The 288,358-nt window shown below is 43.1% G+C and overlaps 1 protein-coding gene, 4 long non-coding RNA genes and 1 other non-coding gene across 19 annotated transcripts; 3 read left to right on the top strand and 3 right to left on the bottom strand.

Annotated features, from left to right (window-relative positions):
- Positions 1–37,917: 37,917 nt before the first annotated feature.
- LOC143687074 (uncharacterized) lies at positions 37,918–50,914 on the top strand. Its single transcript, XR_013177403.1, has 3 exons — positions 37,918–38,244; positions 47,528–47,664; positions 49,922–50,914. It is a non-coding gene; the product is annotated as an uncharacterized LOC143687074 (long non-coding RNA).
- Positions 47,855–112,207, bottom strand: LOC143687073 (uncharacterized). Of its 3 annotated transcripts, none has more exons than XR_013177401.1 (4): positions 111,875–112,207; positions 73,761–73,839; positions 66,837–66,972; positions 47,855–48,126 (listed from the first exon to the last, which is right to left on the bottom strand). It is a non-coding gene; the product is annotated as an uncharacterized LOC143687073 (long non-coding RNA). The 3 variants fall into 3 exon arrangements; XR_013177402.1 differs by lacking the exon at positions 111,875–112,207 and adding an exon at positions 76,378–76,678; XR_013177400.1 differs by lacking the exon at positions 73,761–73,839.
- A 4,047-nt stretch (positions 112,208–116,254) lies between these two features.
- On the bottom strand, positions 116,255–173,119 carry LOC143687072 (uncharacterized). Of its 12 annotated transcripts, none has more exons than XR_013177388.1 (5): positions 172,937–173,119; positions 122,107–122,194; positions 121,152–121,292; positions 118,389–120,472; positions 116,255–116,749 (listed from the first exon to the last, which is right to left on the bottom strand). It is a non-coding gene; the product is annotated as an uncharacterized LOC143687072 (long non-coding RNA). The 12 variants fall into 12 exon arrangements; XR_013177399.1 differs by lacking the exon at positions 116,255–116,749 and adding an exon at positions 121,510–121,599 and having other exon boundaries at positions 118,137–120,472; positions 122,107–122,155; XR_013177398.1 differs by lacking the exon at positions 116,255–116,749 and adding an exon at positions 121,510–121,603 and having other exon boundaries at positions 118,137–120,472; positions 122,107–122,155.
- Positions 173,120–178,312: 5,193 nt separating this feature from the next.
- Positions 178,313–183,741, top strand: SOX9 (SRY-box transcription factor 9). Its single transcript, XM_077163696.1, has 3 exons — positions 178,313–179,118; positions 180,039–180,292; positions 180,801–183,741. The coding sequence occupies exons 1-3, from the start codon at positions 178,688–178,690 to the stop codon at positions 181,643–181,645; spliced, it is 1,530 nt and encodes a 509-aa protein (XP_077019811.1). The 5' UTR covers positions 178,313–178,687; the 3' UTR covers positions 181,646–183,741.
- Positions 183,742–203,562: 19,821 nt separating this feature from the next.
- LOC143685805 (uncharacterized) lies at positions 203,563–207,588 on the bottom strand. Its single transcript, XR_013176746.1, has 3 exons — positions 207,378–207,588; positions 206,550–206,648; positions 203,563–203,828 (listed from the first exon to the last, which is right to left on the bottom strand). It is a non-coding gene; the product is annotated as an uncharacterized LOC143685805 (long non-coding RNA).
- Positions 207,589–214,927: 7,339 nt separating this feature from the next.
- On the top strand, positions 214,928–214,998 carry TRNAD-GUC (transfer RNA aspartic acid (anticodon GUC)). Its single transcript has one exon. It is a non-coding gene; the product is annotated as a tRNA-Asp (tRNA).
- Positions 214,999–288,358: the final 73,360 nt, after the last annotated feature.

The following is a 288,358-nucleotide window of genomic DNA, read 5'->3' on the forward strand; positions in this document are numbered from 1 at the left end:
GCTTTTTTTATGCAGGCACCAAGAAACGAACCCAGGTCTCCAGCATGGCAGGCGAGGACTCTTCCTGCTGAGCCGTGGCCCACCCAAGAAGAACTTTAATAAGAATAAGAAATCATGACAGCGTGTATGTAGCAGGTTTTGCTCTAAATGTTTTATGATTATTAATGCATTAATCCTCACAAGGCCCTAAGTGGAAGGTACTTTCTTTACCCTTATTATATACGCGCCCCCCCCACACACACATATATGAGAAGATTAAGGCATTTTCCCCAAAGATGGAGCTAGATGGTGCATCCAGGCAGACTGGCTCCAAAGGTCCTCTCTTGACCATCATTGTCAGTTGTCTTTTAGTAAGATGTGCTTGTGGATGGGTGTATGATTGTTTGATCACAGGGAAAATACTGTGGTATGGGGTGGATGCCAGATTCAACTTTGGGGGGATGATTTGCACAGGCTTCCCAGAGGAAGTGATCCTAAGCTGATCCTTGCCCAGGGATGATGGGCAAACAGAAAACAGAAGTAGTGGAGGGCAGCAATTCCCCCAAAGGGGACAGCAGTTTCCAGGTCCAGAGGAGTAAGAGAGTATGATGTGGGCAAAGGCTGAAAGGATGGGAGGAAGAAATGAAGCTGGGCCAGCAACGGTGACCCAGAAAGTAGCACCAGGTGCAACAAAGTCAGTTTTTGCTTTAGTCATTGCTGCTTAGATCAGTCCTTCATTTGTGAATTAGTTTATCCAACAAGTACTATTTACTACAGTGTATCAAGCACTCCATAGTAGCAAAATAAGTGCTTGGACTATGGAAGGAAATATTTTAAATGTATCGTTTTTTCATAGATTAATGTATAATTAATGTATGCAATTAATGCTAGACCAATCAAAATAACAGAGGTATACTTTGAAACTTGAAAAAGTGATATTAAAGTTTATCTGGGTAAAAGAAATGTGCAAGAATAATGAATACATTTCTAGAAAAATACAAGCCTTTTGGGGAGAGAACAACCAGATAATAAAAAGTATCACTAAGCTATAACAATTTTTAAAAGGTTCAAGAGTGTACGGTTGGCAACTTCACAAAAGGCAGCCTACAGTTAATGTTAAAAAATCACCAACCCTTGGTGAAAACAGGATACCATATTAATTTGTATTTCTGTAATTATTACTAAGATGAACCTTTTTCATACATTTGTCAGCTATTGGTATTTTTCTTTCAGCAAATTGCCTGTTGATGTTCTTTGTCTGTCTTTCTGTTATGTAAAGTTTAATTTGTGGATTTGTTTGAGATCTTTACATATGCCCATGAATTCATGCATTCATTCTGACTTACTGACATGCCCTCTACCTACAGCTGTTTGTAACCAGGACGCACACACACTGCACGTCCACATGCACACCTGCTTGTCTACATCACCATTCTTTCTCTCTCCACAATGCAAACAAAGAAGTTGGGACAACAGAATCAGTCAAAATGTTCTCATGGCACACTTCTTGGGACTTTTCATCAGCCCAGCCATGAACTTCAGGAGTGACATCTAAGCAACACAGCTTTTTTTAATGAGAAAGCTCATACAACCTGAAAGAGATATCAGAATGAGAAAACACCTGGAAAAGGTGTGTCAGTTTTAAGAAAAGTTTCTAAATAAAGAATATTTGCAAATAGAGTTCACCCTCTTTCTGTTGCCCCTCTTGGACTATTTAAAAATGGAGCAAGGTACTTTATTTCTCTCAGAAGATTATACCCATGTAGATTCAATGTGGTCATAGAAGGTAGCTTTACTCACCAGGTGCCTAACATCTGAGCAAATAAACAAAGCAGTCTCCTGGCAATGTGCTCATTCATGACACTAAATCCAGGCTCTATAACTCTCCCTCTCTCAGAGTTGATTGACTTCTGTCCTCAAAGCTTCTTCTAGGATTGGGTGCCCACTGGAATCTTCAATTATGACATATAGTATATTTATCTAATGAAATATGAGCTGTGGATGCAAGGAGCAATGCCTTGCCATGGACACCCCATCCATCTCATGAAAATAATCAGTCTCAGGAAATAAAAAGCCCAGGGAAAAGTTAAAATTGGGTACATGCTGAGGATTAATAAGAGGTTAAGGGCAAAAGTACAGCTCTTTTATTGACTTGGTATGAGTTCTTAGGGAAGGGATTTGGTCATTTGCCATTTGGTTTAAAAATGCATTTGTCATGTGAAGGCTGAGATTGCCTTCTGCACCTGCCCAGCTAGGTTCCATAGAGTTGACTTTCAGTTGAAAAACAGCAAATTTGTCACTGGTGGCTGATCATTTCTATTTTTGGGCAAACTGATATTCCAGGTTGGTTCTTCTCCTTAGAGGATCTTTATGCCGTTCAATGGTCACACTCAAGTATCCTTAACCTTGACTAAAAGTAGTATTAATAAGAACTATAATAATGATGGTAGGAGAATGTACCATTCATTGAATGTCTATTAAGTACCAGAAACTTCCAGAGAGGTGGTCCGAATTTAGATATACATATATGTATAATATGTAAGTTACTATAATTATGTATATTAGTTCTTATAAGCACCCTTGAGGAAGTTATTATTACTCTTAGTTTATGGACTCATGAGTAAACTAAGACTCGGAGACGATATCACTAGTATATTATGGAAACCAAGACGTGAGCCTAAGCTTCTAAGACCCCAATGCTGTACCACACCATTAGAAAGTCAGGCAAGATGGACTGCTTGTCCCAGTGCAGCCCATCTGAAAAACTAAGGAATATCCCCCCAGCTCTGTGGGAAATTGACCGTAATGTTAATCTTAGATTGATAGGTTATTAGACAACAAGGTAGCGAGAAGTGTTTCCAAGGGTAGCCTCTCTCACTGGGAGAATTAAAGTCCTAAGATGACTCTCCATGCACCGAGGAGCTCTGAAGGGGCACACATGGTCATGGCTCCCTCTCCTGGCAAGGCTGTTCACGGGCATTTACCTTCTTCCCCTCTCCATAGCAAGAACTGCCTGAGCTACCATGCATGCCTGATGCTTCTCAATTTAGCTCTAGACATATTTACTCCTGAAGAGTCAGGTTCAGGTTTAAAAACAAAAAAAAGCATGAATGAAAAGAGAAAAAAAAATAATAGAGTGGGAAGAACTAGAGGGGAAAGTTGAAGGTTGCAGTGGGCTCCGTAAATGTCATCCTGGATAAGAATGTAAGCTCTGAAGTCAGCTAGACTAAAGTGTGAATCCAGATTCCGTGAATTGGACTTGTATATAAGATAGGCATAGAAACAGAACTGATCAGGTAGTTTTTTTCTGGATTTAATGAGACACATCAGGTGGAAGAGGTTTCACCGAAAAGGGCTCAGTGCAGCACAGTTGTGACTTTCAGCAGCAACGGCAGCATCACTGGAATGTTCTTTAGTCCCCCACAGGCGTCCGTGAAGCTCAGTGCAGACCTCCCTCTTCACCGTCATTTTCCAGGCTGACGCCTCCTGCTTGGTTTCAGAGTTGGCATGACAGGCTTAGGGTGAGTCGGTGAAGATAGGCTTTCCTGCTCACTTTCAAAATATTTTACCAACCTTGCTAAGTTTCACATCTGGCCCATAACAAATGGACTTATTTTCATTGTCTATAGTAGAGGCAGAAAGAATGGAATCCTGAAGACCCAGGGAAAAAAATCAACATTTTTTTTAGAGATAAAAACCATAAGCAACTCCTCATCTGGTGCATAAACCATGTCACACACATGCAGCAGGGCCATCTCCTTAAAGGGTCCCTTTTTTTTTTTTCTCAGTATAAAATGTTAGGTTGCTGTCTTCGACATACCCTTCGCTCTGTCATGCCTTTTTCCTTGAAACCAACTGGCTAATTTGTTGAAGAAAAGCTGGAGAAAAGAAGGTAGGCTGGCAAAAGGTGGTTTAAGAAGCCGAGCTGCAAGTAAAGATGTTTAACTTGGAGTAACAGAAGGGACTTACCCGGAAGTCAGAGGGGCAGGAGGAGCTGGGAGAGAGCAAACAAAAGGGACAAGAGTCTCTGAAAGGCGGCCTCAGATTCCGGGTGTTCAGCCATCCTGTTCAAGGCATTCCACCTTGATGCAGAATTTAATGACACTTTTAAAATCGTCACCAAGCTGCTGATTATATTTGCACAAGCCCAAGAATCCTCTGCAATCTGTGTCTTTCGAAATGGCATTTGCAGATAGACGGCATAAACTGCCGCAAATAAAAATTTCAGGTGGGTAAAGACATTACGGAAACACGATCCAGATAAAATAAACCCAGAGGTTTTCCTTCTCTGACCTTGAATCACAAATTATATTTCTTATCCCACCCAGAGCGACTTTTCCCTGTATAGTCCCAAAGATGAAGCTAGAGTGTCAACTTCAATATTAGGATTTAATTCTACATTTCCTTCGGTGGATAGCTAATTCCAAGGTTCAGCATGCTTACATTTTCTGCGGTTGAGTAGATTTTAGTGGTCTTTATGACATTACCTCAAATGCAAAAGGACTCTCAATGCAAAACCAGAAAGGTTTCAAAAGAAAAGAAAAATACCGCCAACTGCTTATAATTTAGCATTCAATAATGAAAAATCACTTAAAGGCATATTTTCATATCTAAATCATGCCAGGTTTCAGGCATGGGAGATGTCCTGTTCTTGTTTTTCAGACAATGCATCATCAGTCAAGTATTTATTGAGCACTGGAATCATGCATAGCAAAATGTACAAAGGCACTTGGAGAGCACAATAAAGAGGAGACAACTCCTTGCCCTCAGGGGACTTACTGTTTAATTGGGAGTCCTTTGTTTTTTCTGTCATCATCATCATCATTATGATTGTTATTAGTATTATTATAACTATCATCATCATCATTATTATTTTAGGCTTCTCTGTATATACAGTTGTTTGGCATGCAATCCAATAGGAGAATGTCATATTTCAACTCATCTCTGTCTTATAGAATGATAGTAATCACTCATCATCGGGACTTCCTTTTTGCATAAAATCTTTTTTATACAAATTTGTCTGAGTATGTCTATTCCACAAAGAGAGGGACACAAAGGAGACCTGAGGAGAAGAGAAATCGGTGCGCAGGAGCTCACAAGAAGGAGAATGCTGAGCAGTAGTGGGTTAGGTCTGAAAGGAGGTCATAGCCAGGGAGTGGTGGGGAGAAGACAGAAAGGAGCCTTCGCTCCAAATGAAGGAGGTAATACATGCAAAGGCACGGAGTCAGGAACGAGCCAGGTGTGTGCAGCGGCTGGGAAGCCAATTGGGCTTGCAGCTCTCTTTGCTTTGGCGGAGCAAAAGTTGTGCAGAGACGCATTCAAAATGAACTTTAAAGTGTAGGAAACAGAAAGTGTTTTGTCCCCTTCGGAGAGTGTCCCATTTTCCACTCAGGCCCAATTTGCGTGCCACGGTCCAGACTCGGTGATCCGTCTTTCAATGGGTGCTTATGTTCTCGCCAGGAAGGGCAGCCCTCGCTAAATGTTAGGGTTTGGAAGGATCCTTCACAAGGATGGAAAACCGAGTTAATTCAATTAAGGCCCAAGGTCCTGGGCTTTGAACCAGCCACAGTCTCAATTTTATGAGAGGATGAAAAGTTAATTATTTGCCGAGTTTGAGTGATGTCTACTTTGAAAATCCCTTTCCAAAAGAGTAATTTCCACTTTAGCCTCCTTGTGGAAAATCAAGGCAGCTTGAACCAGGGTCACACAGAGAATCTTGGAAGCTGAGTGTTCAGCCGAGGGCAGCCCCCCAGGACCCTCCACGTCTCCCCACCACCTTCGAAAGGCTCGGTGGGGCAGCCAGGCTTACCCCCTCATGCTACTTTGATATATTGAAAAGAAAAAGAAAAAAACAAACTGAATTCAAGAAATCAAGTTCTAGGGTGCTTTTCTCACCCTAATGAGGTCTTAAAAACTCATGTGACTGGCAACTTCAGTGCTGCTTTAAATGCAATTGACATATTTAACTTTAAAAGATATTTATATGTGTATATATAACAACTGTGAAACAATTCCAATGATATAAAAAATATAAAGAAGGTGAAAATCTAGAAGCCCATGGTTTTGATGTATGCACTCTTAAAACCTTTCTAAGCCTTTACACACTGACAGAAACACACACACACACACACACACACACACACACCATACAGCAGTAAGCTCACATTAGACATACTTATGCTACCAGCTTTGTTTTACCTCTCACAATAATATGCCATCGATTTAGTTCCTTGTAAGTTGGAATAGAATAAGGGTAAAGCACCTGGGTTCTGTAATAAAGCTGTTGAGTGAATTGAGAAACCTACCCAGCTTCTCTAAGCCAATTAAAAATATCGATATATGGGGTTGTGCTGAGGTTTACATGAAATCCTGTGTGTGAAGCTCTTTGTCCCTAAACATAGCAAGCACTTGATAAGTACCAGTTATTGTCTTACATCAGTTAATGTAGATCTGTATTTTCCTTTCAATGACAGTAAAATATTCCATTGTATTTATGGATACACCACGATGGATTGCAGCCTGTCCTTCTGATGGGTGTTTAGGTTGTTTCTAATTTCCCACTCTCATAAATGGGTCTGTGATGCATATTTAATATATGCAACTTTCTCAACATTGGAGTTGCTGTAGGAAACTGGAAAGCATATTGTGTGAAAATTAGAAGCATCATCATCCTCTTCCCTCCCTCCTCATAAACAGATTATATTAACCTTACTAATAAATTTTCTTAAGGATTCCCAAGAATCATTCCAGGAATGTTACTTCTAAACTTAAATCAAATTAGAGGAAAATTTTAAAATCAGCACACGCCTGGCAATACAGTTTGGAGTATATATAAATAATGTAGCTCAGAGATTATCATCAACCCCAAATAAATGGTATAAACTTTCTGGGCCTCAGTTTTATCTTTTGCAGAAAAGAAGAGGTTGAGTGAAATGAGCTAGAAGTTCCTTTCTATAGAGTTTATACTCTGTGTATGTATCGCTTGAGAGGAAATCGTTTCGTGCATGCTATGAGAAACTATGTGCTAAAAGAACACTGGGCTGGACATAAAGAATATTATGATACTTCATGCCTTTGCATTCCATGCTAGTGAAATGAGAAGAAATGAAATGGAAAATGCGACTTTTCCCCTTTATTCCTAGGGCTAAACTCTGAGCAATAAATACTACATCGCATTGCAGAACACATCAATGCTGGAAGCCAGGAAAATTGGAAAGTGCTTAGAAATGTCTAGCAAACAAGTATGATTGAATCTTACTCTGTATAGGAAAAATTGTCCAGAACTGGGGTGAGAGTAGGGGGATATATATGCACTTAAGATATGGTTTCTTGCCTGAGCATTGCCAGCACAGTGGGAGAGCAAACACATGCTCTGAAGCTATAAAGTTTGACTCTTGATGAATTTACGCCTTTCCATATTTCAAAAAGGATTTATGGAAGTTTAGAAAATTGTGTGTAATACAGAAAAATAATATAATAAAATAAGTTAGGGAAAAATGCACATAAAATTCCAAATAAGCACACAAGATTAAAGCACGAATGATATTAGTGCTCCAGATTCATTAGGTAAAATACTCTACATTGCATCTCCTTTTCCAAGCATTCCAATTTGCAAAGAGTGAGGGGAAGACACAGAGAGAGAAACATGGCAACGCCACAGGGCCTTAATAATAACCACGGATGCTTATATAGGTTTACTATGCACTGTTACAGAGCTGGGAGTCAACTCCAAGCAGTCTGTTTCCTATGCCACTAGATTTAGTATACCCCTTTTCACATTACCTTTGGGTAGTGAAAGAAAGGGAGAGGTTTGCTTTTCTGTTTGTTTTCTTTTCCTTATACTTTTCTGAATGCTCCAGTTTCCCTGAAACATAATAGGAACACATATATTTATAAAAAGAATATTAATCCCTCCATTACAAAAAGAAATAAGGCAAAATATACTTAGGGCCCATCAAGTAAACTCACCTCAGGATATAGGAAACGGGGATCACCTGTCGCCAAGGAGTTGTCTAAGAAGGCTTCCTGGAAGCAGTAAACCTAAGTGGAGGGTAAGATTGGAGAAGAGAGGGTGGGAGGAAGTATCTCAGGAGAGGAATTGTAGCATAGGCTAGTGTACTTTTTAAGACCCATTTACAAAATTGAGCTACTGAGCCACGGTCTCAGTAATTCAGCTCAATTTCTAAGCACCCCAGTGATATGGCTCTTACATTATTGATAGATTCAAGGAAGAAAAATAAAGTTAACAGAGCCACATGTTTTCTCCACATATATTTTCCCTTATCCAGAAAGACTCTGAACTCCTTACAGGAAAATGGCAGGCACGTGGCCTCTGTACTGACTTATTTTGCCCCTGTGTTTTTTCTTCTCACTTTTCCATTCCTAAAGTCACAAACCTACAGCATCAGATGACAATGACACGGCAAAGAAGGACAAGAAGCCAGGAGTGAAAGAGAGAAAGAAGCAAAGGCAAGCAGATTTTGGAGGCCACCCCTTGGCCTGCCAGGAAGCTCCGCTGCAGAGATGCTAAAGCCCACTCTCATTAGCAGCCCGGTGACAGATATGAGAAAGGTCACCCAGCTGAAGCCACTGGGGCTTCCTTGTCTCTGAGAGTCCCAGGCAAACAAGATGTTGCTTGCAGATATTTCCAGAAGATTCATTCACTTCAAAATCAGATCAGTGAAGGGTTGAGAATATCCTCTGGGAAATCTGGTCAGCCTTTAAGGAGAGGGTTCTAAATGCAGCCATTGATGCAGTGATTAAGGAGAATAATTATCTCTTCCCTTTATTCTGCCACAGAGAATCGCTTGAGGCCAAGAAGCGATTAGTGCTGGCCAACACACCCCACTCAGCCCCCACCCCCTCCTCCCTTCCCCCCACGGTTCTCAAATGAAAACGGACAAAATATGTTTCGGCTGAACTAATTCATAAAGCCATAAAACTAGCAGCCTTGCTTGAAATTGCCATTTGGGATTTAAAAACTCAAGAATAAGAGATTAGACAGTGTCTTGGCTTTATATACCGCTGCTACAATTAAATAAACAGCCCCCTGTGTGAATTTGTCTCCCCAGTGCAGTCTGCAAGAGTGCAAGAATCCAGGCGAGATTTTGAAAAATGTTTAGACTGATTTGGACAGACTAGCAATTGCTAATGGTTTTTATAGCTAATACTCTCAACTCTCTCTCCTAAAAGCAAACACACACACAAGTGTGCACAGGCACCGCCACCCCCAAAACTCAGGACTATGGTTTGAAGCCTTGATCTTGCAAGAAGAAAATTCTGTTACTCTTACACCAAATTCCTTCTAAACATGTCAGCATGGCTCAGGAGACATAGGGACTAAAATAGGAAAGCTGTACCCTTCCCAGAGCTGCGGGCAGGGATCCTGGAGCAAAGCCCCCAAGTGGTTGTTCAGGAATCCTTGAAATCACAGTAACGAAATGTGGCGAGAGGGCCACAAGTTATGCGACCGTAGTCAGAGAATCTTATTCCCTAAAAATGCACCAAAAAAGTAAAAAGACACAAACTGGAGAGCCAGTGAAATTCAGAATAAAAAGTGTAGATAGGGTGGGCCACGGTGGCTCAGCAGGTAGAGTTCTCGCCTGCCATGCCCGAGACCTGGGTTCGATTTCCGGTGCTGCCCATGCGAACAAAAAGAAAAAAAAAATAGCAGTGTGTGAGAGGGGTGTATAGGAATAGCAACTCACATTAATTTGTTTGAATTAAAAACAGGATAAGAGAAAAATCTTTCCAAATCCTTAAGGAAGAAAATGCACCGATGCTCGACTGTGCCAGTGTGATTTGACTGTCCCAGCAATGGGACTTAGTGGCCCTGAATTCAATTAGCTTAACTCCTGAAAAGAGAATGGAAAATCCTGTATACCACAGACAGAGCATGTGAAAGTGCTGGGGATTATCAAGAGAAAAGCAATGGAAGAAGAACAGGTTAAACAAAAACTACGACAGCTCAGGTAATGAAGGAAAGTGGGGTGCACTTGAGGAAAGCCCCCAACACAGCAGCAGGTGGAGAAGATGTTGATTTTATTTAGCATTAATTACAGGAAAAGGTCTATAAAATGTGGTCAAAAATTATTAAATCCCCAATGTTATGCCAACATTATGCCATCCCCTGCTCCAAGGCAGGTGTATTATTCCTAGACCCCTGGATTAAAGTAAATCATTGCTTTTCCATGTATTCTGAATATTGCATTTCATTATTTTTTACTGCCCTATTTCTCGAGGTTTTGCGGCTTAATAGGCTCTGCCGTGCCCAAAGTCTTCATGGGTTCTAAACTGGGAGAGTGAATGTCAGGGAAAGAATGGTCCTTCAACATTCCCGCTCCATCCTGAAATCCCTAAATGAACATTCTCAGCCTACATCTCTGGAAGCTTCTCTGGAGTGAAGCACTTTTCTCAGTGGTGGCCACAGATAAATCTCTCACCCTGCTGGCGTGGAAACACTCTCTTTCTTAGAAGACACTTACCTCAAGGTACCCAGCCACGGCTATCTGGAGATGCCCAGACTTGCTTATTTAAAACCTAAAATTTGGTTCCAGAGGCCACAAAAGGATGGTAGTTATTTCAGACCAAAGATGGGATGAGTTCATCCCACAAACACAAAATGAATCAAAGCTTACTTATCGAATATCCAACTTAAAATTAAATCATACAAGTAGCATCTTTCAATAAGTTCTCCCTATCCCCCACTAAGATATCCATAAAGACCCCCCAAAAGATAGATCAACACTGGTAAACAACCGACTGCTGGCATGAGGTAGGTATTTTCCTAAACCCTAAGATCTCATAGATGGGTTGAGAAAAATAAAATAATCAAATGCATCGCGTGAGACGTTCCATGGACTCTACCCAACTGTCTGCCACCACATCTCAGTAAACAACACTCAGGCTAGCAAACAAACTGAGCAGCTATGCTTTTCTCCACATGTCCTGAATTGGGAGGTGGCCCAAACAGCCCTTCCCCTCTCTCACACTCCTACCCCCAACTTTCAGTGTCTTCTGTCTTTAATTCCCAGAAAACAAAAGAAGCCAGAGAGTAGCCTGCTGCAGTTTCTCTGCTTCCTGGAGAAAGTACAGAAAGCTAGCCCCTGGTTAGAGTGCAGTTGGCATCTGTAGTCTAGCATGTGTCTTAGTTCCCCAAGTTGCTATGACAAACCCCACACAGTGGGTTGGCTTAAACAACGGGAATTCATTGGCGCACGGCTTTGGAGGCTGGGAGGATTGTTTCCTTGTGGGGTAGGTAGCAATCTGGCTGGCTAACAATCCTTGGGTTTTTTGGCTTTCCTGTCACATGGTGAGGTCCTCTGCTTTCTCTTCAGGGTACCTGCCGACTTCCGGCTTCTGGCCCCTCACGTGGCTTCCTCTTACTAGGTCCGAATTTCTTCTGCTTCTCCAGTAATCCAGCTAAGACCTTCCCTCGCTCAGTGGGCCACACCCTACCTAAAATAACATCTTCAAGAGACCCTGTTTCCAAAGGGTTCATACCCACAGGGGTGAGGTTAAGATCATGGACATTTTATTTTCCCCTGGTGAACATAATTCAACTTACGATCACATGGCACACATTTGAAGTGCCAGATAGTTTGTGCAGATGTGGGAGAGGAGTCCAACTGACTTGTAATCACTGCATTGGTGTTTCTCACCTTTTTTTTTTTCTTATTTCCTCCAGCCAAAGAAACTTTTTTATACTTTTTTTCCCCTTAATCCCTCCATCCCCATGAAATTTTACTGCTAAAGATATACAACATGACCATTTAAGTTTGGTACATATATTTGTTCTTTATACATTAAAAAAATGAAAGAATTTATTTGCCCTTCCCCACAAAGAACCAGCTAGAGAATGCCCATTAGTCCCAAGGAATTAGGTGGGGTCCCAGGCAAGTATGTATGTTTTTTGCCTTCTAGGGCAGGGTTTCCCAACCCCAGCACTATTTACATATGAGACCACATCATTCTTTGTTGTTGGAAGCTTTCCTGGCCGCTATAGGATGTTTAATAGCCTCCCTGTCCTCTACCCACCAGATACCAGTAGCAACCGTCTCCCTCACCCCCAGCTATGCCAACCAAAAATGTCTCCAGGTATTTCCAAATGACCCCTAGGAGCAAAATCGCCCAAGGGTGAGAACTCCTCATCTAAAGGTTAGGAGATACAGCAGAGAACAAAGTCTCTCACTAGTTTTTGCTGCCAAATAGTTGCTTAAACTTAATAGCTCTCAGTCTCTCATTCTTTACCTTTCAAAGAAAAAGATAAAATTCAATAATATCCAATGTCGTTTCTAATCTCATTATCCTATGGCAAGTGATTGCTTCCTGTTTTTAATTTAACAAAATGGGGTTATTTAGAATGGCTCCCTCCCATGTAGCATGAACTGTGATTTTTAAAAATGAATATCAAACTCGTTTATTAATATTCTTCCAAAATTGGTTTGTGAGCGATCTTATAGAGAGAAAAATTATACAAATATCATCTTCATATAGTTTAGAGTCCAGAGCAGACAATCTGAGGGGTCTTGTAGAGGGAAAACAAAGCCATATACAAAGTTGGATGCATGACTATAAAGTCATCAAAGAGTATGGGTAATGAGACCACATTGAACCTTGTAAAATATTTGGTTTACATTTTTTTTCTTTGCATGGGCAGGTACCAGGAATAGAACCCAGGTATCGGAATTGAAACCAGGTCTCTGGCATGGCAGGCGAGAATTCTACCTGCTGAGTCACTATGGCCTGCCCTTGGTTTACATTTTTTTAGAAGATGTCTTTCTGTCTGTCTCTTGCTTTAATATAAACTAATCATTTGCAACTTAAAAACTCAGGGCTGAATTAAGTGATGGTAATAGTAATAAAAGTGAGAACTTATATTAGCGTGGGACCTATGATCATGAAAAGTACTTGATTCTCAGAAAATTTTATGATGTCAATAGGGAAGAAGGTGTTGGCCCAAGTTAGGAGGTGATATAGGGGAGAGAGGCTTAGAAAAGTCAAATGATGTAAATGGAATCTTCTCGCTGGTTTTTGTGGCAGGTCACAAAGGAATCCTTTGGGTGATACTGAAAATTTTCCTAGACCTTCTTACTTACTGTCAAATCCTGTTTTCTCAAGGTCACTGAAATATTCTTTTTCTGGAGCCACAAATAAATTCAGAATGTCTCTGAATGGATGGAGGTCAGTATTTACACCACTCATGCCCTTTCCACCTAGGAGATCATATAATATATTGAATGGCAAGAGGTGAGAGCTGTGGGGATTCCTTTATCTATGACCTTAAATGGAGAATTCTACCTATGTGTGAGAACTGACTCAATAAGTGGACCCAAACCTGGGTCTAAGACCTATACCTAGGCCCTATATGTGTCTTAAAGTTCCAACGTATCACTCTGGTCTAATGTTTTCTGTTACAAAACCAACATCTAAGAGTCTTGGTGAGGATTTATTTTGGAAACTTGTGCTCCTCTGATCACTTGCAGCTTTAGAGCCATCTAAGAACTACCAACTTTTTCAGTCTATCTGGAGAGGGGAGGTTGGTTTTTCTGTCCTTTTTTTTTTTGCCTCACTTATTAGAATGAGCCAAGTTCAATGGCCAAATCATTTTGAAGGGAGAGGATTTTTAATTCTTAGCTCTTACAACTTCATTTCTCATTTCTGGTCTGGCTCAGCATCCAGGAAACTTATTATCTGCTGACTTGTTTCTAAGCTAAGCTCTTAGGGATCGTACCTCATTGAAGGAATTGAGGGATGTCCTCAGTGTCATTTTCACATAGCCCCCGGACTTTGCTTTCTTAGACAAGGGGACCCAAGCTAGCAGCATCCCAATGTTGGCAAAATCACATGTTCCCTGTAGTTTAGCCATGTACCCACTGTGGTCAAATCTGTAAAATATTGCCAGAGAGCCTTGATGGTTGTAATCATGTATTGAATCTTCTCTGGCCAAGCGTTAAAATAACTGGCTGAAGAACCAAGAACTGCTCCTAAAGAGTCATCCACAGGAAAAGCCAAATAGCTCATAAAAGCTTAACCCAGTCTGTAAAACAGTGAAAGAGACACTTAGCATAGGGTGTTGTTTCCTTGGTTCTCTGTATTTTATGAGGTCTCAATAAGTTTCCTGGGGCTGCTGTAAAAAAAGACTTCTTTCTAGTGGTTTGCTGAGCTGGATCCCTCCCCCACCACACACATCCTCACGCCTGCCACCGTCTTTTGTTTGGCTTATGAAAGCTTTTCCAGGTTCTGTTCTAGTTTGGGCAAACTGATTTTTTTTTAAGGCAAAATGCTTATTTTTCTCTCAAGGCAATGTTCGCTGCTGGCTAGGCTTGTCACAGTTCAAATTGCAGGCTCATCAAGACTCTATGCTTCCACTTTTATTGAAAAATGAAATACGCCAGTAACTCTTCATCGTCCTCTATGGTGGACACTGAAGTGTTCCACCCAGAGCTTCTTATAGGAATGGAGGACTCAATTTTCCAGTTGTTGAGAGCCTTGAATGGATCTCAGCAGGCAGCGTCCTTTAAGAATTGTCTCCACTGAAGAAAATCACAATGCAGGCTCCTAGAGTTCTGGAGCAGCACTGTGCTGGTTTGAAAGTGTCGTGTACCCTAGGAAAGCCATGTCCTTTAATTCTGATTCAATATTGTAGGGTAGAAACCTTTGATTAGATTGTTTCCATGGAGATTGACTCACTGAATTGTGGGGGTGGCCTTTTTGATTAGATGGCGATGTAACTCCCCCCCCATTCAAAGTGGGTTTTGATTAGTTTACTGGTGGTCCTTTAAAAGGGAAGACATTTTGGAGAAAACATAGTTGCTTCAGGGCAGACAGAGACACAGATATTTGGAGATGCTTGGAATGCTGACAGAGACACAGACATTTGGAAATGCTGAGCCCAGAAGACATTGGTATGTGCCTTCCCACAAGCTGTTAAGCAAGCCAGAACCCAGAGTTGTGTCCAGAAGGAGCTAAGTGAAGACCCACAAATGCTTAGAGAAGAAACCTCTGGCATCAGAAGCTGGAAGCAATGGAACCAGGAACAAGGACATGCAGACACCAGCATGTACCTTCCCATGTGACATACATTGGCCTTTCTTGAATCAAGGTATCTTTATCTGGATGCCTTAGTTTGGACACCTTTATGTCCTTAGAACTGTAAACTTGTAACTTAATAAATAACCTTTATAAAAGCCAACCCATTTTTGGTATATTGCATTTTAAAGCAATATTAACAAACTAAAACAAACCCCATACCATCTACAGCTGATAATTACATACCTGAAGAAAGCTGTCACCACCCCCTGTGCCCCCCAGGCAATACCTTCTTTCAGGGAAGCTCGCATGCAATAACTTGATCAACACGAGTTATTAAGACCCACCCCCCTCATCCTAGCTAGGGAAACTCTCAAAAGGTGACACCTGCTCCAGTTTACCTGTGCTGTGGGCTCTGCATTGCAGCCCAGCTATTTACTCTGCCCAGTCCTCCTTCCACCCCGTTTCTTTTACAAGATGTTGATCTGAGGGGCTTTCCATTATAACCACCCTGCACACTAATCTCTGTCTCAAAGTCTGCTTCTTTTTTTAACATGGGCAGGCACCAGGAATCGAACCCAGGTCCTCTGGCATTCAAAGTCTGCTTCTTAGCAAACTCAGCCTGTGACTGTTGGACTGAGACAGCAGATGCCAGGATGAGAAAGTAAAGTTTGAACACTTACTCCACAGGTGGCAATAAGGATGCCATTCACTGGTGATAGGTGGAGCACTGATAACCCTTGGCATAAGAGAACAGTGTGATAGTTAAAGCTTTCAGCAACGGAGAACTGGGGTGCTGTTATAGTTTGCTAGTTGCCATATACCAGAAACAGAATGGCTTCGTAAAAGGGAAATTTAATAAGTTGCTAGTTTATAGTTCTAAGGCTGAGAAAATGTCCCAATTAAAGGCACCAATAAGAGGTTTCCTTCTCTCAGAATAGGCCGTTGAAGTTCAGTGTTTCTCTCTTAACTGGGAAGGCACATAGGGAACATGGCGACTTCTACTAGCGTACTCTCCAGGCCTCTTGCTTCATGAAGCTCCCCCAGGGGTGTCCTCTTTCTTCACCCTCCAAAGGTCACTGGTAGACTCTGTAGTTCTCCAAAGGCTGAGGATGGGTCCTGTGGTTCTCTACTCATTCTGTCATGGTTCTGTGGACTCTGTGGTTCTCTCATTCTGTTGCGTTCTGTTCTCTTACCTCCTTCTCAAAAAGGTGCTCTCTCCAAAATGTCTCCTCATCTGGGATGATGGGACCTGAAAACCTTGAATCCCCACATTCCCCTTAACCTTCTGAACCTGCAGACGATGTCCCCTCCTCCCTGTGGGCTAACGCTTGTTCCTTGCTTGAAAAAAGCTCAGAAGCCTCCTCCCTACAAGAAAACACGCCTCAACCTCAGGATCTGCCCCCGGGTCCCATCCTGGCCATGGGACAAATAACTATGATGAAGTCACACCACCACCCAGGCAGGAAGGTACTGGGCCAGTCTAGGGAAGAAAGGAGCTGCATCCCAAAAAACTTCAGAACCTTGTCAACATGTTTCAGCAGAAGCTGGGAGAGTGCTCTCAGTACTGGATCAGGGGGATGACAGAGAAAGGGGGCAAAACATTACTGATATAAATATACATATATATTTGGTGCACTCAGAAAACATGATTTAACTCTCTGGCAAGGCCCTTGAGACATGGCATGAATACACTGCAAGAATGGCTCCCAGATGCATGCGAAAAGTGATGCCCTGCCCTTAGTGTGGTAGAAATGCCAGAACTCCCATGGCAGACTGTGGTATTTCGACATTGTTTGCACCCCAGAAAAAGCCATGTTCTTTAAATCCATTCCTACAGGTGTAGACCTATTGTAGGTGGGACTTTTTGATTGGGTTATTTTGATGAGATGTGACCCACCTCATTAAAAGTGAATCTTAATACTCTTACTGGAGTCCTTTTTAGAGGGAAAAAAAAAGATAAAAAAGTCAAGAGAATCTCAAAGGAAAAGCCCCAGAGAAGATGAGAGGAAGACACTGAAATCAAAAGCTGCAAGCAATGAAACTCAGATGAGAAGGACAGCAAATATCACCATGTGCCGCGCTATCTGACAAAGAAGCCCAAGCTCACTGATAAACTATCTTAAGGGAAGGTATCTTTCAGTTGATACCTTACCTGGGACATTTCCATGGTCTTGGAACTGTAAATCCATAAGCTAATAAATCCCCATTATTAAAATCCATTTCATTTCTGGTAATTACATTTCATCAGCTTTACTAAACCAAAACACAGACATTGGAAAGAGGCACAAAAAGAGTCAGAGATGTGGACATGTTAGAGTGGCTGAAAAACATACCAGACAACTATACTCAATGGGACAGTTCAGAAAGCCACCATTATCCAAAGTAATAAGGAATGTGCTGGTGACAGGGGTACCAGTCTCTCTAAGAAGATCAATGGTGACTCTGCTCTGTAGGATAGAATTGATGGGGGAAGATGCTTTTACAAAACTGGGCTCAGTAATAGCAATAGGATGTTAGGAACTAAAACAATAGAGGCCAGGTGACAGCCCTTAACTTCCAGAAGCCAGGTAGTCATATGTATCATGATGAGTGGGAAGGTAAGAATGACCCTGGAACTGCAAAGTCTGATGGAGATGGTTAAAAGGACATGGCAATCACAATGAGATATCACTTCATATCCACTAAGACGGCTAATAAAAAAAAAGGAAAATGTGTGTTGGTGAGGCTACCAAGAAAGAGGAACCCTAGTGCATTGTTGATGAGAAAACAATGCAATGTGTAGCCACTGTGTGAAACAGTTTGGCAGTTCCTCAAAAAGTTAAACATAGACCCAACACTCCCACTTCTAGGTATATACTCAAAAGAACTGAAAACAGACTCAAACAAATATTTTTACACCAGTGTGCATAACAGCATTATTCACAATAGCCAAAAGGTGAAAGCAACCCAAATGTTCCTCAACAGTTGAATGGATAAACAAAATGTGGTATATACAAACAATGGAATGCAATTCAGCCATCAAAAGGAGTAAAATTCTCATAAATGCTATAACGTGTATGACCTCTGGAAACTAGAGACTCCCAAGAGGAAGGACCCTGCAAAACCCTCTGTTCTAATTTCTTGAATGCTGCCAGAACCCAATATATCAATAATGGAATGGTGTTTATAAAGGTAATTTAACAAGTTGCAAGTTTACAATTCTAAGCCCATGGAAATGTCCAAAGTAAGGCATCCAGGGAAAGATATTTTAATTCAAGAAAGGCCCAGGCATCTGGAACAACTATCAGCTGGGAAGGCATGTTGGTCCCTTGCTTGTCCCTTGCTCCTGGGTTGTGTTGCTTTCAGCCTTTGTTCTTGTGGGCATTTCTCACTTTGCTTCTCCAGGGCCGGCTTTCATGTCTTGGCTTCCCTTGGTTGTCTCCATGTTCTGGCTTTCTTAACACCTCATGGTGATGTCTACTGGGCTGCAAGCATTTGCAAACATCTATGTCTCTGTTCACCAAATGTCAGCATCTGTGTCAGCTGTATCTGAAGTTTCTGTCATCTCTCTCTCTCTCTCTGCCAGCTCTGAGATTTCTGTCATTTCTACTGGCTCTGTCATTTTTCTGACTCTCTCCAAAATGTTTTCTCTTTTAAAGGATTCCAGCAAACTAATCAAGACCCACCTGGAATGGCTGGAATCACATCTCCATCTAATCAAAAGATCACACCCACAGTTGGGTGTGTCAGATCTCTATGGAGATAATCTAATCAAAAGTTTCCAACCTACAGTAGTGAATCAGGAGTAAAAGAAACTGCTGCCCCCCACAAGATTGAATCAGGATTAAAACATGGCTTTTCTGGCATACTGGCATACCCTTCAAGCATACATCGTGATGATTCCCCCAGTTCTTTCTCCCAAAAGGCCTTTAGTCATTTACTAAAGTAACAAACTAAATGTGTGTAGTTTTACAGGGGAAAAGAAATAACCAAGCATTTTGGGGGTGGTTGGATATAGGGTCCGAGTTAACATGAATACCCAGACACCCAAAGCACAATCATGGCCTCCCTGTTAGAAGGGCAACAATTTCTATGTTTGATGCACAGAAGGTCCACTGTGTCTTCAACACCAATGGGTGGTCAGGTACTCCAGTGTATTCTCCAGCCAAGACGGTGGGTACCACAAAAGACTGTCATCTGTGATAAGAGCTCAAAGGAGGTAAGGGCTCTGTGACACATCCAGGCTCCAGTGTAATCATCCCTGCTGCTTTGGTCATACAAACCAACTGACACTGACAATCTAAGTGTCAGTGGTGGAAAACATTACCATGTGGCGTTTATGGCAAACACCAACAGGCACATCACAATATAGGCTCCTAGTGCACTGGAACAACACCATGCCATCTGCAGCTCATAATTATACATCTTTTGAAAGCATCTCATGACATAATAGCAGGCCTAGGTAGAGATGGGGCATCTGGCCATTCAGCACCAAATTACCATGTATTTAGAACTGAACTGTCCAGCCATGAGTTGAGTTCCATCAGACCTAACAAGTCATAGTGTGCCTAGCAGAAATCCTTCATGAGACAGAAGCAGTATATCCAGGATTGAGCATGAACAGGACTAAAGGGCAAAAGCAAGCTGTATGAGAAGATAACCAGACTCCCATGACATCCACCACTATTGTACTAGCACCTCTCCCTCAGAGAGACTTCAGGAAGGATCCTTTATGACCAACTGATGGAGAAGGAAATAAACCCAACTTTGTTTCATAGGCAGGTTGTCTTAATAGTTGGGAGAAGCCAAAAATGGATAGCAGCCTCACAACAGCCACACTCAGGAATGGCTTTGCAAGACAGTAGTAAAAGGAAGTTTTTTGAGTGAACAGAGCTTGGAATGGTGGTCATCCACTTTGTGTGGAGAAAGAAGCCATAAAAAAGTTAATATATATAGAGACTTATGTGCAGTAGAGAATGTCTTAATCAGCTGGCATAGGTTCTAGAGAATAAAACAATGGGAGATTGGGGAGAAAATGGTCTAAAATAGAAGCATGGGGATGGACATATAGGAGTAAGAATGAAGGGTCAAGATCTTAGTTTCTCATCATAACATCTGCCAGAGAGAATCCACCATGAAAAAGGCACTGAACAACCAGTAAAAAGATGACTCAGCCAGTTGGTTTTAGAGAACCTCTGTCATCAGCCATCCCAGTGGTGGCACAATGGACACATGAACAGTGAAACCATGGTGGAAGGAGAGCAGGCTATACATGGGCCCAATGTGAGTTCCCACTTACCAAGGCAGATCTAGCTACCTCTGCTTCTGACCATCCAATATGCCAGCAACAGAGACCAATTTTGGGCCACCAATAAGGTACTATCTCTCAGAGACTGATCAGCCACTAAGTGGCAAGTTGACTATATTTGACCCTTTCTACCTTGGAAGAAGCAGGTATTTATTCTGACAAGATATTTTGGTTAAGGGTTTGACTTTCCTGCTTTCAGGACCTAAGCCAGCACTCTATCCAAGGGGTAACAAATGTTTAATCCAAGGGACCCACTTTACAACAAAGGAGGTATAAGAATGGGCAAATAGGGGCGGGCCGCGGTGGCTCAGCGGGCAAGAGTGCTTGCCTGCCATGCCGGAGGACCCCGGTTCGATTCCCGGCCCCAGCCCATGTAAAAAACAAATAAACAAACAAAATATAATAAAATAAGAAAATGTTTAAAGATGTTTCCCTTTCTTCCTCCCTTCCTTCCTTCCATCCTTCCTTCCTTAAAAAAAAAAAAAAAAAAAAAAAAAAGAATGGGCAAATAACTTCACCCTACATTGTACAACTTTGAAGGAATATGTAAGCTCCAGAGATTCCCACAGGGTTAGCTGAGGCCACCATTGGGACTGCATTGCAGAATAACTCCTCCTTCTGTCCAATCCTCTTTTCTTCCTTCTCTTTTCCACAATTGTGGATCACAAGAGCCCTCCATATTAAATAGTCCTTATACAAATCTCCTTCTCAGAGCCCATTTCTTGGGGAACCCAACTGGTGACAACATCTTTCAAGGAAGCTGCTTTTATTTTCTCCATTTATTAGACAAAGAAATTAATACATGGTAAGGTTGAGTTAGGCATGAAAAATCTAGTTGGTAAAAATCTGAATTATAGCAAGCCTTGCATTCTCTGCCAAGCAAAGAGTAAGTGCTCAGAAATAGAGAGTTAACGTGATTATGGTACTAGTGATAATTATAACTTTGGGAGTTTAGAAGATCTGGCCCTGCCTCTGCTGTCAACCTATCTATGTCTTTAAGACACTAACTTTGGTATGTGGCAATATGATGCCTTGGATTTAGAATACTGGAACTTGATCAGAACATTGGCTCTTCCTTTTTAGTGGTTATGAAACTTTGAGCATGTTATGTCTCATCTCTTTGTAACATGTATATTTCTTTTCTTAATGATTACTTTGAATTAGATAATATCTAAAATATCTTCCATCTGGAATACTGTATAATCATGCTGTTCAGTGTAGCTACTAGTCACATTTAAATTAACTAACATCAAATTAAGTTAAAAATTCAGTTCCTCAGTTGCACTCGTTACATTTCAAGCACTCAATAGTCATACGTGGTTAGTGCCTACCATATTGGACAATACAGATATAGAACATTTCTAACATCACAGAAAGTTCTATTGGGCAGTGTTTTTCTAAAATACTATTATAATATATTCCAATTTTTTTATGTTCAATATATATATATAAATTTGAATGAATATATAAAAATATGAACTAACAGACTACAAAATCAGTCATGCAGTAAGGTCTCAGTATTAGAACATTTATAATACTATCTCAATTTCATTATCATGACAACTCTAGGAAGTTGGTTTCATGATTATAGCATTTATAGGCAAGGAATCTTCTCGGTTCTTAAAGTGATTAAGACTTTTCTTCCAAGGACAGATAGGAAGTAGCAGAGTAGGCATCCAGATGCTTCCTAAGTCCCTACGCTTGCCCACTATGCCCTATCGTTGTCCAGTAAGCTTTATGGCTGTTGATGGCAATGACAATGCAATGATCTTCTCGATTCCAACATGACAGACTCCCAGGGGCTGGGGGCCCTGCATCTAGAAGCCATTCTACAGATCCGTGGAGGTAGAGGCTCACTTAGTTTCCCTCTTGCTTCTTGGGGCAGCTTGTTGGAAATAAAGGAAACAGATGGTGAATTGCCTGGAAATTCTTCCTTCTTCAGGCTTTCAAGTCAATTCATCTTTTGCTTTAAGCTGACATTTTGATTCCTTTATGCATCCCTTCTCCTAATCTTCAGGCATACCATCCTCCTTTGCTCTCATGTAATACTTTTTTCCTCTACTGCAGTCAAATAATACCACAGATGTCTGGATGCTGTGCTATTCCATTAGGTTCAATAGCTGTGCTTTCATCCTGCATGCCTCTTTTAAAGTATGTATGAGTGCATCAGTACACACATATGTATGAATGAATACTCTTTCACTTTTAGGATCAGTGGTTTACAAGTCTTTCTTGACATTGGTAAGTTGAGAACCGATTTTTATGTGTTTGAAGGAAAAGGGGAAATCCCAAGTAAGAGTCATGAACTCTGACAGAATTTCAACTACCTTTAAACATCTTTTTTAATGAAATGGTATTGCACATTTTGAGATACAATGACATTGCTTAAAGACAACCCAGCTTGCTATCAGAAAACCTGGATTTTGGTACTAACTCTGATGTTCATAGCTGTAGGACTTTGAGTGAACTCTTCAACAATCGAGTCTCATTTTCCTCATCTGAAAATGGTAACCACAATACTACTAGCCTTACCTCTGTAGTGGATGCTGTGGTCTGCTGCCCAGATCCCCTTTTCAGGACCAAGGCAATTGTTTTCCCCAGCTGTAGGACATGCTGGTTGCTGATAGCTCACAGCTGAGCTCCCATTCTAGAACTCACCCCAGACTAAAGGTGTCACCTTGCCCAAGGTTACACTCCCTTCTCAAGAGTAACCCACAGCTGGGGGATATGAAGATGCAGTTTCCTTACCTCTATTTTGGACATCTCTAAAGGGCCATCCCAGCTTCAAGCTCCTTGGCTGGAGCTGAGTTGTAACTATATTGTAGTGCAATTTCTCCCTCTGCCCAATCCTGCTTTTCACCCTCCTTTACAAGTATGTCCTCTGGGCTCTCTCCAGTAAATCCCCTGTAAGTAATTATCCATCTCAGAGTCACCTGGAAGTCACCAGGATCCATGGTACAAGAATTTCAGTTTCCTCACTCCTACCCACACCCAAACTTCAAGATGAAATACTATTAAAAATATATAACTTTTTGTTTTTCCAATGAAGAATGCTCTCTGGAATAGTCAAAGGTTTAACTCCCTATTGCCAATGGAATAACTGTAATCTGGATGAAATAAGGGGAATGTTAATTGTCAATTTTGGAGTTAACATAGCATGACCTATTTTAGACTTTTAAAGCAATCTGGTTAAAAAAGATTTCCTAATTTTACCCAAAATATCTCATACTATCAGATTTACCTCATCTCCCCCACTTCATAATGTCTTCCCCAACACTTACAGTCAAATTAAATTATTCCTTCCTTGCTGCTCTTGTGTTACTTTGTAAAAGTGTAACAGTTGTTTGTGTATTTGCTTTTCTTCTCAACTGGTCTGTGATGCTCCTGTAGGACAGGGACTATATATTATTCATATTTTTATCCCCTGCCAAAATCAAGTATATTACCTTGCACTTAGTAGCTGTCCACACATGTTGGCTGACTGTTAACTAAGTAATAGTACTTTTTGTAGTTTGTATCTATTTTTATGACCAATTTTATTCCATTTTCTCTGAATTCTGCTTTAAACTAAAATCTGAAAGGCTTAGGTGATATAAAAGAGGATTTTATTATTCTAAGGTTTGTTATACATTAAAAAAAGACTGCTGAGGGGGTGCAAGCGTAGTTCAGTGGTAGAATTCTCGCTTGGCATGTGGGAGACCCGGATTTGATTCCCAGCCCATGCACCTCCCAAAAACAAACAAACAAACAAAAATTCAACAAATGGTACTGTGATAACAGAACACTCACATGTAAAAAGTATGAAATGTGACCCCAGCCACAGTGCACAAAGAAAAAAAATGACTACTAAGGAAGGTTTTTATATTTCTCATGTTAGCGCTCTAGACTGTGCAGTATTATTTAGACATATTGTCTATCTAAAGTGAAAGAATTGAATAGTCCTTCCAGGTCCTGTCTAAAGTTGGCACATAGCAGACATCAGTATTGTCCATTTTTACCATCATCCTCTATTTGGGGTATATGAAAAATGATACTTCCCGGGTACCCCCTTGTCGTTAGGCAGGGCTATGTTATTACTTCTGGTGAATAAGCTGTGAGGAGAAGATACATGTGTGAATGTCGGGGTGTGTATTGGGGTGAAAGCATTTAAAAGCTAGTTAGATATTCTCTTGCTCTGCCACGATATTAGGAAAAACAAAGTACGGATTGATATGGAGGTGTCACAGCATTGATGCATCTGGAATGCTGAGCCCTGTCCTCAACAGTAGGCCAGACCTAAAGTGAAATTTAAATCAGCAAGACATTTGCTGTGTCATGCCACTGAAATGTCAGTGGTGCTTTCTCCCCAGCATAGTGTAGTCACTCCTTACTAATGTAAAAGAACATATGGAAAGAGAAAGTTTGTGTTTTCTAAGATGGCCAAAAAGTCTGATTATGACTCCCACTGAATAGTCTGGCTAAAAATACATAGAACATGCTGGCACATGTAGGCATTCAATAAATATTAGGTTTTAATGCATCATTTATAATGTTTCAGACCAACAACAGAATGGAAAATGTAGTAAGAGAGGAGAAATCCTGCAAAAAAATCTTCCTAAAACAATTTTTAAATGTTTATGCAACTTGGGCGGACCCTCTGTTACAACACATGTTCTGTGTTCTCTACTTTTCCACCAGCAGGTTTGGAGTACAGGGTTCCGCGACTGCTAGTTTTCAGGACCACTCTCTCAGCAATTTTATGGTTGTACAAAACCAGGAAGAAATATCTAGGCAAGGTCAGTGTTACCTCTTTTTAATTATAACCCTTGATTGATTTCTTATCTCTTTGAGTGTATCTAAAGTCACGAGAATGAGATTATGAGATACCCATCTAAAAGGATATAGAGATTTCCCTGGCCTAGAGTAAAATCTGACTTCTGGTGTGTCAGTCTTTGGAAGATTTAATAACATGAAGTCCTTCATGCCTGAAGAAACTGCCATTGAACCCTGAAAATTTATCCAGAGGTTCTAAGAGGAAGGCAATTTGGTGTATTATGAGTTTAGACTGTAAAGCCAGATGAGTCAGGTTCAAAGACTAGCTTATCTGTCTACTAGATGTATGACATCAGGCTACTTAGTTAACCCCTCTGTGCCTGTTTTGTCATTTTTGAAATAGGAATGCTTATACTTACCTAATAGGTCTGCTGTGAGAATTCAGTGGCTCCATATAAGTCAAGTGTTTAGAACAGTGCCTGGCAGACAGAATGCCCTGCATATGCATTGTCTAACTAGTATAAACAGGAGAGAACAGCTGTTCAAACACCTTCCAAACTTGAAGGCTAGGATGGCAAGAGCTGGCTTGGAAGTAAGACCTGATTTGGAATCCTGGCTCAGCATCTTAGCGGTCGTGTGACCTCCACCTAAACAAATGATCCAAACCTTAATCCCTCTTCTCTCAAGTACACGCTACCTTGGGGAGGGACAGTGGAAAAGAAAATGTGTCAATAACTTAGCACAGCAAGTGCTCAATTTGTAATAATTCCTTCTATTGAAGGGCCATCCTGGTAAACAAGAGCACAGATATAAAAGTGGTGCATTAATTAGCTTTCTGTTACCTGTGACCAAGCCCTTCCTGAAACTGCCTTTAGTCAAAATGAGATCTTATTGGGTCCTATTATTGTAAAGTCCAGTCACGGAAGCAGCTTCAGATACACCAGAAATAAGTATCCAAATGATTGCAAGTTGGATTTCTCTACCTTCCCATTTGTGGTCTTTGCTTTCTTTTCGGCTGGTTTCCTTTGCTGTGGTTGTGTCAGAAATTCCAGGTACACTAGCTTAGAAACATAGTGAGAGCAAAAGCTCTTCCTAAGAGTCTGAACAAAAATCCCAGGATTCAACTCTCATTGGCTTCGTATGATTGTGCACCCACCCTTGAAACAATCACGCTGGCCTAAATACGTGTATTTGCAAATTACCCTGGGCTAGGCAGGGTGGTGTTTCTCAGCTCCTTTACAAAATGCCCTATGAAAGGGGTAGTTTTCCAAAAGAAACTGCAGGCGCCATCATCTGAAGAAGGGAGCATGTGAGCTGAACAGGAAAACAGAGCCTACTAAAAAGCCATGTGTAAAGTAAAGAGGAAAGTAAAAGGAGGTACCTGGTCAAAGACTCTGAAAAGCCTGGGCATTAGAGGGGTTGCAACCTGATTTCCCCATCCTGATGCTGACGGTGGAGCTTTAACTTGGAATTGTGTGTCCAGTGGCAGGGAATGGATTTTACGCTGCTATGTTCAAGGCCTCTTGCCTGGTTCCTGTATACGAGCAGCCAACAGTTCTTAGAGGTGGAGTGTGTGGCCACAGAAAACATCCTTGTCCACTCAGTTTTATGGAAATTAAGCCCATGGCCCAAATGTCAGTAATAAGAAACAGGAATCTTGGGACAGTTGGTTGCTGTAGAATCCAAATAAAAACAAAAATGTATCAGGATACATTTGTCTACAAGTGAAGGGAAATCCAGACTCAAAGAGGCCTAAATGAAATGGAAATGTATTAATTTCTTTAGGTAGAAAGAAATACAGAGGGCAGGATCCAGACAAGTTAGGATGTGTGGCTCAATGGCATCATCAAGGACTCAGACTTTCAAAACAACCTTTGCTCCCTTACTCTCAATATCAGCTATACTCTATGACTGGGGACAGGGAGATGGCTGGGTATGACAACTGAGGCTTCATGCTGCCTTACTTTGTCCAGAAGGAAAGCTAAAATGCCTCTTCTCCAAAGCATGCACATAAAGTATTTCCTCTTGGACTGCTTGAGTTAACTCAGGTCATGCCATATTTGACATATACTAAAAAAAAAAAAAAAATCATTACTTATCTGAAGTTCAAATTTAACTGGATATTCCTCTATTTTATCTGGCAACTCTAGTTCTGATTGACTGAGATAAAAAAAAAAAAAAAAGCCCCCTGGAAAGAGGTATGAGGACATAAATTCAAAATCAGGCTGCTATTCTGTTTTAGTTTTAGAAAATAAAAAGGAGAACTGAATGCTAAAAATGTAAACATCAGTGTCTGCTATGCTGGATGTCAGTTAGAATTTGAAACAGAGATTCCAGAATGAATTGTTTCATCTAACAGATAATCTCAAGGCTTAAAATACCTGGATTAGTAAGTATTATAATCCAATCTAATTGTGCAAATATTTATCTAATACTTATTCATCAACAAGGTACTGTTAAAGGGTGAATCTCTGCCTCCAATGTGCTTCCAACAAACAGGAGGAATTGTTTAACTTAAAAAGTGCAAGGAAGATATGGTCTCAGAAATAGGGGTCAAAGGAGAATGAATAAGAAGTGACTTGAGAAGTGGGAGTTAAATCTAGAAAAAGATCTTAGAGATAATTTTTATAGAGAAATGTCAATTCAAATCAGAAACATCCACAAGTTATCCAGGAGAAAACGTGGAAAAGAAAGCCTTTCATCCATGGCGCAGCATGATCAGAGCTGTGTTTTGAGAAAAATCAGTCTAACAACAACATATAGGATGAACTGGAGTGAAGAGAGACTGGGGTTGGGAGACCATGAGTAGATGGTCTAGGGCAGTGACTTCCAACCCTAACAGCTCTGATGTCTCTTTTGGTAACTAGGTTTTGTAAAGGCTCTTTCACCTTGAAATGAAATTCATAGTGAATACAACCCACCTATATATGTAATTCCAGAAAAATCAGTCTATTGCCCTAACTGTAATATAAAACAAAAATAAGGTGATTATTTTATTATAAAATAATAATATTGGAAATATTTTATTATAAATATATACATATATATATATATATACATACATATATATAGTCCTTCACTTACTTTCATATGCCCATGAGATAAGGGTGATTTTTTTTCATTTTTAAATGGTTATATATGGGTTCCTACATAAGAGCCTCAAAACCCTCTTGGTATGCAAAGCCTCAAATATTTATTCTCTGTCTCTTTACAGAAAAAGCTATCCAGCCTCTGTTCTCAGGAATGGATACATAATTTGTGGGACCCAGTGCAAAATGAAAATGTGGGGCTACTTGTTAAAACATTATTAAGAACTTCAAGATGGTGACAACAGAGCAGCCAACCAAAATCAATACACATGCCCGCGGAGATGGCCTTGCTAGTTCTAGTACATAAATACTCAGGTCCAATTCCACTCCAACTAATGAACTAGTCAAATGTGGGTGAATGCACCAGGTGCAAATGCAGACTATCAAAAGCAGACCATGTACCCTGTACGTAGTAGGTGGCATTTTATTGACAACTCAAGTACCTTGGTGGTGTTTCCATCCTTGATACGATTTTTTTTAAATGGCAAATAACTCTTGGGGAATTTTCAAATAAGGCAAAATCTCATCAAATTATATGAAAGTTCCATGTCTAGAATTCATGGAATAGCAGAACATAAAGGAATCTGTATTTATGTGTGAAATGGAGTTGGCTTCTAGGCTCAGATCCTTGTAGGTTTTACATGGATATCCTAGGAGATTTTTGAAGGTCTGTATGGGAAAATTCTTTACTCTGAGACAATGGCCAGCACATTGCAGAATGGCCTATATCACTAGTCCACATGTATTAAATGCCAGTGGTCTCCCCACCCCATCCCCATATTGTGACACCCAAAATTGTGCACAGCTCTCTTCAAGCATGCTTTAATGCCCCAACATGGTAATGCCCCAGTTGAGATCGACTTGTCTAGGGGATCTAATATTAACTAGGTCTTGGGTGGTAAGGGTGAGATTCAGTAGAAATAGAGTTTTGGGCTATTGACTATTGGCTGAAATGGGGAAAGCATGACAGAGAGGATTTAATGATGAGAAATGAGATATCTTCAACTTTTGCAGCCTTTCCTTAAATTTACCAAATGAAAATCGCACCGTGTTTCTCATTCTCTCTCTTCTACATCTGTTTGAGATAACCAAAACAAAAGCTAATAATGTCAGTACCTTAGATTAATGGAGATTTAACTTTTTTTTTAAGCATTCTTTATTTTACATTTCACAGAAAGCAGATTTGGTATGGATAGGTATTATTAAATACTTACATGTATTTTTATTAAATATGTGTATTTATTTTAGATAAATATTTTTAGATATATATTTTAGACATACATATATATATGTGTGGCAGTTTGGGAATATGGAAAAGAATATTTTGAGACCTAGAAAGAACAGGCAAGTTGCATAGTTTCCAAGGACATTTAGGTGGTGTAACTGGGACTAGACTATGGCTTTTATGAGTCTTGGTTCTGATTCGTTCAACTTTCTTTCCCTCATGGAGTAAACTCATTGGCCCAGCCCCTCCTTTGGATAATCAGGCATTTCAACGCACAAATAAAAGAGCAAGGAGAACAAGCATTCACGTGGCACCCATGACTAACTGAAGGAGAAAGAGTAGTTCACTTGGCAAGAACTGAATGCCAGCGACTCCCCATGAAGAGAGTTTTCATATCTCTACTCAGGTACAGTCCATGGAAAGCCCTGAGAAATGAGTCATTGGAGTGTTTTTAAAAACTGTTATTGTTGAAGCAGACCCAGAATCTTACTACCTTTACAGAGCATATAGGTTTGAAAGTTGGCAAGGGCCAAAATTAATGGTGCATCATAAAGTATGTGTATATGTCAATTTTACTGTATAATTTCTTAAGCCATGCCCCAGGAAGGAGGGGTGCATAGAGCGTAATCACCTCGGCCCACCCATTAAAAATCCATGTTAGTGTCCTGAGAGGGGTCACGGTCTGGATCGATGTGCTGACATCTGGCTGCTTCTGGCAGGATGGTTTGTATGATCTAAACAGATGGTTTTTAATTAGTGGCGGGTCGCCCCAGCAGAGGGCAGCTTGGGCAGGAAAGGTTATTTGGACTAAGCACCTTATGCCTGGCTCCTAGAGCCCTTGGCATACTTTCAGAAGTGCCCCTGTAGTTGCTGCCAATAGGTCTGATGTCACTGGATGGCAGCCTCTTGAACTACCATGGCCATTGGAGGGAGACCTCCTTGTAAGTCTCAGCAAAGACAGAGTGACGCAAATGGGCTGGGGAAATTAGGGAGATGGATGAGGATGGAGAGAACCCACAGAATAAACTCACCTTCAAGGGAGTTCCCTAATGTAACTGTTGGGTTTTGGAGTAGAAATTGCTGCTTATTCTTTTAAACTCAACATATCTGAACCTTCAGCAGTGGGAAGAGGTATGAACTAGAGAATGAAGTTTTAGACTTGGTTTCTACTATATATGAGTTAAATGGCAGAGGAAAATGCCCACAGGCTATTATAAAGAGCCAAGCTGCTGGAGGTTGACAAGTTCTATTGCCCAGATATGAGACAATCAGGCTTTTCTTTCAGGTATAAAAAAGAAAATATCTTTTTATGTATGGAAAGGATTACAACAGCCACAGCCATGTCTTCAACTCACAAGGTCCTAGAAGTCCTGGGGACCTTTAAGCCCTAAGCAGAATGAGGTCAGCTTCTCTACCAAAGTAAGAAAAATTAAAATAAAATAAAATGAACTAAAACATAAAATATCCCGTGATGCCTGACTGCAGGGTGGGACCTCTGAAAAAAGGGACATATTCTGTATATTGGTTCAGAGCTAGGTTGGCTGTGGGTGAGAACCAGAGACGAGCTTTGCTATCCACCATAAAAGTGTGAAATGATTTGCAGACATGTGAGCATTTAGTAATTTTCTTTTGGGTTTTTCCAATGATGGCTTTGGAGTTTACTTTTCAAGATTTGATGGTAGCAAGACTCGTACTCAGCTAACTCAACCATCTGAATGGATTCAGTTTGGATTCTGAAGTGTCTTCAGAACTTTAAGCAGATGCCTTTATTCCCTGGCCTGGTCCCTTAATACTTGGCTTGACAAATAAACTACATTTAGGTCAAAGTTCACTCTTGTGCAGTTTGCAAGAGTTCAGAATTGGTGCAATTTGCTCCATTATATAGAAATCTTACCAGGCCAGGAGAGATTCTTACATGGGATTGAGGCATATCACACAGTGCCTGGTTGGGAGGGCTCTCATCCCTTCAGTGTGAGGTATATTGTGCAAGCCCTAATTACAAGTAGCAGACTTTCTGTTTCACCCAAGGTGACTTTTGAGGAAGTCTAAGGGAATAGGTTCAGATCTTCTCAGTGGCAGACAGCTTCGTAGAACGCTTCTTGGGAAACATAGACAACAAGAAGAATTGAATTAATAGAGAAAAAAGAAAAAGTTTTTTTAAGTTTCCCTACATACATGGAGAATATCTCTGATCATATATATCAAGGACAGGGAAGACTGCAATGACTTCAGATCTGAATTTCATGGATTTACGCTACCCCAGAAATGCTTAATTACCTGAGTGTCTTCATCATTCTTCATTGTTGGGATGAATTGGAAAGACCCCTGGAGATCCTAGTTTGAGTTATGACCCAGTAATTTATTAGATATATTCAAGTCAAACTTTTGATCCACTGAGTTTTCGTCAGTAAAGTTGGAATCATGGATGTGTTTTATTGGTTATTTAATTGATATTTGTATTTAATTGATATTTGGTGTGTGCCTACTCTATTTTGGGCACTGTGTTAGATGTTAGAAGTACTATAATCAATAACAATGACAAAAAATAAGATCCCTACTTTCATGAAGATTACATTCTAGTTGGGGACAAGATAAAAATACATTAATAAGTAAATACTAACATGCAAATAGTGCTAGATGCTAAAAAGGCAAATACGACAGAGTGAGATTGAGGTGGTGGGTACTATTTTAGCTTGTTTGGTCAAGCAAGATCTGTCTCCAATAAATTAAGTTTGAACACTTATCTGAATAGAGTGATGGAAGAAGTCATGAGGGTATCTGGAAATAGAATATTCCAGGCAGAGGAAACAGCAAGTGCAAAAGTCCCAAGGCAGCACTGTGCTCAATGTGTGTAAAGAAATTCCAGAAGGTCAGTGTGGTTGGAACAGTGGGTGCTGGAGCTCAAGGGGACAGAGATGGGTCAACATAGGTGCAGAGACCAGAGCACATACAGCCTTACATCCATTTTTCCTTTGTGATATTCCAACGAGAAACGTTATTTCCACGTTTGTCACCTGCAAAGCTCTGAAGCTACGACAACAGCTAACATTTATTGAGTGCTCACTATGTGCCAGGTTTTTACTAAGTGCTTGCCTTCAGTTACATCATTTACTTTTCACTACAACCTTAAGAAGTAGGTGCTATTATTATTCCCTTTTACAAGTCAGGAAACTTAGACTTAAAGGTTAAATAACTTGCCAAAGTTGCCCTGCTAGTAAGTGCTGGAGATTCCAAAATAAATACGTGTAAACCACAAAAGAGCTAAGTGACTCACCCTCTTATTTGAAACCCCTCCTCTGTGATGAAATCCCAGTTGGGCTTTGCTTGGTTATACTCTGCTTAAGTAAGGAAGCAGGGTAGGGGGGAAAACAAGAGAAAAAAAAACCCTTTGGAAGAGCCAATCTCTCTCTCCAGACGTTCAGTAGGCTTCTAACCCTTCATTCTCAAAAAGTCTTTGCTCTTTGCTGGCCCCTGGATATATGTTTCCGTTGACGTTGCGAATCATTCCCAGTGCTGGGAAGCCCTCTGGAGTCTTCTCCGGTGTGGTTAGAGGTGGAGATTCTGGGTGGTGGTGCCAGGGGCCACACCTCTTTGTCAGGAACATGTGATTTAAAAAGAAAGAAAAAGAAAAAAAAAAAGGGAGCAAGGACATAGCAATCCCCATTTAGTTTTTCTTAAACACACGCATGCACACACCCAGAGCCAGTAGATGTCCATAGCTGGGGTCCCCTCGGATCCTGGTGAAAACATTTTCCACCTGGCACAATTAGGCATTAAACACTCCTCATGCCCAACCTGAGACTTGGACCGTCGGTGGAGATATTTTTAATGCCATGACACAGAGGAGTTTGAGACACTTGGTTTTCTCAGTGGGTGGGTAGAGTGTTATTTCATGTTGTTCTTGTCACTCAGCCCAGCATTACAAGTGTGCAGTTTCTTACTACACTGAGACTGCTCTGCAGCCCAGCACAGCACAGTGTGTTCCCAGCAAGGGGAAGGCACCCGGGACGGCACAGGAAAGGGGAGAGAGGAAAGCTGCTGGGGACAGAGGGCATGCTCTCACCTTCTCCCTCCTGCAGTAACCTTGTGGGTGACAGGACAGAAAGTATCACAATCGTTGGGTTCCTATACTTTGTATCCATCATTGCTGTCCCTGGACAATGTTGGATATTCAGATATTTAGTGACCCCTAACTTAGTCCTTGAATGACTGGTATTTTTCTACCCTTCTCTTGTTCTCCTCCTTTTTCTTTTTCCTAAAGGGAGGTTTTTCTCAACATCACCCATAAAATTCATGGTGAAATTAGTTCTATATATCCATGTCTCTCTGTTTACATGTAAAGCCTCCAGGCCAGGGCTCTCCAGTTTCCTTGGACCAGGTAGGATAAAGATGCACCAAGGGGGTGGGAGACGGGGCGGGGGGGGGGGGGGTGTCTGCCCTGGATGGCGGTGAGAAAGGGGAAGATGGAGAATTTAAAAGCAAGAAAAAAAAAAAAAAGAAACTGATTAACAGTCCATCTGCTTTTTCTTATTACCCTGCGCTGGCAATTCTAAACAATTTCAGGGATAAAAGACTCCTTCTCACATGAGGAGACAGCCCCCCCACCCCTACCCACTCCCACCCCTACTACCTCTTTGTGAACCAGAGTAAGATGGGGACAGAGGCTTGGGCTTAGGGAGAATGTGGTTCTATAGGTGGACTTGACCTTATCTCCAGCTAGGCTGGCCCAATCTTCTTTTGTTTCCACTGATAGAAATCTCATTCCACCTACTCACCCCAGCAGGAATGTACCTATCTGTCCCTCTGAGGAATGGCAGCAGAGAAATGCCTGCAGGAGCAGTGACAGTTGAAGAGAAAAATTAAAAAATGGCTTTCAAGAAGGCATCCTTGATGCAGTACTTGCTCTCCCTCTGCTCCCACATTTAATCTACAAGCAGAAAGATTATACAGAATTCTGGGTGGTATGATGGTGGCTTGGTGGCAGAATTCTCGCCTGCCATGCTGGAGACCCAGGTTCAATTCCTGGTGCCCATGCAAAAAAAAAAAAAGATTATACAAAGTTACATCGTCACATCTCATAGCCTATGCAACTGGCCTGGGCCAAGTGATTGCCATTTCTGATCTAAAACAGAGGTTGGGAAACCACAGCCCCAAAGCCAAATCTACCCCACTACTTGTTAATAAGTGTTATTGAACACAGCCACATGTTCATTTACATACCACCCACAGATGCTTTAGCATTGAGACAGAAGGGAATCATTGTGATAGAGGCTGTATGACCCCCAAAGCCTGAAATGGTTATTATCTGGCCCTATACAGAAAAAGTTTACTGACCCCCTACTCTAGAATATTGCAGTAGCTACCTAACTGAACCCATTGCTTTTTCTGGCCCCTTGCAATCCATTCTCACCTGGCAGCCAGCATTATCTATGAAAAGTAAATCATATCATGATAACCCACAATACCCACAACAACTAGAGTGAAATGCAAACTTTCAGGCTTGCCCAGACGAACAAGGTATTTGTTGTGGATTGAATTCTGTCTCCCAAAACAGATCTGTTGAAATCCTGGTGCCCAGTACCTTAGAATGTGATCTTATTTAGAAATAGGGTCATTAGAGTTGGAATTAAGCAGGTTAAAATGAGGTGGTGGACCATTAATCCAGTAAGACTGGTGTCCTGATAAGAAGAGGAAAAGAGACAGACACATGGAAGAAGACCATATGACCACTGAGGCACAGATCGAAGCCTGGTGACAGCCAGGGAATTACCAGAAACTAGGAACAGGCAAGGAAGGATTCTTGCCTAGAGCCTCCAGAACTGCATGACCTTGCCAATACTTTGATTTTAGACTTCTAGCTTCCAGAACTGTGAAACAATAGATTTCTGTTGTTTTAAGACTTCTAGTTTTTGGTACTTAGGAAACTAAGCAGTGCTTTATAGTCTAACCTACATCTATCTTCATAAGCCTTCTTTCTGGCACTGGCCTGACCATCCCTTAGACTGGACGTGATCCTGACCTACCTCTCCTGCCACTGCCCATCCCCTGTGCCCCTTCTGCCTGGAATGCTGTCCCCCCAATTCTTGTTAGAGCAGGGTCTTTCCTACCTTCCAGGTCTTTGCTTAAATGTCATTTTCTCCAAGGTTCAACACCCCCCATTTTTAACAACTAACACCTGGGGAGCACTCCTGACACTTTCTGTCCCATACTTTGCTTTATTTTCATTTATAGCATTTCTGATATTAACAGATACTATAGATAGATTTGTGAATGGATTTCTCTGTGCAGTAGAGGGAGAAAAAAAATGGTGCAAGGAGGAGTCCTATATTGGGGAACTGAACTAGAGAATGCAGGTTCGGCTTACTGAGTTGGCATAACTTGGGGAGGGACATATTTTCAGAGGGGGAAGAGGGAAAGGTGAGGATTTCAATTTTGGACATGTTACGTTTTACATAGCTACTAGATGGCAGGGTGGAGACGTCTGATCAGCAGTTGGATATACAAGTTTGGAATTTAAGGGAGAGATTGAATCTGAAGATAAAAATTCATGAGTCAACAACATATAGATAGTATTTAAAGCTGTGATCCCTGATGAGATTCCCTAGGAAGTGTAGCTATAGAAGAGCTAAGTAAGCCTAGAACAAGCCAGTATTTAGAGGGTAAGACAAAGAGGAGAGATTGAGCAAAGGAGGTTAGAGTGAGAATCCATAAAAGTAACAGTTAAGAGTGCCAGTGTCCAACGCCACATGAAGAAAGACTACCCTGTGAAATGCTGATTTACTCACCAGAGAGGATTAAGAACTGGCCACTGCAGCTGGCCAAGAGCTAAGACAAGAGCATAGTAATGGGACGAAAGTCTGGTGGGAGAGGGTTCTGTCGAAGAAGTGAAGGGAGAAGTATAGAGGGCATTTTCAAGGAGTTTTGTTCTATGGGGAAAAGAGAGGTGAAATAGTAGCTAGAAGAAGCTACGAGGAAAGAGGAAAATCGTTAGGAGGGAGATATTCCAGTGTCTTTTCAGGTTGAGGGGAATAAGACACTAGAAAGAAAAGATGATGGTGTAAGAAGAAAAGGAGATATTTGCTGGAGCAAAGTCCTCACATAGGTAACTCATGATCAAATGTGGTGCATCAGCAGTGGACAACACTCAGCTGTGAGCAGGGGGTGTTTTGCTCATTGTAACAGAAGGGAAAGCAGAATAGACTGGTAAATGAATGAGGGGGAAGTGACTCATTGCTAGGTGGATGAGGAAGTACTTTTCTGTCTGCTTCTGTTTTCTCAGTGGCTAAAAGGTGAAGTCATCAGCTGAGAGTGAGGGGGAGGGTGCAAAGAGAAAGGAGATGTGTAAGTGTGGTCCCAGGAGTGGGAGTGTGAACTGACCAGGAGGATGTGGTTGGATTATACGCAGTGCTGAGGGTTCATCTGAGGTTTGTGATAAAAAAAAAATACATGGCCACTGGGGAGCCCTGCTTTGTGTTTTTCTCCAGCAAGTGGAGTATCAGGGTTGAACCAGGATACGAGATCTCCAGAACATTTCAGCTAGAGGGAGAAAGTGGCATGGAAGCTTTGTATTTACGGAAGGCAGTGATTATAGGGATGGGAACGGGGAATAAAAGGCATGAAAGACTTGAGGACATTGTCAAATGGAAAGGTCAATGGATTATGGGTCCAGTAGGCTCTAAGACTTGCTGAGGTTAGGGTAGTAGAAACAATAGGTTAGAATATAGCAGATGACTATTAGGGTCATTAAAAATGATATTTGGGAAAACAGCAGGGATTGACAATCCCAAGGTGTGACCATAGAAAGGAGTAGCTGAGGAACGATAGAGGACATGGTCATTAGATGAGAATAGGCCAAAAAACTGGGAGGTTTGACTATAAAAGGACTGTCTATGTGATTATTGAAACCACCAAATGCTATGATCTATGTAATGTTGATGGTGAAAGTGAGCCAGGCACAAATCCTCAAAAGATGAAGGGAAGTTTAGATGGAGTAGTTAGTGGCAAATAATCTAATGCTATGGGTATCAAAGGAGCTAGGGTTGGGGAGGGTGGAGCATAGAGAAATGGTCTGGAGGGTGTAATGTGGAGTAAGGTAACCCACTTCCATGCCCCTGTGGTCCCTGGGGAGAGGAGAAGATCCATATCTAAGGAAAACTGCAAGGGAAGCCATGATTCAAAGGATGGCTAGTTGCAGCTACAGTGGGCAATGGAAAAGGACATTCTTGGAAAAGGGTGAGGATATAAGGGATCTTGTTGATGAGCAATCTTGAGTTACAGGACATAGTAGATATTGGGGGGCTGTGGGCAAGGGGGCATTAGTTACAACAAAGGATATATAGAGCTAAAGGTACGCATGCAGTGAATGATTCTGTAGTGTGGATCTGATGGTAAACTGGAGTATAATGTATGATAGGACAAATCCTGATCTTGGCGGGGGGACCAGGCAGACAATGAGCCTCCTTCCTGGGATGCCCCTCTAAGAGAGTTTGCAGGGCAAGAAGGGTGATGTCACACAGGGAGTGGTGGTCTCACAAAGGCTGCACTGCTTTTGATGGGCCCCCCAGCCCGCAGGCCTTCTGCACAGACAGCTGTGGGTAGGATGGTGGCAAGCAGAGGGAGTGGATCTTACACCATCCTCCCCTTTATGTCTACACACCATTCTTCAACTACACTGATCTTTCTCTGCCTAGATTGGTCCGGCCTCAGGGCCTATGCACTCACCACCCTTTTGCCTGGAAAACTTTTCTCTCAGAGCTTCTCATTGCTGGCTCCCTCTCATCATGGAGAGCCCATTTCAAAGGGCATATGCTTACAGAGGCCATTCCTGATGGTCACATCTAAGGTACTTCTCTGTCTGCTTCATCATTTTATGAACAAAGGTACTGATTTTATGTCTGTTTACTTGTTTAACATTGGTTCCTCTAACCACTTTGTAAACCCCATGAAACCCGAATATTGTACCCCTTGTTCACCACTGACTTTGTGGGCTATTTATTGAAGTATTTAAATAATAGTTATAGATGCTAAATAGTGATAACAACAGCAACAAAAAAAGCAATAACAGTAATAATAATTATTCGGATGAAGAAATGCAAGTGCATACAAAGTGTAAGTCCCTTAACTTTCCCCAGCTCCATTCACAAATGAAAGACTTTTGACCTAGTTCTTATCTTTAATGTCTTTTCCGATCTCATAATACCAGTTATATAACTACCTGATAAAATCTGAGAGACGGACAGGAATTTTAATGCACAACGAACAGTCTAATATCTCAAAGCCAAGAGAAGAAAAGCCCACATATTATATCCTTAAAAAAAAGTCTCCTTATCAGGTCGAGATAACTGATTTATTCCCAGAGCATGCACCCCCCCCCAAAAAAAAAGATAACTGATTTAATTTGTGCAAAGAATGGTTTTATTTACATCCTTCCTTCCCTTTCACATTAATCCTGTAAGCTGCAGCTAGACAACATGCTTAAAAGGTAAGGCCACCCCCTAGCAACAAGGGACCTGACTCCCAGGGATGAGCCTGGCCTTCGCCTGATGGGATTGAGAAGCCCTCCTTGACCAAAAGGGGAGAGAAAACAAAGTTTTAGAGGCTAAGAGATTTCAAATCGAGACTAGAGGTTATGCTGTAGGTTATTCTTATGTATTATACAGATATTCCTTTTTTCTATAAAAAAAAAAAAGAATGCCCAAACTGGACAAAGAGAATGCCAGTCACAAGGTTATCACAATAAGTCACGCTGTAAAACCATATGGTTATACAATCATCTTCAAGAATCAAGGCTACTGTATTATAGTTCAACAGTTTCGGGTATTTCCTTCTAGCCTTTCTAATCACTAGAAAACTAGTTAGGCAGTTGAAAAGAGTCAAGTTTATCCATTTGCTTCTCCCTGCAGCCATCATTCATTTAGCGCCTACTATCCACCAGGGCTCGGGCTAAGGAGATAAGATCTTCATTTTCTTTCTCAAGCTCCAGCATATCTAAAGATCCTGTCTAAATTCAGCTCAGCATAAGGACATTTGGTGTTCCACCATCTTATTCATTTAGTCTTTGGCCAAAGGAGCCCCACACCTGGAGAGGGAGTTCAAACCACACACCTGGAGAGGGAGTTCAGAATAGCAAAGGTCGCAGCTTTTCAGCAGAAATCTCCCCACACATTGACTATGGTTGGTCATGGGCTCCCTCACACATTTTCCAGCTTTCTTTTGCTTCGTGGCAGAGGTATCTTTTCTTTCACCCAAGTGGTTTCAACACAACTTACCCTCTTCCCTCCCCTTTCCCCTAATTCCAAAGCACATGTCCAGAACCTCCTCCTAGGCAAGTTAATGTGCCTCTGGGGGCTGTAGGATCTTTATGAAGCTGAGAGATGGAAACCAGCAGCCTCAGGTCGCTGCTGCAGCAGGGAAAGAGGCAGGAAGAGCATAGGAGGCAAAGTCTGCCTTTTTTGATGATTAGTCTAAGGCTTCTTACATGAACTTTTGGTTTTATAGTTCTATAAAAGGCAGCTGACAAAAGAGATCCCGTTTTGGGAGGGGCCAGCTGGCTGGCCGGGCTGAGCTGGGCGGGGCAGTCCCAAAGCTGGAAAGCTGGAAAGCTGGTGCTGATTTTCATCCATGATGTCAGAGAGGCGCTGGGATTCCCACTGAGCCAGAGGGTGGGAGAGCAGACAGCCCCAGCCTGCGGCCCGCCTGTGCCAGCAGCTCAAACACTGCCTTTCTGGAGTCTCTGCAAGAGCCTTTCCTCCTCGGAGACTTTATGCAGCATTTGGAAGGGAAGCTCCCTTCCTTGGCTTCTTGGTGTCTGCTGGAGCAGGAGAGCCCTCACGCCCCCTCCTCTCGGTCCCTTGGCCCAGCTCTCTGTTTCCTTTCGTTTCAGTGGTGGATGCAGGAGACCGAATTGGGCTGGCTGCACTGAGGCCCACGTTTTTCTTTAACAGACCTACAGTCCTTAGCTCTCAGGCTTTAGCCCCCCACTCCTGCATTTGGGGTGCCAGCCCCTGCTCCCAGACCTTGGGCTGCAAGTCTGCCAAAAAGGAAGGAGCGTTTGGGGATGGGTGGTTGTTTTCAATTAAATCGAATCTAAAGCAAGACTTTTTTTCTTTCTTTCTTTCTTTCTTTTTTTTTTTTTTTTTTGGCTTTTCCACATCAAACTACTCCACGGTGCTGGCCCAAGCTCTGCAGTTTGTTGTGGACAGGCAAGTCTGCTCTCCAAGCCCTCAGGGCTGGGGGTGAGGCAACCGCTACACACTCAGTCCTGAGTCAGAAGAGGTTCCTTCCTTCCCAGCCAAGAGCAGCCCCTGCCCAGTTCCAGGGAGAGGCCAGAGCAGTGAGGATTAAGAAGAGTCCAGCAGGGCAGTTGCAGAAGGGTGCTGAGTGCTTGTTTTAGCATTCTCACAAGGTTTCAGAAGCAGGAGGGTTCTAGCCAGCCCACAGGTCCCAAGGGGGTCTCCTCTGTCTGTTCAGTTACTTCCTTTGGAGACTGGTGAGAGGTACCCCAGGAGCCCAGGCAGCAAGGCCAGAAGCACCGTGAACCTCTGGAGTAGCCCTGTTGAGTGATGTGAAGTCTTAAAACAATCAATCACTACCAAAAATTATCATGCATTCCATTTAAATTTGCTCCCGTGTTTCCTTGGCTTTTCTTTCTGCTGCCCTGTGACCCAAACCATAATTCCTGCACTCATGCATACATTTGGTTGGCAAGTTTCTTTTCTGGGTCTACTTCTATGTGCTGGATACTACTGCAGGGCAGAAAGAGATCCAGGGAGATAACATGGTGTCTCATTGATTAACACATTCTCTGGGGACAAAAGTTATTTGGGCAAAGGGTACTGGGTGTGTGGTGGTTCCTGTTCCAAAGTAGATAGGGAAGCAGGGGTGGCCTCTGGCCTCATGGCTTTTTGCTCTGGTGCACATGGTTCCCTCAAATCTGCCCCAGTTCTCCGATAGGAAGGGACCAGATCAGAGATAAGCGTCAAGAAATTTCCTAAGGAGAGTTGAAATGAGGCTCCCTCTAATCAAGAGTACTGGGGAGATGAAACCACCACTTAAGACACATTCTTGTCCCTTCCTTCTCTCCAATGCACTCTAATAGCATGACCTGGGGTATCCGACCCCAGCTGTGCAGTGCATAGACAGGTAACAGCCCTGCAGCACAAAATACAGCTTCAATGAGTCAGTTCTAGTAAAAGAAACCACAAAGCCCAGGCTCCCTGAGAGGTCAGGGCTTCAGATCTCAAATGTGGAAGTTTGGTTGAACCTGCACAAGCTTGTCATGCCAAGGCACCTTCCCTGGACTGCCTGAGGGCAGAGGGTCATTCCCAATGCAACACTGGCTTCACCTATCAAGTAGAGTCTGTAGGCGAGCATGGCTCCACTATGAAGCTTGCCGGGAAAGACCCAGCAAAGGATGCAGAAAACTCCAGGCTCTTTGCCTGGAAGGTCATGGAAGATGCTTTGAGTCAAGACTCTGGAAAGGTGCTGGTGTTTGGCTTACTGATAAACTATAACCCAGATGATGCCTGCTCGCTTAATGTTTCCCCTCAAGAAAATGTTCAACTTCATAACATAATTACAGTGATCGGCAAGATAAATAGATGGTAAGCAGTTGTAGGTCTCCTAACTACATGTAGGTCCCTTTAACTTCCCTTCACCCTATCTTCCTCTTTCGAAAAGGGGAGATAATAATAGCAACCTCATGGTGTGGTTTGCAAGATTATATGAGCCCGTGATTGGAAAATGGCTAGCACATCTTAGACTGTCAATAAATATTCAACACCTTCCTTCACCTCTTCTCTTCAACATCCAGCTAAGCTATATTATCTGTGTGGGTCTTGACGTCTTAACTGGGATCCAGCCCTCTAACTTCAAGAATGACCGTACTTAGTTTCCAAAATGGTGGAAACTGCCATGTTTTTTAAAAATCTACACTGGGAGATAGAAATTCTACAGTCTCCCTTGGCCCAAATTTCCTGCTGTTCTTTCTCAAGCTCATTTGCTTATATTCTGTCCTCAGCAGCAGTGACACAAACTGGTTCTTACCTTCTGCCTATAAATAATGCAGTTCTTTGCAGTCTCTTGAGACAGTTCCTTCCATGTCACATAGACAGAATTTGGGAGACTGTTTACTGAAGCTATTTGCTTCCTAACATGTTAGTTGCCCTTGTTCTGGCATTCAAATCCTCACCTCCAATGTCACGCTATAAAAAGGCCAGTTTATTGAATCCCCATAATGCATTCCTTCTCTGCACACTTACATGTCAAAAAGATGTCATGCTCTTTTAGTCAGGAAAATATGTCCCAAAGGCTTTTAACTCTAGACTCCTGGTTCTCGAATGTGACCCAAGGCTGGATGCATGGAGAGTCATTCCCAATCTTGTAAGCGGCTTTGTGTCTTAGGGTAAGCCAATATCTAGGAGAAGGAAATCCAGTTCCCTGGGCCAGGACCCCCTCGGGCATTCCCTCATGTTGTGTTCCCTTGTCCAGTAAACTTTCTTGCCAAGGATAGTGATGACTGTTGTTGGTTCCTACCATCCCAGCATGGGAAAGGGATCTCCACAGACTTAGGGACTGACCTCTTCTAGAAGGTAGGAGAAAATGAGTGGATGGGGAGAGCTTTCTGAAGGCCTTGGAACTAGTGGGGGTTTCTGTAGTGCCACCATCATGATCTCGTTTCTCAGGGGTCTTCTCTGGGCCTTGGTTTTGCCTCTGTGAAATGACAAGGATAGAGTCCAGGGATCTCCATGATCCCTCAAGCTCTCAGGACTCAAGCTCTCAGGACTCTCTCTTTCCCAATTTTCCCATTTTCAGTCTTACGGCAATGCCTTCATATCCCAAGCCAGGAACGGCACTGATGCAGAACCTAAAGGAACATTGTTGCCAAATAATTAAAAGCATTTTATTTTCCAGTGTCAGCCCTTACTCTGAAAGTGTCCCATGAGGCAAGCTGAATAGAAATAATGATTATTAGGCAGTCAGTTGTGAACTTTTATTTTGTTGCACTTTTGTTTTGTTTGCTTGCTTGGACACTGGGCAAAAGACAGACAGAGCTTCCCCCTTAAGGAGTTTACATTCAAATGGGAAGAAATCAACATGGAAGCAAACATTTAATAAAATAATCTAATAAGTGTTCTGAGGAAGAATAAATTGACTTTACCGAGTGCTGTAACAAGACGCTTTTAGAGAGGTAACTTGCTGGGGTGGGTGACAAAGGAAGGCCCCTCCTTGGTCAGATGGAGGTGCCATATGAAAATTAGAAAAAAAGGGAGAGAGCATCGCAAACAGACAAAACAGAAGTGCACAGACCTTGAGCATTCAAAAGGCCAGAAGCTGGCCAGAGGCCCTGTAGACGATGCTTGAGAGATCGGTGTTGATTTTAAGGATTTCAGGATCCGACCTCAGTGTTATCAACTGGGTTATTAAGTCGAGAAGAGTGCAAGCAATCCTAAGCATAGGAAAAGTCAAGGCATTTGATAATCACTTTCTGGTGGTCGTTGAGGAGGAGAGTGTGGGTGGTTGTTTAGTAAGGAGGAGCCCCATTCCCAGTTTATTTGGTAATTCTGCCTGGGAGGGGTGGCACCTGAGGAGGTGTCATTAAGATGCCAGCACTGAGGGTGCCCTTGGCTCAGGGTGTGCCTGGGAGAAGGAGTTGAATAAAAGCACACAGGATGAGAGGGGTGCATTTATCTGGCAGCTCTTGGGGGATGGTGGGACTCTGGTGGAGACAAAGCATAGTTGATGGGGGGGACACCTAGTTTCTGAAATAGAAGATAGGAAGTTCCTGAGATGGAAAATGAACTGCCCCCTCTTTTTCTTCCCCCTTCCTCATGTGGGGTGGGGACCCTAGTCTGAAATTAAATAAGAGACTGGCATTCCCCTGACGGTGACCTGGCCTTGCCCCTCCCACCAACTCTTTCCTAGTTAAAAGAGTCAACACACGGTTGCGTGTTTTTCTTGCCTCACTACATATTTTGGTCGTTATCCTCTACCTGCTCAGATTGGGTCTTAGAAAACGTCTAAATTTTTTTTGTTGATTATGAAAAAACAGTATTTAAATAACTCGAAAACAGCAAATAAGACAAAATGAGGTCTATCTTATTGTTGCCAGTCAGAGACTATTTTAAATATTTTGATATTTAATTCCATCCCTTTTATGTGCGTATCTAAGCCTTTCTGGATTTCCTATTCATAATTGGAATAATATTGCATGGTCAGTTTTGGGCTCTGATTTTTTTTTTCCCGCTAAACATTAAAACATGAACTTGTTCTATATCATTAGTATGCTTTAAACTCATCCATTTAATTGCTGATAATACTCCTTAAAAGGGCATACCAGAATTTATTTAAATTATTTTCCCGTTATTTCACTTTTTTTTTAATAGTTTGTATTTAATGCATGTTACCACTATATAATTGGCCCTCTTCATACAAATTTACATTTACATTCACCTTGGATCTTCCCAACATTTTAAATTCCCATTTAACAAACGAGAAAACCAAGGTCTAGTCAGGTTTGGTGATTCACGCAAAGTCATCCAGTTGGTACCACATGGAGCCAGGGCTAGCCTTACTTCAGGGAATGTTACATGACTGCACCTCCAGAAGATTTCTCAAGATAGGTTATTAGAAGTGGGATTTCTGGATCAAAAGGTATGACTTTATTTTTTGAGGTTCATAATGCATATTCCCAAACTGCTTTACAGTGACAACCTCCTACCAACAGTCCGGGAAACTGTCCATGTCGCCATGGCATCCTCACCCCACACAGGCTCCGGTATTGTGGGCTACAATATTCTCCTTTTTTGGATATTTCTCCTCAGTGAACTGTCCATATCCTCAAATTGCCAATGGGGAGGTTTTCATGTAAATTTGGAAAGGCTGTTTATATACTTAAGTATTGTGCTTTGCTTTTGTGCATTTGTGTCAAGTGTTTTGTTTGGTTCTGCTTTATTTCTGAGTTTGCTGTTTGCCGTTGAATTATCTTAAGATGGCTTTTTTGTGTAACGCTGCATCAGCACATTTTTCTATAAAAGAACAATAGTAACTAAAAGCCTTTGTGAATCACACTGTCTCTGTCTCAGCTACTTATCTCTGCCCCTTGTGGCTCGTCCCTGTGGTAGACAGTGCATAGACAAATGGCCACGGCGAGCTCTGACCAATGGGTCATAGTTTGCAGACCCAGATGTAAAATTTTTCTCATTTCTTTTGCTCCTTTCTGAGATTTCCTCAACTGCTTTTTACACTCATGTAACCCAGATATTTGATGGGCAACATCCTGCAGTCCAAATCTCTGGTGAAATCTGGCACAAGCTCCAGCTGTGTTCTTGTTATATATCAATCCCTTGCTTCCACTGGTACCTGTCTCCCTTCTCCAACCTCCCACCCTCCATCCATGATGTCTTCAAATTCCTTTGCTCTATTGTGTCTTCTTCCTCTCTTCCTTGTGTAGTATCCAACACACTTTTCTCCTTGGGTCCAGCAGAACTAGCTTTGCTGTGGCCCTTTCTACTTCACAAATCTTCTTCCACAAATGAGTTCCCTCCGTAAGTGGAATTGTGGTGAATAAGATTTTCTGCATCTCATTATATATCAATGAACTAAACCAAACTCAAGGTCAGAGATACATTTGCCTATATTTTATTTCGGTTCTTTTTGTGCCTTCAACTATTTAGTCTTTTGGTCTTTATATTGTGGTAGTGCTCTGAGAAAAGAAGCCAACTTTATTTCAAATAGTTACCCACTGCTCCCCAAAATAGACTTTAGTATATATAGAACAGTGAGTGTATGATTAAATTTGACATATGAAATTAGAGGGAAAGGAGTCATTAAATAATGCTGGGACATCTTCTCTGTGCATTTCTCTGGCTCTGTCTTTCTACCATTACCACGCTGTTCTGATTACAATCTAATAGAACAGCTCTTACATTTTTTTTCCTCAGTTACTTTCACCATATCTGCATCCAGATGAATATTAGATTCACTTTTCTAAGGACCCCTTCTTCACTCATACTACTAAAGTTATTTAAATCATCATATAATATAAGAAAAATGTGCATCTTTATACCATTTGATTTTTTGACCCAGGAATTTCTATCCAAATCTTGTTTTGTAGCATTTTAGCAATTTTTTAAATAGTATTTTTCATAGTTGGTCTCTAAAACTCCTTATACTCTCATTTGAATTGAGAATTTTGAAATTGTATTTACTGGTGATTGCTTCTCTAGGAGCACAATTTGCTAGCATTTTCACGTGTGATATTTGCAACCATAATCATCTATGGAAGGATCTTTTATAAAAAAGTCCATAGTGCATTTCTTAGGTCTTTGTCCTTTCCTGCTCCTATATATCAGTCATTTTCCTTTTTGTCTCTCCCCACACTCGTTAACTTTTTTCTCTGCATTCTGGATGTTTTCTTAAGTTTGTTCCACATCACTGCGTGCATTTTCTTCAGGTCAATTCTGTTCTTTACCATCTCCAAAGTAAACTTAATTTCTAATATTATAATTTCTGTTTCTTTGCATTTATTCCTTTTCTCTTCAATCTAATTTGCATTCTCTGCTCAATGACTTTGCTCTATTCAATAGGATGCAAAAGCGACTTGAACTCCATGAAAGAAAAAGAGAAAATCATGAGGAGAGAACAGGTTAAAATTTAAAAGCTGAGGTATGAAATTTTTTTTTTCTGTTTTGTTTTGTCCTAAAATTTCCACCAGGTCTTAAAGGAAATTGTTTTCAGAAGTATAATTTTCTTTTAGTTTTCAAGATAAAGTTTTCTTTTCTTTGCGTAACTTTTCCCTGTACATGTCTTGTTGATTTTTTTAGTCTCTCTTATTCATTTCTGGGTTGATTGAAATTGCATCTTACCTAGAGAGTGGGTTGAAAAAGTAAATGAATCCATAAACCAATGAATTATAAAAGGGTAGGTGAATGGAGATATTTCCCAAATTCCTTCTCCAGAAACATAGTAGATCTTTCTGCCAAGATGATTATATCTGAGACCTCCAGACCGAAGACTATCATAACCTGTCCGCTATGTATGGTGGCACTGGCTAAGTCTTTCTCTGAGATGTCAAAGTTATATTCCATAGGAATGCCCAGAGCCATATGAGCCTGCCAAAAATGTGGGTGGAAGATATACTCTGCCCTATAAATCTCGTTCCAGGCACCAGAGATGCAAGCATTGACTCAGCCTGTGACTCAGTGATTCCCAGCTGTGTGGGTGATAATCTCATGAATCCCAAAGGTTAAACATGGGCCACAGGGACTTGAATGACACAGGAGTTAGTTAGAGGCCAGAAGGTAAGAGCGCCCACCCCCCAACCCCCCAGAGAAGGCCCTAACTGTGCCACTTTGGGATCCAGTAGCATGGATGGGGAAGAATGAAGAATGAAGCACCGTATGGCCTCTTCGGGCTCCTTATCAAACATTAAATCAATCTTCTCAAAGGCTGGATAGTGGTAGAGCTCATTGTCTCTGCTGGTCCAGTGACTTCTATTACTCAGCCATTTTATTCACCACTTCTTTAAGGCATGGGGAGGAATACACATCTCAGTAGCTTCCTATTGGGCAAAGCCATGTGACTAGTTGTAACCAATGGGCTATGAGCAAAAGTGATAATGTCATTTGCAGAATATACAGCTGATGAAAGACTCTCCAGCATTCGTTTTCCTGTCCTGGCATTCAGGGAGCATGCTTCCAGATAGTACAGCTTTACAATAATGAAGCCTCTGTCAGTCCAGTTCTTTGAGAAATTATGTGGGCCTGTAGTAGAAAGGAGAAAAAGAACCATTGTTGCTTGAAGCCATTGAATTTGAGGGTTGTTGGTGGGCCTTGAGGATTGCTGATTGATACAGCCTAAGGTAGTTTATTGTGACAAATACAATCTCCGATTAAACTAGTGATCACAAACAACTCTCTGAACCTCTCTGAAACTCAATTGTCCTCATCTGCAAATGGAGAAAATAGCAGTCTTTTACTGACAAGAGGAATAGAAATATATTAACAAGGTACAAAATGCTTAACAAGGTACCTGACACATTATAAATATCTTTCAAATATTAACTCTCAGCCTGACTTGATTTTCCATGAGATAGAAAGTAAAATGAGAGTTATTCTGTGAAATTATCTCAATTTATGTCTGAAAACAAAGTTTTAAAAAAAGAGAGAGAGAATCTGGAACAAAACTCATTTGCAGAGGAATTAATGGGCCCCTCATCCAAACAGCCAACATTTCATTGCTCAGGTTGCACGTGCCAATGTGACCAAGGTCCCAGAACTACTTGAGTTATCTTCAGATGGACTAAAATTCCAATTCCCCAGAACAAGCTTCCACCCCCTCATTCCTCCCCTGCTTCAGCAAGTCCCAAGACGGCAGTAGCAGATCTCTGAGAAAGCAGAAGTGATTTCTAGAGGCTCTTCCTTCTTTTCTCACAGCAGGGAGGGAAGCAGACTCAGGGCGTGGTGTCCCTACCTGCCTTCTCCACACACACATTCTCCTTGGGGTGTCTCAGCAACCAGAAGTGTGGTTAGGCGAGTATCACTCCACCCATGAGGTATCTTCTTGGCCAAGCCTCACATGACCCAAACTCTCACATACGGAATGTTACAGTAGCAAGAATTATGGGGACGTATTCAGTGCCTTCCATTTTCTTTCTTCCCCAGTAGACTGTTGGCTGTGTCTGCCGAGAATAATCTGCCCTCAAGAAAACCACCTTTCTCTGAGCAATTCCTTGAAGGTCTCCTAGTCAGTTAACCCTCCGGTCCAAGCAGGCTTCTTGGGTGAGGTTTGACAGTATTGCAGCCCAGATATCATGGCAAAAAGCCAGAAAACAGCCTAGCACAAAGCTAAAGAAGGCTTCACACTGAGGTTGCAAAGCGCTTCCCAAGCATGACATCCAGGGCAACCAGCTTCTCAGTGGGTACTGTCCAGGCCTGTCCCAAAAGTAATCACACAGTTGAAGCACCAGTGACCCAGGCCACTCATGCATTACTATGGTGCCTATGAGGTATAGTCAAGCTCAGAATTCAAGTCCCTTCTCTGCTTAGCACTGGTGGGGATATGACTGCCATCACAGGCCTCCGTGACATAATTAGGATAACTTGTACATGAATGAAGAGGCTGGCTCTACCCAAACACACTCGGACCCCAGGAAAACATGTGAACCTCCCATTTCCACCCAAGATGATTTGCCAACATCTTTCCCTGCATCAGTCTTTTCTTACTGAGCACGACCTTAAAATCTTTTTCTGATGAGTGAACATTTAAGGAAGCTATGTATCAAGTTTCAGAGAAGATGTCTACCTGGGAAGCTGAGAGCAATGCCATTCACGCACATATAAGGACAATGGGTCTGTGCTCGTAGGTCTTCCAAGGTGGCCAAGATAAAAAATGAAATGATTGGGCAGTCCTTTTGATCTTACTTCAAAAAGAAAAAATGTTTTTTGGCTCACCACAAAAATGGGATAAATGGTACTCTTGTCCTGATTCTATAAATTTCCTCTCTCCACACTTTGTAGATATTTATCTATGCATTTCTGTCTCCTTTGTTGAGGATAGAGAAAAGTTGGTGACTTTTGCCAGCAATTTGAACCAAGTTGGAAAATCTCAGATGAAACCAGGAAGCCCCCTGTTTCCATACAAGACCAGTTCACTGAAAAAGCAAATTGAAGGGCCTACAAAGAAACACAAGAGGGTGTTCTATTGGATACCTGTGTATTTATCGATGCCCTCTCAGTTTCTTAATTGTTTTCCTTCTTCCAGTGGAAAAAGGTAGGTTAATATGATATTCATTTTGAGAAAACCTAAAAGGACATAGCTGTACCTGATTTCTAATTTATGAAGCCAGAGCTCCAACCTCACAAGAAAGTCCAGAAGCATCCTAGGAAAGTAGATTAAATTTTTTTCTCTCAATTCTCATTTTCTAGCGTTACTCATAATGTCTTCAAGAACTGTAAGATATAAAATAATATTCGATAAGCTACTTCCCTTCAGTTCTAGACTCTGTAACTCTGGATTTAAATGACCTAAAGACCATTTGAATCTGTAGTCTTTAAACTAGTAATTGGTTATTTGACATTTCTCATTCTCACTCCCCACCCCCATAGTATGGATCAAAGACAGAAAGAACTTGATCTTTCTGTATTAATATTGTTTATGTAAGGTTAAGTTCCTGAAATGGATTTCTCTAACTTACAGGATTCATTTAGAAACCTCAGCTCACCAGCCTCCATTGACCCAATATGGCTTTTCCACAGGCTGCCTCTATTTATGGTTAGCAGGTTCGATGATAATTCTTTCGTGGCTTTCCTGCCAGTTGGCTTTACGAATGGAGCCCCTACTATGTTCTGTGCCTTATAATTCATGGCTAAGAGAAATCGTTTGAATGCAGATCAACTTTTAACCACATTGACCTCTGTCAGACAAGGTTCAAATTTTCAGAGAAAAAAGAAGTCTTGAACTCATAGTGGTTATTCCTGCCCCTATCCAAATCTCCATATCACAAATAAAAACCGATGACCATCCAGTGTATGCAAAGCAAGAAAAAGAATAGCCTATTTTTTCCACAATATTTAAATATTTCCTCTATTTCTGCCTGTCTCCCATCTCCAAAACCCACTATTATGAAAGGAAACATAAAACAAAAGTAAGCCAAGTTTCCTGACCCTCCAATCCCACTTTAGATTCTTCAAGCTGCAGGGTATTGCCCCATCAGAGTCTCTCTCACCACCATCACCACCACCAGTGCCCAGAAGATGATAAATCATTTCTTTGCACACTGAAACTACAACTGTCAACTGCTGAAATCATCTGCCAAGGGGTGCGCCATAGCCAAAGGCAGTTAGAGTTCCTACAGGAATCATGTTTTCAGACTTGGGGACCCAGAGATGCCACTGGAATTTGCCTATATGCCAGAATCAATAACAGAGCTCCAGTGGCAAACTCAGGTCTTCTCCCAGACTGTTGCCTCTGCCTTCTATAAAATGTACTTCTTCCAGAAAGACGTTGTGGTTGTCAATGAAGAAACCCTAGAAATGCTCTATCTGCAACCAGCCAGAATGTGCCACCCCCAATAGCAATGAGCTTAGCTTATTTCTCTCACTTTTGGTTTTTTTTTTTTTGATTGGAGAACCCATCCCTATAATCCATAATATTGTTTTTTACGTATTTACTTTTAATATAGTTTTTATATATTATATTTATAAAAATATTATTACAGGATTCATTTAGAAATAAATAAATAATTATTTATTATTATGACTCTTCCTTTATTAAGGGAGTCTCTTTAAGGGATAAATAGTTGACATCTACTCTCTCTATGGGCTTTTCTTTGAATTTCATTCTGCAAGAAAGCCCCTGATAACCCAAAATATTTCACTTTCACAGAATTCTAGGCAAGTTTCCATACAAGGAAGCTTGATTTAATTAGGTGTGCTACTTCAGTTTAATGGATGATAAACCTATTTCTGAGATGGAATGAGTTGCAGAAAGAAATTAATCAGAGGATTGATGGAGAAACTAGATTGCCTTCCAGCTTCTTTAAGTTAGTGGAGTCACAGTGTGGCTTCATTGTTTACTTTAGCGTAAATTCCCACTGTATCAGTGGAAAACATAGAAAGAAGTTGGAAGTCACATAGTGCTACACCCAGGTGATTTGTTCTCAAGAGAGACAAGACAGAAGCAGGAGTGGGATGGACATTATTGGAGATAAGATTTTACAAAAGTTAAGCAACTAGACCAAAGTCTTAAAAGATAAGAGAGGCACTTGGAACCAAATCTAAACGCTTGTATGTTCCCCATTTTAGAGAAGAAAGAGTAACTTAAAAGGGTATTTTTTCCATAAATTTGTTGAATATTTCATAGTGTCTTGTTTTATATGATCCTTCCCTCGTCTTTTCCCTTAGCTTTTGTCTAGAAAACAAAACAAAGCAAGGTCAAAAAATGTATAAAGATGTTGCAAAGATATTGGTTCTTATCCATTAGTTCTTAGCCTGCTGAAACCACTGTCCAACGAGAGAAGCAGCCCTAGGCAATTGCCTTATGCTCGTCTGTGGGAAACCCACTCCAGGTAACCTGGTCCCTAGAACCGTGATGAATCTCAAATGGATTTCCCATTTCCAAAAGACATGGTTTGGCCTGATAGCATGGCTGGGATCTCTCTCTTCCTCAGTGCCAAGCATATTCTTCCAAAACTCAACTTCATTTTACTTAAAACTCAGAAAATCTTAGCTTCTTGCAACTATAAGACATTTATAAATTTATAGACAAATGATAAGGTGTTTAGATTATGATTTTGGAAGGTCATTGAAGATAAAAGAAGAGAAAAGGTTAGCATGCCAATGAAGAGCAAGATTAAGAAAGTAGTGACTGGGAATTCTCTTTCCATACTGTCTCCTTTAGAGATGTTTCAAAATGGAGAGAGAGGAAAGAGAAGGGAAGAGAGAGGAAGGAGGAAGGAGGAAAGAAGTGAGAGAAGAGAAGAGAGAGAGTGAGAGCAGTTTGTTAACCTCTGCAAGTGATTTCACTTACAGCCGAGATTGAAAAAGCTTGCCCTTGCCTTCTAAAATAGAAGTACACAATTTGGCTTTAAACGTATGTAAATCGCAAAAATTGTATGTAAATTTGTGCTTTCACCAGATCCTTAAAAGTTCTGTGATAGAGAAAAACTTAGAAATATAGCTTAACTAGATAAATAGAAACAGACTATCCTACTTGAAGCTCTGAGGATGTCCATAGGGCAATAACTTAGACAGTGGTTCTCTAGGCTATTGCAACTGGGATGGAGATGCTACTGCATCTAGTGGGTGTAGGTCAGGGGTGATGCTAAGCAGCGTACCATGAACAGAACAGTTCCCCAACAAATAACTAACCATCTCAAAGCTTTGGCTATGCTGAGGTTCAGAAGCCTAGGCCTAGGAGAAACCTCAGCATAGCCAAAGCTTTGAGGAAAAGTATTGTACTTGCACATATAAACTAGCTTCTTTGCTTATCCAAGTGAAAGTAAGTTTTACTGGGCAAGATGGGAGAGTAAAATGGTACTTCTTTTAGTAAAATAGAAATTAGAATATAGGAATTGCTCACTTTTTGTGCATGGTTATCGCACGCAGCCTGGCCAGCCTGAAAATGTTGTTTTCCTGAAGACTTTATTTGTAACCAGCTTCTCTTCCTTATTTCTTGGTAGAGGTAACAAACTCTAAAGCCTGTGGAAGGTATGTATTCCTCTAAATGCATAGCATGATACTGCCATCTTGCATTGCCTTTTAAAAAAATACGTAAGCTTTTTTATCAGAGAAGTTGATTTACAGAAAATACCACGTTCCCATCCCCAACCCCAATTATTAAGAACTCGCATTAGTGTGGTACCTTTGTTATCACTGATAAAAGCATATTATTATAGTTAGCACCTAGCAATGGCTCTCTTTGCACTACACAGATGAAAGAATTAGTTTCAGACTCCCTGCTTCTACACACCCCTGCTAAGTAAATGTATCCACACCCTCAGCTTCAATTATCAACCGTACACTGCTGTTGTCAACTCCCAAATCTCCTTGTTCAGTCCTTATATCTCTGCAGAGCTCCAGGAGTACAGCTGGTTGTCTGGTAAACATCTCAACTTAAATGCCTGACAAGCATCCCAATCTCTAAAGCCAAAGTAAAGTAGACTCGCAACTACGGAAATGAAAGTCCCATGACATACATATTAAGAGAGAATCTGCTGTTTGAATAACATCCAAACCCTAACCCTCTCTTATTGTATCCTATAAGGGCCATCTTCATTCCCTGCTACCCTCCCACACACTCACTCTGCTCCAAGCATGAGCCCTTCTGTTAGTTGAACAAGCCCAACTCTTTCCAACCGTAGGGGTTTTAACTTGCAGTTCACTCTTTCTAGAAGGGTTTCTCCGATCTTTGCATATCTAAGTTCTGATTACTGCAAAAGTCTCAGCTCAAAAATAAGATCAGAAAAGCTGTGTTTCCCGCCTAAAGTATTTTCACTCTCTATCACTTACTGTACCCAACTTTGTGGTCTTCAATATCCTAAGTTCATATTCATTTTTTTTTAATTTTTCAATTCCCCCATAAGAGCAGGACATTTGGCTGCCTTAGTCACTCATGCCCCTGGAGCAGTATTTAGTACCTAGTAGGCACTCACTAGACATTTGTTGAATAAGTGAATGATTGAATGGAATCCATGAATCATCCTCCCCCACAGACATGCTCTTCTCATCTTTTCTCTACGTGGAAAATGTTTCTGCCATTCACCAGGTTAATCAAATCAAAATGCTAGATGCTTCTCTAGATACTTCCCTACCTCTTAAACCCATTATATCATTACAAAATATGTGTGTGTGTGTGTGTGTGTATCTTCTGAAATATTAATCAAATCTCTCTTTTCATTGTCTCTGGGTCATTGCCCTATTTGAGGGGCTCCTTTTTGTTCACTGCAATGACTAGCCTTTCTGATGTTAATCCCCCCACCCAACTGAGCCTTTCTAATTTACCTCCTGGGTCTTTCTAAACCCTAAATATGATCATAGCAACACCCTTCTCAACAATCCCTCAAGACTTCTCATTGTGTAAGGATAAAATATGAATTCCCTATTGTATCCTATATGGTCTTTCAAGAGCTGGTTCCTATTGTCCAAACAGCCTCTTCTTCCACCACCTTCTGCTGATGAACTTCAAGCATACAGTTCAGCTTTCCCTTCACCACCTGGTGGCCCTACTCATACGCTCTACTCTGCCTGAGATGTCCACCACATATGTACATCCACTACATGTGTCAAAGCCTAGCTCCAGCATTTTCAACCTCATCCAAGCTCACTACCATTATAGGATTTTTCATATTATTGTAATACTCTTCTTCCATGATTGTTTTCTCCTCTTATTCTATCAGCTCCTTCAAGAGCTGTCTTCTTCACCTTCATATTCTTATCCCTTAGCATAGGACCTAGCCCTTAGAAGGCACTTTGGATTTTTGTTCTTCTTAAATTAACAGGTAGAGAGATGTCCTTAATTAGATGACACATACTTTGCATCAAATTTTAATCAATGATAATCCTTTGGAATTTAATGTTGACATATTGGCTTCCAACTAGAGGCCACCTTTCAAATGCTGAAAAGATTACAACTTGCATAAGGTCATCTGTTTTAGGTTGGGTATGTGTAGGGGGCTCCAGTAATCATTGCAGAGTGTGATAAGGGAGGCCAAATTCTGCTGGCTCTGAGCCCTCCCCACTTTAATCATTTCAAATACCATTTGAATGTGCTTAGTCTTAGTTTCTTACACATTCGCTTTTTTTTTGTTTGTTTAACATGAGCAGGCACCAGCAATCGAACCCAGGTCTCCTGCATGGTAAGCAAGAACTCTGCCAGCGAGCCACAGTTGCCTGCCCTGACACTCACTTTTAACTTTAAAACAGTGAAAGGAGATTCTTGCTTCAAGCACTGATGGAATAACTTGTATGGGAATTTCTCTCTGGAAACAACTGTAAAATTGAACATATATAAGGCACCTGTGTTTGAAGACTGGAAAGAGGTAGCCCTGAATCGATACTCCTGAGATAAGGGAAAAGTATGATGTAAGACCCACATTTGTTGGGCTCTCTGCCAGGGAAAATTTCCCAAGGTGGATCCCAAAAAGCATGACAATGTGCTGAGTTGAGGAGGCACAGGTCAGAGTTCAGGAATGCTAATTTAACCGGGACTTTCAGAGCCGGGTTCCAGAGAGGGTGGAAGCGCATTGCTAAAAATGGAGTTGGCAATAGATAAGAAGCCTTAGCTGAGGGCTGGGCTGCATATGTGCATGGTGAGACCACAAGAGGCCCTGCTTGTGAGAAGGGCTGCTTCAGGGGTAAGAGTCGAATGGAGACTATAAATGTGACACATTACTGGGAGGCATTGGAGTTTCTGTCCCATCCAGAGTAGAGAGATACTGGTAACACTCAAGGCATGCAACTGGACACCAGGGCACCCATTCCTTCAGAATATGGGGCATCCCCTAGAGCAGTAATCAGCTAACTATGGTGCATCAACTGGCCATCTGTTTTGGTAAATAAATTTTTACTGGAACACAGTCATGCCTACTTGTTTACATATTCTCTATGGTTGCTATAATGCTACAATGGCAGAGCTGAGAGTTGCAACAGAAACCATATAGCCCAAAAGCCTAATATATTTACTATCTGGCTATTTAAGAAAAGCTTTCCATTCCCTATCCTAAAGACTATTCTAGATTGCCCTAACAAAGTCTAAAACAAGCTCCAGCTAGACCAAGGAAAACATGTGTTATATTATCTGCCTGCCAGAACATAACTTAACGTCCTTTAAAGGAAAGGACAATTTAATCCATACTCCTTACCATGCCTTATCCACAATATTCATCAAATGCAAAATAATTACTAAACATGAAAAGAAGCAGAAAACTGGTCCATGGTCAGCAGGTAAAAAAATAAATAAATAAAGCAGACAATAGGAATAGACCCAAAGTTGACCCAGATATCGGATTTAATAGGCAATGACATTAACACAGATAGCAAAAATTTGTTCAAAAATTTAAAGGAAAATATGGTATTGATGAGAGGAAAAATGTAAAGTGTCACAAAGAAATGAAAAATATTAAAAGGGAACCAAATGGAAATTCTAGAAATACAAAAGAATATGTCTGAAATTTAAAAACAAATCACTGGAGAGATTTAGAAGATTGGATTTAGCAGAAGAAACATTGAACTTGAATAAAGATAATAATCCAAACAGAGCAGAGAGTGAAAAAAAATATTAAGAAAAATAAACAGGACCTCAGTGGCCTATGGGAAAATATAAAGCAGTCTAACATATGTATAATTGGTACCCCAGAAAAAGAAAATCATGTGTTGGGCAGAAATTTTTAAAATATATAATGGCAAAAGATATTCCCTATTTGGTAAAAATTATCACTTTATACATCCAAGAAACTAAGTAAACCCAAAGCAAAATCATACAAAGAAGCGACACCCAGATACATCACAGTCAAATTGCTATAAATCAATGATAAAGAAAAAAATCCTGACAGCAGCTAGAGTAAAACAGCATATTACATAGAGAAGAAAATGGTGCAAATGTTAGCTAATGTCTCATCAAGGCTTAGAGACCAGAAACAATGGAATTACATCTTCAAATAAATGAGTGAAATAAAAAGAATCATCCCCTACTTCTCTACCCTATAAAAATATTCTCCAATAAGGGTTAAATAAAGACATCATCACAAGGATAATACAAGAAACACTAAAGGAATTTCTTCAGGCTAAAGGGAAATGATAAAAGATGGAAATTCATATCTATAGGAAAGAAAGAAGTGCACTAAAAATAAAATAGTAAGGGTGTGGGTTTTATGTTAACAATACATGGGTATTATGTTCATCCCTTAATATATTTAAAAGACAAACAACTAGTTAGAACAAAAATAAATATACAAATTATGGTTTACACTATGTAGAAGTAAAATATGTGACAAAGGTTGAGAAGTAGAGTAAATGAAATTACTCTGCATAAATTTCGTATACTTGTGATGTGTAGTAAGTAAAGTTTTCCAACATTAATTCTAAGTAGACTATGACAAAAGGAAGGGGCATGTATTGTAATCCTTGAACAACCATTCACATATAATAAAAAAGAGGTATAGCTAAAAAGCCAATAGAGGAACTAAAGTGGTTGAGTAAAAATATTCAATCAATTTCCTGGAAAAAAGGCAGGAAACAATTACATACGAAGAAACGATACGTGGGACAGATAAGAGGTAAATAGTAAGATGGTTGACATATACAACCTGATCAATAATGATGTTAAATACACTAAACACTCTGAGTAAAAGACAAGATTTGTTAGATTGGATGAAAAAGCAAGACCCAACCATATACTATTTACAACATCTCATTTAAAAGAAAAACAATTTGAGTAAACACTGCCTACCAATATATTCAAAAAATTTATACTCTGTGGACCTAATTTTTAGCAGTTGATTGATTGGCTTATTTAAGGTGTCTAACTCGAGAAGTAAAGTGCATTATTTTCAATATAAATTATTGAAATAATTTTCAAAATGAATGAGTGTATTAGTTGGGATCTTTTCCTGTCTTCAAACCTTCAACAAATCTTGTTATCTGTTAGGCAGCCTCCACACAGCCTATTATTATTTTGGGTTTATGTGTTTATCTCCCTTCCTAGATTAAGAACTCACTGAACGCTTAAACACCAAATAAACATTGGCAGGGTATTTAGTACCCAGTAAATATGTCAAGTATTGATGACACAACTAGGAACAAGATTCACCAGAAGCTTACAGACTGGTGGTGGACATAGAAAAGGACACAGGCAATTATTTTTAAATGATGATAGATATCTGATAGTTAAATAGATGAAAGAATGAATTCATGGGTAACTAGCACTGATTTAGTAGTTTTAATTTCTAAATCAAGTTCAACCACAACAGGAATAAACCTCAGGCAGCTCCATTCAGTGACAGCAGAGAAGAAAGCAAACTATCAGGCAGGAACTAAAAGCCCTTAATAGGATTTGCCTTGAAAACTTGGCATTTCATGAAGCAACAAAGTAAAGACATTCTACATCTCTTCCAGTAGAGCGCAAACAGTATCTTTCAAATGCATCATACAAACGATAATGTCTTTGTCGTCCTTTAGCCTTAATTTAATTGTGAAGAAATGTGGTATCGTGTTTTGTTCCATGAAGAGGAAAATAACCCATACATTATGCCTTCCAATAAAAACAACTCCAAATGACATCTAAACATCTCCATTTCCCTCAATTCTAGCTGTTGGGGGGATCTGGCATTAAATCAAACTTGAGTCCTAATGCAGGTCTTACATAGACTTGCTACTGTTGCTTATATGGAGATAGGTACCAGCAAAAAAACTTGAAAGGTCACCGATTCACCCTGTTATGGCTTTGGCAAGGACCACGTTGCAAGCAATTCAATGTCACTTCCTGTAACACTACCCAAGGAACTGAAGTCATAGTATAGGGGAGAGATGGGAGCAATCAAAGAATATAGAATTTGGAATCCACTCATTTGAGTACTTCAGAAAGGGTACTTGGCTGACTTTCAAGGAGTCGATTAGCTTTCTCCATCTTTCAGCAGAACTGTTTTTACCTCATCTCAGTGAGAAGTACCACAGGCCCCCTTTATGATACATTGTTCTATAGGGCAGACACGCTCCTTTATGGACCCCATGCCCATGCCCCCCCACCCCTCCATGCTGGCACCCCTGCCTATGTTCAGCCACTCACGCTTCCCATGGGTGACTCAAAGAAAATGGCTCCTCATCCCAAGTCAATCATGGTATCCTTTTCTTCTTGAGAGCAATTGGTTTAAAAAATAATATGTGACCCAATTCTTACAAACAAGATGTAAGGAAAGTCCATAAAACTGTAACTGAAAAGAGACAGGATGGAAGACCTTTATACCACATGATGATGTGTCTGTGACCCCTGATACCACAATAACCATCTTGTGAACACGAGGAGAGCTGGATAAAGTCAACAGTACTATGCTAAGTGTGACAAGGCAGTCAGAAGGAGCCCAGATCCTTGCAGACCAACTCTGAGCAGAAGAATTGGTCAACCTGCATTTCCCTATCACAGGATGTTATTATGATATGATTTTAAAAAATCTTTCTTTTGCTTAAGACAGCTGTGTCATGATTTTTTTCCCCTGAACCCAAGAGGAGACTGAAACAAGTTTTGCTTTTTGCCTACTTTGAAGGCAAGCACTCTGATTCAGGATTGCAGAGGACCAAAGATGAAGGGGAGGGGACTGTTTGGAGGAAAAGTGGACCAGGGTTCCCATGCCAGCTGAGATCCAGGGTACAGACAACATTACCCCCAAAGTGCTTGTTCATTTAGGGACAGTCTACCAAGTTTGCATCTCCTCACTTGCATCCTGACTCACAGGTTATTGGACAAGAGCAGGGCACAGGAGTGTAATGCTAAAGCCATTTCATTTCATTGTAAATCAGTCAGCCAGGAACTGGAACAAACCTCTGGGGAAGGGAACAGGATTCCACTTTCATCTCTTTCCGCTTCAAGAAGCCAAACTCCAGTTAAAGAATATGCCTGATATTCAAGAACTAAATGTTTTTCTGGCTTTAATGCATAGTAATTGTAATTCTTAATCAAGATCTTCAATTCTCAGCTGTTGATTCCAAAGTCATCAATAAATTTAGCTGTGAGCCAGGCCAGAGAAGGATGAAACCAATAGGTAATTCTGTAGTCATTTTTTTAATATAAAATCAAGTAAATTCATTCCAACAAGCATTTATGAGGAAGCATGGTTCTAGGTCTTATTATCTATTTTTGATCAATGTAGCTTTAGGAAATAATCCTTTAGAATTGTTATTTCTAGAAGGGAAGAGAAAATAGGTGTGTGTCCAACAATTATAACTAGAAAGAAACCAAGAGTGTAATACTGTAGGTCAGACTATAAAAGTTAGTTTGGATACAACAATGACTTAAGTAATGGGTCATAAAATACAGTTGATCAGAGAAAACTGTTTGGAGGATTTAGTTGTTAAGCCAGGTTGCAGATGAATTAATGAATATACATGGAAGATACTGACCTGGGTGGGAAAAAAAATCATTTCAGAAATGTGTTTTCAACACAAGCAAAATTATAGCAGAAAAGAACATGTTTACAAACAAGCATGAATAAAGAGGGCTTAAGGGTCTAGAACAAAAGGGCCACATTTCAGCATGCTTAATATTTATATGGAGCTTTATATGGAACTAATATTGACTAAGTACTTAGTGTATGCTAAGTTTAAATGTACATTATCTCACTCATTCTCAATACAAACAGATAGGAAAAATACTGCCACAGGAAATGGAAATTCAAAACGATTGAGTACCCTCCCCAACTGCGGACAGCTGATAAATAGAATCCCCCTTATTTCTGTCTGCTACTAAGTTCATCCTTTTACCAGGGTATCTCGGCTTGGCAAAAGATATAGTTACCAAAGGCCTCAAATGCCAGAATAAAAATAAGGTTTCTATTTGAATGAAAAATGCAAAAGAAATTTCCAGTAATAGTACTTAGTGGAGCATACTCACCCAGTTCCCCTCTCCGTTTCTAAGTAAAGTATGCATGCAAAAGCACTGCACTTCAGACATGTGCCATTTCATCAATTTTCAAGGCAATACAAAGAATCTTCCTGATCTCTTTTCCTCCTTATTTACTTACTGTCTTTTTCCAATAGCTTCCTACTATCTCAGAATTCCCAGTTAATCTTTTGTAGGCCCAGAGAAAAGGCAAGCTAGCTGAGCACCATCCCAGATTAGCCACCACATTTTTAATGGTTTAAGAGAAGGATTTGACAGGGTGTTCATTAAGGCAGCATGACTTGTGGAAAATCAACCAGGTTCTTGGTTCTGCCTTCAGCCCATCTGGAAATTAGGGTTGTTTAGCCAGATACAGTTATGATAACCCAACTCTTTGAGCCAGCCTACAAAAATAAATTGGAATAACCTCTAAGGAAAACTGACTCTAAAGACTGAAACAAGTTTCTCTTTTTGTCTGCTTTTTTTTTTTTTTTTAAGAGAGAGGGAGGAAGGGAAGGAAAGAAGGATGGAAGGAAGGAAGGGAGGAAGAAAGGGAAACATTTTTAAACATTTTCTTGTTTTATTATATTTTGTTTGTTTGTTTGTTTTTTACATGGGCTGGGGCCGGGAATCGAACCGGGGTCCTCCGGCACGGCAGGCAAGCACTCTTGCCCGCTGAGCCACCGCGGCCTGCCTTTTTGTCTGCTTTTAAGGCAATCAGTCTGATTCAGGATAAGGTAGGGGGAGAATATTTGGAGTGAATGTGTGGTTTAGAAGAAAGTTGCTTAAAACCCACCCATTAAAAGTATCTGTTTTTCATGAAATGATGACACTGTGGTAGAGAGGTGGAGGTATAGAGGAATGGAGATGGATATTTGCGTGCCAAACACTAAACTTTAAATAGTAAAGACTTTCATGTGATTCTCATTTGAACCGTCTAGATTTGGTATTATTATCCTCATTCTACAGATGAGAAAAGTAAGTCTCATAGAGGTTAAATAAGCTGCTGAAGGTCAAAATTAAAACTTAAATTGATCTTATATCAGACCCAACATATCATCAAAGGAAGCACTTTGAGAATGTTTACCTAGATAAAGAGTATAGAATATACCTTTTCATCCTATCATATTTTCCAAAGAATAATATATGGGTCTATCAAAGTCGCCTTTAAAATATGATACTTTGTCACAATAACAGTGTTGTCATCAAACCCATGTTCACTTTCTTTAAAATCTACTACTACTTACTGAACATGGTCCTGAAAATGTGATTCAGACCAGAGAATCCTAACGCTCTTTTTCTCTAGGTAGGTCAAACAACATACATATAAAGGTGTAAACTAAAAGAGGACTAACCATGGGCTTCAGATTTTGAGGGTTAGGAATCAAGAATATTGCAATGGGGACAAAAAATGGCACTTACATACAGTTACCATTAAATGAGTAAATGACACAAATTAGGCTTTTTTTCTGAGTTAACAGGTCATATGCCCATTCTTAAAGCTGATCTGATTTATCGCGGACCGATTTAAGAAAACCGGTTCCAGAATGTTGCTGGTTTCAAATCCAACTCCGGGAGCAATTAGGAAGAGAGCAAATGGAAGTGTTTGGTTTTCAGGAAACAAATTCCGGTCTGTCCCATCTGCAAACACAGGGGCAGCGAAACTGAAGCTCATAGAGATTGGATTGGGAGGAGGGGGTGAGAGGTGGGCAAAGCACCAATAAAAGGCAGTCTGGGTTTGAGACCCCCTGCAGTTGGTCAGATTCGATTGCTAAGTCTCAGGAAACCCTGAACTATTTCTCCTGGAAATTAAACTGAGATTTGAAACTAATGAGGGACTGAAGTATAGAAGAATGTCGGATAACATGTGCAGCTAATTATTTCATCCAGAGTGGCCAAAGGGACCTTGGAATATTTCCATACAGCCTATAAACTAGGGAAAGTAATCCTAAAACTTGGACGGAAAAAAAAAATAGGGTCCCATCATAAAATTGCACATATTGAATCTGTGGATAATTTCTCCTCACTGTCCTTGGAGGTTATGTTAAGGCCAGGTAAGGACTTGCAGTCCCAATTAAGGTCAATCTATTGTGAAAAGCTGGCTAGGAACAGAAAAGTATCGCTCTGACCTGGCCAGGAGCAGACTGCTGTGAAGATTTTCATCTAAGAATTCAATGTTCTGTGGGTGTGATTTTTTTTTTTCTACAGGAAAATTCTTTTGGAAGGAGGAAGAAGAGGATAACACCAGGAAATCTACTATCTGTCCTGTCAAGTAACCGGGTTTGGGCACCCTCTGTGCACAACGTCCTGTCTTGGAACCCTGGCTGGGGAGGGCTTCGGGAGTGGGAGATGAGATTAAAAAAAAAAAAAGATTAGGGATTCAGATTTCACTCTAAAGGATTTGGAGTCAGGTGGTATCTACGGTATAGGAAATGTCCCTCTGAAAAGTGTAAAGCAAAATAATTATCTTGGTTGGTTGGTCCCAAATTACACCAGTTTTCAGCATCACGAATGGAATTTTAAAATGAGTCCAGTAAACTAGACTTTTTTTAAAAACCTAGGAATCTATAGCTTTTACATTCTCCTAGTAATATTGATGATCAGTTTTGTGAAATATATACCTAATTTATAAAGCCTCAAACATCTGGAAATAGCAAAGCTTTCAAAAACAAATTCCTTCCACGGAATCATGACACAGAGATAAACCTAAGTCTAGAAGAGCAGACAAAGGAAGGGTTTACACAGGTGACAATGCCATAAACACTTAGCAATTATAATTTTAGCAAACAAAACTTTTATGGGAAGCTAAAGTTTTTTTTTAAGTGAAAAATTAATTCATTGCATGCAAAATGGGCTGCAGCAGCAGCCAATACACATGGGATTGGCATAAAAAAATCAATAAATGCTAATTACTGATATCATTATTATCATCACCCAGTCATATCATTACGTAAGGCCGGTCCAGAGTTGGAGTCAAAATTTTTATCTGCAAAGAGTGGAACAGTGAATTTTTTAAGCTTTGTGACCCAAAAAGTCTGTCACAAGTACTAAGTTCTGCTACCGTAGCTCAAATGCAGCCATACACAATATGTAAGCAAATAAGCATGGCTGTATTTCAGGAACTCTTTATTCATGGAGACTGAAATTTGAATTTCACATAATTTTCACATCATAAAATGTTATTCCCCTTTGGATTTTTTTCCAACCATATAAAAATGTAGAAACCATCATAGCTTGCAGGCTGCACTAAAACAGGCAGTGGGGCAGATTCGGCCCCCGGACCATGGCTTGCCAGCCACTGGTCTACAACCTAACTTACCATTTATGCAACAGTCTGCAAAGAAATGGGTGGATTTGGGTGTTGGATCATCTAATGATCATTTAATGGCCTATTCCATGATTGCTAACATTGGACATTCCCTATGTTAGAAGAAGTCCAGTGCTCACTTTTGTCATTGGCTAAATTGTAATGGCTAATCCCAGGGTCTTTTTAACATGGAAACAGAATCTCATATCTGTGAGTGGCCAGTCCCCTGCGGTGTGCTGGATACGTGACTTCGGGGATGCACCTGCCATGGAGAAGGAAAGCTTTGCCATCTTTAGAAGGGTTCCCACTCTCTGCTGCAAAGAACATCTGATTTTCAGAGTGATGTAAATCCCAGCTTTGCCTGCCAGTAAATTCATGTACATCGTGTTAACATCAGGTTTATATTAAACATTTACATTAAGGATTGGACTGGAAGATTAAATTGTTTGCATACGTTGCAGCTGCAAAGCAAATGGCCCCACTGCTGGTCCTGCCAATGGCGCTGAACGCTGGCAGAATAATCATTAGGCAGTTACCCAGCAGAACGTGGATAAGACTGTAAATGTGTGGCTCTCCACAAAGCTGGGTAGCCTCGATCCGCCCTGCCTGTGAGGTTAATAAAACTATCAGCTCTGTGGCTACATCCCACTGAGAGAGGTTTTAATTTATGAAACCAAAGAAAATGATTTGCTCCAATAAGTAGAAACTTCCTCCAACTCCATATTCAGCAATGGTGTCCTTTCTCCCAGCACTAGAATGGTCCTATCTACAAAATCACTGATTTGCTGTTTGTTTCAAATCAGCCATGGCAATGCTGGATGCTGGGGGCTTCCAAGCAACATTGGGTTGTGTAGGTTAAATATCATGCAAGAGATTGAGTTGGGGAGAGACTGGAGGTGGCTGTGAGTTGGGTCTCTAAGAAACACTGTTGTCTTTTCACTGGGAAATTCAGACTCAAAGGAGAGGAAGAGGAACTTGGGTTTGCAACCTCCCCGGGGCCAGTTCTCCTTCCACGGATATGAAGAGTTGCCCAAGACACTCTAACAAGAAAATGGTCTGTAGAACAAATGTTTTTTTTTCTTTTGGGGAGTGGGGGGGACAACCAGCACAGATGCCAAGTGAAGTGGTTGGAGAAGAGTGATGTTGTTAAAGCGTATGATTCATTAAGTCTCGTCTGAGTGTCAGATGTTCAGCATTCGATGTGATTGCCTCCAATTTAAATCATTTTTAAAGAAGTGCCGGAAAAGGTGCTGAAAGGACCTCGCTCTGTTCCCTCACTTGAAAAACAGTCTGCTTGTGCACTGCGGTAAAACTTTGCATTTTGGCTAGACACCCTGTGTGGAGCTATGCTGAAGCTTGGGCTTTTATTTCTTTCTCTCTCTCTCTTTTTTTTGAGTTCTTACAGTCACCCAAAGACAGGAAGAGAAAAGACTATTTCCACCAGCCAAAGAATCACTCCTGGTGGCATCTGTGAAATAAAGAGGAGAGCTCTGCAGGGTAAGTCCCACTCTGCAGAGACGAACCCCGTCAGCCCACTGACCTCCAAGTCCCCAGAAAGTGGCTGCCCCTCTGAAAGAACCGAGGCCATGGGCTTTTCTGCCAGGGGTCCTTGTCTCCTAGAATTCTTTGCCAGACCCCCTGGGGAGTCTGCAGCTGCTGCTGATGGTTTATCATCATCCGCTAGAGTGAGGCTAAAGCTGCTGTCTCAGCCTGGATTGCTGAGGTATCTGGTGGCCTCATGGGTTCTCGTCACATTGGTTCTTTGGTACCCCATGTCTGTGATGCAGGACACAGCTCTTTTCCCTTCTCACGCAGCAGGGTCGCGGCAGGTGAGAGAGTGGTAGCCAAATCCTAGTGATGCTCCAAGATCTTCCCCAGGTAAGTGTGAGTTAGCAAACACAATGGAATGTTGTTTGGGGGATTTTTATCTGAGTTCAGAGCCTCTATATTCTCAAGCATAGTATAAACTGGGTGATATGAATCTTGGAAGTGTTTTTCCTGAGAGAAACTTTCCCAGTTCTCCAGGCTGTCATATCACCCAGGTCTTTAGTAGCAGCCTAGAAGATGTTTAAGACTTACCTGAGAAGTTAAGGCAGCTATGTTCCCCACATTTCAAAGGCAGCAGAGCAGGTGATTGGCTGGGACTAGAGGTGGGCTGGGGAGAGGAGCACACACAGGAAACAGCTCAAAACCACCAAGGCCATCCCCAGGACACCTTGGCCAAGAAAAAAATAATGGGGCATATTACGTTTAGCAATGTACAGTTTCCCGAATATTTTCACAAATATAAATCACAAAGTCCTCCCAACAAACAAACAATTAATTACCACCATTGACAAAGGGCCTGTGACATGCCAGTTACCTCCTTATGCTGCACATTTTCTTCTTTCACTGAGGGGAAGAGTTTAGAGAAGATAAGACTATAGAGCTAGGAAAAGTGTATGATAAGGCAGGACATTTTATTTGTCTGTTTGCTTGCTTGCTTGGTTTGTCTGTTTGTGGTGATGATGCTGTTTTTAACCTCCAAATCCTGTATTTTGCCTTTTTCCATAATATAAGAGCCAATGAGGAGAGGAAAGAAAGATGGAATCCTAAGACTTCTAGTTGACAAGATGGATTTCTGCCCCTCAAATAAGCTGCGGTAACATCCCATTCATTCTGTTTATCTTAGGCTTTAGGAAGCATCCTTTCTGTAAGGAATCAGAGTCCAAATCAAGGCCTGCAATTGAAGCATTCATGGTGTTAAAATTAAGATTTTTCTCTTAGTGCCATTAAGCCATGTTTTTATTTGTTTGTTTTCTGCTTTTTTCCACACCACAATATATGTGTTGAACAGAACTAAATACAATGACAAACACAAGAAACCTAGTGTGTTAGTCTCAGCAGCTGATGGCCACTCGATGATTAATTCTTTAAGTCAGCAGTCAGGTACCATTATCTGAAAATGTAAACCTGTTGTTGTACCTACACCCTCTCCCTCCTGCCCTGGGCCCAGATGTCCACCCAAACTTATCTTCCCAGCAGAGTGATGGTAGACAAATATCCCCAAATCATAGACTCACTAAACTTGAAAGAGCCTCAGAACAGATCTCTGCAAGTCTGCTCTTAATCTTTTCCAGACAAATGTGATATGATTTCAAAAGATCTTCAGGGACTATGAATCCCCTCCCTGCTTTGGGAAAATGTTCTGAAGCATTACTCACTATCATTACTCTTAAGTTCATCGTGCCACAGTTTCACCTTCTTTAAAAAAATGATGTCCAATTTTGGAAAAACCTCTGTAAGTATTTACTTACAAGTAAATTATTTACTTACAAGTAAACCTCTTGTAAGTATGAACTTACAAACAGATATATTGGGCTGTAGTACTTAGCCTACAAAATAATACTATATATTCTGGGAAGGATATAGCATAAGAAGTCTTTTTCTAATGACTGATCCTAATAAATTTAAAATATGACTCAGCATAAATAGGTTTGTGAAAGAGAAAAATTCACAGAGATGCAATTATTGAGTAAGGTTAAAGACATTTGCACATATGAATATATTTATTTATTTATTTTAATTTATTATTATTATTTTTTTGCATTGGGCAGGCACTGGGAATCAAACCCTGGTCTCCGGCATGGCAGACAAGAATTCTGCCACTGAGCCACTGTTGTGCCACCCATGAATATATTTAGATGATGCTTTCTTCATGTTTGGTTCATCTATCTGTCTCTATCACGTGCTTGTGTAAGCAAATAAAATTTCCTAGATATATTCACATTGATGAAATGCTGCTGGTCTGTACACATCTGTATCTGTCCATGAATGAGTCCATTTCAAGTACATATACATGTCTGTGCATGGATAGAAAGATAAGCTTGGCAATTGTGTGATTTGTTTCTGCTTAGGCAGTAAGTTACTAATCTCATGATTGGAACCAGATTTGTAGGAATTAAGAATTGAAATTGGAACAGCCACTGCTGTGTGCAGGATGTAAAGTGAGTCAAATGAATGGGGTATTAACCTTCAACCACTGAATATTAATCAGCTTTTCATAAGAAAGAAAACACAGAGCTTGCCACACTAAATATTTTCAGCACTTATTGACAGGATATGATTTCTTTTCTCCCTCACCCCTTTTACTTCTAGCTGTGGACCTGAACACAGTACAGTAGTAGGTTTGATGAAGACTCACCAATGATTTGAAGAACCCCAAGAGCTTTAGGTGGGGACTTTGTGAATGTGTCGGACCTGGTCAGAAGAGCTGGCTGTATCAGAAGCCAGGCTGCCTTCCAGTCATTCCTGCACACACAGGCCACGCCAAGCCCAAAGGGAACTCACAGGAAGGCTGTGCCCAGTGATGACCACAAAGTGAACATGTTAAAGGAATGTACTTCCCATTGCCCCAGAAAGGACTTGCAATTAAGGAATGATTCTGTTTGGATCAAGCATACTTCCAGACTAGGGGGAAGAGAAAGTCTTGTAATAATGGAGTCTGAATGAACACACAAATGGAAGTAGTAGTAGTCTTTTTTTCTTGTGCAAATATCACAATTGTTTTTGTTCAAGAAGATGATGTCATATGCTTTTGTCTACCTAATGATAGCATAACATCTGTATTAATTTCTACATTTCTATATATCTCTGTCTCTCTCATATATAGAAAAAAATTATAGGAAATATGGATAGATAGAGAAAATACGGGATAACGAATATATCCTATATATATGTATGCATGAGCAGATATAGTATATGCTATGTCACCAAAGAAGGTGGTAGATTCTTATTCGCTGTAGATGTTTTGAAACAGCATATATTATATTCAAGCTTTATATGCCTATATATATAAAGTCATTTATATATTACTACAAAGAGTGTATTTCCTGTGGCTAGGTTTAAGTGACAATTTGGCTCAATTTTAATAATCAGGAATGGGGGGAAGAAAGAAAAGATAGAATGATTTCTTCAACACCTGGCTCATGCAAGTCTCTTCAAAAAATTTTTCAAATATTTTGCAAATCTTGAAATATTTAGAAAATCTTTTTTTAATTTAAAAAGCTGCACTTCAACCAAGGGCAATGCATTTTTCTATAATATTGTATTATGTAGTCCTATAATCAACAGGTATCTCTCAACCCCAAACATATGAGAGCAGTGTGAAGTAGACGATTTCTTCCTCTTGGTGATTGCTAGTATGCTTTTCTTCTGAGAGATGAAGCTTTGCTCCTTCTGTATCTTCTTAACTAGATCCCCACTATCCTCATGGGCTCTCTGCCAAAAGTGTCTCACTCCTGATCCAACACACTGAAATAATCTCCATGTATTGCCCTCTTTAGCATTAAAAAAAATTCCTACTTCCTTTAGCTGGCAATTAACACTGAAAATCCACCCATTAGATTAATTCCACAAATGTGCTAATGACTGATAATATTTCAATACGTTAACCTGTAGGACCTTTAGGTAAGCAGAATTCTAAAGATGTTCCCCCTAAGAGTCCAATTCCCTGGTTGGCCAATCAAGCACGAATCCAGGTACTGCTGGGAAGGGACTTTACAGAGAGAATTAGGGTTACTAATTAAGGTTAGTAATCAGCTCAATATAATCACATAAGTCCTTAAAAGAAGAACAGGAAGGGCAAACAGTCAAGCAGAAGCAGTCAACACAAGAAATAAGGCAGAAGGGAAAAGCAGAAAGAGTCAAAACTTGAGAAGGACTTGACTTGTTGGCTTTGAAGATGGAGGAAGGAGGTCATGAGCCAAGGAATGTGGGGTCTCAGAGCTACAACCACTAGGGATTAAATTTGATTTAAAAAATCGTAATGAATTTGAAAACACAGTCTTCCCCAGATCCCCCAGTAAAGAACACTGTCCTGCTATTACTTGATTTTAGCACTGAGACCCCTGTTGGATTTTTGACCTACAGAAACCATGAGATAAAAAATTTATGTTGCTTTAAGACACTAAATCTGTGGTTATGACAGCAACACTAGAAAACTAACATGGGCAACCACTGAAGTCTCCTGAAAGAAAATTTTATTAATCCAATGAATTCTTCTTACTGAGCCACAGAATAGATTGAGAAGGGGATTGGGGTATGGGGAGAAAAAGATAACAGCCGACAAGGTATCCAGTACCCTTAAATCTCATCTCTAGTCTGCCTGTATTTACAATTGCCTCTAAGAAACTAGGACTCCTCATCTCAAAGTCGTGGCTAGAGGTTAGCTATATCTTTAATAATAAAATGTTGGCAAAAAGAATTGTACAAGGATGATGCGAAGGGAATGGAAATCAATGACTCTCCTTCCCATTGGCTTGCCTACATATTGGGTTGTAAATCTTAGCCAGTTAGTTTCCCATTGAACACGACTCACCCTCAGAGAAGTTAAATAGCTTTGTTGAGGTCACATAGCTAGTTAGTCATAAATTGGAAACTTGAGTCAATCTCCTAATGTTTTATCCTAAGTTTTCCATGTAACTACCATGGATGCATACTTGTTATAAAAACTGATGAGATTCAAAGGGAACACGTTAAATAAATAAGCCACAAGAAAGTGTGTTGTGTTCATGTATGTAAAAGAAACACAAGCATTTACCTAGATCATTTTTAGCTCAAGACACGTAAACGATGCTGATTTTCTAACTCACTGAAAACTCAGCCAAAAAATACTATTAATCACCAATGATATCCGGATACTTGAGACAAGGAGGATTTAGATTTAGATTACCTAAACCGGTGTTTCAAAAATTATCTACTATACTTTTCCCAAGATCTCATGGTCACTTCTTAACAATAAATGATCTTAGTACCAACAAGCCTGAATCCCATTTAGCAGATAAAATCAACTTGTTATCCTGGAAGGCAAATTAAAAAGCCTTAGGAAGAAAATGGAATGCCTTAGCATACATATGGAGACTGGAATTCAGAATTTAAAACTCAAGAAAAGCAAATATCCAGTTATTGGAGGGAGCCTTATTTGGAGGATGTTGTAGTCCCATCCTACCCACACCCCCACATTTGAATACCACTGACATTGCCAGCATCTTCTACCTCCCCTTGGTTTTTCGAGTTTCTCCCTTTCTGTCATTCTCAGCCAAACGCCAAACACCTCAAACCCCAGAATCCTGAAACAAATAACTACTGCTGTTTGCTGGGTTTCAGGACCACGTTACAGCGCCATCCCCATTTCAAGTCACCATATCAAAACAGTCAGAGCTGGAGAAAGATTCAGGCTGGTTTCTACTAGAGCAGCTGGTGCACATCCTAGCTTCAAGCTACCTAGGCCATGGAGGGAAACTCTAAAAGAGGTGGGATGGTTGAGATGATCAAGAATGGAATGCCACTTCCTACATTTTTGGAATGAGATCTATAAAGTAGCATAATGATCTGGAAAGCATCTCCAACTCTATAGTGAATGTATAATGCCCATTTTAGACATTCTGGTGAATTTTTCTTTGGCCTAGAAACTACAAATCAATCTAGCAGAGCCCTTAACTCTAACGAAAATTGAGATAAATCCATCAAAGAAAACCCAGACTTCCACACATGCACAAATGTTAACCAATTCCCTAAATTATGACAAAAAATAATATAAATTGAAGTAATTATTGTGATCCAGCCATTTCTAAGGAGTAAATGGCCTAGATTCACTAAAATCACAATTTTGAAGAAAATTCAATGTTATTATTAGTCTTTGCTTAAAAAAATACTTGCAAAAAGAGAGAGGACCCCTGTATGAAGAGAAGCATTTATAAGCCAGCTGGCATGTTCTCATGCTTTCTTGGAGACTGGCTTCATCACTTCTTGAGGACAGTTGTTCTGAGCTCTTGGGTTCTAAGAGATACAGCTATAAACTGATAATAAATTTTCTCCTTTAGTCATATTCTCCCTGATTGATTTCTGGTGATTGTTTCCAAAAATCCTAAATGATGCACAAAGCGATTCTTGGCAGATTAATCTTCCATTGAGAACTTACACCCTGCACATGTGCAAACAACTTACATTAAAACATAATTGAGATCACTCATGTAGTAACATGTTAAGAATCAAGAAGACCCAAGATCTGGCCTTGACTCTGACAGTATGCCTTGCTTGTCCTACAGGGAAGTCATTTAATGCCTTTGTACCTTAGTTTGTTCATTAATGAAATGAAGGAATTGTACTCAAAGATGTTTTTCCATGACCCCTTCTTTAAATGGAGACGATCTTCCCCATTCTTGGGGAATTCTATGAGTACCTGACAGGTGTGAAGTGGGTAGCCCGGGAAGTTAGCAAAGAGAACCTTGGCTCCATAACACTTCAAGAGAAATCACAACCTCTTTTAGGACCCCTAGAGGGAAGAGAGAAAATGCATTTGGGCAAAGAGATGGAGTGGCATCAGATACATCTCCAACTTACTTCCACTCTCCAATTCCTCTAACTTCATCTACTCTCTGTCAGTTATAAAGAGCTGCAAATGATGAATTAGAGAAGAAAGAAGAAGAGGAAGAAGAGAGAAAAACCAGAAGGGGAAGGAGAAGAGAAAGAAGGAGGGGAGAAAGGAGAAAGGGTAAAAGAAGAGGAAGAAAAATAAGAAAAGGAGACAGAAGGAGTAGGCAGAGGAAAAGGAAGAGGAGATCTTGATATTTAATCAGTTCCTTTCAGCTAGAGGAAGTAACACAAGGTTCCTGGGATGCCATCCATCTGTTAGTCTCAGATCCTCTACTACATTAGTATTCCATATTCTTTGGGAGTCGGGTAAGGAAAACAAACCCTCAAAGCAATGACACGGACAGAGCTGGAGGGATATTTCCACCTCATATCCTTACTGCCCACCATACTCCATACAATAACTATATCTTCAGAGACCCCTGCCACAATTCTTTCCATCTCAAAGGCAAATAGTAAAATGAGTTGACATGATTGGGTACAAACATGTAGCCTTTTGGCCTCTACACACATTCTTTCTGTGTCACTTTTAAAGCCACTTTACTCAGTGGTTCAGCAAAAGCATAGAAATTTGTCAGCTCTGAAAGATACCTCTGGGAAGGTAAAGGTCTTCATCCAATTCCAGAAAGATTATAGAATGCGGATGTTCTGTTCTTGGGAGCATGAGGGCCTAGATAAAAGAGAAAAGGTGAAGAATAGGACTCCTCTCTTATCACTGTCCAAGCCAGTTCCAGGAGGAGAGACCTAGGATGGTTAAATACTGTTTTTGCAGCTGTCACACAAACGCTATTTTAAAATCCCCCCATACTGTATCCCAGGATTTGATGCAAATCGTGCACATAATGGAGGGTCAAAATAACAACTTAGATGCAATCATCCAGATGTGTTGGAGTGAAATTTCTCCCATCTCCCTCCCCCAAAATTATCTGAATAATTTACACATACATGATCACCTTACTCCAGTGGGAAAATAATATATCTTTTTTTATTTCTTCCAAATACCTGCACTTTCCACCAGTGTTACGAGGAGAAAGCACCATATCCCAGGAAGCAAATAAGATAACTGTCAGCCAACCTGCCCCTATTTTAAATGCAGACAGAATTAATTTGTTTTCATTAACTCTTTCTCAAGTTACCTGACTTTGATTCCCAGCACAAAATGTATCTTTAAAAAAAGAAAAAAAGCAGTGCTAGATTTTCAGGAAATAGCAAGTTCTTTTTTCCTAAGATAAAAATCATTTGGCAAGCCAAGGTGAAATACTTCTAGTTTCCAGTAGAAAGAGAGAGGGGGAGAAAAAAAATTGGAAGATGTTAATGAACCACAGAAGAAATAGAAGGACGTTGGTGCTGTTATTATTTTTTTTAATCAGTTCCTACTTTTGAAAACAGCTCAATTTGCAGCCAATTTTTGTAGAATGGTCAGGTATTCCTTTGAGAGGCATGTCAGAGCTAAACCAGGCCTTAGGATGATGGCAGCAAAGAAGTGAACAATTCAGGCCATTTTAATTAAAGGACCCAGAATCATCAGAAATGACCTTTCCAACACAGCCTTTCATCTCCAGAGAGGACGAATTTGGTAAGAGTCATAAATAAGGGGCAAAGGGAGGGGGTCTTGGAGCCTGGGTGCCGGCACTGCCAGGGCCCTTCCTTATGGGGTCACTTTGACAGCGGTGGACAGTAGGCTGCTCCTACAGAAAGCAGTTTGTTTTACAATTAAATCTTTGAAAGAAGGGGATGGGGGGGATGTCCCACAGGATAGCAGAAAGAATAGAACCCAAAGATGAACTCTATGATTCATTTACCTCTTAATTAGAAACTTCTTGAACTCCTTGACACCTCAGGTGGCCATCATGGGCCCACTTTCTAGGATTCAGACACTAGTTGGACAGTGATGGTCAAAAGGAAAGCCAGGGAATGAGGTGAGAAAAAGGGACCCTGAAAACCAGCGTGAACCTCCCACAGAGGGTCAGCCCCTTGGAATAGTGGTTATGCCAAGAACAGCAAGACCCCTTAGCTCTGCTCTGAAACAGAGACAATTAAGTGTCAAACTCCCTGAGAAAACAGCCAGGAAACCATCAATGGGAGAGGTCATCAGCCTAACTTCTGCTGCACTGGGAAAATATGTCCTTGGTCAGGGAGGGTTGAGGTTGTCGGAAGAAGAGGGAAGGTAGGGATTACAGGGTCTGGAGAAGGACAGCAGGTGGTGGAGGGTTAAGGAAGGGAGGGCTATGCAATTTCCCTCTTCCTTTCTGGGAGGGATTAAGACATTTGGGGGCCCCAACACTCTATTGCCCATATACAGTTTTAAATATCTATATATATAAAACTGTAATATACTGGTGTCCTCCTTCTGTGTGCCAGAAGGTAATGTCGCTCCTGGCCTCCTGGTAGTTAGGTCTCCCATGAGATTTGCTTTGGGTCAATAGACTGTACGCTTGAGAGATGCGAAATGTTTTCAGGTGGAAGCCTTTGGCAGCTTCCCAATTTGCCTTTCCCCTACCCCTGTGACCATCGTCTTTTATGGTCCACCTGGTAGAAAGTCTACCAATCTCTTTCCCTAAGCAAGGGCAACATGGTCAGACCCTCACACCTCAGCCAGCTGACACACCATGAACAATTCACCTTTGTACTTTTCAGCCACAGAGATCCGGGCATTGTATTTACGGAGCATACAAAAATATAAAATAATAATCAAGACGTCAAAAACATTTCTGAGTTCCCATAATGACTACTTTGACATTTCCACAAAATAATCAAATTCTTTCCAGAATTTCTCTCCTTCATTTTATTCTTATTTTACGATGGGGTGGATTCAGTGTGGGCCCCATCTGCCCTGTTAGGAAATCCTACCCTTGGCCTCAGAAACCTTGCCCTGTGTGCTAACACACAATAGACCACAACTGGTTTCAAATATCATACTAAGATTCCACCATTGTCAGCCATACATCCTTGGAAAATTTACTCCAAACTCTAAATCTCAGCTTTCTTTGCTGTAAAATTAACATTGTAATTCTTATATTTTCAAGTTACCATGTTATGGGGGTGTTCAAGTTTGCTACTGCCAGAATGCAATATATCAGAAATGGAATGGCATTTTTTAAAAGGGGAATTTAATAAGCTGCAAGTTTACAGTTCTAAGACCATGAAAATGTGCCAATTAAAGCAAGTCTATAAAAATGTCCAATTTAAGACATCCAGGGAAAGGTACCTTGGTTCAAGAAGGCTGATGAAGTTCAGGGTTTCTCTCTCAGCTGGAAAGGCACAAGGCAAACATGGTGACATCTGCAAGCTGTCTCTCCAGGCTTCTTGTTTCATGACATTCCCCCAGGGGTGTTTTCCTTCTTCATCTCCAAAGGTCTCTGGTTATGTGGGTTCTTGTGGTTCTTGTCATTCTGAAGCTTTCTCCAAAATACTTCCTTTTAAAGGATTCCAGTAAACGAATCAAGACCCACCTAGAATGGGTGGCGTCACATCTCCCTCTACTCAAAGGTGAATACCCACAATTGAAGGAGTCACATCTCTGTGGAGACAACCCAATCAAGTTTTCAACCTATAGTACTGAGTAGGGATTAGAAGAAATGGTTGCACCCACAAGATTGATTAGGATTAAACATGGCTTTTCTAGGGTACATGATCCTTTCAAATCATCACAGAGGGGAGAAAAGTATTCAAAGTACGGTGTCTCTCCTAGCTCCTTCCATCCTGGACATGCGATTCAAACTCAACTAAGAAAGGTTTCCCCTTCCATAAGATGGGGATGGTAGCATCTGCCTTCTGCCCTTGGGTCAGAATTAAATAAATCAGTCAACACAGAGCCCCTAGAAGGTACTAGACACTAAATATTTATCAGTTGATGTGATTGTTGTCACATTCTTTTATTAATAAATTGCATGGCATCTGATATATATAGTCAATAAATGCTAGGTTCTTCTCTTTTTCTTGGAGAGGGAGTTCTTTGGGTTTAGGTTTGGGGTTTTTCACAATAGCATTATCAGTAATTAACAAATAGGGTGGTCAGCAACCTACTGAGAAGAGAAAAGGACTCAATAAAGAATCTCTGCTTTGGACCCCATTATGAGGAGATGTGTCTGGATCCTTAAGATGCCAGGCTTTTTCTATTCTGCAAACACATGGCTTCTATTAATTTACTGATACTGACACATCAGAGGCTTCCAAAGAACCCTGGGCCTCTGATGTATGAAAGGTTTGCATGCCCAACAAGGAAAAGGCAGGCTCCTCAGGCAAGAAAATGCAGCCAGGGGTGGGGCAGTGGAGGTGTTGAGTTTAGGTAGGAGACCCAATCTGGCTCTGATTTTAATAACCGTCCTGTCCATGCCTGAACGTAAACTAGCCACACCTGGTGAAATTTCAAATGCTGCTGGGGCTCCAGTACTGATGTCAGTGTGCATGCAGAGCCTCCATTAATCAGAGTGAGTGTCGTGTGGGTGCGTGCTAAGCGGGGACTGGAGAATATTCAGTAATTTGCACAGTGTGCACACACCACCTCTGCTGAGCTCTCTAATCCAAAGCCAACCCTAGCTCGAATGTTCCGCTCCTTTTATTTTGTGTTCTAAGGACATCGCTGTTTGGTTGGCTTCTTAGAAGCAGGCTTGAATTCTAATGAGGTTTCAGTGAGAGGCTGGATGATGGTAACTCAATCCTGCCCTAACTTTGTCATCTGTTTTCCGTCTTCAGAGCTGCTTCTTCCACTTTTAACAGTGGATCTTGTTCTGCATCTCACAGCAACAAGTGCTATTGGAAAGGGAGAGGGGAGGCAGGGGCATGGCTGAGTTGAGATGCTTGGGACAATTCTTTGCTCTAAATTTCATCCCAGAGGGGATGATTCTAAGAAAATCAGGCTTTGTGTCCTTGATTACAGAAAGGCCTATTTAATCAGGCCAGTTCTGTTATCTCTCAAAATGTTTGCAGTTTCAAAGTTTACAGCCAGGGTGAGCAAATAAAAGTGTACCAGAAGATTAATGACAGGGCACATACTTAGAGGTTGACTAGGTGTTTTCACATATACTGAATAATTTGATTCTTTCAGCATCCTGACGAGCTAGATGAGCAGCATCCTGATGAGCTATTGGCCCCATTTTACAGGTGAGGAAAGGAAGACTAGAGAATGGAAGGTTAGTGAAATAACAAACCAGGGCTGGGATTAAAGGAATGCCTGAGGGAGGTCCACCCACCTTGATTTTCATCCCACCTCCAGTCGGCTAACTCCAAGACCTTGGCAAGTGATGTGGGTTGAACCGTGGACCCCCAAAAAGATGTGTTTAAGTCCTAAACTTCAGTACCTATGAATGTGACCTTATTTGGAAATAGGGTCTTTGCAGATTTAATTAGTTAAAATGAAGTCATCTGGATTAGGGTGAATCCTAAATCCAGTATGATTTGGTGTCCTTCTAAGAAGAGAGAAATTTGGGCAGAGAGACACAGACACACAGAGAGAATGCCATGTGACAATGAAGGCAGAGGTTGGGAGTGATGTTCCCACAAGCCAAGGAATGCTGGCGATTGCTGAGAATCACAGAAGCTGGAAGAAGCAAAGAAGAATCTTCCCCTAGAGCCTTCTGAGAGAGCATAGCACTACTGATACTTTGATTTGGGACTTCTAGCATCCTGGACTGTAAGATAATAAATTTAAGTTATTTTAAGTCACCCAGTTTGTGGTACTTTGTTATGGCAGCCCTAGGAGACAAATAGAGCAAGTTTCTTGGCCTCTCTGCATCTGTTTCCTCATCTGTAAAATGGGGGAAACGATAGCTGGTACATCATGAATAGCTTTAAGGAGTTAATATGTGTGAAAGTGCATAGAGATCATGTGTGGATAGAAAGTGGTTAATGTACTTTGTTTTTTGTGATTATGAAGAAAAGTATAAAGTTAGAAATTTGGGACCAAAAGAGTTTGGGGACTGAAATTATCCATAGGAAAGAAGAATTGGGCTGAGATAAATTCCATATCATTACGATACAGAGAAAAACAAAACAAAATGCCCCTGTTTTTGTGTAGATGTGCAATTCCTGTCTCGTCTACACCCCACGGTAACCTGGAATGTCCCCGAAGGACAGATGGCATGTGCTCCAAATCCCTCCCGGTCAACAGGAAGATTCTAACTGAATATGACAACTAGCCATAGAAAGTTTTATTTCCCTCTTATTTTACAAAAGCACATCCAAAAAATGTATGAAAAAAAGAGAAAATTTTATCTCCTCTAATCCATTTAATAACGACGAAATTAAATTGAGCCCCTCATTTTATTTTACTCATGCCAGGCCTGATACAACATATGGTGCACACATTTTCTAATGTGTTTCTAATGTGTAGAGAGGGTGACCAGCTGTCCTGGTTTGCTCAGGATGAGGAGTTACCTGGAATCTGGGACTTTTGGTGCTAAAACTGGGAGATTCCCAACCAAAACCTGGAAAGTTGGTCATGCGACACAAAGCAGTTACTGTCATCCCATTTTGCAGAGAAATGAAACTTGAGGAGACCCAAGGCCTCAGAGGTGGTCAGACTAGTTGAGTATTTAATTCTGTGCTTTTAAACCATTATAAGACATTAATTAGAAAGAACTTCTTCCTATGGGGGAAGTTGTAGCCTGAGTGAAATAGCTATTACTTTCTTTATCAGAAAGAGTTAATGTTCTCCTGGATTGTTTTCCCTATTGCTGACTCTGTGGCATGTTTTCTTTTCTATTGTTATATTTCCAAATTTGGGACATGAACTGAAATGCTAATTAACAGATCATTTTATTTTTTCTACAGCGTCATTCTACCTTTGGGGAAAAAGAACAAGGACATTAGCTTTAGCATTAACAAGACTTGATTCTTTAAGAGACGGATTCTATTATCTTGTTTTCTTTCCTCCGCCTCTAAAAATAAATACACCTTGGCGTTAACTAGCAGCAACATCTACAAGTGACATTACTAGAATAGTTGAAATCTATGAATTAAAACTTTAAAAGCCACCACTGACTCTCAGAGGGCACTTTCTTAGCTCCTAAGTACTTTCCAAATAAATGTCAAGGGTACACATCACCTATTTTACTGCCTGTAGGAATCATCTCAAGTTGTAAGGAGGCTCAGGAAGAAAGGTTCCTCCTGGAGAAGTACTTTCCAACCCCTCAATCATTGTCCATGAATGGATTTACTTAAGCAAGAGCTTAAATACATTTTAGAAGGAACCAGTGATCGTAATGGCAAGACGAACACTGGACCAATTTAAGGGCTGCGTGGGGACACTCTAAAACCCCCAGGCCAAAGAGAACTTCTTGATTTGAGAGCAGAACAGGTCCAAGTGGGAGCTTAGGCCGTTTCTGTTTCTCCTGAAGACCTGCCCTACAAATTAAAACAAAGAAAAAAATCCCTAGGTGGGAGATGATTAAAGTTTTGAATCTGATCGTTTGAAAATCACAAATGTTGGAGGGAAGTCCTGCTGTTCTGAGAATTTGGCTTTTCTTGTAAAATCCTAGAGGTAGCTGAGCTTCAAAAGAATCCTTGATTTGAATGAAAAGTGAGAGTTTTTCTAGATCATCATATTCTTCTGATATCAGATGTTCTTTAGTCTATCATTTTCCACTCTGGCTTATGTGGACGTCTAGGCCTGGTTCCGTCAACTCATTTAATCACTGATTTCACCAAAAAACATGTTTTCTGTTTATCTTTTCCACATTGAAGACAATCTCTGCTTTCTAGCTTTCCTAATCCCAACTTTCTGGATTTCATATTAGAATGGCTGTGTGGCATGAGGAATCTTTGCTGGCCTTGACAGGTTGTAAACTGCATACACATAGCAAGAAAATTCAGTGACTTCTCCCAAAGATACACACTTACCAAATTCTAATATGAAAATAGAAAATCACTTTAATTTATTGTAACCGAAGGGGGGATTTATGCAAATCAGTGCTGAGTTACAAGTTTTTTTAAGAGAAAATTAGTGAGGAAAACTTGCCCACAAATATTTAAATTTCATAGACAAGATAGTTGCTGAATTGGAGAAAGGTTAACATGCAATATAAGCTCATTTGAAACCAACCCAACACAGAAACTTGAATTGGGTTCAGTTATTGTTGCATCCCTCTATTTCTCGTAGCTGAGAGGATTGGATTTGCTTTAGGGAAAGTCTGATAAACAACCATGTGACCACAGAGGCTGGACGTCCACCCACCCAAACATCAGATGAGAAGGCTTAGTTGAAGGATATTCTTCTTTTATTACTCATTAGTCCTCATTTATTCTGTTTTTGGTTTTTTTTTTTTTTTTTGGAGTGTGGTGGGCATGAATTCCTGAAGCTCTAGTCCACTTACCTGTATCCAAAATTGCACCAAAGGGATTTCCAACATCAAAAAAAAATTATGGTCACCAATACTTGTCTCCCAAAAACATTTACAAAACTTTCTCAGTTCCTTAGTATGTATTTAGGATCTACCCTATTTCTAGTCCCCGTCACACACCCACGTACACACACACATGTACGCACACACACGTACACACACACAAATAGCAATGACTTTTGCAAATCAGGAATACAGTGATGAAGAAATGTACACATCATGAAACAGACTCACTTAAGTTTACTTTTCTTGGGGAGTAAAGTTTTAAAAAAAGAACCTCAAAGCAATACTTTTTTGTATTGATTTGTTTTTATTTTCAACTTCTCATCAGTTATACAACATTGGTATTTTACAAAAGATTTTATTTGTAAATAAGAATAATGTGTAATAAATATGTGTAACAGACCTTCTTACATGGTTTTGTAATCACTTTCTTATATAGTTCTCCTACTAAGTCATATTCTCAGAGCTATTATCTTGTAATCTCTTTTCAGTCTTCTAAAACCTGTAGTCTGCATTCACTGAGTGAGCGAATGAATGAATTAAAAATTGAAATATATACATACTACTAAATTGAGCAAACATGTCTCTGTAATAACTAGGGACTAAAAAAAATTGACGTCAACAAAAACATGAACAGCTTCTGTTCCATGTTCTCAGTCCAGCAGACCCTGTTCTGATGCTGGGTTTTCTAAAACAAACATCATCACAAGTCAACATTCTCAAGTAAGCTTAGCACTGCAAGCAGCTGTATTTATTGAGTTCATCAATAGCTACAAAAGTGACCTCTCTAAGCCACAGTTTTCACATCTGTGAAATGGGGTAGTTGTTCTGTTAAATGGGCAGAAAGTATTTATTCAATAAATGTCAGCTATTATTATATTAACATCTAGTTATATCTTCTTGCTATAGAAACTTTGATTTGAGAGAGGGAAGGGGGAAAAAACCCACCTTGCTGCTTATCTTTGTGGACGAGAAGTTCCTTTGCCAAGCAATAATGCAAATAGCACAGAAGCAACACTGGGGATCACAATTCCCACATTTCATGATAATAAGAGGCAAACACCCCACATCTAAGCTGGGGGCGGGGGGAGTGTGTGTCATAAAGTGAAGCATTCAAAAAGAAATTTTTAAAAAGTAATGGCAGTTTTAAAGTTATATCAGCTTTTTCTCAAAAGAATAAAAATTACAGGCATACAAAGAATTTAATGGTGAAATAAACTATAGGATAATTGGAGGGAATAGAATATTAACACTATTTAAGCATGACTCAAAAAAAGGAATAAACACATAATGTATAAGTAGTAGATGAGTATCTTAAAATACCCAGAAGGCTAAAGATTCTGTTTTCCAGAAGGACGTTTTTCATATTCCTGCAAGAATTTCTAAATCCAATTTCCTCAAAGATCTCCACATCAAAATCAGACAACACAGATATGTCAGCCATCCTTTTCCAAATATAGCCTGACATTACTGTAAAGTGTATTCAACCAGATTATAAAACACGTGTCTCAAGAGGCTCAACTGGAAAGGTCCTTTCAAACAGTGCACTGGCATCGGATCCAGAAGCCAAGCATAGGAACCCAAAAACACATTTCCCCTGCACTCAGGGACAAGGGGTTTTGCCTGACTGAGCCTCCAACTTTTCCTGTTTCCTGACTGTGTCTAACATCACAAACTTCTACAGTGTGTTAAAGATATTGGTCTATGTACCCCAAATCATGTAAAAAAGTAGCGAATGTTTCTCAGAGTAAAATATCCATTTTTAGAAGACCATGAATCAGCTTAAAATGAGCTAGGAGGAGAGCACATATTTGCTCAAACCAATAGCTGGAAACTAAGATCAAGAACAAAAGCTTCCACTTAATAAATATTTGGTAAATCTGCAGTGTTGTCTACTGTTTTTCCCTTGGGTCCTTTTCTGAATATGAAATGCTTTCTGCATTTGCTAGAGACTAGAGGATAAGAGAAAGCGTTCAAAGACAGAATACAATTTTTATCATTTGATTCCCTTTATTCTCAAGCTCTTCCTCTTTTTAAAAAACTGGGAAATTAAAAACACACAACGAACAAACAAACCCAAACAGGAGATGTTAGTTTCTGCTGCATTTAGCAAAGTGTAGATCCATTGGCAAAACAAGATAAAACATGCAAATACTCCCTGAATTTACAAGTATTGGGTATATGCAGAGGAAGCAGATTCTAGCTTTTAGGAAGCCAAGCGAAACAGGGTTAAAAAAAAAACACCCGAGAAGTAGAATCACACTCAAACAATTAAAACCCAAATTCAATTAATGAAGACTCTGATTCCAGGCTGCCACCCTCACTGTCCCCCACCCCCTTTTATTGGAATCTCTGAAAACATTTTGCTTGGGGGAGAAAGTGAATTTTAGTAGAGTGGGAAAAATGCCAAACATCCATGGCAACTTAGAATTTTTCCACTTTCTTTACATGTTCAATTGAGACCTTTATAAAATTATAAATGAAAGGACACATTATGAGCACTTTCTCTGAAAGAAGGAAAAAATGGTCTTGCCTGGAAGTAACATTTTCAAGTCTACATCCCTCCTCTCTGCAGAACACTTGGGAGCTTTCTCTGCCAACAGCAGGACCTCTAAGAAAGCTTGCCTTTGCCTTCAAATGGTAGAACGGACTGCACCCTCGATTGTGGGCAAGGAGTTGAGAGCCAGGAGGGGACTGGAAGGCGTGCTGGGCTCTTGGTTTCTCAGGGACTGATTTCAGTGTGTCTTGGCGCCTTCTCCCCCTCCCCCCCCACCCCCTTCTTTCCCCTTCCCCCTCACAGGGATTCACTCCTGTTTACATTGGGGAGACTGCAACTTCTGCTCCTTAACGTTTAGAAAGTTTAAAAGCTTATAAAAAGGCTCTTAAGTTTTCTTGGACACCAAATGCCTCTTACAAAACAATATTTTGATGAGTTAAGTGTAAATGAATCAGAAACCTATGTATTAAATTTCCTTTGACATACACATCAGTTCAAAAAATTAATGGAAAAAGTGCCCGGGGCTCAAAGCATCCGGGATTTTCGCAAACCCAAAATGCTTGAGGATGAAGAGCTGAAATCTATTTGAATCAGCCCGGTTTGCTCAGCTACAACCCTCCCACTGCCACCCACGGTAGAAGCCCCGTTGTGATGGCAGAGGCGATATTGCCGGACTGGGGCTTGCTGGGGTATGTCACATTTCTAGCCATCAGGTGTGGGGCTCAGAGAAAGCCAGAGGGAGGATGAGGCTGCGGAGATGCTCAGCCACTGCTCAGGGAAGGGTGACCCTGGTTTTCTTATTTTTTTAAGACGAAGGAAACTAAATAAACAATCGCAGATCATAAATCACTGACAACGATATTTAGATTTGAAACAGCCCCTAGAAAACAGAATGTGCCATAAATTGTCCCTCAAAGGTTAACTTAGTTCTGGCTCCTGTAATTGTGAATCCCATGACTTCTGATGATAAATGACACGGGGGTCAAAACTTGAGAACCGATACAGTTTTTTTTTTTTTTTTATGCGGATCCTGGATCCAAGAAAATGCCCATGGGGGCAGAAGCAACCCAAAACCCTGAACCCAGACTCGGTCCCTAAAATAATCCTTCTTCTGAGTCTTCATATTTGTTTTTCCTTTTTATTTGTTGGTTTGGTTTGTGAAAGGACAGCCATGCCAGGTGAGCGAAAGACCAGGAAGACTGAGCTGGGGGAACAAGAGCTCAGTGCCGTTCCCCGCAGGACACGGAGGCAGTCTCATCCTTTGGGACGTGAGTGACAGATACGACAAGTATCAGTGATCGCTGACTTTCTGGTGAAACACGCGCTCCGCTGAGCATTTTGCAAGCACCATTGCTCTGGGCGGTAGTAAGGAGGTCTGTGGCAAGAACAGTCCATCCCAGGTCCTTACCCAGCGCCCAGTAAGAGGCATCATGGATTAGAGCCTGTTAGGGGGTGAACTGTGTCCCCCCAAAAGACATGCTCAAGTCTTAACTCCCGGTCCTGCGACTGTGACCTTATCTGGAAATAGGGTCTCTGAAGATGGGATTAGTTAAGAGGAGGCCAAACTGGAATTAGAGTAGGCCAGAATCCAATCTGACCGGCGTCCTCATAAGAAGGGGAGAGGAGACACAGAGAGACACACAGAGAAAGAGAACCATGTGATGGTGGAGGCAGAAATTGGAACGATGCTGCCACCAGCCATGGACAGCCACAGACTGTCAGAAAACCACTAGAAGAGGGGAGGGAAGGTCTCCCCTACAGGTTTCAGAGGAGCGTGGCCCCGCCCACACCCCGATTTCAGAAGTCTAGCCTCCAGAAATGTCAGGCTATAAAATTCTGTTGTTTGAAGCCACCTAGTTTGTGACAATTTGTTCCTACAGCCCAGAAAACTGAGCTAGAGCTCAAGTTGCCTGATCCTCAAGTCCACACAGTTTCCCCTAAGGCACGGGACAGCATTCTATGACCCGAAATGAGCTATTGCCACGTAAGTGGTTTTTACTATTCATTTCAAAATTCAGTCTTGTTTCCCTTTAGATGACTCTGCTGTCCCCAGTGTCTGAGAGGAGGCTTAGGTCACCTATGGCTCAGGAAGGGTGAAGATGCAGGAGACAGAGATGGAGAGTCCTTCTATTGGATTTGTGCCTTGCTCATCCTTTCTCAAAGAGGTATGCTCCCAAAAGCTTGGCATGGGCTGGGAGTCTTTGGAGAACCATGTAGTTTAAAGACAGCATCTGGCCTTATTCCACTCAAAGCATGGCTCAGTATGGGTTTGTCAAGTGAGTATAAATGAATGAATGTGTGAACAAATGACAGTTCCTTTACAGGAAAAGTTACATAGATGAGTGAAAGTTTAAAAATTGTCAGGCAATTGGCTGGTAACATGCAAATTACCTCCACCTCAAGTAGCCCCCTCCAGCCGCTTCCAGACAGACAAGATTGTCAGGGTTTGCAGGAAAGAGAAGCTACACGGCACTGAGACACCACACAGAAGGCCAACTAAAGAGCTCTTTGTCTTTTCTGTGTACCTTTCTGTGGCCACCAGTTCTAGAAAGTTCCTCAGCACTTTCACAGAAGATACAAGGAAGAGGGAAAACAACAGTAACAGTTTCATGGGAACTGGCAGACCCGGAAAAACGCAGAAAAACACGGAGGCACCCGGACGCCATGTGACAAGTCTCAGTACCTCTCAGTGAAATCCGGGGACTGGCAGACGACAGGACAGACATCAGAAATTTCAAAAATGACCAACCCCACAAATTCTCTTAGACTTCATTATCGGTCACACCTCAAGAGGGTGCAGAAAGAGCTGGGTGTCCCTAACACAGACAGACCCCTTTTTATCCTAGGTAATTGAGAGCAAATGAGTTCCCCTCGCTGGGCTTCTCTCATACGCCTGAAAACCCGGGATGAAAAGGTTTGCTTGCCCTCTAAAGTATAGCTGAGCCCTGTTTGATGATTTCTGGAGGTAAAGCGAAAGCTCGCAGCCACTAGCGGTCCCTTGGCTATGTGCAAATTTGGAGATCCAAAGGTTATTAAAAAAAAAAAAAAAAGAAAAGAATTCATGCTTGCTCCTAACATTTTCTCCTCTGCCTTTACACCCTGTACTCAGAGTGAAAACTTGAAAACTCATCTGAATGCAGTTAAAATGCCAAGGAGGGGCGGCGGGGCGGGGCATCCTACCCAGGTGAACAGCAGGTAAAACCGACCGAAACGACACGCCAAGGCCACGCCGACCCCGGCGTGGGGGGTTCCGCTGCGCCCAGGTCCCCACTCCTTGCGGCGGGCGGGGCCGGGCTGCGTTGTCATTTGCTGGTTAGCTCAGAAGACAAAGAAGGGCCGCAGAGGGGAGGCCCGGGAGCTCAGGCTGGTGTGTGACTGGCATCTTTCGGGACCGGGCCTCCCCCGCGGCCCGCACTCCCGGCCCTGACGCGATACGGCCCCGCACTCGCCCGCCTTTCCCTTTGAAATGCAACCCGCGTGCACAGCCGGCTGCGAGCGCTGAAGGAAACAGCCCGCGCCGGCCCCGGACCCCCCGCCCCGCCGCCCGCCCGCCGGGCCCCCACCCCCACCCCGCCCCGCCGCAACGCGGCTGCGGGGCGGGGGCGGGTGTCACCGCGGCGAATGGCAGGGGTTCTTTCTTCTCGGGTTCGCTACATCCTTCCTTCCGCGGCTACTTGCAGCCGACCGCTAGGGGAAGGAGGGAAGCGGGCAGGAGGGAGAGCGGGAGGCTGCCGGAAACCTCCTTCCTCCCTGCCCGGCACGGCTGGCCGGATAATGAGCCTGGGGACTTCCACCTGCGCGCGGCGACCGCCCCGAGCGCGCCCGCCCTTCGCCCCCACGCGCCCTTCCTCCCCTTCCTGCCCTCCGCCCCTACCCCTCCGGCCCCCCCGTGGCTTCGCAGCCGGGTCCTCGTGGCGGGAAGAGTGAGATCTGGCTCCGGGAGCGGGGACCTTGCGACCGGCCTCTCCGCGCCCCTCGGGTCCCCCAAAGCACGAGCTCAAGCGTTTGCTTTTCCTGGTAGCGTTTGAGAATCCGAAAGCGGGAGGATGGTTTCCGAGAGAGCAGTGCGGGGCTTCTTTCTGCTCATCAATGGCATGTCAGGTGTGCTTAGGGGAAAAAAGCGCTTTTCTTTGTACTTTTAAATGGATTTGGAATCGATTTGGTTTGGGTATGCAGTGTCCCTGCTTCCCTAGGGTCAATCTGTCATGCCTGTCCCAACCTTTTGCTCTTTTTAAACATCGGTGGGAGGCGAACCCACCCACTCATTCATGCACGCACCCACTCCCCCACCCACTCTTAACTATCATTACATAGACATTGATTTTGCCGGCACCACGTTAACCAACTCACTTCCCCCCTCGCTGACCTCTCCAAACAGAAAGCAAAAGACTATCATTCTCACTTCTCACCTAACACGCACACCTGCCTCTGCAGCCTGTCCCAGGGGGCGATCCCAGGCCCGGGCAACGGAACCTAAGAAGCCCCCACACACCCCCTTCAGGTTTGCTTCTTTTGCGGAAAGACTCCTAAGGCTGAAAGGCAGGTGCATATCTGTTGCAGGATTAGAGAACTTGCGGTGCTTATGATTTTTTGTGGCATCTTGCCAATTAACTTCACCGTGTTCCGGGGTCACAGATCACCAGTCTACTCGGCAGAGTCCCTTAGTGGGGACTGAGGGCTGGGAACACGAAAATGTCAATGGCACAGCATAACCAAGGGCACGTCCTACAAAGAGCCGAACACGATGAGAAGCAGGTATAATGGCAGCTAGTCAATAAGCGCTGGTCTCTCCGCCAGGAGCTGATCTGAGCCAGGCCTCCCAATAACATCAGGGCTGGGAGGATATCACAATTACAACGAAAAAGGAAAGAGGAAACCACCCTCCCTTCCCAAGCGTTTGTTTTTAACTGGGCCCACACCATAACATCAGAATCTAAGGCACCTGGAATAAGCAAGAAAGTAATAAGGGGCAATGATGGTTGAGGGGCTAAAGGATTTTTAATGTAGCGGCAGGGCCGAGTCCATTACAGGCTTCCTTTCCCGCCCTGATGACCAGCCACATCCATCACACCCACCTCTGCATCTTGGTGCTACCCAAGACCTACACTCACGCACTGGCCAGGTCCACTCCGTCCAGTGCCTCACCTGGACCTTCCCCTTGACTCCTCCTACCTGGCTGGCCTCGGCAGCCCCCAATTCCTCTGCGGGTCCCTGACCCTTGGAGTCTCTAAGTGATCCCTCTTCTTCTCCTCTTTGAGTCTCTGAAAGTCCCATGCTTCCGAACTCCACCCTTAAAGCCTTTAAAGCTCTCTTCCGCATGAAAACAGAAACCCAACCCGGCCAAAACAAATGTGCATTCCCAGCACCAGGTTTCTGAATGATTTTTTTCTCTACAATGAGCATTTATTTCCTTCTGTGTGCAAAACGTGTTGGTTTTTTTCAGTTCAGTTTCAGAATTGGATATACAAGCAAACCGACCTTCGTTTCTTTGGATTTTTTAATCTCTTTTCACACCCTGCACCTATGGACTGACTACTACAATTTGGATTTGGATTTCCCCCTTGAGTTTTAAAAGTCAAAGTGGACGTTAGAGACCTGTTGTGTTTCTAGGGGTTGAATCCTACTACCATGTTGCCAAGAATTAATTTCTATGGGTGAACAAGAAGTCTATATTTCAGAGTTTCCTTTTTGTCTAGGGATAACTGCCTTGATAAAATTTAGACCTCGTCCTGGCTGGGACCTCGTAATCCCCCCAGCCACATTACAATGAATATTTTAAAACTTGGCCAAATGTTTGCCTCTACTGGAATTTCACCTTCTTAAATTTTAGAGTAAGTAGGCTATCAGCAGGGCTGTGGACAACTTTTGGTCATACAGAGAAAATCATTGTAATAGGATTTTTTGTGTTAGTATAGTGATTTAATAAAGACATTTGGCACATAAATAGGTGTTTTTAACAATGAGAGGATTAAGATCAGCCTATAGGGTATATTAATAAAAGTGTCTTTTCTAACTTTTGTAAATCTCTTCCATCTGTTTGGAGATAAATTCATTATCTTAACTGAAAATGCTCCTGAAATAGATGCGGTGAAAAATGTCCAGTCCCTGTTTTGAGACTTTCCAAATAAGCTTTAAATCGCCTAGAAACAAAAGGCAGGAGGGAAAAGAAAAGGCAATGTCTCCAGATAATGACGCTCAGCCTTTGTGTTTTATCTATACCACATACGGTTACGAAGTCCGGATCCCATTTCATTTGAACTGAACATAATGTAGTGTCTGGAACGCTCCCAAATGAATAAATTCTTTGCTGATAATTTTTAAGTGAGGAAAGATCAACAGGATAGGGGTGTGAGGGAGGTTTGCAGGCACAGTGTGTGTGTGTGTGTGTGTGTGTGTGTGTGTGTGCGCGCACACTAGGGGGTGGGAGAATGACAGAATATAAATTAGAAAGTACAAACCCAGATCAAATGGGCCCATTGGTAAGAAGCAAAATGCAAGAAATCTGTGTGGGTGTGTGTTTTTGCATTTAGCAAAAGGAAAACTGGGAAAGTTCTGGACACAATTCTTTTTCTTTTCCTTCCTTCCTTCCTTCCTTCTTTCCTTCCTTCCTTCCTTCCTTCCTTCCTTCCTTCCTTCCTTCCTTCCTCCCTTCCTCCCTTCCTCCCTTCCTCCCTTCCTCCCTCCCTTCCTTCCTTCCTTCCTTTGTCCCTCTCCTCCACTTTCTCTCTCTCTCTCTCTCTCTCTCTCTGATGAGGCCTGCTGAATTCTGTCTCTGTCTTTCTTGAAAATTTCCAATAGATTTATTCCCTATAAAAGCCCCTTGCTGACTACTTGCTCTTATTCGTTCCTGATCAGCTTTCCTGTCCGATCTTGGGTCCTGTCACACCTACCAGATGGTGACGTGTCCCGTTTCCCTTCCTCCTTTTCTCGGATACCCCACTAGCTCCTGATCTTCTTTCTCTATTCCTAAAGCCTGGTTTTCCTCCCTGGATGGTGACCAAAATGAGGCCAATTCCTGGATGGATAAGAAAAATATACCCATGGGCAAGAGAATACACCCACGAGTAAGAGAATGCAGCAGGGACCATTTCTCTCTTTACTTTTCCTCCATTTTGTGATGTCTGGCCAAGCACCGTCTGCAACTTTGGCTGTGGTGGAGAGGGTAAAGAGCTGTAGGATTCGTTGCATGCAATACCAGGATCAGGGTTGCCAAAGAAGGAGCTGAATAATTTGTTAATCTAAATTTCTTCTCCAGGTGAAAAATCCTGTAAAGAACACAATTCTCTTTTGAGCTTAATGTTCTCATGTAGCTTCTTTGTTTAAAAATAAAAAATAAAAAAAAGAACATTGACTCTCCTCCTTCTTTGACCACTGAAAGAAAGGCAGAAAAAAGAGAAAAATAAAATCAACAGACAGGACACATGTCTCTCCTCCTTCCTCTCCCTCTCCACATCCACAGGCAAAATCTAATAAAGATGATTAAATTACATGTCTTTCCTCTCATTGACATCCACTGCATACTATTCAAATATTAGAACTCAGGAAATAAGGCAGGACAAGGTCCCTCATGAAACCTTAGAAGGCAGCACAGGGGTCTGAGCTGGAGGTCTGCCTGGCTGGGCAGCTCTAATTAAAAAATCACCCTGCTGAGCAGAACTTAATCTAAATAAAATATAAAAAGGAATTCAGTGAAAACCATCACCCTTCTGCTCCACCTCCCCGAACACCTCACATTCAGACCCTCTGTTCCCCTCAATCCTAGGAACACTCCCCACCAACGCCTGCAAGTTCGGTGTGCTTAAGGTACAACCAAGTGTAAAGACTCAGCTCTGAAAGCTGGGTCATGTGCTGGCCTCTTGCTGTCTGGCCATACGTTCTCAAGACCAGAGGCAGATGTGGTTGATGTTGTTTTGGTTCAGGGAGAGAGTGGGATTTGATAGGTACTGATTAAAGAGCTGGTTGCCTGGCCAACTCTTCTACCTTCAATACGTTGACCAGCCAACCCATGGCTTCCCTGTGGGTTGGGTGAGGTCTTGCCTCTTGTTTAACTACTTTTGATGGGCAAAGACCAAGTCTGTTTGACCTGGTATTGTTCAGTATTCTTTGTACTCTTGAGTGTTTAAACTTTATTAGGTCTGCCTCAGACCTCTGCTCTGTGAAGTTCCGAGGTTATCGCTCTGTTGGTTGGGAAGAGTTGTTTAGACTCATTTCACTCCACTCCGGATAGAAACACTATTTTGCGTTCCCACTGGTATCACTGTTGACACCTACAAACGTGTTAAGTGCTAACATGTGGCTTTGCCTGGGCTGCCATGTTTGCTCAGAATCATGGCCGTTGCACTGTTGAAAGAGATGAACCCTCTCCCTAGGGGCAGAAAAAGCAAATATATGTGTAAACATGGTTTTTTACATATAACCTCAGGGAAGAGCTGCACCTTCTAAGACGCCATGGTCACCAATTTAAGGACCCTTGAAATGGATTGTCCTTCCCCCCCCCACCCCTTTTCTTCTCCCATTTCAGGAAAACTGCTCCTTACCTTTAAGGAGCCCTCCACCACACTTTTGCTGATGAACTCAGAAATAGTTAAGAACACGTGCCCCTGTGCTCCTATTGTCCCTTGTCTGGAACTCTATACTATCACATATTACAATGCAGTACTTAGTCTGTGCGTCCATCTTCCCCTAGACCAGGAGTGGGCAAACTTGTCCTTAAAGGACCAGAGAGTAAATATTTTTAGGCTTTGTGGGCCCTACGATATCTGGAACAATTACTCAACTCTCCTGTTGCAGTGAAAGCAACCATAGATGATATGCAAACAAATGGTGTAGCCAAGTCCCAATAAAACTTTACTTTTAGGCACTTAAATCTGAATTTTTTATACTTTTTGAGTATCAAAGAATCTTCTCCTTCTTCTTCTTTTGATCATTTTAGCAACCAGTTTAAACATGTGAAAAACCATTCTTAACTCATAGGCCATGATAAACAAGTAGAGGGTGTGTGGATTTAGTCCATAGCCATAGTTCACTGACTCCTGGTCTAAACTGAGGAGAGACTCTGGAAGGTAAATCGAATTCACTTTTGAGGTTCATTATCCAGCTCCTCCGGGGAAGCTCTTCTTTATATTTCATTATCTCACACTGTAACTGACACAGAAAATGAGTGAACAAACAACTAAATGCCCAGTTGACAATGAATGTTTCCTTGAAACTACTAATGAATAGAACAACCATAAACGTGGCTCTTGGGAGACCACTGAGGCGCCACATTTCATCACGATTAGGGATATAATACCTTAAGTGGTCAACTACCAAGGTGCTGATCTGTGGGTCGGGAGATTCTTCCACAAACAACTGGGTAGATGCCAGAACCCTTCAAGAGCAGCCTGGTATCAGTCTAGTTGGAAAAGACCTCTTTTGAAGAATAATATTTCTTACACCACACCCAGCTTTGACAAATCACAGCCTCTTTGAATCTTTTGAATCTCTCCAACAATTTCTTTGCCTTAATGTGGTTGGCAGCTTCTGACATGACTCTGAATGACCCCCTCCCCTAGTATTTTTGCTCTTCTCTACTCCTTTCTAGAGTAGAAAGAATAGAATAGAATACAAAAAAGTGATGGGATGCCATTTTCTAGATTGTGTTAAAGAATGTGACTTCTACCTAGTTTGCACTTACTGCCTTCTCAGTTGGCATGCTTTGATGAAGCAAGCTGCCATGCTGGAGAGGCCCACATGGCAAGGAACTGAGGGTGGCCTTCAGCCAGCAGCCAGTGAGAAATTGGGGCCGTCAGTCCAACCACCTGTAAGGAACTGAATACAGCCAACAGCCATACAGCAAATGTGGAAGTGAATTCTTCCCTAGTCGAGCCTTCAGATGAGACCACAGGCCCTAGGTGAAAACCTCAGTTGACCTTTGTGAGAAATCTTGAGGCACAGGACCCAGCTAAGCTGTGCCTGAACTCTTGACCTATGGAAACTGTGAGACAATAAATGTATCTTATCATAAGCCACCAAGTTTATGGGTAATTTGTTGGACAGCAATAGACAACTCACACATCTACCTCTGTAACATTTGTGTACCTATTTACCCATTTTCCACAATAGAATGTTAAGCTTCTCCCAGGCAGAGTTTACATCATGCACATTTTGATCTCTTTCACAGTCCATAACATAATATATGGTCCACATTACATGATTAACAAGTATTCATTTTGTTGACATGTATTTTGGGTTTCATTGAATTAGGTTAATCAAACAGTCACAGCAATAATTAAATATGTATCAGTGGTAGCAAAAAGGAGAGGGCTGGTTAGAGCACAAAGTTTAGAAAATCATGAGGGGGGAAAAATGGTTTGAATTTGTTCCCTCTTGTGCCCAGCTTATATTTCAAAAACTTTCAGGAGGTTTCTGTTCATTTACAAAAGACTTCAAAGTCCGGGCCTCCTCACCTCACTAAATTGTCCCCTTTGACCCAACCACAACAACTTGCAGAGTGGACGGTCAGTTTAATTATTGAGACAGTTCTTTCCCCTTCCCTTCCCCCACATTTTACACAGGTAATGCAAACTGCTGTGAGAGAGGAGAAAATGGAAACAGAACTGTAAAAAGGTTAAGAAAAAAATCTGGTGAAGAAGGGAGGAACAAAAGAAGAAAGATGAACAGAGGAAAAGAAGTGTCAGAACATCTAGGCGAGAATTAGAAAAATGGTTCAGTAGAAAAAGCCTGATTTTCCTGTCTCTACTCATAAATACCCTGACAGAGGGATTTGCTTTGAATTTACAGAAAAAAAGGAAAGAAGGGAGAAGAAAAACAGAAGTTGCCTTCCAGAGGACCCAACCCTCTTGGAATTCAATGACCTAATTCTGCATGAAGTTGCAGTATAGAGATTGCCTGTCTTGTCTGAGCTTCAGGACTTCGGGCCTTCTCCTTCCCCAATGGCACATCTCCTATCAGAGATTAGGAATAAAAAGCAGAGGATATGAAGGAACTGTCTGGATGCTATGCTCAGAAAGCATATTTTTATGCCAGTTTAGATTCTCATTCTCTATCTTACTGCTTGTTTATCTTAGCAGTTAAGTCAACTTTCCATTACTTTTGTAGACATTATATAATATCTCCTACAACCCACCCTCAGCCCCCAGCCACCAGCCATTAGCCAATCTCATCTAAGAATGGAATGGGGCTCAGACCAGCTTGAGCTAAATAACTTTCATAGATAATGCTGCTGACATTTGAGGGAACCAATTCCAGGACATTGAGTAAGACCTAACTTTTCTGCAATGATCATAGGACCACACTGCAAGAAAGAAACGTTGAGTGCCCAAAGGCCAGAGTAACTTGAGCTGGCTGCTTTAAGTCTCAATTTTCTCATCTATAAAGGAGGGACAATGATATTATGTGGCTCATAGGGTCATTTTTAAGGTTGAAGAGGTGAATATGAACATAAAATCTTCAGTCTTCTGCAGGGCTATTTGACCTCAGCACTGTTGACATTTTGGGTGGGGTAATTCCTTGTTGGGAATGGGTGGCTCTCCTGTGCATGCAGGATTTCTAGCAGCACCCCTGGCCTCCATCCACTAGATGCTAATAGCACCCTGCTCCACCCCACCTCACCACCACACTCCCATCACAACAATACAAAATTTTAAAAATATCTCTAAACATTGCCAAATGTTCCTGGGGGCCAGTGCAGAATTGCCACTGCTCTAGTGCTTAACATATAGTAACTGTTCTATAAATATAAGATGTTATTACGATTGTAATTATGATTATTCTTAAGAGCAGCACCAGCCTGCTATGGTGATGGCCTCTGTAGCTCATTAAATCCCCGAAATAGTTGCCATATGTCTGCATCCTTTCATAAGAAAGGGCTGAAGAAAGGCAAAGGCATTCACTGATAACAATGCAATTGGAAACCTAGTCCTCCCCACAGAAGGAAAACATTCCGCCATTTTGTCCTCCTGCAGGAACTGGAGACATTCCACAGCCTCACAGACTGTGAGAAGTATAGATTCTTCCACTGGCATTTGTTTCCTAGCTATGGGAACTACTGGGATAGCTGACTCTCCTCTTGAAGGTGTTTTTGGAGCTTTCCAAGGGTATGGCCACCCTTACCTTACAAAGGAAGGAAAAAGCTAGTCAAGAAGGAGAACTTTTCAGCAGAAGTTACTCTCTTTGCTGTTTTGATGGTTGGTGCTTGTTTGGGTTTACAAGTCTGTTCTGCTCGAACTGTTCTTGTGTATTCAAACAGTATTTGCTTTAGATGTTTGGATACCACAGTGCTTTGAAGGCACAAATGTTTTTCATGGCATGCCTCATGTTAAGCGTCCAAACTGAGCGGTGAATTTTGGTGATTGACTAGAGTGCAATGTTCCTCAGAGTTTTCTATCTAGTGAATGCTAATAGCAGAGGCAAGTGAAAGAAGGCTTCAGAAGGTCTGGGAGTGACCAACTGAAAAATACAGCATTTCTTACAGCTTGTGTTTGGGATTAGGCCAAATGTACATCTTACTTTAAAATAATTTTTCATTTGTTTTAAAGTAAAAATCAGTAAAGTGAATTGTGCACATTGGGTTCTGTTTATTCTGTGGCTTTTTCCACTATACTTTTCAAAGTGGGCACAGTACACTCATTACGGTAACATGGTGGACCTGGAGTTTGAAATCTCATGGAACTAGATTCCAGTCCCGGATGACCGCTGATAAGACTATGCAAACATGGACAAATCAATCCATCTAGGAAAGCCTCAGTTTCTACATCTGAAACAAGGAAATAAGAAATGACCAACTCTATAACAGTGAGAAGAGAAGTGAAGATAACCCATGTAAACCACATAGCAGAGTGACAGACATGCAGGAAGTTCTCTACTATCAGAAGCTGATGTCATCATTATAAGCAAGAAGAGTTTTGAGTTACAACATAATCTCACAGTCTTAGAGTTCATGAATGGGAAATAATTAAAGAAGTCTGTTAATCTATCCACCCAACCCATGTACCATGGCCATCTTCCCCTGTCCTTCCTAAAGATGAAACTAGGCTCCTTTGAAGGCCTTCCAAGGAAGGAGTACTACAGCTTTCATAAACTATTTCCAGTGTCCAGTGCTACAACAACTTCCCATTATTTTTCTACATTCCTGAAATGCATCTGCCGTGAGCTCCACATCTAAATCTTGTGACATTGCCTTTTCACACTGTTGGTTTCCCAAACTTATAAGGCTATCATTAAAATTGACTTCCAAGCCCCTCTTCTGAAGATTCTGTTTTGGTTAGTGTGGAGAAAGGGGTAGAAAATTTATATTTTTGACAAGATTCCCCATGTATTTCTAATCATCACACAAGTTGTGAAAACACTGCATTGTGCATTCACTGCTGCTACCTCCAGCTCCAGATCATGTTCCTAGAAATTTGGAACAATGAGCAGCAGACTTAAGAAAAGTAAAACCTATTGAAAATTTAATCTCAGCCTAAATATCTGTCAAAATTTAAATACACATCTTCCTTGACTCATCAATTCCACTGCTAGGAATTACTCCCACAAATAAGCTTGCAGGTCTACAGAAAAATGATGTACAATATCACTTAATAGCCACAAAAAGCTAAATGTCCATCAACAGAGAATAGCCATATGATAGAATATTGTGGTGCTATAAATAGCAGCTCTCCATGTTATGACATAAAAAAGCCTCCAACGGATACAGTTTTTTTAAACTTTTTATTGTGGTGACATATCCACAACTAAAAATTTCCCACCTTACTTGCAAGTGTACAGTGCAGTGGTGTTAAATGCATTCACAATGTTGTGCTACCATCCATTACCAAAACTTTTTCATCACGCCAAACAGAAGCTCTGTACCCATTAGGTGATAACTCCCCATCTCCTGGTGATTACAATCTACTTTCTGTCTCTGAGAATTTGCTTGTTCTAGGTATTTCACATAAGTGAAATCACACAACATTTTGTGTGTGTGTCCTTTCACTCAACGTGATTTCTTTAAGCTTCCTCCATGTCGTAGCTGGTATCAGAGCCTCATTCCTCTTTGCAGCTGAATAATAATCCATCATTTTGTATATACCAAATTGTGTTTATCCATTCATCTGTCCACAGACTTTTGTGCTACTTCCACCTTTTTGATTACTTGGAATAGTGCTGCTATGGCCATTGGCATACAAATATTTGTTCAAGTTATATTTTCAGTTAAAAAATCAAGATGCTCAATAGCATGTGCGGTAGTCTATCTAGCTACCTTTCTATCTATATTGTAAATGCATATACTGTCCCTGGAAGGAGTCACAGAAAGACACACCATTGGTGCTTATGGGGAGCGGGGAGGAGTGAGGAGGGGGGTGGATGGTTAGGACCCACCAGGAGGGAGACTGTTTTTCACAAAACACCTAACGACTTTCTTAGTTTTGTAGCATACACAGGCTTTACCAATTCGAAAATCTGTTTTGATAAAAACAAAGTCCTCAGACCAGCAAGCATCCAGACCAACTATTTACTTCTTCCCTCTTATCCTTCCCCTCCCATACACCACAACTTTGTTCTTCTCTTCTTGTTAAGTGAATCCTTTTCTATCCCCCAATCCCATTATCATGCTGACTTTCCCACTCTCCTTCTGCACTCCACTCAAACCCTCCCTTCCTGGAGGCCAGTCTCTCCATGACCTTCACCTTGCTCAAGGTGAATCCAAGCCACCTCTGAAGGTTTCTCTGAATATCTACACTCTATGACAGTCACCCTTCCTGAGCATTTCCATGTACTTCATCAGTCAACACCTCATCAAGGAGAAATGCTTAAGAACATAATTCACTTTACTGTCACACTTTCTTCCTTCTCGTTTTCATTTTTTTTATATAATTTTTAAGCTATGGATAGCTATGAAAGAATGATGTCTCTTTGAACCTGACAAGTTCTACGTCCATGTTACAAATCATAAATTTCCTAGTAAAGTACAGGCTTGGAGTTGATTCTTTACAATAAAATAACAAGCGAAAGGTATTTATAAACCCTCCAAATAATCTAAATGTAAGCTCTTGGAGGACAGCACACGTATATTTTTCCATTTCATTTTACTTTTAACACTAAGATTTGAACATTTAAGACCTTCAATAAATATTTGTTGGGTGAATATAAGAATGAATGAGTGATTGGGTTTTTCTCATTCATAGCTATGAGCTTTAGGAGTTCTGCATATTTTGTCAAAAGCCCACATGCTCTGCAATCCAGGATCGGCATCAAGCCTTTACTGCCCGTTTGTTGCTTGGCAATTGCTGGCTGATTGCTCTAGGCATCATCCCAGCACCTCTCCCTGCTTCCCCTCCTCCACGTCCTTCAGAGCACCATGCATAGAATTTTGCCCCAAAGTAGGTTAAAAACTAATATTGAATGAATGTCTGTTATTGTGTAATAAAAATGTCATTTGCTATATAGCCAGAAAAGTAAGCACCGGCCAACTTGCCCCCCAATAGATGCATACGGTTAAATTAAATATTCACAGAGGAAGGGAAAATCTACCTGAGGAAGAATGATGGGTAGGTCTGCAGGCTCAGAGAGCAGAGATCCACATTGGCTCTGCAAGTACTGCTGTCTCACCTCACCTTCCAGAGTGCTGGGTTTACAGCTCCCACAATAAGAAACTGGAGTGTGATTTTTTTGTGTGATATTTGTGTTTTGTTGAAGGCTGTCAGGAGGAAGATCAGCCTATTACAAGAAGGCTGTGGTTTTCTGGGCTCGCAAGAACTTAATTTAAACATCATAATCTGTTTTAATGATGAAAGCCGCCATGGGCCAATGCCTGTGTGTTTTTTCATTTACAGATACTGTTGAGACTTTCAAAAGGAAGACAGCCAGCAGTCACCACAGATAAGAGGGCTGGGCCTGCTGGGGGATGGAACAGCCAGTGGGAACTGGAATCACAATGGGGTAATTGATAAAATTGGAGTTATTGATAAAAATTGGAGTTATGACTTTGCCTAGAATTAGTTGTATACCAGGGCTCACTTCCAATGAGGAAGTTTAAAAGAAACTCCCAGGGTTTGTATTCTGGACATCACTTTTACAGGAATAAAAGTTCACCTGGAACATTGTATCTGGACCATCTGTTAATAGACTCAGGTAATCTACCTGTGAAATCTTAATGCCCATTTTGAGTGGAGACCGCATTTGATTGTCTCCAGTTTCTGATGCGTTAAAGATACAAATGGTCCTTCAGTCAATGGACTCCATCCATGTTTGAAAAAAAGGGCAGCAGTTCACGGGTGAGGCATTTATCACTCTGTTCAACTAAAGAGCAGTGAGAACAGGTCTCCTTCATCTGGACAGAACTCAATTCCAAGTGTATGGAAAGACTAAAAAATCTTCAAGTGGACATCTCAACTCCAGGTGTGACCAATTTTTCCAGAAAGAGTGGAGCTGAATTTGGATGGGCACAAGCTCAAGAAAAAAAATTTCCTGTTTTGGAGACTCCGTGTAAAGGAAGAAATGCACAGGAGGTCCTCCAGGCTGACCTTGAATCTGACTAAAGCAGCAGTAGTCAAGCTACTTAATCTGGAAAGCAGGTCTAATGATACCTACCACATGGTGTTACTCTGAAGACTGAATGACATAATGTAGGCAAAATGACCAGACTAAGTGTCTGGTGCTTAGGAGGCATTCAACAATTGCTTGGTCTATAATAACAACCAATATCCAACCACAGAAACAACTTCACACCTACACTTGGACTCAATTTCCACTCTAGGCACTGATGAAACAGTGCTAACCAATTGGGCCAAGCCTGCGGAAGATAAGCAGGGTACTTTCCTGCTAAGCCAATCTACAGTCCATGGAGGGTGACAAAATAAATCTTCACCATGGGAGTTTAAGTGATGCAGGAATGTGCCCTGTGAAACTTCTACCTAACTGCAATTTGCCTGATGCGTAATTCCCAGTACTGAAGTTGCTTCCTTCCCTTATAATAATGGCCCACTTGGTAGCTTGTGGCCAGTGGGCTAAGAAGCAGAAGGCAGTGCCAGCCTCCAGGCTGCCAAGTGGAGATATTTTTCTCAGGTTTCTGGGTGGGTTTTTAGGCCAACACTCTTGAAAGGGAAGCAGAGCCTTCATGCCACAGGCATCTGGGACACAAGGCCTACACAGTATTTTCAAAAAGTCAGTATCGCTGACGATAAAGGAGCATTCACTGTGGGCAAAGTCATTCCACGGGAGAGGTGGAGTTGGGGCTACCAGGCAGACCTAGGACAGAGTTTGCAGCCAATTTTCTTTTTCCACCATCTCTAGAATTGAGTTGGTGCCAATACAGCTAACAGCTTTAGGAGACACACCTAGACACAGATAGCGACCAGCCCCCCACCTCAACCCCCGTCTTTTCCATGGAACTTAGCAGCAGCTACCAGGGGCGTCATCACAGAACATTAATTTTTTCCCTTGCCTGGTTTCCCACATTCTGTGACCACCTCGAAGTGTGCCAGGGAAAATATTGAAAGCCTAGGTAAACGAAGGGGAACCCAACATTCACCAGTCTGGCCTTAAAATAGCCAACCGAACACCCCCGTCCCAGAGAGTACACAAGCTGCGACTGTAACTCGTCTGCTCCGAGCACCCGCCCACCCCACCCCAACAGCTCACCCCAATTGCAGTGAAAGCCTATCTCAGAGAGAGGACAGAGAAGCAGCCAGGCAACTTTGCTGCCTCGTTCCCTCTGGGCCCCGTGACTTAGATGAATGCTAATGAGCCCAAAGTGACCTGATGCAAACCAGGGCACACCACTGGGTCGGGTGGAGACACTGGCAGAATGTGTGTCTGGGGTGGGGTGGCGGGTTGGGCAGAGCCAGCGGGGAGAGGCGAGAGGAGAAGTGCTCCTGGGGGAGAGTGCAGGCAGAGCACCCAGGCAGAAGGAAGAAAGTCCCCACAATGACAGCTAGACAGCTGGCACTTGCTGGGCTCTAGTGCTTACCGCTGTATGGCAAGGCTCTGTGTACTGGACACAGGGCATGCGGTGGGGAGAAGGAGCCAAGAGGAAGAGCTGTAGGAGGAGGAGAAAGAGGAGAAGATAGTACAGTCTGCAGCAAGGCAAAGGAAGGAGCATGGAGTATGTTGCATGAACATAAGCTTTTAAATGTTTCGAAGTGCTCCCTACGTAGAGTTTCCAGATTTAGCAAATTCAAATACAAGAAACCCAAAAGAAATTTGAATTTCAGCTCAACAACAAATACCTTTTTCAGGAAAAGTAACTCCTATGCAATATTTGAACATATTTAAACTTTAAAAAATTGTTTTTTTATCTGACATTCAAAGTCAATTAATCTGAGTTTCAGATAAACAAGGGATATACTTTTTTTTAATATATGTATGTCCCAAGCAATATTTGGGACATACTTGCACTAAAAAAATGCCATGCGCTCTTCTGGAATTCAAATTTAACTGGGTGTTCTCCATTTTATCTGGCAACCCTGTGACTGTGTCTTGTCCCTCAACTAGAACGGAAACCCTCAAGAGCAGAGACTTTCTGCCACATTCTCTGCAAAACTGAATATTCATTCCCTATGCTACTTTTCTGTGTAATATAGTTCAGATGAGCAAAGCAATGGGATTAAGAGTTCAGGTTCTGTGAGCCGATGACCTCTGGCTTCACCTATTATTAGCTGTGTGAGCTTGGACAGGTAACATAATTGCCATTTCCTCAATCCTTTCATCTGCCAAATGGGGAAAATCACAGTTTCCTGCCTTATAAGGTTCTTATAAGAAGACACTATGTGCAAAGCATTTACTGTAACCTAGGCTCATGGAAAATATTCAGTGAAGGTTAGCTATCGTAATTTTTTATTATCATTTTTATTCCCAGATTCTTATAAAGAAGGTGGTGTGAATGAAGTCATGGGTTAGAGGACTGCCCGAGCCCAACATTAAGCTTCTTGTACCAGCCATGTGATTGTGAGAGAGACTTTACCTTTTGGGAGTCTCTGCTTTGGGGTTCAAAGATTCCTTCCAGTGCTAAAATGCTGTAATGTAAGTGGCTGAATGGATGTTGCATCAGTCAGAGTTCTACAGAAAAGCTGGACCAGTAGGACAGATGTATGGACTGTGCATTAAGAGATGTATTTTTAGGAACTGGCTCATGTGATTGCGAGTTTGGCAAGTCTGAAATGGGCAGGCCGGCAGGCTGGAAACGCAGGCAGGATTTCTATGTTACAGCTTTGAGGCAGAGTTCCTTCTCCAAGAAAACTCAGTTTTTGCCCTTGAGCTTTCAACTGCCTGGAGGAGGCCCACCCACGTGGGAGAGGATGATCTCCTTTACTTAAAGTCAATGGATGGTAGACATCAACCACATCTACAGAACACTTTCACAGCAACGTCTGAACCAGTGTTTGACCAAACAACTGGACACCATAGCCTAACCAAGTTGACACATAAAATTAGCCATCGCAGAGGAGAACCAAATGGCGTGTAAGGAGGCCTGAAAGTAGAAGTGGAGTGGGGAGATTTCATCAGACAGAAAAAAAAAAAAGAAAAAGGAAAAAAAAAAAACTGTCCCAAAAAGAAATATGCCTTGCCTTTTCATTGCTTTGATCTTAGGAAGATTTAAGTTTTTAGAGATTTAGAAAAAAGATAACCTACATTAGGGAAGAGTATTTTGCACTCAAAGGCATTTAGTGTAATATCACAGTGGCCGAGTAGAAGAGCCTTCTGGTTGGCAGCCATTGCAGCGCATAAATCCATGAAGCCCAATGCCAATGCATCAGAGAGGAAGTCCCCATGACCACACCATCTTTTGTGGCCAGAGTTCCTCCACTTTGATTTGTAATGGTCCCAGAAGAATTTCAAATCATACTAGTAACCTCTGTGAAATTATCACTTAGCCACAAAGAAAATATTTTTTTCCTTTCGTGATATTCCAAGGAAAGAGCGTGGGTACCAAAAGGCAAGGGAGAGATGTATACTTCAAGACAATGGTTTCCTCCCAGGGAGCTAGTTCTAGCATACTAGGTGATGGAGGGGCCTGGAGGAAAAGAGGGCCAGTCAGAGCTCTAGCAATTGGGGCTCATTTCACATTGGGTTCAGGAGCCCTGAGAATGATGCAAGGAGGAGAAGATACAGTCCCTACTCTAAGTATATCCATGGTATACCTGGGAGGGGAAGGCATTCTTGAACATGGCAGTGACTTCAGCAGCTGAGCTTAGCCACACATATGTGCAAACAAATATAAGTTAGATGGAGGGCATGCATGCCAAGATGTCCAACAGTGAGCCAGATTGGCTTAACCAAGGTATGAGGTTTCAATGGATAGCTGAGAAAGAGGGTGAAAGTCTTGGGAAAAAAAAAAAGAGTTCTTTGCAAAAATAGGAAGGTTTCAAGAGCATGACAAAGACTGGGTGGGAATGAGATTGTATTTAAAGAACTGGGAGGAGAGTCCAGCATGGAAGTAGAGCTCTCGACTCAGTAAGAAAGCAGAGACCAGGATGCACGTAAGCAATCCGGTGTCCTATGGTAATTGCTATTGTGCTGTGATTTAAGGAGATTGGCAAGAGCATTGAATTGGTCCTCCAGTTCAAAAGAATTTTTTCCGCCAACCTACCAGGGAACCTGGAATTCCATTCACTGAATCACACTGATGATACATTACTGGGGGAAGAATAAATTGGCTCACTGTCTATGGAGGACAATACAATAGCAGCTCACAAAATACAAAGCACATTTTCTTTAAGGAGCCATTTGATTCTTTGGAATTTCTCCTGCATATATAGTTGAAAATGTATCAGATTATATATTTTAACATTGTTTATTATACCAAAACACTGGAGCGACCTAGATGCACATAATGAGGAGGACGAGTCAAATCACTTATGGTATTAATTTACCTACTCAATAAACACGAATTAATGAAGAATGTGGAAGCTCTCTAAATACTGTATAATGAAACAATCTACGAAATATGCAAAGTTTAAAGAAAAAAAAAACAAGACTCTAGAATACCCTTAAGAGTGTGCCTCCATCTCGTTAAAAATTTCAGGAGATTGCGAGGAAGTGGAATGTATCTCCCCAGTCCTTGAACATGGCCTGCTCTTAGTGACTTTTTCCAAAGAGTACAGTATGGAAAGAGAGACACAGAAACTCTGCAGTGGAAACACCTGACAAGCACTGCTTTGGCCAGGTGACGGAGGTTAGCATTGTCAGTGTTAAGTCATGTGGATTCTATGTCCCCTTGATAGGATGATGGAGGTGGCATCTCCTTCCTAAAACCTGTAGCACCAATTTAACCGTGAGAAAAACAACAGGCACATCGTAATTGAGGGACACTCTGCAAAATACCTGACCAGCACTCCTCAAAACTGTCAAGGTCATTAAAAAAAAAAAAAAAAAAAAGGAAAGTCTGAGAAACAGTCACAGAGCAGAGAAGTCTCAGGAAGCATGATTGGCCAAATCTAAGGTGGTAGCCTGGATGGGTTCCTGGGACAGAAAAGGCTCTTTATGGTGAAATTAATAAAATCTAAGTAAGCTGCGGAGTTTAGTTAATAGTGATGTACCAGAGTTGAGCCCTCAGTGGTGACAAATGATCATAATAATGTCAGACGTCAACAAAAGGGATGACTGGGCAATGGAAACATGGGAACTCTCTGCAACATCTTTGTAACCTTTCTGCAAACCTAAAACTACTCTAAAATTTTTTTATTAAATAAATAAATACACACACCAATTAAAAATTAAGTAGAGTTTATATAATTGCCCATAAATACATTAAAATGTCTCTGGAAGATTAGGCAATAAACTAGCAATACCAGTTGCCTCCAAAGAAAGACCTAAGTTGATGGAAGGGTGGATTGGAAAGAAAGTACTCATGGTATGCACTTTTATAGTTTGAATTTGAAATCGTGCAAATATACTACATCTTTAGAAATACTAAAATTTAAAATATTTTAATATTTAGCAAAAATAAAACAGCATTTCTAATCCACGTTAAGCTTATTTCTAAATGACACCTTAATTTTGCTTCCCCAATGTAGACAGTCAGACAGTCATCTTATTAACACTCAGTATGGTTTTTTTGTTTTGTTTTATTTTAACATGGGCAGGCACTAAGACTCAAACCCGGGTCCTCTGGCATGGCAAGCAAGAACTCTGCCACTGAGCCACCATTGCCCTCAGCACATTATGTTTTTAACATCAGTATGATAAAATTATGTACAGAAATGATCATAAGTGAAACAAATAAATTCGATTCTTTGGTTGCAATCTGATATATTTTACATAAATAATTATGTGAATTAATATGAAGCTGGAGGAGGACACCATAATTTCGAAATTCACTCTTTTTGAATAACACATTAAGCCAGTAGCTCTTGGAGAATTCATCAACTTGGATTACTTTTGTTATTAATAAGTTGGATACCTATGTGGGATGTGACTCCCAGGGGTGCAAATTTCCCTGGAAATGTGGGACAGACTCCCAGGATTCGCTGGGACTTGGCATCATGGAATTGAGAGAGCCTTCTTGAACAAAAGAAGGAAGAGCAAAATGAGATAAAATAAAGTTTCAGTGCCTGAGAGATTTCAGAGTTGAAAGGTTATCCTGGAGGTTATTCTTATGCATTATATAGACATCCCTTTTTAGTTTATGGTATATTTGGAGTGGCTAGAGGGAAGTGCCTACAACTGTTGAGCTGTGTTCCAGTAGTCTTGATTCTGGAAGATGATTGTATAACGATACAGCTTTTACAATGTATGTGACTGTGAAAACCTTGTGTCTGATGCTCCTTTTAGCCAGGGTATGGACAGATGAGCAAAAAATATATAGATAAAAAATAATAAATAATAGGGGAATAAGGGGTAAAATAAACTGAATAGATGGAAATACTAGTGGTCAATGCGAGGGGAGGTAAGGGGTATGGGATGTATGATTTTTTTTTCTTTTTTCATTTTACTTCTTTCTCTGGGGTGAATGCAAATATTCTAAAAAATGATCATGGTGATAAATACACAACTATGTGATGATATTGTGAGCCACTGATTGTATACCATGTATGGACTGTATGTGTGTGAAGATCTGTCAATAAAAATATTTAAAAAAAAAAAAGGCTCTCAGGCGAATGGTGTTAGGATATGTAAGTTTTGAGAAAAAAAAAGAGAACATCGGTAATGAACTGCGGATTCTGAACATCCAAGAGACAGAGTGAAGACAGATAAAATCAGAGGGATGATAGGAAAAGGAGGGATAAGGGGTTGAGTGAATGTCACAAGGACTAACTTTGTTGACCTAATATATATATATGACCACTAGCTCTCCCTCTGCCTCCCAGCAATTTCCTATCTCATCCCAGTTCTAAAGTGAGCCTGTCTCTGCCTTTTGACCTTTAACCAAGATAAAAGTACTGACTGTGCGACCTCCAAGGATGATACCAGAGCTGGCACTTTTTCCTGCCCCTCCCCATGCATCACCCTTCTGGTTCAGTCCCTACTTGGCAAAAAAAAAAAAAAGAGGGAAGAAAACAGGAAGGTGAGACTGCAGTAAATTCAATTTTGGCTCCAGGAGTTAAAACCGGCTCTTCAGACAGAGCCATGAGCCCAAAAGAAAAGGCACAGGATCAGCAGGTCACTGAAGCCAGAAGGTCACCCACCAAGAGAGGCAGGGAAATGGTTAATCGCACAAGGTGACAACTTGAGCTCGCTACCCAGGGACTCCAGTTTGGCTGATCATTAAGTCAAAACAGAACTGTCGGAAACTGGGAAGGCGCTGTCACTTTTACTGTATTTTTCCATGCGTTTTCATTTTTATTTTAAATTTGGAAATGGTAGTGGGGAGCTGGAATACGCAGGCTGGAGAACGCCTGGGGTCCGAGAGTGGAGAAATGGGTCTTTGCCTGAATCTTTGCCTAATTCCACTCAGCAGTTCCCTCGGGGTCACGGACCAGGGGTGAGGCCTGTGCAGTCTAACCTCGTGCTCACACCCCCGCCCGCCCCCACCCCGTGAAAGCATCCTCACCTCCCTCGTTGGAACTGCCCTTCAGTGCCAGCGTGAAAGTTCCTGCCAAATGACACTGACAGCCGGCTCCGTTCCCCGGTCACCCCAGCCTCCTTGTTGCTGAGCCCAGCAGCTGCTGTTGTGACAGAGAGCAGTTGGGGAGAGCTGCGGAGGTCGGCCGAAGCGGACCCTAGGAAAACCTAGGGCAAAAAATAGGAATTAAGGTCCTCTGCACTTCTCCCGATTCATACTTTGGCAAGGGCCCTGTTTTCACAATGCCTAACATTTGAACCACTGGCCTGTAGAAATTCACTAGCAGGGAGGAGCGTGTGCCCCATTTCACGGAGAGTATGAGAAACTCGCGTGGACGGCAAGAGATGTACAGTGAGGTCTGCTTGACCCTTTCGACCCCATAACCCTTGAGCTTCCTGGCCTGATCTTCTAGGCAAAAGTATTACAAAGCACTTGCTTCCTAAATTATTGGGACATCAACACAATTAATATTTAAATAACCCTTTCCAGGTCACTCGCCCTCATCAGAGACCAACCTTGTAGATTCTTTTAACGCCACGTTGTAGAGCTGACACCCTGACTCAAATATTAAAGACAAACATGTTTGTCTCCCCACCCCCCCTAAAAAAACAAACTTTCTCTGTTTCATTCTGCAGGCTTTCTACTGCAAGTTTTGGTTTTAGGTCTTCAATTCTTCCATTCTAAAGAAGCTAAGACAGAGTTACAGAGTCAATTTCTGACAAGGAGAAATGGGTTGAATTCAATGCACACACACACACATATACATACACATACACACCCAGCTCCTCTTCCCTTTCTCTTCCAGCAAGCACTGTACTTGCTTCTGAGGTCCCTCAAAAGGGCCCTGGGTTGATAACCCCGTAACAGCAGCTGTTCAAGTGACTCAGCTAGTGAAACGCTCCAGTGTGATTTGGCCAAAGCTGCTATGCCCAGGTCTCCAGTCTCTGAACGATGGCTTCCAGCTAATGCCCGCCGGGACGGGTGGCAGGCCTCTTGCACCGGTGGCAGTTCCCTGACCTATCTCATGAAATAGTGCAGAAACACAATTCTCCTATTGTTCTCAATTTGGGGATTTAGGGAAGGGGGGACAGACGCACACAAAACCTCCCTCGAACAGATTAGTGCAATGATTAGCCGACAGTGATGGCTAGGAGCCAATCTGTCCTCCAGCACTGCTAGCACCAAGCCACCACCCAGCCTCTGGGAGCCCCAGCCACAGGGCCATGTGTTCTCCTGCATTTTGCCATGGAGTTCTCAGAGGCCACTGGGCCAATGGCTAATGCTGCCCTTACCCACAAGACTGATAAGCAGAGAAAGAAGCAGTGAATAATGCCTGTGTCTGAGCCATGGGTCCCCATAAGTCTGTGGAAGGCAATGGCCAGAGCCATACATTATGGGCTCACCCAGGAGGGTTTGGGCAAACTGCTGATCAGAACACAGCCGCGGATGGTCAAATGGCAGTTGGTGTTCACTGTAGACCTCTCAAGCAATGAGGCGTTTTCTTCCCCTTTCTCCTTCTTTGAATAGCAATCCTGCCCTTCCCCGTGATGCCACTCACGCCACCGGCCATTCTAACTCCCCCCCCTCCCCCGTGGGTTATGGGTCTGTGTTGGGAAAGGAAATCAAATTCTGCTCCAGGACTTGGTACACATGGACTAGAATGCATGCATCTTACAAACCGCAGGCTCCAAGAAAATGTAATCCTACAGAAGACTTCCCAATATGGAGGAAAATGAAGGAAATGCAAAGGAGGAAAGTCGCAGGTTAGAAAGGTTGGAGAAATATTTGCATAACTCCTAAGCAATCAAGTGAGTGACTGAATTTAAACCATGAAAAAACTAAATGAGACACATTAAGAAAAGAATTTGTCAAGTGAGTCAAAAGGCAACCACTCTCATTCTGAAAGCTTCACTCCAGAGAGCACGTGCGTGTGAGGGTTGGTGTGGCAGCGGGCGTCAGCACACAGCAGCGCTGGGGCAGCCAATGCTTCCCTCTCTCTTTCATTCTTCAAACAGTCACTGCATCCCTACTATGTTCCAGCACAGGTTAAAACCAACAGTTTGGTAGGTTTTTTTTTTTAAGATCAATCCTATTTAGAGCCCTATTTTTCTTTTTCAGAGAAATCAGCACAGCTTGGAAAATGCAGACATCTGTAGAAAAAAAAGATGCCTCAAAGCTGAGCAAATACAGTGGCAATTTTCTATTTGATGGCAAGTTGGGGAAGCTTCTAGGCAGCTGTTTTTCCTTACTTAAGCACCCTATGTACATATATTAAACTTTGTACCTGTCTGTGAAATACATTTATGAGGTATTAAATATAACCCTATTCCTACGAATTAATACTATGTCTGGCAGTGTTTGGCCTCCTTTCTTAGGCTCCAGGCTGTCAAAAAGGTCTCTGTGGAAAGTTCTAGAGCCCAAGGCTAAATTACCAAATCACAATCACACAATATTCTCCAGTATGGGTATTTTTAAATATTTTATACTCACACACCTTAACAGATCAATTCATATACTATTATATTTATATACAGTTTTCATAGCACGTATCTTAATACATAGGTTTACACACATAGAAAAACACCCATGCCTGTGCACACACACACACACACACACACACACACACTATTTGTCATCTGGGAAGATTCAGAAGTCTGAAGTTTTGGCCAAACTCCAACAACACTACTTTTCTAACAACTGGAAGATAAATGAAACCACTTTTGACTCAGTTTCTCTACCAGCAAAATGGAGGTTAAAAAAAAAAATTAAAACCTTATATATTATATTATTTGGAAAGGGCTTAAAATCCTGAAGCTTAAAGTGTTGCATAAATATAAAACAGCTTAGTCTTACAGACTGTATCTACTTAGCTACTATTTGTTATCATTCACCAATGAAAATATAAGCATGGCTACATGACTGCTAGGACAATTTATTTCTTGGGGCGCCTAAAACTAAGCACCTGATATAATTACACTGTCTATCACTAAGCACCTGATATAATTACACTGTCCATAAATGACCCGTCTGAGGCTTGGTAAAATACACCCCTGAAGTGCGAATAGCACACTCAATTGTACTCATCCACGGAAGGAAGAGACACAAACCCACTCTCTGCAAACTGCAAAACTGACATAACTTCTTTCGGGTCTGTGACAAGATTATATTCCAAGTACTGGTTACTGTATTCCAGGAAGAGGAGAACAAATAGCAGGGCAAAGAATAACCAGGCTCTGGGGAAGTAGAGACTCCCCACAACCCTGGGGTGCCCCCTCTCATCTTTCGTTACCTGTCTACTCAGAGGTCTGGCCTATCGGAGCCCAGCTCATCAGCTCCTGCACATGGACGAACTTTCTAGCCAAGGGCACTGGGTACCAACACCCTAGAAGAAACCAGATCCTCAGCGGTGCCTGCTGCCCACTTGCCTGCCCTTTATATCCTTTTAAGTCAGATAGGCTCCTTCATACCCGCCAACAGTTCCCAGGTCTGATTATGGTGAATCTCGCAGGCTGACAGCAGAGGTGACACGTGGAGGCTGTGAAGGCAGAAAATAGAGGCCCAGCCCGGAGCAAGAAGTCTTGTGGCCAGAAAGCACGACTATTGGGAGAAGACCCACTCATGGCTCTCTCCGTCCACTCATTGCTGATTCTCCTCCCAAATCAAATAAGCCCACCCAGCTTCCCCATTCCTGCACATTAATCTCCCTCCTTTGCAGTGCGGGGCCTGCTTTGCGCACGACAGGCCGCCAGGGAGGCGTCTGCTGGGAGATTGCCTAAACCGAGGCAAAAGAGGAAGAGAGAAGGTTCGCAACCGAGTCAAAGAGGGGGATAAAGTCAGATTCGACTGGCAGAGAGCTCTTTCACCCAGGCAGCTAGCTACTCACCTGGATCTGACATGAGGCTTGAAAAAGAAAGTCGGTAAAATCCAAAGTCCAACTGAGCAGATCCAAAGGTCTCCACCCTGCCATCCTTTCCTCTGTCACTTGGTTGTCGGGTGTGGTTTAGCCAACCAGGGCCACAGCCCAGAGCCCCTCACCAATTCAGCAAGGTTGTAGGAAGTGGGAGAAAGTTCTAGTCTAACCCCCTCACCCCCCATAATTCCATAGTCTCAAACCAGCTTTTGAAGCCGAAAGCACCAGCAGTGGAGCGCAAAATGCTTGCTCCCGACATTGAATGAGCCCACAGAATGCCTCCATCTGATCTTTTATAGTGCTTTGTTTATTACCTGGGTGCCCTTATTTCATAAGGGAACTGAGAAAGAGAGAGAGAGAGAGAGAGAGAGAGAGAGGGCAGGAATGATGAAGACGACTATTAGTAGCGATCCAAAGACACCTTTTCTTAAGCCTCATTCATAGCAGCAAATGTGGCCAAACAACCTAGCAATTGTTCTCTCAAATGTCACCTTTCTGTATGGGCCACTGTGCCGATAAAACTCAGCTCTCTCGTCCCTACTCCCCCCGTGGGCCCCCCCCTAAAAAAAATTACAGTGTTATCCTCCAAATATCTCCAGAGAAATCGAACCGACAAGGAGAGCTTTTCTTCTTCCCTCCCCTCCCCCCGTCTTTGCTTTCTTCTTCACGCAGCCTGAACAATTCAGCTCTGTTCTGGAAGCATTCCTGTGGCCCATTCTCTCTGGGTCCCCCTTGCAGGGCTGAGGCGGAGGACGCGGGAGAACACAGGCCCACATTCAGCCCCGGGACGGCGCATGGCGGGGGGGTGGAGCGGGAAGAAAAATGAACCGAATGTACCTACGATTGTTGCGCCACCAACTTAATACCTGGCCAGAGAGACAAAGACTCTTTAGAGAAAGCCCGGGCCGCTGCGTAACCCACCCCCTAGCCTCCAGGAGTTCAAAAGATAACAGGAGCTGAAAATAAGGCACAAACGTAATTAAAATTTTCCAAGTCATTTCAGGAGATATTACCCGTGATGACAGAGCACTCGCTGCCTTTGTGATCAACAGTCTCCGCAATCGCATGAAGGGAATTCTTTCTTTTTTACCCTTTCTGTGTGTGTGTGTGTGTGTGTGTGTGTGTGTGTATACACGGGCACACTCGCACACACGCACGTGCATGTGTATCCATTTCTGGATAAGATACTTGACACTGTCAGAACCCTCCCCCTTCTCTCATAAACAGGTATAACCATTGCTTTCAAGGCCCTGCTTTGGGGGAAACCTGCAAAACAAGGGAGCCCCTCAACGTAAACGCTGTCTTATCCACAGCAAAGAGTGAGTGGGCATTTCTTTTTCAATGTTTTCATATATTTATTTTGGCTGGGGATCCAGAATTTGCACATGTCCATATAAGGTAGGGGGGTGGAAGTCTCAGGGCTAAGTTCTGACTCTACAAAAATGGGAAGTGCTGGACTCCACAAATGTCATAAAGTGTGCCACTGGCCTCTCTGCTGAATGGGCAGGCACCATGCAGCAGAGCAGAGTCAGACTTTAAAAGCCAGCCTCAAGGTGACACTTTATGACTCTGAGCTCCATAGCCAAATTCATCATCAAGACAAAAAATATTTAGGCACAAAACTGGAGCGCAAATGCAGAAAGTGCCAGGCCTAGAAGGCAATTGGGAAATAAGAATGGGGCAAACAACATGGCAAGCAAACTCATTGCCCTCCCCCCCTACATGGGACATGACTCCCAGGGGTGTAAACCTCCCTGGTAATGTGGGACAGAAACCCTGGGATAAGCTGGGACTCATTTTCTCAAAGGATTGAGAAAACCTTCTCAACTGAAAGGTGGAAGAGAGAAATGAGACAAAATAAAGTGTCAGCAGCTGAGAGTTTCAAGTAGTCAAGAGGTTATCCTGGAGGTTATTCTTACGCATTATATAGATAACCCCTTTATAGTTTAAGGTGTATTAGAGAGGCTAGAGGGAAGTGCCTGAAACTGCAGAGCTGTGTTCCAGGAGCCATGTTTCTTTAAGATGATTGTATAATGATACAGCTTTCGATAATAGAGCTTTCACAAAGTGACTGCATGATTGTGAAAACCTTGTTCTGATGCTCCTTTTATCTATGGTATGGACAGATGAGTAAAAAATATGGATTAAAAATAAGTAAATAATAAGGGGAACATGTTAAAATATATTGGGTAGAGGGAAGTATTAGAGGTCAATGAGAGGGAGGGATAAAGGGTATGGTATGTATGAGTTTTTCTTTTTTCTTTTTATTTCTTTTTTCTGGAGTGATGTAAATGTCCTGAGAAGTGATCATGGTGATGAATACACAACCATGTGATGATATTGTGAGCCATTGATTATACACCAAGTATGGAATGTTCATACGTTAAGAATGTTTGTGTTTGTATATTGATTGGCTTTATTTAAAATAAAAAAGAATGGGGCAAAAATACACCTTACACAAAATTGCTACTTTGCAATTAAAACACGCACATTTTAAAACCACTCTAAGACCCCTCTTATTCCTTTATTTTTGTCAAGATGATTCCATGACAGTATGTTGTTTAGCTGATGGCTGGGGGTAAGTGGCCATACTGAGTCAAGCACACAGCACACAGTCACGAAGAAACGACTCAGGAGACAACCCTCAGAGGTGAGTGGAAGGCGTCTGCTTTATTGAGGAAGTGCACAGGCTTATATAGGCTGGGAGCATGCAGGGACACATGTCAGGCTGGGATTGGTCACCGTTGTTGCTAGGGCGGAGGGCAGATTTAAGGTTAGCGCTTTTGTCGCTAACCACCACCAGTTCCGGGAAGAAAACTGGTCGCAGGTTAGGCCATTTTGTGTTGCCTTGCATCAGCCATGGCAGCCATATTTGGCAAGATCTTATGACTTCTCCATCAACAGTAGGTACCGTATCACTGACTGTCCGACATCCAGCACACATAAGTACTCAATAACCCTTTTTTTTTTTTTAAAGAGAGAGGGAGGAAAGGAAGGAAAGACAGAGAAGGAAGGAAGGATGGAAGGAAGGAAGGGAGGAAGAAAGGGAAACATTTTTAAACATTTTCTTGTTTTATTATATTTTGTTTGTTTGTTTGTTTTTTACATGGGCTGGGGCCGGGAATCGAACCGGGGTCCTCCGGCACGGCAGGCAAGCACTCTTGCCCGCTGAGCCACCGCGGCCCGCCCTCAATAACCCTTTTTTGAGTGTTTCAAAATTCCAGATTCATGACGAAGGAAGAAACAAACATGCGGGATGGGCTGGAGCCTGATGTTAAATTGATAGGAAAGCCATTATTAAAAGTTAAATTCTACAAACTTACGATTAAATAAATTCTATTAAAAGTGAAGGTGAGAAACTCATCACTGTCTTATTTTACAACATTGTACCTTTGCTCTCTGGGTTCTTTATGTGCGACCATCTTGCCTGTCTGATGGAAATAGGCCATAACCCAGTGCACTGGTGGGGGCTGTCCCAGCTCTCAGTTATTTAAAGCCACATCATTATCTTGAAAGTGGCCATGGTGAGGGAATTTTATATGAGGGAAACTGAAAATGCTGCAACTTGATGTTTGATTTGTGGTTCTGTGACTGTCTAGACCTAATAAAGTGATGGAAAAAATATTAACTATGGAGAGTAAACATGCAGTACATCAAGTCTTTGGTTGTGAATGCTGTAAATAGCAAAAAGAAAAACAACAACAATGACGACAAAATAAAGTTAAGGAAATATTCCCCCAGTATTCAAAAACTATCCTTTGATTCAGAGAAGAAACCATTTTCATCATTGACAAACAAGTGTGGTTCTGATATAAGATTCATTCTTTTATTTCATTCCAGAATTGCAATCGGTACTCAATCACAAAAGAAAAGTCAGTGGAAGATTTTTTGAGAATCAGTTAGCTCTTATGGGACTTACGGTAGAGGGATTGCATATTTTATAATTATTGCAAATTGTGTGCTATACGTCCTTTATATCAACATAATTTTTAAGGAACATATATACATATAAGGCTTAATAGAATTTTTTCAGAGAATAGGCTATTAAACATTTACCATCTCACTCTGTCTAATAGCATAATTACATGTGTGGAAAAGGGGTGTTTTTAATGACTTATAGGGTGATAATTAAAGAGGTATATGGGTTCAGTTCATAACTCAGCTGTGTTTTAACAAAGGCATATCAAAAAAAGGAACACTAAAAGAAGGCTATTGTTGGAAAATAATGCAGCACAAACTACTTCTATCTGCCGTTCTGTTTCATAAGTGGCAAAGCACAAAGTTAACTAAAGGACAGACAAAGGAGGCAAGAGCTCACCTTTAAAATGTCCATACAAGGATAGTATTCCAGAAACTATTTCCAAAAGGACTTCTGCACAAACCGTCATATAAACCTCCTAAGACCCTTGTAAGAAAGGAAGATAGAGTGTATTTCCACTTCTTGGCTTTTGTAGTTTGACCAAGGTCACAGGATCAAGAATGGCTAAGGTAAGTGTTCTAGCTTGCTAGCTGCCGGAATGCAACACACCAGAGACAGATTGGCTTTTAATAAAAGGGGGTTTATTTTGTTAGTTCTTCAGAGGAAAGGCAGCTAACTTTCCACTGAGGTTCTTTCTTACGTGGGAAGGCACAGGATGGTCTCTGCTGGCCTTCTCTCCAGGCCTCTGGGTTCTGACAACTTTCCCCAGGGTGATTCCTTTCTGCACCTCCAAAGGCCTGGGCTGAGCTGCGAGTGCTGAGATGAGGAATGCTGAGCTGCTTGGGCTGTGCTACGTTGCGGTCTCTCATTTAAGCACCAGCCGATTAAGTCAAACGTCCTTCATTGCAGCAGGCACGTCTCCTAGCCAACTGCAGATGTAAATCAGCAACAGATGAGGTTCAGGTACCATTAGCTCATGTCCGCAGCAACAGAACTAGGTACGCACACCTGGCCAAGTTGACAACTGAATCTAACTACCACAGTAAGACTAGAACACAGGTTTTCAGATTCTCAGGCCAGGGCTATTCAAGGGAGAGTCAGAACACCCCCTTTGGTGCAGCTCTTTTGAAAGTTTTTGTCCCTGTTAAGTTTGAGTTGGAAGAGAAGGCTCTTGGAAATCCCAAACCCTGGAGCACCCCAGCCATGGCCTCTGCTGGCTCCAGAGACTTGGGCGAGGCACCTATGATGTTAGAATTCAGGTTTTCAGTCTGGGGACCCTCCAAAGAGACCCACCTTTAGCCACTGCACCTCAGGCCAGGAGCCACCTGGACGGAGAACTAAAACTAAAGTGACAAATGTCTACAGCAGAGGCAGTTCCCACAGCTCCAGTGATCAGAACAAGGGTTTTTACACATTATTTTATAGAAAGCAGCAGAACCCTCTTTTTTATCAGACCAAATCTATATGGAAAAGCAAAGTATAATTGAGTCCCAAAAGAAAGTTTCTGTAGTTGGAAGGGGATAATGGGAAGGGGACACACTACAGTTACTATTGCTGTCTGCTCATGGTGCTCTAAAGCCCTTTGAAAAAACCCCACTGGCTTTTATGTGGATGCGGTGTGTGTGTATTTGCTGGCCAGGAAGGGAAATTCCAATGCTCCATGATGCGGGTCTGTCTCCTGAAGCCAGGCTCGATATCTTGAAACCTCCTGCCTCTTGTCACAAAAGGGTGAAATGAAACAGTGTGTGTGTGGGGGGGGGGGAGCTCAGTAGAATTGGAAGGGGGTAGAAATTAAGTTCCAAGCCTGCATCACACCCCAGAAACTCAACCCGTAGGATCTATAATCATAATTATGGCTGACACTGCTTATTAAATGACAAGCACTCTTCTCAGCATTTCGGATGAATTATCTTTTAAAAACTTTTGCAACATTCCTTTGAGATAGATACTCGTATTATCATGATTTTGTTCAGGAAGAAATGGATGCTTTAAAGAGGTTAAATCACACTCTCAGGCTTTTCCTGCTTATAAGGGGGTGAAGCTGAGATCGACCAGCAGGTCCATATTCGGGGTTTAATTCATGGAGATCACCATCCTAAAAGTCTTAACGATTTTATCTTTGAGTTAGCATTTTCAACGTGAGGTCTGATGGTGCACGCTGCAGGGCCTTGCTGACCACCCATAGATGGACCTGCCTCCTACTGCCTCCCCAGGAGGGCTTTTTGGCCACTTGCTTCCTGGATTGACATGGCCTCCCCCCTACCCCGTGACCACTGCCACCCTCCACTTGGACATAAGGATGCACAAGGAGGTACGAGGAGGCTTTTGGGGTCAGGTGCCTGCCTTGCAACCTGCGCAGGGGAGATGGAACAAGCCAGCAGCTATTCCCACTGCAGGCTCCCCACTTCAATCCAGGTACAGAGGTTGCAAGCCCCCAGGGGTCGCCCGTCCACCATGGGCTGCAGACTGCGAGAAGGGGGGAGCCTTCCTGTTCCCAGCTGGGACTCACATTTTCATTTTGCACTGGGCCCTGCAAATTACATAGCTGACCCTGATGAAGATACAAACCCAGACAGCTCAAGGCAAGAGATGGAGCTACTGATGACCTCTTCTCTCCATTAGGGTCAGGATGTGTCCATTATTCCTGCAGTTGCTCATGGGCATCTTGTGCCGGGGATGGCCTCCTTTGTGAGGACGGTGGAACCAAAAGAGGAAGTGAGTGTGACTGATCACCAGAAGGTCTGCCTTTGTCCCATAGCTCATTCCATGGAGTGAGGGACGCCCTGCACCCCTCCAGGTGAATAAGTTCACTATGCATTCTCTTTACATTCCACTGACCATTATTCTGGGAGCACCAGTTAGGGTAAAATTTCCCCCCAGAGGAATAAAGGGCTGGGTTCCAGGGGCTTGTGAAAGCACCTATCATGTCAGAACTTACTCCAGTGAAAGAAAAAGCCCAGGCAAGGAGCCAGCAGAGCTTCTTGAGGAACCTCCCTCTCCTAGAGTCCCAGCTTCCTAGAATCATGAGATATGTTCCAGGGCTTTCTTGGGAAGACCTACATGGAAATTCCAAGAGGGCCTGAGCTCTGCAGATCCTGCCCGCTGCCCTCACAGGATCTCCTCGTGCGTAGATTAGGTGCTAAATAGATAGATACGGAATGGCTGCTGTTGAATAGATCTAAACCAGATGCAAATGTCTTATTTATTAAGACTAGGTTTTTAGAGTTAGAAATAGGAGGAAATGCGCACCCTCTCCCTTTTCCCTTGGTTTCTCCCCCTTCTATCACTCACTGCAGCGATAGCTGAGAGGCGGGCCCGGGCGCCTAAACAAAGCCAAACAGGTGTGAGAGATTAGCTTCCTGGATGGAGCCCCTGTCCAACAAAACAATGTCAAATTCCCCCCTAATAAAGTCCAGAGCTGTAAGCAATTCCGCCTTGTTATTAAGCAGGAAAGAAAACACAGTCCGGCTCCTTCCCAATTAGCTCCGAGGACCCTCCGATGAGCCGAATTTAAACCAGAGACCTGCCATGATCTGGCTGCCTCTGCAGACAGGGGCTGCCTCCTTCCAGCCAATGGAAACTCACTGGCCCAGGTTCCAGCCATCTTGGCACAAGGGTACAGACAGCCCCCGAGCCTCCATCCCAATATCCTTGGGCTGTCTCTGCCTCTGATTCAAACCATCTTTGCAACTCGCTGCCAGATCCATTACTTTGATTTTCCATATGGAGGCTCGGTCTTCTTTGCCAGGTTCCTGTGAATAGGGATGAGCTTTTTGACAGTTTTGCTGTCAGTGAGATAGGGAGAAAGGTCCCTCCCCTGGACATGAATCACTTTCTTGTCATCCAAAAGGGGGAAAAGATCAACATCCTGAAGCAATAACAACAAAATAGAAACCCCAAAGGTAACTAACAGTGGGGATGTCTCATCTTTCCTTCCCTTACCTCCCCCTGTGCCCTGCCTCAAACTATAGGTCACTGACAGAATGGAAAATAGAAAGACCATCGCGCTTCAAAAGGTGGTGCCTAACTCTGTTATTTCATGATGATCTGATCCCTGCCACCTGCCCCATCCTGGAGAGTGGTTGGAGGGAATTCCTTTCAGTCTTGAAAATCTTACCTGAACACAGGGTGTTTGAACAGTATGGATTAAACTCAGTAAATACCACCATCACCAGCCACTGCCACTGGGCTTTAAGGGATTCCTTCATTTAATCCTTACAAGAACCCTACGAATTACCCTCATTTTAAAAATGAGATGATTGAGCAGGTAGAAAGTTTCTTGTCCAACTGCGCAAAGCAAGCCGCTGGTAGAATATGGATGAGATTTGAATCCAGTTCCGATTCCAAAACTGAGCTGTGTAGACATTCACGCTGGTTGATAGATGGATATTCTTGGCCCCTTTTCACACACGCCCCCTTCTGGCACATGATGGAGTTACATTTCACGGGTCCCTGGCATGGGGCAGGGCCATGTGACCAGTTCGGACCAATGCATTTTAAAAAGAAGGTGAGCTAAAAGAAGTCGATGCGCAGTCCCCAAGCGTGTACTTTTTCATCTTCTCTGCGGGGTGGCCATGATGTTCTAGAAAGTTCTGTCTTCCTGGGCCCCCGAAGGATGATGACAATGACGAAGGGATATGCCCCTGCTTCTGCTGACAGAAACACAGGGCGAGAAAAAAATAAACTTTCATCATTTTAATCCACTAAGATGGTGAGGTTATTGCCGTAAAAGTGGTGCAGGTGGGTACTTTTGGAGGGAGAAGAGGCACAGGAGCATGAAGGGGGGGTCTGGGATGCTTGCCACAGCTCCATTTCCTTACCTGAATGCTGGTTATAAGGATGTAATAATATGATAGGATAATACTATGATAAACTTTGTTTTGTGTGGGATTCTGTATCTGCATTTTATTTTGAGCACCAAACCGTTAAAAAGTATGGCGGGGTTGTTTATTACCACCCATAATCCAGCCAATTCTGACCATACAACTACAAAGGTCCCAGTTATGAAATTCTTCGTGTGTCTCAATTACTCGCCTTCTGCTTAGATGTCAACCAATTTCTATCTTTTGAGAGAGGAAAGCAAAACTGTTTTTTTTCTGTCATGTTTAATTCTCTTCATGAAAAGAACAGAGAAGAAGCATGAAATGTCTTAGCTGGGGCAGAGAGTCTTCAAAGCTTCCCCATTCAACACTTCCTTTTGGACAATGATTGCTTTCCAAAAGTCCAGGCAAGATTAGCTGTGAAATCTCAAATATTGGGAATCATCTGAACTCTTTCTCTGAGTCTAATTCCCTGTACCCCATCACCCTCTGCACAGTCCTTCATAGATACCTTACTGCCAGGATGAAGTGCTCTCATTGATTGGACACACAAAGGGAGGCAAATGGAATGGTTTCTTGGGACATCCAGTAGGAGGGTTCAGTCAAGAGAGAAGGTCCTGAAGTCCTTCAAGTTGTCTCTGTTGCCAAATGCCTGAGAGATATTCAAAGGAAGCCTCTTGCTCAGCTAGGAAAAAAGTCAGAACACAAAGGGCAAAAGGAACCTGCAATGCCTTTCCCTGCCATGACCCTAGCTGAGGCAATGAAGACTGGTCTTGCAACATCGCTGCAGAGTTCAGGGAGCTTGGGAATATAGGGAGTCACTGAATATTGTGCCAGAGCACATTCCAGACCCCCCATCCCCACCTCACCTGGGTTAGCTGTGTAAAAGCAGGTCATTTTCCTCCAGGGGCCATAAGCCATTGCGACACACTGTAATCCATTCCCCTTCTATGCACTGACTCTCTCCCCGCAAAAAAAAAAAAAAAAAACACCATTGCATAGGGGAGTGACAAGTACTACTAGATGAAAAAACCTCATTGCTTTTTATTTATTTGTGTTTTCCTTTTCTTTTGTTTACTTAGTTACCAATCTACTAACCGGCAAATGCTTTCTGCAGGTTAAACTGTGTTTTAGTAACTCTTGCCTCTTTGAAAACCAATCCCCAAACCAAAACCCAGATTCTTACCACTCACCTGTCGGGAAACTGCTGAGCATTCATTCACTCCAGACTCAGCCCTTATTGACCAACAACTGTTTCCCAACTCTGCACTTACCGATCGAACCTCAATAAACCAATGCAAGAAGTTTATGTGATTGGTTTAGCCCTTGCAATAAAACCAGGCTGTTACTCACTGGGCAACCTGGCACATTATCTGGTCCCTTCTGCAAGAGGTAGCAAACTGGCAACATAATAAATTGCCCTGCCATTTGGGGAGAGATAAATTACTAATCTTCGCTTGTCATACCATAAAAGCATGTTCATCACAGTCTGTGGCAACACGGAACTTCAAGGTCCTGTAATTATAATCCATTGATTTTTTTTATTGTTACCTGCTAAAAGCAAAAGCATAAAACATTACCACTTTAACACCAAGGTTATGTTGGGTGTGAGTTTTCTCGCTGTAAATTACGAATGGCAGCAGACAGATGTGAGAGGTCAACCAGTTATTCCCCCCTCCCCCACACTCAGAAATGTGCCAGCAAGAAACCCAGGGATGAATCATTTACAAAGGGATCAAAACAGGCCATCTTTTCCAAGCCTAGGAGCCTGAACTTTCTCTTTCATGGCATGTTCCTCTTACGTCTTAGTTATTTGTAAGAGATTATGCAATGTTAACAGTCAAGGAGGCAGAAGGGACAGGCTCTAGGGACAGAATGTTGGAATTTGAATCCTGGTTTCCCCCAATTCTTAGTTGTATGACCTTAGGCAACTGTGCCTCATTTTCCTCCTCTGTGAAATGAGAAAGCTATAAAAGTATCTACTTAATTGTGCTAAATCATGCCAAACACTTAGAAAATGTACAGAGTGAGCGTTGAATGCATGTCAGGTATTTTTTTTTATTATGTATAAAAAGTATGGGTGTCTGCCATTCATTGCCTTCTAGACTACATATCCCTTGTTAATAGGAAATTTCTTTAGGCATCTTTCTATATATTTAGAAGTTATCACAATGCCTTACACACTACAAAATGTCAAATGAACAAATAAATGTTCAACAATATTTTTCTTCATTTTCCCTTTAAAGGATCACGTTCTCTATTTTGTAACACATCGTGCTGGTGCATGGACTGAGGTTCAGGTAGGGGATGGATTAGGGTCCATTCCTGGCTCTGAGGGGTGAGGACAGGACAAAGAATTGAGAAGGGAAGAAATGTCCTGGTCACTTAAAAAGATACTGTATTCCTCCTTGGTTAGATATCTTTTGGAATATGCATTTAAGAGTAGCCCAACAAACTGCTATGTCTAAGAGAGGTGATAAGATGTTGAAGTTTCTAGAAGGCATCTGGATTTGGTAAACTGAGTGCCAGAGAAGAGAGGACTAGGGAAGCAAGATAATGATGTTCAGGGAGCTACAGAGCCTAGAACAATGGATGTTCTCCATTACTATCCAAATGCAATCAATCACTAAGTTCTGGGATCCCAGCACCAAATATTTCTTGAATTCAATGCTGAAGCAGCATCAGTTATACTGGTTCACTCGGATTTGCATTGCTAGCGCCCTTATGCTACATTCCTCACTTTAATGGAAGGCATAGAGTCTCCTCTTTTCAACTGGATAAAGTCCAAAGCCCTTGGCCTGGCGTTCCAGACCCTCCACAAACTATCTCCAGCCCAGCTTTCCAGAATCACCTCATTCTATAACACACCTGCTCTCAGTTTCATTCTGTATAGTTTCACCCTTGTATGGCTGTACTTACATTTTTCTTAATACCCAATGCCCTTCTCCCACTTTCTCAGCCTAATGAAACCTGACCCTCCCACTCAAGGCTCAGTTCCAAGGTCACTTGTCTGGGAAGCCTTCTTCTCCCTCCCCCAGCAGAACTAAGCACTCTTCTTCCAATACTCCCCAGGAACTTGTCATCATACTGTGACCATTTCCATGGCTAAACTTTGAACTCCTTACAGGCAAATCCTGTGATTTACCCCAACTTTACAACCCAGGGGCCCAGGAGCACGCCTGTCATATAGTAAGTTGTAACAAATAGGGAGGGAATTGAAGTTGAAGGGCGGTAGTTTCTCACTTAGTAGAAAGAAGATGTTTTAACTATTACAATAAGGCCAAAAATGAACTTACTAGTCCTGTAAGCTGCTGGAGCTACATAGCAGGATTCCAAGCCGAGATGTTACAGAAAGGATCTCCACATTAAGCTGAATTTGCACCAGAGGCTCTATAAGAACTTTTATTTTACTTTCACTGTGAAATGCAATGACCTTATGACATGTGCAACTTTAGCTCCAGATCTACAACCACTTTACTGGGGAAAAAGTCACCTAGAAGCTTTGGCCTGGGTGCAACCCCACAATGATGTCCCTTCAAGAAATGGGTGGTTTTCATGGGTGGGAAATGAAATAAGTACGAAGCTGATTAACTCTAGATTCAAAGAGAAAGATTGTTCAGCAGTGATTATAACCTAGAAGGTTGAAGACTTTTCTCCCAAAAGGCCCAGCACGATAACTTCCTTTCCATGTACGAAAAGTTGCCTTTATACCTTATGCTCTCGTAAACACAACAGGTAGAGAACAGGAGAGGGAAAACCATGGCTTTCCAGATGTGTCAGAGTTGTGATAAGTCATGTTTAAACTTTACCCAAAGTGAAATTAAGTGTCAACAGAAACTCCTCCCCAAACTCTCTGATCAGGTCAGGCAAACAACCAATCAAAAAAAATCAATCAAATGTGAAAGGTGGCCCAAAGGGGTGGGAATGCTTAACTCCGTGATTCCCATAGGAGCTCAGTTATTTAACAACATTTCTTGCCAGCTGCTATTTCTCCACATGGCCGTGGAAGAGGCAGAAGTCTTTGGTTGAGCTGGCTCAGCCGTGAGCAGGCTTAGAACTTGGTGGTATCGGCCAATGCAGAACACAAGATGCTGGGAATCGAGGGCTCAAAACAGATGGTCAGATGAGCCCAGGGCCAGGGCTTGGGGGTGGAAGGGTGTGGGAGGTGCCCCAAAACTCCAAAACCAAATGGGAAGTTTGGCCTTGATCTGGAATGCCATATATGCTTCAGGGGATCTGCTCTCACGCCTAGGAGAGAGCAGCAAATATTTCTAAGCAGATATGACCAATGATGAAGATGTCTTGCCATGTGGCCCTTTCACTTGGAAGCAGAAAACATTTCTCCAGGGCAAGGGATTGGCAAGGACCTTTATATTTTAACATGGGATGTCAGAGGATACTGAAGCATCACAAACCATCCAAGATCCGTATTCAAAAGGCAGCACCCAGTGTGGACGTGAAAATTGGAACAAATTCTCAACAAAGTAACCTACTGCTTTATATGTTTAAACAAATAACTACAAGCCTATGATTCTTTTCTTAAGAACAAAATTGCATTAGATACAGAAGAAGTAGGTGGAGGGGGGAGAAGAAAAAGAGGAGAGGAAGGCATTTTGAATGTCCATCGCTATTTAAAGTTTTACACAGATCATATCATACCATCCTCACACAATCTGTGAGCTCAGGACAATGATGCTCATTGTAGCATTGTTTATAACAGGGAACAATTGAAAGCAGCCTTCTTGCTGAGAGCGAGCAAACGTTGTGCTGCACCCTCATAACACTGCTGTACCGGACCATTAAAAGCTTCTAATAAAGAATTCTGTACTGATAGGAGGAAAGTTTGCCTCATAATGGTAAGGGGAGTATACAAAGTTGTATATACAATTAAATTACCAAAATATATATTTTATTTGTTGATATGCATTTATGTATATTATATAGCTGTACATTAATATACCCACATGTATTTCAAAAGGTTAAAAGTGTTATAAGTGGGTGGCAAATCATGAATGATACTTATTTTCTTCTTTATAATTTCCTGTTTTACAAAAGGCCTAGTTATTTTTATAATCAGATAAAATATTTTAATTGAAATAGCTCATTTACCATATGCTTTTAATGCTAATGTATGAACATACCTTACTCTTTCAGCTAAACTGCCATCATCAAAGGAATTATACTGGTGGTGTTTGTCAAACAATGACAAATTACTGGTAGTTGGAATACAGCATTTAAAATTTGTCAGTAAATGTTCTTCTGCCATTAGCCATGGGTAATACTTGATACGCTCTCATAGTGATCAACATCACAGAGAGTGTATCTCAGATATCCACAAATATACGTTCAATTTATCTTTAGACTGAAAAACGACACAATCTACTAATGTTCTTTCTTGATAAAGAGAGTATTTGATGACTGGCTAACAAAATGGTTAAAATTATATATGCGTAAAGTTCTCGTATTTTACAAACCTAAAAACTCATTTTACATGTGCAGTATGTTTCATTAACTGATGGCAATCCTTAACTAATCAAAAGATGAAGAGTGCCATTCACTTTTTAATGATAATATATGGTAGAGGAAATTGATAGAGCCAAGGCTTTGCAGGGTGGTTTTTCCTTCTGTGACACAGAGTTATAAAAAGTGGGAGAGAGCTGGGGGTAGGAAACAGCCCTGCAGGACCCACTACTTCATGACGGAGAATCCCAGTCCTAGGCTTTTACTTAAGAAATTACTGGGGAAGGGCACTCTTGAGCTTGATTCAACTTTCCTTTTTCTAATCAGTAAGGCACCACCTTCTTTCCCTCTGCCAATCCTGGAGCTAGAGGAGCAACCTACGGAGTTCCTCATCTGTGGCTCCAGGACTCTTAATCAGAGGGGGCTGAAGAAGTACTCAAGGGGAAAGCACAATGACAAATCAGATTTAATGCCAGAGTCTTAAATGGTTTGCAAGACAGTCCAGATGGGATGCTTTTCACTATACTTAAGATTCTTAGATTCAGACAAATGTGGTGATATTACCTAGAGTGTGCCATCCTGATAAATATTCAGGTGCGTTTCTTAAGAAGATTATAAAATATCTTCCTCAGAATATTATCAATAAGGTAAATATTCAGAATAAATGACTGTCTATATCCAGCAGTTTGAAGAGGGATGAAAGAGTTCCATAGGCAAAAGCATTTTCTTTCTTCTTAGAGTTCCATTTTGAAGAATTGAGTTAAGCATTATTTTTAACTCAAGAACCTCATTTGAAAAGGCTAGCGAAGTGGTGAGTGATAACTCCAAAATTTGCTGTCATTCAATCATGCAATGATCACTTAGATCTGTTCTTCGAAGATACAGAGATCTGAAGCCAGCAGAACATTGCTCAGAGGAGAGAGAGAATTCTAGAATAAAGGAATTCACCAAAAAGAATGAAAATGATGAAGGGCAAAGTAGGACAATGACAACAATGTTGAAAACTGCAAAACTCACAGTCTTGCTTTGGGCGGCTCCTGGGTTTGGTGCTTCAAAGCAGAGGGATGCATGAAATGGTCATTGAGCTTCCCCTCAGTTCCGTGGGATCCCTGGCCAGTCTTCATATCCTTGGGAGTCTCTCAGTGGTCTCTGTGCCATTTCTAGCACTTTAAATAAATAACGTGCTCATAAGAAAAGGGAGAACAGACATATTTTTAAACCAATTTTGATTGAGGAGGTGTTTCCTCTTACTACAAAGCCAGCCAAGCTTGTTGCCTTTAAGCAAAACCAAATCTAAACATTCCTACCAAACAGCAGGAAAGCACTAGCACTAGTGCCACCACCACCACCATTCTACCATGCTAGAGGTTAAATCTGTATGCTCGTAACTGAAATGGGTTTTCCTTCCTGGTCTATGCAGAAGCTTAACCAATAAAAAAGCATTTCCCATGACTGGGAGAGGCCCTCCCAAGAAGACCATTGGACCATATGTCTGAGGGCCATTGAGTTCCCTGAACCTTTAGTCCTAACTAAAACAGCTGAGTAGCATTTTGTAATCAAGGCATCTATATCTTTGTCTAATTGCCTGGGAATGTGGTGAGTATCTTCTCTGTAGGGGTCATCTCAACCCACTCACCAAAACATCTACACAATTCTCATGAATGTATTGCCACTATGAAAAGTGGATGGGCCTGAGATGTAAAGGATAATGTAAGGGTCTCCTTGTCATCTTTAAACCATCTTACAGATTGCTCACGTGGAGTTAGAACTTGCCTATGTCCATTCTACAGGCTTACTGAGGTATCCTCAAGTAAAATTCAAGGCTAGAAGAAAAGTAAAAGACCACCCAACCCAACCCCTCATTTTAAGGCCATGGAGCTACTGAATACAATAGCAGAACTAGAACCCAGGTCAGAGGACAATAGGCTCTTCACAGCTAAAGCTGGGCTGCTCAAGATCACAGAACTAAGAAAAAAAGTTTCAGAGCAAACAAAAGCCTGAAACCAATGGCCACCCATTCTGCTTGGGTGGTTCTAGTCCTTTAAGGTATAGCAATAACACTCTCAAAAATTGTTTTAATTTGAAAAAAAAAGAATCATATTCCATAAATAATTTTTTGAACGCGAAATGTTTAGAATGGCAAGTCCTCATTCACTGCGCGACACGCACTAGGCAAACTGGTAGAACCAGGGGAGGCAAAGATTGATTGCATTTTAATCCAATGTATTACCTCGCTTCCCCCTGTCATTTCCCCCTCCCCAACATCATCCCCTGCTGTCATTTATCATGACTGGTCTGATCCTGTGGAATTCCAGTCATTCTTCAGCAGGGCTTTGACCTCCTCCAACCAAACAAGCAAGGTACTTTCTGGGAGAAGGCTAATGCCAGAGGGCTGGGGGTGAAGAGGAGGAAACAATCGATGCTCTAGGACTTTCCCACACTTAGGGAAATCAATTTTATCAGTGTTTGGAAACTGGGTGTCAAGGCTGGTCAGATGGAAGCCAAAGGTTCTCCGAGGGAGGGCAGCCCATAGAAGGCTGCTGCTAAGGTTAACATCAAGGGGCAGCTTCCTAGAAGGGACTGACTCTGAAACAACTAGCTCACTCAGAAACACCTGAATACCATGGTCTAGGCACCTTGATGCTGAGGGTCCCTACCTCACTCTAAAATATGAAAAACAAACCACCAAGCATAGTTCCTAACATGCCTCTTCCACACCTTGGGAAGGAACTATGGATCCATTCTAGAAAAAGGCAGATGTCAGGGACATTGGACTTGGACTCTGCCTTCCTCAGTAAATGGAGACTATTCACATGGTAACCTTCTCTTAACCGTCCAAGAGCTGTTTATATCAATGGTGTGTTGTCTAAATATTCTACATTGCTTCTTCCTATGGTGGCCCTTTGGGACAGCACTGATTATTGCTTTTATCAGAGGTGAGGAGAAGATGAAACCCAAACCTGTTGGGCTACTACCCAGTAGCATGGTTGGGCAGATGAGAAGGTTAGAACTACTTCCTTAATGAAAACCCTAAGCATCTTCATGCTATCACTCCCACTTTCTCAAGCGCATTTTCTCAGGCTATGCTACAACTCTGGTCCTTAGTGCATGTTGTTTCATCTTTCCACAGCATTCTCCCCACCTTTCCCCCTACTGAGCATCACCCATCCTTACATTGGGACTCAGCTTGTGTCTCATCCTTGAAGCTGTCCCTGATGTGTCCTAGTTAAGTTAATTATCCCTCCACTCTGCCTCACTCTCTTGGATGTGATCATAATGTTTTATCATATTTCTTAGTGTCTGAGCGCCCTTGAAGATATATTCATCTTCATACTCCTAGGGCCTGGAATGGACATTTCACGATTATTTGACAAACATATGGATTTATGGATTTTGTCAAGATTCACTATAATCCTCATAATTCCAGAAACTAATGCTTCTCTAGACCAGCATGCTGAATGCTCCACATGATTCTGATGTTGATGGGTCCTTCAGGTATTCTGCAAATTTCCTCTCTGCCTAACCCCTGACTGCATCCTCAGCCCAACTGCACTGGAGTTTCTAGTACCTACATAGCTGGCCAAAGGACTTTGGCATCACCACCCACAACTCTGCATGCCACAATCTCCTTCTTCCCACACAAACCCCACTCTCTATGCCCCAAGCAACAGTTCTGTGCAAACAAGAGAGAGGACCTATGAAATCTGAAGTTCCAGTGATTCATGTGCCAGCTCTAAGTCATACCTACATGACCTAGAGACTTCATATTAAATCAGCTGCTTCCTGATACCCAATGTTCCTACGGGGTGACTGATGCATCCTTTGGTAAACCAAAAGTGCCTTCCATGCCTGTGTGGGATAGGTAAGCACTTGTCTCCCAACTCCAAAACTGCCTACATCCTGTTCTGTTATACTAGAAGGACTTTGCAATTTGATATTTTTCCTTTTCCAGCTGTTCTCTGATAAGTTCTGCCAACAGCAGGCACAAGTAAGAGATAAAAATGAAGAGAGGGGAGAATGCATTCCCTTGTACCTCTTTACATGCTGTTCCTGCCAAAGGCATCCGAGAGCACCACTTCACCCCAAAACAGTAGTTGGATGCAGCCTCCATCTTCTTTGGGTGATGTCAGTTTTCTAGGGTTGCCATAATAAAGTACCACAAACTGAGTGGCATAAAACAACAGAAATTTATTCTCTCCAGAATCACAGTATCAGCAGGGCCATGATCGGAAACTTGTTGGGAGGAATCCCTCCTTGTGTCTCTAGCTTTTGGTGTTTGTTGGCAACGCTTAAGAATCCTTGACTTGCAGCTGCATTGATACAATCTCTGCCTCTGTCTTCATAGCTTTCTCCTCTCTGTGTCTTTCTCTGTTCTCCCTTTCTTGAATGGACAGCAGTCACATTGGATCAGGGCCCACCTTATTCCAGTTTGGTCCTATATTAACTATTCATATCTTTAAAAACCCTATCCCAAGAAAAGGTCACATACACAGGACTGGGGCTTAGAACTTAAACATATATTCTTGGGAGACACAATTCAACCCATAATATGTAGTCCTAGAGCCAGTCTCATAGTGCTCCCTCAGATGCACAAGCCAGCAAGGCAACTCTTTTTCCCTCCTCAGAAGTCTGAATTCCAACTCCACGAGGCCCCTCTTCCAAGCTCCGGAGATGCCATTAACCGACATACAGAACCACCTCCTCAGAGGTTTGAGTCCCAGCTCCTAAGGGACTCTCTTCCAATCTCTTAGGTTCAGAGAGCCTTCATCTTTTACCTTGTTCACCCAGCCTTAGGGGTGGTAACTGCTCCCTTCAGTTATTATCTGTTACCTCATTGTTCCCATTTTGCTTTTCCAACCCCCATATATAACCAATTTCCTATACATTAAATTCCTTCTGTTGACTGAGCTATAGTTTTTTTTTGTTTTTTGTTTTTGTTTTTTTATATTTTTTTATTTTCTATTTTTATTTTTTTCTCTCTATTATCATTTTATTTCTTTTTCTGTTGTCTTGCTATTTCTTTTTCTAAATTATGTACTAAGAAATGATGATCATACATCTATGTGATGATATTAAGAATTACCGATTGTATATGTAGAATGGAATGATTTCTAAATGTTGTGTTAGTTAATTTTTTTTAATTAATAATAAAAAAAAGAGTTAAAAAAATTCCTTCTGTTGAAATATCTAGTGCAGTTCTGCTTTCCTATCTGCCCCCTAATATGATACTCAAAATTTCTTTGTTACCTCGGGTGGAAATCCAAGAATCAACAAAATGTATTCTTAGATCAAAATGGCAGCAGAGTCTAATAGAGGTAAATGTTCCACTGTGGGTTTGACACTAGTTATCTGAATAACCTTAGACAAATAACCAGTTTTCTTAAGTTGTCCCATATTTGTTCTAGAATTGCAGCATGGGCCACAGAGATAGTCTATCCGAAAAAGCTTTGAAGTCTGCATTAGAAAGATGCCATCATCAGTGCAAAACTACTATGAATATCAACAGACTATCAAAAGACTTACTAGTTTCAATCTCAATAGGTTCTACAAGATAGTTCCTTCTAAATACTGAACCATCAGGAAATTGTCCAGATTTCCTGCTTTGTGAAAACCTCACACCTTGATAGGAAAAGTTGAAATCTCCTATTTCCTTTACTATTAAGAGCAAAATTACCCATTTTCAAAATAATGTTCATTCTCAATGTTGCAATGCCAGATTGACCATCCTCTCTGGGGAGAGAAGTATGTTGGGGGTTGTCAACTCTGAAGCAAGTCTGGGAAGCAGAGGGGAGGGGAGAAGTAAAGGTGGGAGAAGGTATTTCTTTTATTTTCAAAGCTATGCCAAGATATTATATTCCTACTAAGAACGGTTAGATCTGGAAGAAACTTGAGGGATTAGTGAAAAGTAGGGGTGGGGGAAAGAGGCGGCACCATCAATTGCCTAAAGTTGGCCCCAAACAGGTTTCCTCACTGTTCTGCCAATTGGTTTTGCAATAAATTGGAGGAAATTTGGCGAGATATTCAACCAGGGCATGGACAGTGTATTGGGACCAAAATAAACAACTGTGAAGAACTTGGCAGTTTCTCATCGGACATTTCAGAAGTGAGTTATAAGACACCAAGTTGCAAATTATTTGTTACAAGTGTACTTCATGCAAATTAGAATGTGGCTACAGATGACAAGATAAGTTTGGCTCTTAAAATTCCGAGACAAAATAGGTAAAAATAAGAAAGCCATTTATAAAACACATTAAGAACTGAAAAGTTCAGGATTAAGTTGAATATTAATATGATATAGTCAGTATATAGTCTACACCTTGATTTTAGCCCAGAAATTCCATATATAGAAACCACCTGGGTCTTTCAGTGAATAAGGACAACTTTTCTAGAAAGAGATATTCTTGAGACCCCCTAATTCCTATATACTCTTGATTGTGAAATTATGAACCACAGAGGTTCTTAACAGTTTGTGTACCACAAATTTGGGAAACTTGGTGAAACCTATGGGCTCCTTCTCAGAATAATATGTTAAATGCATAACTTGGAGTATATAGAATCATCATAAATTAATTATATTGAAATGCAGTTATCAAAATATTTATAAAATAAAATTATAATATGTAATCTTATTTTTCTTTATTAACTACATTCAACAAAAATATCTGACCGTGGGTCCAATAACTACCATAACTTCAAAGTAGTGATGAGTATAAATAATATTTTGAGATTTCTACAGCTGCAATATGATAGGAAAATATCTATGATTTATTTGGGTGACAAAGTCTCAGGTGTGATCAATACTATTGTGACTTGTTGCAGGCATTCAAAATTGAAAGAACCGCTAATTTTCAGTCAGAAGCTATAAAACCTAAAGATATAATTTTTCCCATCTTTGTTCATGGACCCCCTGAATTTTATCCACAGATTTTGTGTGAATCCATGGACACAAAACTTGGGATCTTTGGCCAAGTCTTAGACTTAAATATCCACACGATTTTTTTAAATCATCCTTTCTCCTATTTCCCCAAAGGTTTTACTCTGCCCATCTCAAATAAATGTCTCCCCACTAACATAAATCAGGTAATACCACAACCTTGATAAAAATTCTTTTTGATTCTCTTTTTCTATAGTATGTTCTAAGACTTTAGCATCATATATATACAAATCAGACTCCAAACAGGAAGCTGATGGCACACTTGACAAAAGGTCATTTGAGAAGGGTTTATTTATGTGGGGATTATTTACAAAAGTGTGGGTACAAGGGAACCATAGACACAAGGCAGAAGCCAGGGCTTGCATTACTAGACCCAAAGGGACAAGTAGAGGGACAGTTATTTATCTTAAAAGGACAAAATCCCATAAAGTTGGCCATCTCTAGAGGTCCAGTGATCTCCTTTGTGGGATGCAGTCAACCCAAGATGATATCTCATGGAGTAGTAAATATCCTGACCTTACTCTCCTCCCTCCAAGCTCCTTCTAAGGCTTTCTATTGGATGAACCCAAGAGGGTGAGGGATCCCACTTATGTCCCTCCAAGGACAGAGCACAAAGGATACAGGATAGAGAGTGATCTGGAGGGGCAAACAGAAGAAATCCAGCACAGTATTCAAAACATTTCACACTGTAGCCCAAACTGTTCCTCCCTGCTGCTTTCAGATCAGCCCTTCACAGATACCCTCCATACTGAATATTACAAAGATTTCAGCATGTAAAGCTCTTTCAGTTGTCCATACTTTAACACACTCAATTCTAGTATGCCATTAACCACTTTCTCAGTTGGATTCCTGATTAAGTTCTTACTTCCACTTGGAAACCTTTTCCAATATTCCAAGGCAATTTTAGTCAATGTTATCGCTGTGTTTCCAGCACAGCACTCCAACATTTCTGAAACTACTTCCTAAAAACAGGAATTCTGGAAGGTATTCTCAGATGGAGCATGAACTGCAAGTTCAGTTCCACGCAACACATTTTGGGAGTTGGTATTTTACTCCATTGAACAGTTTCCAAATATTTGTAGACTCTAGTTATAAAACTCAAAAAGGAAGGGGACAGAGAGTCTATCCTGATTAAGAGAGCAGAGTAAGAAGCTTCAGCGTTCCATCCCCCCACAGAAGCTTTGAACTGTCAGCAAGAACTGGTAGAACTTCTTTCTAAAACTCCATAAAACAGTTAAAAGATTGCAGTACCAGGGTGAGTGCCAAATCAAGGAAAAGGTGACTTAAAGTGGTAGGATCTCCTGGCACCTCTCCTATCTCCTCACCAACTCAGCACAGAGCTAGCCACGCTCCTGATATGGATCCCCAGTTTGAATTCCTAAGGGAGCAGAGTAAACCTTGTGAACATACTGAGAACATGTATGCCTGGGCCAATCTTTCTAGTGGTGGCTTGAAGGACTCACTGAACCAGAACTTGCCCTGCATGTAGACAGTGGTTCTCAGAGCTCTCCTGCAGAGTACTATGGGAAATTAGGCAAGTGGTTAGATGAGGCAAAGGATTACTGGCTGTAGAACAAGTGCCCAGGACTATGAGAAATCTGCTTCCTAGGGAAGAAGGAAAATTCATACCCATATAAATAAGGGAATTCCTAGGGCCAAATATGCAGGCCCAAGACAAGACACAAGCACAGAAAAGACCAGGGAGTTCCTTACATTTTGGCCAGGTGTGATTCTCAAAACTCATTGTACAGATAAGCTCTGAAGAAGAGCATTCACACAGATCAATCAGAAAAGACTGGGAAAGGTGTTTTTGTTGTTAACTCCTGGCATTCATGGAAAGCTCTGTTATATGAGTAGCTGGATACAACTGAAGGAACAGATGCCACAAAATCTAAACTCCAGCAATAACATATTAAAATTTCAAAATGTCCAGGTTTCAACAAAAGATTACAAAACATACAAGGAAACAGAAAGCAATGGCATGGGCAAAGGAGATGAAATAATTAGAAATAAGCAATGAGAGGGATCATATCTGGTACATTCCAGACAAAGTCTTTAATAAAATGGTCCAAAATATGCTCAAAGAACTAAAGTAAAACATGAACAAAGAACTAAGGGAAATCAGGAACATGATAGATGAACACAAAGATAATATCAATAGAGAGATGGAAACTATGAAAAGGAACCAAACAGAATTGAAGACCACAGTAACAAAAATTTACAACTCCCTAGATGGGTTCAACAGCAGATTGGAGCTGGTAGAAGAAACAATCAGTGAACTTGAAGAGAAGACAATTGAAAGTATTCAGTCTAAGTAGTAGAAGAAAGAAAGAATGAAGAAAAGTAAACAAAGCCTAAGGTCTCTGTGGGATACAGTCAGAAAGAGAGAAAGAGAAAGAGAGAGAGAGAAAGGGGCAGAATGAACATTCAAACAAATAATGGCTTAAAACTTTCCAAATTTAGTGAAAGACATAATAGACACATTCAAGATGCTCAACTCCAAACAGGATAAACTCAAATAGACCTACACTATACCATGTTATAATCAAACTGTTGACTGCCAAAGACAGAAAATTCTGAAAGCCACAAGAGAGAGTTACCATGCCACATACAAGGGAGTTCAAAATGATTGAATGCCAGTTTCTCATCAGAAACCATGAAACCAAGAAGTTAGTGGAAAGAAATACTCAAAGTGCTGAAAGCAAAAAATTGTCAACCAAGAGACTTATATCCAACAAAACTGTCTTTCAAACTGAGAGAGGGCTTAAGACATTCCCAGATAAACCATAGTTGATGGGCTTCATTACCACTAGACTGGTCCTACAAATAATGCTAAAGGCAGTTCTCTAGGATTAAAGGACACTAGACAATTGACTGAAGTGCACATGAAAAAATGATCTCTCTTAATAATATGGGTAAATATGAATAACCGTGCTATTGTACTTTTTACCTGCAATTCCACTTTTACTTCCTGTGGGATCTAAAAGACAAATGCATAAAATGTAATGATACTCATTGTTTGGATTCATAATGTATAAATATGTAATTTGTGAAAAGAATTACATAAAGGTGGGAGTACAGAAGGGTATAAGAACATAGTTTATGTATGTTCTTGAAGTCAAGTTGATGTTAAAGCAAATCAGAGTATAGATTAAGGATGTTAAATTTAAGCCCCATGGTTAATACAAAGCAAATATCAGAGATATGCAAATTCATAGAAATATAAAGTAGAGAGAGTACAAGTTATCTAAGTGAGGGGCAATTGAAAGTTAATGTGAAATGAGATTAAGGTTTCTATTTGGAGTGAAGGGAAAGTTTTAGTCATACATGGTGGTGGATGCGATTAATCTTACTGATTTGTAGGCTTGGGAGGGGTTGTGATAGGAAGATTTGTGTTGTATCTTTATTTCCACATTTTAAAAAAGAGAGAAACTAAAGAAATAATTAAATGAATACACAATATTGATGGGTCTAAGTAATGGAAGAGAAAAGGCTTAAAAGAACATTTTTCGGCATAAGCAAAAATTGGAATATAGACTGCAAGCTTTATCTCAATGTTAAATTTCTTGAACTTGATAACTATGCTTAAGATGTTTACATAAGTGGATATCCTTATATGCTGGTTTGAAAGGATGTATGTACTCTAGAAAAGTTATATTTTAATTCTAATCCCATTTCATAAAGGTAGAATAATCCCTATTCAGTACTGGATGTTTGAAACTGTAATCAGATCATCTCCCTGGAGATGTGATTTAATCAAGAGTGGTTGTTAAACTGGATTAGATGACAACATGTTTCCACCCATTTGGGCAGGTCTTGATTAGTTTCTGAAGTCCTATAAAAGAGGAAAGATTTTGGAGGACAGAGATTCAGAGAGAGCAGAACAGCATAGCCACGAGAAGCAGCATCCACCAGCCAGCGACCTTTGGAGATGAAGAAGGAAAATGCTTCCCGGGGAGCTTCATGAAACAGGAAACCAGGAGAAGAAGCTAGCAGATGACACCATGTTCGCCATGTGCCCTTCCAGATGAAAGAGGAAGCCTGACCGTGTTCACCATGTGCCTTTCCAGATGAGAGAGAAACTCTGTGTTTGCCATGTGCCCTTCCACTTGAGAAAGAAACCCTAAACTTCATCAGCCTTCTTCAACCAAGGTATCTTTCCCTGGATGCCTTAGATTGAACATTTCTATAGACTTGCTTTAATTGGGACATTTTCTCAGCCTTAGAACTGTAAACGAGCAACTCATTAAATTCCTCTTTTTAAAAGCCATTCCGTTTCTGGTTTATTGCATTCTGGCAGCTAGCAAACTAGAACACCTTGTTTGTCAGAAATGTAGATGGAAGTATTACATTCAAGGAATATAATACAGGCAGCCTGCTGTCAAATGTTCAGAAAATAGATAGGGATAGAAAGATGAATGGATGGATAAGTAGAAACATACATGCATGCATACATGCATCATGCATATAGGATGATACTTCAAGGACGGCAAAATGTTAAAAATGGTTGATGTGGGTATCTGGGAAGAATCGGAAAGTGTCAAGAGTTCTCTGTTTGGGGTGTGAATTATTTTTGTAACTGTTCTTTAAGTCTGAAATTATTTCAAGAAAAAAATGTCTAAAGGAAAAGATTTGTTCAAAGAATGACCCAGATAGCGGTGTAAGTAAGAAGGAAAATAAGAAGCATTTGCATCCTTATTACATACGAAGGCAAGTTTATATGCTGCATAAATACACAGAGAACAAAGTCTTTCCTCTAAATCATAACCCTGTCCTCAGAGGATAGACCCTGAGGTCTATGTTTGTATAAATGTGTATATGTATAAATACACATACTTGAAACGAGGAAACATGAATTGCATGTAACTTGATCAGAGCAGGGAGCTTATACTGACCAGTTCGTAAGGAGTGAAAATGTCCCACTGGTCAGAAGGCACACAAAATGGAAGCTGGAGAGATGAGGACAAAAACCTCCCCATTATACCATCTATTCTATGGCTATTTTTTAGTTTTCTAAGAATTACTTTTGTAAACTCAACCATTGTTTCTTGTTCATATATTTTTATTTCATTTTTTAACAGTATTACATTTGAAAAATTATAGCCTATCAATCTAAAAAGAGAAATATAAAGCTCCCTCTTTTCACACTCCCCAACCCCACAGGGAAGCGGACAGGCATTACCATGGACAAAAGATGACCCCCCGACTCTGTAAAGTGAGAAAACACCCAGAAGGAGGCAGAATGCAAGGGGTACGAAGGTGAAGGCACTTGACCCTCATGTCTCCTCCCCATTAGAGTTGACTCTATCAAAAGCTTTTATTTTTTTACCCCTAGTCAACTGAGAAGGGATATATGTGTTATAGCTCCTCACCCTGTGCTGACTAATTCCACAGAAAAGCCTGACCCTAAGTAGCGATGATACCTAAAACACTTTGGTTGCTCATTGATACCATTTTTCATACATTCCCATGTCCTTGAGGAATTCCTTGATGCTAATTCAACTAGAAATGTTCATGATAACTTTTGGATGTTTTCTTTAGCTCCTTGGGTGGATGTTATGGATACTGTGCCTTTATGGCTGGACTGTCAGAGGAAAGTTTTAAATCAGAGGTGATTTTCAGGAAGTGTGTCCCTGGAACAACCTGGAAGCATGACATTCAGTACTGTCACACACAGTTAGACTCTCCATCAGTGGCTGGTTTTATGTTGGCAATTCCCTGGGAGTGACCTGCGTGACCCCCTTGCTAAACTACAAAAGTAAATTAATCTCTTCCAAATGTTGTTCCCTATGTATGACTATTAGCGACTGAGCAACCCAGATGGCTGGGTTAATTGCAATGAAAAACATTTTTATGGTGGCCAACCCATAGTTTTAAGTCCAGCAGCCCTATCAGTGGCTTAACCTCTTTTCTACTCAAGCTCACAAAAAGGCAACAGGTCTCAGAGGGTTGAGCAGATCTGCATTTCCTTGTTCAAAAAAGGAGAAAAATCAGCAGTAATGTGCAGTTAATGCAAACCCTCTGGGGGCACTGGGGATTCAGATCATTCCATTTCTATGGACAGGTTCCTGACTTCACTGCACCTTGAATTTTCTCTCTGTAAGAGTAGCAAGATCGACTTAAAGCTTATTAAGTGTTGTTGTTAAAGGAGAAGTCCCAACATAGCTGAGAGTTGTGCTTCCCTCCGTGATTCTCCCCATTCCCTCCCCCAACCCCACTCTGTGCCTCTTGCTTCCCTTCTCTACTCATTTATCCATTGCCAACTTTCCACTCTTACATAAAAGGAGATATAAAATCTCTGGGTCTGGGATTCCCAAGGCCTCCATTAGTTTTTTGGACATGAAATGATTAATCAACCAATGCCTGGCAAATCTAATACATTGACCGTAAGAAAGGATAAGATGTGTGTGCACAGGCGTGCGTCTGTGTGAGCATGTGTACATAATTTCCAAATTGCTTTATTCTTAGTTGATGGCTACTAGTGTTACAAAGAGTACAATCAACTTGTAGGCCTTAATATTACCCTTTGCTCAGGGAAAAAAATATGGAGAATAAGACTAATCCATGTTTACTTTTCCTCTTAACTAATATTACAAAGTATAGCACTGGAATGCTTTTGGTTGCAAGCAACAAAATACCCAGTTGCAAGTGGTTTAAACAGTAAGGATACATCAATAAGTTAGGAGGTAGGTGGCTCCAAGAGGATTATTCCAGCAGCTCCATTGTTGGTCTTTCTTCAAGTCCCTTGATTTCCCTTCAAGGTTGAAATTTGGCTGCAGCAGCTTCAAGGATTACTTCTTATATGGCAACATTCAGGGAAAAAGGGAAAAGGCCAATTTGGTGAACATTTTCCCAGGAGCCTCCAGCAAATTCCCATAATTTTTAATATGTCGAGGTTAGGATGCCCAACCTTGTGACAATCACTGGGAAAGGGAAGTTCCAGAGGATCATGATTGGCTTAGATCAATCAAATTTATGCTCTTAAGATCCTCTTAGTTCACCTTTCCTGACGCATTGCTTTCCTATGCCTCCACCAAATCAGAATTCTGTTAGGAAGGATATAGGAAGGACTGGCCATAGGGTAAGGAAATAATAATTATCTAGCACTGCCTTTTCTGAATCCCATAAGTTTTGATATGTTGTGTTTCCATTTTAATTCACTTCAAGATATTTCTAAGTTCCTTTGTGATTTCTTCTTTGACCCATTGGTTGTTTATGAGTATATTGTTTCATTTCCACATTTTTGTGAATTTTCCAATTATCCTTCTATTATCAATTTCTACCTTCATTCCATTGTGATCAGAGAAAACATATTGAACAGTTTTAGTATTTTTTAATTTATTGAGACTTGTTTTGTAACCTAACATGGAGTCTATCCTGGAGAATGATCCATGTACACCATAGAAGACTGTGTATTCTATTGTTGTTGGGTGAAGTGTGTGATATGTAACTGTTAGTTCTGGTTGGTTTATAGCATCATTAAAATCCTCTATTTCCTTATTGATCCCCTGTCTAAAAGTTCTGTCCCTTATTGAAAGTGGGGTATTGACATCACCTCCTATTAACATGAACCATCTATTTCTCCCTTCACATCTGTCAATATATATGCATCATATATTTTGAGGATCTGATATTAGGATCATATACATTTATAATTGTAATATCTTTTCATTGAATTAACCCCTTTATCTGTATATAGTGATCTTCTTTGCCCATCATAACAGTTTTTTACTTAAAGTCCATATTAACTGATATTAGTATAGCTGCTACAGTTCTCTTTGGGTCACTATTTGGAAGGTATATTTTTACCATCCTTTCACTTTCTACCTACTTATGTCTTTGAATTTAAAGTGATTATCTTGTAAGCAGCATAGGCTTGGTTCATGCTTTGTTTTTAATCCATTCTGCTGATCTCTGCCTTTTGACTGAAGAGTATAATCCATTTACATTTAAAGTAAGAACTGATAATACAGTACCTTCTTCTGCCATTTTGCTATTTGGTCTGTATATGTCTTATGCTCTTTTTGCCTCTAAACTCATCCATTAATGATTAATTTCATAGTTATTTGATTTTTTGTATTTTGCCATTTTGAGTACCTTCTCATTTCTTTCTGCGTGTATTTTTCATAATTTTATTTGTGGTTACCATGGTGCTTAGATTTAACATCCTAATATAACAATTACATTTGATTTGACACCCACCTAACTTCAATAGCACGCACAGACACACTGTTCCTATATCCTTTCATCCCCCTACCTTTTTGCTACACTTGTTACAAATTACATTCTTATACATTGTATGTCCCAAGGCACAGATCTATCATTATGTTTTGTGAATTGCATTTTTGTGTGTGTTCTATGGTGAGGGTCACATTTCATTCTTTTTCCATGTGACTATTCCATTATTACAGCAACATTCGTTGAATTTTTTGTGGGGGGTGGGGAGTGTGGAGGGGAAGTGCATGAGCTTGGAATTGAACCCAGGTCTCTCACATGGCAAGCAAGAATTCTGTCACTGAAATACACTTGCACCCCAGATATAAAATTCTTGGTTGGTGTTCTAGTTTGCTAGCTGCTGGAATGCTATATAACAGAAACAGAATGGCTTTTAAAAGGGGGAATCCGGTAAACTAATTAAGATCCAACTGGGTGGAAACACATCTCCACTAATCAAGTTTAATATCCATACTTGATTGAGTCACATCTCCATGGAGATAATCTAATTAAAGTTTCCAACATACAGTACTGAATAGGGATTAGAAGAAACAGTTGTCTTTACAAAATGGGATTAGGATTAAAACATGGCTTTTCTAGGGTACATAAAAATCCTTTTCAACCAGCACAGTTAAAATTGTTTTCTTTCAACATTTTAAATATTTCACTCCACCTCCTTCTTGACTCCATAGTTTCAGATAAGAAACTGACAACAGTCTAATTGGGACTTATTTTTTTTTTCTTGCAGCATTCAGAATTCTCTCTCTGTCCTTGGCATTTGACTTTTAAATAGTATGTTTCTGTGCATGGTTGTTTTCATGTTTATCTTGTTCATTTGACTTCTTAATGTGCATATTCATGTTTTTAATTAAATTTGAGAAATTTCTGCCATTATTTCTTTGGATATTCCTCCTGCCCTTTCTGTCTTTCCACTCCTCTGGAACTCCCATAATGCATACACTGGTGTGCCTGACGGTGTTCCATAGGTCTTTTAGGCTTCCCTTGCTCTTTTTAATTTTATTTTCTTTCTGCTCCTTAGCCCAAATCATTTCACTTTTCTTGTCTTCCAGTTCCCCAACTCTTTCTTTTGCCAGTTTCAATCTGCTGTTGAAACATTCCAGGGAATTTTTTATTTCAGTTATTGTGGTTTCCAATATTGGAAGGCAGATAAAGGATTGTTTCCAAACAGTATGTATGTTCAGTTTCTTTTAAAAATTTCTATCCCTTATTGAGATTCTCATATTTTCCATTCATCACATTCCTGATATTTTTCTATTATCTCCTTGAGCATATTGATGATAATTTTTAAAGCCTTTGTCCAGAATGTCCAAAGTATGTCCTTCATTGATGTTTTCTGATTTTTATCTTATTCCTTTGGATGGGCCATAATTTCCTGTGTCTTTGCCTTGTTATCTTCTATTGCACATTGCACATTTTAATTTTTTTTTTTTTTTTTTTTTTTTTTTGAGAGGGAGGAAGGGAAGGAAAGACAGAGAGAAGGAAGGAAGGATGGAAGGAAGAAAGGGAAACATCTTTAAACATTTTCTTGTTTTATTATATTTTGTTTGTTTGTTTGTTTTTTACATGGGCTGGGGCCGGGAATCGAACCGAGGTCCTCCGGCATGGCAGGCAAGCACTCTTGCCCGCTGAGCCACCGCGGCCCGCCCCACATTTTAATTTTTTAAAGTATTAACTCTGAGTATTCTGTTCCTAAATTTTAATCCAGCCTGTGATATAACAGAAATTTTCTTGAGTGCCAGGAGCTAACAAAAAGAAACAAATCAAGGCAAAAACAACTTTCATAGCCTTTGCAAATTGGCTGTGCGTTAGCTGGTGCTCTCCTTCAGAGCTCAGCCTTCCCAGACAAGATCAGCCCGAAGTGAAAATGAACTGCAGGATCTTCTTAGTCTTTTCCAAACCTGTGTTTTGTCCAGGGCTTGTGTTGGTTCCTGGCTTTAGGAATTCCCTCATTTACAAGAATCCCAACGCCTCCTCTACTCCCCTGAAATAGACTCCCCCCCACCCCGCTGGTGTCCTATTGTATTTCTTCAAGCAGGTAATCATTTAACCCACACCTATTTGACTTACCTGTTTCTTACCCTGGTTTTAGCTATCCTCAAGCTCTTCTGCCTGAAGGAAAAGCTCTGGGAGGGCAAGGCAGAGATGAGTTTCCTGGCACCAGGAAATGCAGCCAAATATGCATGTAGGGGTTACTCTGGATTAGAACCAGGGACCCACAGATGGCTGGCACCACACCATGCCCAGGAGGAGGTGGGGCAGGGGCCGGCCAGGGAGCATTTTAAAAGCTGCGCTTTCTTGATTTGGTACTTGCCCAGGTACTGCAACTCCTCTGACTGTTTCCCAGAGTTTTGAGGAAGGTGGCTTTTTCAGTTTTTGCTATTTGTTCAAAGATTCTGTAGGGGAACTTCACCCTGGATCAGCTTACACCTCCATCTTGGTCCTCACTCAAGTTCTCTAATATTCCTTTAAACTCTATCAGGGACATTAATATCCTAACATTCTTAGAAATCTAATTTTTCCCCCAAGATCATTCCTTTGTCATGGTCATGAGACAGGACTGGTACCTGAAGAATTAATATTGTACCATCAAGTGAATAAAGATCCTGTTATCTTTTATCACTATTGTCATCACCATTGGCACCTGGCAAACGAATTAAGAATTTCTGAGATTGAAGTGAATACAAATATACTCAATTGCTAATATAGCAAAGTGCTAATATAGCATACATTCTTACACTTCTTAAGCTGACAACAGATGTTTGGAATATGCCTTGCTGATATGCTTCTTTATTTCAATAGAGGAGCACAATTCAGGGGTACTAAACCAATGAGCAATACCTGAACTCAATAATAGGTTCCAAATTTCATAAGGACTGGACACTAATTAGCCACATTTAGCCTTACTCTGACAGTAGGATCCAAACCAGCTTGACAAAAAAAAGGTAGAAAGCAAAGATATTTAGAGAAAACAACTTCAGAATCCAAAGAAGTTTCATGCCAGTTGGAACCAAATTTGTAAAGGTGGATGGATATGTTTTTATGCTCTTCCATCCCTGTACAGAAGTCCTGCTATCAGCATCCTCCACTGCCTAGAACCCATATGCTTACATGTTAACTCAAAATGAGCCAAGACTTCTTTCCAAATATGCAATTAGCATGCCAACCTGCCTCTTCTCTTTCTCCATCAGCTTTTTATTCAGTGTCCTGTTCTAAGATGACCCTGCCGGAGGTGACAACAGCTAATCTTAAAGATTAAATGAAATGGCAGTGTGTTTATGGTCAGCAGTGGCTTTTGGACACCACTTTTGCATTTGAGCAGCTTCTAACAAACTATCTCTGAAAAGAATAATTCACTGGATAAACAGCAGACTTCTCAGAATAAGAGGTAGGCAACTTTATCTGGGACAGAGAAGTTCTTTCCCAAACCAAACGTGGGTAATGTCCTCCAACTCTACTTAGCCTTCTGGCCAGGACTGACCATAGGGACAGAGGTATGGTCTCATGCAGTCTTGAGTGTACTTCTATCCACTTTCAAAATAGCCTAGTGGCCCAGCCCTAAGAACCTGAAATGCAAAAGACTCTAAGTAAAGCCTGGACTCTGCAATTCACTTCTCTCACCACAGGCAAAACAAGAACTAATTTTAAATAAACCAAGCTTAGGGGACAGGCCCAGGAAAACTAAGCAATGGAACAGGCAAAATTTCACTCCACCCAAATTGTTTATTTCTCCCCTGAGCCTTCCAGGGGCTAAACACTGGTCTGGGGTTTGGGATATTATCCATTCTACCCGAAATTCCCTTTTCAGGTTAGGATTAGGAAATCCTTCCCCACACTCGTCCCCACCAAGCCAGAAGCTTCTGCCTTCCCCCTCTTTTTTGTTTTTATTAAGAACTCAAGTCTGGATTCCTATAATAGAGGAGCTGAAAAAAGATTCCTACTAAAAATTGTCTAGATACGTGTTTAAGCCATAGCCTTCCAATGGCTTTGCTAGTATCTGAACCTCTATAAAGTTCCTGTATCACAAGAAGCTTGGGGGTTGGTCAAAATTCTTAGCTACTTAAAACTACAGACTTTATGGATCCAGTATATGTGGATGCAATTTTACCCCAGGCCAGGCACTGTCACTGTGCAGTTTGAGGTCTTAGCCTCAAAATAAAATAATGATGAAATAAATCTCAGTTTGCTTATCACATGTCAAGAAGTTTGCTAAACACTTTCACAGCAACATTTCACTGGCCTTATTTCACTGAAATGAACACTTACATTATTCCTTTTTTAAAAACAGATTAATAGAATCTGACCCATAAAGGTTAGGTCATTTAGCTAAGGTCACACAACACTTTCTGTAGGGGGTCAAGATTTGAAGCTGACTGTTCTAACTCCTGAAGCCTGTAAAGAAGTGTTATCGCCAAGTCTAGAACTGGATGAATTGGGAATTGCTTCTTTCTTCTCACCCTTCCTTCCTCCCTCTTGTCTACTGTGTCTCTTCTCCTTTCCTTCTCCCCATCTAGCTTTCTAAAATTGTTATAGACTATCCACCTTGAGATAGAGACGGGGAGTACCATGTAGTGGGTGTGCAGAGTTGAGGTGTGGAGAGTTTTCAACTAGTAACTAATCAGGGGAAAGCAGGAAGAAGGGTTTATATTGCAAAAAAAAAAATATTGCTTTTGCCAACACTTGAAATTTGGCTATGAACAGAGTTAAGATGCTGCCTCTGGCCAAAGACGTCTTTGGACTGGATAACTTTTTGATGGAAACTTCCTTGACTCCCAGCCTGAAAGAGACAAAAGAGTTTGTCTAGATTTGCCTCTTTCTCCATGCTGAAGCTTTTAGATCTTCACAGAAGGAGAGCCCAAGCCTCACCTAAGATACTTGCCTGCTCTCTAAATTATACAGCTTTTGTATAATTACTGCAGCTTTTGTCCTCATCCAGCCTTAGACAGACCTTACAAATATGTTGCATGATCACTATTACGTTGTGCAATGTTCAAACCCAGAGACCTGAAAACACTGCACCATGAAAAGGCTAATTGAAACAGAATTTGCAGAAATCAACCAGGAATGGTCGAGTTCTGCACACTATGGGCAGCATCTGCCCCAGCTTTTTCCTTCAAGTGTATCAACACAAATGAAAACTGGCTGACACTCTGGTCTACCAGAGGCTGACAGACAAAACCACAAAGCGGACAATGTCCAATACTAATTTAATTCAGAAGAACAGGCAGAATATCACTCAGCAGACCTCAGTCCCCAGTCTGAAGTTTAGGTCCATAAAGCAAAGGACTCTACAAACCATCTACCCCCTCCACTCCCTCTTGCCAAAGTGAGTAAATTTAAATATTTCATAAAAGCCTTGCCTTGATGAGGACCTTCTTGTAACTATGTTGACATAAACGTTGATCCTGCACTTTTTAAATGTAAAGTCAAATGCACAGAAAGAAAAGTGTATTTTCAAAATAATTGCAGTACTTATATGTGTGGTTTGCATTTTGTCTCTCTCCAGCATGTCACTCCAGATCCTGCTCAAATGCCACTAGCTCAAAGAGGTCTTCCCTGGCCAGCCACTCTGAGTGGCCTCCCTCACAACCCAATGTGCAATACCCTCTACATCTGCTTTATTTTTATTCCTGGCATATTGCTGCATATTTGTTTATTTATTTATGATCTGTCTCCCCTACTAGAATGTGGGCTCCATGAGGACAGAGATGTGATTTTATTCCTACCTATATCCCCAGGATCTAAAACAGTATGTGGTATCTAGTAGGGGTTCAATAAATATTCTTTGAATGAGTAAATCAGTGGATTAGACTCAAGAGACAATCACTTAAAAGACCCGGCTGAGAATGAGTTATCTTGGGGTTTGATGTTAGAAATTTCTCTTACTGGAGAGGTACTCTGAAAATTCTTGACCTTCAGCCATGCACAGCTTTGAACCCTCTGGGTTATCTAATCACAACACTGGCATCAGGGAGCGTCTGACCTGGCCAGTCAGAGAATCATCTGTGGAAACTTTCTACTTGTTACATAGGCAGAAAAGCTCCCGAGGAAGGAGGTGGCGTAAAGTTTCAGATCAAGAGTTTCAAATCAGATTGGCAAGCTTCAAATCCTGGATCTGATGCATCCTAGAAGAAGAGCCTGGAACCATTTACTGAATAGCTCCCGGTTTCAGTTTACCTGTCTATAAAATGGGGATGATGCTTTCCACACTAGGGCTTCCTGTGAGAAAAAGTGAGCAAATCCATGTAGCGCACATTTCCTGCCACATCGGATGCGCTCGATAATTACTAATTCTTGTTAAGATTATTAATTTGAAGAATTAATCAAAATAAGCCAGCTCTGAAAGTGAGATGGCTTAAATGAGCAAGGCGCAGGATTTAAAATGGTGCGTGCAAGCAAGTATGAGCCCTGCGCTTGTTTGGCCCTAAAAGTGAGGGTCTCCAGCTCTGAAGGAAATGGACGAGAAAGAGATAAACCATGGTAAAGAAAATCTTGTATAAAACAGTTTGTTTCACAGGGTAAGGATGTTTAAAACAAAACATGACTCTCAATGAAATGTGGTACAAGAGAAGAGCAGAGCAGGTACAATAATACTTACATTTTAATAAATTCTGGGATTCCCAGAGGTCTCTGGACATCAACTTCACTGACAAGACCAGTGATCAGTGTAGCTAATCTTCAGATTTACTTGGGCTTCCTTGAGATTCTACCCAGTATATCCAAAGTGTGGCCCAAATGCAAGTATGGCCTTTTAACACAGAGAGGTCTTATAGATGTACCTGTGAAAACCAAATTTTATCATTTGGTCTTGGTGCATCACCTTTAAATGGTCTACCAAGGGCACTGTACTCCAAGACTTTGGACTTGATGGGGATTGTATGAGAGAGGGGCTGCAGGAGGAACCCCTAAAGCCTGGCTTGTTTGCAGCCCATTTAAGGAAAGTGTTCACTCCAGGGTATCATGATATGTAGCTCCTGCCATGTTGTGTGGTGAAACCAGTTCTTCTCTCTACCCAAACCTTATTGGTCTAGGAATGATTGACAAGCCAAAAACACCAATATATGGACTGAACATGATAACGGCTAATTTATTCTTAAATTTTATCCATGTAAGATGGTAGCAAATGAGCCCAGCCAAATCTACTCTTTCAGGAAATATGACCAGTATACAAAGAGAAGGCCATTTCTCCATGAGGGTTGCTTTGCCTCACTGTCCTGATAGTCCTGGGATCCAGGGAGAACTCATGATGAAAGAGATAGCATCTTTTTCCCTGCTAAACCGGTGCAATTGTTTGCAATAAATCCCCATAACTGAAGGTCACTTGTGTGGGTCTTTTTTGCAGAGCCTGACATAAATTCTCATACATCATCTCCAAATATTCTGACACATTTTAGTACAAATACAGCCACCAAATTTAAAAAAAAAGGTTTAAATACCAAGAATAAATGTGTCTGTTATCATGTCCTTCAGATATAGATTAATGATTTTTAAGGATTGATTGAAGATATCTACTGTGAAACTTATCGTGCCTCCATATTTTCAAGAAATGTTTGTAAGAAAACAGAAGCTTGGTGCTATAAAGTAAAGTAATTATTTTTTCTGTTTAAAACTGATCTGTTGGAAGAACCCCATGGGTTTGCTTATCACAATCTACTGCTATGACCCCATATTAGTCAGGGGTCTCTAGAGAAACAGAACCAGCAGGAGAGATCTGTAAATATGAGATTTCTAAGGGTGTCTCACACAACCATGGGAATGAAATTCACAGGGCAGGCTATGAAGCCACCAGCTCCAAAGCAGGGTCTGGGTGAACTGAACAGGAGAGGCTCGCTGGCTGAAGAAGCAGTGAGTCTCTCTTCTTCCTTAAAAGTCTTTAACTGACTGATTTATCTCATTGGTGGGAGATAGGCCTTACTTGATCGCAGATGTAATCAGCCACAGATGCAATCAACTGCCTGATAATTTAATACAACAGCTTTCTGGTTTACCAACAAGCCAAGAAATATCCCGACAGCCAGATCAGGCCAGTGCTTGCCTGACCAGACAACTGGGCAACATCACTTGACCAAGTCGACACCAGAACCTCACCATCGCAGACCCTAAGTTAAACATGACTTCTAATGGATCTGATTTAGAACTTGAGTTCAAACTGGGAAAATAGATCAGAAGAAATTTGAAATTACAATCAGTCTTTATTTTATTGACTGACTTTCAGATACGCCAGTGGGGCTATTGAACTATTTGAACTAAGTAATTCAAAGGCAAGGCAATAGGTTTTGGTATTGTTATTGTTTTTCCCCTCTCCTTTTAGCCAAAAGACAGTGGTAGGTTATCAGTCGATGGACGGTCACTTCAAAAAAATAGATCTCAAAACATTCATATTCAGGTCCAAACGTCCTGGATAAGCAGCTGAGAATGGAATTTGACTCCCATGGAAAGAGTTTGAGACATGATTTAGTCATTGACTGCCTCCAATGTTTGCTCTGACTTCCTGCAGAGGAACTCGAAGTGGAGCTGTGAAGTTTCCCAAGCTCCCTTCAAGTCACTAAGGCCCACCCTGCAAACAACGGACTTCACCTTCTGAAGACCTGGCATCTATGAAGCAGCCAGGAAGGAATTTTTCTGGCTCTGCTTCCAGGCACAGTCACCACCCGAGATTGTCTATCCCAATTGTTGGCCTTAGCAACAGGACACCCAAAAATTTCTGTTCGGTCATCTGAATGAATTGGACAATTCAACCAGAAAAAGCGAGAAGAGCTGCCAATGTTAGTAAGTCCAGGTCTACACGGCTCTCTTCTTGCCTCCCATCATTGCTGTCCTTGGTATGGCCTGACAAGGGGTCACAGGTGTCCCTCACGTCGGGGAAAAGCAAAGTCAAGGAGAGAGGTCAGCAGACTTGATAGATTCCAAGAACAATGAGCCGAATTTTAAAAGCCTCCATTCACCTATCACCTACTCTATATCCTTCTCCGGTTGTGGGGGAGACTAAATTCAGGGATTCAGAGATGCTTGCAGGAGATGAAGAAATAGCAGAAGCTGAAAGCATTTCTATTTTGCTATTAAGTCAAGAGTACAGGGGCTTTTATCGGCCTGCTCCTCCGTGGGGTGCAAGATGAATTATAGCTAAGGTGGAGAGACACTCAGGGCTCCCCGTCAGTGCCCTGCACCCAAGTGGCTTTGGCTAAGTGTTCTGCAGGACGCAGCACCCATCTTTTAGTATCAGCACCCATCTTTCAGTATCCCATTTCCGAAAACAGGCAGGGAGATGACTCTTGCACTGGAAGCCAAGAAAGGAAGACGCTCGCTCCCTGGGTATGGCGGTGCAGCGCTAACAGCTAGCTTTGATTCAACTACCCGATATGAAGAGGAAAATGATGTAGCACTCCAGAGGAACCGCCTGCAGTGGTGAACTTGAATATGAAGATAATTCAACTGCTTCCACAATCTGAGTGAGGGAAAAAAAATGGTTCTAGGTCTGAGCATGGGAAGCGGTCTATTCCAGCCAGCGAACTCGTTCTAAACCGCAAATGGGATTTATGTCCTCCAGCGTCACAGCCTTCATTGCCTCCCCTTTGCCCACATTGCACATAGGCCCTTTGGCGACCTGGCCCCAGCCTATTTTCTCAGCTTTATCTTCCACCCCTCCTTCCACCCCCACGAGCACTCTGCCTTCCTGCCTTTGCAGTTCCCCAATCCCTCCACATTTTCTCTTGCTGTGTTGATTCTGCACATGCTGCTCCTTCTGTCTGGAACATATTCCCCACCCCACCCCTTCTTTCCTCTGGTTAACTTCACCAAACCAAAAAGCAATTGGCAGGAAGCAAATAGTACCAGCCCCTACCTGAAAGTTTTTGCATTATAAGAACACTTTGTTTTTTTTCTGAAAACCCCAAGGACTAGAGAATATTCAAAGGAACAAATCAAGCAATCCCATATGGTAAATTATTTTTAACAGATGAATGTCAAATATAGTTCATTCATGCTTAAACAAGTCTGTTTAAAAAGATAAGCATCGATTACCCAAATTTTATGGTCCACTTCTAAAAGTTGTTGCATATATTACTTTTTAAAAATTTTTTATTGTGTAATATAACATATGTACAAAGCAAAGAAAGAAAAAAGCAGTTGTTTTCAAAGCACTCTTCAACAAGTAGTTACAGGACAGATCCCAGAGATTGTCATGGGCTACCATTCCATCCTCTCAAATTTTTCCTCCTAGCTGCTCCAGAACATTGGAGGCTAGAAGGAATAAATATTTTTTTACCATCACAATTGACTTTTTTGTGAAAAATAACATATATACAAAAAAGCAACAAATTTTAAAACACATTGCCACATTAGTTGTAGAACAGATTTCAGAGTTTGATATGGGTTACAATTTCACAATTTTAGGTTTTTACTTATAGCTGCTCTAAAGTACTGGAGACTAAAATATCAATATAATGGTTCAGCAACCATACTCGTTTGTTAAATCCAACCTTCTCTGTGTAACTCCACCATCACCTTTGATCTTCTTCCCGCTCTTTAGGGGTACCGGGGTTATGCCCATTCTAACTATTTCATGTTGGAAGGGGCTGTTGATAATATGAGGTTGTCTATAATATGGGGTTGGGAGATAAGTCTAGCTGATATTCTGAAGAGACTGGCGCCTCTAGGTTTCAGGACTTATCTTGTCCAGGGACACATCTGGAGGTTGTAGGTTTCTGGAAAGTTACCCTAGTGCATGGAACCTTTGTAGAATCTTATATATTGCCCTAGGGGTCCTTTAGGATTAGCAGGAATGGTTTTAGTTGGGGTTTGGTGAGTGAAGCTTGCATAGGAGCGACCTCCAGAGAAGCCTCTCGACTCTACTTGAACTCTCTCTGCCACTGATACGGTATTATTTACACTTCTTTTCCCCCTTTTGGTCAGGATGGAATTGTTGATCCCATGGCGCCAGAGCCAGACTCATCCCTGGGAGTCATCTCCCATGCCACCAGGGAGACATTCACCCCTGGACGTCATGCCCCATGTAGAGGAGAAGGCAATGATTTCACTTGCAGATTTGGGCTTGGAGAGAGAGAAGCCACATCTGAGCAACAAAAGAGGTCCTCCAGACGTAGCTCTTAGACATACCTACAGGTATGCTAAGTTTCTCTGCTACATACATAAACTTCACAAGAGCAAGCCTCAAGATCAAGGGCTTGACATGTTGATTTGGGTGTCCCTAATGTTTGATACAGTATCAAGGGTTTCCCCAGTGGTAATGTTTAATCGTTCCATATTTTTTCTCCCATCCCTCAAGAGACTTTGCCAGTACTTTTTGATTATCTGCTTATTATATTCTAGGATGTATCCAGGCATTATATTAAGCTATACAGGGTTAAAGGCCCTCATTCTTTTTCTGGGTTTCCTGTGTTTCGATTGTTTGAATGAGCTATCCAGACAGTTGAGTTAGATTATGTGCTATGAGAAAATTTAGTTTATGGACAAAATAAAACTTTCTTCCTTTGATTTCAAAGAGTAGGTAAGGTTCTAAAATATAGACAATGTCTTCCTTACCCCTCTGTTCTATCTTAATCCTGACCTGATTGGCTTCATTCTTACCTCTGAATACCAGGTTATACATATATAAAAGCACCTTTCAAAATCCAGAAATACTAATCACCACTCTGGACTAAATGTGACCACTGTAAGAGCTTATACTTGAGGCTCTTGTTTTCTTACAAGCATTTTCCAAAGAAGACCATACAATAGTTGCTCTTTTGTTTCTTGCTTATTTTGCCTCACCAGATGTCCTACAGGCTCATTCACAATGTTGCATCTCTCAAAACTTCATTCCTTTTTGTAGCAGCATGATATTCAAACATATGTATACACCATCGTTCGCCAATCTACTTTTCAGTCAGTGCATCCTTTAGCCCCCCGCATTCATTAGGCATCATGTATAATGTCCAAAGTCCACAGTCTATCAACACTCTCAATTTTAGATAATTTCATTGTTCCCAAGAGAAAAATAACCAATAAACACACCCTTACCAAATAGGAAATCTAAACACCACCCCCCTTAACTCTTATGCCTCCACCCATTATTTACCCCTGGGGCTGTTGCATATATTACTTTTTGAAGATCATACTTTTAAAGTCAGATATGCATAGCTTGAGCACCACTTACTAGCAGTGACCTTAGGCAAATTATCAACCCCTTGGTGCCTTAGTCTTCTCATCTGCAAAGTGGAGATTAGCCCAGCATCTGCCTAACAGGGTGTTCGCAACGATCAGATGTGATCATCAGAATAAGGCACCTCTTGCTATTCACCAGGCCCACAATAAGACTCAATCAACTCTAGTCCTTATTGTTGACGTCATCATCAGCATCGTCATCATCCTCATGTTAAAACAGTCCTGCCCCACCCTGCCAGGCTTCCAACGCTTTACAACTTGAAAAGCTGCGACCATCTGCAGCTACCAAAGCCACTTAGTGAGGTAACCTGGCCTACATCAACCCAAAGAACATCAACCCACTTTCACCTTTGGAAACAGAAAAGCACGGAGCTCTTCTCGTGTGATTTATGCCCAGGAGAGTGAAAGTCATTAGGACACGATGGGCAAGAGGGCAGGAAAGGGATGCTCAACAACATAAAGAGGGAAGCAGTTGACGTTTGCAAATCCTGCCATCTAGATAAGGTGTTCCCTTTCTGAAGGCTGTCCACATTCATATGTATGCCCAACGAGAGGCGGCAGGGCAGGTATTTTTACTCTTCTCATAATTTTAAATGTGGGAAAACTGAAGTTCCTTTAAAGGTAACCTGCCCAAGCTTACCTAGAAGGTAAAATGCTCAGCTCTGTCTTCAGATTACCGGTCCCCATCTTCACGGCTCACACACCCTGAGCAGCAGCCCCTAACCTCAATATCCTCTCCCCTTCCCAGAGGCGTCACCAGGCTCCTTTACACAGTTTAGTTTTCCCTTCTCCCGACAATGGCCGTCTGTAAGAGGCCCTGGGCGCCTGGAATTTGAAATTGTTTTTCTTCCCTCCCTTTCTGAGAACCAGATTGTTCCCAAGGCCCAGGCTGCCCAGCCACTGCAGGCCTGACTTGCTGGCACCTAGAGTTGCACTGAGGATGTGGATTTGTTTTTGCAGGATTGCTCATGAGCGATGGAGAGCTGGCGCTGGCTTCCTTGTGAAAGGTGCATGGCATTTAGGCATGTATTTGCAGGGAAGTAAACTTCAAGAATAAACAGAAAATGCACACACTTCACATCCTGCCAGCCAAGCCCCAGGCTCCCCAGTCCTGATGGGTGATCCCTTCTGACTTCCTTACTGAGCCACACCCAGGCAGGCTGCAAGCCTGGTAAGCATGGAGGGCACTAAAGGGCATGAGCTTGGATTCTCCATTTTCTAGCAGTGTGGGCTTGGGAAAGCCACCTAACCTCTACGGGTTCCATACTGGGAAGCCATGGGAAGCTAAGCCTACCTCTTAAGGTTACTGTGAGGATTGGAATTAATGCATACAGCATGCTCAGCCCAGGCCTGGGAGAGTGGGTGCCAATGCATACTAGCATTTTCATCGCTCTTTTGGTTCTCCCAACATACCAAAGTCTACCCCACTGGGGGCCTTTAATATGTTCTTTTCTTGCCTGGGGTGCTCTTTCCCCTCACCTCTCCTCTCCTCCCTCCTTCTCATGAATAGTGTCCACATCCTTCAGAGTACAGCTTAAATGCTACTTTCTCAGACAGCCCTTCGCCAGCTATCCTATCTGAAGGAGCTGATCCTCCATTCCTCCAACACCAGTTATTCACTATCTTAGGCACTTACTTGCCCAAGCAATTACAATTACTCATATGCTTTATCTCTCAGCCCTCTTTACAGCTGTACCCTGCTGTATCTGGATCTTGTTAGAGTCTCAGTCTGTATCTGTTTAATTAATGAATAAATGTTCTTGCCTTGCCCAGGTTTAATTATTTCAAAGAAGAGATCAATAACAGCCCCAGAACCCAGGTTCAGCATGCAGGCTGGCAACAAGTAGATGCTCAACAAATATTAAGACCCACCTCCTTGTCTCCTCTGGAGTTATTACAGGCAGGGGCAATGGTGCTAGACCAGTGTACTTCCCAACACTCATTCAAATGATTCCCCCAACACGTATGATCTGATAATGGTCTTGAGGTCTCAACAAGTATGATGATTACCATTTATTTAAAAACATTCCTAACAAGCAATGTTATCTCCAACTGGGTTCAACTGAATGGTAAGTGTCAGTGACAGACTTATATGTAGTCCAAAAGGCCAACTAAGGGTCATATGGCCAGAGAAGACATGCCAAAACTTTAAAATTTTATCATGCATTCTACAGTTTGGGGCCAGCATTTTGCACCAGCTGTATTGTGGTTTTCCCGTATTTGCTTTGGAATCATCTAAATTGCAAAAATGCATGAGTGCATTTGTAAAAATATCTAAACCACCTAAGAATTGAATAGTAGACTGGATGAAAAAATACTACCAATGGCAAGTTAGGAATTTGCACTTAAGTTCTATTCATATGATATAAATTTGTTGAATGCCTCAGATGACAAAGAAATAGATGACACAATTATATACTTGGTAGCTAATAAACCTGCTCAGAAAACAAAATATACCATCATGAATCTACTCATGATGCATATTTAAAAAGTATCGAACAGTAAAGAAAAACTATTTACTTAAGTGCTTTGAAGGTCAGAATGAGTTAGAATTATTCAGGAATGCTCTACTAGAAGAAAAGTTTTGGCCAAGGTCTTTAAGACAGTGACTGAACTGGGGTAGGCAGAGAGAAAAGTGTTAAGTTTTAGAACTGGAAGAGGGATTTATTACCATTATTAAATATGACCTCCTTATTTACAAATATAGAAAGTGAAGCCCAGGGTAGGGGGCAGTTTCTCCCAACTTGCGTCCCACAATAGAGGATTGGCAAAGAGGCAGTAGCCCAGGCTCCCAGCTTTTCTACTACATCACCCTTGCCATTTTATAAGGAGGTAGGGCAAAATCTAAGCCAAGGCACTAAAATGGCTGTAGCAAGAAGACTAGGATAGGTGTGGAGAGACATGACAAGCAAGGCTTGGAGGTAGGCTCAGGGTTTACTGTGGCTGTTTTTCTCATGGAACATCTTTATTTTTGGCACTGGCTGATTGACCTGTTGAGCAGCCCAAACAGAGATGCTTATACATCACACCTTTCACCTTGGGTGTCATGGGTGCCTACCAACTATTTCTTGACTTGTGTTGACTCCAAAGCTGTACCTACAAATGTGAGAAGGGGTAGGTAGGGAGTGGTCTGTGGATGCCACATTAGAGTGGGCTCTTTATGTTGGGAATGTTCAGAAAGGAAAACATCAATCATTTATTTACAGATAGTAGGTATTGCTCCTTTTTGAATTAAAACACTCTTAATGTTTTAGTTAAGAGGGAAGAATGCAGCAGAGGATGGAAATGTAGCATGGAGGTGATATTTTTCACCCTCCTCTTGCTGACTGCAACTACCCAACCATGACACCAGTGGGAGTGGTGCCCTTTCTCTAGCTAGAGAAGGAGTGTTCCCACAGAAGTGCGGATCCTAGCTATACCTCTCAATGGCTTTATAACCTTGGGCATGACTTTAAGCCCTTTGGGCCATAGCCTCTTCATCTACCAACACAGTTGAAGAGCTCAGCATGCAGGCTGGCAACAAGTAGATGCTCAACAAATATTAACTTTTCTCTTCTTCTTGATGAATATAGCCCAATGAGAGAGCACAGGCTATAGAGTAAAGCAAGGACAACCTCAGTAGGTCTGGTGGTTGGAGGATGGGAGTATGGAGAGACAGAACACTGAGGGATTGTTAGATCATAGGGCGAGGCCTGTACTCACTTCCAAAGAGGAGGAAGAACTGGAGCCATGGTTTCAAATTAACAGCACAGTTCAGAATACATTGATCCAAAGCCCAGCACGACCACTTCAAGGCAAAAGAATCTTGGGCAAGCTATATTCCCTTTTGAATCTCAGAATTCTCAAATAAAAATACGAAAGTGTAATATCGACCTGTGAGTTTCCTTATAGGTCTATGGTTCCGTGGTTTTAAACATTACCATGGCAAAAAGTGAGGATCAGGGCAAGAGAAATCTTCCCCCCACCCCGCCCCCCATATGTCTGTTCTTCCAGAGAGCAGAAGTCAAATAGACAAAGAATCACATCAAGATCTAGTAAGCCTCAGGATAGTAACAAAGAGAGGAAGGTGAAGCACACACACTATTTTCAGTCTATAGAGTCTCTACTTCCCCCTGGCTCCAAATACATTTGGGGGAAGCTGACATGAGAGAGGTGCTAAAAAGAAAACTCTAATCTCTTTCAAAGTGGCCTGAGATGGCAAGAAAACCTAATAACACCATCTGTGACTCTGACCATGGTTGATTGTAAAGTAAACCCCTCTTCTGAAGCATTTTTCTCTTGGCTACTCCTCAAGGATAAAGACAGAAGTTAAGACAATGAGGTAGGAATTCAAAATGCAAGTCTGTCATGCCAACGAGCTGTCTCAAAACATATCCTGACCTCTGTTAGTAACGTGGCTGGAGGCAAGCTCAGAGTTGATTTAGTCTCCTGAAACCTAAACACTCCAAGATGGCCCAAGGAGCTTCTGAGAATCCACTGGAAACAGCCCAAGGGGCCTGAGAGCCTCCCACTGCCTAGGTTGGGAAATCGAAGGACATGCACGGTCTTTGACTTGGGTAGGTTGATACTGCTATCCCCGTCCAATTTGTATACATCCACCCTTCTCTAATGCATGGTCAAGCGGTCAGGATTTGAAAGTAACATTCCCCAAAGATTAAAGACCATCAGCATTTATTCCCCATCCCCAGTATCCCTTCACCAGAAATGGCACCTTAAGGTGGACAACAATACAGGCGACACCAAGCCAGATAAAGGACTAAAAATGTTCTCTCTTCGCCCAGCCCATTTCATACTCCTCCATGAGCTTCCAGGCCCTCGTAATGCGTTCCAGTTACAAATTAATACGCATAGAAATGAATCTGCTCCAAAGCTGTTTATGCGACTCATGAACCCAATTGAGTTGCATTCAAGTAGAAGAAAGGTTTTTATTCCACTCAATAAATAAGCATTCCCTGAGGGATGGGGTCCCAGGAGGCTGAGAACAGAGACATCTGAGGAAAGCTCAAGATATGAACAAATCTCCATACTTAAAAAGCATCATGCTGTTACCCATTTCCCTAAATCTCCCAAAAGAAACATTCAAGCTATAATACTTTTGGAGTAAAATATTTTCCTTACTTCTGCCTTTGCTTCAGACATAGAAAGCTGGGGAGAAGGGGACTCATAAAAAAGGCTCCCTTGCTGGCATTTTATAACATATTATTTCTACATTAGTATCATCAGGCTTGTTGCCCAAAGACAGATGCCGAACAAGAAGCTGATCACATTTCCCAATCTTATTTGCAAACAAGCGTTCATTTCCTGCTTATCAAGGCACAGCGCAGGTATTTTGTCCCTTCAAATCATTGTCTTAAGCCAGTGATGCAAACCACTGAGCAAGGTTGGCCCCAGCCAGGGCCTGGACGCTGGATGTCATTGAACTCAAGGAGCAGATAATTAGTATTGAAAGGTGTGATTGCAGCCAGTCAGCCAGGTAATCAGCCCCTGATTTCTCTTCAGGATTCTAGACCAATTGGAAATCTTAGCCCAAGAGGAGGCTGGATGGAATTATCCTGGAAGCGTAGTATCCCTTTTCAAATATAAACACTGGACAATTACTCGCCAGTCACCTCTTCCTTGCTCAGCACACTCTGTCCCCCGGGATAAGGGGAGGAGACCCTGGCTCCTGGTGGGCAGACCTGCCTCCCAGCCGTGGCTCCTCCAGGCTCTTTCATCGGCTCCTATCTTCCAAGACTGTCGCAATCTTGGGATGTCTCCATAGACCAGGCATCCTCATCCCTGTGCTTGTTTTGCAAACATTTGGCTGCTTCGTGGGAACCTGTTTCAACCTGAGAATCTGAGCTCCCTTTTGGCTGGGTTGGCGAAGGCTTCTCGTGGGGGGCTCATCTCATTTCCCACTCAGAGTGCGTGGCTTAGAGGTGACAAACTCTAATGTCTTTTCTCCCATCCCTTCCAAGAGCCCCAAGAAGTCAGAAGCCAGTAGTCAATTTTGACCTAAAACTTGGTTAAATATTTAAAGGGGACTTAAGAGCTAAATGAAATATTTAGGGAAGTAGACAAAAAGATCAGAGCAGGGCTCCGTTCTCCTTTCTGATCATGGTGAGCTTTCATCCATGGACAGGGACACCCTCTGAAATGGAAGATAAATGTAGACATGCCATTGCTTCTCTATCAAAGGATATTTTCTCCATCTTCTTTACAGTGCTCTGCTTTCACTAAATTCACAATAGCTAGCTAGTGAGAAAGCAAAATAAATAAAGGTGGCCGTAAAATACTGGCCCTCCAGAGCTCTAAAGGAGACTGTACAGCCAGCTACCTGCCCCTGCACACCAGAGGGAGGGCCTAGCATATAAACAAAGTTTGCAAGCAAGACTCCGTGTATTATCAACATATCATGTTCAGGCTCCTGCCAACCGCACAGCAGACACATAAGTATACATTATGTAATGTGGAGATCAGCAAAGTCTTGAGTAAAGAGGCTTTTGTTCCTAAAACCTTGTCTACCACCTAGGCCAGGATGCCCTCTGAATCAGGACAGGCAACTCCTGGGGACCAGGTCCCAGAACAGGGGCTCAGTGCTTCGGGTCACTGCTGCTTCTTTCTGCCTTAAGAAAATTCTAGGATCACTATAAAAATGCCTTCACGCTTTCCAGGTGAGCTTCATCTCACTTTCATCGTAACATATATTTTTCCAACCTTTGATCATGAACATTTTCAAATCTACAGAAAAATGGAAAGAATTGCACAATAACACCTCCCCACCCCCGCCAAACGCACCACCTCCACCAAAGCCATATGCTTACGTTACCTCTCCTGAATGGCTCCTGAATTTTTTTAGCCTTTTCTCCAAGCAACAGTTTTCAAGACACCTGTCATGGCAAACCTGTGGCTACTCATTGCTACCTGGTTGCTCAAGATGCTATTCTTAGGGCAGTGCGATGGTGGCTCAGTGGCAGAATTTTTGCCTACCATACTGGAGACCTGGGTTTGATTCCTGGTGCCTGTCCATGGTTAAAAAAAAGAGAGATGCTATTCACAGCTTCTTTTTTCAGGCAGACCCAGGCTTGAATCTCAACTCTTCCACTTGCTGGTTATATGACCTTGGATTCATTACTCTACTGCAGTGAGCCTCAGTTTGCCGTCATTTTATTATGGGCATAAGATCTAAGCCAACCAAACTGATCTAGCCCAACTGCTTGTACTGAGCACTTACCAGATGCGAGGAAGACTTCCAGATGACATGCATGAGCCCTAACCCTCCCAGTAAATTATGGGGGAGGCACTAGTGTGACCTCCTATCACACAGAACCCAGCTGGAAACCCAGACCGGTGGACGCTGGAGGCTGGACACTTAACTGCCAGGGTCTCTGCGGCCTTGCAGTGCTGCTGTGAGACAAGCAATAGAGTGTACAGCTTTAACTCATAGGGATATCCAACAAATGATTCAACTATTATTACTGTTGTCACTTGGAAAGCTGATTTCTGTGCGGTTGACAAAGACCCTTCTGCAAAGCAGTGCTTTGATCACCCAGATTTTTAATTCAGAACACTGGATGGTGGAATAACGAAATGGTGTATGTTAAGATGTCAAAATTAGATGCTTTTATGGCATATCAGGCAAATAGAATTTGTCTAAATTCTATTAAAATATACATAAGTACATTTTAAAGTGTATCTTTAATTGGCTGGATCACCTTTTTTAAAAAGTTGTAGTGGAAATTTAGCAAATCTAAACTCTCTCCATATGCTTTACTGTAAACATGGCTTTTGATGTTGTGGAAACTTTTCCAGACTTGTTCATCTCTCATCCTTCTGCTCAAAGATATTCTCTGTGGTGACTGCCATATAAACATTAAGCCCAGAAGGTTCTAGAGCTAGTGCCCCATGGATGATTAGCTCATCTCTCTTTCGAGGGTAAGGAATGGAATTCCTTAAAAGCAAACAAACTGCCATCTTTCATTCCCCAAAGCCCCTGACTTCATTCAACTTTTCCCTCACCCCGAGCTCCTCCAAGGCCCCTCTCCTCAGACTCCTCCGTAAGGAAGCATATCAGAGAGCTCTCAGGTAGGTCTCTAGCTGTTGTAAAGGCAAAAAAAAAGTAAGTGAACTCTTTTCAAGAACCTCCACTGAAAACTGGAACCCAGAGATGCGGCATGGCTTTTCTTAAGTCACAAAGCAAGTCAGTCAAAAGAAATGACCTGATCGCAGGGTGCAGCTGTAGCAGTAATTCAGTAATAATGTCCATTAGCACAAGAACCCAAAAAATACAACTGTAGAACAAGTGTTTTGATAACTATTGAAAGCACCCTAATGGTGTTGCCTTCCTCTTAAGGATGTGATTTCAGACACACAAAAACAGGGTGCTGCTGATGCATCTGAAAAATGTTGCATCCAAGATGTTAAGGAAGAGGCATAGCCTGAGTCTTCATCACTAATAACTGAAGAAGATAAGTTGGAGCTTGGTAAGTTGGAGCGAGTATTTGGGGAGGAAATGATCAACCCAGGATTAGGACAGAGATTCAGACAAAGGATCCAGTAGGAAACAAACCACTGACTGAGCCAATACTAACACCCCCAAAGTAGAGATATAAGCAATTCCAGAGCTGTATTGACAGGAACAGAATTCTTGTTAAAATCCAAAGAGAAGAAGGAGCGAAGGAGGAAGAAGGGATGAAATAAGGTAGTTGGACCCATCAGGGACCTATACACATTCATGAGAATTAAATTGAGAACTTGCTATTGGAAAAGACTATCCTGCCAAGACGTCTGGTCACCTCAATTTGTCCTTGGGGCTGTGGAAGTTCACTGCCAGCAGCAGACATGTCATCGCAGAGAAATAATCAAGGATGGGAAGAGCAAGTGGTGTTTTTAGGTGGGCTGGCAGAACAACTTTGTGGACTGACCTGTTTTTTAACATACCCACAGAACTATGCAAAGCCAAGTGTTCTTCATGCTGGGCCAGACTTTCTTACCCCACCTTGGGGGTCTGCCAGGTTATGCTGGCTCCCACTCCAATGTCAAGCCTTCTTGTGAAATGACTGGTACTTCCTGCTTCCCGTCGCACCCCAGACCCAGACACGCCACCTCTCCTGAGTATCCACCCCTCTGGCTTGATGCAAGGGAGCCAAGGGGCTCTTGAGGACAGAGAAGCCCCTGTTCAGGTAAGATGACCCAAAGAACAAGGAAATTTCCTTCTGCTTCATAGTTTTCCCCCATCTTTGCCCTCCCTAACTCCTCGGTGTGGTCACAGCTCCCTGGCCTGGACTCAGCTGCACATTTTTTTGTGTCCCAACCTCCCAGCTGCAAAGCCTTGGGGGATAATCAGAGAGTTATAGCTCCAAGAAATTCTCATCTCCATAGACCTGTCTACCCACCTCCCACCTGGCCTCGAGAGGAGCAGCCAACATTCCTTCAGTCCCACAGAGAAAGGGTGTGACTTAGGATTACTCAATGAGGCTTCCAAAGCCAACATCTTGTGCCCCCCAAACAATAGAGATGTATTTGTCTTGGACTTCATTAATTTCACCTGGTTTCTCCTTTGATTAGCAGATAGAAACTCCTCTCCTTACCCCCGTTTTTATGAATCCACCAGGCTCGCTCTTCTGCTTTTTCGGCAACGTTCCAACTCCCAATCTGGGTAAGCTGAAGCCTTGGATCAGGTCTTGAGTGACGTCAGTGAGCTTGAGAAACGCCATCCGTCTCTCCTGGGCTTTCTCACACGTGGGAATCATCTCTTGCAAGTCTACATCCCATCTCTGATCTGTTTGTTTTGGATGCTAATCCCAGGACGCTGGGTGAGGTGTTAGTCAGACTGACCTTTCCTGCTTTCTGAGTCAGTGATCTTAGATGACTAAGCCAGGCACTCAGTGTTGAAAATTAAAATCAGTGTGTGGGGCCTGTAAAAAGGAACCAGGAAGGTGGGAAGGGGTAGCGAAGAGGGAAGGTGACACTTTGTTTTTCATCGCAACGAAACCTAGTGCTATCAAACTCATCCTCACCAAAACAAATTCTGCTTGTTTGATGTGAAGCATGTTGCGGAGAAAAATGACACAAATGAGACTGCTTCTGAAGGGGCTAGAGCAGTCTTAAGTCTCAAGGCAGTTTCCAATCTACCCCAAACAACCAAATATCCTGGTGTTCAGAGAATTTTCTGTTTGATTGTCTACTGAACTCCTGACATGTTGTCAGGCCGCATGGATATATTTAAAGAGTATCTTGCCTCTCATTAAGTTGGAGTACTCGGTGAACCCACCAATTCCACCCCCAAGTTCTCTGTCAAGCAAACAGATCTAATAGAATAACAATGCTAATAATACCAGGTGTTTTGTTTGGATTGGCGCTTTTTAAAAATACAGCTCTTACCCTAGAGGTCAAAAACCTCAGCAGGCCAGAAGTCAATGCACCTTAAACATCTACAGAAACACAGAAAAGACAACTCCTCATTTCAAATGTGAGAAAACTGACTTGTTGAGAAGCAAGTCATTTTCTAGAAAGCCATACAATATACTTACAGGAGCACAGAGGTCATATTTTTGGTCTAAAGTACTATTGACTTAGGCTTATTACCTGAAAGATATATGGAAGAGGTACGATGTTGACAAAAATTGGCTTTTACGGTTAATCAAATGTTCCGACCACCTGCTTAGGCTTTGCTGCACTGGAGCCCGGAACACTCCTGTCTCCCAAACCACCAACAAAATGTTTACTTCCGCCCAGCCAATCCCAAGATATAAGCTGGGCTTCCTTTCACTTAAACATATCAAGCACAGCAGGTGCAATTCTTTCCAACAAATATTTGTTAAGCATCAATTCCATGCAAGGCATTTGCTCATATCAGCTAATAAAAATGAACAAAACCCACCTGTGCAGCAAAACTATCCTGTCATACTTTTCATATATGTTTCCGAAATTCAGCCACCTACCCTTTTCTTTTTTCTACAAGCCGATTTTCAAAAAGAGGTGGCTTGATTATAAAAGGAAAGAAATTACCCCTATTATCTATTCTCTGAGAAAGCATGCACATACACACCTGTATAAAATAATTATTAGTCTGGTAAAAGCTACACATATGTCACCGACATAGGCATACTGGACCTGTCTAAATGTAAACCCCAACTGCGTAGCAATTTTTAAAGGTTCTACCAAAAGAAAAAGGGAACAGGAAAACTTAGCAACACCCTAAAGGAGTCAGATCCCCTTTCTATATTGTCAGGTAATTGTTATCAGAAATTGGTGGTAATAGCAAGCCGTTTTAAAAGAATGCCAATTCAATCTGATCCTGGTTAAAGAAGATCCAGAAACCGCCTTTGTTCCTAACGTGGGCAGCCTTGAGAAAATAACGATACTCTCTTTCAGAAACTGCGGGGACTAGGGAAGGTGGGACTTCAGCTCTCCCAGCTCAGCATTGGCAGGAAAGGCGACCGCTCTCAAGAGGGAGGACAGTCACCCAGCAATACCCAGGAGACAGCCTCAGCCTCATCAGAGGAGAAGCGAGGGGGCCCAGGAAGAGAGCGTCTTGCTTTCTGAAACTGAAAAAGGACCGCCAGCCCCGGGTGTGGACTCGAGCGCAGGACGCTGAATCTCTTCAGAAATGTCTCCTTCGCCCTCCCGGCTGATGGCATGTTTGCAGTCTGGGATTATTTTGTGCAACTGACTCCTTCCAAGAGTTTGAGGTTTAGGGTTTGGGTGAGTTTGGTGTTAGCCTTTTTTTTCCCCCACTACCTTTTTATTCACAGTTTCCAATACACAGGGCACTTTATAACATCCATGGAAACCTCTGTGGCCACAAACTTGAAAACGAAGGCAACTGAGTGTCAGATGGAGAAAAAGATATATAGGAGTGTCCCGGTTATGTGGCACGCATACGTTGCTTTCTCCCTTTTCTGATCAAGTCCCGAAACTGGCATTCCTTTGGAAAAGGCCACACTGACGAGGGCTTTATCTAAGAAGTCAGTTCAGAGCGACAGGAAATATTAAGAAATGAAGCTGCCCTTGCATTGGTGAATTGGGGTAGCTGTGTAGTCCTGACTGAGCCTGTGTTAGAATCCATGAAATGTCCAGGGAGCGAATGTGCACTGCTCTTCTACACGCCCTCTCTCATGGCTGGAGCACTCTGGACACTTTCCAGTGGTAGGAGTCTCATCGCTTAAATTATACATTGTTCTCAAATTCGCTAGCCTCCCTGGCTCGCACAGCCAGGATCTGAGCGCAGGGAAAGTCAATAAGACGTGCTACTAACTGACCTTTACTTCCCCTTGAAATCCTGTCTATTCTGTACATTCCCCGGAAACAGTCTTTAACAATGGCCCTCACCCTTGTCCTTTCCACTTTTCCAACCAATCATGTAGAAATAATTGCCAAAACTTAAAAGACTGAATTAAAACCCTTCTCCTATGAAGAAGCCACTGTGGAGCAACGGAAAGGGCACCAAACCTGTCAAAGAGTCTGAGCTCCAAGTCTCCTCGGCCTCCTGCATGCCCCCCTTGAGCAACTTACCCCATTTCTGTGTTTCACCTTTCTCTGTCCTTAAACTAGCATAGCAACCCTCCTCCCACATGGTATAAGGATGAAATGAAGTCAAGTGTGTCAGTAAGTTTTAAACACCAATAATTGTTATAGCAATAAGATGTATTATCATTCAGATCGGGTTTGACTAAGAGGCTTCTAATCTTAATTCCTCCCCAAAAGTACATGTTGTTCCCCTAAAGCTGCAGGGACAGATGAGAAGTTTGGGGAGATGAGGGGACTGGCTATAAGAGAAAATAGCTAGCACCAACAGAAAGTGCAGATCACCATACAATCAACAAGGCCGCCAGGTCACCCCAGCTGCCAATGCCTACACAAAGTCCAAGAGATCCATTCAGATCTGTCACAGAAGTCCTCAGCAGCCCCTTTCCTCTCTCCACCCATTTTCTTCCAGTGACAATCTTGCATGGGGACTGTTGACTACACATGTGGATTAGCATTGTCCCACAAAACCCAGAATCAGAAGCAATAAGGCCAAAAAGAAACAAGGTCAAGGGTAAATTCAAATTGCAAATGAAAAAAAAAAAAAAAAAGAATGCCCTTCCACACTCGTTAACTAGATTCCTTTTGCCTCCCAGCGCTTACAGTGACACAGGAAGGGTAAAAGCACCTTTGGGAAATTTTGCAGACTAATAAAAACAGTATTGAGTTGCAGGGAGCTATGTAATGACCTTGCTCCCCGAAAGATTCAGAGCAAGCAATGGGGCTCATCCATGTTTGTAGTCTCCCATGCCTAAGCGAGCCCCCAAACTACAGGCTGTGCATAAACCTTTGTGGTGTTGAAGAGCGAAAGAATGGATGCACAGCTAAGGAAGAACATATGCTCAACACTGAGCCGTAATCAGGCAAGCACATCTGGGTTCAGTCCTTCCCTACTTCTCCTTAGCCATCTGCACATGGAAATGCTGGTTAATCCCCTTCTGTACTTCAGTTTCCCCCATTGTAGAATGGAGACAACGACGACGTCATGCATAGCCCACAGATTTGTTGTATTGAATTTTTACATGGTAAACACCTAATACGCATTAGTTATTGCTCTCTTGTTGCATTGTTGTTTTTGTTGTTATTGTGGCTTTTACTACTTACCACCTGGAGCTATGGTATTTTGGACAAGTTAGCTAACCAATCTAAACCTCAGCTTTCTCATCTGTAAAATAAAGGAAATAATAGCAACTAGACTGAAAGGATTCCCAAGGGTAGAGGTGGGATTGAGGTATGGTAGTATGTATTTACCAGGTAATATTATTGTCAAGCACATAATAAAGGCTCTGCAAACATTTCCTCTGATTAATAAAATATCCCAAGGAGCAGAAAAGAAGAAGATCAAGATGACAACAGAGAGTTAGACACTCCTAAAGCAATGAGGACTTTTCCAGACTGTAGCAGTGATATCCCATTGCTGGTTTGTAGAGTAAAATGATTCTGGAAATCTGAATGAGGCCCAGGCAAGCTACGATAAGGCTGCCACATAACCCAGAGAAGAAAAGAATCCCAATGTGCATCCGTGTAAAATGAAGCAGAATGGTGGCTGTGAAATAAAATCAAGCCGTGCACCGCTGCCGCAAACCCAACGAAGTGCTCATGGAAAGGAAATTAAAAGAAGGGAGGACACGGTCCCCGATGCATGGTTCAAGTCACACTTTGTTCTCTGCTCCTCCTAGACAAAAGCAGCAAAGCCCTGATTATGGGAGAAGGGAGGAGATAAGATCAGAGACACACTTCGTAAAAGAGTGGTGCCTCAGTCTCTACGTGACCCAAAGAAGAACTCATTCTGGAGCAAGCACCCAGGGAGAACCAGAAAAATGTGCAGGAACGGCTCCACGGACGCTCTGGGCTGTTCGCCTGGGAGAAGGAGCCCACGCGCGTGGCAGTATGTGGAATTCTGCATGTGCGTGGGGACGTGGGGGAGGCGTGGGGTCGTGGGGGAAGCGTGAGGACAGCGTGGGGACGTGGGGGAGGCGTGGGGTCATGGGGGAAGCGTGAGGACAGCGTGGGGACGTGGGGGAGGCGTGGGGTCGTGGGGGAAGCGTGAGGACAGCGTGGGGATGGGGGGGAGGCGTGGGGTCATGGGGGAAGCGTGAGGACAGCGTGGGGACGTGGGGGAGGCGTGGGGTCGTGGGGGAAGCGTGAGGACAGCGTGGGGATGGGGGGGAGGCGTGGAACCCGCAATGCCAAATCCAGAGGTCTGCCCCTCCCATTAACTTGGGCGACCTTGAGCAAGCGACACACTGTATTCAGGGCTTGTGTTTCTTCAAGTGAAAAACAAAGGAACTAACCTCTCCCCCTCACTACCCTCTAGACATGTCCAGGGAATTTAGTTGACAAGTGACTGTCAGATGCTTCAAAACCAGAAGCATGAAATGGCAGCTAGGGCTATTCACTAGCAATGAAATGAGGTTTTGGCAATAGGAAATGCACAAAAGTAAAGGGTATAAATGTGTGTGCTTTTGAATGAGCGTGTGTGTTCATGTGTGCAATGCAGAGACAGAGACAGAGTGAAAGGCTCAGGGGTGTGCTCCTAATATTCATTTATGTGAATGGATGTTCAGTGTGAAGTGTGTGGAGGTGCGATGGGCACATCCAGACAGAGGCTGGTTATAGGGGGAGGGGAAAGAGACCACAGCATGGGGGAAATGGGCCTGGTGCCCTGGACGCAGTGGGGAGAATATGGGCTCTAAACAGCCTGCAGACAAGCCCCGAAGCTTCTCCGAATCCCCAAAGGGGCACCCCACATTTCCTATACAGCCGTGTGCCCATTGGCTGGAAGAGAACGGCTGACTTTGACCCCTCATTGCATTGCCTTACCCATCAGGAGCTGCAAAGAGCTGTGGCACTTTTGACACTTAACATCTAAATAACTCCATCCCCCACCTCCTCAAACCCATGTGATAGTTCCTGACGCTACAATTTCTCTTTTCCTCCTTCTCTTTTTTCCTTCTCCTCTTTCTTCTTCTCCTCCTTCTTCCAAATAAATGATGGTTTGGGACTAGGGGCAGGGATGGGGATGGGTGATTTGGTTTTCAAATGTCTCAGGCATATGGGAAGGACAGAAGGTGTCAGGCCCAAACTGTGCTGGAAAACCCCAAGATACCTATACACCAGGCACCCACATATACACATTTTCATTCTCTCTTTCTCTTTAACTTTTATTTTTTCCCCAGGAAGGGCTAAGGAGAGATTTCTAGAGCTTCTAGAGTCCCAGGGATGGAAGACCCCAGAGGCATCTGGGAGTGATTAGGCAACAGATTTCAGGTAGCCCAGACACACGTGCAGTCCACATGACACCCCCTAATTCCATACCCACAGCTCTCCTTTTCCAAACAAACAGCAGTGCCATTCGCAGAGAGAAAAAAATGCCTTCCTTAGTGGAGCTATGGAGGGAGGCCAAACTATGATTGTTTCCCCAGCATCAGCCCCTGACACCCATCCCCCCCACCACTCAGCATCACCACTGTGACTCGTGCAGCCACGGACAGGGCGCTGTGCTTAGAAAAGTAAGCAAGAATATCAAGGAGAGAAAAATATTTGTCATTGTATATTTGAGTAACAAGGTCTGGGGAGTTTACAGGTTCTGATACATTACTAATGATTTCAGTTTGTGGTTTGATTGTTTTCTCAAACCTGTAAATCCAGGCCAGAAATGTACAAAGATTATAATCTGAAAGCTTCTATATCCATCACTCCAGATGTTTTCCATAGGTGTGTCTCCAACACCCTTTCTTATAGAAAGAGATCAGAGGGTAGGAGGTTTAGAAAAGGGTTTGGGGGCAAAGGCAAACTTCCTCATAAGTGACGTGGGCACCCATCTAAAGGACACATTTTGAGGAGAGCCATAAAGACACCCATCTAAATGGTCAAGGTGCTCCTATGTCTCTGACATATGACATTCCACCATTAGGTATTCATTTATTTGGCTTAAGTTTCAGTCATTCATTTCTCTGGTGAACATTTATTTGGCAAACCCTATGTGGCACATTCTGGGAATATAAAGATAATAACACTATGTCCTTGGCTTCAGGAAGTTCACAGTCTAGCAGTGGGTATATATGCACGAAGGACAAATGCCAGCAAAATAGAGGCATGAACAAAATTTTAAAAGAACTCAGAGAAAGGGGTGTGAGGGCAGTTCAGTGGTAGAATTCTCGCCTGTCATGAAGAAGACCTGAGTTCGATTCACAGCCCCTGCACGTCCCAAAAAAATAAATCAATCAACCAACAAAAACAAACAAACAACAGCAAAAAAAAAATTTCAACAAACGGTGCTGCAATAAAGGGCTACTCACAGAGAAAAATAATGAAATGTGACCCTGCCATACAGCATACAAAAAAAAAAGAAGAAGAAAAACAGAGAAAGAACAAATAGCTATTGCTGGAGAGTCCTTATCACTTCACAGAGAGGTTAGCATTTGAACTGGACCTCTATCCCCTATTAAAATCTGGCTGCCCCTGAGACTGAGAATATATGAATAATTAATAGTCATTTAGTCCATAGCATGAAGTCTCACATCTTTCCCAAGACAGGAGTCGGTAAGGGCAGCTTTTATCTAGGAGAGATGTCCTACTCCCCAAAAGGAAGAGGAAGGCTGCAAGAAAGGGTTGTAAGAAAGGCTCGATAGTATATGAAAAAGGAAAATCTTGCAAATCCAGAAGGGCTGGGCTAGTTCGGCCACTGAGAAACAACCAAAAGCCTGAAAGAGGCCTAAGGAATGAGTGTGACTTTTAGGGTGAGTGAATGAGACAAATCCATAATCATTCGCCTCCAAAGAAGAACTGCTTGCTTAGGACTTTTCAGAATCGAAAAAGGACCCAATCTTTCCTCTTGAAGCCACTCTTAAGAACCAAAGGTAACCTCACGAACTTCCAGGGATGGATGACTGAGAATCAAAGCACCCCGGGGAAGAAGTGAAGTTGGGGCAGGGGGAGGGGGGCCGGGGACAGGAGAAGGAGGAGGTGACTTTTATTCTGTCCTCTGCCCGAGCTTGCAGTCCTGAGGAACATGAGTTTGGAGACAAAGGTACCCCCTGACATCACGCTCAGCCAGGCTTTCCTCAGCCCTAAATTCCTGGGGGAAGATTCAGAATCAAGGGAGCCACCCAAGTGCCAGGCAAAGAAGAAGCAATTAGCAACTTTTGCTGTAGGCAGAATCTAAAGGGGAAAAAGAGACCTTTGAGCCCAAGAAGCTACACCTCCCTGGGCCTCTTCCGGACCCACAGTGTTCAGCCCACTCAGTGTTTAGCCAATGCCTCCCTCTCCTCCCCCAGAAGACATTTTTTGCTCCTGGAAAATCATCTGGAAACTGTCATCACCACTGTGCTGGTTGGCAAAGGTCCCCCAAAGAGAGAGTGAAGTGTACCACACACTGTAAGGCATTGCTGAGCTTGGACCAGAAAGTGGAGGGCAGGGGGAGGAATGGTGGCCTCAGTGGAAGGAGCAGCTCAGCATCACCAGGGGTGGGGAGGATCCTGGGACCACGGGGGAGTAGACAGAAGGGAGTCCACTCCTGAGCTGGGAAGCCTGGGGTACCACTTCTCACCCACGCTTTGCTGCCCCCCCCCCCCCAGCGCTCTGATGGAGGGGCAAGCAGAGGAGGCAGCTCTCTGCGACCCACATGTTCTTTCAGGAAAGAGAATCAGTGAAAAGAGTTAGAGAACGAGTCTCCAAGCATAATCAGACTAGAGGGTAAAGCAGGGCATGGGTGGAGAGGAGGGAGGCTGAGCCTAAGTGGATACAAAGCATGGAGATAGTAACCGCAGAGAGAAGGCCCTCCAGCAGTACGCACTGGATTGATTTATTTGAGGCTGAGAATGGATTCCGTTGGGCATTCATTGAGAGTGAGGTGACTAATGAAAGAGTGGCCAGGACAGAGCTAGGATGGCCAGGAGAGTATCACTCCACTCAGCGAAGTGTCTCCCCAGATCTCTGTGTCATCGGGGGTCCCAGAACGAACACCCCATTCCCCCAATCCCTGCACAGGCTTCTATCCTCATCCACATCCCTCAGACTTGCAAGCACCCGTGACTTCTGGCTTGCTGCTCTGTGACAGTGCATACTTTCAATAGAATTGGGGCTCAACATAAACGTCTGTTCAGAACTCCCCCAGAAGGCTCTGGAACCCACCCCCACCCTGGAGGCATGGGGTGAGGCCTGAGTGGAGTGTCCAAGCCAAGACCACCTGCCCTGCTTCTCTTTCCTACCAGAAAGATCCAACCCCAGTCAGACATAACCCTTCCTTCCTGGTGGCAGAGGAAAACATCTCAACCTGTGAGATGGCTCCACTGCTCAAAGAAAGTGAGTAGTGAAGGGAAAAGAGGCCTGTAGCTATCACTTTTTTTTTTTTTGAAGGAAAAATTAATGCCCTTCTATTTGAATTTAGGGTGGCAGTTCCCTCCACCTAAGTTGAAGTAACTGCTTATTTGTCTCTGCTTTACCAGTGGATGCTAAAACCAGTGAGATACTAAATCTGATTGTCTGCCAACCTATTCTGACAACTTTGTGAGCTTTAGGGACACCCCAAAGGGAAGCAGATTCTGTGCAGAGTCCACGCTTTCCTCAGGCATTCTGAGGGGACTTCCCTGGCGTTTCAGCCAACCTAGGAATGGGGGGGGGGGGGGCTGTTCCAGCCCTAGAACTAAGTGTGAAAGAAAACAACCTGTCCTTTCCCATTGAATGTAAACACATTTACCCTAAAGATAGTAGCAGGGACAGTGTGAGATTTCCTGGGTCTTGATTTAATAACTGTGGGTAGGGCACAAAGCCATCCTCGCCTATACCAGTCCAAATGTCACTCCCCACTAAAAAAAAAGAAAGAAGGAAACAGAAAAAAAAAGGCATTAAAGAGTCCACGGATTCCTTTCATATCAATGAGAAAAGGGGCCTTGGGAGAAAAATGGCAGAGAGAGAGAAAAAAAGTTTCCTCTGCTTTCCAAAAACCCCTGATCTCGCAGAGTCCCCGGGACACCCCTAGCCCGTCCCTTCAAACAAACCCATTTGAAGTCCGTCAATAGTGCAACCCAGTGTCTCCTGCAGTTTCCACGTCAGAGACGCGCAGTAGGAAATTAATTTGAAGTGAGCATCGACAGGACAGGCAGCGCGGCGGGACCCGGGTGCCTCGCGGGTCCCCCCTTCCGGAAGCTCTCGTCTGTTTGTGCCCTCCGGCGCCTCCCCGCCCTACCCCCCAGCATTTTTTCTGACGTCACAGCGCCCAGAACCTTCCCAACACCAGAGCTCCCGGCTTTCTGAGGTCACCCTCCCCGAAGCTGGAGACTTTGGTGCTGACCTTAGCCCTCTCGAGGCTTTCGGGACAAAACGCGCCACCCACCCGCGCTCGGGCCCCGGGCCTCCTGCAGGCGACCCGGCTGGGCGCTTCTGCCGTCGCGCCTTGCTCACGCCGCCCCCCAGCGCAGCGCGGCACGCAGCAGCCTCGACGCCCAGTCTGGCCCGCTGGAGCTATGGGTCCCAGGAACCAGGCCGATGCGCTCTGCCCTGGCGTGTCCCGGGTCCTGCTGAAGACGACGAAATAGTCCGTATTTAATTCTGACAGTTACCTTCGGAATTGAATTTCAATATCATTTCTTCCTTTTGCGGGGTCCCGTGGAAATATTTTCCCCGATTAATAAAGACCCGAACTAATGACCCACCCGATTGGGCATCTTAGAGGGCGCAGCTGCGATGTGGTTGCCACGATGCGTACAAACACTGCCTGAGAATCTTCCCTCTCCTCGCTCTGGGCCCTCCCGGGGACCAGACACCCCGAAACCGAAAGGTGACTCGAGCGGGAGGCGACAATTCCCGTGCGAATCCGTTGTCTTCGGAAGCAGCTCCTGGGGCAGGAGCGTACCCCTGGCCTCCAAAGCCCACCGCAAAGGAGGCGCCGACGCCGTGAAAGCTTATTTTATTTGTATTGTTAATTCAGCGAGGCAAAAAACACCCTTGGCTGAAAACGCCTGTACGATTTAAAAAGGAGGGAAGTTGGGGGGGGGGGGGGGGATGGGCCTAGAAAATTTCCCGCGGGGCATTCTAGGGATACGTTAGGGGATTCGATTGGCCCAGGACTCCCCAGTCCCACGACTAAGGACAGATCTTTTAGGGAAAAGGATAAAAAGGAAAAGCACACTCCCTCTGGCATCGCAGTCCTTTTGCTCCTGGGGCCCGAGACCCACATCCCTCCACTTTCCCCTTCGCTGGCCACCCAGAAGGAGACAGGTCCTCCAGTCTCTGAATTTAGCTCCGTAAGGCGCTCCCGGGGCGCTCCACTGGGCCACAGCCACCCGGCGTCCCAAAACCTGATCCGGTCACCCGGGGGGTAGGGGACAGTTTGGCAATTGACACCCCCCTCTCGCCACACCTCCCGCGCACAGCACTCGTCTTTCTCTTAGAAAACAGAAAAGGAAAACAAAACTGAAGTGCCCGCTGTAGTCTGCAGTTTTAGGAGATGCTGGGTTAATGCAGTCCTGGGTGACACGTGCTGGACAAATCCCCCCACACACACACAAAGTAGGGCGCCGTTTGGGGAGAAACACACATGGAGAAATGCGCATTCATACGCGTTTATGGAACGTGTTGCTGGGAGGTCTGGCGGCCTGCAATTGGGAAATACACACGTGCCCACATGCATACACCAGCAAACTATCCAAAGGTCACATTTATTCAGTGCCTAAGCAGATATTTATTGCGTCTTTTTCCTTTTCGCTGCTGCTTCCAGCTCAACGCCTGTCTTGAGACTTGGCCTTGCTTACCTGCCGCTCCCCCGCAGGGGGAGCGGGTGTCGGGCAGGATGAGCGCCCCACACCCAGCGAAAAGTTCCAACCACCCACAAGCGGCGGGGAGCGCAGGGTACGGGAACCTGGAGGGTCCCACCAAGGACTGGGGTCTTTTATTTCAAGGGCACGGGACTCGGGGGGGTGCAAGAGGAAAGAGGTAACCCCCTTCTTGATCACCTCTGTAGAAAATTTTGCGCAGGGCTGAGATTGCTGGGAGAGGCTCCTGCACACCCCAGCCAAACCCTTCCTGGGACATGAGTCCCTGCTGAAAACGGGTTCGGCACGGTCCCCACTTTTGCCAGGGAAGTTTGGAGAGGGAGATTGCGGTCCTTAATTTCGCAGGCAAAGGGAACCCCATCCGCCCGCACCCCACCCCCATCCGGAGGCGAAAATCTCCCCTGCACTGCGTGTTTGCGCCGCCGCCGCCGCCGCCGGAGAGCCGCAGAGACCGCGCCAGCAACTCTGGGCTCCTGCCTCTGCTCCCGCATAGACGCGGAGGGAGGATTGGCGGTCCCGGCTGGGGAAATTGAACCCGGCGCCGGCCCGGAACGCGGAGAGAAGAAGGAGGGGCTCCCAGACCTCGGTTTTCCGAAGTGCCCCCTTGGGATCCGCTCGCACCTCGGTGTCTCCGCTTGCGGCGGCAGACCTCGCAGCGCTTGATCAAGAGCTGGGATCCTGGTGGCGTGCACACGTTGTAAAGCGCCGTGCGTTGCCTGCCACTCTTCTCCATCTACGCCCTTTCCCTTCCTTACCCCCGAGCACCCCGGAGCGTTTAGTTCTTGGCAGATGGTGCTGGCTAAAACTGGGCCACCAGCCTCAGTTTCCCGATCTGTAACATGAACATGGAGAGTGACTTCCTTTCACTCGAGTGCTGAGGTTCTCGGGTCCGGGACTCATCTTCCCGAGGCAGGTAGGAGGGGTCTGGGGTGACTGGGGAGAGTCACACTGAAGAGAGCCGAGCCCCTAAATAAGGATAGGGGAATCGGCGGGGGTAAGCATCTGCGGAAATGCAAGTCGGACCCACTTGCGAATCAGCGGTGCCCACACGCCGGGCTTGGCCTTGTCTTCTCAGGCAGGAAAGAGAATAGCCCTGAGCACCTGAGGGGGAGGGGCTCCTTCTCCAGGTCTCGGTCTCCCGGTTTTGTGCAGAGTGGAAACATCAAGCATCTCGAGCGCGCATCTATAGCTTGGTCTCCTATAGACACACACTTCCCAATTCCCCCTAACTGAGCTGTCCGGAGGTGAACCCGCACGGGAGGGAACATCGCGCAAGATCCTGCAGAGATAAATCTCAGCAGCAAAGCAGTCCTGAATGAGTGGAACACACCCCACCCCACACCCCACCATCACCACTATCAAAGTTTCCCCAGCAGTTCCTGCTTTGGTACAGTTTCTGGGCTTTTGGCGCCCCCTCTGGATGCAGCCGAAAATTGCAGTCCATTATCTAAGACAACAGATTGTTTATCGTAGTTTAACCAAAAGATACAAGAGTAGGAAATGCTTGCATCAAACGAACCGCAAACGTACAAAGCACCTTCGCTTATTATTTAAAATGTTATATATTACGTATCTCTTATTACATAATTGTAGCAAAATATATTTTCTATGGACATATTACCTTGATAAATTTCGTGAAATATTCTAAATATCTTAGGGGTATAGTTGTCTTCTCTTGTTTTATGCCAGCAAACATGGGATTTACCATTCGATACAACCTAATTGCAGTCATCTTGGTTAAAACTGCTGCCTGAAGGTCTCTGAGTCTCCTCCTGGATCAGGTATCAGGGAATCACACAATTATACTCACAACCCCAGCACACAGAAATCTGTCCATGCTATCCGGGATTTGTTCCTCCCAAGAAGGGAGGATGCTGTTTTTACGCTTTCCAGCAGATTCAAACCGCCTTGAATATAAAGCTATCCTGTTGCGGTCTCTTAAACTCGTAAACAGCCTACAGGGTACCAGAGCTATTCAGTGTGAGTCACATTCGTTTAAAAAGTAAATACACTGATTAACAGGGTTATAACTTACTCCCTTCCGAAGAGTGCCATTTTCTATTTAAAAAAAAAAAAAAAGTCGACTTCGGAAGAAAAGGAGAGAAAATGAGACTTTTAAAATTTCTTCAAGGTAAACATTCTTGGAGATCCCGCCATGGTGTGTGCAATTTGCAAATCAGAAAGTAACAAGTCTTTTTTTCAGTGATACCGACCGATTCCCAAGAATTTAATCTGAGGCGAACCTTTCCAAAAGCCAGGAAGGGGGCGTTTAAAATAGTTGTCCACAGTGTTTGTGATTCTGTCACAAATAGTTTGTGATTCTGAAGACATGTAATCCGCAGACGACTAAGAATTTTCCTCCCTCCTAGAAACAGATAACTCCGCATTTAGCCAACCTGGTTAGGAGCAGTTCTCATCCACAGATCACACCCCGAAATATCATCAGAAGCACCCCCAGTCCCTCCCCCAGAACTCCCAACTATCGGTGGGTCAGAAAGGACGGGAGAAAAGTCCAGACGACAGGCGCTTCACCCCTCCAGGTGATTTGGAAAGGAGAGCGCACTCCGCCTAAGTGGGGTGTTTCGTCTGCGGTGGTGCCCATTTGTTTGGCCTTATACACACTCGGTGACCGGCCTCGGCCTTGCGGCCCGGGACGGCCCACTTAGCAAAGTTCGAGCCGGGGCAGTTTACAAACTCTTTCCAGTGGCCACTCGGCTGACGTTTTCGATCCGGCCGAGAGGCGAAGATCAGAACGTCAAAGCCTTGGCCCTGTCACTGAGGAGCGCCGGCGGGGTGGGAGGCTGGAGGGCCGGGGCCGGAGAGGGGACTTGTCAGAGTTCAGGGTCGATGTGGCGCGGGATGGTCCGGGCGACCGCGGGACCAGGGCGTCGCGACCGCCGCTGCCGCCGCCGGTAGCCTCCGCGGGGACTGCGCTTTGGTTTTCATTGATTCACTCTGCAAGAGCGCGGCGCAATCCCGACCAGCCGCACCACCCCCGGCGAACCAGAGCATGTTAATCTATTTATATGGCTTATTACGGAGGAAGAGCGGGCGTCCAGTCACCAAAACATTTGCTTCAAAAGCCCAATTCTAAGCGCTTTCGGAAGGGGCAGGCTCCAGGCGCGTAAACTGGGCTCGGCATTAAGGACAGGCTGCTTTTCCAATACTGCAAACTCCTGCTAAGTCCCCGGCACCACCGAGAAAGCAATGGAAAGAAATGCCCGGGTTGGGGGCGGGGAGTGGGGAGGCAGGGGGGAGCTCTTAGGCTAGAAATGCACACACACGTACACACATGCAAAGATCAGTGCAGCGATGGCACCAAAATTCTGACCTACCGAGAGTACGGCAAACTCACACACTTGGACGTCTCGGGTCCCCCGCCTTCCCAGCAGCACCCGCCCCCCCCACCCCCGTCCACCCTTGGGCTGCGCTCCCCTCCCTTTTCCTCTCCTCCCCTCTCGTCACCCAGCCCAGTGCCACAACCCCCCCCCAAATCTGCTCCAATCAGCTGCCTGCCAACCCCTGAAAAGCCGTGCTGTGATTGGTTGAAAGTTTCTAAGGTGAGGGGGAGTATTTATTAAAGAGACCCTGGGCTGGGATAGTTGGAGAGCGGAGAACGGAGCTTGAAACTGACTGGAAACTTCGGTGGCGGCGCGACTTGCCAGTTTCATCCCGGGACCTTTTTCTTTGCTGGAGGAGAAGAGAAGGGGTGCAAGAGCCCCCCGCTTTTGCTTTCTCTCTCCCCCTCCTCCTCGTCTCCACGTCGCCTTCCCCTTCTTGGAGCGGGCAGCTGCGGGTGGGCCACCCTGCGCCTTCCTAAGGGCTCGCCGCCGCAGCCGGGTGACGCGCCAGCCTCCCCGGGCGCACCTCGCTCCGTGTCCGGGCAGCCGAGAGGAGAGGAGCCCCGCGCCTCGAGTCCCCGAGCCGCCGCGGCTTCTCGCCTTTCCCGGCCAGCCGCCCCCTGTCCCGGGCCCGCGCATGAATCTCCTGGACCCCTTCATGAAGATGACCGACGAGCAGGAGAAGGGCCTGTCCGGCGCCCCCAGCCCCACCATGTCCGAGGACTCGGCGGGCTCGCCCTGCCCTTCGGGCTCCGGCTCCGACACCGAGAACACGCGGCCCCAGGAGAACACGTTCCCCAAGGGCGAGCCGGACCTGAAGAAGGAGAGCGAGGAGGACAAGTTCCCCGTGTGCATCCGCGAGGCCGTCAGCCAGGTGCTCAAGGGCTACGACTGGACGCTGGTGCCCATGCCGGTGCGCGTCAACGGCTCCAGCAAGAACAAGCCGCACGTCAAGCGGCCCATGAACGCCTTCATGGTGTGGGCGCAGGCGGCGCGCAGGAAGCTCGCCGACCAGTACCCGCACCTGCACAACGCCGAGCTCAGCAAGACGCTGGGCAAGCTCTGGAGGTAGGGCCCCGGTGGCGGGCAGGGTGGGCTCGGCGGCGGCGGGGGGCGCGGGCCGGGCCCTGCTCTCCAGCCCCGCCTCCCAGCGGGAGGGAGCTGCTGTTTGGGGCGTGGGGAGGGGGAGGCGCGGAGCGGGGCGGGGGGCGGGGGGCGGGGGAGACGAGGTGTAACTTGGCTCGGACTTTGACAAAGTTCTTGGATTGCTCTTGGGGAAGGGGAGGGGGAGTTCTGATGGAAAAGCGAGGGGGGAAGGGATAGGCAGAGGATGAAAGAAGACTTGAAAGAGACCCGGTGGGAGGGGGCTGCCAGCCTCGAACCCCTTGGCCGTGAAGTTCAATCCTGGGTGGGGAGTGTTTGGGTGGGAAGTGGAGTTTGCCTCTCCCTCCCCTCAAGTGTGCTTTCTGGTGCTGCCCTGACAGGAATGGGGGTTGGGCGGGGATAGAACCCCAGGCTAGGGGAGACCCCTGAGTCCTCGCGGGGAGGGGAGAAAGAAGGAGGGAGGCGGCTCGAAATGGGGGGGAGGAGGGGATGGGGGTCGGGGGGGGTGGCTTCTTGCAATATAAGTGGTTTTGCGGAAAGTTTTTAAAGAATGTAGTGGGGGAAGATCTAAAGTTATGGCTGCAGCAGCAAAGGGCTTCAGAACCGCAGCAGCGGGAGCGATTGCTCCGGCCAGACTCAAAAAGAAGAGTTGTTGTTGTTGTCGCTTCTTTTTCTTTTATTATTGTGATTGTTTATTAAAAAGGGAGGAGCTGCGTCAGTGGCTGCAGAGCTGGGAGGTTGGAGGAAAGGCACTAGGGGTAAAGAGACGAGTGACGGTGTCCCCGCCGCCCACCCTCGCGGGCCTGACAGCTCAGCCGCGTTTCACGGACCCCCCCATTCCCTCCTCTCCCCCCTTCGCCCCCCCCCCCCCCCGCCATCCCCAGGCTGCTGAATGAGAGCGAGAAGCGGCCCTTCGTGGAGGAGGCGGAGCGTCTGCGCGTGCAGCACAAGAAGGACCACCCGGATTACAAGTACCAGCCGCGGCGGAGGAAGTCGGTGAAGAACGGGCAGGCGGAGGCCGAGGAGGCCACCGAGCAGACGCACATCTCCCCCAACGCCATCTTCAAGGCGCTGCAGGCCGACTCGCCTCACTCCTCCTCGGGCATGAGCGAGGTGCACTCTCCCGGCGAGCACTCGGGTGAGTCCCCGGTCGGCGCCCGAGCCAGGCCACCCCCAGCGCGGCCCGCACGGCCCTGGGAGGCTCTGCTGGGGGACTTTGCTCTCTCCAGAGAGGGAAGCACTACCCCCTGCGCTTGAGCGCGCTCCCCTTTCTGCTCAGGGCCCCAGGAGGCACCTAACAAACACACACACACACACACACAACTCAGTCCCTGCATCCTAAGTGATTAATCCTTTATTGCGAAGTTTAGATGTCTTTACAGCTTTGCAAGACTCCCCCCTTCTCCTCTTCGCTGCCCCACCCCTAAAGCACACAGGGTCCCTCTACAAGTGGCAGTTCGTTCTTCCGGCCCCTCAACTGATAAAAGGAGGCCGCTTGTGTGCTGGAGGGTTAATCATTGCGCGGTTTGCCTCCCGCGCAGGTGCGGGTCCTTTGCACGCCGTCGGGAGGGTCCCAGAAGGGTTTCCAAGCCTCGCCTGCGGCTTTCGTTGATTTCCCGGGTTTCTTCCTCTTTCATGGCCTGCAGGGCAGTCCCAGGGTCCACCGACCCCACCCACCACCCCCAAAACCGACGTGCAGCCAGGCAAGGCTGACCTGAAACGAGAGGGGCGCTCCCTGCCAGAGGGGGGCCGACAGCCCCCCATCGACTTCCGCGACGTGGACATCGGCGAGCTGAGCAGCGACGTCATCTCCAACATCGAGACCTTCGACGTCAACGAATTTGACCAGTACCTGCCGCCCAACGGCCACCCGGGGGTGCCGGCCACGCACGGCCAGGTCACCTACACGGGCAGCTACGGCATCAGCAGCACGGCGGCCACCCCGGCGGGCGCGGGCCACGTGTGGATGTCCAAGCAGCAAGCGCCGCCGCCGCCCCCGCAGCAGCCCCCGCAGGCCCCGGCCGCACCCCAGGCGCCCCCGCAGCCGCCGCAGGCGCCCCCGCAGCAGCAGGCAGCGCCCCCGCAGCCGCCGCAGGCGCACGCGCTGACCCCGCTGAGCGGCGAGCCGGGCCAGTCGCAGCGAACGCACATCAAGACCGAGCAGCTGAGTCCCAGCCACTACAGCGAGCAGCAGCAGCACTCGCCGCAGCAGATCGGCTACAGCCCCTTCACCCTTCCGCACTACAGCCCCTCCTACCCGCCCATCACCCGCTCGCAGTACGACTACACCGACCACCAGAACTCCGGCTCCTACTACAGCCACGCGGCGGGCCAGGGCTCCGGCCTCTACCCCACCTTCACCTACATGAACCCCGCGCAGCGGCCCATGTACACCCCCATCGCCGACACCTCCGGGGTCCCTTCCATCCCGCAGACCCACAGCCCGCAGCACTGGGAACAGCCGGTCTACACACAGCTCACCAGACCTTGAGAACAAAGGGTGAGGATGGCCGCGATGAGCATAAAAAAGAACCGAAGAAAATAAAATAACCGACCAGAATTTTCCTTGGGACGTTGTTTTTTGGTTTGTTGGTTTTGTTCGTTTTTTTTTGTTTGTTTGCTTGTTGTTTGTTTGTTTTTTCATCCCTTAAAGACACTCAAGCTAAAGGCAACTCGTACACAAATTCCGGGACAAAAACCTTTTTCGAGCCAAACGCGCGCGCCTTGTTGTATCAACTTCTTGGCGAATCGGTGGCCGCGTCGCCCCCAGGCTCGTGGAACCAGCAGAGGCGACTGCGAACGGTTTTTTTCCCCCCACCCCTTCTGCAAAGCCCGCGTTGGAGGATGATGGAGAATCGCGTGACCAGTTTGCTCAATCTCTCTGCTTGTTTGGACTTTGTAATTATTTTTTAGCAGTAATTAAAGAAGAAAGTCCTCTGTGAGGAATATTCTCTATTTTAAATATTTTTAGTATGTACTGTGTATGATTCATTACCATTTTGAGGGGATTTATACATATTTTTAGATAAAAAAATTAAATGCTCTTATTTTTCCAACAGCTAAACTACTCTTAGTTGAACAGTGTGCCCTAGCTCTTCTTGCAACCAGAGTATTTTTGTACAGAATTGCTTCCTCTTACAAGAAAAAAAAAGAAAAAAGAAAAAAAAAGGTGTGTGTGTTGGTGCATTAACATAAAAAACAAATTGTGTTAGGTGATCGGTTTTGGGAGTTCGCTCTGCTTAATTCTGAAGGCTTTCCGATTAAGGAGAAGCTGCCTTAAAAAGAAAAATAAAGGCCTTATTTTGCAAGTATGGGAGAAAACAATAGTCTAGAGAAGCATTTGGTAAGCTTTATCACATATATATTTTTTAAACAAGAAAAACACTTTGAGCCTTAAAAAAAAGTGCTGCTGGAAGACTCATGCGCTCTCTTTTAGTGCATTTCCTCTTGCTTTTGCTTGGTTGCTCCAGATTTAAGAAAAAAGCAAAAGGGCAAGCAAAGGGGACAGAAACCTGTTTGGGGAATGTTTCAGCAGCCAGTAAGTGCCCTGAGTGCTCTCTGGGTGCTTTGCCCTGGCCTGTGGGGCACGGACACTGGGGTCCCTGCTTTCCCACCGTCACCTGTGCCTCTCTGAACACCAGCAGTTACCCTTGAAGACATTCCATGTGCTAAAAGTATTTATTTCATAAGGAGAGGTTTTCATTGAAAAGAATATTGTTGCTCTCTCTCTTTTTAATTTACCTTCTCTAAAATAGGTTGTTGGAGCCTTCCTCAAAGGGTAGGGTCATCTGTTATTAAATTATGTTCTTAACTGTAACCGATTTTTTTATTTATCTCTTTAATCTTTTTTTATTATTATTAAAAACGAGTTTCTCTGGATTTCTTGGCCTAGATTTGTACAAATGCCTTTTTTTCATCCTTTTTTTTGCCTTTGTTGTTTTTGTTGAAAACAAACTGGAAACTTGTTTCTCTTTTTGTACAAATGAGAGGTTGCAAATGTAGTGTATCACTGAGTCATTTGCAGTGTTTTCTGCCACAGATCTTTGGGCTGCCTAAATTGCGCATGTGTGTGTGTGTGCGTTGTGACACAAAACAGTGCAAGCGTGTCTTATCAATATTCCTGGGCATACTGTCCTGGAAGAGGAGGGGAGGGCAGGGAGGTGGAATCGGCAGACTGACAGCAGCCCGCAGACCTTGCTGCTTGTGGCTGGAGAGTTTGAGGATTGCTTTTTAAAAAAGACAGCAAACTTTTTTTTTTTATTTAAAAAAAGATATATTAACAGTTTTAGAAGTCAGTAGAATAAAATCTTAAAGCACTCTTATAATATGGCATCTTTCAATTTCTGTATAAAAGCAGATCTTTTAAAAAAAAATATTTCTGTAACTTAAGAAACCTGGCATTTAAATCATATTTTGTCTTTAGGTAAGGTTTGGTTTGTGTTTGTGTTTTGTTTGTTTCGCTTGTTCCCCCGCGCCCCAACCCCAAACCTTTTTGTTCTCCCTGTGAAACTTACCTTTCCTTTTTTTTCTTTTCTTCTTTTTTTTGTATATTATTGTTTACAATAAATATACATTGCATTAAAAGAAAATGATCCTATGGATTTATTCACCAGATTCACGGAAGAATTTGAGCACCGAAAGAAATCCTTAAATGCTGATTGTTGTGCGGCTCTGTTTTTAGTGCTTCTTTGGCAGTCCTAAGAAGTAGGCCAAGGAATAGTGTCGTGTCCCCAAAGATCTAAGTAGGAGAATCGTGAGAACTGCCACCCCGTTAGTCAAACAGAAAATTACGCGCGTCACCCACTCTGCCAGAGTGTTTGTTGCTGCTTTAATCTCCTGCCTCAAGGCAAAAGCCCTTCCCTTTTGGGGACATTAGACCTGAAATCAGTGGCTTGTCCTTAAAGACAGAATGCCAGAGGTGGTGACTTGCCTGTCTTAATTTAATCTAGCAAACTTTCTGTTAGTATGAGCATGCACCAAAGAAATGAGGTCTTCATTTACAATGCGAAGGAAGCCAAAGTAAAACCGTGTTTCAAGAGGACCAGCGGGCAGCATGTTCTATTAACTCATTTAATGATTCAGAGCCTTCCTGGATCCTCTGCTGAAACAATGGAATGAGATTACATCCTCATTACTATTATCATTATTGTATTATTATTATTATTATTTTGTTCCCTCCAGTTTAACTCGTTCTGAGCAGATGCAAAGCCATCATAAAAGTAATAAGACCTAATCCTGTTTTCCTTGGCCTCGGTTAATTAGGGAGTTTCCAGGATCAGAGAAACATCCAGGTCATTTTTCATCAAACAAATGAAATCACTACTTCCCTCCCACCCCCACGCAGACACGCCCCCCAGCTGACTCGGGAAGCATCTCCAAGGAGGCAGGTCTCCTACCACCTCAGGCCGGGCTTTCTGACATACCAGCTTTCAACCTCACTGGTATTATTACCTCACGCTGTCTGGTTTTGCTTATTGGATTCCTGGCTTGCATCCCACACCAGGATCACGGCAACCAGGAAGATGGGAGTTATCAAACTGAGGCAACATTAGGACTCGGCCTCCTTTGCGAATTCCTTTGACAAACATTGATCGAGTGCCTCAGACGGGTGGGTCACGGTGCAGGTCCCCCACCGCCCACCCCAGCCCCTGCAGACGCCACATTCTGATCCTTTGGTGTGTGTCATCACATCCCATTCGAGCAGGCCAGGAGTCCAGCCTTTCTTCTTATAAGATCTCTATCCGCCCCACCCCCCCTTGCCAATATTCACAAATTCCTTTTAAAAAGTCTCTCTGGTGTTCACTAATTCATGTCCACCCTGAGTTACCCTAACCTGGTTTTCTATTAAAATCAACACTCACCATTCTGCTTTAACCTCCCTCCTTCCCCACTCCACCTTTTCCTCCCAAGTCTATTCTGCTAGCCTGTTTGTTCTCTCTTCTGGAAATATGTTCTGTTCCTCAGGACGCGCGCAATCTTCGGCAAGCCTCCTTAGAGCCAGAATGTTCTTTTTGGGCATAAACTTGCTAGGTGACCCAGGGCAAGTTGCTTTTCCTTCCCCTTTGGCTGAAAATGTTTCGAATCCCTCCCTCCTGTAGCAGGGTCCTTACTGGAGCAGATTTGAGCAAAGAACAATCTGGGAATTGGCAGCCTCTGAATCTCTTGGTCTCTACAGGAGTCCTGCTGAGTTGGAATCTCTGTATATGGCACCGAGGAGTAAGAGTTTTTCACAGGATGCCCAAGAGATTTTGATTCACAGTAAAATACAAGAGACACTGGAGCGCTGGGAGAGTCCCTTTGAATCCCACTCACCCCTATCCATCAGATCTAGTCAAAGCCTGATATCACTAGGGTATAAAATATTTTAGAGGCATTTTTTATCTAAATCCAGAAACACAGAGCTTATCGCCCTGGCAACAAGAGCACACTTATTGGTCTCAAAACCAAAGAAAGAGCCCTCCATACCAGAAAAGGCTGATCCTTAGATCCAGGGTTATGTATTTGTTCATTTACTTGTGCTCAAAATGAAACCTTTTTTGGACCGTTTTAACAAAAACAGATCTTTTTTTTAAAAAAACAAACTAATTTAGAATCTGGGCTGTCATTAAAATAGAGCCACGTAGTTTAGTTTGAGCTGTGGCTTCAACATTCCCACCTCATCTCCATCCAATTCCTTCCCTTTTCCCTGATTTCCAAAATAAACCTTTTGGAGGCCCCCACTGAGGCATACTTAAAATTAAATGCATTGATGAATTATGAAGACAGCCAGAGATGTGTTTATCATGAACCTGATGAAGCTATAAGCATCAATATCCCTCATTGGCGTAGGCTCCTTCTAGGGCCCTGATTTTAATCTTATAATTTTAAAATATGTTATTTTCGTAAAGAGCACCCACGGCATCAGAGGCTGCGAACAAAATACTCACTCTGAAAAAGTTGACCATGATACTTGCCCATCCCCTTCTATTTTTCCCTTAGCTGTAGGTCTCAGCAGCACTTGCCACACAGTAGGTGTTTAACAAATACCAACCTTTCATAGTAGCCATGACCCTGACAGCATTGCCACAGAACCCACTGTTGGGAATGCCTGCCATAGCACTCCATTGCTTACCACTTGACTTTGGGGCAAATTTCTTATCCCTCTTAGACTCAACATCTTCGTTTCTCAAATGATGGTAATTATCTCACAGGCTTAATAAGGATTCAGTGAGTTGGAAAAAAAAATGTTAATCATCTGTCTCCCCTCATTCCCTGACTTCTCCCCATCCTACTCTTTTTTTTTTTTCATTTCTGAGATCACCCACCCCCTGCCTTATTGAAGGTCTCACATGAATGTTTACAGCTGAGAAGTTGGTTGGGCCCTGATTTGGCTATTCGTCTCCCACTATTCACTATTCTCCTCTGGGTTTATCAAGAAGAGTTATTTTCAGACCTAAACACAACCTGGGTCAGGCTATCTCAGATTTGTACCCCTTTAAAAGAGCCAAGCTAAATTGGGGGCAATAGGTACATTACCTTGAAGCTACTGTTAGGCATATCTCATGAATTTTCAAGCTCTTATATTAAATATAATCCAAATATCATTATTTCATGCTGCCATATTCCACTCTAGGAAGGTTTCCACTCCCCATTCTTTGCAAAAAACATTTACTGAGCACTGACTGTGAGTCAAGATGTATCAGTGAACAAGAGACCCGTTCCTTGTTTTCACAGGGCTTACATTTGTGTGGAAGAAGCAGGCAAAAAGCAAATAGAATTCCCCAGTATTTTCCTGTTTAAATTTAATGGGAAAAAATGCAACTGATTGAGGCCAGTTGGGACCCTATTGCAACCAGCCAGGCAATAGATGAGGGTGGCCTAGAAGAAGACAGCATGAGGAGAGGGCAGTTGACAAGCGAGAATGGTTTTGGTGAGAAAGTGTTGACCTTCTTTCTCTTCTCCTCACCTCCATCCAATTTTTCAACAACACGATGACTCCTCTGACCTAATCCATGTAAAGGTGACCCACTGTATTTTCATCTTAAGCACTCTCTCCCATACATTACTCGTTGCTCTTTTAATGAACGGTGGAGTTACATGCCCCACAATTTTCTTTTTACCGAAGTCTTCAAGAGAAGGAGCTGGTTTCTTGTATCCAAAACAGTCTCCTGGTCTCCAGACATTTGGTTGACATGCACTAAAGGTTAATATCTAGTTTGGTTGTGTTCTCATTGCAAAAATCCTTCGGATAGCATGCTAGGCTATTTAACACTTCTCCAATCTCTTCTGAAAAACTTCCATTGGTTGAGAAGTCACCTTTCCTCACGCAGAAATCCTTAGTTGTGGGTGGTAAAATTCTATATCTTCAAAGATGGCCCACCTCCAAACTAGTGTAAAGTTTTAAGTCTTATCCTTCTTCCAAATGACAGACCTTCAGCTATGTGTAAACAGTTTTCAAGTTTCCAGTTTCAAGTTTTCTCCCAGGCTAAACATTTCTAATACATTTTCCATATGAAATGGTTTCTAAACCCATTTGTCTTTGCATGTTCTTCATCTACTAATATTCCTCTCAAATTAGCATGTCTAGAATTATTTCCAAGAGTGCAAATATGGTATGACTAATATACAAACAGAGTCATGTCTATTGTAATCAGGAGTGGTGCTTCTATTAATTTAAGATCATATTAGCTCCTGTAGTGGCCAAATCATCCAGTTATGTTTTGGTGAAAAATGTCTTACCTACTCTACATTGGTGCAATTAACTTTTTGAACATGATCCCAGTTTTATATTTATCTCTATCTTAACCGGTGTGTGAAATATCCTGGCCCTGCCTGATAGGCTCAATGGAAGGAGAAAGAGGAAGAGGGATTTGAATCATTGAGCCCTTACTTTGCCAGGCACTGTGACAGGTGTTGTATATATATGATCTCATTTAATCCATTTAATAACCCTTAGCAACAGGTGCTATTATTACAGTTTTATAAAAAATAAAAGTGAAGCTCAGAAAGATTAAGCAATTAACCTAAGTTCACATAACAAGTAATCAGCAAAGACAACTACCATAGACCCGCCCCTTTCACCCCAAGCACTCCTCAGTTTTCAAAAGAGAATTTGAATGAAAGTCCATAATGGAGAAGGGAGATTAAATAGAGAACTATATTCTCATGTTGTAAATTATATTACAGGCAATCTCTAAAACAAAATCTGAGCATATAACACACACACCCTTCAAAGGCATCCACTAACTAGCCATCCACTTGGAATGAACTCCAAGTTCCTTGTCATAAGATACAGTGCCCTAACCCAGGGACTGGCAAGCTATATCCTAAGGAATTAAAAAAAAAGGAATTTTGTTCCCCTTGCACCAAGCCAGGCTTTTGAATTTACTGTCAAAATCTGGGAAGACGGAGACCTCTTAGGACTCTTGATTAGTCCATTATGCAAGAGATGAATGTCAGAAATTAAGACTAAGGCAACAGCCTTGAGAATGGAGAAAAGGGATGGCTATGACAGGACTCAAGGGTAGAAGTGATAGGATTTGAGGACTGCTGGGATGTAGATCGAGCAGGTAAAGTCAAGGACAAACTTTAGGCGTCTCCTTCAGTGTCAGGGTGAGCGGTGGCACCATTTAACAAATCAAGGACTCTAGAAGAATGTAGTTGGAGATGCCTAGTGGGCAGGTGGATGTAAGTGTAATCCATACTTCTGAACAAGCGTGACATGTAGACTGTGAGCAAAATGCAGCTTTGCTTTTGCCTCCGCTGTCTCTTCAGACTTTATTTAGGAGCTGTGATCTTTCCCAGCCCTGAATGATCTCTCAGGGTGAGGGTCATGAATGTGATCATCATTATTAGAAAATAAAAAATCTTCTGGTTAATTTAATTCTTTAAAAAAAAAATCTTCATTTCAACAATTGAATCACCCTGTGCCATGACACAGCTAAACTAGCCCAATATGAAATCTTCTCCATGTCTCAACTCACAGTTGATTCAAGATGGGGCGATCCTGCCCTTGCCTACACATCCCCTGTTCACCCCTCTCCAGCCAGCTAGCCGAGCATTCCTCTCTCCTCAACAAAGCCAAACGGGACAGGATAAGCATGGGCAGTGAGCGGGGAAGGTGAGGGGGCATTTCCTGGAAGGCTTCACATTTCTCTGGTCCTCACAAATGGGTAAAGCTGGTGAATTTGGGCGGGCCAGGCACTTGATTAGCACTGTCTCTTTTTTTGTGTGGAGGGCACTTTGATGTTCTCTTCATTTGTCCAGCTGGTCCTGAATCAGGCAGATTCACCACTATTCACACTGGTAGTTTTCAACTCTTTCCCCGCCGTGGAGCATGATAAGAAACCTCTACCCTCTTTCCATTTTGGTCTCCTTGCCCCTGCAGGCAGCTTGCTGAACAGTATCGAAGATGACACATGCCTTTTCTCTCTCTACCATGGGACTCACATGCAGTCAATGGAAACACTCACACATTCCTTACCCAGTCAAGAGTAGCATGTCTCTCTCCCCATCTAAACCACTTAACGCTCTTGAGTCAGCACCAGTTCTCTGCCTTTCTTGGACTACAAGAACTCATTGCAAGTGATACCTTTAAAGCCACATTAACTAAACCTAGGGTAAGGAGATACCACCACCAACTCACTGACAAAAAAGAGGATGAGTGTCTATTGCATAGTAAAATCTCTTCTCCAAAAGCATCCTTCACAGATCTCTTTTCCCTTCTCTGATCCTCCCTCCCTCCCTTATTTTACTGAGGTAACATGCACATAGAGTGAAATGCATAGACCTTAAGTGTACAACTGAATGGGTTCTGATAAATGTATACATCTGAGCAATTACCACCCCAATCAAATTATAAAACATTTTAATCATCCTAGCAAGTTCTTTCAGGTCCCCTTCCAGTCAATTCCCATCCTTATAGACAACCACCATTGATCAATTTTGTGTGTTCTTAAACTTTATATGGAATTGTACAATATGTGCCCATTTATATCTGGCCTCTTTTACTCAAAATTTTTTATTGTTAATATTAATCCACATTGTTACTATAAGAGTTGGTCTTTCTTTTCTATTGCTGAGCATTCCATTATATGAGTATTCAATATATTTATCTATTTGCCTGCTCACAGATAGATGGATTGTGTCCATTTGGGGCTATTGTGAATAAAGCTGTTATAAACATAGGCGTATGTTTTAATATCTCTTGGGTAAATACCTAGAAGAGGGATTTCTGGGTCATAGGATAGGTATATGTTTAACTTTATAAGAAACTGCCAAACCATTTTTTCAAAGTGCTTGAATCATTTTTTATTCAATGGACAGGAGTTCCAATTCTTCTGTATCAACACCAACATTGGTTGCTAGATTTTTTAATTTTCATGCCCATTTCTGTGAGTGTGAAATGGCATCCCTTGTTTTTGTTCTTTTGTTTGTTTGTTTGTTTTTACAGGCATCTCTTATTTTCAACTTGCATTTCCAAAGCTCCCCCTTTCTTCAGTGCCCTATGTAATTCCTTTGCATGTTGTTTTATATTACAACTGACATCAGATCTGATGAACCCCTACACTCTTTTGGAACCCAGATGTTTATTTCCCTTCTTTGGGTGGGAAGAGTCCGAATATCCATTTTTCTTATGACTTTTCATTTTTGCAGCTGCCTTGGCACTGTATGAATCCAGCTAGTCCCAGGGAGGGATGTGCCAAGTACTAAGAGGGGGGCCAATTGTACTGGCCCTCCGTGTCCAGCTGGAAGCAAAGAAGGCTGGAAATTCAGAATTGTCTAATATGAGACTCAGGGCTCCCTTACAGGCAGCTTGGAAGGTGGAATAAATCAGGGGGTAATGCGGGAAACATTGGATAAAGCCCAAATAAACACATGAACTTCTAGGTGGAGCTTATGCAAATTACCCTCATCCCAGGACTTGGAGTTGCTGACCCACCTGTATGCAGATAAAGGACCTGAGAGAAAAATGTCTTAGGGTTGCGGCACTTCAATACTTAAAGCTCCTACAAAGGGTAAGACCTTCTTCCATTCGAACCATCCTTCATCTCTGTAAGGTCAGAAGAAAAGAGGTGCTTCTCTTCTAGGGGTCCCCAAGGCAGAAATAGAGGAAGGAGTCTGGAGCCTTATGTCCCCTCAGGCTTGAGGCCGCTGAATCTCAGAATGATTATGGATTCGTTCCCGTCTTCCAAGTCAACAGATCTGCCTCTTTCCAGAGCCAATTTTGAAAGTCCCTGAAATTTCTGAAACCTTCACTGCACATGAGCACACATCTGACCCCTGAGCTGATTTCATCACCCAGCTGGCCCCTGTCTGAACCCCTGCCTCCATGGAGAATTCTTGAAATCCATTCTACTCTCCACCTGCAGCTGTTTTATGGGATTTTGAAAAAAAAAAAAATGACATGGCATTTTTAATTCTCCCCAATGCCCTTGCCCCTTGCTCCCCTACTCCCAAGATTATTTTGCCTCCAATTTTCATCTCTTATCTGATAATTCTGTCTCAGCCATAGTGTGCAAGTCATTAGCTATCAAAATTAAGCTAGAATTCCATGCCGCACAGCACAATTCAGATGGCAGGAAGGTTGGGTAAGCCAACAGCATGTCAGAAATCAACCACGAGCAATGGCTGATCGATGGATGGGAGGCCAAATGAAATGCAGCTGTCCAGCCAGAGGACCATCCCATAGCTCTCAATCAAGCCAGTCCTCAGGGGCACTTAATAGGAAGAACTCACTCTTGTTCTTCAGCCATACTGCCCAAGGAGTCCTAATCATCAAGACATTGTATGTTTATTGCTCATCTACCTCCTAACAGCCCAAAGCTCAAAGCTAGTGGCACAGAGGTAAACAAGGCAGGCAGCCCCCTCCACCTACCATGTAAACAGCTGCATTAAATGATTAATTTTAGTAAATTATAGACAGTAATATTCCTGGATTAAATATACTCAAGGGAATTAAGTGCATGAAGTGCTTACAGTTGGGGCTTCCCTAGCTTCTAAAATCCCTCATCTAAACATGCATCGCTTTTAAATTCCAAATGAAAAAATAAAAGGTCGCTTGATGAATAAATTGGCTGCCTGAAAAAAAATCAGTATCCTGATTTGTAGAGTCATCTGCCATTTGATTAGCATTTAGTCAAGGTTATACTTTATTACTGACGTTAGTAATTTCACTGACATCATAAATTTTAGTCATCATCAACGGTAGGGAATGGGTAAGGGGTGGCAAACTTCTCACTTTCCCAGAAACTCATCATCATTCTGACTTCTTTGTAATCTTTCCCCCGAGTTGTCACATTTTCACTCTTGATTTCCCAGAGCTACCCAGCCCAAAACCCCCTCTGGAGAAAGAGCTCAACTGCTCTTGAAAAGGAGCCAATGATTCCCAACTAAAGGTCTTTTCTGCTTGTTCAGTGTATCATCCTGGCCAGTTGTCAGCAAATGGCATGTTCACTGCTGTTTACCTTATTTGCCGAAAGCCCAACAGCAACAAAACAGGTTTAAGCAACGTTGGGGGAATTTTTGTGAGTTTAAAGGAAGAGAGTTAAATACGGCAGCTATGGGGCCCCATTTGTAAGTCTTCTTTCATATTTGAAAAGACGGTTCCGCCTCCGTCTCGCAGTCTGGCTTGGAGGGTGAGGCGGGAAGGAAGCACTTAGGGTCGACCTGATGACCCACAGAGCAGGGAACAGCTATCCTGAAGTCGCTATTTTTGGTGCTGCCCATAGAGCCTAAGAGCAGAAGCTGGACAGACCACAACCCCCCTCAGGCTTGGACCCACCCCACAACCTGCTGTTGTCTTGCCACAGCTGTTTCCGTTTTTTATTCCGATTTTCTCCGCCTTTCATTTTTCAGGCCGGGGAGAAGCTCAGGGGACCCATCTGTTTCTCTTCTTGCCCTTTTCCCTGTTCCCAGAAGCCGAGCATACATATGCATGCATGCACACACACACCACACCAGGCCACCACAAAATCCTTTTAGGACAATGAAGAGCAGGAACTAGAGCTGAGCCTCACCCAGCCCGTAATACTCCAGAGAGCTGAGAGGAGTCAGCAGCAGGGCAGGGCGGGGCAGCGGTGTCCTCAGAAAGCCTTCAGGCAAGGCTGTGTGGCGGGAGCACCATCGGAGACAGGAGGGAGGACTTCTCATGAGACAACAGGTTTTCTCTCTAGGAGGAAGTTTTGTTTTTGGTTTTATTTCAGGTTCCATATTAAAAATGGAGTATGTGGTTTCCCTGTGCAAGTTATTTCAAGCCCAGAAAGCCTGAGATAAATGACCCCATCAGGCTTTATTAAAAAAAAGTCAGCAACTAATTGAAAGAACAACTTTCCCCTCGAGATGGAAAAAATAATAATAATAAAGGGATTTCTAAAAAGAACCCATATAAGTCAGCCGAAGTCCCTAAGGTCCCAAGGAAAAACCCAGGTCTTCGAGGACAATGTCATACTGAAGTCACCAAAGAAAGGCTTTTATGACTATCTTTCCTGTGTTAGGTGGCAGAAATAAGTCTTCATGTCCTATCGATTCTGGTTCTCCAGTGCATCTCTCCAGAGCCACCACCTAGAAAGCATCCCTACAGCTCCTGCTGAAGTCAGTGCCATCATCCTCTTGCTTCAGCAGTGCTCCAGCTTTCTTAGGGATTGTTTCTGCATTGTTCAAGAACCTACATCCCTGAATCCAAAAGACCCCTCTGAGCCAAGCAAAGCTTTACAGGTGCTTTCTCAATGCCTCTTCATCATCTCACTGGACAATTGTCCCACACTCCATCACTTGCGGGATTATTCATCTTTGTAGAATAGGGCTTCTCAGTCTCAGCACTATTGACATTTTGGTCCAGATTATTCTTTGTGGTAGATGGCTTTTCTGGGCATTGGAGGGTGTTCAGCAGGATGCCTGGCCTCCACCCACTAGATGACAGCAGCATCTGCCCAGCCCACCTGCAGCCATAGCAACCCAAACTGTCTCTAGACGTTGCCAAATGACCCTGGTGGGCAAAATCGCCCCCAGATGAGAAACTGTGCTCTAGGGCTCAATTCACCTGATTCTTGGTCTCGGACATACTCCTGCCACCTTTCCTTATAAAAAGCTTTGCAGATTTGGCCAGCCTCCTCCAAAGAACTTTAGTGAGTTAATCCTCACATGTATCCTCTGTCTTTCTCCACGCTACTTGGAAAACTTTCAGGTATTTATTTCTACGTTGCCTTTACATGCTCCCCAAATGTTTTATGTGTGTTTATTTCATTTACAGCAAATGGATTTTGATTTTCTAAGGTGACTGGAGCGGGGCCTTCTATTTTTCAGGTGTCATCTATAGCACTTAGCCATTAAGGCAAGGTTTCAGCAATCACAGAGTACCTGGTACAGACAGGTCTCTCAATAAATTCCTGTGAAAGGAAGGAGGAACAGAAAGAAGAAAGGACGAGAAAGAGGGAAGAGGGGAGGGATGAGGGGAAGGAGAGAGGGAAAAAAGATGTTTGATAACTTCTTCTAGAATGAGAGCATTTAATGGTGTTCCTAAATTATCTCTGTCTTTGCCTAAGTACCCTTTGGTCCCCTTTCTGACACCTGCTTCCCAAATCACTAAAATCATCATCAGAAAGCTTAAATCTATATAGCCCTGGTTTTGCACCTGGTTGCAAATAGCACCCCATTTTCTGATAAATTGCAACTCCCATTTTGAAAGCCTGAAATGCAATCCTTAAACCAAAAGCTATGAGATCTGTAGTTACAATTTTTTTTCCACCAGTAAGTACACTTTGGAGTTGCTACAGGTACTATACAAGCCTTGGGGCTCATCAACCCAAACTCTGAAGCACTATGGCCACCTCCAGGTTGCCTGGGAGAGGCGACCAGTGCTGAAGATACGGAGGGCCAGAAAATGCCTGAAAACAAAGCGCCCAAAATGACCATTAGCCGCAACTCATACAAGTTGCAGTCATGTGAAGTCGGGTGGGGCAGGGTCTAGCCAAGCTTGACATGGGGCTGAAGGGAATAACCAAGGCCATGGCATGACAGACAGAGTCAACTCATTTAATTTTCCTAACAACTTCCAAAGTCATTTCAAAGAACACATGAGATAATGTCTGGCTTCTTGTATGGGGTCAACAAATGGGCTTCCCTATGTCCTCATTTCTCCACCAAGCTATTATAGTAGCTTCAAAGTCACCCATACTCTAACTCCCAACCATCTTATATGCATCTTATATTCCGATCTCCACCTTATATTCAGATCCATCTCCCTGAAGCACAGTTCTAATTATTTACCATCACTGCTCTCACCCCATCCTTTCTAACAGTTTTTTGTGGCCCTCTCTTATGTGCATGATAAAATACAGAAACTTTTGGGATTCTTCCCACCCTAGTTTGCTTTTCTTACCTCACTGGGCCCTACTCCCTTTCATTGCCCCTATGTTTTCATCAAACTGAAGTTCTTGCCTCTCACCCATGTCTTTGAGTTTTCCTCATGGTATTCTCTCCCCTTCAAATGCCTTTGCCCTGTGCCTTCTATCCAAATTCTTTCCACCCCACAAATTTAAGCCTTTTCTGAGACTTGCCCCCTACACTGGCCCTCAAGCAATCAAAGCGTACTGAGTAGACTGTTGTATTTTATCAAATCTAAGATCCATCGATTAGGGTCAATGAAATATGCATGTATTTTGATATCTAATCCTTTCTATACATTTAACCTATATGTAGTTATTGGGTGTTCTAGTTTGTAAGCTGCCAGAATACGATATACCAGAAATGGAATGGCTTTTAAAAAAGGGAACTTATTAAGTTGCTAGTTTACAGTTCCAAGTCCATGAAAATGTCCAAATTAAAGCAAGGCTTTAAAAATGGCCAGTCTAAGGCATCCAGGGAAAGATACCTTGGTTCAAGAAGGCTGATGACATTCAGGGTTTCCCTCTCAGCTGGAAAGGCACATAGTGACATCTGCTAGCTTTCTCTTCAATGGCTTTCCTGGGAATCTGACAGTTCTGGTGGCTCTTGTGTCTCTTTCCAAAATGGTTCCCTCTTAAAGGGCTCCAGTAAGAAACCCCACCTTGAATGGGTGGAGACACATCGCCATGGAAACCATCTAATCAAAATTACCACCCACAATTTGGTGGGTCACATCTCCATGGAAACAATCAAAAAGATCCCACCCAGCAATACCAAATGAGGATTAAAGGACATGGCTTTTCTGGGGTACACAACAGATTCAAACTGGTCCACTGGGTATGTGATGTCTTTCTCTTTGTAAACTTCAATCCTTTTAAAAGCATGGTCTAAACTCAATCAACTTTTGTGCTGTTCAACAAATACAATGCTGGCATTATAATAAGTATGTAAGTGTATACACACACGCATACTTACATATTCTTACAGAATAATTACTGTAAGGGTAGATGATCATTCTTGCTTTCAATAATCCTAGTACAAATATTCAATTCACTAGGTTTGAAAGTTAAAAATGTATACTTAATTATTTTCAAAAGCCTAAATTATATATTTCCTAATATTGATTTGTATTGACAAAACACACACATTTATACCAATTAACAAGCAAAAGCATAAAAATTACAAGCCATCAAAATGTATTGTACCCAGGCACTGACTAAATGCAGGTACTCCACAAACTACCTGAAAGATGCACTTTATTTTAATTCACTCAGCAGCCCTGTGAGATGGACATTATGATCTCCAGTTTGCAGTCGAGCAACTTGACCCTCATCTACCTCACCTGCGGCCCCAGCTCAGAAGAAGTAGAATTTGAATCCTGTTTATCTTGATGCTAAAGTGTAAGCTCAAGAATTTCTAAACAATGCCCACTATGGTTCCTCCATCAAGAAGAGAAAATGAATTTCCTATCCTCTGACAGACCAAATCTCACTGCAAAACCTGATGTAGCTTTGCTGCCACTTGAGGAAGGAGTCAGGACACTTCAGGGTATAGTTTCAAGTGAGATCATGCAGAAGAATTTTTCACCTTTCTTAGAGGGAGAAGCCAGAAAGGACCTTGACCACTTGGCTACCTGGAGTTTTCAGATAGGAAAAACAGTAACAACAACAACAAAACAGTGTTAGCCTAGGACTCCGGAAATGGAAATAAATGTGCAAAGATTTTATTAGAGGAAATACCTATGTGAGGAAAAATAGGGAGGGAGCCAGAGAGGCTGCAAGAGCTGTCACACCACATGGCAAGCCTGATCCCAGGTGAAGGAGAGAAGGAAAGAAGGTTGGGTAAAAACATCCTGGACTGCTGGGCAAAGGAACAGAGAAAGCCTCAAGCCATGGTTGGCTATCAGAAGAGTCCCAGGTCTCCCAAGAACCAGTCACACCTAGCTATTGGCTGGGAGCAGCCTGAGGGAGGCACAACCTCTGGCATTGGGCTTCAGGCTGTAGACTGAACATGTATTCTCGTAGGGTAGGATTTGGGGAGGGGGGACACTTAACTGAATTAAAATAGATTGTGAGTGTTGACGGGTTGCGTGGTTGATGAAGGAAGGGGTGAGACTGGCTCACCCCATGAGCTAGGGAATTCTAAAAAACGATGCTCTCAGCTCCTGCCTTTTCTCACCCCGTAAGTCCAAGTGATCACTAGTCATCCTGGATGACGTGGTTCCCTCTGAGCTCCTTCCTTATGTGTAGGAGATGGCAAAAATTACTGTCAATTTTCTTTAATATTAATGCATTTAAACTTTTCTTTTGTAATTGTAAAAGTATCATGCATGTTGTAAGCAATTGAAACATTGCAGATATATAGAAATAAGTGGAAGTCTCCTCAGCTCACCGGTGGAAACCTCTATTAACTACGTGTATATGTCCTACCATTGCATATAGGTCCTATAAATTCAGGAATGGAGCAGGGCCACACCACTTATTGAACTTCTTCTGTGGCTTTAGCATCTATGCTGAACACTTTGCCTGTGCTTTCTCATTTGACCTCATGATGACCCATGGGTAAAGCCCATTAGTCCCACTTTCCAGGTATACAGGTAAGCAGGTAACAGAAGAATCAGTGAGATGTTCCTTATCAGGAGAGCTCTGGGAGCTAAACTAGGGCAGAGGCAAGGAGCTGACTGCAGAGAGTTACTGACCAGATTCTCATCTCTGGCTCTGAGCTTCTGGGTATAAGGGCCACATCTCATGGCACTGCTGATCCCAATCCCTTCCCCAAAGATTATATAGGAATTCACCCCTCGATAGAACGCTCTGAATGAACTCTGGAGAAGGTGCCCATACTCACCCTGGGAGAACAAATGGGGTCTCTTTCTTTCATGTGTGCCAATACTGCATTCTGATTCAGAATTCAAGGGGGAAAAAGATCTACCAACTCATCAACTCACAATAAATTGCCACTTTTACCCTTCTGCTGTTAAGATCAAATGCCAAATTAAAAAAAAAAAGGTTATTTCTGAAATAATGCAGAGTTCCCATCCCTGTACCATTTAAACAGACCACTCCATAACCTCCTAATAAATTGTATATGCTATCGAACTAGCAGATGATATCCCAGGAGGAAACAATATGACACAATCAGAGATGCTTAACTTGCACCATATTTAATTTTGATTATCTCTATTTATAAAGGTCTGGGATCCACCCACTGGATTTTATTTTCCACCTAAGGGATTATTACCTTGAACTGCTGGGACTTCGAATTCCTTATCACCCCCGGTGGTCTCAAACCATAAACTTCAAGCCACTATTAATATGGCCAGAGAGATTCCAAAGACTCCAATAGACAGTATGCAATTAACCATCCCTGTCAGCTGGGAAATCAGCTCTATAGCCATTCAGATTCACGTCCAAACCCCTGTACATTAAGGAAGGCTAAGGAAGGTTTCCCAAGTCTCAGAGGTGAAATCTTTCTGAAGCTGTGGTATGGTGGTTTGAAGTTGCATGTACCCCAGAAAGTTCTGTGGGTGTAAACCATTGTAAGTAGGATCTTTTGATTCAGTTATTCACTTATGTTGTGACCCACCTCAACCTGCATGTGTCTTTTTTTAAACTTTTAATTACATGGGCAGGCACCGGGAACCGAACCCGGGTTCTCTGGCATGGCAGGCGAGCATTCTTGCCTGATGAGCCACTGTGGTCTGCCCCCTGAATGGGTCTTAATCCTCTTACTAGAGTCTTTTGTAAGAGAATGAAATTTAGACAGAGAAAGGGAGAGAGAAAGCCATGGAAGCAAGAAGTTGAAATAAATGGAACCCTGAAGAAAAGGGAGAGACCAGCAGATGCTGCCACATATATGCCTTGCCATGTGGCAGAGAAGCCAAGGATCTCTGGCAGCTGGATTTTAGGAAGAAAGCATTGCCTTGATTATGCCTTGATGGTAGACATTCTTACAGCTTCAAACTGTAAGCTAATAAATTCCCAGTTTAAGCCAAGCTTAACAAGAATTTATGGTATCTGCTTTCAGCAGCCTAGAAACTAAAATGAATGGAGACAGGAAGAAATGCAAACAAGGAGATGGGGGGCAGAGCACTTGTCACACGTGCATATGGATTATAAATCAATCACCATAGTATCATTTGCATTTTCACTGTTATCATTTTATTGGCACAGTCTTAAGAAAAACACCCTGTACATTTTTTACCAGTCTGCTTTGCCCCAGAAATTTATGTGCAAATGTGTACTGACCAGAGGCAAGTAGCAAAGTGGTCAAAGGTATGGGCTCATCCATGGCTAGCGCACTTGCATGGATCGTGGGGTCCCACAGATCATTCCAGCAGCTAAGCAGAAGGAGATACTACTGCACGAAGCAAGCCTCTCGCCCTTGGTATTGGTCCCTGGCACAAACTCAGAAGAGGTGTAGCTCAAGCGAGCATCCTGAGGAGTGATGCAAAGGGAAAATTCATGTGTCATCCCAAGGCAAGAATGAGGCAGGACTGATTATTCTGCAGAAGACTTCATGAGCAAGTGGCTGGAACAAATACAGATAAAAGACAAAGGGGCAAATACTCCATGATCTTGGCTGGACTTAATTCCTCACTATTCTTATTCACACTGAGGGACTTATTTCTCTTCCTTACTCCTCTTCTTTCTCCTCTTTCTTCTTTTTCTCCTCCACTTATTCCTACTCCTCCTTCTCCTTTCCTTTCCTCCCCCCGCCCCCGATCTCTTGAGTCTATTTTTTTGGTTATTGTTTTTTATCTTTTTCTCTTACTAGAGAAGTTGTAGGATTATAGATAATTGTGCAGAAAACACAGAACCCCATATGCCTGCCCCTACTATTAATATCTTGCATTAATGTAGTACATGTGTCACAACAGATGAATGAATATTTTTATAATTGCACCCACGGTTTACATTAGGGTTCACTGTTTTGTACAGTACTGTGGTTTTTTTAACAACAACAAAAAATTTATTCTAGTAACATATGTACAACCTTATGGTTTCCAGTTTATCATATTCAAATATATAATTAAGTGGTGTTAGTCACATGTGCAGTCGTGGGTCTGTTTTTGCCCATATTGCTTCCTCTGGCTGAGGTACCATTCCCACTCTCTAAGTACTCTAATTCTACCTGAATTCCAAAGCTCATCTCAAGTGTGATCTCCTTCAGGAGGCTTTCTCATAGGAGAAAAGCCTTATTATAAAAATCCCATTTTATGACCATTAGGGCATTTTCTTGGACTACGCTTTGTATACATATCACTCTTTGTATATATACATTCCTTAAAGGCAGGAGTCGTGTTCAGTTTATCCTGATACATCTGGAGTGAATAGAACAGTACCCTGAGCATGGGACAGAATAGGCCTTCCCCAAATATTAATACGTTAATGAGAACGTGGAGGTACAGTCACGCAAATAGAAACACTGCCTAAAAGTATCATTTGCATATACTTTTCCAACTTTTCTAAAACTGAAGTCATTTTATCTCCCAAATCCTTGTTCCCTTTTAGAATTGGAGACACCACCACCTACCCAGGTAAAATCCCAGGAGGCATCCTCAACTCTTTCCATCTCTTCTGCCTTCATATTCAATCAATTCCCAAGACTGCGCCTGATTTTACCCTCTAAATATTTCCTTAATCTATCTTTCGTCCCCACTAGTACCACCCTAGCTCAGAACTTCTTTCTCCTAGATTATTACCTCCACCTCCTCATTGGTTTCACCAGCTCCAAGCTTGCAGCCCTCCAATTCGCAGAGCACATTGTCCCAGAGCATCCAGTCTAAAATTGTTATGGTTTTACCTATACCCTATTTTAAATTATTACGAACGTTTCTCTTATTTATGGAGTAATATCCAAACTCTTTAATCCAGCTTGGAAGGCTGTTTGCTATCTGGCCTCCATCTACTCTGACCAGCTTTATCTCTTGCCGCTCCTTGCTTTGCTCCTTGCAGTGAAACCAATAGTCTACTGTTTGCCTTTCCCTCCAGTTCTTGTAACTGCGGCTGCAGCCAAGTGGACCCTCTCTGCTGTTCCCCTGACTCTTCACCTAGACAACTCCCACATGTCCTTCAAGACTTAGCATGAGCCATGGCCTCCAGGAACTCTCCCCCTCCCCTCAGCTGAGTCACCCTCTCTTCTGTCCTCCCTGAGCATCCCTGTCACCTCTCTGCTAGCATTTACCACATCATATTGCAATAGCCTGTTTTCATATCCATCTCTCCCATGAGACTGAGTCTTCCATGAAGGTGAGGTCAGTCTCTTATTTGTATTCACAGCCCAGTTCCTTCCAGAGTGAAGAGTAGCAACTCCCTGTGGCATTTTTTGTTTTAATCACAGCTGTGAATGCCATCGAGCTAATATGAAGCTGCCATTTTGGTGGTAAGGTGTATTTCTTTACCACTAACCCCCCTGTTCCTTTAAAAGATTCAGAAGGAAAACATGATGCTCCAAGATGCATCAGGGCTCTTGCCTGGCTGGTACTTGTCACTGTGTCTGTTTGTCCTGCCTTGTGGGAAGGGCTGATAGAAAAACATCGACTCCTGGGCACACAGGCCTGAGGGCTCCCATTGTGAGATGACTTTAGCAAAGCATCCTTATTTTAACCATATTCAAAACTTAGGTGTGTTGAGAATTAGGAAAGTAGTAATAATAATAATAAGCCACAAGGAGATTTCCTCTAATTGAGGAGTTTTTTAACCTTCTAAAAACTGGAAGTCAACAAAAGGTTGCTATGAGTTCTTACCCATTGCCTGGAAACAACAATTTCAGCAGTGTGCTCTAACAATTTAAAGATTTCCAGAGAAAATAGCAATTATTAAGTCTTAAAATGCCAGCAGGATGGGCCTTCAGCTCGCACCTTTCATGGGGAATCAATTTCAATGCAGGTTATGACTTTCCACCTGCGGTTATTAATCAGTATTGTGACCAAATCAAACAAGAAAGCGTTTCCCAAAACGGAGGCTGACATGCTTTTGAATTTTGGCCTGAGTCTCTTTTGTCTCACTCTCTGGGTCTCTCTTGACCCAAATGGTTGCTTTGGTGACCACTCTGTCTTCTGCCCTCATCCCAGCTGTCGGAAATAAGGCAGAAGTATCGGATGAAAGGCGTGTGGGAGGAGAAAAGCAGATTCTGGAGAAACTGAGGAAGAGCAAGACACCGTGGCTCTGAGTCTGGAGGAAATCAGGCCAGAGTTGTCTTTCTGTGCTCAAATCAGGATCAGAGTTATTATTTATAATATCATTCAGCTAGATTTTAAATGAAGCTAAACCAAAGCCTGGTTCATTTACAAACGACAATGTTTCTAAGGGGGAAAATACATTCTGAGTTCCAAACAACAAGGTTATAAATGAAAATTTGGAAAGCAGTCTATCCTTAAATAGGAAGGTAAGTGTACTTTTATTAGTAAGCTGTAAGATTTAATTCAATGTTCTTAGCAGCTTTCTCAACATTTGTTTCTTACTGAGCATGTCATTAGCCCACATATCACAAATGTTCCCCCATAAGAACTGTTACTGAGTCTGTCATTTTCCTTCATAATCACCTTTGTGTAATAGATTTTTGAGATCAAAATTTTTAGGACTTTACTTTTGAGCCTGTTAAATCTTCAATCCATTGTTAACAATCTTTAAGATGCTTCTAAATTTTGATTGGTGAAGTTGTCAGAATTAGTTACCTCTCGCATGACTAACCCCCAAAACATATCATGAGCATTTCTTTTATGATCTCATCTAATTTATGGGTTAAAATGTTGAACAGGACCATGGCAAACTAGAATCTAAGTGATAGCTCCCTGGAGATTTCCCTCTTGTTTTACAGTGATCCCTTATTGAGCAGCTTGAAATCTTCTTGAGATATAACCACCTTAGTTACAAGGCAGATCCTTCTATCTTCTGATGCCATCTGCCATGGGCACTGCCTAGTTTTCATGTCAGACCATGAGGTGCAAGCAGAAGGCTAGTTAATCCTTCCCTCACGCTCTTTAATCAAAGACTCAAAAGGTCTATTTAAAATTAGCACCTGCTTGATTTACATCTCATGAAAATATTTATTTTGAAATATTAAATGACAGTGCAGGGAACCAAAATTTATATTTTCTACATTGAGAACAAATTACAAAACACAAACACACAAGAGAAATGCTGCTGAAGTGCCAAAGTCTCATTCCTCAAACTGGTGCATAGGAGACGAGTTCCAGTAGTGAGGGGTCCAATTTCTTTCCCCTCCCAGGGAACACTGTGGGGCAGGGCTAAGCAGCTCGGAGTCATCTTTCGATACAGTGGATTCAACCCTGGTGATCAAACCTTGTTCTGGGAAAGAAAGAACACTCCATGCTGCATGCAGATAAGCCTTCTAGAACTTGCAACAAACAGGGTAAAATCGGTGAGGCTCCTGGGCTGAGCTGTTAGCAGACGTGACTCTTCCCAAGGGCACTGTGTGATCGTGACTTGTCTCTTACCGCAGCACCCAGCTGTCCACACCGTTGGTGGCACCCACGGTGGTGATGGTGGGAGGGCAATACCCGCAGTCACCTACCAGTCCAAGAAGCCCCCGAAGTTATTTTATAAAGAAACCTAAAGACGATGGGGGCTGTTGAGCTGAAGGGGAACTTACTAGAAAAGAAAGCAAAGGATACCAATAGCCAAAAGGTAGCCAAACCACAGCCTGCAAGGGAAGGCACCATTAGCCCACTTCTACCCGGAGGAAACTGGGGCACAAAGGAGTTAAGTCACAGGGTCACAGCCAGAGGACTGGCAAATAGCAGAAACGGATTTTGAACCAGGCGATCTGGCTGCAAACCCCACGGGCGGATTTCTGCAGCCTCCCAGAGGGCAGTGAGGCAGGCGGGACCGAGCGCACAGCCTCATGCCAAGATCCCAGCCCTCCTTTGAGAAGTGCTGAGGAAAGGCTGCTGGAGAGCAGCTTGTTCCCAAGCTGATGGCAAAGTCCTTGAACAAGGGCTGTGCCACTTTCGTCCCTGTCTCCCCTGGACCCCACTCCCACCCTAAAACTTGGCATTGTCGTGGACCTCTGCCCCACCTACTACCTCCCCCCGGAGCAATTTGTTTTCAGTTATGCTGCACATACTCATCTCTCCTTCGTTGTTCCATAAGGGGGGGAGGGGGAAAATTGGGTCTGGGGGAGTGGGGAAAGCATTCCTTTTCCACCTCCTGCCACCTTTTCATCTCCACTAAAAGCACCTGCTCCAGGGGTCATATTCTACTGGGTAAGGGATGGGGGTGGAGCCAGAGGAGGGGGAGGGGAGGAGCAAGGGGCGAGGAGATGGGGAGAAGGAGGAAGAGGAGGAGGAAGGAAAGGGGAAAGAGGAAGGAGCGGAGGAGGGGAGAGGGACAGCGGAGGAGAAGGAGGGGGTAGGGGAGGAAGAAGTTGCCTCCTCAAAGGATGATCCTTTTCCCATGGAAATGCACTGTGGCTGGTGCCCATTAGCATCCTCATGCATAATAAGTGCTCAGCCTATTGTCATGCAGATTAATTCAGATGACAACACTCTCTCCTGGACAACCCTGCCCCGGCACTGGGAAGTTTCTCACACTGCCTCAGCCAATGCTACCCGGCCTCTCCACCGTCTTTCATTCTTTCCCCAGCTCGCTCCCGCAAAGTTTATTGTCAGCTGTGCCCCCCTCACGCCCCAGCTGCTGTTGGCCACTTTTCATCCTGGAGCCACTGACATCATCTAGATAAACAAATTAAAACATAAAAAAGAATAATAAAAATTAGAGGAGAATTCACCTGCCGCAACAAAACTGCAAAAGGAGGTTTTGATTAGACAGAGGAATTCTTTCCAGGCCCCTCCTCTTCCTTTTCCCCGTGTGGCAAGAGTACCCAAGTAGCGTCTCTCCTTTCCCCAGCGAGTGGCATTCCCAACTGGCCATCGAGGGCCTGATAAGATGGACGTTAGAGAGGGTGACTCATGTTGCCATTTTGGGACCTGCCACCCTTGACTCCTGGCCGCTGACCCAGCGTTCCCACGTGGCCGCACCAGCAGGCTTAGGGCCAGCCACCTGCGGAGGCCAGTTCTTGGGCAACTCCAGCCCAACAGGGGTGGCTGCAGAGGAAGCCACGGAGACTCCACCTCGGTCACGCTGTGTGTAGGACTCTGCCATCCAGCTCCCGATCCCGGATGTCCAGTCATCATGTCCCCAACGCTCCCCAGCCCCTGGTCCCTGTAGCCCAAAGTGAGGGGCCAGCCCCTCTAACTGATCCAGAACGACGTCTGTCGTGTACACTGTGCAGAAGTTTGACCAACAGCACACATCTGAAGTCCAGAGACCAAGGTCACATCCTGACTTTGCCGCTTTTCTAGGTGTGTGGTCCTGGGCAGGTAACTCACCCTCTGCATGCCTCAGTTTACTCAGTGATCAACGTGGGTGACGACTGTGCTTACTCTGTAGGGTGTCATAATGATTAAACACGTCATCCAAGTAAGGCGCCGAAAGCAATGCCTGGCTAACAAATGTTGGCTAGTATCATGAATTCTTTTTCTGGATCCTGCCTTCCCTTGGCATCTCTGGCTATCTAGTTCCTTTCTAATTCTGCTGAGCTAGTTTCTTGACTTATTGCTGCCAGCCCTCCAGGCAGCGGTGTCCCAGTCTCCATTGCAGTCCCAAAGCCTTTGAGACAAAAGATGCATAATGATGTGTAGCATTGTTAACACCGTAGCTTTGGCCCAGGGGCCACCCGTGCCCTCTGGTGGTCCGGACAGTTCTACGGTACATCTCTGTAGATGGGGGAAGGAAACGACCCGGCGGGGACGGGCATCCTGGAAATCAGCTTTAGCTTAAACATTATCCCACCAACAGGCAGGCTTTGTAGCCAGACACAAATTGTATGTAAATTATATGCAAATCTGAATGTAAATACTTTGGGCCCAGGGAGAAAGTTCTTGAGGAGACATTCCGTTCCCTTCATTCCCACTTTCCTAGCGGCAATTTTGTTTTATGATTGGTTGGCTTGGAATTAATTCTAAAGATGCAAAGGTGCAAGGCCTTCCCAAAAGGAGTTCATCTTACCTGCTTGTCGTGGGTCGGTGGAGATAGAAGAGGCCTCAGGAAGAGAACATTACGCAGCTCACCCTTCCCAAGGAAGGGAGTTCTCTGTCAACTGTAACGCTGGGAAAGATACAGTAAACACTGACAGCAGCTGACAAAGCCAAAGCCATACTGGGCTGCAGGGCGGGTGGTGGTGGGTGTGGACATGGGGTCTGGGGTCTGGGGTCTGGGGGCATGAGCAAGTGGAGTCTGTCAGCCTTAACCTGGGGGGCGGGGGGCTTGTCCACAGCCCTCACCTTACATTCCCCAACCCCAGGGCTTGCTCACACTTTTTATTTCTTTAGCCAAATTTAAAGGAAAGCAGAAACTAACTTAATTGGGGGTAAGGGGAGAAGGCAAGAAATGGAAAGGGGAAAAGAGAAAACATGACCACTCTACTTATCCATTCAGTCATCCATTCATTTATTCAACAATACTTTCAGCCATTGCATAAGGCATTTCATCTAAGCTGCTCAGGTAGGCATTCCACCCGGGAGGAATCTCAGACTCAGAGAGGGGAGGACCTTACTCTAGGCTGAGCACTCAAGACAGTTGGCAGAAGAAAATCCTATAGTCAGACTGGTTTCATCATAAATTCATGATCCCCCCTCACCTGGGCCCTCAGAAATGCCAGAGATCCGGTGTCTGTTTAGTAAGCTTGCCACCCCACTCTAATGCAGGGCTGTTTCGTCCCTCTGCTCTCCTCCAGCCTCCTCCTTCTGCCCCTCACTCCAGGGTAGTGATTGCACCTCCTGGAACTCTATAGGGAAGACAGAAGCCCCCTACCCATCGCCAAATCCACAAACTTACCCAGGCCTTGCCCACCCTTTCCTCCTTCTTGCCTTCTCCATTGCTCTGGACACTTTCCAGGGAATTTGCTCCTTCTGGGACACCTTCACATTCCATTTTACTCCTTGAGCCTGCTCTTCAGCATTCAACAGCAGGCTGACAAAGACGTTAAATAGATTCCCTCCGTTATGCACTTAGAACAGTGCCTGCTACATGTCCAGTGTGCCCAAGAGTTAAAGCTGATCTGCTCGCAGCTATCAGGGGCAGGTATCCAAAAATAGAAAAATAGTGAGATCACTTCCTTTGTCCCAGAGCAGAGCTCTTCAGGAGAAATTTCTGTGAGAACTGAAATGTTCTTTACCTGTGTGGTCCAGGATGGCAGCTGCCATACGTGAGGCTCTCGAGCAGCTGAAATGCGGCCAGTGCAACTGAGAAGCTGAATTTCTTATTTTATTTCATTTCATTTCTTAACTTAGCCACGTGTCATCCTGATTCTCAGCTTGGCCCACAGCACAGACCAGGCCCAATCCATCCACCGCACACCTCAGGGGGGGGTGGGGGGGGTGGGGGGGTGGGGGGGGGGGGGGGTGGGGATGTTCCCAAACTTGGAATGGGGCGGGGCAAAGGGGCTGGAGAGCCAGGAGCCCAGGGACCCCTGTGAGGGAAGGAATCTGCCATCCTTCTGTCTACCCGTCTGTCCGCCCATCAGGCCGTCTGTCCGTCAGGCAAGGGTATTCAGAGTCGAGGCCTGCTCTTGCAGCCCACCCGCGTGGCTCCCCCCCCCCTCCCCCGGGCCCGCTGCCTCGTCCTTTCAAAGCCCCAACATCTCCTAGTCCCTGCGTCACAGCCTTCCCAGCTCCTCCACCTTCCCCTTTCTGGGCGCGATGGAAACAGCGCGACTGTGCTGGAATTCCAGCGTTTCCCTCCACCAGCGCTGTGCCCGCAGGCAAGTCCCTCCACGTGGCAGCTTCCGCCTCTGAGCCTTGTTCTCTGCCTGCTGTCAGATGCCTGCTAACGGTGAATGGCCAACCAAGAAGTCACACGCTTCATGGCAACTTCTCGCACATCTTCAGGACCTGATGGAGTGGATCTCCATAGGGGAATCTCAGAACGATGCTGAGCAGTGGAAGGAAGGCCTCTGGCCTGTCCCTGTACACACAAAACCTGCCTTCATCCCGGCACTCTTGCTTGCGATTGGAAAACAGCCTGTTCGGTCTGAGCCCCACCGGGCAGGTTTCTGATGGGATAGGAAACATATGGGGGGATGTCTGAGCCAGACTGTGTGTGCTCATACAATTCATTGCCTCAAAATTGCTTGCGCCGGTCTGCAACAAGGAAAAGCTAATTCCAGGAGTCGCCTACATCACCGTCATCCAAACACCAGATCTCTAAAGTACTTGCATATCTAACATGCCATTTAAAACCCACTCTAAGGTTCTTCCGTGTCTAATACGCCATTCGTCCTTTTCCGATGCCCCTACACACTCATTCCCTACCCTCCCAGGTTTCTCTCCACATTTCAGTTTCTCTCCCCATGTTGTTCTTTTTCTCCTGCCCTTTCTTTTCCTTCCTTCCTCCTTACCTCTATCCCTAGTTGTGCTGGTTTGAAAGGAAGTATGCCCCCGAAGAAAAGCCATGTTTTAATGTAAATCCCATTTCATGAAGGTAGAATAATCTCTAGTCAATACTGTATGTTTGAAACTGTAATGAGATCATCTCCCTGGATGATGTGATTTAGTCAAGAATGGTTGTTAAACTGGATTAGAGGATGACATGTCTCCACCCATTTGGGTGGGTCTTGATTGGTTTATTGGAGTCCTACAAAAGAGGAAATATTTTGGAGAATGAGGGATTCAGAGAAAGCAGAACGATGTAGCCATGAGATGCAGAGAGTCCAGGAGCCAGCAACCTTTGGAGATGAAGAAGGAAAATGCCTCCCGGGGAGCTTCATGAAACCTAGAAGCCAGGAGAGAAAACTAGCCTATGACGATGCCATGTTCGCCATGTGCGCTTCCAGCTGAGAGAGAAGCTGTGACTGTGGTCGCCACATGCCTTCTCACTTGAGAGAGGAACCCTGAACTTCATCGGCCTTCTTGAATCAAGGTATCTTTCCCTGGATGCCTGTGACTGGACATTTCTATAGACTTGTTTTAATTGACATTTTCTCGACCTTAGACTGTAAATTTGCAACTCATTAAATTCTCCCTTTTAAAAGCCATTCCGTTTCTGGTATATTGCATTCCAGCAGCTAGCAAACTAGAACACTAGTAGATTCTCTCATGGAAATAGATTGGAAGTGTGGGAAGAAATCCAAGGACTGGGTAGAGAGAGTTATTTTGTGGGGAGGGAAGAAGCCAGACGGACCTCTCTCTCTTTCTAGTAGGGGCTCTCCCGGCTTATGTTCATGGCTTCACTGGACTCAATGATGCACTTCCAAGGAGCAGCCTTTCTCCTCCTCCAGAAGCGTGGTGCCCAAGGAAAGAAACATGGGTCTTGGATGCATTTCCAAAAGCCATCCCATCACTCACACATGATTTTCCACTGTCTCCCGCTTTCTTCTACTCTCCCCCACTGCCCATTTCGCAGGTGGGGGAGTGCAGATGGGTGCCTGCGTCTCCTATCTGCCCCTACAGCCCCACCAGGAGAACACCCAATCCCATGGAAATGTTACCACAAAGGGAAAGAAAGGAACAGCAGGATTTAGCCCATTTCTTTCACACTTGTTGCCTGGTTCTCATTTAGCCCAGTCTCAGATTTCCAATGGCCCCAGTGCTTGCTTTCTTTGAGGGCCTGAGACTGTGGGACAGTGTGCATTTTCATAGATGTGCCCTTGTCCATCAACAAAGACGAATGGTTGGACCTTCTGGCTGCCTTCCATATGACTTCATTTGCAAAGTCCAGGAAAAAGGACTGAGCGTCGCAACCCATCCCCTTATCAGTGTGGGGATGGGCCGGGAAGGCTAACTGGGCAGAACGAGGAGAGACCCCTGGGAAGGCGGCTGTCCCATCAGATGACTCCTGCTTTTGATTTCACTTCCCACACAATGCATCTCACCACGCCTGCCAATCGCCCCGGCAGGGTAGCGAGGGGGCGGACGGTGGGGGCAAGAGAAGTAAGAGCATTGCTCAGGCTGCCAGCCCTTGGCCCATCCTCCTCTGCCCGAGCGTGGTTCTGCTCCTCTGCCCTCATAATTCCCTTCCCCGAGGTGGCACGGCGTGAAAGAACGGGGCATGCTTCCTCATGGTTCCCCTCTCCCTCCCATGTCAAGTGACATATGCATCAATCCCTCACCCTCAGCACAGTCTTGGCAGGTTATCCACCAGCATCTGTTGCCCGAGGCCTGCCACATCCCGGCTGCCCCTGCATCACAGGACAGGGCTGCTAGGGAAAGCTCCTCCCCTCCTCCCCCCTTCTGCCAGCTCGCAGCTTGGGGTCCCAGGGTCCAGCCCTCTCGCGTCAAACTAGCACCGAACAGGCCAAGAGGCGGGGGCAGTTCGGAGCGTCTCACCAGGGACGTGTCCTCCCCAGCCCCCACCAAAACGACGCCCGGGTGACCTCCTCGACAACATCAGCAATTTGTCTTGGAGAAGCGCCATACCTACAGCAAACACAGGAAGGATTAGAACACAACATATGCTGCACAGTAACAGGAACATGCTAGGTCCTTCCTGAGGCTGAAGGATCACTGAGGGGGAGGAGAGAGAGACAGAGAGAAAGCAAGAAGGATGGACGCCGGAGAAGGGCATTCCCTTACTCAGCCAGTATTACAAGAAAATGGAGGCCTCAGAACCGGGTGTGCTGAGGTCAAACCTATATGGGCTTTGAGTCGCAACTGTTTTCAACCCCGCTGGTGACAGATGTGGACTGTCGCCAAGTCAACCACAGAATGGGATCAAAGGAAGTTGAAAAACAACAACAACTGGGGCTCTGAGGCTGAAGTTTTTTGGCTGCCCTTAGAACGTTAGCCCAGTGGACCTGATCAGGAAGTAGAAGAAAGACAAGGAAAGGCTAAATTAAAAGGAGATTGAGGGAAAAAAATAAAGCTGCAGGACCTAATCTGATGCTTTGAAGATTTGGGGTATTCTTCACGGCAGCAAAGAAACCGAAAGCACTGACCCGGGTGGAGAGTGACGCCGGGAACCAAGGCTGATACTTAGGGAGGAAACCTCCTCACCTTTGAGCAAGGAAAACAATGTCGAGTAATAATTAGTGCATTTGAAAGGTGAAAGGGACTGTACAGGGTTAGGTTTCAGAATATGGCTTTGAAGCCATATTAGTTACGTTAAAATTCAGGTTCTGCCATTTCATAGCTGTGTGACCCTGGGAAAGTAACCTAACTTCTCTGGGTTTCATTTTCTCATTGATTCATAGGGTGACAATAGCATCTGTCACCCTTAAGCATTAATACTTAATGCTTAAGAATTAAGCATTCTTAAATTCTTAAGAATTTAAAGGATTCTTAAGGATTAAATGACAGACAAATATAACAGCATTTGGCAAAAGAAAAATTTCAATTAATGTTAGCTACTATTTTGATATTAATTTGTAAGAATAAATTTACATTTGTAGTATGTCTACTTCAAGGAAGAAAAAAATGAAAAGAACCATGTGTGTGTTGATGATTCTAGTTTCAAAGAGTCTCTTTCACGTGACAGTAATTTGCGAATGAAAATTACTTGCACAAATGTGTGCATTTCAAATTTCTCTTTCCTCACACCTAAATCCTGTCTCAGAACTCATCTGATGAAGGTTGAAGATTTGGCTAAAATAACAAAAATAACGGCTGCCAGAAAAAAAATATATAGCTCAAATAGGGTTAACAGATTGGCGAATATTTTCTAGCTGTGGCCACGTTATCATTTGCCCTTGAGCCAATGAAGAGAGTTTGAAAAGTCAAACACTATTTAATTATCCAACTGCCCTTTTCATCAATGGACTATCATCCCTTTTGACACCATTCTCCCAAATTGGCTTCTCAATACTCTTACAGTATAATCCAAAGATCTAGAATTCTTGGGTACCTGTCAGCCCAGCTCTGCAGGGATTGACTTCTTGGGCATGAGGCTGCAGCTGTGACGGAGCCCTGGGGGAAAGGGGATATGCCATCCTCACTAATTCCAGGACAAGGTCACCGCTTCCAGGAACAAATGTTCCCAGCTGTGGGACAGAGAGTTGGGGGCCCTGATGAGGGAAGAACTGTGTCCCACGTGGATGGAAGCGGTGATCACCCACTGGCTGCTCCTCTTGGAGGGGGCCCTGCAGGGAGGAAGTCCATGGCTCTTTACAGGAAAATCTCCAAGGCCGACTGTGTGCACCCACCAGCAACAATCACACTCCGCACAATCCCGGATCTCATGACTTGACAGAGATCTTTGTGATAGGGAGATGGGAGGAAGAATATATAAAAGAAACTCCTCATTTTAGAAAAAAAAAAATTAACCTGTTTAGTTGAATGAAGAAAGAGTGTTCTAGTATTTAGATATATTCAAATAAAGCAATGAAAAAAATCCCTGTGACAGGTCTGACATAAGTTTCATTTCATATCAGCAACAACTAACCCTGCTGAATTGGTGGTAGATTCTACAGCGCGCCACTGAGATGCATTATGAAACTATAAACCAGCATAAAGGTGGCTGTGATCGATTAGCAATGTCTGCCCTGGGTGCAGGAGGAAGTTGACAGTGATTGATTATCAACGCCTGCCGGGGATCCCGTGGCTGTGTCTCATGTGTGTCTTGGATATCATGAAATAAAATTCCTGATTTTTAATATGGCTTTTCCAAGGAATTGCTGAAAAGTTTCTTAAAATCATTGACCTCCATTTCTATTTTCTTAGTAAAACAGAAGGGAGAGGAGAAGGAAGAATGATTTCTTAGTAAAACAGAAGGGAGAGGAGAAGGAAGAATGAATGTTTTTAATGTTTGAATGAAGTGGTGTCTGTAGCCAGTTTTTATTTCTGCGTGTTAAGCAGGTATGTAGCCCTCCTATATAATCATTAGGTCAAGTCCCAGACAGTTAAGTGGAAGTTGATTTTTATGGCTGCGACAGATTTCATTTTTTCCATTCAATCAACAAATATTTATTAAATGCTGACTCTGTGCTAGACACTGCTAAGAATTAGAGATACAGGGATAAGGAAAACAGAAAAAACTTAAGGAATTTACATAAAAATATCAGTATCATTAGTGGTGATCTCTATCTCGTAAGACTTGGAAAATGGTGTTTTGTTTTGTTTTAATTTTTACTTTTATTTTTAACTTAAGTGGCACTGTATTGTAAAGCACTCTTTATAATGATCATTTACTTTTTTTTTAACAAAACCAATCAACATACAATATGAACATTCTTTTTTTCATCGCATAGTTGTATATCATCATGCTCATTTCTTAGAACATTTGCATCAATTCAGAAAAAGAAATAAAAAGAAAACAGAAAAAAATTCATACATACCATACCCCTTGCCCCTCCCTTTCATTGATTACTAGCATTTCAATCTACAAAATTTATTTGAACATTTGTTCCCCTTATTATTTATTTTTAATCCATATGTTTTACTCATCTGTCCATAAGGTAGATAAAAGAAGCATCAGATACAAGATTTTCACAATCACACAGTCACATTGCCATCACAAAAGCTATCAGATTTCATTTTTTACCTACCTCAAGTAATCATCAATAAAATTGATTACCCAGACACCTACCTACCCACAGGCATTCTTGCATTAGTACTTGATTCTGAAATCTTACATGAAAGACTGAGGTGTGTGACCTCACCGGGGCAGCTGGTAAATTCTCAGCAGGTTCTGCTAAAATATGGTTTGAAAAAACAAAAACAAAATAGTGGTAGTTTACATTGACTGAGATAGATCAAAATACTTCCCTTTATGTCCTGGACATTTCTCTCTTTCTGTTGGCCTTGGAAGCTCCTACTCCATCTTTAAAAGAGACGCTGCAGGAAGGGAGGAGACCATAACCCTGAACTACAGTCCATGGTTTCCTATACAAGGAAAATGAAGGAGAAAGGAACAACTCCAGAATCATGAATGAAGCCAAAGTTTGGAACTAAAGTGAGGCCATTGGGTCTTTTCTTGAAAATAAAGTTCCAAATGTATCTTGGTCTATATTTTAAGATTGGCTTTTGCTGTCCTGATAAAAGGGACAGATAAAGTTAGTGTTATACACGTCTCCCTTCTTCTTGTCTTGAATGCAGATGTGAGGCCAGAAATAAATAAATAGCTGCAGAAGCCATTCTGTGACCAAGAGGATGCCTCCGTTTGAAAAGCTATCAAATTAAACTAAAGAAGGAAATATAGAAAGAAGCATGGATTTGGGATCATCATTGAATGCTGAACTAGTTCTGCACTACCAACCTCCAGATTCCAATTTAACACTTTACGTTGTTTTGGTTTTGCTATTTGAAGATCAGAGCATTTCTAACTGATACAGCTGTTTACCTTACTACTACAATTTAGGTTTTTTATTTATAAGCATTGGATCTTTACTGATTTCCTCAGCTGGCCCTTATCAAAAAAGAATGTTAAAGATATAATTTCAAATTGTTGATGGAGATGCATGGGTAGTTCAGTGGTAGAATTTTCGCCTGTCATGCAGGAGACCTGGGTTCAATTCCCAGTCCATGCACTCCCCTCCCCCCAAAGAAAAACACAAGAAAAGCAAACAAATAAAAATTCAACAAATGGTGCTGCAATAACAGGATACTCACATGGAAAAATAATGAAATGTGACCCCGCCATACTGTATACCCCCCCCCAAAAAAATAATAATAATTGTTTAGGAGTCCTAGGGAAAAGAGTTTGTCATCCTGGCTGGCATAAATGGAGATTTAGAGATTAGGAGAGGAAGGCCTACGAGGAGAGGAAGGTCAGACTTTCAATCTGATTGGTTTCTCTACAATATTCTAGATGGTGAGAAAGCAGCCTTAGGCCATCAGCCCAGTCTTTCCAAACAGAACATTTTCCGGAGCCATGCCCTTGGTGTCAACACCTTTGAGACTTGAGTCAGAGAGAGAGCCCATCTGTACACACATCCTCCACCCACCTTCAGCTTACCCAGTAACCAAGGTAGAGCTGTGTCAGCCCCCGGCACCTGTGTTAATAATTTGGAAGGCACCAAGCCGGTGTTTCTCCAGGTGCAACTCCCAAGAACAACCATGCAAACTGCTGCGGCTTAATGTCTCAGCGTCCTGGTGCTCACGGTTGCGTCATTCTGTACCTTTGTCCTTTCTGACCGACCCTATAGACACAACGGCCAAAGCAGTAAGGAAGAGCTTGGAATGGGTAAGAAAGACCTTGTCTTTCAAAAAAATCAACACATCACTCTTGTTTTCCTTGAGAAGATTGGCAAAGAATGCAAACAGAATCTCCTTCGCATCCTGATTTATCCAATTAAAATCATATGTAGATGGTGCTGCCTCCTCTTTTCCTATAAGCTCTCAGAAAAAACTAATAGGGAGGAGGGCTGCAGTTCCAAAGAGAGTGGAAATTTTCTTTAGCTTCCTCTGTGTGTCTGCCACTGTGCTGGCAAGTACTTTCATAGATATCATTTTATTTAACTCTCACGAGATTTCTATAAGTTGGGGGTTGTCATCCCCATTTTACAGACAAGGAAGTAAGGCTCAGATACAACAGGTGATTTGCTGAAGTCCACAGCTAAGTGTGTATGCCCGAGATCATTAGTGTTCACACACGTGGTATGTTTCTCTGCATTTCCTAGTTTCCTTGCTGTTGGGCTGGTCATTCCACCAAGTTCTGGAGCACGGGCGGAAGCAATGCACACTTCTCACCACTTCTCACGTGTCACACAATCTCCAGCTTTCCTGCTCCAGGGGCTGGATGCAGAAGACTACAAGATGGCTGAGCCACAAGGTAAAAGGAACTAGGATCTTGGATTCACCACTCAGAGGACAGCTGGCTGCCTTTTTGATTACTCATTTGACGTTCTTGAATAATTTGGTTCCTGTAGCATGAGTTAATCGCCCCTGAACTATACAAAGGACCCATTTCAGAGAGGGTCCAAGATTCACTATTTTATGCTCTGATGCAGTGGGAAAGTCTGGGACCCAAAAATGCGGGTCCATGATGGCCAGTACAACAGTCAAGCAAGAGAAACGACCCCAAAACGAATTCAAAAGGATTGTATATGAATCAGGAAGATGGATTATGATCCCTTGAGAGCAAAACTTTCTTGTGCCTCCCACTTGATCTAAAAGAGTACGCAAACATATTAGAATCCAGAAAATACTTTGCTGAATCTGATCTAGTCTAACCTCAGATTGGGCTCAAACATGGCGTAACTGTCCTTGGTAGGTCCCTCCTAAGGTCTATGTCTTAATTTCTTCTTTTCTTTAGTAGCGGGGGAATGAGGTATGTGAAAACGGCACACTACAGATTCGGTAATTTTAGAAGGAACTAGCTCAAGAAATCCACACTATTACTGGTAGAAGTGATTGAACGAACCACATCCACATGCAATTTCGGTATGTTCTGGTTTCTCAGGTACATATTGCAGACTGGCCTAAACTCTGAGAAGCCAAACAAGTGATTGTCCCAAGAAGGTCAACTTTTTATTACGGAACTGTCAAAGAAAGGTAGATGAAGAGATGGATTAGTGGGCTGAAAGGCGGATGGAGGCTGCTGGTGAAAAGCAACAAAGATTTAAAGTGGGGGGTTTTGTATCCCTAACCACATTCCCATTATATAGCATCTTCCATGGTATGTGAATGTTGATAAATATTCATTGGAAGGGGGAATGGCTTAATGTAATGCAAATCACACGCAAAGCAACATGTAAATTGGAACCATTATATGAAGTCAATAGGTGAGGTACCATGCATATTAGAAATACGGGGCAGCACAGCTCCAAAAGATTCAGAGGAAGACTGTAGTGCAGTGGGGGTGGGAGTTAGGGGGGAGCCTTCCACTCCCCAAAGAATTTGAGAGTCAAAGAGGGAACACTGCAGTGAAAGAATGTCATTAAGCTAAGTGTGAAGCAGGGATGGTGAGGTGGGAACACAGCCAATCAAAGGGGGACCCCTACCTCCTCCCTGGCCCCTTTCAATCCTGTATTCAGAACAAATTCTCCTTCACCTCCTTCCCATCCTAATCAGATCTGATACTGATTGATTGGTCAAATCCACTGAGTGACAAGGAGGCAGGGTGATCCGCTTGTACATTAGCCACATTGTTCAGGATGGTTCCTCCAAACCTTTGAACAAAAGAGAAGGGACACCCAGACAGAGCCAGTGAGACTGGCCACTTTGAATTCACTGGTACCACACGCACGATACCTTCACAAGCCTTTGTGTCTCCTGAAATCTCTCTTCTCATGTATGTCCTGGGCTCACTGGAGATGCATGCATGGCCTGGCCAGATTTGCTTGCATCTGCAGGAATGCGTGAAGCACAGACAAACCCGCTGACACTCGGAAGCCCGCTTTCTGGCCCCGATGTCCTAAGGGAGTTGCAGGAGAGTTTGGCCATCATGACCGCTCTAGGCCAGAAAAGGTCACAGGCTGTTTCTGATTGGAGCCCTCCACTGTGTTTGCTTTCTGTGCCCCCATGGACCTCCTGACAGGACTGGAGGACATGGAAATAAGTCAGGGGTGACCCTTCAGGTGACCCGTAGCCTCACCAGCCAACTCTTGATTGCAACCTTCTGGCTTCAGTAACAGCCCTTAATTTGGGCCTTCTGGCTTCACCGAGGCCAGAGCTCCAGCGGAGGCTGCTAGCAGTAAACAAGGCTCTGCTCAGAAGCTCCATACTCTCTCCATATGTGAAACAACCTGAGGTGGGAGAGATGGGGTAGAAGATACATTGGGGAGGAGCAGTAGCAAGGCAAATCAGATGGGAAAGGCTCTGGCTGTTCAGCAAGCATAAACCCTTCCTCTTGGAATGCACCATTCTTATCCGCAGTATTATGCCATTACATGGCCTAATATCTGGCCTTCTATGGTCACTGAATACAAACACAACATAAGCACCTGGACTCTGGGCACAGAAGCTCTGCCATCAAATCTGTCCTTCTGATAACACATTGTATAAGCCATTCTCACAACTGCTCAGTGATGGAAAAGAACATGTCAGTGTCAATTCAGACGCAACTTTATATACACACAGTATGAACACACACACACCCCCCACTCTGCATAGGGCATAGTCAGTACACCCTTCTTCAGAAAGTATCTCATGGTAGAGAATCCACACAAAAGAGTCTAAGCAATCTCCCTGCTCTCGGCAACCTTATGCACGGAACCACCACCCCAAGCAGACACAACCATCACACAGACTCTGAAAGTGATGTCTCCTCTAATCCAAGTGCTCCTTTGACAGATGACAAACCTGAGACCCAGAAAGGAGAAGTGACCTGCTCAGAGTTAGCCTGGGGACAGCAGGACTTGATTTGTATCTGTTGGACTCCCAGCCCAGCAGCCTTTCCTCCACGTGTCCTGTGCCTCCACCGTTGCCTCCACCCAGTCAGAGCCCCTCACGCCTACGTGGGTTTCTTACAGGCCGATCTACAGCAGGCAGCTCCTCACACTGTCATTCTAGGGACAAAAACAGCAATCACGACCTAAAAGAGAGATCAAAGCAGGAAGTAGAGGTGGAATGCAAGATCCTGTGCCAAACACATTGTGTCTGTCCCAGTAATTTATGAAGACTACAAAACTGGTTTAGAATCCTTGATGAACCCTTACAGGGCAAAGCTGCTCAGGTCAGATGCGAGTCCCTCTGACGGCCTCCTCCTGCCCCAGCACTTCCATCTAAACTCAAGCAGATTCCATCTCTTGGAGAATTCGCTTTTAAACTCTCCAAGGTCCTTTTAGGTTCAAGAAGTTGCAAGACAAATAGCATAAAAAGATGAAAGTTGCTTGGAGGAAGTCGGCTTTGATAAGCAGTTCTTTACAGGGCTGTAAACCCCAGGCCTCTTCCCTACCTCTCTCAGGAGGACTCAGCAGGATGGCCTTTCAGATCCAGCCTGCCGCTCAACCCCTCCCAGTACAGGGCAGGTCAGCCTCCCGACAGAAGATAATGTGCTGCCTAAAACCCTGCTGCTTATATACATATGAAACATACTCTGTCAAGGTGAGACGACTTAACATTTGACCCACTTTCATTTTTCTTTTCCTTCCACAGAGGTGCCGGTGAATTTAAGTTTTTATTTATTGTTTCTGCAATTTTAAAGCCTCACAATGAAACTTCTAAGGCATTTTTCTTAAATCAACTGCAGAATCATTCTCAGAGTTACCTTCTAATGGTGGGCATAGAGTTGAGCCTCCACACTGTCCTGAATGTGTGCCATGCTTTTAAGAACTGGACTCCCCGCTCTGCATGGAAACACTGCTCAGGCACAGCCCAAGACGCCAATCTGCATTCACAAGGGGGCCCCCCCCCCCCGAGCAACACCTGGCCCGCAGTGGAAGACCTCAGTTACCAAGTCTCAACAGGATTAACTCATTTGGGTTCCCAAGGAGTGGCAATCCTTTATGAATGGAACTTTAAACCTTTCAAGTCCAGGGTAGTTTATTAGAAAAGGATCTTCCCTTGAGCTCCAGATCAGAAGGCTGAGCTGTTGAACATGGCATCCAGGGAGTTTTCCAATTTCAACCTCCCCAAGTTATTTGTTCATTCATTCATTCACACCCTTTCATTCATTCAACCAACAAAAACACATAAGCCCAGAAACGTGGTCCCTGTCCCCACTGAGTTCACAGCCTTGTCAGGGGGACACACGATAACCGAAGGCCAGAACTAACAGAGCTTGGTTGCCAAAGGAGAAAAGGGAGCAAGGTGAAATTGGTGACAGGTAAGGGCCAATTTTTCAGCCCTGGAAATCCTGGAAGCCATCATAAGGGCTTTGAACTTCAGCCTGCAAGTGACGGAAAGCCATGAGTCCCACCTACTCCTTTCTCCTACTCTCAAGTTCTTCCAGAGAGAACACATCCTTCATGTCTGATTTCAAATTTTGCTTCCATCCACACTAAAAATCAGTCCCCTAAACCAGAGGGCATCTTTCACATGATGCCACCCACAACAGCCCCTGACACCACCCTGCTCATGAAGAAAAGCACGTGGGTGTACCAAGTCCAAAGAACAGTGATGAAAAGGCTGGAAAAAGCTGAGGTTCCCATTCTGGACCAGAATTCCAGCCTGGCTGAAAAACAAGTGTAAAGGTGATCCAACCTAAATTGGCCAGTCTTTCCTCTTCTGTTTGAAAACGTGTCGTGATGGTGCAATATTTGTGTTTAGAAGTCAAGATGGGTTAATGACCATTCCTACATGGGCACACTCCCTCAGGTAAGGGCACGGAAATTGCCAACCACTCCCCACAGGTCCCAACACAGGCAGAGGCCCCTGCCACATGGGAAAGTAGCTTTGCTAACAGCATCCTTTATAGCTTAATAATTGCTGGAAGGCAAAACAGGCTGAGGTGTAATTAGCAAAACAATTGGAAAATATGTAAGCAATTCAAGTACCATTAGAATCCCCTTCAATGAACATATGTACGACACTCAGTGCCTGGGTGAAGGGGAAATACAAGTGTTTGACCCAACTTGGCCATTTTACAAATGACTTTCAGAAATCTCTTGACTTGGTGGCAACCCTTTGGTTTGGAAACTTCTTTAAGAACTATTGCTCAGAAAACTCGTTGTCACCATAGTGACCAACCATTCAATATAGTACCTTGTTGAAAATTCCCCCCCTTTAAAACTTGTGTGAAGCATACCTTCCCTGTGTCCCTTGTTATGTGGGGACCGCAGCTGTCTTTGGGTTTTTGGGAATGTCCTCATTTTGATACAATCCCCTCCCCAATAAGATGGCCAACACCCTCAGGGTACAGCCAATACCTCCAGATTCTTCCATATACCCCACTTCCTTGTTTTTGGTTACTCCACATAGACTGAACACTTATCACGCATGTGGCCTTATTTTTATAATTGTTACTATTATTTATCATGCTCCCACTTGAACATAAACTCAATGAAAACATCGATGGTTTGCTCTAGTTTGCTTGCTGCTTTATCCTCAAAATCCGCAAACAAGGTCTTGCCTGTAGTAGGCACTCATAAATGTTTGTTGAATGAATAGCCATATCGCATGACAAACGATCTAGGCACTCTATGATAATAATGCATTTAGTTCCCAAAACAAGCCAAAAGGAAAGAGAACGTTTGCCCCCATTTTGTCAACGAGGAAATCCTGGCTTGCCCAAAGTCACAGAGAGCCAGGTGGGCTGCAATTTGTTCTGAAGATGCTGACTGCCAAGTCCATTGCCGTCTGCCATGCTGAATTACCAGAAGGGTAAGGCATACAGTTCCTCCAGGATGGGGCTGACTCCAGCTGTTCCTTTTTAATAGTGGCATCCTGGTCAATTGCTCCTCTCAGAATGATACTCTCAGACCTCAAGTCACAGAGAACCTAGAAGGAAGTTCCAGCGTCCTCAGTGCAGGCTAGAGCCAGAGGAGGTAGTGAGAAGGACCCAGGCTAAGGTCTCTCTTGGGTAATCCAAGGGAAGAACCGGCCCAAGGACGAGTCAGTTCCTAAGACCCCACTAATATCCTCAGTGCTTGCAGCCTTTGCAGCCCCCCATTATGGACAATGAGTGGTCCAAGGATGCTTCAGCCAGAGTGATCTCTGATTAGGCAGAGACACTGTACCTTGAGAGGCAGGGGGCTTTTTAGAAGAGAAGTGCCCACTTCTTTCTTTCTTGGATATGATAGATGGCCTTATTTATTTATTTTTCCAAATCAATTTAATGAAGTGTAATTGACACATGCTTAATTATACATGTTTATTTAATCTGTATACTTCGGTAACTGTTTACATGTTGGCATCGCCTTGAATCATCACCACAAGCATGATAATGAGGGTATGCATCAGTCCACAACATTTTCTACTGTGTTTTTTTAATGCAGTTTTCTTGAGATGCATTCACACACCATACAAACCATCTGAAATATACATTCACTGGCTCATAGCATCAAACACTGTTGTGTTTACAACCCAATGATTTCTCATTACTCCAGAAAAGAAATAATAATAAAAAGAAAAATCCAAATCCTCCCATACCATATTCCGCCTTATTATTGATCTACGTATTAGTGCAGTACATTTGCTACTATGGATGAAAGAGTATAAAATATTATTGTTAGCTATAGTTGGACTATATTTTGCCCCATATAGCCCTTTATTATTAACTCCTTGTAGTAGGGTCATCCGTTTGTTCTAGATCATGAAAGAACTTTTTCGTATTTGTATAGTTAATCATAGACATTTTCCACCATAAGATCCAGTGGGTAATACATTCCCATGCTTTGGCTTCCAACTTCCTTCTGGTGACATATATGATTCTAAACTTCCCCTTTCCACGACACTCACACACCACTCGTCACTGTCAGTTATTCTCACAATAATATGGTACTGTCACATCTGTCCATTTCCAAATGTTTAAGTCCACCCTAATTAAACATTCTGCACATATTAAACAACTGCTCCCCATTCTTTAACTTCATTCTATATCCTGATAACCTATATTCTAAGTTTTATGGCAATGAGTTTACATATTATAATTAGCTCATATCAGTGGAATATATAATATTTGTCTTTTTGTGTCTGACTTAGCTTACGTAACATAATGTCCTCAAAGCTCATCCGTGTTGTCACATACTTCAGAAATTCTTTCCTACTTATTGCTGAATAATATTTCATCGTATGTGTATACCAAATTTTGTTTATCCAGTCATCTGTTAATAGATACTTGGATTATTTCCATCTTTTGGCTATTGTGAATAGTGCCGTTATGAACACTGATGTGTAAATGTCTGTTCGCATCCCTGGTTTCAGATATTGTGGGCATAATTCCGAGTAGCGGGATTGAGATGACTTTATTTCAACACATCATCTGAATTATATTTTCCTAAGGTAGAAGAAGATTTGACTTTGTCTGATAAATGGTCTTACTGGCTAGAATCAAAAACAGATGGCAGGGAAAGGAGGAAGAAGAGAAACAGAAAACAGACCTACTAAAATTTGAGACCAATCCTTAAACTCTTGATGTTGGGGAATGAAATCTTCCCTCATTTTCTTAATAGAGAATGAGCATTATACAAAAATTTCCCCGTGATCTGGAGTGACTTCTCAGTGGCAACAATGATCCAAAAAAGGATGGAATCCCAGGATGTCAACCAGTCCCTAAAGGACAACAGATGGATTATTTTCTCTCTGGAAATACTCTTTGCCCTTCATTCCCTGTCCTAGCTGATGAGACCACCATCCATCCAGAAGATCAAGCCAGAAAACCAGGATGCATCCTGGACCTTCTCCTTTCTCTCACTTCCTTTATTTATAGTCCTTTCAATTTCACCTATTAAAATTTCCTCTCATTCCTCCCTACCGTCACCATGTAATCCAGGCCATCTTTATTCTCTCCCAAATGTTATTATAGCTTCTCCCAAATACTGGCACAGCTGGATCCCTCATTGTATCCAGCTCTCTGCTCAAATGCCACCTTCTCAAAGAACTCTTCTCTGTCCACTCTATAAAATGTGGCTCCCCATCAGACTCTTTATCCTTACCTGCTTTGCTTATCTTAATGGACCTTATTACCAGCTCTTATCACACACATATATATATATATGTGTGTATGTATATATGTATGTATAGATATATATCATAAATTTCATTATTGCTGGTTTTTCCTACTAGAAAATAAGCTTGTGGTGAACTTCTGTTTAGTGCATTGCTGGCCCAGGGCATGTAACAATGTCTGGCACATAAAGGAAACTCTATAAATAGTTGCTGAATGAAGGAACCTATGGTTCTCTCTCCCTCCACCTTCACATGTCCTCCAGTCCACTCTGCATCAGTGTGGCTCATCTTTTGGAAATACAATGGGACCTATTACCCATTGCTTCAGATATCTCCATGCTCCAGCTGCCCCAGGACAAAGCCTGCAGTGCTGGCATGACAGCCACATTCCACCATGGCCTGGCCCTGCCACTCGTCCAGCCTCCTTTTCTGCCCCACCTCCAAATCCCAGGTGTTTTCTAGGCCTAGAATGCCCACCTCTTTGGTTGCTGGGCGCACTCTGGAAAAGTCCTTAATCCATCCCTAATCCACTGCCAGTCCTTCTTTGTCCCCCACTGTGCTTTGCACTTTACTTTTATTACTGTTACAGGTACTCCATGTGCCTGTGCATCCTGGTCTGTATCTCTTTTTGGCTTAAGAATGGGACCATGTCAAAATCGTATTTCAGTGAACACTCAATGTTTATAGAATTGGAAAAACGTTTCTTTGTGTTGGCATTTCTTATCATTAATTAAAACAAAGCTTGTGAAAGAGATAAAGACAAACCCTTTAAATTTCTTTTCAACTCTCTGCTTTTCATACCACTCCCCTGAGATTTCTTATTTGTTCAGGGAAAGAAAAAATATATATATATAGATAGATAGATAGATAGATAGATAGATAGATAGATAGATAGATAGATAAATAGAGAGAGAGAGAGTGAGAGAGAGAGAAGAAAAGAAAATAAAGAGAGTAATGATGAAACCTCTGCCTGCTTACCCACTTTTGCTTTAAATTAGCTCCTCCCTTCCTGGTTTGCAGAATTTTCCATTTCCTTTTATTGAGCTTCCACCTCCTCATGTTTATTCATGAGAAGCCTGCTTCACCAAGAGATAGTTTCTTGTTTTCCTCTTCCTTTGCAGCACCTGCTAAAGCTGGTTCTGACCTGTTCTAGCCACAATGGCATGACCTAGAGGCACCCTTGCCTAATTATAATACCAAAAATCACACCCACCAAACATGCTTGGCCGCCATTTTTGAACATGCAATACATGAAGGAAGTAGCAGGGTGTGGAATGGTGCATGCTCCATGCAAGCTTACCCCCCCCCCAAAAAAAAACTTCTCCTCGCCTTATCCTAAAGCACTCCCATGGACCCACCTACCCCAAACTGCATAAATGCTTCAAACCTTTTCAGTTCAGGGAAACAGGCTTCCTCCTGTCTTCTTGCTGGGCTGCCTCGCAATAAACTCTTTCTTTTCTGGAAACCCTGGTGTCATGGCACTGACTTCTGTGCACGTTGGGCAACTAGCCTGCTTGGGCAGTGAGAAAAGATTTTCAGCCAAGTGAGAAAAACAATAACTAGCCTTTGCTTTTTCATTACATTGATTACATGGATAAAACCTGCACTTGGATGACAGAGACTTGGCAAAGTTATCACACCCACCACAAAGAGCTGCTGGGCATGTCCAATAAATGAAAATGGCAAGAGGCTGAAAATGGACTGGAAAGCAATTTGGGCTTTGACTTTTATTTCTCTGGAGTGAGAAGAAGACTAGCTGGAATATTAGCACCTCTCAGACCCAGCGGGCTAAATCATGTCGACAACCTTCATGAACACATATGCATGAGGTCCAGATCAAATCCTATCTGGTTGTCCACTCCTGCTTCACTTCTTTTCCCTCCTCTTCTCTCCTTTCCTTCCCCTCCCTTCTCCTTCATTTCTCTTCCCTTCTCCTTTCTTCCCTTCCCTCCCCTTTTCTTTCCCTCCCTTCCCCACTCTTCTTTTTTCTTCCCTCACATGTTTTTCCCTTCCCCTTCACTCCCAGCTTTCCTACTGAATGATTCCATCTATCCCAAGACCAGTTTCTTTTCCTTTGCTTCATCTCCTGTGATGAGCTCATGTTGAATCCAGAGACAGAGCTCAGGATACTGATGGCATTCTTCCCTTCTCATCACAAAAGTAGTAATAACAATATATATAACATAATAAATGAATACACACACATATTTAACCTCTTTGAAAGGGAACATGGGATAAAGTTTTAAAGGCGAAGCTGTGCCCTAAAGGTGGACCAGGATTGTTTCCATCTTGAAGACGAGCAGGAGGGGTTGAGTGGGACTTGGGGCTGGCAGTCAGGGAAGGCTCTGAGTCCATTTCAGAAACAACTGGGATCGCTGCATCCTGAGCCATGACTTGTTCTCTTTAAATTACCCACTGGCCCACCCCAAAGAGGAAGGCTGGGAAGCCTGGAGGCTGATGGCCTAATTTTCTACGCTTCAGCATAATCATTATCCCTTGCTTTTGAGTAAGGAACTCTTTCCTTTCCTATCTTAGAGACTCAAGCTGCAAAGATTTGGGTTGTGATGTGTTGCTTAAGTCTCTTAGAAAAGTATGGAAAGGAAACGTGATGCACCTAAGAAAATATTTTAACAAAACCAAGGTTCATGTCCCTCTTAGTTCAGGAGGGACACAGTTAAGCTCTTTCATTCAATAAATGCAAGCTTTGTTTTATGTTCTGGGACTTCATCGTACATGAAAAGGGAAAATGCTTGTCCTCTAGGAACTTCTTTTTCTGGTTGGGGGGTGGACTGAAACAGAAAGAAAGTTCTTAAAAAGGAACAGTTAAAAGACATGGGGTTCCAGACAGTGCATGCTGTAGAATTAAAAAAAAAAAAAAAGTCGGGGGCCCTGTCAGAAGGGCTGAGGGGTTGCTTTTTCATCAGAGAAGGCTGCATGAGATGGTGACATTTGAGCAAAGACCTAAGGACTTGAGGGTGGGCCCAAATCCATAAAATAAAGATTTAGGATTCAAATGAAACTTCCTGGGCCGCTCACATTCTGCCCTGCCCTTAGGCACAAGGAGCAAACGGAAAGCGGAAGGGAGACAAAGAAACGGAACCCGCGCCACCCCCAGTGCGTGCCATGGCGGGTGCTGGACACGGCCAGCGTCGTCAGTCGCTGCGTTTACGCGGCCGGCAGAACACACACTGCTCGCTCGGGTCCTGCTTCCTGGACACCCGAGGCCCCATATCTGGGCGCTGGAGCTCCACATCTTGCAAGGTTGTCCAAAGTCAGAACCTTCCCCATCAAGTCCTGATCCCAGGTCTCAAGTCAAGGAGGAGGACTTGGGGGGCGGCTGCCTGAACCAAGACAGCAGAGGGGCTGAGCGGGCTGCTGGTCAATGCAGGAGGCCACAGAGAGTATTCAGTAGGCGCCCGCCCACGCGGGACGCTCCGCCCAGGGCCGGCTGTTTCTAACAACCCCTGCCTCTGCTCCACAGCAGTGTGAACTCTGTGAAGGCAGTGCTTCTCACTTGATCCCCCCTATTTTCTTCTATCTGTTTTAGAAAAGGCTAAGGATTCGAAAGATTCGATACCTCTCATGAGTTGGCATATGTGCTGGTTTGAAAATATTATGTACCCCCCAAAAAGCCATGTTTTAATCCGGATTCAATCTTGTGGAGGCAGCTGTTTCATTTAATCCCAATTCAACACTGTAGGTTGAAAACTTCTGTTTAGATTATATCCCAGAGATATGCCCAGCCCAATTGTGGGTGTGACCTTTTGAGCAGATGGAGATGTGACTCCACCCATTCCAGGTGGGTCTTGATTAGTTGACTGGAATCCTATGAAAAAGGAAACATTTTGGAGAGAGATAAACAACAAGCCTCAGAGCTGAGAGAGAGCAGTTGTAGATGCCTGGAGAAAGTTACTTTGGAGAACAGAGATACAGAAGTTTGCAGGTGCTTGGAGCCCAGCAGACATCACCATGAGATGTTAAGCAAGCCCGAACTTTGAGAGAGCCAAGGGAAGCTAAGAGATGAAAGCTAGTCCTGGAGAAGCAAAGTGAGGAACCCCCACAGGAACAGAGGCTGAAGGCAACAGAACCCAAGAACAAGTGACCTGCCGGTGCCAGCCACGTGACATCCCAGCTGACAGAGGTGTTCCTGACCCATGGCTTTCTTGAAATGAGGTATCTTTCCTTGTATGCCTTACTTCGGACATTTTTATGGGCTTAGAACAATAAACTTGTAACTTATTAAAGTCCCCTTTCTAAAAGCCATTCCAGTTCTGGTATATTGCATTCTGGCAGCTTGCAAACAAACACAGCACAGCTAATAAAAGGCAGCCAGAATTTGAACCCAAGTCTGTCCAGTCCTGCAACTTGGGCTCTTAACAGCACCTACCTTAAGCTCTGCCTATTTTTAAGGGGGAAAGTTAGGGAAAAACTTCATGGGTTTCTGAGCAAGCCTGACTCTTCTGTTTGCTATTTAGAAGAACATGGGGAAGAGAACAGTTTGCATAATGGAAAATCAAAGAACGGTGATGATTCATGTATCTAAGTCTTGGCAACTTCTAGTAATTATTTACAGGGCTGCATTATTTCAACTGCTAAGAATAGCACCTAGGTTGTTGTAAAGAACAAACAGATGATTTAGAGAATTTAGATAAGTATAGGCACCATAGCAAGAAGCACACAGTAGGTCCGTATCACAGCAGGAAGCACACAGTAGGCGCTCACTGTAGCCGGAAGCACACGGTAGGTCACTGACATAGCAGGAAGCACACAGTAGGTCCTCACCATAGCGGGACGTGTACCCTAGGTCCTTGACATAACAGGAAGCACCCTTGATCTTGTAAACACAGTTGTATTTTTAAACCCGGACACTCATGACATGATTTGCTTCAGCAATATTGGGTCAGAGTTCTCAATTCAATGACATTGACAGCTGCAATAAGAAATGCTCAGAAGACTATGGCCCCTCTTTAAAAATAAGGAAATAAGAAGCCCAGGAGATGATCATGCCTGTCCAAAGTTCCTGCTTATGCCAGAGCCCGAAGGCAGTTAGCCCAGTCTGCTCCCAGCATCTTTGGGGAAGAGAACAACAGCCTTTTCTAACCCCTAGACTAAAGTCATTAAGCAGGCAAACGAGGCTCTGTGCTTAGAAGAAGAAAAATGTTCCAGCTCATCCTAATCCTTCCCCACAGCCTGGGACCCTAGAACCCAAGCTCCGACCCGCATCAGAGACACATCCGATGAGCATCCAAACAGATCGTCGCAGCCGGAGCTGGGCCCGTTTGCCTAGCACGAGGAGACAAAAGAAACGCTTCTCCTCTCAAGCACTGGCCGAGGCAATGGGCGGCCTGGCCTCAGCCAAGTCAAACAGGAACATGGCATCCGAAGGCATTATTGACAAACTGGGTGTGTGAAAGGACCTAGAGTGGGCAGGCCTGCGGATGATGGAGGCGCCGCGAGGAAGCAGCGTGCAGGAGACTCAAGTTTCCCCGGAGCTCTCCTGCAACGTGGACCGCAGATGCTCCAGCTTCCTCCTGCCCTGCTTTGCTGCCGTTGCTGGAAGGGCCCAAGCTTCCTGCGGGCTGGCTGTTTAACGAGGCAGGTTGGGAATTTTCAGCCTCTAACTCATGTGTTCTAATCCTATTAAATATGCACCGGCTTCCAAACTCAGTTTTGTTTTTTTTTTTTTTTTACACTTGCACCCCCACCCCCAGCCGTCTCCCCCCCTTTGCCTTACTTAGTGGGACTTGCTCCATTCCAGCTTGAAAAGCCATTGCTCATTTGTTGGCAGGGGTCCCACCAGCGTTTTTGCAAGGATTTGGGCTGTGATTCAGCTACCTGCAGCTGTTCCCCAGTTACCACCCACGTAAAGGAATTTCTGATATTAAAACGGGTGACAAACTTCCTCCCCTCCCCAACACACGAGTTTGATTGGCATCCACAGCCCAAGTGCCCAGGGGTCCACCCTCACTCCATTTTCCTCATTTGTTTGTTGAGCATGTTATGCCCTCCCCACTATGTTTCATACACACCTCCCTCTAGCCCCAAGGGGTGCTCTCTGATAAAAACCATAGAAATTCCATTTGGGGGATATTTAAAGAACAATCCACTAAATCTTTCAAGAACCGAATTTTGTTCACTCTCTACTTACCATTGAATTAAATTCTTTTCCCACCACTGCAATAAATCTTGCTAATTTCTACCCCAGTGTAGAATGTCATCACGCTGGAGTGGGAAGAGACAGGCGAAGAGAGAAGGCAGACTCCCACCTTCCCTTGGAGCAGACTGAAGTTGAAGATTCAGGTTCAGATAATTCCATGGAACCTTTCAGAGTTATCACTGGGGGCTCCCTTCTCTCAGGTGGGGTGGGGGGCAGCACCCACTGAGCAAGCTTCCACACAGCTGGGCACAGGCCCCAGCTTCCCTGCTCCGGCCACTTGCCTTCCTTGCGTTGAGGCATGGGGAACATGCAACAGTGCAAATAGTGCTGCAAGGAAAACTGCTCACTCCCCTTCTGGCAGAAGTCCCTTCTCACCCTGAGCCCACCAACATGCATCTGTGTTTCCCTTCATGGGAAGATGCGCTGGAGGCCAACATAACACCCAGGAAAGCCTCTTTACTTAGCATTCACAGCACCTACCTTGAGAGTGGGCATTCCGAAGAAGGCATTGGAGCTCTGACGGTGTCGGAGCCCCAAATGCTGAGTCCCTGGCTTTTCTCTGAGTCTCTCCATGTGAATTCTGTGGACAGACACTCTGCCAAGGAACAACAGAATGGCCCCACCAGTCCCATCAAGCCCGGGGCCCTGTCCCCTTGCTGCTGGGCAGTAGCCAGTAATGTGATCCTTCGAGTCCATGCCAACCCCCCTCACCCCTGTCGGAAATTCAGCCAATCTAGGGGCTCTTCAGGAAAGAAAAATTCCTTTCCCTGACCTCTGCAGGTGATCGGATCGAGGTCCCTGCAGCTTGAAATTTGATTTGATCTTTGATCTCTGCTTGCACAGCTGCAATGGTGATTATGCACTATGAAGCATCCCAGGCGTCTTTCTTGGTCACCTGCCCTCCAGAGTGAGTCTTTGGGGCAGGTATTCCTGAGGCCGGGGCAGAATATTATTTGTCTCCTACTGCACAGCCCCCACCCCACCCCCACCCCCAGTGTAGTCCTGCTTTCTCATTCTCCTCATTCCCAGGACTTAACCCCAAATTCCAAGACCGTGGACATTTTCGAGTCCTTCTAAATGAGAGCATGTGGTTTCAGGAAGAAAAAAAAAAATGCTCTGTGTGAAGAGCCAAATATTTAACCCAGGCCTCAGAAGAGCCCTGCATGTGTCTAAAGAAGTTCTAGAAAGGCAGTCCTCAGAATTAGTTTTCCTGGGTTTGGTCTACTTCTCTGCAATGGTGAGATGATTCTAGGGCAGAGGGACGTGTCTAAGACTGCAAGTTCAACATGGTACCCCAGAACCATTTCCTTTGTTATTGGTGGTAAATGCCATAATGATAGATAGGTAATATACTTTTTAAGCTGACTGTATTTTGAGCGCTGTGTTAATTATTCTGCTTGATAGACATTTTAATCCTCACATAACTCTATAAGGAATGTCCTACATTCTTCTTATTTTACAAATGAAGAAACTGAAGGTCAGAGAGCTCAAGTAGCTAGCTGATGTTAGGGGAATGGGAGTGAATGCTTATATTGTACAGAGTTTCTATTTGGGCGGATGGTAGAGTTTTGGTAATAGGTAATGGTGCTGGGAGCCTAATATTGTGAACATAATTAGTAGCACTGGATTATATATATATGAATGTAGCTACAAGGGAAAATTTTATGTGGTATGTATATTACTAGAATACATTTAAAAAAATCATAGGATTGTGCAACACAAGCAGTGAACTGTATTGTAAATGATGGATTATATGGTTAATAGTACAGTTATAAAAATGTCATTTCATGAATTGTAACAAATGTACCACACCAAGGAGAGGTGTTAATAATAGGCTGGTATATGGGAACTCTGTATTTTATGCGTGCTTTTTCTGTAAACTTACAACTCCTCTAAAAAGAAATACGCAAGGATTTAGGATCCCCTCGTGATTGTTCTGATTCTGAGCTGGAGTTCTTAACTAAATTCATATGCTGCTCCTGTTTGGAGTCCCTTTCTTATTGCTGCAAAAATATGCACTCAGGAGAACAGGGAAATCTCTATATTGTCCATGGCCCAAGGAAATCAGTTCAAGATTTACCGAGCATATACTTTGATTTAAATCTGAAAACAAGATTAGAATAACATATTTTTACCTTTTATAGTTTTAAAATTAAAATAAAAAAATTATTCAACAACTTAAAAGGATGATAAAAAGTCAAGTACATCTTTTTAGAGAAATACCCAAATTGATATGATCTGGAAACCTTCATACTAATATTTAATTCCTGGATCCCCACGTCAATCTTTTATGGGGGGCCCAGACTTTATAAGGATGGTTCTTTGCAATTCCGAGTCTAGCAAAGTCAAAAACTTCTCTCATGACTGTGAGAGGCAAATCAGCTTAATTAAACATTTTAACTAGCATTTCCTTAGTTTCTACTCAATGCCAGTCATTTAAAAACCATTATAGTTGCTTTAAAGCAACTGCGTATCTTCAGGCTTACCACCACCACCCTTTCCTCACTGAGGATTTTACCTCTTCACATTTTAGGTCCTTTCTGTTTCAGAACTCCTTGCTCATCTCTTTCCACGTGCAAGAAGCATGAAGAGAAATCCATTGTGTGCTGTGCCTGTCTCCCCATTTAGACATTGTTTTGCAGTGTGCCTAACCCCTTGCATCATCCCTCATTTTATTTTCTTTATTGAGTAGAGGTTTCTCTTAAGTGTCCCCACCTTCTGATTGATAAATCAAATAGGTCTTTGCTTACTAAAATGATTGGATGCACACTGTCAGCATCTAGCAACCTTCACAACTCAATTCTGATAAAGAACAGAGTTACAAAATCTCAGCTTACACAAGAAACAATATCCTTATAAAGGTGGGGGGGTGTGAACTTCCACTTGAAATCATTTTTTCAACTGTTTGGTATGAGTGTTTTCAAGTGCACAGGATAATGGAAAGAATAGTACCATGAATATCTATATAGTCAGCCACTAAACTCGGCAGTTGAAGTTGGCCATATTTGCTTTGTTCCTGTGTGTGTGTGCGTGTATGTGTGTGTGTGTGGTGTTTGATTTTTATTTTGTTTTGATGCTGGAGCATTTGAAGATAAGTTGCAGACCTCATAAAATGTCACCTCTCAAAACTCCTGAATATTAGCACATCCAACTTAGTCACTTACCACTGACATGCCTAAGAATGCCCAGGGTGATTGTCCATTATCATCTGTTATCCAGCCCATATTAAACTTCCCCACTTTATCTTAAAAACGCCTTTTCGAGATCTTTGTTTTAGTTATTATTTTTTCACTGTGAGCTGGAAGCAAGGTGGCCAAGGGTCCTGGTTTGCCCAGGAGCACCCAGGAGACTGCTCTCACTTTGCCTCCAGGCAATTATCTCTCTGATACAAGCCTGATAAACCCAGAAAAGGTCAGGATCAGGGGAAGGAGCAGGTGTGGTGGATCAGGGGAAGGAGCAGGTGTGGTGGATCTGTTGTGCACCCTTCCTCCCAATGAAAGAGGAAGAAAGACCCTTGGTCCTTTGCCCATTCTCTTAGCCACTGGACTCTTTGGCCCCTTCCTTTGTACCTAAAAGACCTCGCTGCATGTGGTAGTTAGATTCAGTTGTCAACTTGGCCAATGAAGGCACCTAGTTTTGTTGCTGTGGACATGAGCCAATGGCATGTGAACCTCATCTGTTGTTAATTACATCTGCAGTTGGCTAGGAGGCGTGCCTGCTGCAATGAATGATGTTTGACTTAATTGGCTGGTGCATAAATGAGAGAGCACAATGTAGCACAGCCCAAGCAGCTCAGCATACCTCATCTCAGCACTCGCAGCTCAGCCTAGGCCTTTGGAGACGCAGAAAGGAACCACCCTGGAAAAGTTGTTGGAACCCAGAGGTCTGGAGAGAAGGCCAGCAGAGATTACCCTGTGCCTTCCCATGTAAGAACCTCAGATGAAAGTTAGCTGCCTTTCCTCTAAAGAACTAACAAAATAATCCTCTTTTATTAAAAGCCAATCTGTCTTTGGTGTGTTGCATTCTGGCACCTAGCAAACTAGAGCACTGCACTTCACCCAGTATCATTATGATATGGTGGGAAATACATTGGGTTAAGAATTCAGATAGCCAACTCTAAACTGGTTGTGTGCCTTCTTGAAGTAATTCACTTAATTTTCCTTTATCTGGGTTCTTTTTAAGTCAAACAATGACATTGTACCATGTGCTCCGTGATTACTTTTATCTCTAACCTTATATATATAAGCCCTGAAGCACCCATTCTCCATTCACATCCATCTTTGAAATTCAAGGCTGTAAGGAGGCCAGAATTAGTGTCTTTTGAATAAATCATGGTCTTTGCCCCTCATAGCAGCTAAACTAGAAGTGGGGCGTAATGGGGGAAGGCTGACTCCCCTGTACCTTACAGCCGTCCCCTCTCCCTTGCAGACATGGGAGGACGAATGCGGAGATGTGCTCCCTGGTCATTGGCTCCTAGGAGACTAACCCAGCATCAGCTTCTCTGTAGCCTTGTCTGGAGCCCCTCGCCCCTGCCTGCTCTGCTCCAGTCACCGGTCCTCTCAGTCCCTCTAACACACCAAGACTTCTCAGCATTCAGAGCCCCCCTCTGCCAGGCTGCTGGTCACTGAGACTTCAGGCTAGTCCCAAATGTCCCCTATCCAGAAGAGCTTCCCTCCCTTCTGGGTCCAGTGCATTCTGTGCTCTCAGGGCAGAACTGTGAGTGCAGGCCACGAGTGAGGATGCAGTGTCATGACAAGTGAGGATGCAGTGACATGGCAAGTGAGGATGCAGTGCCATGAGTGAGGATGCAGTGCCATGACAAGTGAGGATGCAGTGCCACGAGTGAGGATGCAGTGCCACGAGTGAGGATGCAGTGCCATGAGTGAGGATGCAGTGCCACGACAAGTGAGGATGCAGTACCATGAGTGAGGATGCAGTGCCACGACAAGTGAGGATGCAGTACCATGAGTGAGGATGCAGTGCCACGACAAGTGAGGATGCAGTGCCACGAGTGAGGATGCAGTGCCACGAGTGAGGATGCAGTGCCATGAGTGAGGATGCAGTGCCATGAGTGAGGATGCAGTCACCACTGAGTGAAGACACAGTCACCACTACTGTCTTCCCTCCTGACCTGAGGTTCCAAGAGGGTAGGAACTCTTCTTACTGCTGTATCCCAAGCCCCCTCTACATAGGTCGTTAGATTTGTATACATCTATAAACTCGTGTGTGTGTATGTATTGAATTATTTAATCCCCCTAAACAGGATTCCAACTTCAGTTAAAACTGTGCAGGAGAACAAAAGAGAACAAACGCAATTGCCATTAGGGAAAAAGTCCTTTAAGTTTTCAGGGCCTGGATATGGGAAAAAGGAGGAAGCCTTTAAGCTGGAGTGTGGGGCAGAAGAAGAATCTCACTGTCTCTTCCTCTCACTCTTTCTACCCCCCTCCATTCCTCCCTTCCTCCTTCTCACCTCTAAACAAACGCCCTAAGTTATGCCTTTCATCAGCCCACACTGGGAAATGGCACTGGTAGCCCCTCAAAAAGGTCGTAGGTTGGGTGACCGCGTACCCATTTCCTCAGGACGGGCCTGGTCGGCATCTCTCATCCTGGAGTAATAATTAATAGTGCCCCTCTCACTCTCATACATGTTCAAGTTTGGTCCATAAATATGGTTACTGGAATAATAAGGGAAAGAGGAAGCATGGGAAATGAAAATATATAGATATGCCCTGTATGACAGGCTTAACATATTTTTGTGTAGTCTTCAAATTTTGCAGGTGAGGAAGGCAATTCAAAGAGATTATGATAGTACACAAGGTGGCTGGTGGGTGAGTGGTGAGGGATACCCTATCTACCTGCCAAGCTGGTGGGCCCTCTCTTTGCACCACACCCCACTCTTGGTAGTCTCTTTAGAAAAACACTTCATCTGAGAAGTCAAATAGAGACCGGCAATAAAATCAGAAAAGCAGGATGTGGATAGCTTATGTTAACATGCATGCAAATCCCCTAGTCCTTTCTTCAAATTACTCCCACCCCAAGTCTTTTTTCACCAGCCCCAGCTTTTCTTTCTCACTCCTTGTTCTGGTTTGAGGCTTTTGTGGATCCCAGAAATGCCATAGTCTTTTTCCTAGTCCAGTTTTGTGGGGACAGACCAATTGTGTCTGGGGTCTTTTTTTTTTTTTTCATTGTTTCCTTGGAGATGTGTCTCCACCCATTCAAGATAGGTCTTTTAAGAGGGAATCATTTTGGATAAAGCTCAGAGCCAATACAGAGACATTTGGCAATGCAGAAAGAAAACACCTTTGGGAAAGCTGTTTGAAACCAGAAACCAAAGGACCAGCATATGCCAGCCAGGCACCTTCCCAACTGACAGAGGTGTTTCAGACACCATCAGACTTTCTTGAGTCAAGGTATCTTTCTCCAGATGTCTTAGTTTGGACATTTTTATAGTCTTAGATCTGCAAATTATAACTTAATAAATCCCCTTTATAAAAGTCAAACCATTTCTAGTATATTGCATTCTAGCAACATTAGAAAATTAAAACACTCCTCTCATATCTCCCTTAGGCTGTCTCAGACTAAGAAAAATCCATTTGGGGCACCAAGTGAAATTAGCTGAACCCTAAATTGATTTGGCTATAAAAACTGCTTTGGGACTTCCAGGTCTTCAGTTCTCAGGTCAGTCATGATAGAAAATATTAGAAAATCAAAACCATGGTCCTTTCAAGAGGTCTCCCCTACAAGAAAATCAGAACACATGCACACACACTAACACAACACAAATTATACACACCCATATACACATATATATGTTGGTCTAAGCCCACACACCTAAGAGAGTTAAGGTGGAATGACTAAAGTGGCACACCGTAACGTTGCTTGCCTTCTGCACAGACCTTGATGGAAAAAGTCAAGTGTTGATGGCCCAGTCTAGTCCCTGCTTGATATCATTTCTCTCAGCCAGGATGAATTTGCTTGCTGCTGTCATAAAAATGTTCCAAGGAAGCAAAAAACTAAGAGGGAAATTCCCAGAACCCGGGTGGTTCCAGTAGGCTATTAAAGTCCACCTGCAGACACCTCTGTGCTCCCTCTGCAGTTAGTTGACTTGGAAGGACATACAAGAACACGCATCAAAACCCATCATCCTCAGGACCACATTGTGAGGAGAAGACATGTTTTCAAGGGCCACATTTAGGACACAGGGGAGTTGCATGAACATTTGAATCTGTCTACAAAGACTATAAATCTTTTCTCAGACAACTTATAAGTGATTGTTTCTTTGCCATTCGATTATTTTTCATTTCTCCTTTGCTCCTTTTGCCACTTTTCATTGATCCATCAGGTGAGGCAAGAGATGGGAGGATGAGTTTTCTTGATCTTTAAGCAGACAGTAGACAGACTCTACTGGCTTACCCAGTAGAGTTTCTGTGGTGCTTAAATTAGAATATGGATGTAATCCAATTAGCACAAAGACTGGAAGAGTCTAAGGGGTTAATAGATGTTTGCCTCTTTTTCTCCTCCATCTCTCTCTTCCAAGACTATTTTTTCCTGTTCCATGTTTTTAAATACCATGTCTAGGATGACACCTTCCAAGTTTGGGTCTTCAGCCCCGAGGTCTCCTCTAAGCACTTGACTTGTATAGTTAGTTAGCTGCCTTCTCAGTCTCTCCAGTTGGGTTTCTAACAGACCTCTCAACCTCCTTATGTCTTAAATCCAATGCTTCTTCTCTTCAAATCATTCTTCTCCTAGTCTTCTCTAACGCAGTAAATAACATCTCTGTTCCCTGTTGCTCCAGACAACAAAATCAGAAATTATTCTTGATGCTTCTCTTACTGTATTCCAAATCCAACCCATTAACCAGTCAGGAGAGTCCTACCTTCAAAACAGTACTGAATGTGGTGTCTTCCTATCAGTTCCACTGTCACCCTTCTCATCAAAACCACCATTACCTCTTGCCTGGACTGGTGCAAAAATCTCCTAACTGGTTTCCCAGCTTCCACTCTTTGCCTTCTTACTGTCTAATCACCACTCAACAGCCTCTGAATGATCTTTTAAAAAATATATAAATCAGGCAAAATCATTCCCCTCCTTGAAGTCCACCAGGAGTTTCCCACACATTCATAATAAATTCTCGATGCTTCACCTGCCTATCATCTTCCCATGCTTACCAGGACTATCTTGCCTCATTCCACTTTCTCCATCACTGATGACATGCCAGCAATACAAGGCATTTCGCTGTTTCTCAAATACATCAAATGCATCAGTTCCTTTCCTCCTGCTGTCCTTCACACCACTCTCGCCACTTACATGCCACCCCATACCCACCACCAATGCCTGGTGTTACTTCTCTCCACCTTCCTACCTCCAATCACACTGTGTGTCTTGTGCAATTGATATGTCTGGGCTATGAGTCACGTGAGAGCAGGTGCTTAGTTTCTTATTCTCCAATGAAGTCCCTGCACCCTGTACAATTCTTGACCCAAGTAGGCCTTCAATTAATACTTGATGAATTCGTTGACAAAGAGGCATCATTATCCCAATTAAGGCAAACAAGGATGCACACGATAAGCAAAAATATTTTCTGGGCTTTGTTTTTAATGGTTGGAGGGCTGATTTTCACTAGTTTAAAAACAAGATTTAACTGCTAAAAAGACTTACTGAGCCAGTCCACAGTGTATTTCTGCCATAAAACCTCACTCTGTTTATTTTCTTCCTAGCCTTTATTAGAGTCTGTAATTAGCTTATTTTATTTGTTACTCCCACCCCCCACCCCCACCCCCTTTACTGTCTGTCTCCTCTGTTAGGATGTAGACACCTGTGCTGGTTTAAAAGGATGTATGCCCCCTAGAAAATCCATGTTTTAACCAACATCCCATTTCATAAAGGTGGAGTAGTCCTTATTCAATACTGTATGTTGGAAACTGCAATCAGATCTTCTCCCTGGATGATGTGATTTAGTCAAGAGTGGTTGTTAAACAGGATTAGGTGACGAGATGCCGCCACCCATTTGGGTGGGTCTTGATTGGTTTATCAGAGTCCTATAAAAGAGGAAACATTTTGGAGAATGAGAGATTCAGAGAGAGCAACACTACGAAGCAGAGAGTCCACCAACCAGCGACCTTTGGAGATGAAGAAGGAAAATGCCTCCCGGGGAGCTTCATGAAACCAGAAGTCAGGAAAGAAAGTTAGCAGATGAGGCTGTATTCACCACGTGCCCTTCCAGATGAGAGAGAAACCCTGACTGTGTTCACCATGTGCACTTCCACTTCAGAGAGAAACCCTGAACTTCATTGGCCTTCTAGAACCAAAGTATCTTTCCCTGGATGGATGCTTTTGACTGGACATTTCTATAGATTTGTTTTAATTGGACACTTTCTCGGCCTTAGAACTGTAAACTAGCAACTCATTAAATTCCCCTTTTTAAAAGCCATTCCGTTTCTGGTATATTGCATCCCAGCAGCTAGCAAACTAGAACAACACCTGAGGGCAGAAGCGTTCCTGTGTTTCTACAGTGATGGACCCCTAGTACTGAGTGAATGGTCTGGCACATAGTAGGTGTTCAATACATGTTTGTTAAATGAAAAATTAAGTGCAAAACCTTAACCAGAACTGGAAATCTCACTAAAAGTCATCATGAGCTCTTCCAAGGCAATAACTTTAGATTTTTTTCATTCTTCTTTGCGTCCCGTTAGAAACCTAATACAATGCTTTGCACACAGTAGGCATTCAGTAAACATATTTATTGAAGTGAATTTCATGGAATTAGCAAAGCTGTAGAGGAAGAGGCTCCAAGTCCTAATTAGAAAAACTCCTCTGGAGAGGATAAAGACAGGGAGGAGGAGCCTGTCAGGAGACCCAGGCTCCCAGCCTGGCAGGATACAGACAAAGGGTTCAGTAGACTCATTTGCATCTTGTTTTGCATAAATATGCAAGCTGAGTGGCTGAGCTAGAGTCTCCAAGGATGTCAAATGGCAACTGGCAGTGTTTTCAAATAGAATATTCAGATCTGAAAAACAGTCAGAAAAGTCCCACTCAAAAGGAGGAGCTTCATTTCTTCTTGTTATAGAAAGACATCATGACCTTCGCCAAGCAAATAGATGTCCCTTGAAAGGGCCCTCCCTGTTTCCTGCCTGATCACTTTTACCCACAACCCGACATTCACCTCTCCTGGAACTTTGGTGAGCCTGTTTTAGGTGTGGTGGCTTCCAATAAGGACTCTGGACAGAGTTTCACACACAGGCTGCAGTAGATAGAGTGAACCAAGTTGGGAGATGAACTCTGTACTACAGATGGAGGCTAGTGGTGCAGGAGAGAAGTTTCTAAAAGAGAAAACAGCAAACAGCACTTAGGACAACAACAACAAAACACTCATCTTTTCATGGGGTGATGGGAAGGCCCACAAAGACCATGGGATTTTCCCCCCAAGTTAATCCAGTTGCCCTGATTTGCATGGGATTTGCATAAACAGCACATTGTATTCAAGCAGTCCTCATTCTAAAGGCCAAGATTAAGGATTTGTCCCACCGCAGCAGTTTTGTTCTGCCTCCACTGTTTAGAAGCCCAGGGAACCCCTAAAATAGCTCTTTATGTACTGGCTGAGGGGAAAAAGATGCAAGAGATGGAAAGACAGAGGAAGCTGGGGGTGGGTGCAGGGCTGAGCTCCATCCTCTCTCCCTTCAGGGTGGTTGAACAATAAGAAGTTTATAAGATCTCCAGTTCTGGAATTCTATAAATCTCTGCAGGGTGCCAGGCACTGAAGGGCTGGTCTCACCAAGCCCTGGGATGACACTGGGAGCAAGATGTACTGCAGCCAGATCCTGTTGGGCTAATATTTGTGGAAGGCTTTTCTGTGATGACTACTGTCACATGGAGAGAGGGAGGAGACGTGACAAAGTTGCAAAAGGGATGGGAGATGCCAGAGGAATGTGAAATCTTTCCAGTGACATCCATCCTCTTCTAGCCATTAAGGCTAAAAAGAATAAATCCCTCCCCAAATTCAGCCATCAAGTTGGGCCTTCTACCTGAATACAAAACAGGATAGGTTTATGAGTACTTTCCAATTCCTAATGTCAGATTTCGGCTTGGGTTTTCCAAATGGGCCCATCTATTGACAGTGAGCTCTCCCAAAGCTGGTCTTTTAAATTTCCCATGTGCTTTTTGCTTGGAGAGAGTTGCCTTGGCCCAAGCACTCTTGTATCTTTACCCTTCTGTTGTGCCATGCAAGGGATCCTGAGCAACCACAGATGAAACAAACAAAAGACAAGAAGCTCCCAAGAGCAGATCAGGCAGACATTCAGTACACTCATGAAGAGGAACAGTGTCCAAGGTCTCTCATTCTTTCTCTACAACTTCTTAATATGTGCCAAGAGTATGGACTGCTGCTGATGGCATGTGCCTCTGAACACCCCACGCAATGAGCCTCAGGGAAAGCCCTGCCATGAGAAGATCAGGGTCCTAAGACCTTACTGGTTTGGCTTCATTAAAATGCCACCCATTTTCTCCTTATGAAATGATCCAGGTCACCTTCCTGCTCCTATGCATCAGGGGGAAGGGGAAGGAAAGCTGGATTGGACTAAAGCAAATGAACAAAATCGAATTATTGAATTCTGGACTCTGAAAAGTAATGGCATTTGCTCAAGTCATTCTAACTCTCTAGGGTTTTTGTTTGTTTGTGTGCCCTTCCTTAGACTATTTGGACCACACAGTCTGCCCCACTTGTCCTCACAAGGTAGTAGAGAATTGCAAAGGGAAGCACACCGGTGCTGTGACAGGAGAGATGTCGAGTATTGTCATGGGTCCAAACCTAAGACATCCCAAACAGTGTCCCTTAGTTTTTCCAACCAATCTACAACTATAGAGTTATTCTAATCATCCTAAGTCTGGTTTTCCCTAAATATTTTATGGCCAATTTTCTTTTCTTCTTTTCTTTCTCTTTTCGTTCCTGGAGGATGCAGGAAGAAAGGAACTGGGGTTCCCTAGAAACTTTCTATGCACAGCTTCTTCAGCAGCTGGTGGGGTACACATTCCTGACCCACATAGGAGAGGTGACACCAATGACAGTCTCACCCTCCATCTCATTATTATCCTACAGCTTAAGAAAACCCTTGGAGATTCAGTGACTCTGAAATGAAAAGGATTTTCTCAAAAGCAGTGAGGTCTTGGCTTTCTTTAGTCCTAATATGCCCACATGCTAAATTTACTTTTTAAAGTCAATTGAAGAAGCCCTAGTCAACTTTCTGGGACCCCAGATCATCAGATTCAGGTGAAACAGAAGGTCTCATTCCGATTTTTGATGCTAAACCCCTAGTGAGCATAGGTACCAGTGGATTTCTTAGCCCAATTTTCATTATTTTTAAATAACTTTAATCACTCTGCTTTATTTCTCTTGTTTTCCCCCCAAATTAGACTGGAGGCTCAAAAGAATAAACTTTTGGAAAAAGTTGGATAATACCCTTTGACTGATATTCAGTATAAGACCCTGTTTTCCTCTGAAGTCCTTGGATTCCCACTGCAGGGTGAACAACATAACTTGGGCCTGCTTTAACTTACACCTGAGACCACTGTGTCCCAGCTATTTGTTTACAGATTGTTGGGATGTTCCTCTCTCTGACATGAACTGTTGCCAAAGTCCAGAAACTAGGGATATGGGAAGGAAAAAAAAACATATTGTTGCAATCCCCTCCTCCTCCTTCATCATTAATTGTATCCTGCTGGGAGCCCTCCCTTGCACTCTGGGCCAGCATGTGTCAAACACATTTCCCTCTTCCCAGCACTTGCCAAGGGTGTGTTGGCCTCTTATTTTTGAAACCCCCTCTTTGAGACATTGAGAAAGTCAGACCGGAGGAAGGAGGGGGAGGAGAAGATTACAGCAGAGCCACGGGCTCAGGTCAGGCTCTGGGCTGCAGCCTTCAAATCAGAATTTCCTCCCTGGGCAAAGGAGAGGGGTGGCCAGTCCTTCTGCTGTAACCGGTTAAGAGGATACAGACTCAGTTGGGGTTCTCCTTAAATGATCAGCAGCTGATCCCTTGTTCTGAGGGCGCCCAGACACCAGCAGCCAAAAGCTGCTGCTTCCCCTCCCATCTGTTTTGAATTCTTGTGCGAGACCAGAGTAAATAGGAAAATCCTTCCTAGGTATTTATTCCTGCAGAGGGCAACAAGGTGCATGAGCTGGAGCCAGGAAGAATATATTATCTTCCATCAGAGGAAGGAATATTCATGATCTGGGGTCTCCAAAACTTGACTGGGGTGTCTTCAATTGACTCCACTCACTGAGTAAAAGACTCTTGACTTTTAGAGCTGCTCACAGTGCTGAAACATGAGATTCAGGTCAACCTTGGCAATTCTCCCCAAGGAACTAGAGCATGAGGTTGTCTATCAGCCTCAAGAGTGTGGGAAAGAAATCAAATTGTTTTTGCTGACCAAGGTTGTGTCTCAGAGATGCTATTTTAGCAGGACACTGAAAGATCATCTACCTTTTCCCAAGAGCTGTCAAGCTCTTGCTTGGTTGTACCACAACTTTTCCCCTTTGTATTATACAAGGTATCTTCGCCCTCCCTCCCTGGGTGGTCCTATGGATAATGTGGTCATCCTTCCCCACTTGATGGGAAGTGGTTATCACTACCTGGTGCAACATAACACGGCAACTAAGAAATCAAGCCATGAGACAGCCAGGCCATGGCCCAAATTTTCTCTCTCCTTATGATCTGAGTAAACTCAGATCAAAAATACCTGATCTGAGTATTTTGAGCTCTAGGGTTGTCATCTCTAAGTTTCTTCTTTTAAAGACTGAATGAGATGATGCATGTAAAGTGCTGACTACCATCGGCACATGGTACTCAAATCTTAATTATTTTAGCTTTAATAAAGTTAAAAATATTAATAGTGAAATCCTATATCATGTTGCCATTTCCTGGCTATATTCATCTTGTCCCCAGTTCAGGGTCACCACCTCTTTGGGTTAAGACACGCATACCCATTAGTTCCAAACACTTCACCTAGCAAGAAAACTCAACCTAAACAGAGATGAGCAAAATAATCCCAAGTCTGGCTCTTCTCGTACTCGTGCCTGACTTCCATCAGGCACACCACCCGGTTGCTTGCAGGATTCTACATGAACATCCACAGCTGCTCTTCCATGCCACACTCAAATCCAGCATCATATGCCTTACAGGCCAACATCTTGAGCCTAAGTCACAGCTGGGTCCCCAAGGCAACCTGAGGCCTGACGACACCTGGAAAGAAAACTTTTCTGCCTGTCAAAAAAATGTACAGGGCCCCTCTGCCCCAGTCCCTGCCACTCCCCCAACACTGTCCTACTACTGTTTCCATGTAGTGCATCTAGCCAAAGCAAACAGCTCTCCAGAGCCAGCTCTCCAGCAAGCAGCTGCAATACAAAGTTGGCAGCCTTTTTCAGGAAGCCTCAGCCTTCCCCAGCCTGCTTACCCTGCGAGCTCTCCTGGAAGACACAAGAAATGAGACCCGACCTTTTAATTAGATCTTACACAGGGTCTGACCTCATTCTCGAGAGGAACTACATCTACCCCCTCCACTTCCCTGCTCTTTCTCACATCCATCTTCCATATGCTGGGTACTTGGGTACTGGAGTTAACTTTTGTCCTATTCAAGAAAAGGGAATGCATATTTTGAACATAGGATGTTAGGAGCTAGAGGAGTAGTTATGAGGATAGAATGAAGGCAAGTTTATTGTTATCCCATATCAATGGATCTATGTCTGAGTTTGAGGTTTGGGAATAGATGGTGGTCCAAGACCTATGGGTAATGATGAGAGGAATAATGGAAAGAACAATGAAAGAAGGAGAGAGAGAGAGAGAGAGAGAGAAAAGAAAGAAAGTTATGTAGCTTCTTTTATTGGTCAGATAATATAATAAGTATATTACATGGGTTTTCCCTTTTAAATTCTGTAATATCATAGATATTTATTATCTCCATTTGCCATATAAAACAGTGAGACTGAAGGGAAGATGTGACTTATTCAGGGTCATTCAATTGGTAAATGACAGAGACAGGAGGGAAGACTCAGGTCTTCTGGTTCCAAGTTGGGAATTTTTCCATCAAGTTGCTGCTGTTGCCAAGTAACTTTGGGATAACCTCCAAAAGTCACTTTATGATTTACATCAGTTGGAATGTGTCTACAGGCTCAGTGACCCCCATCTGGTTCAATAACCTGGCATAAATCATTTTGGATAAGGTTGCAGTCCCTATCTTTGGTGTTCCCGAGAGCTATTTGGTGGTGATGATGATGGTGTTGGTGGTGGTGGTGAGTGTGGTGGAGGTGGTGGTGGTGACAGTGGAGTCTGCTGGTGGTGGTTGTGGAGGTGTTGGAGGGGGTGATGGTTGTGGGGGGAGTGAGAGTGATAGTCATGATGGTGATGGTGGTGGTGGTAAAGGTGTTGGAGGGGGTGATGGTGGTGGTGGGAGGTGAGAATGATAGTCGTGATGGTAACGGTGGTGGTGGTGATGGTGGTGATGGTGAAGGTGTGGGAGGGGGTGATGGTGGTGGTGGGAGGTGAGAATGATAGTCGTGATGGTAACGGTGGTGGTGGTGATGGTGGTGATGGTGAAGGTGTGGGAGGTGCTGGTGGTGGCGGAGGTGTTGGCGGGGGTGGAGGGGATGCTGGTGGAGATGCTATGTTAAGGGTAATGGAGGAGATACTGATCATGGAAGTGGTGGTGCTGGTAGTGATGCAAGATTAACATGAAAGGTAGATAAACCAGCTAACTGACTTGTTCTGTCTCCAAAACTTTCCTTGTATCCTCCTCTCTAGCTTTCTCATCTTCTGATTTTATAACAAATGGCCAGAGTTCTGAACCTTTGTTTGTTGGTAGCAGCATCTGTAAGATGATATGACAACCTTATATTTATTTATTTTTGGACGGATGTAAGGGAAACAGCTTCTCTTATTCAAACAAAACACCAGATCCCCAAGGCTTTAGAACTGGAAACTGACTCTCCAGGTGGGGAGGGGTGGCTGACCAAGCAATGCAACTTTTCTCCTGAGTTTCCTCTTTCCCTTGGGCTTCTCTTCTTCTGATTCTTACATCCACAACTGTGTCAGCTGGCGGTGAATTATTGTTGACCCTTCAAAGCTCTGGGCCAACTGTGGCCAGCCCTCTGCTCCCTCGGTTTCCCTTAGTCCAGCTGAGAGGCAGAGAGACCAGTATTTAAATCGAGAGAGAGAGAGGACCAAAAGGAAAACAAACAAAGAAAACACAGGAAGTTTGGAGAGCATCAGATTATAATGAGCACTTTTCTGAGCCTTCAAGGTCATGCATTCCCAGGGTCAGCTGACAGGCCCAAGGTGCTGCTCATTGGAGTTTCTGAATTGTCTCAGAGTGGTGGGCGCAGAGCAATTTTGTCTACTCATATGGTTCTCTAGGATCCCAAAACAGAGATCACCCATCTCTCCATGCTCCAGGGGCTCCCACGCAGAACATCTGCTCAGCTGTCTGGCACCCTTCGCCAACCACTGGAAAGAGTGAACTCACCCATCAGATGACTGGCCTGGTTCTCACAAAAGTCTTAGTACTTTTACCAACCTCTTCAGCACATAGTGATGTTCTAATGAAATTAATTGCTCCCCAAAACCAGTGGCACCATAGAGCGCTCAAGGCAGTAGCAGGGTTGCAAAGCTTTGTGCATGGAACCATCCCCTTGTTTCCTGGTGAGGACAACATTGAAAAACTTAGAATAGCAAATCCAAAGCTCAAAGGAGAATAATTTCCACCTCTCCGGGGGCTTTGAACCAGGTTGTTTCATGATCAATGAATTCCCTTGTAAAGCATAAAACATAAGGCAAATGGAAATACCGTGCATTGCTTTCTCCCTTTTGGTTAGCGATGGGAGGCTTTTTGGAACTGAAGGGGCTGAATGAAAACAACCAGTCCCAGTTCTGAAGTCATCAGCCAATTCCCCAAGGAAAGGTCTCACCTTGTGGGGATGCTGGTCTGAGGGAACTGCAAAACCCCGAGACTCTTCTGCCTGGTTCCCATTGCACCCCCACATTATCTCCCAGGATGGCCCCTTTTGCAGATCTCACACAGTCATCCCTTTGGGGATTCTTCTAGAAATACTCTGATAGGGAACACGAGGATGAGGAGATGGAAAACAAACACACAGAAAATATCTGGTTCATTTTTTTCTCCCTTTGCCGCTCAAGTAACAATTTATGCCTGGTCAGTAAAGACAGCAGGTTTTATTTATTTTGCTCGCCTCCTACCCTATTCCCATACTAGGGGTGGGGTGGGCTGATGTTTTCTTTCAAGGCTGTCCGAAAAATTCCATTCCAGCCTCCCTCATGATTCTAGCCCTGGGATTACCATTTCGGGAAACCAGCAACTCCTTGTCACTCACAAAATGGGCCCCGAGGCCAGCCTCCCCTCCCCATGCTATTGGGCGGCCTTGATGCCTTCAGAGACACAAGAGGTACGGGTCATTCTCCCTCTTTCCTATCTCTCAGGGGGTTGCAATTGTTTCTTTTTAGCAGAACATCTCTGACAAATCTCCTGAACCCGCCCCCATTATTATCACTCTCTGCCACATAATGAGCCACCTAATCTTTCTACAGAAGTAAGACTGTTTCCAACTCCCAGCCCTCAGCTGGTAGTTTTTCTGAATCTCTCCTGGCGGGGATGGAGGTTTTGAGGAGAGGAAGATGAAGCCTGGGAAATTTGCAGTCTGGCATGGAGGGGGTTAAGCGGTCCCAGCTTTGGAAGAAGAGCACCGAGCATTCCCTGATCCCAGATGGAGAATACGCAATAACTCCCTTCAACAAGTCAGCTTGTTTGGTTATCTTGGAGTGTGCACTGGGGCTAACTCATCCTGGCCGGTTCATCCGGATGTAGCCTTGCTTAAAACCCAGCCTCATACAGGAGGCTTATCCCCCAGGGCTGCCTCCTCCCAGGCTGATAAAGGGCTTCATCATGGATGATTCAAGAGCTTGAGATGCAAGCCCTGGTGATAGCTAATGAGGCCTCCAGCCCCCAGCTGACCTCACTTTCTAGCTGTTGACAGGTTCCATCAAGCTTGCCAAACAGCATCCCAGCCAGGCTAAGACAAATGGTCTCCAACTCTTGCACCGCGCCCCGCCCCCACCCTCCATGTCCTTTCTGTGGATTGCAGGCCACCTCCAGGACTCCCAAGGGGTCTTCTCCAGGCTGCCAAAGAGCAGACCAAGACAAATAAGACTGTTTCCACTCCCCATGTCCCAAAACCCAGGTTAGAACCTGGCACTGATTCTCTCAGTCCTGTCTTACTTCTCCCCAGACTCTCCTTCCCACTCAAACTGTCCAGGGCCTGAGTGGGTGGTTTTAAGTCTTGACTCACATCAAAAAGCATGTGGTAGGCCCAATTCTGTTGTGGTCAGAGGAGGCTTTAGTCTAAGCAAGGGACACACACACGCTCACGTGTGCATGCACACACAGACTGGCCTGACTTGTTTTCCAGCCAGGGCCAGGATGGGAAACAGAGGCTTTCCTGGTCATGCACACAGCCAGTGGCACTGAGGGCCTCCAGTTCCTGGGGACCAGTCAGCTCCTCAAATCCCAAGGATGGAAGAGGATGAGGTCGGAGAGATAGCAGGGCAGCTCAGCAGTCTTCATGTGGGGAACAGATTCTGGACAGAACATTTTCTCCATGACTTGTAAACTTAAGCATCTCTTTGGAAACACTGGCAGGGTCAAGAAATGCTAGGGGGCTGGGGAGGAAGGAATCGTACCCCCCTTCACCAGCACAGCATTTTCATGGGGACTGGGCCTCATGCTGATGTGCAGCTTGGGCTGGGTCCATACTGGGCTCCAGGTTGAGGCTGAAAACATGCCAGGTCCTTTCAGTCCACGGGGCATTTCAGTCCACAGGGGTCAGATCCAAGAGGCTCAATAATAATAAATCACACTCCCTATCTCTACATGATGCTTTCCGTTCTCAAAATGATTTTCACGTATATTGTCCAATCCTCAAACCATGGCTGTGTATCAGGTAGTATTGCTTCTCCCCAGTTCATTAAGGAACAGAATGAGGACACAAGCCTCAGACCTCTGACTCCAGGCTTCCTGCTCCTCTCTTGCAGATGGAGTTTAATTATGCCTGAAACTGGGCAATACTTTGCAACATGGGGCTGTTGCCTTCTAGGCACAATAATGAGATTAATAGAGGCAAGGGGGCAAGAGCATGGAGGATATTTTTCTTTAAAGACATTTTTTAATTGTTCTATATCAGCACATTATAAACTTCAGGATTCATTATTTTGCATAATTAGCTCATGAATAGTGTAGATAAAGAAGAAAAACAAAACATCAACGACCGCTCCAGACATCATTGCCATACACATACATACAAAAGGATATATACCTCCTCCAAGAATTGTTAGATTCTCATGAACACACACTATATATTTGTATACTAGTTATATAGTTCTATATTAATGTATATGACTCCATAACTTCCTTTTCATTTAGAAATATGCTGGCAATATCTTTCCTTGTCAATAAATAGCTCTATGTTGTCATTTAATGATTGCTTAATTATTTAATGCTCCATTGCATTGATATTATATGATATTATTACTTAAATTAGTTTTCATTTTTTTTACAATTATAAATAACATTGTAGTGAAGTTTCATATACGTGTATCTCAGTACAGCTGCATGATTATTTCCCTAAAATATTCCTAGAAGTAGAAAATTTTACCAAAACCCACATTCAGCAGCAGTATCTAGGAGTCAGGAGGCCTATCTGAAGCACATGTTAGTAGATGAGGGTAGTTCATATTTGTAGGAACCTTGTGTGGCATTAAGCAGTGATCAGATTGGAATTTGATTTCTAGGGATTAGAGAAGTATTAAAGTTTTGAACAGAGCATGACTTGGCCAGAAGTGGCAGAAACAGCAGGAAGGACTTGGAAGGAGGGTGGGGAGGGGGCCTGGAAAGACACCATACTCTGGTATAGGTGAGAGAAAATGAAGTCCTGGCATAGGCTGCCTCCATGGGAGAGAGGGAGGAGGAGAAGGAGAAGGATGAGGAAGTTGAGTCACATCCACTGAAGATGACATGGAGGAGGGAGTTGAAGACGATACAAAGATTTGGAGTCTGAACAACTGAAAGAATACAGATGCTAACAATCCCAAAGAAAATGGGAAGAAGAAAATTGTCAGAGAAAGACAAATTCACGTTGAATATTTTGGTTGTACGCACCCACATAGAACTGTCTCATGGGGCTAGTGGCTTAAGAGAGCGATCTGGGTAGGAGGCAGGTTTGAGAGTCGGCCTCAGAGTTTGCAGTTAAACCTATAGAAGGGGGTGGCATTGCAAGGGAAGGAATGAAAAGCAGTAAGAAGATCCTTGGACAGTGCCGACTTTTAAAGAGCAGGGAAGATACCAAAGAGCCAAGATGGATGGTCAAGAAAGAGGCTAGGGAGAATAAAGAGGAATCTGGAGCCTGCTGTGTGGTGGAAGCCAAAGAAGGGAAGTTGTGAATGATGCAGGGAAGCCAAATCGTAAAAATATGGAGAAAGAGTCTTTCATTTTGGCTAGAGATTTCCACACTACTGAGTCCCCAGTGGAGTGAGAGAGTACCATCCAACTTGTCATGAATTTGCAGAGAACTTGGGTCTGAGCCTTTGCTGGGGACAAAAATGAGAGTGGAGCTCATTGGGCTCCAGAACGGTGGAAAGATGGGAAAGGTGTAGTGCTTGTAGCCAGGGCAGCCTGGGATGTTTCCTCCAACTGGTGGATAGGAAGACAACTTTTGGGGGAATTATTGAAATGAATGCACAGGATGCAGATTTGGCACTAAATGAATCATGGTACATCACCATGTGCTGTTTAAATCAGCGGACAGTAGTTGCCCAGATATATTTTTTTAAAGCCAAATTTCAACCCAGAATAACGAAACAACTTATTATATATTATGGAAAAATTTTGGCCTTCAATTCAATGAAAAAGTAAAGGCCTTTGGGTTGGCACAAATGCCATCCTCCCTCTTAAAACATGAAATCTGAGCTACAGAACAAGTCTTCTCCCAGGAAAGGTGGGCATTCTGTTGCAACCTCCACGGCTTGGTGCTCTGAAGGCAGCCCTCTGGGTTATATCCCCTGCCCCCAGCTTCAGAGGGTGGGAACAGCTCTTTAACTGACTCTCTCTGCTCTGCTTTGCCTCCTCCAGGACACAATTGAGAGCACACACCAGGCAGAACAAAACAGTGGCAATTGATGACAAATGGACTGAGCTGCCCCCACCTTCCCCTCCCTTCTCCCTGTTGCCATGGAGACACCAGCCAGCCGAAGCCTGGAGATCAGAAAACATCCATAAAGGACGGTCTGGTGGACACAGGTGCTTGGGGAATCAAGCCAACAAGATCCTTCCATCTGCCAGGGTTTGAGGGGTAAAGGTGGTGAGATGGGAAACTGGGGACAAGAGTACAAATAGGTGAGCATCTTCTAATCAGAAGAGCCTTTCCTCTCCACTGGGAGTTGTGTCATTCTATCCATGTTGGCACCACACACCAAAGTTCTATGTCCTTTCAATCTCCGCTCCTTCTCCTTCCTTCTACCTCACCTACCAACCTGGACAACCTCTAAGATGGGCAGCTGGGCACATGCTCAAGCAACCATAGGACAAGGTAGGAGGTTTGAGTGCATCCATCACCAGCACTTTCTACTTCAATCAACTTGAAAAGGAGACAGCAAGGCTCAAATATGCTAAAAGGATTGTCTCCATTCTCTTCCTTCCGGACAAACAGTGATCATGACCTATACATTTATAGGCAGAAAGCCATCTTTCTAAAAGGGTAGAAGTGGAGGTGCAAAGGTAGTTCAGTGGTAGAATTCGTGCCTGCCATACCTGGGTTCAATTCCTGGCCCATGCACTTCCCAAAACAGAACAAAACAAAACAAACAAAAGAAAACCAGACAAACAAAAATTCAGCAAAAGGGACGGCAATAAAGAAATGCTCACATGGAAAAAGAATAAAATGTGACCCTCACCATACAGCACACAAAGAAAAAGGGGTTAGAGAAATGAAGGGCTGAGAGAGAAAAGGAGAAGAAACTTAACTCATAGTGCAGTTTATTCTTTGCTATTAGTTTTCTAAGGAACAGGAAGCCAATAGTTAAAAATTAACTGGAGTTATACCACAACCCAACAGGTCTAGTGGTGCCATAGAACATACTCATGGGAGGAAAGAAATTTCTCAGTTACTCCTCCATTTTTTTTTTTTTTACATCTTTTTATCGTGAAGTACAACCTATGTACAAAAAAGCAATAAATTTCGAAGTGCATCATAACAAGTAGTTATAGAACAGATTTCAGAGTTTGGTATAGGTTACAATGCCATAATTTTAGGTTTTTCCTTTAAGCTGCTCCAAGAAACTGGACACTAAAAGAAATACCGATATAATGAATCAGCAGTCTTACTCATTTGTTAACTCCTATTTTCTTTGTTATAACTCCTCTTTTTCCTTTGATCTTTCTCCCAATCTTTAGGGCTGATTAGACAATGCACATTCTAACTTTTTCATGTTACAAAGGGCTGTCAATAATATGGGATGGGGGATGGAACTAGGTGATGTTCTAGAGAGGCTGGCCTCTCTGGGTTTCAGGACATATCTGGCCTAGGAACCCAACTAGAAATTGTAGGTTTCTGAAAAATAATCATAGTGTATGGAGTGTATGGAGCCTTTATAGAATCTCAGATAGAGCCTTAGTCTTACTTTTTTAAAAATTGCAATAGCATCTTACTAATCAGGTGCTTTGAAGCCTGATCATTTGAATTGTTAAAATACTAGGTACCCAGAATGATATACATATATATATATATATATATATATATATATATATATGTGTGTGTGTATTTTTTTTTTTTTTAGTGCACGGGCCATGAATTAAACCTGAGTCTCCTGCATGGTGGAAGAGCATTCTACCACTGAACTACCTGTGCACTTCTCCAGCCAGTTTCTTGGAACAAGCCAGTCTCCCTGCTTGCTCTTGCCACAGCTGGAGGGCAGATTCAGCCTGTCACTTTAAACAGGTTATTGCAGCCGTCATAAAGGGCAAAGCCAGGAGTTTTGTATATGGAAAGAATTCAGTACATGCGATTGACTGAAGACTGAAAAATTTGAAAGCCTTGCTGTAATACAAATTGTAGCTGGATCCCCCAAAACCCTTCCCTCCTCCCTCCATTGCATAGTGGTCATGAAATTTAAATGGAAATTGACCCCTCTCAGTTTCAAGATTGAACCAATTGGAGGTTAGATTCTCACCCTCTTTTGGAATCAAGCTATTCACCATTTAGCTGAGAAGAAAGCATAATCAGACCATTAGGCTACAAAAAGACCTCCTCTCCCTCCAGTTACACAACAGAAGTACTGACATGCCAACACAAATGTTCTATCTGGAGATTTGGTAATTTATTGGCTATATCCTGCTAATGCCAGGAAGGGAGTATGCTTTTTTCTTTAACTCTCCAGAAGTACAGAGCCAAGAAAATACGAGGGGCTCAAGAAATAATGGTTAGTTGATTGTATAGGTGGATGAATGGGTGGTTGGGTGAATAGATGGTTGGTTGGATGGATGGATGGATAGAAAGATGTATGAACAGATGGAGACTTTATTGGAAAAAAACACTAATCTATACCATATCATCTAGCCCTAAACATTCTTTCCAAACACAGGAAGGAACTAGTCTCTAGTTCTGTAATCACTAGTCTCAAACACATTCTCTAATAGCACTTATCACTCATCTTGACCTTGTAATCTTTTTCGTAGATGCCTCAGTGGGCCTCAGGATGCAAATGCTACCTCTAGTATCTTGGCATTACACCTCCCAGCATATGGCTAAAATACATATATACCTCTTACTTTTTCCTTCTGAAACAAGAACTGTGTTTGCCTTAGATTGACTGAATTCCAAACCAACCCACGTTTTCTTGCTGACCCTTCTAATTCCATTCATAGAGCCATCATGTTCTTCTGCCAAGGCTCTAGATAAGCAAATCAAGATTGTTCTACCCTTCTCAATTAGCCCCGTATGCAACTTGCAGGTCTTTTAGAGCCCTTTCCTCATTGTCTTTCATATCACGTCCTTCTTCCTATTTCTACTGCCACCACTTATTTCAGGTTCTTATTCATTTCTTACTTAAGCCATATCCGTTTTTTCTAAGATGGTCTCCTTGTTTCCAGTCTTTCACATGCCATTATATCCTACCCTTCATAAAAGGCTATGATACCATTTTCAGTAACAGAACGCTCTTTTCAAATGAAATCTTGCATAAGACAGAAAAATGCTAAACTTCTCTGGATAAAGCTGGAGGGTAGTGGTGGTGAGAGAGTGAGCAACGATAGACATTGTGGAAACCCTGCAGCATCCTAGTGTTTAAAGACTATGTACTTTCAAAACCATTGTAGGCAGAAAGAACATAGACTAAGAAAGCCCTGATTTCAAACCTATCTCCATGGGAACTGGGACAAGTTACTTAGCCCTCCTGTCCTAGAACCCATTTTCTAATGGTCCTTTCATATGGCATACATTTGTTTTGAATTGATTATAGTTATTGGTTCACTTGCATTCCTCTTATAAAAGCAACGTGTCTTAAGGAAAGATCTGTGTCTTACCATCTAAACTTCCCCAGTCTCAAGCACAAAGTAGGTTATTCATAAGTTCTTAGCAAATACGCATTTGAGTCTATAATATTTACGATAACTGTGAATCAAACTCAGCATTATCACCCCCCAAACTGTCCTTCCCTGAATCCCATCGTTGCTTGATCAATGGTCCTTTAACTAGCTATCCTTCATCCACACACACCTGCGAGTTGAAATGTGCTCCTGTTAACACTAACAACACTCTTTGTTGTCTGCTAGTCCCTGTTGACCTAACTGCGGGGTCACAGTTTCCTAAAATCTCCTTCATTTGTTCCTAGAATTCACAGGGGGTATGTCACAAGCACTAGGAACCAGCCTACTCTAGTCTCATTATCGATGTGTCCGGGCATGGGCAGGTGGAGCCTCACTCCTGCTGCTGCTGCTTCCTTGCCCTCCAGGAAAAGGACATGGAACTTTGGTGTCCCCTGTGACTTCACTGGGCTACAGTCGGTTTGCGAGTCTTCACACAATAGCAAGTATCCCCTTTCCCTGACTCTGGGTCTCATAAGGTCACCTGGACCTTGAAGCAGCCCTGGTTCTAACTAAATCCTTCCTGAGATGGTCTCTTGAGCTTTTGCTTGCAGCTGCTTTTTTTCTATAGGGAATCAGGCCTGTGTTTCGGTTCTGGCTGGGGAATGGGCAACATTCTGTTGGCTACCTATGCTTGTCTCGTCATCTCTCTCTCCTGGACACCAACCCAATCCTGTCATGTATAACTCATCTATAGATAGATGAGAAGTAGATGGTGGCAGATAAATGATAGAGAGATGACAAATAGACAGAGATAGATAAAGACAGATAGATGATGATACAAACAGACTGATAGATTTAGACACAAACTGATACATAGATATGAATATACCTGGGAGTTTCATTGATGCAACAGTTTATCAGATACAGCCAGCCCAGGACTGCTGCTGGAGTCTGTGTTTATAAACTCACTCTCCAAATGAAACATAAAGGTCATTCTCAACACTTCTCTATTTCCTTATTTCAATATTTAGTTAATTGGTTCTGTTGATTCCATCTATTCTTATCTCTTGTATCTATCACCTCTGACCACTCCCGTTGTTCATCATCTAGTGCACGGACTGTAGCAATAGCCTTCTGATAGGGTCTCTCCACCTCCCCGTTCAGCCCCATCTTGGTCATTTGTCTGTAACATTACATTTAGAAAAGTATACATATGGCCATTTTATCCCTCAACTAAAAATGTTTCAATGGCTCCCTCTGCCCTAGGGGTAAAATCCGAGCACTCTTCATTATCCGGCTCTGGGTTTCCTGTATAATTGTCTCTCCGATGGCTCTTATGAGAACTGGCCAAACCACCCTATCCCACTCCCCATCGCCAGAGTTCAGAGGGGGTGACCGTGTTAGAGCATGAATCTGCCCTGGAGCCAGAATGGGAATTTGACCATGGCTGGACCAGTGAGCTTCCTTACCAGGAATTCTCTGCAATGTTAGACTCAGGAATTGTCCACAGCTATGTTGTGCACCATGTTTTATGCCAACCTGCTGTTAGAGAGAAGGGTGGAGCCTGCGAACATAGGAGAACCCAAGGAGAGTCTGAGAGACAGTCTGATCACATTCAAGTCTCTGGCTCCAGTTGTTCCTGTGGCAAAGCTACACCCCTGTCCTTCCAGGGCCATGGCTCTTCAAGTCTTCCTTGGAGCCCATGAACTACCCCAGCATTCTTCCCTTCAAGTGCTCCTTGTGCCTATGCACAAAAAGATGGGCATTTGCAACCAAGAGTCCTAACTAAGCATCAACTCATTGCATCTCAGCTCCTTGTGGCTGGATCTGTGTCTTAGTCATGTTTGTCATGCTTGGTGCCTATCTGATTACTGGCACTCAAAGTTTATTAAATGAATAATTGATTGGGTGCCAAATATAAGTTTCTAACAGTCTTTAGGCCCAGAATCTTCTCCTAGGTCAGAGCCAAAGAGACATTTAATAATAATTCGATGTAAGAGAAGTCTGAGATCTTTCCCCTCTTTTCTGCTGCCTTGGATAGCAGTATCTTTTCTTTGGAGAAAGTTTTCAGTATCACAACAGCCACAGACTTTCAGGAAGGCCCACTACAGGCATCTAGGTGCATTCTCTCATTTGCTTCTCCTAACAATCCGATGGGGTTATACAATGACTTTGAATCATCTCCCTTTTAATAGATGACTATTACAAGGCCTGGAGAGAGGAAACAACTGCCCAAGGTCATGCAGTAATATATGGCAGTGCTGTAACTCTGGTGCAGACCTGCCTAACTCCAAATCCAGTGCTCACACAATTATGTTCTCTGGCCTTCTCATAGGATTTCATGAGCTTCTCGGCTCTGATTTAGATTTGGAGAAGCCCCAGAGGATGAGTATGTATCTAAGATTCCTGTCCTTCTGCCACCTGTCACTTCTGCCAAGATGGAAAAAACCCTACCCAAGCCTCTGTAAATGGTGAATGGTCATATCTGTGCCAGACTCATGCCAAGCAGCCTACGGCCGGCAAAGTGGCAGTGCACAGGGCAGAAGGACACCCTGGAAGTTCCAAGAGGGTCCTGGGTGAGGGACACAATATGTCCCTCCCCTATCCAGCACCTACCTTTTCCCTCTAGCTGCAGGAAGATAACTTTTAGGGCTGTCATTTTGGGGAAGGAGCAGGCAAGTCAAGGGGGCTCTTTCTGGGACTACAGTGGTGGGTAAGAAAGAGTTAAGGCCGCAGCTGCCAGCCTGAGCAGTGTAGAGATATGCTCCAACTGTTCCCACTGACGACCAAGTCAGCTGTCAGCGGAGAACAAAGAATCCCCTAGAGCCGCTCAAGTTGTGTCACACCCGGGAAGCCCTGAGAGCTCCTGATTAGGATTTCTAAATCAGCCCCATCGAGGCCTGAAGAATAAAGCTGAGGAACAATGAGCCCGCTGCTTTCACACAGCCAGCAGTCCAGCCCAACTGCCCGCCTCCCATCGCAGCCCCCTCCCACAGGTCCTCAAAGGCCACTTCACCTCCATCAGGAAAATCAAATCTCCCTGAAGCCCTGACCTGCTGGGGCAGTGGTGAGAGAAATCGGGGACCGTGGGGAGGAAATTTGCTGCCAAGAGCTCCAGTTGCCAGAGCAAAGGACAAGAGACTGTTACCCAGGTGTGTGTTTGGGAGAAATAAAGAAGAATTCGGTACAAGGATGGGGCCACAATGGAGGCTAAATGAATCAGGGGGCTCTGGTTTTGTGGTTCCTGTTTTCCCTCCCACCAAGACCAGGTGATAAGAGTTTTGTGTTAGACTCCTGGAAAACTCCATCTTGACCACCCTGCCCCAAGCCTTAGGACTGTCTTAGGTAATATTCGAGGTCACTACATGGCCAGGAGTCCTGTGGCATTAGCAAGAACACTGAGCCTGGAAATGTTCTGTTCCTTGGCTGAGCCAATTACAAAATGAGGCACTATGTTTCCAAAGGGCCTTAAATTCCTAGTTTTGACTTAGTCTTCAGGTGAAGATATACGTACAATCATTGCAATTCTATGGTTGTTGAAACTGTTCACTTGTGCTCCATGCAAACGTATTTTAGAAAGCACCACGCTTTTACAACCTTGACTTTGCATACATTTAAAATATTTTGTGATAATCAAGGAAAAGAGCAGGCTGACCCTCTCAAATTCTGAAGGTTTGCATTCAAACCTGAACGCGTTTCCTCTTTTTCTACCAACAGCCAAAGTCATTGCCTGGGGCCATCTTTCAATTGGGTGGCAAGGGGGTCCCCAACAGGGAAGCTTTGGGGAGCTTGCATTCTCAAGGCAACTTCAGCTGCAACTGAGGGATTCTGGCTGACCCATTGTGTGCCTGTAGCTGGGTCAGCCTTTGGATCTGTAGGTTGGTTCAAATAAGAGGTATCAGCATTTGCAAAACCTGCTTGGCATGGGGGAAGCTTTGTCTGCCTTATGCACTCCCATCATGGTTTTAACCAAGTAGGGATATAAGGAGATTCCCTGCATCTGCAGGTCTCTGCTACACTATTCTGAAGGAGAAAGTGAATAAAAGGCATGGCTTGGGTTCCTAGACCATCTCCTACAGTTCTGAGTTCTGAAAGCCACAGGAAATAGGGTCACAGCCCTTTGCTCCCAGTGAAACTCAACTGATGACGGGGGGGGGGGGGTTCAAATGCAGAGGCTCTTGAAGGAAGCCAAGTATACTCCATAGGTGAGCAATGCAGAGGCTCTTGAAGGAACCCAGGTATACTCCATAGGTGAGCAGGCCAAATGTATCATTGCTCCAAGACTTTCCCAAAAATCAGTCCATCACAGAATCCAAACTCTGCAAAGACTCTGGTGTAATAACAGCTGCCAATTACAAGGACTTCTCTTAAGCATTACTTGAAATTTATACCACATTTAATTCTCATTACCTTATTTTTCAGATTAAAAAAAGGAGGCTCAAAACTCTCCTAAGGCCACTGTTTTAATGTATAAAGCTGCCAGAATGGAACATACCAGAAATGAAATGGCTTTTAAAAAGGGAATTTATTAAGTTTCAGGTTTACAGTTCTAGGCAGTGAAAATGTCCAAATTAAGGTACCTACAAGAGGTTACTTTCTTCAAGAAAGACTGATGCTGTCCGGAACCATTCTGTCAGCTGGTAAGTCATGTGGCTGGCATCTGATGGGGTCTTTGCATTCTGGACACCTCTCTCAGCTGGGAAGGCACATGGTGATGACTGCTAACTTTCTCTTCTCATTTCATTAGGTTTCCCCAAGGATGACTTGCATCTCCAAATAGCTCTGGCTATGGGGGCTCTATTGGCTGTCTTGGCTCCAAAGCTTTTTCCAAAATGTTCCCTCTTAAAGGACTCTAGTAAGCCAATCCCACATTAAATGGATGGGGACACATCTCCATGGAAACTATCTGTGCCAGCTTAGAAGTGTTTTGTACCCCAGAAAAGCCATGTTTTGATCCTGATCCAATCTTGTGAGGCAGCCCTTTCTTTTAATCCTGTTTCAATACTGTAGGTTGGAAACTTTTGATTCAATTATCTCCGTAGAGACGTGACATACCCAATTGGGAGTGTGACCTTTTGATAAGATGGAGATGTGACTCTACCTGTTCCAGGTGGGGCTTGATTGATTTACTGGGAAGCTTTAAAAGGGGAAAGATTTTGGAGAAACCTCAGGATGACAGAGAGGACAGAAGCTTCAGAACAGAGCTCATACAGAGGTGGACGCTTGGACAATAAAGACACAGAAGTTTGGAGATGCGTGGAGCCCAGCAGACATCACCAGGAGGTGTTAAGTAAGCCAGAACTTCAAGAGAGCCAAGGGAAGCCAGGAAAGGAAAGCTGGCCCTGGAGAAGCAAAGTGAGGAACCCCCACAGGAACAGAGGCTGAAAACAATGGAGCGCAAGACCAGTAGATGCCAGCCGTGTGACTATCCAGCTCACAGAGGTGTTCCTGACTGATCAGCCTTCCTTGAATTAACATATTTTTCCCTGGATGCCTTAGTCTGGACATTTTTATAGGCTTAGAACTTTAAACTTGCAACTTATTGAATTTCCTTTTAAAAGCCATTCCAGTTTTAGTATATTACACTCCAGCAGCATTTAAGAAGCTAATAAACCATCTCATCAAAAGTTACTACCCACAATTGGGTGGGTTACATTTCTATGGAAACAATAAAAAAGATCCCACCCAGCAATGTTGAATGAGGATTAAAGAACATGGCTTTTCTGGGGTACATGACAGATTCAATCCAGCTCAGTCACACAAGGAGTACACTCGGTGAAATACTGGTAGAGCCAAGATTTGAATACAAAACTCTTGACCACTAAGTCCCACTGGTTCCTGTTTGCCTTAGTTGGCCTCCCAATCAAAATAAAAGTCTTCAGTATAAAAAATGGGTCCTTTCTTCTTCTGTTCTCTCAGTGCTTATGAAGAATGTAACAAGATGGAACTATCATATCAACACCAGAGCATAGCTCTCGCAGAGATGGAACAAAGGTCATGGGCTTGAGAACCAGCCTGATTAGGCCTAAAGCTGACCCTGCTCCCTGCTGGCTGAGGCGCTTGGCCAATCAGCAACCTCTCTGAGCCTCAGCTTCTTCATGTATGAAAGTCAAGAAATAATGACACCAACCTCATCCAGATATTGGGATTAGGAGTAGAAATGCCTGGTCGTTGGTACCATGCTACCTCCCTCCTTTCTCCACATGTGTGAACGTATCTATTAACTCCTTCTTCAAATCACTCTGCTTCAGGTTAAATTACCTTCCAGATCCTGTTCCCTTTTTTTCAACTCTCCATTTTCCCTGTTCTTTTTTGGACCATTCTTAACCCCCCTTCGCCTTTTTGAATCCTGGCAGGATTGACTGACAAGAAATGTGTCTAAAGATGAAACTTCAACACCCTAGACACCAAGGTGGAAATGTTGTGTTGCCCCCATCATCTGAAGTATAAGTCTACTTTTAGTAGACTTCTGATTTTAGCAGAAGTACATCCAAGCTTGTCTCCAGTCTTTATGGATTTGAGAAAGGGCAGGGATGCTACTTGAGAGGGAATTGTGTTAAATGCAGGAAGGTTAATCTAACACTAATGGGCCCATATGATTGCAAGAAGCAATTGATAGTGTTGGCTTTTGTACCTTCCTGCAAAATCCTTTTAAGTTATTTTAATATGAGCCAGCATATACAGGGTTGTCAGGCTGGGAACTGGGGTCCTCAGACCCTGAAGGGAAGTCGCTGTTTTCCGCGGAAATTGGTATCCTTAACTTCTCTTTAATTAAGGTAACTGTATGGCAATGGATGTTTTGTGATGTCTGGTGTTTTTGAATGAATAAGTGAAGAATGAATGAATGAATGGCATGGACATCCCAAACCAAGAATTTCTCTACCCCCAACTAACTCTGGCCCAATAACCATTAAAGTATTTTCAAATCCCTTTTCCCACATCTCCTTTTAAAATGCCGGCTCAGTTCTTAAAGTCAACGAAACCTTTAAATGGATATGGGTAGATGTAAAGAAAAGACACCAAAATTTACTGATGTACTTTAATGACTGACAGGAGAGCAGAGGTGTGACTTGATGGGGCAGATGCCAGAGGTGTGAAAGGGCCAGGGACTGAGGATGTGTCAAGGCTGAGAAGAAGAATGAATAATAGATCTGGATAAGATTGCATTCTTGAAAACTTGCCAGCGATCATTTTATGGGGTTAAAGAAGGTATAGCATTTAAGAACTCACGGGGCAAGACAATGGGTGATGTACTTGAAAGACTTCACTTTCAGACCACTAAGGAATTTTCAACTTGGCCACTTGCTTATCGGGGAACCTTACTTTTCTCACCTGTGAAGTGGGGAAACAAGTGTCTACTTCACAGGGCTGTTATGAGAATTCAATGACATTAGCACACATTCCTGGAGACTTGCACGGGAGACCCTTAATAAATAGCAATACTACGGGGAGGACAGAGGTCAGGACCAAGATACAGGCTGAAGGAAGGAGAGGACTCGTGGATCAGTGCCAGCGATGGGGGAATAAATTCTGCAGCCATAACCACTGCCGTGTCAGTTCTGGATGTTGGATTGCGAGGCTGAAATATTGGTCTCTGGTGACTAATTGTGACATGAAAGCCAACAAGGGAAAGAGAGGAAACATCTGTTAACTCAGGGGAAATAGAAAGGAAATGGGCAAACGCCCAGGAAGGGAAGAGTGTGGTCTGGATTGCTTCCAGAGCGCTGGCTTAGCTCTAGGGAGAAGCCTCCCCAGCGGCCCGCCGCCCTGGGGCAGGGCAGACGAGGTGTAAGAGAGAGAGATGGTCCAATCCGTACTTGGCATTGCTGTCTTCTCTGCTCCCTACTTATTCTAAGTCCCCATTTCCCCCTTACTCTCAGCACCCACTGATTTCCCAAACTCTCCCTCTCCCTCGTAACAAAACTTACTCTCCAAACCTTCATCTCCACTAAGGCACAGATGACAGATGACAGCTCAAAATGTAAACCTCTTTCTCTTGTTATTGACATTTGAAAGTTTCCTTTAAAATACGGTTGATTCCGCGAACGCTTTGGGAACTTTGTTTTGTCCCGAACACTGAAATGGACGCCAAGGCTGCGGATGAGAGAGGAGCGCTGCCTCCTGCCTTACTGACATGGCACGTGGGGTAACAGCCGCTCTGGCCGCTTCCCTGGGGACTCCCTGACACGCAGCCATCGGGGGTGAGGAGGGTCGTGCCTGCGCTGGCCATCTGTGGAGGAGCAGATGGTTGGTCCTTCTGTCTGACTGCCACCCCAGTCCCCCTCCCCCCCCATCTCACCACGGAGAGGAGACGGCCAGTTGGGGAGCAGAGAGCCCATTGAATCGGGATGCAGGATACCCGAGTTCTTGTCCCTGTTTCTTTTACTTGATTGCTCTGTGACCTTGGGCAAGCCATCTTCGGTCCTCAATTTCTCTTTATGAAAGCAAAGGGATGAAGGGTGCACGGGTAGTTCAGTGGTTAGAATGCCCGCCTTCCATGTGGAGGCCCAGGTTCAATTCCCAGACCATGCACACACACACACACACACACACACACACACACACACACACACACACACACAAAGCAAAAGGATCTCTTCCAGTTCCAATTTTCTAGGATTCAAATGGAATGGGAAAATGTATGTATGCACCCCTTCCCTCAACACATACAAACTTATGCATACATATACTGTGTGTGTGCGTGTGTGTATAATTTTGCAAGAAAAAAAGTGGTCATCAGAGTCAATGTGAGCAGAAGGGGGCACAGACTTGGGAAAACAATGCTTTCAAATACAGACAGGCCTCTATTAAGAACCAGTGTTCTTACCCACCGAATCTCTTCTCCACACAAAAGCCACTTGTGTCCAGATAGAGTCTGGAACATGTTTGCTGCAATTTGAGCAGTATCAGGATTTTAGAGTTGGTTCCCAGGTAGGGATGGGTACCCGGATACCTGAAATCAACCTCCTTTCCCCATTCCAGGCTAAACTGGGCTCATCTTATTATTCCCTGTGTGTGCCCATCATCCCTTATGTGCACTTAACTAGTGCTTTTTGTTTCTGGATGGCTGAAGGGAAATGTTGCATTCAGATAAAAGTGCAAAATTAGTAAGTAAATCACTAATGCTAATGATGCTGTCCCCAGGCAATGAATAAAGCATCCACAGTGGGCTTCCTTCTTTCTAGGCCACAAAGAGAATCCAATGATTCCAGCATCATTTTTGGGCTACAGAGTCTCCAGACTGGAAAGGACCCTAAATCTTATTTAATTATTTATTAATTTAATCAGTTAAATGAATAAATATTAACTAATTAGTAATTAATCAGTTTTAATTAATAATTAATAAATAATTAACTTATTTAATCAGTTAGGGTTGGATTATTTAATCCAACCCTAACTGATACAAGTATCTCTTCTAACCCATCTCAACAGGTGGTCCTGCAGCTTTTACTTATGTGTGGTTAAAGTTGTTCAGATATTGCAAACATAAAGGTGTTAAGGTTTGGAGGCAATACTCAAGGTATTTAAGCCCACTGCCCACTGAGTGGCTAATAATATACTTAACATCTCTTTGCACCCTGTACAAGGAAATCCTTTCCTCTGGGAAAAATCCATCAGAAAAGCTATGGAGCAGGAAGCAGCTTCTATCCCAACTATTTTTGAGAAATATAAGCACAGTAGGGGAGAAAAGGAGCCATATTAGGCATTTGAGGCACCAGTGCACTTACTTTCCCTTATGGGAGAATCTTCACCCACAGCCCTGGATTCATGGCCTAAATCAGAGTTGATTGAATCAACTGACCCACAAGCAATTAATCTAATTTACCAAATAAACACAAGATAAGCTGGGGCAAGCAGATCCCACTCTTGGGCATTTGGGGATTAGAACACTAAGGAGAGAAATATTTCATTGCAATTAGCTGGTGGAGTTGAGTAAAGAGGTGAGAAAGAATACCTAAGGGGGTATACCAAAGCCATGTGTGTATATATATATATATATATATGCATATATAAATATATATATGCATATATATATACATACACACTCATTTGCTAGGAGTAAAGAAAGCAAAGCAACTGAGAAACAGAATTGTGAAGCAAATGTACAGAACAAAGCAGAAATGAGAGACCATTCAGCTCCTGAGAAAATGAGAGCTAAAAGGGAGGGCCCAGCCTATATATATATGTATATACACATACATATATATGACCTTATGTAGCCTTTCCTGGCTCAGTCCTCAGGCCCGGCAGTAGCATTCTCCCTGCAATCTCACCAAGTGCAAATAAAAGGCTCTTGAGGCATTTTGAAGCTGTGTCAATACTTCAAAATCAAAATTTACAAGTACGAATTGTGACTATTCCAGCAAATTTCCTAGTTTGTCATTACTCCCTGCTTTTCTATCTTCAATGTGTTTTCTCATGCTAACGCTCTCATCCACTTTAGATGTCAACTGGAGGTCAGGGACAATTTCTGTTTGTTTTCTGAGTATAACACCTAGCACAGTAGCATGTTTGCATTTTTAAAAAAATCATTATTCTTCAAAAACTAGATAGGATTTTAACAATAAAAAATGTACCCAGGGTGCAGGGGTGGTTCAGTGGGAGAATGCTCGCCTTCCATGTGGGAGACCCAGGTTCGATTCCTGGACCATGCACCCATGCACCTAAAAAGAAAAAAAAAAATGCACCCAAATCACCAGTGTTGTCCACCTTTTGGACACTTTAAACTCTCTGCATGTTGTACTCATAACAGCCCAGCCGGGAAACTATCCAAAAGCCCACCATAGTAGAATGGATAAATAAATTATGGTATGTTCCCACAATGGAATATTATACCACATTGAGAACAAACAGTCTTCTACTTTATGAAGAATCATACCTGCTGCGGAGTGAAGGAAGCCTGACAAAGTCACACACACAGCATGTTTCCATTTATATAAAGTTCAAAAATAAGCAAAACGAATCAATGGTATTGGGAATCCGGACCGTGGGGCCGGGGTATCTTTGGGGGAAGAAGTAGCTGGAAGCAAGCAGAGGGGTTGGGAGGCTCCTGTAGTAAAGCTTCTCAACCCAAGCATTGGTTACATAAGTGTGTTCAGTTCGTGAAACTCATCAAGCTGCTCATCCACGATTTGTGTTCTTTTCTGCACATATATTAAACATCAATAAAAAATAAAAGAACTGTATAACTATGGAAAAATAAAATAAAAACAAAAGTAGGAAAACACATAATTTACAAAACATTAATTATAAACATTAAGGTTTACAATATTCTGCCTACATATTGTTTTGAACCCTTGAGGCAAATCATGTTATAGGAAACTACTTTGTTGGAACATTGGCTTTAGGAAACTGTGTTTGCTCACTTCAGGTTGCAAGTTCTGTTTGTCCGGGAAGTTTACTGTTGACCCATCTGCCCAGGGAGAATTAATTCATTATGACATCATTAGCTCAGCTCTGAGTAATTCGACATTTATAAAAGACACATAGATTTTATAACACTAGGGACAGAGCTGACGGTATTTCTCCTTGGTTCAAAAGAAGGTATTTTTAAATATTAAATGACCAACAGATTAACTCTAAATGAACAATGCCAATTTCAATGCTTCCTTTCGATAAACCAAAACCTGTTTGAGATTGTTTCTTTTTCTGTCCTATACTTGGTCCACCTCCTTCCTATCTTTTCTCCCTAAAGTTCTGAGCCCAAGTCAACTCACTTATAACACCAGAGGCTTATGCATTCAGAGTGATGCCAGATTCATGCCAAATTCCCTTCCAAAAAGTTATGTCTTCGAAGGCTAGAAATGTATAAATTAATTACTTCTGCATAATGTATAAATATGGATGACAAATGTAGAGAGGCTTGCATAGGCCCATCTAGAGAGTACTACTCTACTTTTTAATGGTGACAAAAATCTTTCATTTCATACTCCTAGATTTTCTCAGAATTTTCAGTATCCTATCACTTTTTCAAATTTCCCTTTTAATCTGCTAAGCCTTGGAAAAAAGATCCTCATATTCAAACATTAAAATTTTTCCTCTCTACTAAAACAAATTCTCTTCTGAGCCACAAAAATAGGCTCTTGGAGTTAATTGAATTCAAAGTGTTTTTTGGTTCTAAATGTCAATCACTTCAAAGGCAGCGTAACTCCCAAATCATCGTCTGCTTCCTTCTCAATTTGGCATCTTCTTGGGAGAACATGTTGCTTTTGCCTTGGACCCTGGCCGTGCCACAGATGGCCTGGAATTGGCTCTGCCACTGAGTCATAGTGAGACCTGGCCAGGTGAGATGTGGTCAAGTACAGCCTGACGGCTCTCAGCTTGAGTGTGCATACGAATTACCTGGGAGTACTTGTTAGAATGCAGATTCCCAGACTCTCCCCCTACCCCCAAGAAGCTAAAGTGGTAGGCCCGAGCTAGGGACCCAGCCTTGGATTCCTGGCTCACATTCCCAAGAGACTGAAGCAGGGCCTCCTTTTGGATGACACATAGGGAGTCGAGCAAGCTCTGCATCCATCAGGCAAGGTAGCTGAGATGCCTTCAGAGGCCCCGCCACTGCTCCACCCCCCACTCCATTCGAACCCCCATTTTCAACAAACACACTGAGTCTCAGCGAAAAATGGATTGTAGTCCAAGGAGTACTTTGCAAAGCTTGACTGGAGCAAAGAACTCTTGTGGCATTTTTCTTTTCATTTTTGGTTGTTAGGCCCCATTATCTAAACTATAAGGGTATAGCACTGCAGGGAACAGAGAAGTAGAAAAGTAAGAAATTCATTGTTGTGTTTCCCATACAGGACTGGCTTTACACAAAATGTCAAAGAAAAGAATTTTGTCTTGATAACTGCATCCTTCCTTTCTGACCTTCTTCCCTTCCCAGGGTCCTTTCTCCCAAGGTTGGGGCTTCCTAAGCCTTCACTCAGCCCCCTTCCAGGCCTTAGACCCCTCTCAGGAGTAATCTAGTTCTCATTACCTCAGGCAGCCAATATCAGCCAATATTCAAGTGAAAGGAGAATTTAACTAAATTAGCTCACACTAATGTGTGAATGACTGGTAGAGTTAAGCAATACTTCAGTAACACTTAGAAGTGAATGTGCCTCTGGGTACTCAGACTCTTTTCTGAAAGATTTCTCACTTATCTTCACAAAGTTGGTCATCTTATTTTAGAAGTCATGTCCCACCCCTTCGCCACAATCTTCCCTGACATTCACAATCCCCACTCAGAATCAGAGCTAGCAACCATCTAATGTGAACTCTTGATACTGCCACTAAAATTGTGTGACTTCAGTACAACTTTGTTTCCTGTCATTTTCTTCAGTAAAACCCACAAAGACTTGATTCTTGGCTTGCCCATAAAAACACATTTTCCTTTGCTTGTTTTATTTCCTTTCCTCCCCTATATTCCTAAGTACCTTGCAAGCTGTCTCAGAGCTCAGCGTAAATGGCAGTGGAAGATAGCAAAGACATTCTGAGCTGTCAATTCGAAAGTAATCATTACCTGATTGCTGCATAGCGGATCCTACAGACAGGAGCACCTGTGGCTGGCTCCATTGCAGGCCCTGTCCGCCATCATCTGCACATAGGTCTCTCCATTGTCTTTCTGTCCAGGCCTTCCTTTTCCCTTGGCACCTCATCTTTTGGGATACATGGCTAAAGACACACACAGGACAGAAAAATGGGAAGCTATGTTGGAGAAAATTTTACTACCATTCTAGAACTTGGAAACGGGAAGCATTGCCTGCCTTCTGGAATCCAAGCATCCACAACAGTTTAAAAGAAAGATCTAAGAATTTTGATTCAGCCCATGCTTTTCGCCATGCATTCATTCACTTCATTCAATCCACCACTCCTTAGTGGTGCCTCCCCAGTGTGCACACGATGGCTGGCACTGGTGCGTGGCAGGTGGGGCCACAAGGATGAGCCAGAGACCTTATAGGCTGGGAAGGGAGGGAGAAAATGCCCTTAAGTTCTGATTACTTATGATAGAAAGTGGTAGATACAATAAAATCCTTGCAAAACAATAGAAATCAGAGAAAGAAAAGAGTTGTTCTAGTGAGGAGGGTTGGAGAGATGAGACAAATCTGAGTTAGTTCTTAAAGATACGAGCGACGCGTGGGGGGGGGGAAGCGGTTCAGGTAGAAGGAACAGACGATGCGAAGGGCAGGGAGAGAAGATGGTCTACATGCATTGGGTAAATGAGTAGCTCCAGGTGAGCGGTCTGGGGCCCTGGGCTGGGTGCCCGTGAGAGCAAAGACTACAGGTGGGCTGAGAATGCCAAAGGACTATCTGAGCAAAGCGAAAAGGCGGGTCCTAAGGAATGTGCCCCATTTTCCTGGCTCCTTGGGGACTCGGGGCATTCTTTCTAACAAGAGACATAACGTGTCGCCTGCCAGCCAGCAGATGTGGTCCATGAATAAACATCCCTGCGGGGCTGGAGGGTGGGGGAATAATAAATATGAAGAAAGTGGTGGCCGTCCCTCCCGTATCCCCCGCCCCTGCTCCCAGGCCTGCAGACGCGCCGGCCCGAGGGGCGGACTCAGCCCTCCACGCCACAACGCCGCATCCCCGCCGGCCGCACATTAATCCGGGTGGATTTGGCCATCTTGTGACACAGCCAATCAGTTCGAGGGAGGGGATGGCAGGAACGCCTCTCCTTTCACGCCACAAAAGGATTTTCGTCCCTTGAGAGCACAATGAAAAAAAAAAAAGCCAATCAAGGCAGGATCAGCTGTGGGCTGGTTGCTGCAGATCTGTCTCTCCCAGAGGGGGGTAGGGGGGACATATTGGTCCGTGTGGGAAACCCACAGCCTCAGCTTCTCACACATTGTTCTCCTCCTCTTCAACTGCACCCCCTCCCCACCAGCCCGTACCCTCCCCTCTTCCCCTCCCCAAAGCCGTTAATGCCACAAAAGATACTTTCCCCATTGTGCCCCGGACAGCTGAGAGGTCCAAGTTAGCCATACACAGCTCTGTGTCCTCTCCAGGGAGAAAGGGGGTGGACCATCCAAATGGAGAGCAGGATGCTTATCATACAAAGGAATTAAACCCACTTGGGCTCTCTTGCACTAATCTAGGACTGTGGGGGGTTAAATGCAGTTACATTTTCATTAGGTGCTAATAGCAAAAGGGCAGCTTTGGGCAGCACGGGACCAGACATTGTTATGCAGACAGCTTCTCCCAAAAGAAGGGTCACGGCAGGTTGGGGGGGGGGGTGGATGCAGGCAGGGGCAGTGGGGAGAGGACAAGTCAGCCTTAAAGCCTGATCTAGGGAGTGGGGGTGGGGTGTGCCATGGGTGTATTGTTGGCCAGTGAGTTCCATCAATGGGAAAAGTCATGTTTCCTCTGAAAGAAACAAGTTGAAATTGTTGGGGAGGAGAAGGGATGGTGGGTGGCTAGGGACAGAGCTAGACTACTTGGGCCTTGGGCTCCCTTCTTGGGGACCCTCTCCACCACTGGTTCTTCTCTGAGGCCTTGTGGAAGATTCTAGTCCTTCCACAAAGGTTCCCAGAGGGCGTGGAAGGTTCCCAGAGGCCACGAGCAGTAGGGGATGTTTCATCAGGAAGACCAGCTTTGAGCCCTGACTCTGCTGTTCACTCAGTGGTCTGGTGGCCACGGGTGTCTGTGTGACTTTTGGGCTTCAGTCTCTTCTTTATGTAAAGTGGAAATGAGTTCTATGTCCTTGGATTGTTATGAGTTGTCAGTGAACTTAAAGCGTCTGGTACAAAAGAGATGCTCAAAAAGGGGGAAGCCTTTCTCTCCTCACCCACCATCCCAGCCCCAACCACCAACAAAAAGAAATTTCAAAAGAAATAAATGAAGGAATCCAGGATCTGAATCCAGGTCTAGCAGTGCAAGAGATCTTTGGAGTTTATCACTTGGCTCATGTAAAATATTCCATTCTCCTCTACCTGAGCAGTACATGCCTCCCATCCTTCCTTTAGTTTCCTTCGTAGCTTGGTCTAGAACTCAGCTACTCAGCTCTGCCACAATGCCTTCTTACTTTGACTTCCAGTCAGTTCAGACACAAAAATCTCCCAATTCTGGAAACCTGTGCATCAGTCAACTCATGATTTTTTTTTCCGTCTTGTTTTGTGCTTTCTGTGCTTTGATTAACATACTCTTATGAGGGAGTTACTGTGGGTAAGATACTGTGCAGACAGCACATGGGATGCAGAGAAGCACACCTGCAGAGAAGCATACCTGGAGAGACAAGACCCATGCAGCACGTGAATATGAGCCCAGAGCAGAAGAGGGTTGTCTTAAGTCTTTGCAGCTCTAGGTATTTTGTGCATTCATTCATCAAATGATGAGGATGTGGTTTTCTGTCATTTCTCCTTCACTTGGGATTCAAAGAAACTTAGAATGAAATTGAAAGTTGAATACAAAACAGGAGAATTACCACAAAGTGGTGGATAAATAACTGCTGAATAAAAGATACTAATGATCCTTTCTACACGATAAGTGATAAGAAAATGGTATTGAAAGCACGAATTCAACAGAGGTGGAGTGCGTGCTTCTGTTGGCTTTTCTGCATCAGGTGGGAACTGCAGCCCCTTGATGCTTGGCTGCGACAACGTCAGCTGCCTCCACTCTTTCATCCCAGGACAGAGCTCCTTCCACAGTGGCCTGGATCTGTGCGAAGTGACTGAATGCTTCTAATGACATTTCGGACTCCATGAGACGGCATTTCAACAAGAAAGGAATGCCAGGTCAGGCGGATAGCCTCCAAATGAGCCATAATGAAAGATTTCCACAAAATGTAATGTCGGACCAGCACGGGTGTGTGTACACGCTCTAGAAGAATGGTCTATTTCCTGGAGAACACGCCCACATTCAGACCTCCTTCCCAGCTCCCAGGACCCAACTATTGCATCCATTCCCAACTCGTGGGAAAAGAAAAATTCAGTTGGGATGTGTGAGTGAATGGGGGGTTCGAAGGGAGGTAGAGACAGAGCAGGGAGCCAGAGAACTGGCAATTGTTCCTTAAACTGTATGAGAAAGCTAACTGGGTGTTCACAGCAACATTTGTCTTACCACAATAGAGGTTGTCTTCTCTAGTTCACGTCTGCTTCATAGAATCATCACACTTTAGAGTTGAAAGGAATCTTATAAGTAGTTCAGGCGTCTAGACTGGCTCTGGAATGGCTCTGGATGGATTATACTCCATTCCAGGTAGTATTCAGAAATAGTCTTCACTGCAAGTTCATAACCAGGGATCTGATATCTAAAATTTTTAATAAAGTATCCTGTGGGAATTCTGACCTCTAATCAGGAATGCCTAGCTCCAAACCAAAGAATTTGGAGGAAACTAGCTAAGGACTGGGGTTAAATGAGAAGTTTTCTAACTTCAACAAAGATTTTTTTTTCTTTTTTTCTTGTGAGGCATTGGAGAAAATGTCCCACCCAACCGGTTAATAAAATTAGAACTCAAAATCTTTCCAGGTGCAATGACAACCCCCTTTAGAGGAAACTGTTTCCCGAAGCCAGCAGTGCTCAGAAATTACAACCGGTTTCAGCAATTAAGAGAAGTAAAACATTAAAAAGCATGAAGCAAAGTACATTTGCATGCTAATAGCCCCTTCTGTAGTGCTGGGAAGCTGTGTTTTACAACAAAGCAGATAACTTTCCCACTATAGCAATATTAACCCTTGGGTTCTCATTTCCCACTCTTTATCCCTGATTCTAATGTCTGGAATTTGTCTGGCCACAGTTGGGGAGGACATGGGTTAACTGCATATCAATCCATCCACTGTGGCCTAATTCTCCCTGGCTTGGGCAGGAGAAGAAAAAGAAAGAGACTTAAAAGTTTTGAAAGTCTTTAGGGGTAGTGAGAGGAGGGTGGGAAGGGAGGGTGAAAAAGAGATTTCCTTGAAACACATTAGAATGGACTGTGAAGTACTTGAGCACAGGGGTTGGTTCAAATAAGACTTGAATTTGAGTCTTGGCTGTACCATTTCCTATCCATGTGACCTTGGACAAGTTACTTAAATTCTTGGAGCTCCAGTTTTCTTATCTTATAGGGTCAAATGAGAATTAAATGAGTCAATGACGGTCACACTTCTATATACATAGTAACTATAATGAGCCCTGTCATGTTGTAGCAGGGGATGTGAGTGTTTTTGGAGGAAATTCAAGAGGGTATGAGGACATTATGGCTTCATTGGAAATGCCAGTCACTTTTGTCTCATGCAAAAAGATGAATGATCTTGGAATAGGACATATAATATGTAGAAATTCCTCCTATGCCTCCCCAAGGTGGAAGTCACAAGCATGTTAGATTCCATCAAAGATGGTAACCTTCAAAAAAAAAGCCATAGGCTTGAGGTAGTCCATGGAAATCAGGAGAAAATTCTCACATCCTATCAGAAGAGGGTAGTTTAATATAGAGCATGGGGTTTGAAGCTGGGTAGGCCTGGATTTGAGGTCCACTTGATTTGATACTACTTGGCTGTGTTATTTTGGGCAAATTTCCCAATCTCTTTGTGCCTCAGTCGCTCGTTATAAAATGGGATGAAAATACGTTCTATATTGTGCATTTGGGGCAAGGATCCCATGAGTAAGCAGTCAACATATCAAATATTAAGAGATCTTGATTTGTTTCTCTTTTAAAAATAAGTTTCGCTTCATCCTTCCCCATGACACAATGAGGAAGCAATGTTTGAAGAATGTCAGGTGTTTAATTTCATGCCAACTTGCTGAAGTCAAGGAAAGAGAAGTTTCTGCCTGCATGCCAGTGTCCTCATTGCTCAGTACTGCTCTGCTGATGGGAAAGAGACTGCCGGAAGGAAACAAACGCTCACCAAGAGCTGCCTGGCAAATATTAATCTGGGAGCTCATGGATGGGCAGTGGTGCATGCCCCCTGACAGTGGGGGTGACCTTTGTGTTCATGCTACCTGTGGGCTGGTACCAGCCCCCACCCCACTCTGCATGGCGGGCACTCACCATGACGCCCCATTCATCCTCTGCTCTAGATCAGGCTCCAAGTTGCTTTCAAAGGGAGGGTTAGGGAGGGGAGGAGACAGACAGAAAGTGAACTAGAAGATCCAGGTGACCAGGAAACTGAGCTCCCATCCCACAAACAACCCTCTTTCTCTAACAGGGAGCATTTCCACCCCCACCCCCACTCCAGATTGATTGATTGGTTTTTTTTTTAATATTTTTATTGACAAATCTTCACACACATACAGTCCATACATGGTGTACTATCAGCAGTTCACAATATCATCACATAGTTGTGTATTCATCACCATGGCCATTTTCAGAACATTTGCATCACTCCAGAAAAAGAAATAAAAAGAAAAAACTCATCCATCCCATACCCCTTACCCTTCCCTCTCATTGATCACTAGTATTTCAATCTACCCAATTTATTTTACCCCTTATCCCTCCTATTATTTATTTATTATCCGTATTTTTTTAACTCATCTGTTCATACCCTGGATAAAGGAGCATCAGACACAAGGTTTTTACAATCCCATAGTCACATTGTAAAAGCTATATCATTACACAATCATCTTCAAGAATTAAGGATGCTGGAACACAGCTCAATAGTTTCAGGTACTTCCCTCCAGCCACTTCAGTATACCTAAACTTAAAGGGGATATCTGTATAATACATAAGAATAACCTCCAGAATAACCTGTCAGCTCTGAAATCTCTCAGCCACTGAAACTTTATTTTGTCTCATTTCTCTCTTCCCCCTTTTGGTCAAGAAGACTTTCTAAATCCCATAATTCTGGGTCCTGGCTCATCCTGGGAGTTCTGACCCATGTGGCCAGGGAGATTTATACCCTCAATTGTCATGTCCCACATAGGGGGGAGGGCAGTGAGTTGGCTTAGAGAGAGAAGTCAAATAGATTGATTTATTCTTAACCCTGACTGCACATTAGAATTGTAGGGGGCAGATTTCACAAAACACTGATGCTGAGTCTCTACCCTCAATGATTATGATTCAGTTGATTTGGGATGAGACCTGTGCATGGATATTTGTAATGGCTCTTTGGTGATTCTGTTAGGTAAGCCAGCTTGAGAACAGAGTCCTAGATGGAAATCCGCCAATTCCCACCTCCTCTTATTTATAAGATGTGCTTGATCTGCAGCAATGCTATTCATTCTTGGCTGCCAATTAGAATTATCTGGAGAACTTTTTTTTTTAACTTTTTAATTGTATGATATAACATATATACAAAGCAAAGAAAGAAAAAAAGCAATAATTTTCAAAGTACTCTTCAACAAGTAGTTACAGGACAGAGCCCTAGAGTTTGTCATGGGCTCCCATACTACCATCTCAGATTTTTCCTTCTAGCTGCTCCAAAACATTGGAGTCTAGAAGGAATATATATATATTTTTTATCATCACAGTCGACTTGGAGAACTTTTTTAAAAATAAGGATGTCCAGAACCTGCCCTCAGAATTTATGATTTAATTAGCATGAATTGGGGTACAGGCATCAAAAACAAACCTCCACAAACTTATAATTCCATTGTATAAAATTATTCATTTGTACAGAGTCGATAATAGTAATGATTGGAGTCAATACAAAAATCTATCTTTATGGACAGAGTAAATAAACTCTGATCCTGCCTGAACTAGAATACTATGCAGCTGTGAAAAGAAAATATTGACGAAGCCCTCTCTGTGCTACACTGAAAGATATCTAGGATATAAATAAAGCGAAAAAAAAAAGCAAGGAGTTGGAACAGCTTCTATAGGGTGCTACTTTGTGTAAGAAGAAGGAAAAAAATAAGAGTATATTTTCATTTGTATTTTCCTAAAGTAACACAGAAAAGATACTTAAAAACTCACTAAAGTGGTCACTATGGGGAATGAATAGTGACAGACTGCTTGGGGACATGGGCAGGAGCAAGCTGTTTGTAGTGTCTTCATTTCTGAAACATGTAAATTTTCTGTTTTAAAAAACAAAGCTCTAAAACTTTTATCTCAGGTCATTCTCATGAGCAACCAGGTTTGAAATCACTGATCTAGGCGGGGGTTAGCAAACTATCCTGCCACCTGTATTTTTAAAAAATAAACTTTAAATCTTAGGACAGTTTTAGATTTAGAGTTACTGAGAAGATCGAATTCAAAGAATCTCTGTATGCTTCTCACCTAGTTTCCCCTATTGTTAACTTATTGCATTAGGAGCTGTATCTGTCACAATTAAAGAACCCAATATTGTAAAGTGATTGTTAAAACTGAAGTCCATACTTTAGTCAGCTTTCCTTAATTTTTATCTAATGTCCTTTTGATGTTCCAGGATCCCATTCAATCGTCTTGTTCCTTAGGCTTCTTTTGACTCTGATAATTTCTTAGACTTTGCTTATGTTTTATGATCTCGACATTTTTCAGAAGTACTGGACATGTATTTTGTATGATGACCTGCAGGTGCGATTTGTCTTACAGTTTTCTCATTGTTAAACTGGGGTGATGCTTTGGGGAGGAAGATCACAGGGGTAAAGAGATATACCCATTTTGGGGTTATATGCTCTCAACAAGATTGATCACTGCTGATGTTTAACTTGACCGCCTGTCTGAGGTACAGTTTGCCAGGTTTCTCCACTGCGAAGTTGCTATTCTTTTTTATCCCTTTCCATACCGTACTCTTTGCAAGAAAGTCAGTATATGTAGTCCACACTTAAGGAAGGGGTTAGGCTCGATGTTAAAGGCAGAATATCTACATAAACTATTTGGATTCTTTTACAAAGATTTGTCTGTTCCTCTGCATTTATTAATTTAATTGTTTATTTATAGATATTTAATACCACTTTATTTGTCCTCTGATCAAATTCTATGACCATTGCAAACTCTTGCATATGACTCCTTATCCCTTTGAAATATCCCTATATTGTGGTTTCTTTTCTTTTCTCTCTCTCTCTCTCTCTCCCTCCCTCCCTTCCTCCCACTCTTTCTCTTTCTTTCTTCTAATCAGCTATTTCTCCAAAGAGTCCAGGTTTATTTTATTGGAGCATGGTGTTAGAAACCAAGAACTGGCCAGGTATACTCAGTGCTATTAGCATGCCATTGCTTCTTGGCTGTCTCAGTTGAGAGAACAAGGAAACGTGTATACTGACCTATGCATATACACATAACTATAAACATCATACATATATAATAATCTATTACTATGTTAAGCTACACATAAATTTATACTGATGCTTCAACTCTAACTCATTACCATATGAATCATTCTAGCCTCCTCTGACTAGCTTATCTGTAATTGCCCACTCCAACAGTGAGAAACTTGGCTCCATCCATTTACTTGTCTAATTCCAGTAAAAATACTCCCATGGAAAACTGCTTTATCAACTAGAGTACAGTGTTTACGTACAGTTTCAGTTTATTCTTGTCTTACAAATTCTATCATTTCCAAATGTTTAGGTCATTACCTTATTCTCTGACCCCATTCAGTGATGGTCTTTCATATATTTATAGTCATTTATTTAATGCATTCCATCCTGCATGCCATCCTGAGAACCCCCGATTTATTTTAAAAATCTTTTAAAAATTGTTATCTGTTAATGTTTACTCGCTGGGCTGTAAATTTCTATGAGTTTTAACAAATGCATAATGTTTTATATTTACCAGTATAGTACCATAAATCATAGTTTTATAACCCCCCAAAATCCTGTGTTTCTGCTGTTCAACTCTTTTTCCTCTAAATCCCTGTCAACCACTGATCTGCCTACCATCTGTAGAGCTTTGTCTTTTCCAGAATGACAAAAACTAGAATCTTACAGCATGTAACTGTTTTAAATAGGCTTCTTTCACTAAGCAATATACATTTAAGATTCATCTTTGTCATTTCATGCCTTGATAGCTCATTTCTTTTCAGTGCTGAATAATCTTCCATTGTATGGATGGATATATCAAAGTTTATTTATTTATTCATATATTGAAGGACATCTTATTTACCTCCACTTTGGGGGAATTATGAATAAATATGAATACAATTGGGTTTTAGAGTGACACTGTGTTTAGTTTTGTCAGAAACTCCAGATTATCTTCTCAAGTGGCTATGCCATTTTGCATTCCCACCAGCAATGAATGTGAGTTCTTACTGCTTTGCATTCTCATCAGCTTTTGGTACTGCCAGTTTTTTGGATTTTAGTTATTGTAATAGGTGTGTAGTGGCATCTTATTGTTGTTTTAATGTGCACTTTCCTAATGAAAATGATATTGAGCATCTTCTCAGATCCTAATTTGCCACGTGTGTATCTTCTTTGGTGAGATGTCTGTTCATATATTTTGCCTGTTTTTTTTTTTTTAGCTTTTTTTTATTTTATTTTATTTTACTTTTTTTACATGGGCAGGCACCGGGAATCGAACCCGGGTCCTCAGGCTTGGCAGGCAAGCATTCTTACCTGCTGAGCCACTGTGGCCCACCCTTGCCTGTTTTTTAATTGGGTTTTTAAAAAAATGTTGAGGCTCAAGTGTTCTTTGTATATATTGCATACAAATCTTTTATTAGGTATGTATTTTCCAGATATTTTCTCCCGGTCTTACCTTTTCATTTATTTACACTGTCTTTTGTAAGCAAACGTTTTTTTTTTTTTTTTTTAATTTTTTTTTTTATTAATTAAAAAAAGAATTAACAAAACAATTAGAAATCATTCCAATCTACATGTACAATCAGTAATTCTTAATAACATCACATAGTTGCATATTCATCATTTCTTAGTACATTTGCATCGATTTAGAAAAAGAAATAAAAAGACAACAGAATAAGAATTAAAACAATAATAGAAAGAAAAAAAAAACAAAAAAAACAAAAACAAAAAACCTATACCTCACATGCAGCTTCATTCAGTGTTTTAACATAATTGCATTACAATTGGGTAGTATTGTGCTGTCCATTTCTGAGTTTTTATATCCAGTCCCGTTGTACAGTCTGTATCCCTTCAGCTCCAATTATCCCTTCTCTTTTTTTTTTTTTTAATTAACGGAAAAAAAGAAATTAACCCAACATTTAGAGATCATACCATTCTACACATGCAATCATTAATTCTTAACATCATCACATAGATGCATGATCATCATTTCTTAGTACATTTGCATTGGTTTAGAAGAACTAGCGTAAGCAAACGTTTTTAAGTTTAATAAAGTTTGGCATCAATTTTTTCTTTCATGGATCATGTTATTGGTGTTCTATTTAAGAGCTTATCATCAAATCCAATGTGATACAGGTTTTTTCTGTGTTTTCTTCAAGGAATTTTAGAGTTTTTCATTTTACATTTAGGTCTACGATTCATTTTAAGTTAATTTTTGTGTAAGATCCATGTCTAGTTCCTTTTTTTTTTTTTGCATATGGACATTTCAATTGTTCTAGTACCATTTATTGAAGACAATCCTTTCTCCACAGACTTGCCTTTGCTCCTTTATCAAAGATCAATGGACCATATTTGTTCGGGTCTGTATCTGGGCTCTCTATTTGATTCCATTCATCTATGTGTCTGTTCCTTCACCAATACCACACTGTCTTGATTACTTTAGACTTTTATTGTGAAGTCTTTAAGTCAGGTAGTAACTTTGTTCCTTTTCAGTATTGCCTTTTGCCATTCTTTATCTTTTGTCTTTCCATACAAGCTTTAGAGTTAGCTACAAAATGGATTACTGGGATTTTGATTGGGCTGGTGGTGAATTTGTAGTTCACGTTTGGAAGAACCGACATTTTATTAGCAATACTGAGTCTTTCAGTCCATGAACACGGAATATACGTCTGTTTGTTTAAATCTTCTTTGACTTTTTTTCATCATGGATTTGCAGCCTTCCTACCTGCTTTTGAAAATAATTATCAGTTTACAGTTTCATTGCTTGCAAAGTTGAATAGTTGCAGCAAAAACTGTATGACTCACAAAGCCTAAAATACTATCTGGGTCTTTACAGAAAAAGTTAGCTGACCCTTGTTATTGAGTTTAAATTGCAGAGCACCTTCCACAGTCCTGTTTTCTATTATCTCCTTCTCACTGGCTTTGAAAAAGAAGACATCTTATAAAAAGGAATGAGACCTTCTTGAGCGTCAGCAATTACTTAAAAATTCTTTGGAGGCAGTGGACTGGGGATCAGTAGGAACTTTATTATCAAGGGTTTAAGAACTGAATTTGGAAGTGGGTTCTTATTAGATTGTGTTTATGTTCTGGGCTCAGTGTTAGTGTTTTGTGGCACCTCATGTCCATCATAGCACTTGAAACACACAGTTTCTAATGAGCATTTGATGGTTGATGAAGTATAAAATGAATGATGTATGACAGAATTCCTCAGTAGTTACTCTGGGGCCTTCTGAGGTACAGACATAATACCCTCAGGAGCTCTGGAAACAAAACTTGGGATGGCTGGAGCAATTACATGAACCATGTAGCAGTAACAGATAAATAGAAAGGATGGCCTTTTGTCTACCAGGAAATCAAAGAGTGAGATGACTTGAGTTTCTACACTTCGAAAACATAGTCTTAAACTGAGTCTACATTAGGACCAAAACTGTATGGAAAAGAGCTTCAGACACTGAAACACATGTCTTTACAGATACTATATCCAATCCACCCAACACCTACTGAGGTAGGTTTTAATATTATAATTTTATAGATGAACACACTGAGAAAAAACAGACAGCAAAATGACTTCATCAATATCACACTGTTTTAAAGACGAAGAGCCAAAGCTGACAGTGGTGGAGAAGGGGAATCTTGAGCTACATCACACCTTTGGCCACATTCATTGTAAGCGCCAGCAACTAGCTCAATCCATTGTACAGCTCCCTGCTCTCATTCAGTTAGCATGAATTGACAGCAATCCCGGGGACAGTACATAACAGACATTGAGCAACTAGCAAACATTTTTCCATGTCTATGAATGCCCAAAGCTACCCCTAATCTGTCAGTCCATTACTTAGTTAGCCAGGGGAGTGATTCCCAGATGTGAACACAGCCCTTGACAGCAGGCACTGAAGGGACACCAGCAAAAGGGGAGATATATTTCCTGCCAAAAGGAACCTCACACTCTCCTGCTGTATCAGTCACTGTTCTCCAGACGAGCAGAGCCACCAGGCAATCAGGATTTGGACAAGCTAGTAGACTGGGAGCTCAGAGAGGAGTAAAAAAAGTCGAATTTTTTCTTCCTCTAAAAATGTCAGTTACTTGATCTTAAGGCCTTCAACTGATTGGCTGATATCCACCGACATCATCGAGGGTAATCTCTCTCACTTAAAGTCCACTGATTGCAGGTGCTAATCACATCTATAAAGAGGAGAGTCAAGGAATCCATTAAAAATAATGGTTAGACACACCATAATTGCTACGGAGACTTTACGTATATAGATTATTCATTGGTTGAGTGCAATTGGAAACTATGAAGTCTTCAAACTCTTTAATTGTTTATGCATCCATTTACACAATAAGTCCTCACCAGTATCTGACTTCCACTGGTCAAGGGCCTATTAAAAAAAATAACATTTTTGAACTTGTGTTACCTAAGTACTATGTAACTAGGGCAGAAATTACTGCTCTGTACATTTCAAAGATTTGTTTACTGAGGCTCAGATAGGTAAGGTAATTTGTTTAAGATCACACAGCTAGGAAACTAAGGGCCTTGTGCCTGCTGGAAAAGATTATGTGCCCTAGAAAAGCTTTGTGTTAATACTGATTCAATCTTATGGGAGCAACCATTTCTTTTAATCCCTATTCAGTAATGTAGGTTGGAATCTTTTGATTAGATTATCTCCATGGAGATGTGACTTACCCAGTTGTGGGTATTAACCTTGGATTAGAAAGAGTTACTCCACCCATTCCAGGTGGATCTTGATTAGTTTACTGGAATCCTTTAAAAGAGGAAGCATTTCGAAAAAGAATGGGAATGAGGAGAGCCAGAGCCCATGCAACCAGAGATGTTTGAAGATGAAGAAGGAATACACCCTGGGAGGGGGGCATCGTGAAACAAGAAACCTGGAGAGAAAACTGGCAGACTCCACCATGTTTACCATGAGCATTTCCAGTTGACGGAAGAAACTTGAATTTCATCAGCCTTTCTTGATTGAAAGTAACCTCTTGTTGGTGCCTTAATTTGGACATTTTTATAGACTTGCTTTAATTGGGACATTTTCATTGTCCTAGAACTGTAAACTTGCAAATTAATAGAGTCCCCTTTTTAAAAAGCCATTCTGTTTCTGGCATATCTCATTCTGGCAGCTTGCAAAGTAGAACAGGCCTGTTCTACCAGTTTGCAGTTCCCTGCTCTATCACCATGACCCTGTGGCTCTCATGCTCCTCTCTTTGCTGTCTATCCATGTGGAACCTACACTTCTCTGGGCCACTGAGAATGTAATAAGAGCCTCCTTTCCTTCTCCTGGAGCTTCAAAACTAGAAGGTCTCTTGGAGATGGGCTTGGTAACTCCTGTCTCCTGTGTCCAGCATAATGGTCCAAGGACCAGCGTTGATAGAGCACACCACTCTGGTATAGGACATCTGCAAAGTCTGTTGCTGACCCAGTCTGGCTACCTTGTTTTCTGTCACATGGAAAGCACTCAGGCGCTGCAAATGCCTTCCTAATGCAGTTGCCGGGACACCCTCCATGGATCTTAAGGCTAGTGAATCTGCCCACTTTCCAAAGCTCCAAGGCCCCAGCCCACTCACCCCACCCACAAACACAAACAAACCAGCCACCCTGTTCTCATCCTCTTTCACTGTCCTCCTGCACACCTCTGGCCTCTGGTTTCTTCTAACCAAAGTGAGACCCACCATTCCTGGAGGATTAAACAATAAAATGGAAGTGGGTTGGACTTCCTGAAAGACATAGACAGAGCAGGTCCCTAAGAATCAGGAAAAGAAGGCTGTAGCATCTTGGGACAACTTGGCCAAGATACTTCCCCAGAAGGGAATATTTTGCTCTGAGTACCTTTCAAAGAATATTCTTCTTACCCAATTTTGCTCCCAGAGCAGAAAGAACCAATAGGTGACTTTGTAGTATCAGAAAAAGTAGCAATACTGAATGATAGCTGTGTTCTCTAAGCTTTTGTTGAAGGTCATAGGAATTCCCATCACAAAATTTCAGTCATCACCCACCAAAGTCTTTGGATACCTTTTGTAACTGAGGAGCAGGCTGAAGTGTAGAAAAGTTAAATGGACTAACGTCTTGTGAATTGATGAAAACTATGACCCAAGCCCCCAGGATACTAAGGCTGATGTCCAACCACACATGCCAATGCTTCTTATCTCATAATTCAAAAGACTCGCGTGGCTTATGAATAACGGGCCAGGAACCAGAACTGGCCTAACATTCTTTTGAAACATGTTCTCAGCAGTGGAAAGGGACATGCTGGCATCTCTTAGACCTTAGAACTTGAGCTCAGTGTGGACAAGGAAACGTGTATCTTGTTCACAGTGGTATCCCAGGCACTGAACATGGCACTTGGCTCATAGCACGTGTGCCTGTTTGAAAGGATTATGTACCCTTGAAAAGCCAGGTTTTAATCCTGATCCATTTTGTGGAGGAAGCCATCTCTTTTAATCCTTATGCAGTACTGTAGGTTGGAAACTTGATTAGATTATCTCTGCAGAGATGTGACTCACCCATTGTGGGCATTAATTAGAAGGAGATGTGATGCCTCCCATTTCAGGTGGGTCTTGAGTATTTACTGGAATCCTTTAAAAGAGGAAACATTTTGGAGAGAGCCACAAGAACTATGAGCGCCTATGCAGCCAGAGACCTTTGGAGATGAAGAAGGGATACACCCCCCTGGAGAGCTTCATGAAACAAGAAGCCTGAAGAGAAAGCTATCAGATGTTGCCATGCTCGCCATGTGCCTTTCCAGTTGAAAGAGAAAGTTCATGGCCTTTCTGAACTTTCATCGGCCTGTCTTGAGTGATGGTAACCTCTTGTTGGTGCCTTAATTTGGACATTTTTATAGACTTGCTTTAATTGGGACATTTTCAAGGCCTTAGAACCATAAAACTTGCAACTTAGTACATTTCCCCTTTTAAAAGCCATTCTGTTTCTGGTATATCACATCCTGGCAGCTAGCAAACCAGAAACAGGTGACCAGTGCATCATTATTAAATGACCAAAGCTATCATCCCATCTCTATCCTTGAGCCACATCTGTAACATTGAAAACAAGCAAAACAAATCCATTTCAATGGGTGCTGAACCTATCACCTTGGCTACACTAACTGCTTGGGCCAACATAGTCGTAACACATAACCAGACTGCAGGAGGGGAGTAGCAGGCATAGAAGTTGGGAAGGATGGGTAGTCCCTGAGCTCAGACCTTCACAACCATCGGGGGCAAGGGGGCTCAGCTCACTAATGCACCCCAGACAGTGAAATTTAAAAGAGCCTCTATAGAAAGGAAGGGCCTTGAGCCATTTTGAAGCAGATAATTCATTCTGGGATTCAAGACTCAAAATCAGTGGTTTTACAAACCAGACTGTGAGTGTCGACTTGGAAAACACTCAAAATTCCCAGAAAAAGTAGATCCCTGCCCTAGGGTCTCTGAAGGAGGAGCCATTATTATTACTATTATTATTATTACTTCCTTCTCTGACCTGCCTTTCCCTTTGGCTTAAGCCTCTTACTGGAACTACTCATGAGATCATAGAAGATCTCTCCCCATCCCCCCACCCCCCAATTTGTTTAAAGAAATATGTATGTGTCCACAGAGAAGGACAGATCTTAGTTCCAAGGTCGGGCAGAGCTACTGCAGCTGCAAAGTTATAAGCCCATAAATAAAGTTTATGGTTCAACTGGCCTGACCTGGCTTTGCCCCTAGGTACAGAAGCAGTATCTTGTCATTAGTATGCAGAACACATCAGCCTAATGTCTGCTCATTTGTTCTCAAGCCACTTTGCTCTATAAATCTCTTGGAAAGGGTGGGGTAGAGAGGGGGAGACAAAGTGAGAGGCAGACAGAAAAAGGGTCAGGAGAGGGAGGGGACAGGGCCTGCTAGGGGAGTTTCACTGCTGAAACCCAACAGGCACTCACTAGCTCGTGTTGCTTGGTGGAGGGGCAAGAGTCACAAGTTGCATAAAATAAACTAGTGTGCTTCTCTGGCAGCAGGTGGAAAGGTAGGAGGCTGTTGTCCACATTGGTGAGAACAGAACTTTTTTGGAACTTGGAGCTAGTTGAAGAAACAGGTCCAAAGTTTGGCTGTCAGGATTTTACCTAAGCTAAATTCTCCTCACCCCACTCTTTTTGTTGCTTATTTTTGCCTTTGTTTTGTCATTTGTATTCTAATCAGAAGACTGGATTTTGCTCACCAGCTCCATGTGGGTGGCTCCTAGAGAAGCCATTGGGGGTGTTTTCATCTCCACCCTTTGCAGGCTGGATGGCTGCAGTCCGTTCTCATCTCTGCTGAGGAGTAACCAGGAAACGCAGGGAGGACAAGCACGCAGGAGAGACCTGATGTAGTTGGCAGAAGGTGAAAGTTCCTCCTTTCCTGGGGTAACTCGCTGTCTATTTCTCCTGCTCCAAGAACCTGGCTATGAAACCCGACCTTGGTGTCTCTACTGCCTGGAGACCCTGGCTGCTGGGGTGGGGTTGAGGAGGCTTCGGGGAAGAGGACAGGCCCTGGGGTTTGTTGCCTCCTTGGTGACTTCAAGTCTCCCATTAGGCAGAAAGCGTGGGGACATTTGTCCCCCAGCTTCAGCATACTGGAACACGTCTCAGCGTACGAGAACGACGGTACAGCAGCTCGCTGCAGAGCCCTAAACAGGCAGTGGCTAGGAAGGGCAGGAAGCAGAGGGAGAGAGCCGGGGCCCCACATTACAGATATGCCCATCCCCCAGCATTGTGATGGGCATGAAAGATGGTTAAAATTAACCTCAGGGGCAGCCTTGAAAGGAAAGGGAAATCAGAGCGAGGGGCTTGCAGCCTTGGGGGCTCTGAGCGGAGGAGCGGGTGGGATTGCAGTGCCTGGGCTGCAGTGCCTGTCCAGGCCCAGGGGTGCTCGGGGGCTGAAGGTTTGTTTATGAGCCCCAAGCTCCTTTTAAAGCACCGGTTTCCTTCCTTTACTCCAGGATTTCTCCACCTGAGTCCTATTTACATTTGATGACATGGAGGCTGGAGGTGGGTGGGGGTGGTCAGGGGGTGCTGTCCTGTGCACTGTGGGATATTTAGCAGCACCCTGGCCTCCATCCACTGGATGCCAGGAGCACTGCCCCCCCACCCCCACCCCACACATCTGTGACAACGAAAAATGTCTCCAGACATTGCAAAATGCTCCCTGGGGGGAAGTCATCCCCAGTTGGGATGCTCTGGTCTGCCCATGTCTGTCTTTGTCTCCCTGTCCCTGTCAGACACCTCAACTACTGCCCACCGAGGGCCTTCCACAGACAGAAGGAGGGTGGGGTCCTCGGGGCACTCGGAAAAGGACGGACAGGAAGGAGCCCGAGTTCCTGACCTTAGGGAATTTTCTCTCCCAGGGCGCATTTAAATTCTCCCTTAGGAGAAAGACCAAAGAGGTAGAGGCAAAAAAGTACAGGATGCACAGTTAGGTTTGGATCTCAGATAAGCAAGGAATGATGCAGTATTGGGGACATACTTAACTATATATATATTTTCATTGTTTATCCGAAACTCAAATTTACCTGGTCGTCCTTTATATCACCTGGCAACACTATCTTTTTTTTATTTATTTTTTGGGTGCCTGGTCCAGGAATCGAACCTGGGTCTCCTGTGTGGAAGGCAGGCATTCTAACCACTGAACCACCCATGCACCTGCAAACACTATCTTTTGATAGAGTTGGCCAATAGGGAAATACATCCAGAAAAAAGGAGCTGATATTCTCCTGGTGCATAAATATTCCATTTTATTGGAGCAGGATTTGACCAGTAATTAAAAGCAAAAAAAAAAAAAAAAAAAAAGGCACACCTCTCCTTAATAGCTCTGAAGAGTCTCAGAATTCAGGTCAAACTGGGAGGCCAGAGAGTGAGAGATTGTCTACAGCTCTCTTGGTTTGCAAAAGTAACCTCTATCCCCTACTGGTGGTCCCATTGGCACACCCACCTCAGAGAATCTTCCCTCTGTGCTTGGCTGAGACTGGAAGCATGACCGTGGGCGGGCGAGTCTCTGTCAGACTTTATCTGGAAGGGGGAGATATGACCACTTCATAAATCCACAAGGAACAAGCACATTTTCTGCTGGAGCAGGGAGGAGAGGAGGAAGGCTTTCTCTGCCATCAATCTTGTTTCTGCTTTGAAGAAGAGTGACCATTACTCACAGCCTGACAAAGTGAAAAGAGAGGAGGAGGAGAAGGGAAGAGAAGAGAGACTGGAACGCTGCAGGTGAAGCATCTGGGAACCTAGGGATGCGATAGGAAGATAGGGGAGCAGGACAAGAAGGAAAGATTGACAAAGCCAGGTTCTAGAACCAGCAAACCTTGCCGCAAGCCAAAGCAGAGAAAACATGGCTCTAAGGGGGAACCCGCATGTGGAGGAGGCGGGAATAAGAATTGGGAAGGGATTCACCACCAGCACAGAGATACTTGCACAGGTCCTTCAGGGCCGCAGGAACCTCCTCGGTTAGCACTCAGAAAGACTGTGCAAGGGCCCACGTCTGAAAGCCAGAACTGCCCTCCAGTCTTGGCCCTACTTCTGACCCTAGGCAACTCACTTCCCTTGTGAACCTCTGTTTCTTCATCTGTCAGCTGAAAGCCTGGCCCAAATGATCCTTAGATTCCTTCTTGTTGTCGAATTCTGCTCTGAGCTATTCAGTTTTACCTTCATTTCCCTCTCTTGGTGCACTGGGAATGCCCAAACTTGAAGCATCCTACCACTTACTGCCTTCCATGAAAATCTGAAGCTCTGAAAAACCCTAGGGAACCCCTAAGCACTAAGGTTTTCTTAGAAGATGATGCAGAAATACCATGTCCAACAGGAGACCATGTCTTATAGAAGGAGCATCAGTCAGGAATCCCAAGGAGAGAAGAGGGTGTTACTAGTTTATGGAGTTATCTTGAAGGAACCAGGTGACTTCTGAGACTCAGTTGTACCCATCTGTGAAATGGGGGCAATACTCTTGCACAGTTTATCTATTAGGGCAACACATGAATCAGCTGCTGTGGAAGCAATTTTTAAAATAGAAGGCGCTCTAGACAAATATCTTTACATAATGCGCAAGTATAGCATGTGTATGCGCACACACACACACACACACACACACACACACACACACACACACACAGAACATTGTGATTCCGGCAGTCTTTAAACTTCAAGAGTGGAAACAGAACAAGAGTGTGGCCGAGAAGGGTGTGGGGTGGGGAAGCGGGCCCTTTGGGAAGAAGCTGCCATCTGTCTTCCCTTCAAGGCGACAGCTGGATTCCAGGGCCTCTTCAGACGGGTCCTCCATGTCTCAGCTAAACTGAACTGACAAGCATGACGTCCCCTTGGCGGTTCACCTTATTGAAACTGTCTGGTAGGTGAGACATTTATTAACCTGGATGGACTGCCCACTGGGAGGGCCCTGCTGCTGAGGGTCGGTGGAATGAATTCCTTCCCCAGATGCAGTAAGTCTCTATTTCAGTATGGAATTCTGGAATGTCTTCCTTGCCAAAGGGCCCTGACCAAAGGAAAGCTGGGCTTTTGGTATAGGGAATTGTCTCTCACGGGCTCAGGGGCTCCAAGTGCAAATCT

Source organism: Tamandua tetradactyla, chromosome 6, assembly GCF_023851605.1.
Source record: "Tamandua tetradactyla isolate mTamTet1 chromosome 6, mTamTet1.pri, whole genome shotgun sequence".
In the NCBI taxonomy this organism is placed as follows: domain Eukaryota; kingdom Metazoa; phylum Chordata; class Mammalia; order Pilosa; family Myrmecophagidae; genus Tamandua; species Tamandua tetradactyla.

Coding starts and splice junctions, on each gene's coding strand:
- SOX9 (XM_077163696.1), top strand. CDS start 178,688: ATGAATCTCCTGGACCCCTTCATGAAGATGACCGACGAGCAGGAGAAG. Junction 179,119..180,038: donor ACGCTGGGCAAGCTCTGGAG/GTAGGGCCCCGG, acceptor CGCCATCCCCAG/GCTGCTGAATGAGAGCGAGA. Junction 180,293..180,800: donor CTCTCCCGGCGAGCACTCGG/GTGAGTCCCCGG, acceptor CATGGCCTGCAG/GGCAGTCCCAGGGTCCACCG.